Source organism: Orcinus orca, chromosome 10 (genome assembly GCF_937001465.1).
Source record: "Orcinus orca chromosome 10, mOrcOrc1.1, whole genome shotgun sequence".
NCBI classification, from domain to species: Eukaryota; Metazoa; Chordata; class Mammalia; order Artiodactyla; family Delphinidae; genus Orcinus; species Orcinus orca.
In genome coordinates, this window is record NC_064568.1 from 8403712 (window position 1) to 8692069 (window position 288358).

The following is a 288358-nucleotide window of genomic DNA, read 5'->3' on the forward strand; positions in this document are numbered from 1 at the left end:
CTCCATGAGGGCAGAGAAGGTCTCTTTCATCAACTTGAGCTGAGGGCCTAGCGCAGTCAATATTTGAATGACTAACCAACCACCTCTTGATCACCAACTGTATTTGGGGCACAAGGTCAAACCCAGAGCTTTCCACGGTATGAACACATACGAAGAATTCCACAAAGACTTAGAATCAACAAAGAATCCTTTGTCCTTCAAAGGTAGACCAACCCCCAACTCCATTACAAACTCCATAAAAAGCAGAAGATGGCCGAGCAAGTTCTGAAGTGACTTTCTCCACCCCTGAAGGGCAGGATACAACAAAAGCCTCCGAGTGTAAAACACATCAGTTCAAAAGCTGTGCAAGGAGATGGCTTCTCACCCTCCTTTTTGGATCTTTCATTGTATTTTGCTCCTTGGAGAGTGGCGGAAACCACTTCGGAACGTGATCTTTCTTCTTTCCGTTTCTTCTCTGACATAGAAAGTGAATTTCTCTTCTACTTCTTTCTTGACCTCATGTTCTGTTCCATTATATGCGCTGCAGTGGAAATAAAAAAAGAGGGTCAGACTGAGTCACCCAGTACATTTTAAACTCTCGTAGTTTAGAAAAGCAGGAAGTCCTTGAATGGAGACCATCAAATGGAGTTCTAACACCCTTTTATGGGGAATAGGATTCTTCACAGGGCTACAGACCTCTCTGTCTTTTACACTAGTGTCCTTTAGCTCATAAAGGGGAAAGTCACCTTGGCCACCATTAATATGCAGACAGGCTTTCACTCTTTTCCTCGTCATCGCTGTGACGAAGTTTTGCTGAGCTCTTCCATGGAGGGAGCAGAGTGGGAAGGAACATTTGTCCTATGAGACTGCAGAACTTTCAGTGGCTGGCTTAAAAGGGAATATCCAGATACCATTCTGGAAATTGGACGTCATATGTGTATCTGACTCTGTTCTTGATACTGAGGATACAGAAGAGGAAAATCACATTCCCATGGCATGTGCCCATCCTCCTTTCATTTCCTCTTTTCTTTCATTGTTTCCATGGCCACAGCAGATAGATGCTCCTTAACTTGTATTGTCCCCTGTGTGTCATAATGGTGCTGTCCCTCATCATGCCTTACAATTTACCAAGGACTTTCACCCAAGGTATGTTTTAGGAACACTTTGAAAACTTTAAGTGCTGTGCAGATATGTGTAAGAATTCCACGTTCTTAAGACGAGTCAATTGGCCAAGAAGCAATGTGTCCAAGGGCATCATTATTTCTTAACATTTCCATTATTTCCTTATTTTTACCTTCATAAAAAAACCCCGAAGTCAGCCCCAAGCAGATATTCTCCCATGGTATGTCCCAGTATCTTGACTGATAGTTGACAGGTGAGAAACTGTGGGCTGGGTGAACTGCCTGTGCTCTGGAACTATTGGGTGGACGTTAACCCCTCTCCCTCTCCTCATGGAAATTCTGATGGTTGGGCTCAGCGTTAAAGGTTACACTGAGGAAACTCGCTTATCTCTGTTGCACACATTCCTGAGGTATTTTGTTGTGGTGACTGACCCCTCCCTGAAAGAAAGGCAGCATGGCATATGGACAGTGCCCAGACTTTGGGGACAGATTCAGGTTTAAATTGGGGTCCCTCCATATAATGTTGGTTGGTTCATCTTATTGCTCCAAGCCTTACCCACACCCCCTGGAAAATGCTAATGAAATACCTCTTTTCATCTTACAAAAGTTAGAAATAATGGTAGTAAGGTGGTCATCCCAGTAGCTCTGGCTGTGTCATGGACACTGCAAACTTCTTTTTTTTCTTTCTCCTACTAGAATCTAACCAATATGTTTTTTTTTTAATTGAAGATTTACAGTGTTGTTTTAATTTCTGCTGTACAGCAGGGTGACTCAGTTATACATATATATACATCGTTTTTTAAATATTCTTTTCCGTTATGGTTTATCATAGAATATTGAATATAGTTTTCTGTGCTATACAGTAGGACCTTGTGTTTATCCATTCTATATATAAAAGCTCACATCCGCTTACCCCAGCCTCCACCCCTCCCCTCCCCCAACCCCCTCCCCCTTGGCAACCACAAGTGTGCTCTGTATGTCTATGATTCTGTTTCTGTTTCATAGATAGGTTCATTTGTGTCATATTTAGATTCCACATATAAGTGAGATCGTATGGTATTTATCTTTCTCTGTCTGACTTACTTCACTTAGTATGATCATCTCCAGTTGCATCCATGTTGCTGCTAATGGCATTATTTCATTCTTTTTTATGGCTGAGTAGTATTCCGTTATATATATGTATCACATCTTCTTTATCCATGCATCTCTTGATGGACATTAAGGTTGGTTCCATGTCTTGGCTATTGTGAATAGTGTGAGCGTAGGGGTTCATGTATCTTTTTGGATTAGAGTTTTGTCTGGATATATGCTCAGGAGTGGGATTGCTGGGTCATATGGCAACTCTATTTTTAGTTTCCTGAGGAACCTCCATTCTGTTTTTCACAGTGGCTGCACCAGCTTACATTCCCACCAACCGTGTAAGAGGGTTCCCTTTTCTCCACACCCTCTCTAGCATTTGTCATTTGTAGACTTTTTAATGATGGCCATTCTGACTGGGCAGACACTGAAAACTTAGTGGCATCAATCAATAGCTGTGTCATTGTGCCCGTGGTTTCTGGGGGTCAGGGACTTTGACGGAGCGTGGCACGTGGCTTATCTCTGAGCCACGATGTGTGGGTCTCAGCTGGGAAGACTCCACTGGCTGGCGGTGGGGATCTTCTGAGGTTTCCTCACTCACCTGTGTGGTGCCTGGCTGGGGTAACTCCAAGCCTGGGGTCAGCTGGGGCTCTTGACAGGGAACATCCAGACGTCATCTCCGTGTGGCTTACTGCATTTTCAGAGGAAGTGCCCTGACAACCACCATGCCAGGGGAACCAGACAGAACTGCAGTACCTTTTATGAGCTAGTGAAAGTCATAAAAAGTGAAATCACATAGTATCACTCTTGTCATGATGATGACGACATATCCATTAAGATGCAGTGGTATCATTGAAAAGAAAAAAGTCCTGCTAGAGATGCTTTTTTTATTTAAAAAAAATCTCATTTCACAGACGGCAGGCCTCAAATAATTTAAATCCTTTTTTAAAAATTGTGAACTATTACCAACACAAAAGGTGCACACAGATTCAGCGTAATAAATTATTATTAAGCAAACCCCTGTGTAATTACAGGTCAAGAAACCAACAGCCACTCAGAGCTCCCAGGACGCCCATGTCAATGACAGCCCCTCTCTGCACCATGAATGTGTCCACAAGGCCACCTTCTCTGGTGAATCACTGGCTCTGTTTTACCTGGTTTTGAACTTTATATAAATGAGCTAATATTGTTTGTGTTCATTTGTGGTTGGCTTTTTTTTTTTTCTTCTTCTCGATATTAGGTTTGTAAACTCTGTCCATGCTTTGTGTGTAGTTGTGGCTTATGTCATTGGCGTAGAATATTCCATTGTATGAATATTTATCCATTCCACTGTTAATGGACACATGGATTGTTTCCAGTCATTTCCAGCAAGTCATGCTGCTATGCACAGTCTTAAATGTGTATTTCGTTGCATCTGGGCATGCATGTCTCTAAGGTATCACCTAGGAGGGTATGAGTAGACAGTGACAGTCTGTTTTCTAAAGTGACTGTACCATTTCATGCTCCTAGAGCCCCACGGGAGAGTGCTGTTGGTCAAATCTTCATCAACACTTGGTGTTACTAGTCTTTTTCATTAAGGTTATTAGGCTTTTTCATTAGGGTTTTTTGTGTTTTTTTTTTGCCTCAGGTTTTATCTTGTTCTTTCCTTTGCAACCTAGTCCTCTGTTTCTTTATTTTGTTTGACTCTCTGTGTTGGTGTCTATACATTAGATGAAACAGCTACTTCTTGCAGTCTTGAAGGAGACGCCTCATATAGGAGATAAAACTTACCACTCAACCGTGTCATTGGTCTTTGTTGTCTCTTGCACCTTTGTGACTGTCCTAGCAGCCTCTTTTATTTATTTATTTATTATTTATTTATTTATTATTATTATTATTATTTTTTGCGGTACATGGGCCTCTCACTGTCATGGCCTCTCCCATTGCAGAGCACAGGCTCCAGACGCGCAGGCTCAGCGGCCATGGCTCATGGGCCCAGCCGCTCCGCGGCATGCGGGATCTTCCTGGACCGGGGCATGAATCCGCGTCCCCTGCATTGGCAGGCGGACTCTCAACCACTGTGCCACCAGGGAAACCCCTCTGGGTCATTTTTATAATTTATTTGTTTTAAGAAAACAGCATCATTTACGTGGGAGTCATGATGGGGCTTTTGAAAGAAATTTTAACTGTTTCCTTGATGGCTTTTTTATATGGTTATTGTTTTTTTTTTTTAAAGATTTATTTATTATTTATTTAATTTCTTTTTGGCTGCGTTGGGTCTTAGCTGCAGCACACGGGATCTTCGTGGAGGCATGCGGGATCTTCCATTGCGGCGCGCGGGCTTCCCTCCGGTTGTGGCGTGCAAGCTCAGTAGCTGTGGCGCACGGGCCCAACTGCCCCGTGGCATGTGGGATCTTAGCTCCCCGACCAGGGATCGAACCCGCATTCGCCACATTGCAAGGCGGACTCTCCACCACTGGACCACCAGGGAAGTCCCTGGCTTACTGTTATTTTTAAATTGACTTTTAGCTATAGAAAATTATAACAGCATTATAGAAAGAACTGAAAGTACAGGGAAAATACCAGCTGTATGTCTAGATGACTTATGAAAGAAAGTCTGGATATTTTCAGTTTTCCTTTGGCTTTAAATTTTGTAGTTACAGAGTCCTCTGTTTCAGGATTCCAGAGAACTCAGTGAACCAGGCCTGTCCCCAGCCCCCAACCTGTCTGGAAGCCTGACACATCCCAAGACTGGCAGATAAATAAGAATTTAGAGAGTTCAGGAGAGGGGGAAGGGTAGTCTAATTTGAGGGATGGGGAAGCAGTGGACAAGCCAGGACAGAGGATGACACGGGCCAACTGCCAAAGGTTTCATGGAGCCGAAGTATAGGGTTTCTGAAGCGGAGTCGCAGGAAATGGGGTTGGAAAAAGAGTTTTGAATCTGATTGTGAAGAACCTTAAATGTTCTGCTGAGGGGTTGAGGCTTTGCTTGTTAGGCAGGGAGTGGAGAGACACTCCCAACAAAAGGGTTCTTGGAGCCTCCACTCATGGTCCTGAAATCCATAGAATAAGAAACAGATCAGTGGTTATGGCCAGTCAAGGAGAAGTCTGAGCGCAGCCCTGGGGCAGTCACAAAAGATGCCTGTTTCCTTCTTCCTCTTCACCTTACCACCATTCACAAGGAAGGCAGGGCTGGGAAGGAAGCTGCAGGCGCTGCCCGCCTCCCTCTTCTCTGGGATCATGAGCTGCCATTGTAGCCTGTATCCGGGAGGGAAGGGAAAGAGGCTACTTTGGAATGACTGTGAAATTGATGCTTTGAAACAAACATGATGGATCCCAAAGGCCCAACCTGGAACTGTTTTAATAACCAAAGGTGACCGCAAGTTCTGCAGTCAGATGGAGGTGTCAGGAGAGAGACTCTACCCTGGGCAGCCATGGGACTCCTACAGAGGACAGTTGGTGGCAATTCTTGGAGAAGATAAAGCGAGTTCATATTTAAACTCCAAAGAACAGAGACCCCCTTCCTCAATCGGTTATAGTGCAGCCTACGAAATTTAAGTAAAGCAAATAGAAAAGGGATTTACAGAAAAGGAGAATTGTTGAGATTTCTGTAATCCCAGGAGATAACTAAGGGCTAGGGGCTAAGGGAAGATTAAAAAAAAAAATCAAGATAATAAGGTTACTTCTTATTATGCAGAAGATCGTTCTGCATTTTGCTCAATTTTATAGTGTGATAATGTGATTTTGTTGTCTTAAGAACTTAGTAATTAAAGAAAAACCCCTCTTTCCCCATTGAGTTGAAATAAACATTTTTAGTCTTATTAGTTTTTTCTGTTATGACTGCCATGGACTCCTCCACAGACCCCCCCGCACACCATCCCCTCTATCTGATAAACATTTCAAGTACGTTTCTCTGTGGAGAAAGTCCTTAATGGTTGCAGTCTATCAAGACATTCTTCTGAGATTATTACTAAGAAGCATTGTTAAGTAATCAAAAAACGAAGGAAAATAGGAGGGAATATAGAAGACACTATAAATGAGGCAAGTAAGCGCTTCGTGGGTTCAGGATTCAGTAGTTAGATTAGACCAGTTCTAGGAGAGGAGCTTCACTTTTTTCACGCTGTGTCCCTAAGTGGCCATGGGGACAATTGCCCCAGGCAATCGTCTATGTGTAATCTGCATTTTATTAACTTGAAAAAAATTGTATTTATTTTTGGCTGCATTGGGTCTTCTTTGCTGCGTGCAGGCTTTCTCTAGTTGCGGCAAGCGGGGGCTACTCTTCGTTGCGGTGCACAGGCTTCTCATTGCGGTGGTTTCTCATTGTGGAGCACAGGCTCTAGGCGTGTGGGCTTCAGTAGTTGTGGCACACAGACTCAGTAGTTGTGGCTCGTGGGCTCTAGAGCGCAGGCTCAGTAGTTGCGGTGCACGGGCTTAGTTGCTCCGCGGCATGTGGGATCTTCCCAGACCAGGGATCAAACCCATGTCCCCTGCGTTGGCAGGTGGATTCTTAACCACTGTGCCACCAGGGAAGTCCCTGAATTTTATTAACTTTTATTTTAAGGGAGAGAATGGATTGGAGAGGTAGGAAAAGAGAGACAGGAGAAAGGTGACTTAGTAAATGGTTTTGATTATTGGCAGAAAAGGAGGTGGATTGAGATTTATTTATTCAACACACACACACAGTCACAGTCACAGTCATACACGGACTCATTTTTATTTAAATTTTTACAAAAAGGAAAAAATTGATCACTAACCCTTATGAAAAAACAGTATCAATTGTCATAAGCAGAAAGTTCACATAATGCATGTTAAAATATATGTAGTTATTAGGATGAAAACGGTCTAAAATCATCTCCAGTGCCACCAGTGTGGTACCATAACAGTGAGAGAACTACTTTTATTAGCTGCCATAATGCAGCTTTAAAAAAATATAGTATTAATCTCGATTCTGCTGTCATCTAATTTTGAACAAAGACATTTAGTCCAAAGTTAGATTCATCAATCATTAACACAGGAAATGTGACTGACAACCATTATGAACTCCACAGTTGATTAGCTCCCTTGATTAAATAGTGGTGCAGCTGATGGGAAAACAGAAGAGGAGGCTGCCAGTCCTGTAAAGAGAATTCCCAGCTCCGAGCCTCCACGGAATTAAGACAAAAGAAGCGGGAAATAGAAGACCAAAGTACGGCTGCTTCATCAGCAACTCGGTACTTTCCAATTCATCAATCCCGTGAGAGGGCCCCAGAGATATTGCTCAGTTCCCTTTTTGTATAACCAAGGGTATTTTGGGTCTTTTTGTGGGGGGGTAGCTGGAGGGGGTGGGGATAACCTTACCTGTCATTAGAAAAGTAAAACCCTAGGTTGAAAAAAATATAATCACAGCGTCTGATGTGAATGACACCTGAATGCCGACATTAACGAAATGCCACCTTTTTGGAAAGCGGCATAGAAATAATGTCAAAATGTTCTGCTATGGCTGTTTTTTTGAGCAGCAATTTTCCTGAGAGATTGGAAAAACAGGAGGCGGCAATCTGATGACATTTTGATTGTAGGCCCCACTAGGATAGGCATTGTGAAACTTTCTGCTTAACAAAGTTAAAAAAAAACAAAACTGCCACCTTGATCCGCATTCTAGATTTTTACTTTTTAGTAAATGGTAGAACGTTCCAGGAGTGGTTTGCAGAATGTTACATGTTTCATTGGCAGCTAATAAACTTGCTTTGAGATGGGTAGTTGTTTGTTAATGGTACTGCTTTCCGATTCAGCCTCATCTGTAAGGCCCTGAACGAGATGCTGATTTGACTTTATTTCCACCCTCAACTTTCTCCTCTACGAAGACGTTTCCATCTCCACTGTGAGACTGCTCCTCTCTTCAAACTCAGTACTTTTTGGTACCTCTCCTATGTCATATCTTTACCAGCCTTTCTCTAAAGTTATGTATATGATAGTTTACAAAGTTCTTTGAGGTTAGCACTTTGCATTTCATAGACTAATTGAACATTTGGTGAGCGAAATGAATGGATGCAGGGATGCGGGGGACAAATAAGTGATGATGGATGGGTGGATGGGGGATGAATGGATGGATGAATGAATGGATGGGAGGATGGATGGGGGATGAATAGATGGGTGGGAGGATTGATGGATGCATGGATGGATGGGGGGAATAAATGGATGGACGGGAGGAAGGAATGGATGGACGTTATGGATGAAAGGATGAATGGGGGATGAATAGATGGATGGTGGGATGGATGAAAGGATGGACAGATGGGTCAGTGAAGAAAACTGAAAAATAATTCTTTTACAGTACTTGAAATTAGACTGAGGGAGACTTTGCCATCTTTCTACAGACCTTGAGAATGGTTTAATAAGTAATGGTATTGTTTAAAATAAAAATTGAAATAAACAAATACAGTATTTAATATTATTTTTATTTATATAAAATAAACTTAATATCTTAAAGGAAAAAACAATATTTTTTTCTTTATTTTTTGTCTTTTTCCTATGAGCCTACCTTTTATTTGCTTTCAGAATTTAGGTTTAGTATTTGCTACAGTTTCACAAATAGACTGATTAGAAGGGAACCAGAAGTACAGTTTTATTTTAAACTTATGACTTTTTTTTATCACATCTCAGGATGTCACATAAAAATTTTATGGGACACTATTGATAAATTGTAACAATATAATAGCAAAAAGATCTTTTCATTTTCTCCCCTTTCTTCTTCTTTCTTTGTGTTTTTGACTGTCCCTGATACTTATGCTACAGGGTTGAAAAAATTGTCATTTTTTCCTATATCCTTTTTTAATAGAAAAAATGAGAGGGTAGTTAAAATTTACCCCTGAAGCTACTGAAATAAAAGTGATTCATCTTCCAAACCACCTCTATAGGTGTTCCTTGAATTAAATGGACTGTCTTGAAAACAGGATACTAACTTCTATGCCAGTTTGCTATTCATACATACAAGTAATATCAGTGGTGTCTTCTGTTATTACTTTTGTGTTTTGTTCCTCTGAAAAGCATGATTGAAACATATTTTCATCTAATGCAATGTAAGAAAATACAAACAGTGGTTGATTTGGGTAGATACGGATGCTAACTTTTTTTTCTTTGTATTTTTTGCCTTGTAGTTGTATTAAAAGCACCTACCTATCTATCTGTCTACCTACCTACCTACTTATCTTTTTGGTATGTGCATCTGACAACAAAACAGTGTGTGAGTGTTTGTGTATTTTATAGGCAATGAATTGGGAAATTAGCTAGTATGAGAATGAGCGTGAGGACTTAAAGAAACATTTATTCAATATCACTATCATAACTGTAATGAACGTGTGACCCATGTACCTCATGGTCAGAGTGGTGTTAGATGTTAGAACAGTGCTAGGCTATGCTGCAGTAACAAATAAACCCCTGCGTCTCACTGGTGTAACTCATCGAAGGTGGATCTCTTGCCCTGGCAGCCTCTTCTGTCTTGTTAACTGTGATATCTAGAACGTGTGATTTATAGATCACCAGAGAGGGAAGAGAGAGTTGGAAAATGCACACCAGCTCTTAACTGCATTAGTCCAGAAGGGATATATGTTGTCTCCATGTACAGTTCATTGACAAGAGCTAGTCACATGGTCCAAATCCTAAGTTCAAAAGATGTCTGGAAATGCAAGAGAGCCCGTGAAATTTTGGTTGACTGGTTGTTTTTGCCACGTATTACATTCAGGGAAGTGCAGTCCAAGTAGGGATTCTGGTCTCACCCAGGAGCTCATGTACTCCATGGTAGGCATCCAGTCCCCTGTTGTTTCCTAGCTCTTGAGTCCAGCAACATTTTGGAACTGCTAACTCCTCTGCCCAGGAAGAGTTCTCACCCTCATTTTAGATATTCTGTCCCCACTACGTACCACCCACATAGAGCAGGGGTGGGGAGAAGAGCGGTGTAGTTCAACATTAACTCTCACTCTTTTTTTTTTATGGAAATCAGCATGTACGTGGGGTTTTTTTGGTCCCTTTTTCCAAAAATTGAAAAGGAGGTCTGTGACAATTGCTGTATCCTTTAAGTAGAGTGTAGAAAGAGAAAGAACTAAACCAGTATCATCTTTTTTTAATTGAATTATAGTTGATTTACAATGTTGTGTTAATTTCTGCTGTACAGCAAAGTGATTCAATTACATATATATTCTTTTCCATTATGGTGTATCACAGGATATTGAATATAGTTCCCTGTGCTATACAGTAGGACTTTGTTGTTTATCCATTCTATATATAATAGTTTGCATCTGCTAACCCTAAACTCCCAATCCATCCTTCCCCCATTCCCCCTCCCATGGCAGCCACAAGTCTGTTCTTTATGTCTGTGAGTCTGTTTCTGTTTCATAGATAGGTTCATCAGTGTCATATTTTAGATTCTGCATATAAGTGATGCCATACGGTGTTTGTCTTTCTCTTTCAGACTTACTTCAATTAAACTGGTATCTTCTTTAGCTACCAGGGAGAGGAAAAAGATAGCTTACTCTAGTATGCTAACAGTTATTCCACATCGCTATCATTAACAAATATATGCCTCCTCTGTCCATCTACCCACCTACCCATCCACCCATCCGTCCATCCATCTATCCAGATTTAGTGGGTACTAGGCCTAGTACAGGTCCCTTGAAAGTCAGAGGAGAATTTCTCACACCTGATTAGACTTTTCTGATTACCCTTCACCTTGGATAGACAAACTGTTTCCTCCATCATATTTTTGTTAACATTTTCAAGTGTTAACAAGTGCTGGATTTGAAAGGCCTGAGTTTTATTCACGTCTGTAATCCCTAGGGTCAAGCCAAATCCTGACTCCGAGGGGCTGCCGTAAATGTACTTGGGGTGCACGAGGGGATGCTTCTCTCCACCCGATCCTGGGAGGCCTGTCTCCTTGGATCTGAGTCTGTAGCTAAACCAGTCTCTTCATGGCTTTGTGCACAGCTCTGTCCGTCCTGAGGGCCATAGGTCCAGGGAGTGAGTGGTTCCAACGGTGGCCTCTAGATGACCACACCAGTAGCCAGTGCAAGGCTGCTAGAGGGACTTGCTTTGCTAAAAAGAAAAAATAAAGATCCTAGTCGATTCAAAATCATCTGTAGCCCTTGATAGGAGTTATTATCTTCAGAAACAGCGTGCTGCATTTTGATTCATGTGGCCCTTCCTTCAGGCTGCTTCCTGAAAATAGACTTTCTTTCCATAGCCCTTTGGCCATCCCTCCTGTCGCCCACCACCCTCCTACTTTCTCGTGACTGGTGCTCTCACCTCCATATGTCCACCCTCTGTTTCTCCTCAAGTTCCAGGCCTGTATTCTCAGTTTCTACCTGGACATCTTAACAGGATGTCCTACTGTACTGCAGTGCTCAGCGTGCGCCACAGGGGACCAGTCTTCTGTATCTCAGCTAATGATGCCATATCCTCTTATCACTCAAATTCAAAATCTGGAGTCATGATCTGCGCTTCCCCCTCCTCACCCTCCCACTGTCGGGACCAGTACACCATCATTATTCCTGTTTCTTCTCTAGAGGAATTCTTCTAATTCTGTCTTTTTATTTTTTTACTTTCATTGTCAGACCTCCATACTCTGTCTGTGTGCTTTGACTGTTTGACTCATCTCTCTGTATTTTAATTTGCTTTTGACTCCCGTTCTTTTTCTTCCTGGAGTCCAGCCAGTGATATTTATAAAACATATCACTTCTCTTATGTAATTTTTTTGATGGTTCTTTTTGTCCTCCAAGTAACTTCCATTTCCTAGTGTAGCATCTAAGCCCTCAATCTTCCATTTCCAGCATCATCTCCACTCTCAGAGACTTCAGTCAAAATGCACTACTCTTTCTTTCCCACCTCAGTTACAGCTCATATGTTTTTTTCTTCTGTATGGCAGAAATGTTCCTCAGATCTCTATGAGGAGACGTTCTCGCTATCCTTTTAGTACCAGAAACCTCTGCCGTGGGAATCCATCTGTTCTCCCTACAAGCTCCAACTCAGGTGTGACAAGTAGATTTCATGTCAGAAATGAAATCTGATTGGTTAATAATTGCTCCCTGAAAAGTTGTGTTGAGAAAGATTCAGAGGTTGTATCTAGCCTCAGTGGGAAACACTGTCATGATTGTTAGCAATGTCTGTCTAGAGGGAAAAAAAGAGGAATTGATGCCATTGGGGACATTACTATTTTTTAGCTGCCTTCGCTGTTCTACCATTGTGCTTCTCTTATGTATGCAACATCTCTTATACTAATAGATAAGTTTTTTAAGGGCATCAGTTGTATCCTGCTGAATTATATACCCATCAACTAAATTTACCTATACAATGTCCTATTCTCATTAGATGCTCCAACTATGTTTGTTAAGTAAATCCCCTAAGGCTGGGATATGCTGTTTAGTTACATAAGATTGAAGAGATGTGGGCATTGAATCAGGGAATGCATTGATAGGGCCGCTGTGTTATGTTATAGTGTCTTTTCCTTTAAGTTTCAGTTTGTGTCTGACTCTGCCGACACGCGAACTGCTTCTGCTCAGTTACCTTTGGTGATAAATGAGACCAGGCAAAGCTGGATGAGTGGATGACGTCCAGTACTCCAGTATTGCGTGTAACAGAATTAACTTTCAAGTAATATTGATGAGTTCAGCTTTTAGGCTTACTTTCACAGACCAGCAAAGCATGTTGTCAGATTTTCAGCCTCTCAGCGAAAGTCAGAAGCCAGAGCAGAGGCTGGCTTGAAACACATTCACCAGGAGGGCGTGACTGATTTGGTGTCCTTACGACGTCCCAGTCATTCAGATAAGTCAAGTAATTGTGCAAATAAACATAAAATTATAACTTCTGTTTTTCTTCTGCTAGTTAGACATCTCCAGCATTTCAATCATTCTTATGACATGGTTTTCAGAAACTACCTCAACCTGCTCTCCCTCCTCTGAATAGCTTCGTTTTATGCGGTGATGTAGCCAGAATTTGTGAATATCCTAGGTGGGGTCTGACCAGTGAGGGTCAAGATCAAGAATCACACCTCTGTGGTTCCATACTCTGTAGTTCTGTCATCACCTCCTAAGGAAACATTTAATCTCTCAGCGGCCACATTACCTTGTTGTCTCGTGGAACTGATGGACATGTGAAATTGCTCATCAGAAAATACCATCTTACTTGACTTTGGGTTGGCAAAGCCTCTTTCCATTTATTGGAGAATCTACTGTGAAGAGGCCTAGCCATAAAAGGGACACTGTTGGGTCCCATCACCAAAATGTCCAGAGAGAGGTGAATGTTTGGTCCGGTTGTCATCAAGATTCCACTTCCGTTCATTCATCCTTCGGCTCCACTTCCGCTGTTTCAGCTGAATTCTTAGATAGGCTCTCCTCTCATGGAAGGAAAATGGCTGCAGGAGCTCCAGCCTAAGTCATTTTGGGCTCAGATTCAACAGGGCAAGGAGGAAGCATCTCTTCCTGAAAGGTCCCACACCAGTCCTGGAGTTCGCTCTGGTAGGACACACTTGATCATGTGGTCACTTCTGGACCAATCACTGTGTCTTAGAGGAGTCAGCGAGCTGATGCACTGGCCTGGGTCACATGACCTGATTGGAATTGGCCGGGGGTGGGGGGGGGCTGTGTGTGCTGAGATCAGGGTACCATCACCAAAAGGAGGGAAGGATGCTGGGCAGACCCAAAATAACAAATGCTCTCTGCAGCACAGTTGTACTTTAAACTCTCTGAAGGCAGACGTTATGGGTTATTAATTTTTTAACACCTTCCTTCCACCTTTAAGAAGTGACACAGTAACTATTCAGAAAACGAGTTGTTGACTGAATGAGTGCCTGAACAGAAAGAGCCACAAAATGAGTGAATTGGAAACAGCTGCGTGATGTTAAAATACCTTTGTCTCTCACTTATTGCATTGTCAAATACAGACCAACCTGAAAACTTAAAAGTGTCAGTTGTGTTTATGAAAGGAAAATAAAAGTATAAAAAAACTCGATATGTCACGGCAAGGACAGTCGTGCTCTGTCGTACTGGTGAGGAAAAATGATACATCCTAAGTGCAGAGAAAGGGGAATATTTTCTTCTAGGACAAATGAAATGAAAACAGAGCTTGACTGACAGCCTAATAACATTAATAATACCTTGAAGGTAGAGAGCTGCTCTTATTTCACACATCCCAGAGCAGTCCTATCCGAAGAATAAATACTCTCTGTTCCAAATCCTAACACTTTTAGTTGCCTTTGGCTAAGGAAATTGTCTTCTCACAGACACACAGCAGCTTTATTTAACAAGCATGTTGCAATTTCTACAAAAAAACCGCAGTCTCCTGTAACCCCAGCCCCATCCTCTCCTTCCACTGGGGGCAATTTATTTGATGCAGTGATGCTTCTGATGCCATAGGTGCCCCATCCCGTTGCCTCTTTACCTTTTCAGGGCACTCTGGTCTCATTTCCAGGTGCCATCTGTTCCAGCTGGAAGGGCCGGATAATTAACACCTCAGGGAGCATCCCTCAACCAATGACTGATCAGAAGTGGTGGATAGAGCCTCAGAGGGTACCTCCTCGTCCTCGTGGGATCACTTGGAGACACACGTCCTGAGCTACCTCGGCGAGATCCCTATCAGGATTAAGCCCGTGTTGCCACCCCTGTAAGTGTCCTGATTCCACACCTTCTCTCGTTTCTTTTTTCCCTTCTCTGCTTTACTTCCCTCTCCTCTTCCAGTCGTTCCCGAGATTACTCTTCCCAGATAAACTACTTGCATTCCAGTCTTGTCTCGGGGGCTGCTTTTTTTGGGAAACCCAAACTCTAACGATTGTTTTCAAGGAAGGAAAGTTTATCTTCAGTCCTCAGCGGGGGCTGATAATAGAGCCTCATGTCATTAGGCAGGTGTTGGAGTGAAGACTGGGGCCTGCAAGACTTGCTCCGTGTGGCTCGGCCTCTGTAAGAACGTGCTGTCTTCGTGTGGCTTCATGAGGGGTTAAGCTCAGGGAGAAGAACTAATTTTCTCTGAATCACAGTCCCACGATATAGGTTCCTTTTATTATCCCCATCTGACTCCCAGGAAACTGCAGTGCAGATAGGGCCAGACAGTAAACGTGTTAGGCTTTGTGGTCCGTACAACCTCTGTTTTGACGACTCCACTCTGCCTTTGTAGCATGAGAGTGTGCTAGGTTTAGAGAGCCTTTGGTTTTGATACTACCCAAACACATGAGCAGGGCTGTATTCCAGTCAAACTTGATTTGTAAAAATGTAGGAGGGCCAGATTGGGCCCGCAGGCTGTAGTTTGCTGAGCCCTGATCTAACTCCACTGCTTAACATTTTAATATAAAAGGTGGTTTGGGGGACTTCTCTGGTGGTCCAGTGGTTACTACTCTGCGCCTCCAATGCAGCAGGCACAGGTCTGATCCCTGGTCAGAACCGAGATCCCGCATGCCGGTGGCATGGCCATCGATTGATTGATAGATAGATAGTTAGAGGTTTTGCTTAGGGGTATCTGGTATGGGTTTTCTCACTAGCCATGTCTAGCATGCATGTCTTCATGGTGGAATATGGTGGGAGAGACTGGGAAGATGAGGGCAATTAGGGGACAGTGTGGGAGTGATGCTGGAAGGAAAAGAAGGAGGAATGGGAACTCCAAGTTCAAGCTCAGTCATTTTCTTGGGAGATAGAGGTTGGAGAGAGAAACACTCAATTCTGACCAATATTGTAGGGCAGCGCTAAGTTGAAGGAACAGCTGTAAGAAATGCCATAAAATTCAACTTTATAGGAGTCGGGCTTTATAGCATATGTTGTAGCAGCCACAATGAATAAATGAATGTTTTGCATTATATTTTTATTACACATTTAAAGCACACACAGCTTCAAAGAAGAAAAAAATAGAGGAACTTTGGCTTCGCAAGTAATCACTTCGATTTCAAAGAAGGCTGTATTTTATGAAGGCAGAGAAAGATGTATGGCTGTTGTCCTTGTCAGTTTTAGACTAACTCATTCTTCTTTGGGGAACCATGTTACCAGATGCTTTGCTGCATTTGTCTCCTGTTGAGGGAGCATTTCCCTTTTTGTTAAAAAGGATATCACATTGTGGGTGTTTTATTTGTTCGCCTTTGAGTCGCAGGTAATTGGTTGCCGTTCTCAGTCTGTAAAACAACCTGCTTTGTTGGCGGTTTGAAAAAAACCTGAAAACCATTTCAAGAAACTGTAACTCAAAATTATTTCTGGCTCTGAGAAGCCATGTAGTATCCAGTGGTCTTTGATGATATGTTAATTCTTAGCCCCGGGGGTTGGATGGAATTAGTCAGTGAATCATGAGGGGTGGCAGGCTCACCATGTATTGTGGTGAGGTTGTATGCTACACAAATGCCCCTGGGGATGAAACAAAGCGTGTGCTCTCTCCGCCAAGCCCTGTACCTTGTCCTTGTGCCCTGTGTCCGCCTGGACAAAGGAGCATCTTTTTCTTCATGCCGATGCACTGTCCACTTAGCCAAGCCACGGCCTTTGGGCCACCTCTGCGCAGAGGTGGGGCCTTTTTCTAATCTGTGTTCTCCAGGGGGTGGGATTGTGTGGGGGGGATCTTTGCAAATTGGGTATCATCACGTTTAGGATGCTGCTGGTTGTAAGATGCACAACTAAGACGAGATGCTGCCAATCACATCTTGATAGGCCATTGATTATAAGACACATGCCAACTTCAAAGATGATAAAAAGTGAAAAAGACGCAATGCAGTAATTGATCTGTCGAGTGGGTGCACCTTTCTTTAATTAGCACAAAGGTGCCAGATGAACTAGCTGCCGCCCTATAAGGGTGAGGTAGGCACGTCCCGAGAAGGAGGTTTCCACTAGGTTGTGTTTACTTCCTGGCATAAACAGCATCACCACCCTCTCTGCTCTCCTGTCATTTGGTCGAAGTTCTAATAGAAGTAGAACTGTAGAATGGTAAAGTGAAATGGACCTCAGGGAGCATCTTGCATCTCAACCAGGGGCAATTTTGCCCCCTGGGGACATTTGTCAATATCTCGGGCCATTGTTGGTTGTCATAACTAGGCTGGTTACTGGCACGTAGTGAATAGAGGCCAGGGCTGTCGCTAAACATCCTACAATGCACAGGACAGCCCCCTCGATAAGGAATTGCCTGGCTCTAAATGTCATAGTGTGAGAGTTGAGAATCCATGATGTAGTGCAGTGACGTGTAGCAGGGGATGAGAACATGGACATGCAAACCTGGGTTCAAATTCCAGTCTTAAACTTAACTGACTGTGTGACTTTGGACAAGTTAATGAACCTTGATGAGCCTGAGTTTCCTTGTCTGTAAAATGGAGATCATAGTCTCTACTTGAAAGTGTTGCTGAGAGTATTAAATGAGATAATTAAGGCAAAGATTGCAAAAAGGCAACAACAAAATCTAAATCCAGATGCAGCCTTGAGTACCTTTATCTATACTAACTAAATCCTCAGGGCAACTCTGAAGTACGTATTGTTTTTACCCCCATTTTACAGATGAGGAAACTGAGAAAACTGAAGTCACTTGCCCAGGGTCACTCATGAGTAAGTAGTGGAGCCAGGATTTGAATCCAGAGTCCATGTTCCCAGCCAGTTCAGTCCCCCTAGCAGAGTGCCCCATGTTGCATAAGGACTTGGGAAAGGGGGGCTACCAGTAGTATTGTTATTAATCGTATCCAGCCTGAAGCCCCTGCTTACAGGTGGTGAACAGCTCAGAGCTGGGAGAAGGGTTAGGACTTGGTAAGGTTCCCTGTGGGAGGGCAGCTGACCTGGCTAGTCCCCGGGTCTCCTGCTCTCCAGGAACAAGTCCCTTCTCCCTGCTGTGCCCCTGCCAGGGAGCCAACATGGAGCCCACGATGGTGCAGCAGGGGAGAGCCCGGCTGCACCATTTGCTGTGTGACTTTCAGACCTCGTGGGACTCGTGAGGTCTCTCATTAGTGGCGTATCTGGGAGGTAATCATATCTGTCTCCTGGGGTTGTTGGGGTGATGACATGTAACACTAGGCATAAGCGAACAACAGTAGATACCTGATAACTTGGCAAGTGGCTGAGAACCAAGTGCCCTGGAGAAGCCTGTCCTGACGGACATCTGAAAGTCCAGGGGGCCAGAGAGTGGCTTCCAAGATGGCCCGCGGGGTCACAAACAAATGGTCCTGGAAATTGCTGGAGGGGCGGGGGTGGTCCTGGAACCTCCTGGCTTCGTTCTGCCTTCCCCAGACTCACTGATGTTAAATAAATATTTGTGGAGGGGAAGGAGGGAGGGAAGGCAGGCAGGAGCAGAGAAGTTGGCTGACGGGCTAACTTGGGAACAGAGGAGCTGGGAACCCTGAAGTGCCCTGGAGTTTCTATTGGGTGCAGGCACTGACGGGCCTGAGAGTGTATCGGAGACCCTAGAGGCAGAGGGGAGAAGTCCCGATAGACCTGGCGCAGAAGCTCGGGGTGAATGGACGCCTCCGTCTGGTCCAGGACCGGCAGAGCGACAGAGCCTGGAGCGTGCAGCTGCGGGATGCTCGAGTAAATGAGAAGGGCTTACGGGAGTGCTTCAGACCTCACAGTTGGGATGGGTCTTGGAGCAGCCCCGCCATCAGGCTTAGGGCCCAGGATCCCCTGTGTCTGAACTGGGGACCTCACTTTGCTCTCCCCACTTCTGTTCCCTAGGAGGCTCTACTGCTTAGTGGTTCACAGGTTGCTGGCTCTGCTGCCACACTGCCGAGGTTCAAATCCTGCCTTGGCCACTTGCCAGCTCTGTGACCTTGAGCAAATCACTGCAACTTTCAGGGTTTCCTCCTCTGTAAATTAGGATCTGTTTCATACGGGTGTCAAATTATTAAATGCGATACTGTTTTGAGGTCCTTAGCACAGAGTGGGTACTCAGTAATGTTTACTCTTCCTCACATTATTTAATATTATTTTTGTAATTGAATTTTTATGCCCAGCAGAAGCAGTAAAACAAAGATGCGCTCTGGGCTCATCCAAACCAGGATTGAAATGCTGCCTGTCTTCCTGTTCTTCAGCCGTGTGACTATAGGCCAGTGACTTCCTCACCTGAGCCCATTTTCTTACCAGTGTGACAAGGAAAATACCTTGGACACCTGGCCGTGCCCCATGGCTCTTCCCCATGGAAGTGGTCAGTGCAGTAACAAGAAGGTCCATACCATTTTGAGGGCCCCTGGCTCATGTGTTACTTCATTTGATTTTTTTCCCCCAATCACTTGGGGAAGTGGACCTGGCAGACATTACTGTGCCCATTTTATACAGTGGTACATGGAGGTATCAAGAGGGGAAGAGGCTTCCCTAGGTAGAACAGGGTTAGGATATAATCTAGACCCTGGTCTGGGTGCATCCGGTCCAGGGCCCTTTCCACAGCATCCAGTGCCTCTCCTTACTTTCTCGTCCTTGCCTTTTTAAACTCTTACCTCCTGGCCCTACACCCGCCCATCCTATGCTCCTTTCATCCTGGCCTCAGCTTTGGCTGCATCACCTGCAGGATGATTAGATCTGGCTAAGCTCCAGCATCACAGCAAATAGGGTCCGTTTATTACATTCTGTCGTTCCAAATTCTACCTTGACACAGCTGTAAATTGAACAGTGACAAAGTCCAAATAACCTGACAGTTAAGACACTTCAAGTGCTTGAAGTCAGACATGCACGGAGTAGACAACCAAGAGCAAGCAATCTGAAGCTTGATCCTCAGAAAGTTCATTTGCTGTCTACTTTCCACTGGGACTTGAAGCCTCGTCAGGGTCCTGGACTGAATTGGCTGTGTTGGAGTTAAGGGATTTTGTGAGTGGAAAGATTTGATTTCTACTGGCCAACAAAACCTGACTTAAGCAAAACAAGAATTTATTGAGTCACGTAACTGGAAAGTCTAGGGGTACCACTGCATTCAGGTATGGCTGGATCCAGGGGCTTAAATATGGTCATTGGAAAATCTCTCTCTTTCTCTTTGAGCTTTGCTGTTCTCTGTGTTGTCTTCTCAGTCAAGCCTTCCATAATGGTGAGAAAGGTAATCAGCAGCAGCTATAGGCTCGTAACCTGCAAGCTTAGTAACCCCATCAGGAAGAACATCGCATTTTCAGTAAATAGAATAAAAGTTCTGGGTTTTGTCTTATTGGCATAGGTTGGGCCATGAATCTCTTTAGAACCAATCATTGTAGGCTAGGGGACATGAACCCTCAATTGACTCTGAATTTGTTTCCATCCCTGGAGATGAAGAGATGGGTCCTATGACCAGGAAAAGAGATTAGGGACATCCCTCAAAACAGCAGATGGCCACTGTAATATCCTTAAGATCAGTTTTCCTTAACATTACCTTTAGAGATTATAGCGTGGTGTATCCTATTTGAACGATGTTTCTTGTCTTGTCTGACCTGATTTCCTGAGGAAAAAGTGGGCAAACTTTGAGTAAAACTCTTTCTGCTTTATTGGCTTTATGTCCACACTTCTATGGTATAACATCACTAGCCACTTTCTGTTCCAGAATTAAAGTTGAAGATACTGTTTCCTGAATTCTCTTCACATGCTGGAAACCGGGTACGATGCTCACAGTGGGGATTTGTTGTTTGCCTCCCCAGAAGCCAAACTCCTTGCTTCTAGAAACGGCCCCCAGTGTTTGATTGGAAATTAACTCCTCCCACACTCTCTGGATGGAATTCCACCTCAACTGCATGAATGGAATATGAGATGCAGATTTTACACCAATCAGAGTGTGACATTTCCTAATCTACAGAGATTGGATGAGGGTGATCATGTGATCTAAGGCAGTACAATCAGAAGGAATTAGGGGACTTTCTTCAAATCAACTGAACAAGCATCTTCCCACTGGACTTCGGGAAGGGAGGCTGAGATGGTGGCAGCGGTCTTGGCATTGCCAGGGTAAAATGTGAAGGCTGCATGTAAAGCCAGGACAGCAGAAGGCAGAGTCAAGATAGGAAGGAACTGAGGCCTGACCACACTGATTCTGAATCTAGCTGTGTGTGAATCCAGAGCTATCCAACTTTTTGGTTATTTGAGCCAGGACATTGTATTTATTGATGTGGGTTTTCTGGATATGAAGTACAGTGAAATTTTGATATACCCAAAGTCTAACAGCTAACAAGTATCAAAATTTGAACCCAAATTTGTTTAATGCTATATTGGAATATCTGAAGTTGTTTTAAAATCATTTCCAAAACTTTCAACTCATTTCAAATCAGAAAGCTTAGAAAATAGACAACATGGGACTTCCCTGGAAGTCCAGTGGTTAAGACTTTACCTTCCAATGCAGGGGATGCAGGTTCGATCCCTGATCAGGGAGCTAAGATCCCACATGCCTCATGGCCCAAAAACGAAAACATAAAACAAAAGCAGTATTGTAACAAATTCAATGAAGACTTTAAAAAAATGGTTCACATCAAAAAAAAAAAAAAGAAACCTTAAAAATAAAAAAAGAAGATAGACAACACTCTACTCTCTCCTAAATACCTCTTTTACCTGACTTTTCTTATTCACACCCCTTACACTGTACTTTGATCGATACCTGTGCTAGTTTCTTAGATTTGCTGTAACAACTTGCCGTAACTAAGTGGCTTAAAACAACAGAAATTTAATCTCTCACAGTTCAGGGGGCTAGAAATTCTAAATCAAGGTTTTGTTCAAAATCAATGTCATGGTTGGTTCCTTCTGGAAGTTCTGAGGGAGAATCTATTCCTTGCTGTTCTCCTAGTTCTGGGGGTTGCCAGTAATCCTTGGTGTGCCTTGACTTGTGGATAATCTGCCCCCATCAAAACAAGATGTTCTCCCTTTGTGTCTTTCTGTGTTTCACATGGTCTTCCTATAAGGACACCAGTCATTGGATTTAGGATACACTGTAATCCAGGGTGACCTCATCTTAACTAATTACATCTGCAAATATCCTTTTCCCAAATAAAGTCACATCCACAAGTACAGGGGACTAAGACTTTAATACACCTTTTTTGGGGGAATGCAAACCTACTACAATACCTCTCATCTGTTATTGAGTGGAGTGTTTATAAATATAAATGTCAGTTAGATCAAATTTATTCATAGTGTTCAAATCTTCTGTATTATGTTGCTTATTTTTTGTTTGTTCTCTTGATTGCTGAGAGAGGGATACTGAAATATCTGACTGTATTTGTGAATTTATATACTCCTTTGTGCAGTTCTGTCAATTTCTGCTCTTTATATTTTGAAGCTCTGTTATTTGATTCATAAATATTGAAGAGTGTTATGTCCTTCTGTTGAATAATACCTCTATCATGATAAAATAACTCTTATTATCTCTGATAATATTTCTCTGAAATATACCTTTTCTGATATTGATATAGTTGCACTAGCTTTCTTTTGATTAGGGTTAGCATGATATATCTTTTTCCATACTTCTAATTTTAACCTATGTATGTCTTTGTATTTAAAGTGTGTTTCTTGAAGGTAGCAAATGGTTGTGTCTTACATTTTTGTCCAATCTGACAATCTTTGCCTTTTAATTGGGATATTTGGACCATTTACATTTAATGTGATAATTGATATGGTAAGGTTTAAACTGTCATCTTGGTATTTGTTTTCTGTTTGTCCCATCTTATCTTTGTTCCCCTTTTCTTCTTTTTCTGTCTTCTTGTGGATTGAGTATTTTTTATGATTCCATCTTATTTCTTTTGTTGGCTTTTTATTTATAACTCGTTTTAAAAGTTTGCTATGTGTTTTAGAGTTTATAGCATACATCTTTAACTTATCATTGTCTACCTTCAGGTGCTATTATTTCACCTCAAGTGTAGTAGAACCTTACATTTCCATTTCTCCCCCCTCCATCTTTATGCTACTTTTGTCATATATTTTATTTTTACATATGTTATAAAAATCTCACACACAGCTTTTTTCAAACAATTACGTTCTGAGGAAATTCAAATAGTAAGAGACAATCTTACATAGTTACCCATGTAGTTACTATTTTTGGCATTCTTCATATATTTATTTCACTTTCGTTTTTGAAATATATTTTCACTTGGTGTACAGGTTTATGTTTACGGTTTTTCTTTCTCTACTTTAACGATGTTCCATTGTCTTCTTGCTTGCATTGTTTCCAACAGGAACTCTGTTATCATCCTTTTCTTATCTTTGTTCTGTATGGGATAAAACTTTTTTTCTCTGATTGATTTTAAGATTCTCTCCTTTTCACTAGTTTTGAGCAATTTCATTATGCTGTGCCTCGAATTAATTTTTTTTTTTACTTGTTTGTGCTACGTGTCATTAAATTCTTGGAACTATATGTTTATAGTTCTAATCAAATTTGGAACGTTTTGGCCACTGTTTTTTAAATATTTATTGCTATGTCTTCAAGTTCACTAATATTTTGTTTTGCAAACTCCAACTAGTATATTTTAAATGTTTTAGTTTTTACCTCAGATATTCTATTTTGGCCTTTTAAAAAGTAACTTTCTACTTAAATTTTTCAACATATAGAATAGATTTATAGTAACTCTTTTAATGTTCTTATCTGTCACTTCTGGGTTGGTTTTGAGTAATTGGTTTTCCTCCTCATTATAGGTTATATTTTTATGCTTTTTGAATACGTGGTAATGTTTCACTGCGCGCCAGACACTATGCATTTTATGTCATTTTTTTTTGCTGGATTTTTTTCGTATTCTTATAACTATGTTAAACCTTTGTTCTGTTATGCAGTTACATTCCTCAGAAAGAGTTTGATCCTTCTGTGCCTTGTGCTTAAGATTTTTTAGACAGGAAACTCCTTCAAGTCAGTAATCGAGGGGAATTCTAGGACTCACCTTGTTTGTTTTTCATCTCTTAGGTATCAGTGTCCTTCATTGCCTATTATCCAGTGTTTTGAGAGCCATTGTTTCAGATTTTCTGTCCATCTTTTGTTTCAGGTGAGAGGGTAAATCTAATCCCTGTTTCTCCAGCTTGGCTGGAAGCAGAATTGTGGTCGGCCTTCCATATCATTTTTACTATTATCACTCAATATTATGATTGTTATCATCACTTTTAGGTAAGGAATTAGAAGTTCAGAGACATTAAGTCATACAAAGGCAAAAGTAGTTTAAGAGTTTTTTTCTCAGAGTGACTGCAGGGAATCATGAAAGTGAATTTACAGAGCAGAGGCAGACAGCAAGTCCATTTGCTGGTGACCTGTCACTTATCCTTCTTTCTTCTCAAAGGTAAATTAACTCCTGCTCAAAGCAAGGTGACTTGCATCTTTCTTATTACCCTTCTAGAGCACTAGCTTCTTTCCTTTATTCTTTTTGAATCATTGATTTCTACCTGAGATAGGTTTCTACAGATTTTGACTTCTTTGAGCATTAAACAGCAACAAATTAAGTGTTACCTCTTTCAAAAGTGAGGAGAAAAGATCACTGAAAGAACATTCATAGAGAAATGAATATCTCTTTCCAGTATTTTCTCGGACGTGCTGCCGACAGCCAGTGGTAAGGGGTGAGAGTAGAGAATGGTGACGTGTCATCAGATACTTACTTAAGTTTTTAAAGACTCTCATCATTTTCTGGCGTGATCTAATGGGGGGCACTGTGCACTGGAGGCGCCAGGCATGTGAACTTGAGTTCCAGCCAAGCCACCAGTTTTCAGAGTGAATGTGTCTCTGGGTCTCCATGACCTTCCCTGTAAAACGGGAGACAGAAATACCCCAAATCATCTATTCTTGTAGGTCACTGGGACGGTCAAACACAATCATGGATGTTGCTCTAGTAGGAAAAGCTTAAAAGCTGAACCTAAGTTTATGATTTGGGATTCTCTCCATTGGATAAGCTAGGTATAAGTGACCTTTCACCTTTAGAAAGAAGGCTTTGTGTGAGGATGCCACACTCAGGGACGTCTTTATCAGAGCAAAGGCCCAAGATTTAGTAGAAAACCCACAGGTTTTGGAATGGGACCACAATGGATTCTGCAGGCTGAGGTGCTGACTTGCTTATGTCTTGTTTTATTCCAAAGTTCATCCCAATTTGGGCCCAGCCTTCAGAGCAGTAACCATGTTGTGGAGTCTTCAGCCCATCTGCCAGTTAAGCTAAACGGCCACCTGTCCTCACAGTGTGTTCTTTGCATGCCTTGGCTCCTCTAGTCTGCCCGAAATACCTTGGCCCAGCTCTATCTGTCCCTCAAGCACTGGCCCAGTCATCTTCTGGGAAGGCTTCCTAACAAATTGAGATGTTCCTTTATCTGTACATCTCCTGAGCTTTGTACTCTTGCTCTAGAGTTTATTGTATTGCAGAACAGTGATTCCTTATCATTTCGGGTTATTTTAATGTATTTTCAGTCCTTTAGCAGCTGGGAACAGATTTAATGCATCTCGGTATCTCAGACCCTCTGACGCTGAAAACATTTGAAACCATTTTCATAGTTTTTATTTTTATTTTTTAAAGAAAAAACCCTGATAGATAACTCATCACATTTCAAAGAATCTTAAAACAGGGGATAAGTTAAATTTCCCATGTTTCTCTAACCTTCTCCACCTGTCACTCTAGTGGCAACCATTGTTAACAGCTGGGAGAAGTAACCCTTTACACATGCATATGCATGGGGTGTCTTACAGACACATACATTCAACTTCCTAGAAAAAAATCTAAATGGGATTATGATTTACAAATTATAAACAATGTACTTCCTTTGCAGAGTATGTTTGGTATTATTTTCTAATATTGCATTTTAAATACCTTATTTATTTACTAGTTTTCCTATTGGAAGACACATTTTCAGTTTCTACTATTAAATACAGGGCTACAAAAAGCATCCCTGAAAATTTTCAATCTGCTTCCCCCCAAATTTGGAAATGTTGCTTTGTAAGTGACTTTGAAATGTTTGATGTATTCTCTCTCCTTCTTCGCCGAGATAACAAAAACTTTAAATTTCAAACATGATCAGTTGGAAAACTGTTGGCTTTCACAACTGTTTCCAAACTGTTTTTCCCATTTTAGATCCAAACATCTTAATACACAGTTTCAAGACATTTAAATATTAAGCTAGTTTATTTTCTAAGGTTGCTGACAAGTTGAAATTTTTTGAAAATGATTTTACATTCTACATTTTAACAGTTTGAATGTTCCAAAATAACTTCCTAATATTTTGAAGCATTTGAAAACTCACTGAGCTTTTAAAAATATTTATAAAACTTTTAAATAAGCATGATTATAAATTGCAGAAAAAGCAAAGCATGTTTATTATATAGCTTTACTGTTCCAAATATTTTTTCTTCCAGATTTTGTCTTCTAAGGTTAAATAATACATTTAAAATATGTTAGTTATTTTCATTAAAGGAATATGAACTATATCTTATGATCATGTCATTCTCTCAGCTTTTATCCAATCTGGAATGGAATTCACTTCCCTTTGTTCATTTGACAAATATTTATCGAGTGCCTTCTATGTATTAACCAGTGTCCGAGGTGCTAGGGACACAATAGTAAATAAGAGACAAAAATGCCTACATTCACGGAGCTTATATTCTAGTGGGGGAGATAAAAAATACACGTTAATTAAGTAAAACATACAAGGTAATAGTAAATTCTAAGGAGAAAAACAAATAAGGCAAGGAAAAACCATAGGAAGTTTTGAGGGTAGGGCTTGGAATTTTAGACAGGGTAGCCAAGAAATGTCTTGAGGAACATACCTTTGGGTAGAAGGCCTGGGGGAAGTGAGGGTGTGAGCCATGTAGCTATTTGGTGAAAGAGCATCTCAGGTTGAGGAACAGCAAGTGCAAAGGTCCTGAGGCAGGAATGTGCCTGGGGTGTTTGAGGCCCTACAAGGAGACAGTGCAGTTGAAGTCCAGTGAACAAAGGGGAGAGTAGTGGGAGACAAGATCAGAGAGCTTATAGGGGTGGAACAAATCACGTGAGGCCTTATAGGTCATTGTAAGGAATCGGGCTTGTGCTCCAAGTGAAATGGGAGGCTGTTAGATGGTTTGAACTTAGTCTGAATGATCTGATTTAGATTTGACAGGATCACTCTCGCTGCTGTTCTGAAAGGTACAGGTGACTAAAGGTAGAAGCATGGGCATTCATTAGGAGGTAGAACTATTTCAGGTGAGAAATGATGGTGCTGGAGTGGAGGTGGTGAGAAGGAGTTAAATTCTGGGTAAAATGAAGGCATAGTGGAGAGGATTCCCTCGTGGATTGGTCAGAAGTTACGAGCCAAGGAGAGGAAGTAATGTTTTTGATGAACCTTGAGTGGAAGGGCTGGCCTTCCTGTGAGGGACGCAAGCCCTGAGCTCTGCCCTTTCTTCGCTGGGATGCCTTGGGGAGCTTTGGCACAGATGGCCCTTCTACCCTTAGGCACGGAGCAGATGAGGCTCTGACACGGTTGCAAAGTCACCCACAAAAAGACACGTGCTCCTCCATGAACTTGCAGCCCAGGAAAAGCCATATATGCCCACTAAGACTTGGGAGTAGGTCACAGGCTTCCCTCTCCTCTGCAGTTCCACTAAGACTAAGTTCCACTAAGACTTGCCCTGTCATGAGCTGCAGTGGGATGGGATGAGAAGGCTGGACAGGAGTGCTTTGGAAGGGGTACCAGAAATAGATCTGAGACATTTTATATTTGAGATCCTTTCAGTATCCAAGTGGAGATGTCAGGTGGGCAGCTAGGTATGCACATGTGGGGTTCAGAGGCAAAGCCAGGCATGGAGATGGGAGTTTGGGTGCCATCAGCCTATAGGTAGTACTTAAAGCCATGGGGCTGCATAAGACCACTAGGCGTGGGTGTTAGTATGGAGGCAAAGAGATTCAAGGACTGGGCTCTGAGGTGCTCCAACACTTTCAATTTAGGGAAATGCAAGGGAGTCAGAAAAGGAGGCTGAGAAGGCCCAGTCAGAGAAGCAGGAGGAAAACCAGGTGAGGGTGTCGTTTCCAGTCAAGCCAGAGAGGAAATATTTTGAGGAGCAGAGAAGAGAAGATGAACAGGATCCCCTAGCTAAGTTCATCTAGGTGTTAATCTGGGTACTGGCTCTTCCAGAAAGCCTTTTCTGGTTCTCCCTTCATTTCATTCCCTCCCCTGACCCTCACCTCCAGGTGGGATTGGACGCCCTTGCCCTGGGTTCCCAGCCTCTTCAGGGTAGAGCCCTTTTTTGGCACACCCCGTACTGTCTCACAAGGGTCAGTTCACGTGTTCCTTTCCCACACAAGACTGGGAGCCTTGGAGGGCAGGGCCCGTGTCTTCTTCAACTCAGAGCAGATAGTCAACATATTTTTAATATAAATGAGTGATGTATTTCAATCTGGTTTTACTTTGCATTTTTTGAAAATGAGTTTTTTCTTTTTAAGTTTTGGTACTTATAAACTTGTTTTTTTTTAAAAAAAAATTATATTAGAGTATAGTTGATTAATAATGTGTTAGTTTCAGGTGTACAGCCAAGTGCTTCACTTATACATATACGTATATCTATTCCTTTTCAGATTCTTTTCCCATATAGGTTATGACAGAATATTGAGTAGAGTTCCCTGTGCTGTACAGTAGGTCCTTGTTGATTATTTTGTATTATAGTAGTGTGTATCCGTTAATCCCAAACTTCTGATTTATCCCTGCCCCACACTTTTCACCTTTGGTAACCATAAGCTTGTTTTGAAAATGAGTTTTGAGCCACGTATATAATAATTTGAATTTTGGAGACTTAGCCGTTAAGGAGGGTGGCAGACAAAGAATCACATTTGCCTCTTCAGGTGCCTTTGCCCACTATACATAAAGTTTTATAATCACTTCCGTATATCACAGCGACTGTCTGAGGCATGCTTTGTAACTTCCTCCCTCTATACCCTTGCTAAAGCCTTTCTTTCCACCTGGAATGGCCTCCCCGAAGGAACCTTCCCCAAGAAACCTTCCTACTCACCACCTCTGACCCAGACTCATGTTCTATTAACACTTTTCTGGCTCTTACGTTAGTATCAGTCTGCATTAAATTTGTTAAGATTAATTGGCATACATATCTCTGCTGGAAGCCAGCAATGGATTCATTTCCCTATGGCTTACAGCTAACAATGCAGCATCTGGGTAAGGGAAGAACCCATTAACAGTTTGCAGTGTCAAAATTATTCGAAAGTAAGCAATTTCGGTTTCAGAGGCCATCCATATTGAAGACAGCTTATTGTATAAGAGTCCTGAATTGATTTAAGGGCTTTCACAGATGCACAGCTTCCTAACAGAAATCAGTGCAATGTTCCTGCCCATTGTTCAGCCAATGGACCTTCTAAAACCATTTAGGCATTGTTATATGTTGGGAGGATCTGGAGAAAGTAAATACTGTAATTGAATGCTCGTAATTCTTAGCCTCAAGTAATATCACCTACCTTACGTTCTGTAAAAGGTCAATGGAATCAATCACCATTGTTCTTTTATGCTCACTAAATATTTTGTACACACGCTCCATCAGTTAGTCACTCAGTAAACAGTGCCAAATGGCCTACTATGTGTTCAGAATAGGGAGTTGTGCTTTGGACAGTCCAGAGCGCTTACATGTGGTTTCCATCCTCGTGAAATTATTACGTACCATGGCATCTGCAAATATCTCCTTGCTCTTTTCAGTGGTGGACATTGCTAATTGACTGTCACATTCCATGTTGCTAATCATGAGCGTGATCTAAAATCTTTCTCAAGGAAGCCACTGATGATTGGAGCTCACATACGACATGAGAGCTGTTGGCTGTTTCATATGCTGGATTTCATGACCTAGGTGCAGTGAGAGTAAAATGGAGCACAACTGTGAGAAATGGAAACCAGTCTCCTGGCCCAGTGAATGGGTCACTGGGCAGGAAGTCAGCAGTGCTGGCTCCAGTGCCCGTTCTGCCACTGGAAATGTGATTTGGGACAAATCACTTCAACTTCAGGACCTCTTCGTTTGGATAACCCTATGTGGCCAGAATATTTTTACAGCAGCTGTTTCTTCATATGTAGGAGCTAGGCTAATTCAGGGGTTAATATTTCTCTCACTCAAACTTCTGCTGTGAAATCACTATTGAACACTTATTCTGTAACAGGTGTCCTGCTAAAGGACTTATGGGTTGTGGATCAAATTCCAACCTGTATGTGAGGAGTTTTTCCCACATCACCAGGCATTTCTCCCATACCAGCTGAGTGTCTTAGAGTTCAACTCAATTCAGACATTATATGCCTGGAGATAGCATCAGATTCCACAGTTAAACGCTCAGTTCCCTAAGATTGCCCCACTGCAGACGCCAGTCAAAGTCCATGTTATCACCTGTGCATCTGACCAACGGGCTATAAATCAGAGTTTCCCAACAACCGCCTCCTTGGCTTTGATTAATTTGCTAAAATGCACACAGAACTCAGGAAACCTGTTTACTCACTTGATCATCAATATATTACAAAGGATGTTAAAGAATATGAATCGGGACTTTCCTGGTGGCGCAGTGGTTAAGAATCCGCCTGCCAATGCAGGGGACATGAGTTCGAGCCCTTGTCTGGGAAGAGCCCACATGCCGCGGAGCAACTAAGCCCGTGGGCCACAACTCCTGAGCCTGTGCTCTAGAGCCCGCGAGCCACAACTCCTGAGCCCACGTGCCACAACTCCTGAAGCCCGCGCGCCTCGACCCCATGCTGTGCAACAAGAGAAGCCACCGCAATGAGAAGCCCGCGCTCCGCCACGAAGAGCAGCCCCCGCTCGCCGCAGCTAGAGGAAGCCCGCGCACGGCAACGGAGACCCAATGTGGCAATAAGTAAATAATCAAACAAGCAAACAAATTTATTTAAAAAATGTGAATCAACAGCCAGATGAAGAGATATACAGGATGAGTTCATAAACAAATGAGCTCTGTCCTCATGGAGTTTGGAGGAAGTGTTCCACTTCTCCGACCTGGAAGCTCTCCAAGTGCCCCCCTTCTGGGTTTTTCTGCAGGATTCATTTCGTAGGCATGACTGACTACATCTTTGGCCGCTAGTGATTGATTCAAACTCCAGCCCCCCCCACCTCTCCAGAAATCAGAGGGTGGGACTGAAAGTTCCACCCCTCTATTCCTGGTTGGTTCCCCTGGCAGCCAGCCCCCATCCTTAGGTGCTTTCCAAAAGCCACCTTATTAACATGAACCCAGTTGTGGTGGAAAGGGACTTGTTACCAGTAACAGGACACCCGTTTCCCCTCTATGGCCCTGAAGCCACTTCAGGGACGGAGGACAAGAGACCAAATATCAAAAGAACAGATGCTCCCATTGCTCTTTGCCAAGGCTTTTGGGAGCTGTGAGCTGAGAACTCTGGAAGAAGACCAAACTACATGCTTATTACAAATCACAATATCACAGGTCTTTATCAAGCAGTTTAACCTTCCGAATGATCACATACAGTCGGTCTTATTAATATCCTCATTAGACAGATGAAGGAACTGAGGCACAGAGAGGTGAAGTCATTTCCCCCAAGTCCCACAGCTAGTGAGTGAGTGAATTTGAATCCTTGTCCACCCCTCACCTCCAAATAACCCCCAATTCCACTCCTTGAATTGCTGCACTTGACTCGAGCCTTGTGGTTTCCAAACTTTGCTCTGGTTGAAGCCAGGGACGTGGACCGCAAGACCCTGTCCTGCCCTGCTGGCCTCTCAGTGCTCCTCCGACCCTCACACATCCTCTGAGGCATCTCTGTGGAACCCAAGGAATCCAAGGAACAGCCTCAGAACCTCTGGGTTGGAAGACCCCTAGCTCTTCAGTTCCATGTTCTCTTTGCATGTGACTAGTACAGCAGCGTGAAATGGCAGCATCAATTTCCCAGCTCTGGGACTTCCCTAGTGGCGCAGTGGTTAAGAATCTGCTTGCCAGTGCAGGGGACATGGGTTCGATCCCTGGTCTGGGAAGATCCTGCATGCCGCGGAGCAGCTAAGCCGGTGCACCACAACTACTGAGCCTGTGCTCTAGAGCCCACGAGCCACAACTACTGAAGCCAGCGTGTCCTGGAGCCCGTGCTCCACAACAAGAGAAGCCACTGCAATGAGAAGCCCCACACACTGCGGCAAAGAGTAGCCCCCGCTCGCCACAACTAGAGAAAGCCTGTGTGCAGCAACGAAGACCCAACACAACTGAAAATAAATAAATAAATAAATAAAAAATTTCCCAGCCCTGAAGGGGACCACTTAAGTTATAGATGAGGCTAACTTGAATCCTGGCTTTACAAAACATTGCAAATAGGAAGCGATTGTTCAGGGCTGTTCTGGGGGCTCCCAAGGATGGTGTTTGTTACATTATTCGGTGTCTTCACTCTGGATGCCCAGGGGAGGCATCTTTCTCTGGCCTCTGTGTGAAGGGATTTTCTTGAGCACTGTGTGCTTTAGCCTTATAGACACTGTGAGTCCCCTAACCCACTGGGGCTTCCTTGACGTATTGGCTTCTGGACAACTTGGATCCAAATAGTGGCAGAGTCCTAGGGAGTTTGCTGGCTTTGCTCCTGACTCTAAATCACTTTCTTTCCCTTATTCTCCTTTTGTCTCGTTTCTCTTCCTTTTAATTTAATTTATTTTTCTGTGGCATGTGCATTTGGAGAAGCAATTTTAAGTCCGTTTTGGAATAAGGTGGGGTATGAATGAAGAAAAATTATTTTCTTTGAAAAGTAATTTTCTTCTCATGACCGTATCTGGGCTTCCTTAATTAGCTCAACGTCGTGGATGAATGAGTTTTTCATTGCTATTGATAATATATTTTAAAGTTCACCATAACGATGGACCCCAATCTTGCTAGAGATGAAAGGAAATAGGGACATATTCCCTACTTCCGAGTCATCATATTGTAGATGGGCCAAAGTGGACACAAGAGCTGTTAAAGATGAAGGAATGAGGGTGAAGCTGGAGAAAAAGAAAAGGCTTCTCAAGAACAGAACTCCTACTAGCTGAGTCCCTATTTTGTGTTAGAGACCATGCTGGGTGCTTCATATATATTTTCTCATTTAATCTTCATAACGAATCTGTGACTTACTATCCCCATTTTACTTAAAAGAAAACTGAAGTTTGGTGAGGTTTAGGGAGAGAAGCAAGGGTGTGGTGGTTGGATGTTTCAGCCGGTTTCCTGCATCCGTCTTCATAGCCATTTTCATTATCCCGAGTTCAAAAGGCATCATCTCTCTAGTGGGGCTGCAGCTTCCCAACTGACCCCGCCACTTGCAATCTAACGCCCCCTACAGCTTGTTCTTCACACTGCAGCCAGAGTTATAGCAAATTGCAAATCTGATCATTTTACTTGCCAGAGATACTGGGATATAAGGTTTATTTGTTTGGTCATTCATTCATTAATTCAATATTTATTGAACACAAGGCTCTGCTCTAGGTCAGGGGACAAAAGTATTGTCTAAAAGAGAAAAAGATCCCTGCCCTCATGGAGTTTGCCTTCTGGTTGGGGACAGGGGTGGGGAAGACATTAAATACTCAAAACATATGTTGTATTACACATAAATCAAAGGACCAAAATAAAGTAGGAATCAGGAGGTAGAGAGTGCGGGGTGGAGAGGCAGGCAATTGCAATTTTAAATAGACTGGAGAGTGAAGGTTCTGCTGATAAGGTGACATTTTAAGCAGAGAGCTGAAGGAGGCGGAGGGGTTAGTCAGTGAGCCAAGTAAATATCTGAGCATTCCAGACAGAGAGCGAGTCAGTTCAAGGGCAGTGAGCTGCCTGGAACATCCACGGACAATAAGGAGGCCAGTGTAGCTGGAGCGGGGTGATCAGTAAACCCTATCAGCTCTGGATCAGATGTTAGGTCTAAAATAAGACGCAGACAGCGTGGATTCAGGACATTCCCTGGGTGAGGAGCCTCAACACTGTCTGGTGACCAGCATCTCAGATGTAAGGCTCTCCAGTCATGACAGTGAAGGAAAAGTAAAGATTTTACAAACCTCCCAAACTCAAACACTCTCTTCTTGGCCTAGCTACCCCTGAAATAAAGCCCCTGAGATATGGCAGTTCGGTAGCATAAGCTTAGGGGAAAACTTGAGGCCCGGGTTTACCAGGAGATATTTCAGGAAGATCTCTCACTATTTTGAGCGCTTTGTCTGGAGGAGTTACTGGGTAGTGTTTAACTAGATTGTACTTTTAAAAAAAAAAAAAAAACGATTGAAGTATGGTTGATTTACAGTGTTATGTTAATTCCTGTTAATTATAATATGTAATTATGTATATATTCATATTCTTTTCCATTATGTTTTATTATAGGATATTGAATATAGTTCCCTCTGCTATACAGTAGGACCTAGTTGTTCATCCATTCTATATATAATAGTTTGCATCTGCTAGTTCCAAACTCCCAATCCATCTCTCCCCTAGCCCCCTCCCCCTTGGCATCCACAAGTGTGTTCTCTATGTCTGTTAGTCTGTTTCTCTTTCATGGATAAGTTCATCTGTGTCATACTTTAGATTCCACATGTAAGCGATATCATATGATATTTGTCTTTCTCTGTACACTTAGTATGATAATCTCTAGGTCCATGTTGCTGCAAATGGCATTATTTCTTTCTTTTTTATGGCTGAGTAGTATTCCGTTGTATATATGTACCACATCTTCTTGTAGATCCTACCTCTTTTTTTTTTTTTTTTGCGGTATGTGGGCCTCTCACTGTTGTGGCCTCTCCCATTGCGGAGCACAGGCTCCGGACGCGCAGGCTCAGCGGCCATGGCTCACGGGGGCAGCCGCTCCGCGGCACGTGGGATCTTCCCGGACCGGGGCACGAACCTGTGTCCCCTGCATCGGCAGGCAGACTCTCAACCACTGCGCCACCAGGGAAGCCCTAGAGGAAGATATTTTTGCATTCACGTTTTTAATGGCTTTGTGGTATCCGATTGGTGGATGTACTATACTTCATGTAACCATATCCCTATAACTGGGTATTTAGGTAGCTGATAATGTTGTGGTGAACATCCTTATTGCTAAATCGTGGCACAGACTTTGAATTGTTTCCTGAAGATAAATTCCCTGAGTAAACACAGTGTGGTGAGCATGTGAGAGCTGGGCTTGTCTCCAGGGAACAAGAGAAAAGAGGAGCTGGGGGTGCCTGAGGTCACGCTGCCTCACCCAGACTCACGCTGCTGCAGACAGCCCCTGGATGACGTTCAGGGTGATGAGCAATGCTGACTGGTCAGGCCTGGGTTGTGGACCAGCAGTGGATAAGTGGGAAGTTGACGGCACGACAGGAGTACAGGGACTGAGGTTTGGAGCTCGGAGGGCAGGTAATTTCCTTAAGGAAGTGGTTCTTAAACGCTGGTCCCTGGACACCAGCAGCCTGAGCATCACCTGGAAACTGTTAGAAATGCAAATTCTCGAGCCTCACCCCAGAACTACTGAATCAAAAATGCTGGGAATTTCCTGGCAGTCCAGTGGTTAGGGCTCCGCGCTTCCACTGCAGGGGGCACAGGTTCGATCCCTGGTCCAGGAACTAAGATCCCGCATGCTGCGTGGTGTGGCAAAACAAAAACAAACAACAACAACAACAAAACGCTGGGCTCAGGCCCAGTCATCTGTGTGTCATGCAGCCTTCCTACTGATTCACATGTTGCTGAAGCTTGAGAACCATCTCCATGAGGGAAACAAGGATGCTCATGCCGGAGGGAGGGGAAGGGCTCCTACAGAAGCAAAGAAGACAGATGCTATGAGGATTTAACATTTTCCTTTCACTAAAATTCCACAATACTCTATTTATAGTTTGTTTTACACCCATATGTTCTCTCTCCCATAGACTGCGTGCTTCTTGAGGGCCCTCAGTGAGGCTCTTCAACTGTGTGTCCTCGGGGTGCAGTGCGGTCGGGGTGCTGGCATCTTCCCTGTGGCCCTGCATCCACTTCCCATCCTTCTCTGCTCTCTTTCCCCAAAGGCCAATCTCTATGCATCCCATCAGTGGGTTCTGCCATCCTCTGGTTCCCAGTTGGATTTGGCTAATGGACGGTTCTGGTGCCCCTCCCCCCACAAGAAATGGAAGAAGAGAGGAAAACAAGGTCAAGGTCTTTATTCCCTTGGCCCCTTCCCTGTGAGTGCTCTTCAGACCAGGTGTTTGTCCCCTGCCCCCATCCCCCAGGTCACTGCTCCTCTAAAGGTAGAGCACCATTGGACTGTTCTTTCAGGGTCTGGGAACTGTCCCCTCCCTTGGTCCCTCTGGCCTCGGGGCCACATGGCTTCACTGCTGCTATAGCCCCAGTGCTCACCACCACCCCTTGTCGTTACCCTTGTGCTCACACCTTCGTGTAAATAAGCCCTCCAGGAGTATTTATTTTAAGTGCATCATCTATTTCTAGTGGAGACTTGATTGGTAGAATCAACACCTAATAAATATTTTTTAATGAAATTGGAACTTTTTCAAAATTATTTTTTGTTGAAAACAAGGTATACACATACTTTCTAGTGTATTTTTTAAATTTTTATTTATTTTTTCCTTTTTTCCCCCACATTCTATCATATAAAATCCTTCGGTAAAATTCTTTTGGATGGATAACTTGAACCCCCGTTTAGCCTTGATAAGAAACGTAAGTCCTCAAATATTTATAAAGAATTGAGACAAGGATTCTCTTATTCACATTCTCGGTTTAAACCATGGCAGAGGGGGTAAGGTGGCGTCTCTTCCAACTGCTGTTCGTAGTGATAACTTGGACCCTTGGCCTGTACAGAATCTCAAGGGATACATGTATTTGTAAAGGTGGGCAACGGTTTAATTTATTTTCAAAATTATAATGACATAAATTAAAGGCACTTTGAGTTATATTATAAGCCAAATAAATTAGTTTTAGTCCTGACGGGCGTAAATTAAACCTTGGTATTTAGGAAGAGAAATGTTCCCCACGGCCGCTGACGGGCCCTCACCCTGCGGTTTATGAATCAAAGGTACAATTTGAGAATAAAACACGTTTTATGAAATCGAATGTCAAGAGCTCCTTGTTAAATTTGCTGTAGCAATTAAGTTCTCAGGTGAGAAAATGCCTCTTCTTCAATGTTGTGTTACCTCTGTCATTCAGTACTCCATTTATAGGAGCAACTCTTCATAGTAAGTGCACATTAGGATGACTTTTCACCTCCATTTAAATGATAAGTTTGAGAGGAGGAATTGGTTCCTGTCTGTGGGCTTGTAGAGCGATGCAGACGGGATCTTTGCCAGTTTGTAGAGAAGAGAGAAGAGGGGGAAAGGACGGTAAATGGTCAGCTTGGTCCAGGCTGGCTGGTGTCGATGTCCTCCAGCTAATGGGGGGTGGGCAGAAGGCCATAGGATGCCCTCAGAAGGGAAATGTGTAAACCGGTGTGCAAGCTGACATTATCAGGGTCATGAAGAGTAAAAGAGAGGGAGATTGGAGATGGGGAGCCCAGGTGGATAGAGTAAAGACAACAGCAGTGCGGCCCAGATAAAAGCAGAGACTCTGTGATAGAATGGCTGGCCTCAGGGCTTCTTCCTTGGGGCTGGACCACTTCCCAGTTACACCCTTGACCATACCATGATAAACTCCTTCCTCACGAGCTGGCTCAATCGACCTCTGTGCTTTGTAACAGCGTGATGCTGATTTGTGTCACTGTCTGCAGTGTTAGAGATTTCAGGAACTGTAGACATCATCTAGCCTTTGCTTTCCAGTTGAGAAAACTTAGTCTAAGAAAAATGAAAAAACGACCTGCTCAAGTTGCCGGAGCAGCTTGGAGGGAGGGTGTGAATAGAACTGTACACCCGTCTTCAGGAGAGGCGCACACAAAGCACAGTGTGCTTTTTGCTAGGGGTGATGATCCCGTTTGGGGGAAGTCTGCTTTCCAAGAGAGTCCTGCATGTAGATGGAGTAGGTAGCTGTCTGCATGGTATTTGAGGAGCCCTGGGAAGCTCTTATTCCTTCCCTGTTCTCCTCCCTCGACCTTGGGTGGTAGCACCTCGATCCTCAGATTGTTGCAAAGGTTAAATGAGCTTCTGTGTTAAATCATTACCACAGTGCTTGGTACATCGTATTATAAGAGCTAAAAGGATCGTAGCTACACAAATGGATCAAGCCACTGTTCTCACTCCTTCACTACTGGCTCCAGAGCTCGTGGGAATAGAAGATGATGCTCTTAATACGACTAATGTTAGCGAGGCTTGTTAGGTTTAGCTTAAAACCACACCTGGAAGTTATGATCAATAGTACAGGATTGATATCACCTTGCTAATACAAAAGAACAATATCTTACACTTACATGTATCTGGCTACCTACAGAAGCTCCTTTAACAAACCCCAAACTTGAAATAGTTATCCCCATTTTACAGATGGAGAACTCAAGGCTCAGAGCCATTGAAGGATGTGTAGGGATGTTCTCCCTGCAGGAAGCATTGTGGGAACTTGGGGCACATGGAGGTGGGGAAGAGAGTGGGCCAAGTTGGGGTAGACTTTCCTCAGTTCAGTGTTTTGTTCAGGACCGGCTCTCCCTGCCCAGGAACTTGCAAATAAAGGGCACTCTCTCCATCTAGCTCTGAGTGTCATTTTTCTGTGTCCAGGCTGAATGTCACCAATGTGATTAGCACCTGGACCAGGGAAATCACTTCCCTGGCGTGCATCCACCTTTCCTATTCATCTCTGTCTCTGCAGGTGATGAGAATGGCAGCTGGAGGTTGGAGAACATTCCTTGCATAATGAAAGCAACCCTTATGGAACCAGCTGAGCTTCCAAGTCAACAGAGGTAGGAAAGAGGTGGATGTGTGACTTCCTGCGGTGCCGTATAGAAAGTTTATTTGAAAAGTTCTTATACTGAGAACTGGCAAGTGCGAAGCCCCGTTCCTTTCGAGAGGACCCATTGCGAAGCCATGGTATCTGGGGCCCTGCTGCTGCTTACAGGCAGGGCAATGCTGATTTGGGAGGCAAGCGGCTGCTGGACGTTAGGAGTTTGTCCAGCCTGACAGTCACCAATTGTTGGAAGGTGAGTAGCTTTTCAGGAAGTGACTCTAGAAACTATGTGGACTGAATGCCTAAATTTTCTAAGCTTTTGACAATTCTGAAACTAAGTCTAGGCATGTTTTTAAAGCTGTCAGACTTAGGATACTTATTTCGATCACAGTGTTTTTAGACACGTGAAATTCACTAAAGAGAAATCCATTACTAGTTTGAATTTGTGTGTTTAAGCCCACTTAAGACCTTCATTCTAAAATAACTGTTTTGGTTGCTGTCTCATGTGTCAAGTGCCCCGTTTCTGTAATATACTTATTTTTTTTAAAACAAAGTTTCATTCTAAGATAGAATCTCTATTATATTATAGTTCATAATACACATTAAGTGTGGCTTTGGTATTTATGCAGAGTATATCTACTCAGAATCATAAAGTTGGTCTGGATATTAAAGGCTTATGTTCATATCTTTGGCACTGTTAAGACAGTCAAATAAAATTGCTGTATTTTAAGTAATGGGTTAATCTTAAGGAAAAGAAAACACTTCTGAGGCTTTTTTTTTTCCCCTCGAAAAAGTTATTTGCAAAATTACAGCTGACTTTGCCTGATAGAGTCAATTCCCTCTTGTTTTTATTGATGCGGTTGCCCGTAAACAAAGCAGTTCACTGCTGCGTGCGTGCGTGCGTGTGTGTGTGTGACACACTTTAACAAACGTGTTACATTTTTGGCAAAGATAAATACCAACTTGAGCATTTTTGGACTGACTTCGTTATAATATCAGAACTTATATTACAGATACCTACTTACCTGGGTAATTTGACCCTTCTCTCCTGTTTCTAATCATGAATCTTGCTTTCATGAAATCAAGCAAGAGAATGGAATGACATCTCTGTGATACTAATAGTACAGATTCATTTCAGTAGGTTGGTTTGATCCTCTCTTTTAAGAGAGTTGTCTTGACAACCTGACCTTCTTTTCAGCCTGCTAGTATCTGAAAAATAGCCTTTGTTATTATTTGGAACTTTTCCACTTTGTTTGGCCTCCAGTATTTTTATCATCGTTCAGACATTTAGCTTTGCTCCCACGGAAGTATAGACTTTTTTTTTTTTTTTTTAGCAAGTCTCAATGTACTTGCCAAAATACAACAGCCATTATTAGCTAATCATTACTGTGTGCTGAGCAGATAAAAGCTCTTTAAAATGAGCGTAGGTTTGTTCTCCAGTGACAGTAATTCACGGACTCAGTTTTATCCATCATTACATGCCAGCAACTGAGGCTGAAGCTTGACTTGAACCTCGGGAACGAGATGAGAAGAAAGGAAATACCCATGGGGATGAGTGTGCAGTTTCAGTAAAACCAGACACTTTGTCCTACGCCTCTGTCTTGGGTACTTCCTGTCCCCCTTCCCCATCCCCACGCTAGCATGGCTAACTGGGGGCCTGGTGGACTGAATGGTTGGATAGATGAGCCCACGTATAGCATGGACATTTGTTATGTTTTGTAGCCACAGAGAATCTTCTGCAAAGTCTTAGGAGTATTTTCACAATATGAACACTTCCTCTCCAAGGCTGGAGTCGAATACTAACTTTCTTAGACTTTCTTGCTGCTGGGTGGAGAGTCATGTGACCCAGGCTCCATCATTAAGATGCAGACGCAGGAGAGATTTTGAGGTGACATGGCAAGAGGAGGCAAGCTGGACACAGAGTCCATCTTTGGGGAGTATTGTGGTGGAGGCAGCTGGCTTTTGGGGACAGTTGTAGGGCAGGATTCCTGGCGGTCAGGGTCCAGCCAGTGGACAGGATGCAGTGTGTGTGTCCCAGAGGCCGTGGACCGTCACTGGGGCAATTGTGAAATGAGCTTTAGAGTTAACTGCGTGCTCCGTAGCCTCTCAGCTGCCCTCTTGAATATAAATTGTTTTAACTTATTTTAAAATGTATTTACATTTGGATTGTATAACGTGATTTTATTTTTAAGGTGTACAGTGTGATGTTTTGATATACGTATATGTTGTGAAATGATTACCACAATCAAGTTAAATAACACACCCATCACAGTTACCTTTTTTTTTTTTTTTTTGGTGGCACGAACACCTAAGATCTTCTCTGCTAACAAATTTCAAGCGTACAGTACAGCATTATTAACGATAATCACCATGCTGTACATTAGATCCCTGGAACTTATTTATCTTAGAATTGAAAAATTTTACCCTTTGACCAACATTTTCCCTCTCCCCCACTCCTAAGCTTCTGACAGTCGTTCTACTCTCTGGTCGTATGAGGGTGACTTGTTTAGATCCCACGTGTAAGTGAGATCGTAAAGTATTGGTCTTTCTGTGCCTGGCTTATTTCACTTTGCATATGTCCTCCAGCTTCATCCATGTTGTCACAAAGGGCAGGATTTCCTTCTTTGTCATGGCTCCTTTATGGGAAAACACATAAAGGAATTGGTGTGAGAAGGATCTAAACAGTCTTGCACAGAGTTTTACTGAGAAATGAACTTCGACATGTGTCTAATTAATTATAACAATTATAACACAGCCTCCTCACTTGGGACGGGTAAAGTCTTTTAGCCAAGGGAGGTAGCGAGAGGCTCATCCCCTTGCTGACTCTTGGCGCTCTGGGGGTCATTCATTTCTTAGGCTCTACCCTTGATTTGGTGTGCTTTCATTGGCTGCTGGTCGCCTCTGTGTAGAAACAGGCTGATCACAGGAAGGCAATTTGGGAGCCATATCTCTTGGCGGTTTAAGTTAATTTTCTGACGTATGAGGCTTTCTGTGGCATCAGTGTCGCTGAAGTTGTGGCATTTTCTGGTGCTGCTTTGAGTCCTCTGCTTGAGGAGCACATCTGTTCTGGGTTGTCCAACAAAACCGTGAGTGCCGCCAATCACACTTTGTACCCCAGTGCTCAGTTGTACTGGGCTCCTATATCTCGTGTTCTATGTGGTAGGTTGGGCTAACCTGAGCTGCCCTTGGATTCTCTTCCTAGGCTATTTCTTTGTTTTTTTTTTTGTTTTTTTTTTTTAAGTTATCTGCCTTCCCTAGAGTGTAAGCTGCTTGAAGACAGGAGTCCTGCCTTGGCCTCTTCTTGGTCCTCAAGCTCAGAAATAGTGCTAGACACATTTCCACTACTGAAGGAGGCATCAGAGCCCTGGTGCTCTGAGGGACCTTAGTTTTGGCTGCATGAACCCAGAGATATTGACATTGCCTGACAATCTCTCTGGCCTTACTTGGCCCCTTGGTCACACTGCCCAGTAACCAAACCTATCCGTTTGGTCTTCAAGTGAGACCTGGTCTTATCTTCCAGTGTCGTGTCTATGATCTTATAAATCCCCTCATGACCCCTTTTACTAAGGCTTCTTAGGGTGTTTAGGTACCTCCTTTGGCCTTTCTGGGCATGTGCTTGTTTGGGCTCTTAAGGAACAAGATTCCTTTTTTCATGACTTTTTCCCTTTCTTCCTTTTTTCAAAACAGTTCCCATTTCTTCCACAGCAGCTGGAAATTGGACAAAATAGTTGTTCTTCGTCAAGTAAAGCCACATTGTGCAGTTTAAACGGCTGTGGTCCTAGAAAACAGAATAAATAAGCAAAAGGCATTGAAATCCTTTAAATTGTGTCTATCCATGCTGAGCGGATTATGTCTGCCTAAAATACAAATAATTGAGTGAAAAGAAAAATGCATGTTATTATACAATTCAGTTCCATAACTACAAGTATCTGAATATTCAGGAATACATCCAAACCACAGAATACTTAATTGTGAGAGTCACAAAGGACCTTAACATTTTTCTTACGTGGTATATCTATGCCATAAACTGACATCTAGGCAGTTTCGTATATCAGACAAAAGACTTGTATCCAGAATATATAAAGAGTTTGTACAACTTTATAATAAGAAGCAAAGTACCCCAGTAAACATGGGCTACTATTTGAATAGACACTTCAGAAGTAAGATTTACCAATGGGCAATAAGAACGTGAAAAGATGGTCAGGGTAATTATTCATTAGAGAAATGCAAATTAAAACCACAGTGCGATAATGCTCTAGGCCCATGTGGCTAAAGTGAAGAAGACTGACCATCCAAGTGCTGGTGAAGACGGGTGGAACCGGAACTCTCACACGCTGCTGGAGGGAATATAAAATGCTGCAGACACTTTAGCAAATGTCTAATGGTGCTTTTTGAAAGAGTTAAAAATACACCTACCATGGGATCAGCCATTCCCCTCTTAGGTACTTACTCATGAAGAGTAAAAACACGTCCTTCTAAAGACTTGTACCCACATTTCCATGGCAGCTTTATTTCTAGTAGCCCAGATAGAAACGACCCAAGTATCCATGAGTAGGCCATGGCTTAGTCATATAATGGAAAACTAAGCAGCAATAAAAAGGAATCAGCTACTGATACAACAACTTGGATGAATCTCAGAATCCTTACACTGAGTGAGAAAGGCCAGACCAAAAAAAGGAGTATATAATGTATGATTTCATTTACGTAAAATTCTAAAAAATGCAAGCTAATCTATGAAAATGGAAAGCAGAGCAGTGGTCGCCTGGGGACAGGGATGGAGGAAGGAATGAATTACAGAAGGACGCAGGGAACTTTTTCCAATATTGCTTTTGTCCACGTTACATGTAGTGCATTTTCCCCCTCCGTTCCTGATGAGGAAGACATATTTGAAAATGATACTTCTCTTTTGTATTTCCTATCTACATTATTTCTATATAAGAAAATTGCTTGGATGTTGCCTTTCCTCCATGGTTCCTGAGTTATTTTTGTCATCCATCATAAATGGGTACTTCACAGTTAGTGAGAATCTTTTATACTTTTTCTTTTACTCAACACACTGTATATGCCTAACCACTCTGGACAAAACTACCCTTTCCCCTTTTAAATGACCCAGAAATTCAATAAAAATGATGCAGTGAAGAAAAACATCTTTGTGTGCCTGAGAGAAGTCACCCAACAAAATGGTATCTTTAATTTTCAGCCTGACCTCTCTTGTAATTTGTTTGAAATTTCATGATTTCAAAAGAAATAGACTGTTCCTTGAGGAATGCATCCTCCCCTTCCCCATGCGAGATTTGGAAAACCAAAGCTCTGAGTCTAATAATCTAATGGCAACAGCAGCCTTGCTATTTGCTGTCCATTTCTATGCCGGCAAAGAGTGGGAACTGATTGTATCCAAGTTTGGTCATCATCATGACCAAAGTTACCTCTTGGTCTTTCTCTGAATTGAAGAAGTCATGGCATGGTTCATCGTCTCTCAAACTTTAACATGCGTACAGATCGCATGAAGGTCTTTTAAAAAGGTAGGTTCTCATTCGGTAGGGCCAGGGTGGAGCCTGAGATTCTTAATTTCTAACAAGCCTATGAGTGATGCTCAGGCTGCCCGTCCATGGAGCACCCTTTGCGTAACAAGGGCATAGATGACACCAAAATATTGGGTTGGCCAAAAAGTTCATGTGGGTTTTTCTCCATAAGATGTTACGGAAAACCTGAACTAACTTTCTGGCCAACCCAGTAGCACACAACCCTCCTATTACTCGTTTGCATGTAGAATAAATTCCTCAGCTTAGAAAATGTTTAAAGTAGAACACTCAAAACGTTGACCAGTTTTTAAGTCTTCATTATGAAATAGTCATCACGCAGCATGTTGTCTGATGCTCTTCCTAAAGATGACACCAGCCAGGAGGCAGAGCTAGTTAAAGGGCCAAAGGGAGTAAAGAGACAGGGATGATAGAGTGTCTGTCTGCAGCCTGTGCTGTGTATGGAATACTGGGATGGTGTTCAAGCTGGATGTCAGGTCAAGTCTGGGGGAGTACATTGCATCCTTAGCCTCAGTTTTTAACCATCCCTATATCCTTGCCCTTTTCCTTACAGCTTTGCAGTGGAGTGGTGGCAATCCTACTAGACTTTGGGCTTGGTCATGTGACTGACTTTAGCCAATGGGGTGTTAGCAGATATGACAGAAGCAGAGGCTCTACTGGACTTGTGCATTGAGACTTTGACCTCCTGCATCTTTACCGTTGCCGTGAGAATGCCGTGCACCGGCGAGCCCGTTGGCCTCAGGATGAGAATGAGGGGCATGTGGAACAGAGCCACCTGTGGCTAAATTCAGTGTAAATCAGCTCACCGTGGCCGACCTTCAGATCCTTGAAATATAGGTGGTCATTGTTTTAAGGCACTCAAATTTGAATTGGTGTGATACACAGCATTAGCTTCCTGACTCCCTGGAGTAGTGTGTCTGATACAGGAGGGCATAGCTAGAGGTGGGTGGTAAGGTCCTGGGAGCCAGATCAGGAGCTGGAGATCCAGAAAAAGCAAGAAAGGATATAGCAGAAGGTCAAAGCAGGTGAAACAGAGTGGAGTTCCACCTAATGCCCTCCGCTGGCTTTGGAAAGACTTTTGGTGCATACTTGCATGGACTGGTGAGATCTACGTAAAGGTGAGCTGAGGTGAGACAGGTGGACATTGTTTTGAGCCAGCCAGGACTAGACCCGACACAACAGGATACTGCTTTCTTGTTGAGTTCTTGGACTGCTTGTATCATGGAGCAAAGATAGAGAAAAAGAGGGTCGGGAGAAAACACTTCATTGACTAAATGTGAGAATGAATGAACGGAATAACTTGTATCTTCTCATGTGGCTCATCTGCTCGTGATGACAGAACAACATTTTTTCCATGTAATTGACAGACAGTGCATGAGGGATTTCGCTAAATCACTAGGCAGGTGGTACTTGGGCTGTAAGTCCTGGGTTGGCCCACTCCATGTATAGGACATTCTTGAAGCTGTTTTAGTAATTCACTTACTAACTCATTCATTCTTTCAGATGTGCTTGTGAAGCTATTATGTGCCTTCGTAGAGCTGATAGTCCTGCAGGGAAGAAATACATTGATTATTTGATTACAGTTGTGTTAGAAGGGGGGAATCTCAGTGAGTTCTATGTTTGGAAAGAATGGGTACTTGATGGAGTCTGGGGACCAGTGAAGGTGTCTCTGAGAATAAAATGATGTTTAAGTTGAAATCTAAAGTGAACAGGAGGACACATCTAGGCACTGGGGACAGAATATGCAAAGGCCCTGAAGGTGGACGATGGGTGGCTTCTTTGAGGAAGTAAACGGTCAGTTTTGTTGAACAGCGGATGTGGGCAGGTGCCTGATGAGCCATGACCAGGTTAAGGGTTTGGGGTGTATTCTAAGCACAATCAGGAGTAACTGAAGAGTTTCAGGCAGGGGAGCAACATTATTAGATTTGTGTTTTAAGAGATTACTCAGGATGCGACGTGGAGAATGGGTTGGAAAGGGGTAAAAATGGAAGATAGCTCTTGCAGTGATCCAAGGAAAAGAAAACGTTGGCTTGGACTCTAGTGGTTTCAGTAGACGTGGAAAGCTTTGGGTGGGTCCCAGAGATATTTAGGAAGTAGAATCGATGGTTCTTGACATGAATTGGGATGTGGTGGATGAGGAAGGAGGAAGCTTGCCTTTGAGTTTCTGCTTTGTAACAACTGGTGGTGCTCTTCACGGAGACAGAGGACTTTGGAGAAAAATGAGTCGGGAATTGGTCAAGAGTTTAGTTTTAGACACGTTGATTTTGAGGTACGTGCGGTATGTGGGGACTTGCCAAGTAGACAACTGAGCATTTTGTTCTTCAGCGCAGAGGAGAGGCATGAGCTGGGTACATACATTTGCAAGTCATTGGCACAATGATGGTCATGTGGAAGCCAGGAGACAGAGTATGAAGCCAGGTGGTAGAGATATCCTTGGGGAGTATCACAGTTGAAAGGAAGATTAGTGGGCAAAGGAAGCCAAGAAGGTAAGAGGCAAACCACAAGAATGCAGTGCCGTGGAAGATAAGGACAGGACAGAGGAGTCAGCTCTGCTGAATGCAGCTGCGAAGGTTAGGAAGCTGAGCAGTGACACTTGTCTGTTGGATTGAGCAGCAGGGAAGTCATTCATAAACTTGGCAGTAGTCACCTGGCAAGACAGAGGCGGAAGCCAGGTGATAGTGGGTTAATGAGGGAATAGAGGTAAGAACATGAAGAGGGAGAAAGCTGATTAGAATAAGAACACAGCTTCCAAGCGCTCACAATTTCTGTTTTGTGCAGAGGCAAGCCTGATGCGTGTGGCAGTAGGAAAAGACGTACATGAGCTGAAGGAATGTTGATGGATAGCTCAAAGAGTAGACATTGTCTTTACCATCGTAACTTATAGTTAAGTTGCATTGGTTCACATGTCAGGAACTCATGATTTGGATAGTGGCTTTGCTCAAAATTACCTATAATTGTGTTATAATAATATTTATCTTTGTATAAATAAGATTAATGGGGTTGGTTGCTGTATTTGGAAGGAAACAGTTTGTGTACATCTTTTCATACAACCATTGATTTGATGACGACCTGTCTTTCCCGTTTCTGTTGGATACGAAGTTCCATGCAGGCAGAATCCTGCCTATTCTCTCATAATTGTGTCTTTTATCACTCAGAACAGCATCTGGTGCAAGGAAGGGGTTCAGCTACTGTTTGGTGAGTGAATGGACACTAGGTGTTCCTCTCTGATTCTAGGAGTTACTCTGCACTCAGAAGAAACACAGTGGTACCTTGGCAACAATACTCAATGCGTCTGACTTCTCTGACAGTTAAGTAATTCAGGCTTGACATTTTACCAGTCAGCCCAAGTCAGGGGGCTTATACTGTTCTGGACAGCTCACCATTGAAACAAGCTCAGCATGACTTCGACTGGGCCAGATGGAATTCTGCTTTCCAGAAACCTTGAGTAAATAGCGAGTAAGTGGAGTACTGCAAAAGGTAACTGTTTGCATTTGCTAGCACACCCTTGCTATTACCCAGCTGATAAAGGGAGCGTGCTCAGAATGTGAGTGCACAGAGCTGAGTGGTACGTGAGGAGCCCCAGAAGTCTAGAAACCTCTCCCGCAGTTCCTCCTCAGTGCTAGCAAGGATATGAGAGACATTGGGTTTGGCTGTAACTAGTGCTCTCACTTGTTACTTAATCAGAATTTGCATTGTTTTTTTCATTATGGTATTAAAGTGTAAGTGTTGCCTCCATGTGCTGTGGAAATAACAAAGCCCCGAAACAGTTGGTTTTATCCGTAGCGCCTTCCGTCTTAGAATCTCCCGGGATCTCATAAGGTGATAATGTTCTTTCCAAATGAGCTATTTTGTAATCACACTCCACATGATTGTTTAAAATGATTATTATTGTTTTACCTTAATATAAAAAGATGCATTTGCCAATCGAAAGCTGAGTTTACCCAGCGATGCTTGTGTTAACTGCCTCGTGGCTCATCAAGGTCTGTGGGACTCTGGAGCTGGGGAAATGCAAATGTTAGTTTAGGGTTCTGTACATTTTAAGAAAATGAGGAGCTGACTTTCCACATCCAAAGACTCATTTTACTATTCTACTCCAATCTCAGATTAGGGCATTGACCTCGGCAAAAGGAAGGAAGGCTGAAGTGCAGGGAGGGTGCTCGTTTGGGGAAGGTTAGGGGCGTGAGGATCAAGTGAGAACTGGAGATGCATTCGTTTCTCCCCACCCCCCAGCCCGGAGTTTAGGGTTAGGATCAGATTTCCAAAACTCCGATGCTGCTCTTGTCCAGCATCCCTGGATTTCCACCACATACTGGACCTGGGCTTTTGTTTTGTTCTGATTGCTGTAAGCAGATATCGTCTTACTCAAGCGATCATGTCACTGGCCAATTTTCATGCCCCCCTCCATTGACTCAATCCCTGCCTGGTACTCCTTGATAGTTTCCTGACAATGTGCAGACTGCTTTTAGGTCAACAATTATGTGATGGACTTGGAGATCCCTATTTTATCGTCCTTCTGCTCACTTTGTACCAAGACTCTACATTATGTGGGTCAAAGCTACACAATTTTTTACGAACCATATGTGGTAGTTTTCCTATTCTGAAATCACCTGCACTTCATCCCTGAGATGACTAACTCTCTAAATCAGGGTTGGCAAACTTTTTCCGTAAAGGAGAGAGTAAATATTTTAGGCTTTGTGGGCCATATGGTCTGTGTTGCAGCTGTTCATCTCTACCATGGACGTGCACATGCCACCTTATGCAATATGTAAGTGAATGGGTGTGGCTGTGTGCCAATAAAACTTTATTTATAAAAACAAGTGGTGGGCTGGACTTAGCCTGTGGGCTGTAGTCTGCTGACCCTGTTTCTAAATAGTAGCTCCCACAGTTTCTCTCTTCTCATGATGTTGAAACAGGCATACACTGAGCTCTGATATGTCTTCACAGTTAGGATAATTTCCAGCTTACTTTGTCATTCTCTCCCTTTCCACATAGTCAGTTGGGAATCTTGAAATTTCAGTGGCCTCATCATCTGGCTGTTTCTGATCTCATTTTCTGCTCTTCTCTCCCGCCATCACTGTGCTTTGATTCCCTTGGCCTCCTTGCTGTTCTCTGAAAATACCAGGTGTGCTCCTGCCTCAGGACCTTGGCACCTGTCCTCCCCTCTGCCTGGAATGGTCTTCTCCCAGATCACCACAAATACCACTCCATCCTCTTCAAGTCCCTACTGACCTGGCACCTTCTCAGCGAGACCTATTGTCTTGGTCAGTGTCCAGTCAGAAACACAGGAACAACTAGGCATTTCATACAGAATTTAATAGAGGAGATTGATTATGAAATGAAAGGCTTGGAGGAGCAGAAGGGATAGGTGGGCTTATACAGAGGTTCGTGACCGAGGAGGGCTGGATGAGGAAAGGGGAAATGGTGTAACCCAGAGCCCATGCTCCTTGTGCCACAGAGCCGGCTGCTGCTGGGCTCACCGCCACCACTGCCTCGCAGGAAGACCAGACTCTTCACTTGCATTGGTGCCTGGGCTCTAGAAGGGACCTACACTTGATGTTATCACTGCTAGAGCCAGAGCCAGAGCCATTAACTGCTGCTGTTAATGGATCACTCTGTCTGATCAGAGACCCGAGAGCCCTCTACTCAGCCTTGGTAGCTGCAGGTTGTTGGGGCACCACCAGAACCAGAAAGAATACTGCTTCCTCCTCCTTCCTGCTTTCCAGTCTCCCACTGGCGCCTCCTGTTGGCGGGGCCTGCACTGGCAGAACCTAGCCAGGCCTAGCTACCAGGGAATCTGGAAGAATGTAGGTTGTAAGCTTCCAGCCCCTGGCTGCAGAGAGCTGACCCTGGAAGGACTAGAATAGGGCAGAGACACACTGAGTCAATAATCAGAGAGTTCTGTCCACTCCGTATAAATCGGCAGCTCTCCACAATCCATCCCGTTTCCCTGCTTTATTTTTCTCCATAGCTTGTGTCACTGCCTAACATAGGATTTATGTACTTTGTTGTTTATGACCTGTCTCCTCTCCTAGAATGTTAGCTCGGTGACAGCAGTGATTTTGTTCACACTTGTACCCCCATTTCTAGAACGTCGTCTGGAATACAGGGGACATTGCGTAAATATTTGTAGAATGAATGAATGAATTCCTTCACAACACCGAAGGTCTACTCCTGGAAACTGCTGTGGTTCGTGGAGCCCAACCTGACAGCTTTAAAGAATCATAGAAAATAAAGGATCAAGAGAAAATCTCTCCCTTTTTCTCTCCTCTTGTCCTCTCATGTATATGTACATTATATTTACATTTCCCCCTGCTGGAAAGCATCTGCTTTGAAACGCTGACCATTTTTATTGGCATTGTAAACCTGCTCAGAGAGGGAACCCTACACCTGTATCTCCTTCTTCAGTTCTTGGGCAAATGTTGCCATGGCTCTGAAGAGTTTTTTGAGTTTGCCAGGGCTGCTGTAACCAAGTATCACAGATTGGGTGGCTTAAACAACAGAAGTTAATTTTCTCGCAGTTCTGGAAGCTGGAAGTCCAAAATCGAGGTGTCTGCAGAGTTGGCTCTGAGAGCCTTGGGGGGGATCCGTCCTAGTCATCTCTTCTTGACTTATCATTGGTCATCTCCTCCCTGTGTCTCTTCACATCGTCTTCCCTCTGTATGTGAATGCGTCCAAATTTTCTCTTCTGATAAGATCACCAATCATATCAGATTAGGAGGCACCCTAATGACCTTATTTTAATTTACTTACCCTTGAAAGGTACAGTTTTAACTCCAATATGGTTCTCTTTTGGGGTTCTTGGATGTTATGACTTCAACATCTGACTTTTGGGAGGGACGCAGTTCAACTGAGAACAAGAGTCCAGGCAGATCCTTGGTCAAGTTCCCTAGCTTTCTGCCTGCATTTCGTCTTTCCAGTTTTTGAACCACAGCTTACAGGTTTGAAATGGAAAACCTTTTTCACTTGCAATCTTCCATGTTTTATTTTTCCAGTTTCCTCCTAAATCATTGGGGGAATATGGTGACAGCATGCTCGTTGTGTTGTTTTCCTGAACCAGGAAGCTTCTGTGCATGTCTTCACAGGTGGGGGTTGGACGGTTTCTTTCTTTACAAGCACTGTCTACCGCTGCTTGGGTGAGTATAGGTGCCCATCAAGAGCTCAGATGTCAGCCATTCCAGCCAAAACGTCAGGGTTCCATTGGCAAGGAAAGGGGTTCTGTGCGTGTCCTGCGCTTTAGCCCTGTGATGATTGTTTCAACAGACTGTTAAAGCAGATTGCATAGCAGGGGTCACCTCGGACCATGAAGTTGCACAGCATCTCTTGACTGGTGATGCTGGTCCTGTGTGTATAAGTCGGTGTCCGTTAGGGAGGAGCTCGATTTGGTAGCTACTGGGCGAGCCAGCACCTGTGAGGTAGGGAAAGGTTCAGCAAGAAGACGTCCCCTCTTTGACCTGTGACCTGTCATGGAACACACAGCTGAGCTCTCATCTTGTCTGCGTGCAGCCTCGTTCTACGAATAGGCCACCAGATACCTTTCCATTCTCTCTTCGAATATTGAGTGACCTTGGAAATAGCCTAATCTGTCTTGGCACATTTGAAGATAGAGAAAACAAGTGGGGGAGACAGACCTGGTTCCTGCTGTCGATCAGAGGCTCGAATGAAAGCTTATTATGAGCTGGAGAGATGTGTCAGACATGGTGTCAAGGGTGGATAAACTCAAAACAGACCCTGGCAGCAGGGAGAAGTGATGACAACGGCAGCAGCAAGACACACACCGCAGGAGCCACTGTGCGTTCTTTGGGTGAGTTTATTCTGCGTGTTCGGCCATTTCTCCCCAGTCACGGGAGGCTACACGAGAGAGACGTTTCCTAGAAATCAGTCATCTGGTTACTCCAGTTCCCTCATTGGATAAAATGAGGCCAAGAGGGATGAAGTAACTGCCCACGATCCCACAGGGAGTTTGCAGCCCCGTAGGGGCGCTCGCACCGTGTCTGAGCCGACTGAAATCCAAGTTCCTTCTGCCGCTTGCTTCAGCTTCTCCCCCTTGCCCAGCGCTAGGTCTCAGGGTCCTGGCGTTAGACTCTGCAGTGTGAAGACCCTGGCTCCAAGCAGACCAACACAGTTCTAGAAAGAGCCCCAAACCAAAGACAGACCACATGAGTTCAAGTCGCTGACACTTATCGGACACGTGAGTCGGTCTTTCCACTTTACCTGCCTGAAACTTACATCCTCATTAAAAAAAAAAAAAAAAAAGGACATACTAATGCTGTTCACCTTGCTTGTCTGGGAGGATGTGGTATTAAAATCAGCCCGTGGACACACTTGCAGGTGCCCGTTATGATGCATGTTCTCCCAGAGGAGTCATCCCTGAGTCTATTCATATCTAATAATGCTGCAGCCAGAAATAGTTAATCAGATAGAACTAGCAAGCCCAGGCCCCAGAGCCATGCACTGTGATTAGGAGGAGTGGCATGGGACTCCCCTGGCGGGCCAGTGGTGTAGACTCTGCACTTCCACGTTAGGGGGTGCGGGTTCAGTCCCGGGTCGGGGAACCAAGATCCCGCATGCCGCGTGGTGCAGAAAGTAAACAAACAAATAAATGTATGTATGGATGTGTGTGTGGTGTGTGATGGAACTTAAAAAAAAATAAGAAAAAGGGAGTGGCGAAATCATCAGGGTTCTCTAGAGAGATGGAACCAATAGGATGTATGTATCTAGAGAGAGAGATTTATTTTGAGGAATTGGCTCATGTGCTTGTGGGAGGCTGTTGAGTCCCAAGTTTGCAGGCCAGGCTGGCAGGTAGGCTGGAGACGCAGGCAGGAGTTAATATTGGAGCTTGAATCCCGAGGCAGTCCGGAAGGCGGAATTCCTCCATCCTTGCAGAACCTCGGTCTTCTCTCTTCCGGCCTTCAGATAACTGTATGACGCCCACCTGCATGATGGAGGGTGAGCTGCTTAACTTAGCGTCTCCTGATTTCAGTGTTAATTACATCTAGAGAATTCCTTCACAACAGCATCTAGACCGGCGTCTGACGCAAAGCTGGGTACCGTGGCCCAGCCAAGGCGACACAGCAGATGAACCACCACAGGTGGAGATTTCCAAAGTCTGGAGCATTTGGGGGATGGAGCGTGGGCCTCCTGAAAGGGAAGGAAGACAGAGGTGGCGTAGAAGTACAGGGCCGGAGGAGCCAGCAAGGCTCAGCTGCAGAATGTTGGGCCTGTCCTGAAGCACTCGTTTCGCTGAGAACCAGCCTTTATCTTACGGCCCCGGGACAAGTCAGGTTCTCGCTTCTCATCTCTGATCAGAGAAAGCACAAAGGAAAGGGAGCGAGGGGGCGCCCCCTTGCTGTTCTCCAGTACCTTCCATCCGTTACTGGCTCCCTCCTGTTCCCTTTTCCCACCCTCTGCCGCACCAGTGGCAACCTGCCAGAGGGCCGTACCACCTTCGAAGGCCTCCTCTGTCTGTGGGAGGAAGTGTCACACTGCAATTGTCATTTCCTTGGAAGGTCACAGGCTCTGTTCATTTCTGATTCTTTTTTTGTGTAGCCGATTCCAAACAACAGTTGCTTACGTTGTAGATTAGATGAGTGGATGGTTAAAAGGGGGAAGCAGGTCTGGGCATCCTTGTCAAGGGGAGAGAAATTGACACTTTCTTTAAGAATGCCGCCACATGTATGATTCTGTGTAGCACGCATTGCCCACCCATCACGGCTTTGCATGACCCTCCCCCTCTTCCCCCTGTTTCTACCTTCTTTCTCCCCTTGCTTCCTTCCTCCTTCCTTTCTCCTCCCCTCCTTCCTTCCGTGAATGTTTATTGAGTGCGTACTATGTGCCAGGCCACTGGGCAGTGTAACGGTGTAACAGTAGTGAGCAAAATAAACATAGACCTGTCATCATGGAGCTTCAGTTTTGGAGAAGGGGTGGCAGAGACAGTCGTTAAACACATAAAGTCACAAGTAAATAGTCATAAATCACGGCAGGTGCTACGAAGGAAAGGTTTTGAGGCCATGGGACCCTTCGGCAGGGGGACTTGATCTAGTCCATGTTGTGGAGGAAGGAAGAGAAGGTGGCCTTAAAACTGAGAACAGAAGGAAGGGGAGAGTTTTTTAGGTGGAAAGAAGGGCTAGAACATTACAGGGAAGTGAGAAGTATGTGCCGAAGCCCTGATGTGGAAGGGAGCTGTTCCTACATGTGGGACAGCAAGGACGCCAGAGAGAGCGCGTGGGGAGTGGTGAGGGCAGTGGAGGTGGGTGGACAGGTGGGTAGGGTAGAGCTACGCCCTAAAGACCACCAGCCTGACGCGTGGAGAACAGGTGGTTGGTGCTGCAGTGCAGCCAGTGAGAATGATGACTTGGACCTGGGTGATTTCAATGGACATGGAGACAAATATTTGGAATCCAGAGAAATTTAGGAAGGAGAAGCAGCTCAACTATTTAACGAGCTTCATGACGTTGGACAAGGAAGTTGGTTAACTACCTTGACCTCTGTTTCCTGCAGAGCACAGTGGTGCTGATATTACCTGCCCTACTTCCTTTGTCCCCAAAGATTTTTCTCATGTCTTCTGGATATAATTCACCCTGCCAAGCATGGGGCACGGGAAATGAATAGTCACTGGGCTGTGTCCCTGGGGGAGTCACAGTCTATGGAGGAGCAAGTGATTGTCATAAAGTATGACAGGTGCGTAATCCTGGTGAACAAGCAGATTGAAGAGAGCCAGAGAAGGGTACCTAACTGTCTTTGTGAGACCAGGGAGGACTTCCAGGAGGAGGTGATGTCTCATTCAACCGTGAAAGGATGAGTAGGAGCTTGCCAGGTGAAGGCTGGTAGAAAGAGTGGAGAAAAGGACATCTAGAAGTGAGGTAATACCTGATAGCAGTGGTTCTTACCAGGGACAATTTTGTCCCCAAATGTCTGGAGACATTTATGATTGCCACAGCTGGAGCAGATACTACTGATAGATAGTGGTCGGAGGCCAGAGATCATGCTAAACGTCTCACAGTTCACAGGACAGTCCCCCAAATATACAAAGAAGTATCAGTACCTAGCCCCAGATGTCAACTGTGCCGAGGTGGAGAAACTCTGCTTTTTAAGATAATTGCTGGAATAATACATGTGAAAAGTCTTAGCAAATTAGACAATTCTGTATACGTAAGAAGTCCCTTAACATTTCCTAATCCTTTATGACATTGTTATCAAGTGTGACTGAAGAGTGAAAATGACTGTTTCTAATGCACGAAAACCTATACGCCAGGACTCGTACTTTATCATTGTGCCCGTATGGTCTGTTGAGAGGCAGGGATGACGTCATGGAGGAATGGGGCAAGAGTGCAGGAGAGTGAAGTCCCACTTAGGCGGGTGTGGAGTCTGATGCCGGCTGGGTGACCTTCTAGGCTGTGGGAGTTGCCAGGTTCAGTTGGATAGGTAATCCCACCTGCTTGCATGTGCAGAGAGGCCGCTAAAACCCGTTACTCTCTGCCCTCATTTCTCAGCGTCAAGTCCCAAATAAAATGAAGCCCAGAATGACCTAAAATAAGGCGTAATCATCGGATGCTTTCATCTCTCCCTCCTTTTCCTGAGGAATACTCGAGTTTCTTGGTGTTAGGCTGAGTTCACTTCATCCAAGTTCAGCCTCCTTAAAGGCGGGGAGTGAGGAGAGGTGGAGATCACGCTGTCTTGTCAGGAGTACTGTTGAATTGGAGGACTCTGTAGATTTTTGAGAGGACTGGAGTATTTTAGACAATACAATGACAGTAACCACAGACTTAAAAACAAAAAACAAACCGATTTTCTAAGGCCAAGTAATAGAATGCCACGTGTAACCTGAATGCTCTCTGGTTCCGTGAAATTACATTTCTCAGATCTGAAACCACCAGGATTAGAGAAGAGTGTGCTTCTGACTGTCTGAAATGAAATTTACTTTGCCTTACGGGATGCCTAGCTTTGAGCTCTGTGGTTTCTTTGTAGATATTTCAAACCTACATCCAGCCCCTTGTTTCCAGGGGAGGGTGAATGTGGCTCTGAGTAATCTTTGATAGGCGTCTCAGTAGATGGCGTGCCTTGTGCTGTTTGGTATCTGTTCCTTCGAATTACTGAATTATTTCTGCGTGTCTGACGATAATCTCCCTATTCTTAAAATCATTTAATGACCCTCCATTTTCCATTTAATTAAGCACAGACTCCTTAGCCTGTGTTAAAGATATGGGTTGCAAGCAACAGAGTATGACGCAAGCAAAGGCGGTAGCTGAGTAAACCAAAGGAGGAGACAGATAATGAAGCCTCGGGAATGGTAGGACCCAGGGATGCCCCAGGGGTCTCAGCGGCCAGAGCTCATGGCCTGCTCTCTAGAAGAGTGCCAGCAAGTGACTCAGGTCCAGCCGCTCGCGGTGGTTGGGTGTCTGAAGACCCCTTGGATTCCCAGAAGAGAGAATCTGATTGGTCCAGCCTGAGTCAAGGGCCTTGCCCTCCACCTTGAACCAATCACTGTGGTCAGGTAGAGGTACTAGGGTGGGCTTAGCTGGGTCGCATGGTACTTGCTGGCATGTGTTAGCAGCGGAAGAGAAGATGACGGGGGCTACAAGCAAGGCCGCTACCAACTGATACTCAGTGTTCTCCACGGCTCACCCAGGCCAGGTGATAGATAGACACCCAGTACGTCTACTCTGTTCTTCTACTACATGTATTTTGTTCTTTATCAAACCTGAACTCTGATTTGGGACATATTCCTGCCTTTGATAACATCCCTACTCCGTACCTTTGTCCGTAATGTTTACATTTCCCCACAACTTGGTTCCTCTCCAAAGCATCATGGTCAAGTGCTGTCTCCTCTCTAGAGCCCTGCAGATTCCAGTTGCAGCTGGTTGGGTTTTGCACGTTTTGAACTCCTGCAGCCTTTGTTTCTTGACGCTCCAGTCGTGGGTGTGAGGTGTGGTAGAACCGGCAGAATGGGGCAGGATGGATGACTCACTGGCCACCCCCTGCTACACACATGGTGAGGGGGTCCTCTGGACAGTGTAGCCTCTGAGGGACCGGATCAGGAATGTAACAGAGAGGGGAGTTCCGATCAGAAAAGAGGGCGGTGTAGGTGAGCGGTTAGGTGGTTAAGTGTAGAAGGCAGTGTAGATGAGAGTCAGACAGGCCTGCATTTGAAGCTGTCTCTGCCACATTCTGACCATGGCACACGGACTTTATCTTCATGGCCCCTCCCTGTGCCTCATTTCCCACCTACTGAGTAGACATCAGATGCTAACCTCAATGATTTGTGTACATGTAAAGGGTGGGGCACAGAGCCCAAGGCATAGTGTGGAAATCGGAAATTAGAAGCTTTGATTTCTTAGACCAACGAGTTGTTAAAGTGTAAATTATAATTGTAAAGAGCAAACAAATCAGAAACCTTCGTGAAATCCAAAATACGTTGGGCTAATCTTGCCTTTCTCACTAAAAATAAGGAAGAAAATGTTAGAGAGTTTTCATTCCTAAGTACTGTATAAAAAAAGGACCAGGTGGGGCAAAACCCTCAAAGAATAACTGCACGTTTTCTTATCCTCAATGTAATATTTTCTCCTTCATTTTGATGAGTTAATGAGACAGAGCAAACCTGAAGTATCAGATTAACCATTTAAACATGTGAATTGTTTGGAAACTTTATTTGTTTGCTTAAAATTATAAAACATATTTGTCACAGGAAATCGGCTTTATTCCCCCAAGCTATAAAATGAACTTAGCGGTCTTATTTTAACTTAGCCCACTGTTACACGTATCATGGAGATATTGTTGCTAATCAGAAAAAAGGGAAAGAAAAGAAGCCCTTAGGTTTCTAGAAACACTAGGTCTAAGTTTTCTAGAAACACTAGGTCTAAGTTTTCTCTTTTAGGCAAGTAATGGTAAGTAAATGAAGAAGGGCCTTTAATAGATTCCTGTCAAAATACAGCATGTATTAGTCAGCTCGGACCATCGTAACAAAACACCAGAGACTGGGTGGCTTAAACAACACAGTTATTTTCTCACAGTTCTGGAGGCTGGAAGTCCAAGGTCAAGTTGCCAGTGGGGCTTGGTTTCCGGTGAGCACCCTCTTTCTGGCTTGTAGGCAGCACCCTCTCGCCGTGTCCTCACGTCCAGAGAGGGACAGAGAGTGAGAGGAGTTTTCTTATAAGAACACGGATCTTGTCGGATCAGAGCCCCACCCTTAACCATAATCACTTCCCTAGAGGGCCCATCTCCAAATGCAGCCACATGGGAGATGAGGGCTTCATAGGAATTTTGTGGGGGACACGTTCAGCCCATAACACCTCCCAAAGGCTCGTTTGTTCACGATAGTAAACGTTCAGTGTTGATTAAGTGGCCCTGATGTTGCCGAGCAGTGGATGTTCAGGTGTAAGTCTTCTTGATCCGCGGTGACAGCAGGGGTCCAGATAAGCAGTCCCATCTCAGTGCATCCTTAGGTCTCCACGGAAACATCATCCTCAGGAAAGCCTTCCACGCACCCCTGATTGGCTTTGGCTCCCCTGTTACTCACTTTCACAGCGCTCTGAACCTCCCCTCCGTGGCACCGATCCCTGTTTGTAGTGAATTGATGGCCATCTTCCTTCCCCGAGAGGCCTGCAGTCTGGTTTCTGGGTGTAGATACGGCATCGGTCTTTTATCTCCATAGTATCTCCATCGTGAGCACACGTTTGTGAAATAAACACGTGCTCAAAATCAGGTGCAGCCCCCTCCTGGGAGCCGACAGGGAGATGGTTGGACATCAGCAAGAGGTTTGTACCCTAACAGAGCAGGGGTTTTCATCTTAGCAGCTCTACAAGGAAACCCACGCCCAAACCGAGGTGAATACACTAACACCAGCATAGCTGGTGTGCAGGTGCACGCTGGGGGCACGCGGAGGCCTCAGTTCAGGCAGCACCCAGGAGAGGGACTGAGGTCATGGGCAGTCTACTGTCCTGGTCAGGATGGTGGCTCTGGTGCCAGATGGGGCCAGCTGGCTGAGGGAGGGCACGGGGGTTTCTAGTTTGGGAGAACTGAGTCGGCTGGTTGTGTGTCTTTTGTGTCACCAAGAGCCCGTGCTTTGGGTTGTGTTGACTTGTGTCTTTGCGTATCACCCTCCTTGTTCAGAGCCCACCCTTTTGTACCCCTGATTCTGCTGCTGAGTGTAGGGACTCAGCAAATGTTTGCTGAACTGTATGGAATTGATCAGGTGGCTTTGAAAGGAAGGTCGAAAGCTTCCCTGGGATTCCAGATCAGCAACAAGTGAATGTCTTCTTAGGATCCCTCGAAGGAGCCGTTTCCTCCCATTTTTGGTTACATCTTCCAGTTCTAGAAGAAAGCCTCGAACCCCACATCCAGACCTTAAAAGGAAGGAATATCCCACAGCGTTGGTTTTCAGGTGTCAGTGTGCCGTCAGGGTAATCTGAAGCCCTGGGTCCCACTCAGAGAATGTCATTCACACCAGGAATGGACCCCAGAGGAGTGCCTTTTTCATAAGCACTCGGGTGGTCAGAGGTAAGCCATCTGGGAACTACACCTGGAATTCTCAGCACCCCGTTACCTGAGGAGCCTGGTAAAGCGTAGGTCTGGGGAGAGAGGCGGAGATTCTGCATTTCTCGCAAGCTGCCAGAAGGGAGATGCAGCTGGTCCACACTCCACACTCTGAGCGGCAAGGACACAGAAAACTCACTAACGTGACGGTTGCGTTAGGGCGCTGGAGTCAGACAGTCACGGGTTTGAACGCAGCTTCCCCACTTCCTCATGTGACCAACCTCTCCCAATCCCTGAATCCTTGTGTCTCACATGGGAATAGGTGCAGGGCTTAAATGGGACAGTAATATACATAAAACATTCGTTACCTTGCCCGACATGCCATTCATTCTCCATGAATGTAAGCTACCCCAGTATGTTATTATTAACACTAAATCCTGCTACTTCAATGCAAATTAGTCAGAGACATTTGTTTTATAATCTCCGTCATTTTCCCCCACTCGTTTCACCTCTGTGAGGATTTGAGATAATGTTTCCGTTCCTATCATACAAGACATCTGGAAGATAAGAAAAAGGAATCTGTCCCCTACTGGATAGCCAGCCCATGCAGTGCCGTGAACACAACACATCCTTAATAAGATGTCACATTAATGACCATCACAACATCTGGATGAGGGGCAGCTGATCTCAGCTGTCTCCAGATGTTGGCCATTATGTTTACAGAGCTGGTGACCCAGAGCTGGGTTGATGTGATTCAAAACTGAAAATCCCCACAGTGAAAGTTTCAGCCCCCGCAGGTAGGCCGTTTGACATCTTGGGAAATAGCAGCCTAGGGATTGGACGAAGTGCTTGAATTTCAGCTGCTTGCTACATGCATTCCAAGCATACCTAGTGACGTAGGAGCCCATTGTTCTGTCCCACGTTTGTTCAGAGCATCTTTAAGGTTCTTCTTGGAACCAGACAAAGTCCCCAAGGGCAGGGTGATGTTTACTTGATGGGCAAATATTGTAGCGTAATGGTTAAGCCCTTAGTCTTTGTCTTCATAAAGAGCTGGACTACAGCCCTTTACGCCTGTGTGACCTGGGTTCACTGCCTAACCTCTCTGAGTCTGATTTTCCTCAGAGCACCACTGCTGGGACCACTGCTGTTGGTGACCTTAATGTCATGTGCCCCGTTCTTGTAGGTGAAGCCATAGTAGGTGAACTGCACGGAATAGTCTGAGCCATAATTTGGTAATTGGCCATAATTTGGCCATAATTGTGGATTTGAGCCATAATTTCACGTCATTGGGACTTGTTTGACTCACAGCCTAAATTCACATTTAAAATTTAATTTTCACCATAGACTGCAAGTGTTAGAGTGAAAAGAACTGATGATTTTTATTTTCTTTTAAGACTGGTATACGTGGGCTCCCCCAGTCATATGTGGTAACTCTGGAAAGGGAAAGAAAGGTGTTTTGGAGATGATAGAGGCTATTTCAACTCTCAGATACAAGGAAGACTCAGGACGCTTTCATGCATGCCATTACATCTGACCATTGGCTTTATTCTGCCTTTTTTTTTTTTTTTTCTTTTTTCCAGATGAGAAGCTGAAGCACAGGGATAGCAAATGTCTTCTCCAAAGATAGGTAGTGAGTGGCATTTGAATCCATTTAATCTGATCCCAAAGAACATGCCTTGAAATGGCCCTGTACCAATTATCACACAATCCCTTCTCACAAGACATTAATTTTTTGAACTCATAAAAGAGTCAGAGTCCAGTTAATTCCAGGAGCAGGAATCTATCTTTCTGCCTACAGTAACTGGATGAATTAGATGTTATGTGTGAAAAAGCTATTTATGTTATAGGTACTTGATATTGACATTACAATCAATGTCTAATTACAATTAATGTCTGTTGTCCCGATTATTTTGCAAACACCATGATCTACATGAAAAGCCTTTGTCACTGTAATAGTAAGAGTCAGTTTCTATGATTTATAATCCCCAAATGGTGTGTCTGATGAGCCAATCAAAGAGGGAAACTACCGAGTGTTTCGGCTTATAAGGTCTAGGACCTGCAGACATACCAGCAGAATCCCATATAGCATATACCTCGATTGGTTAATTAATGGATTCATTCACATTCATTTTTTTCTCTGTTGGAAAATCTCATTTTCATTTTTTGCATTTTCCATAAATATCTGGAGCTTGACTGAGTGGACGACTACCTCCTTCTAGACTCTGGAAACTTACATCTTTACTGCTCTGGGGCTGTTTTCTCGCTCCATATGGTACACAGCTGCTCACAATGATTGCTAGCTGGTGGGTGCAGTGAAATGGGATTCATTTAGTAAATGCTCACTGGCGTTTCTACGCCTGTGTCAGGGCCGTACTGACACTGGAAATATAGACATGAGTAAGACGGTAGTGGAAATAGATGACAGCTGTTATGGACTGAATTGTGTCTCATCAAAATTCACATGTTGAAGTTCTGACCCCCCAGTGTGACTGTATAGAGACAGAGCCTTTAAGGAGGTAACTGAGGTTAAACGAGGTTATGAGGGCAGGGCCCTAATCCAATAAGAACGTATCTTATAAGAAGAGGAAGAGACACCAGAGATCTCTGTTCCCACGCACGCGCAGAGGAAAGGCCATATGGAGACACAGTGAAAGCCAGGAAGAGAGGGCTCACCAGTAACCAACCCTGCTGGCATCTTGATCTTGGCATCAGCCTCCAGAACTGTGAAAAGATACATGTCTGTTGTTTAAGCCCCCTAGCCTGTCCTGGCGGCCTGAGCTGACTCTGACGGTAGCCGCTTACTTTCAGGCGGGCTCTGGGTGAGCCATGGGACTGGGCGCTGAGGATCGTAGTGATGAATGAGCCATGGTCTCTGCCCCTGACGATTATGCCAGGTGTCCAGGGAGGTGAGTACACGGATGTATTCACACCCCAGAGTGCGGAACAGGCGCCTGCAGGGGGAGAGGAGAGTTGGGAGGAATTCACACAGGTGAATCTGGGGCAGGCCGGAGCAGAAGACGGTGCAAAGCTTTCCCCAGTGCCCTGTTCAAGGTCTGCTCTTGGTCTTGTCTGCCTGACCCTGTGAGTATTTTAAACTTCCTTCCTGGTTGTATCCTTCCAGGCCAAGTCCTGCTTCAGTAAATCCTTTCTGAGGGGTTTAATGATGGCAAGGAATCTAAAAGCCAGGTGCATTTAGCAATTCTGTGTACATAGACATCATCTAAAAAGCTGGATTTCTCCCATTAGAGTTTTATAACTGAAGGTGTTCTGCTTGGCAAGTGAAATTCACCCCCTTTTTTTTTTCTTGCCTGAGCAGAAGGGTGACTAGTTTGCTCTTTAATGAGTGCTCAGGAGTTATGATAGGCTGAAGCAGGGTTTCCCTGTGCATGATTTCCTGTGTGAACCAAGCCTTCTGAGTCCTCTAGGCCTGGCTGTCTGGTGCCCAGGGATGCCTGTGTGTCCAGGAACCTGACCTTTGAAGTCGGACAGGCGTGGATAAAGAGTCATGCCTCCATACAGGAGCTGTGTGGCTCCAGGCAAGTTTTGGGATCTCTTAGAGCCCCGGTACACCCATCCGGGAAGGATAATAGTGGCACCCGGAATTAAGTCAGTGCTGCAGCTATATAAAATACTGGGCGTAGGGCCTGGTACATGGTAATGGCTCCCAAACCACTTTTGTTGCTTTGTAATTTGGAGGAGACGGGTAGAAATGTAATAGTGACTAGTAAGCAACTTCTGCGACCCAAAGCCTCAAATGTCAATTTATCAATCAATTGAATTTGACCATATCCATTTCACATGAAATATATGAGGGCGAAACGTAGTAGCATGAACCTCTGTCTGGATCATAGTAGGTGCTCAATAAATGTCACTTTCCAATTCCTTCTCATTAGGAGCAGTTATGGTCGATACCTTAGCTGCATGGCTTAGCAGTTAGTATTCTTTACTTCCTCCAACCCCAGTGGTTATTCATGACTCTCCATGCATTAACCTCTCATAGTGGGTAAGGAGGGCTTCGTATTACCAAAGCTCTTTTAATGTGACATCTGTGAGCCACATTTGGACATTAAATTTTCAGTGTTATTAACGTTCCAGTTACTTCCAAGTCAAAGGTGATATTGCTGAAAATACAGCCAACACAGGTTTCTGGTATAATTCCTTAGTTCAGTGTAGAGACTTGAAATCACCTGGTATCCTCTAGTTAAATCATTAAGGTTAAGGGCTCCCAGGTGGACCTCAAAGCACTCAGTCTGTTCAGGAGCAGGTGAGCAAAAACCATTAAATAAACTGAAACAGAAATGATGGGCTGTGTCGCTTAGTCAGAAAACCTTTATAAACAGTGAGCACCTACTCTGTGCCTCATGAAATCCATTTGCCCTTCAGACATCGGCTCAGGAAAACCATTATTTTCTCGGAAACCTTCCTGGACCACTCTCCCCATAGCTCTAGACACACAGGCGTGTGTGCTCATAGGATGCTGTGCTGCTTCTTAGCGCTGGTCTGTTTACGTGTACACCGTTGGCTCCTCAGTGCCAAGCAGCCGGGCACATAGTAGGTGTTCAGTACAGACAGGTTATTCGACTGGCCGCATACAGTGAAGTGGGTGCGGATTTACTGTAGGTAAGAACGCTTCATTCTTTGAGGGAAGAAAATTGGTAGCCATAGAGGCTATACCAGGGGATTCTGACCAATAGCAATAGCAGTTTCACTGCTTCTGACAATGTCAGTTTCCCACAGTGGAATCTTCATATCAGGGGGTGAATACTGAGCAGTGGCTTCTCTCGGTCCAGCAGGCGGTGGTGAGAAGCCTTGCTCCTGCCTCCAGTTCCAAGAGCTGATTAAATGGCAAAATGCAGAGTTGAAAAGGTTTCTGTCCAGTAGGGGGAGCTCTGGCACTTAGTCACATTGATCCCTGTTTAAAAACTTAGGGGTAGATCTTCATAAACGTCTCCTTCTTTTTACATTCACAGAACAGAGATAGGAGGGACCAAAAGTCATCTAGTCCAGCCACTCTGAGAGCAAGAACTCCCTCAAGAACCAAGGTTCCTCTCTCTATTATATCCCCTTCCCTTCCTTTCTCAGACATATTTATTGAGCACCTACTGTGCGCTGGGCAGAGAGGTTATAAAGATGAACAAGGTGATCATGAACTCTCCCCTTTTTCTGCTTACAACCTCACTTGATTACCTCCCCAAACTGGGCAGCTCCTTACTCCTTGAGGATTCTCCGCTCTTGGGCTACTCTGAAGGCTCAAGTGTTCTTTGCATTGAATCAGAAAGTCTTCCCTGATACCTTCTATCTTTGATTCCTGTTTGTGTCTCAGAATTGTACCTAGAACATTATGAGTGCTGCCTCTGGGCCTTCTGTCCCCTGAGTTCCCTTCAGATATTTGAAGGAGAGGGATTGAGCCTCTTTGAGTCATTAATTTTCATCCTTGTTCAGTCCCGACTTTGGATTATTGTTGCAGGAAGGGGGACCCCTTCCAGGGCCCAAGAGTGGGCTGTTGCCTAACTCTCAGAAATGAGTTGTCTGAGGAGACACACGTGCTGACAAAGCAAGAGACTTTATGTGAAAGGGGCCCCCGGAACGAGAGCAGCAGGGTAGGGGGACCCAGGGGAACTGCTCTGCCACGTGGCTCGCAGTCTCGGGTCTTATGGGAATGGGGTTAGTTTCCGGGTTGTCTCTGGACAGTCACTGTGACTCAGGGTCCTTCCTGCTGCACGTGCGTCGCTCAGCCAAGATGGATTCCGGTGAGAAGGATTCTTGGAGGTTGGTAGGACATATGAACTGGCGTCTCCTCTCTCCTTTTGACCTTTCCCGAATTCTTCGGGTTGGCGGTAGCTTGTTAGTTCCGCGTTCCTTACCAGGACTGCTGTTGTAAGAGAACTCGTGCAAGTGGTTACTATGGTGTCTGGCCCGGGCGGGCGGTTTCCGTCAGTGGTTCCCCTAACATTATGAACCCTCCTTTTGGTGAGTGAGGTGGGCAGGGAATAGGCAGGTGAGGGGCCTTCATACTGACAAAATGTAAAAGCCAGCAAAATTAGACTTAAGCTTCTCTTGTAACGCTCTGAGTCCTCTTCCCTCTGCCAAGATTTCGATCTTGAGTTCAGAGTTCTGTGATCTTGCTGGGGCTGGGCATAGCCAAACCCCATCTAATCCATCTGTTTCCTCTGAGGTATTGGGGACTAAGTGGGGACATTGCCCTGGGAGATGAGCCGCTTAAAAGGATAGTGTAGGGGGTAACCAGCTGGACCCAGGCAGTGCTGTGTCTTCTGTTTGGTAAAAATGTCCTTCACTGGAAAGAAAAGAACCAAACCAGAGCTGGGAATCCCCACCCAAGCAGGTAAGGAATCAACAAGAGAACACCTGGCTGGGCCATGCCTGTGGCTGCTACTTAAAAAATTTGTGAGTTTGAACGAATAAATGAATCAATAAATCAATTAACATATTCCAAACTTCCTGATCCTGACAAACTACATTTCTAGGTTCTGCCGCTATATGTAGACAAATCTTTTGGTACCCTCTGAGGAGCTATGGAAAATGAGAAGAGTGCCAGAGATGAGATAAGCAAATATGTTGTGATTAAAAAAAAAAAAAAGCTGTTGACTAGCCGTCCTTGATATCAGCTTAATATGGAATAGATTTATTAATGGGGCAGATCTTAAGTATTAGCAAATCTGGGGGCGGCAAAGAGGTTTAAGCTGGTGTGCCAGTTCTGGCCTAGTGATAATGCCTGTCCATTGAGAAGAATTGTGACACTTAATTTTGTCTCAGTGGAAAATGATTGATTAGTGATGTCTGCCTCGGGTCTAGGAATGGAGCTTGGTGGCACACATGGCAGGGATTTGCTATCCCTGAGGCTTCCAATGGCCCCTCTTCTCATAGGAGGGAAGAGTCTTACTTAAAGTCACACGGCAGGTTAGTGGCGAGGGCTAGCCAGATGGAGTATCTAAGTGTCTTGACTCAATTCAAGTGCTTATTTCTGTCTCGTTGCCCACTTCCTCTACGTGACTGTTAGTTGAAGATCCCTCTTGTTGGGGGAGACAGAAGCAGTGGGTAGAGAACTTCGTCTACCACAACCCTGAAGTAGGTGCTGTATTGATGTTGCCCAGCAGTGTCGCAGAGTTTCTAAGGAGTGCAGTACCCTGTGTTTCTTTTCTCACTGATTTTTATATTTTTGTGATGAGAAGTCTTAGGGCTTCCTCTCTTAGCAGCTTTCATATATACCATACAGCAGTGGTAATTGTATTTATCAAGTTGTACCTGACCTCCGTAGTACTTATTTCTCTTATAACTGGAAGTTTGTCCCTTTTTGACGGCCTTCATCCAATCCACCCTCCCGCCACCGCCTCTGGAAAACTCAAATCTTACCTTTTTCCATGAGTTTGTTTGTTTTGCTTGTGAAGTATAATCAGCCTCCAACACTGTTAGTTCCTATTTCACAAACAGTGATTCGAAATTTCTATACATTTCAAACCAATCACTGTAATAAGTTTAGTGACGATGTCACCATACAAAGATATTACTTAGTCATTGACTGTATTCTGCACACTGTACGTTTCATACCTGCAACTCACTTACTTTACAACTGGAAGTCTGTACCTCTAGATCTTCCTCAGCTATTTTTTTTCCTCCCCGACCCCCGTCCCCTCCGGCAACCACCTGTTTGTTCTCTGTATCTGACTTGGTTTCTGTTTTGTTATATTTGTTGTGTTTTTTAGATTCCACATGTAAGTGAAATCATACAGTATTTAGAAGACACCTTGTTTTCTTTCTGTCTCAACAGAAGCCATGTCTCTGGGAGGGGCTTTGCGAAGACGACAGTGGTCTAGAAACAGCACTGGGAATCTTCCCTCCTTTTCCTTCCTTCTACCAGCTTTCATTAATATCTACTTTGTGTAAGGACACCGGATTACCGGGGGAACTTACACGGAATAGGTGGGGAATTGGGGTCGCTATCGTACATCCATAAGGTCACCAAGAATTTCAGGGATACCATGTTCAGTTGTTGTTTGTTTAGTTTTTTGAGGGGCAGTTGCTTTTATCCCCCCCACCCCCAAATTATTTGTTAAGTTAAATGGGCTAAACAACAAGGACCTACTGTATAGCACAGGGAGCTATACTCAATATCTTATAGTAACCTATAGTGGAAAAGAACCTGAAAAAGAATATATATATGTGTGTGTGTGTGTGTGTGTGTGTGTGTGTGTGTGTATGTATATATATATATATATATATATAAACTGAATCACTTTGCTGTACACTTGAAACTAACACAACATTGTAAATTAAGTTTACTTCAATAAAAAAGCATACATTAAAAAAATATAGAACAAGCAAATAAAACTTCCTATACTTAAGATGGTTAACAAACTGTGTGAATTTACAATCATAAAAGGGAAAGTTCAATGGGGGCTGGTATTTGGGTTAAAGCTAATCAGAAGCTTCCTTGGCATGTACGCCCCAGCCCTTTTTACTTTGTACGAGTTGCTTACTCTCTCTGTGCCTCAGTTTTCTCATCTGTAAAAATGGTACCCACCTCCTACATTGCTGTGAGCATGAAATGAGTGGTTATATGTAAAGCATTTACATCGGTGCCTATTACATAGTAAGGGTGACTACAAGGTAGCTATTATTGCTCTGCCGGTTTGGGTTATCTACTCCTGTGACTTGTTTTTGGCCTTCTCATTTTCTATTTTTAAAACAATTTGTGCCATGACATGCCCCGAGGATAGCATGTACAGCTACAAGTCGAAACAGGCCTATTGGGAAGAAAAAGACTTCACCTCTTGCTGAAGCTGAGGATTTAAAACCCTCGAGATACACCTTCTAAACCAGGAATCAAAATATTTAATTTCTTGGTAGTGCAGCCACAGATTGCAGTAAGTACTTAGTAAAATAGAATCAATAGAAGAACGTTGGAATTCTAAGGGTCCCAAAGCTTGGTTTGAATGACTCTGTGTATATTTTGAAGCGCCAGTCGTGCTGTGAAAGGTTTCTCTACCCGGCAGATAATGAAGTGATAAGAGAGCTTTCTGACTGCCAAGCACGGGTTATCATGAGGGTGCAGATTACCGGAGGCGAGCGTGGCCATATCTGCTGCAGGCACTGCCTGGGTCAATGCTGTACTGTGTAGGAGGCTGGCACGTTGCCAGTTGATTCTCAGGGTGTTGAGATGGCCTCGGCTGATGGAATATTGATCTCAGGCCTGTATGTTTCAATGGCATTCAGGAGTGAGTTGCAATAAAACAAGTTCCTATTTAGTTTTCTAGATAGTTGCCATCCTGTTAATTTCTCTTTGTATGTAACTTTCCCTTCCATTCTCAGAAAACTACACGTTACCTCTCTTATAAGAGGGACCTTTGTGGAACTAGGGGAAAATGTGTTAAGAGAAATACATCAGGCCTCCAATATTCTGTCTGTGAGCCCTGCTAGGAATAGAAAGACTCCAGGGCAGTGAGGATTTTCAAGCCAGGTTGTAACCAATGCAGTGTGTTCACTAGATGGGCTCATAACTGCAGTGAGATATTTCAGATGTTAGGTAATCAAATCTGTTGCAGGACAAAGAGTTTAAACCTCCAAATTAGGTGTAATACCCCCTCACGGTGTCTTTGAGACCCCTGAGGTGGGACCGAGCTGAGTGAATTAGAAGCAAGCTTCGCTTTGTTTTCTGGTGTACAATCAATTAAGCAATTTCCAGAAGCAATAGCACAGTGGCATTTTACTTAGTTTTTTGTGTTTTTTTTAAACATTTTTATTGGAGTATAAAATTGCTTTACAGTGGCATGTTAGTTTCTGCTTTATAACAAAGTGAATCAGTTATACATATACATATATCCCCATATCTCTTCCCTCCTGTGTCTGCCTCCCCCCCACTCACCCTATCGCACCCTTCTAGCTGGTCACGAAGCACCGAGCTGATCTCCCTGTGCTATGCGACTGCTTCCCACTAGCTATCGATTTTACATTTGGTAGTGTATATATATCCATATATACACTACCACTGTCTCACTTTGTCCCAGCTTACCCTTCCCTCTCCCCGTGTCCTCAAGTACATTCTCTAGTAGGTCTGTGTCTTTATTCCCGTCTTGCCCCTAGGTTCTTCATGACCATTTTATGTTATTTATTTATTTTTTTAGATTCCATATATATGTGTTAGCACACGGTATTTGTTTTTCTCTTTCTGACGTACTTCACTCTGTATGACAGACTCTAGGTCCATCCACCTCACTACAAATAACTCAATTCGTTTCTTTTTATGGCTGAGTAATATTCCATTGTATATATGTGCTACATCTTCTTTATCCACTCATCTGTCGATGGACACTTAGGTTGCTTCCATGTCCTGGCTATGGTAAATAGAGCTGCAATGAACATTGTGGTACATGACTCTTTTTGAATTATGGTTTTCTCAGGGTATATGCCCAGTAGTGGGATTGCTGGGTTGTATGGTAGTTCTATTTTTAGTTTTTTAAGGAACCTCCATACTATTCTAAATAATGGCTATATCAATTTACATTCCCACCAACAGTGTATGAGTGTTCCCTTTTCTCCACACCCTCTCCAGCATTTATTGTTGGTAGATTTTTTGATGATGGCCATTCTGACCGGGTGAGATGATACCGCATTGTAGTTTTGATTTGCATTGCTTGAATGATTAATGATGTTGAGCATTCTTTCATGTGTTTGTTGGCAGTTAGTACATCTTCTTTGGAGAAATGACTGTTTAGGTCTTTTGCCCATTTTTGGATTGGGTTGTTTGTTTTTTGATGTTGAGCTGCATGAGCTGCTTGTTCAATTTGGAGATTAATCCTTTGTCAGTTGCTTCATTTGCAAATATTTTCTCCCCTGCTGAGGGTTGTCTTTTCATCTTCTTTATGGTTTCCTTTGCTGTGCAAAAGCTTTTAAGTTTCATTAGGTCCCATTTGTTTATTTTTGTTTTTATTTCCATTTCTCTAGGAGCAGGGTCAAAAAGGATCTTGCTGTGATTTATGTCATAGAGTGTTCTGCCTATGTTTTCCTCTAAGAGTTGGATAGTGTCTGGCCTTCCATTTAGATCTTTAATCCATTTTGAGTTTATTTTTGTGCATGGTGTTAAGGAGTGTTCTAATTTCATTCTTTTATATGTTGCTGTCCGGTTTTCCCAGCACCACTTATTGTAGAGGCTGTCTTTTCTCCATTGTATTCTCTTGCCTTCTTTATCAAACATAAGGTGACCATATATTCGTGGGTTCCTCTCTGGGCTTTCTATCCTGTTCCATTGGTCTATATTTCTGTTGTTGTGCCAGTACCATACTGTCTTGATTACTGTAGCTTTGTAGTGTAGTCTGAAGTCAGGGAGCCTGATTCCTCCAGCTCCATTTTTCTTTCTCAAGATCGCTTTGGCTATTCAGGGTCTTTTGTGTTTCCATACAAATTGTGAAATTTTTTGTTCTAGTTCTGTGAAAAATGCCAGTGGTAGTTTGATAAGGATTGCATTGAATCTGTAGATTGCTTTGGGTAGGAGAGTCATTTTCACAGTGTTGATTCTTCCAATCCAAGAACATGGTATATCTCTCCATCTATTTGTATCATCTTTAATTTCTTTCATCAGTGTCTTATAATTTTCTGCATACAGGTCTTTTCTGTCCTTAGGTAGGTTTATTCCTAGGTATTTTATTCTTTTTGTTGCAGTGGTAAATGGGAGTGTTTTCTTAATTTCACTTTCAGATTTTTCATCATTAGTGTATAGGAATGCAAGAGATTCCTGTGCATTAATTTTGTATCCTGCTACTTTACCAAATTCATTGATTAGCTCTAGTAGTTTTCTGGTAGCATCTTTAGGATTCTCTGTGTATAGTATCATGTCATCTGCAAACAGTGACACCTTTACTTCTTCTTTTCCGATTTGTATTCCTTTTATTTCTTTTTCTTCTCTGATTGCTGTGGCTAAAACTTCAAAACTATGTTGAATAATAGTGGTGAGAGTGGGCAACCTTGTCTTGTTCCTGATTAGTGGAAATGGTTTCAGTTTTTCACCATTGAGGATGATGTTGGCTGTGGGTTTGTCATATATGGCCTTTCTTATGTTGAGGTAAGTTCCGTCTATGCCTACTTTCTGGAGGGTTTTTTTCATACATGGGTGTTGAATTTCGTCGAAAGCTTTCTCTGCATCTGTTGAGATGATCATATGGTTCTTCTTCAATTTGTTAATATGGTATGTCACATTGAATGATTTGCGTATATTGAAGAATCCTTGCATTCCTGGGATAAACCCAACTTGATCATGGTGTATGATCTGTTTAATGTGCTGTTGGATTCTGTTTGCTAGTATTTTTGCATCTATGTTCATCAGTGATATTGGCCTGTAGTTTTCTTTCTTTGTGACATCCTTGTCTGGTTTGGGTATCAGGGTGATGGTGGCCTCGTAGAATGAGTTTGGGAGTGTTCTTCCCTCTGCTATATTTTGGAAGAGTTTGAGAAGGATAGGTGTTAGCTCTTCTCTACATGTTTGATAGAATTCACCTGTGAAGCCATCTGGTCCTGGGCTTTTGTTTGTTGGGAGATTTTTAATCACAGTTTCAGTTCCAGTGCTTGTGATTGGTCTGTTCATATTTTCTATTTCTTCCTGGTTCAGTCTCGGAACGTTGTGCATTTCTAAGACTTGGACCATTTTTTCTATGTTGTCCATTTTCTTGGCGTATAGTTGCTTGTAGTAATCTCTCATGATCCTTTGTATTTCTGCAGTGTCTGTTGTTAGTTGAAGAAAGTCTCTTGCCTCTTCGGCAGGTCCAGACTTTTCCCCGACTCTCTCCCGGCCAGCTGTGGCGCACTAGCCCCCTTCAGGCTGTGTTCACGCAGCCAACCCCAGTCCTCTCCCTGGGATCCGACCTCTGAAGCCCGAGCCTCAGCTCCCAGCCCCCACCCGCCCCGGCGAGTGAGCAGACAAGCCTCTGGGGCTGGTGAGTGCTGGTCGGCACCGATCCTCTGTGCGGGAATCTCTCCGCTTTGCCCTCCGCACCCCTGTTGCTGTGCTCTCCTCCGCAGCTCTGAAGCTTCCCCCCTCCACCTCCCCACAGACTCCGCCCACGAAGGGGCTTCCTAGTGTGTGGAAACCTTTCCTCCTTCACTGTTCCCTCCCACTGGTGCAGGTCCCGTCCCTATTCTTTTGTCTCTGTTTTATCTTTTTTTTTTTTTTGCGGTACGCGGGCCTCTCACTGCTGTGGCCTCTCTCGTTGCGGAGCACAGCCTCTGGACACGCAGGCTCAGCGGCCATGGCTCACGGGCCCAGCTGCTCCGCGGCATGTGGAATCTTCCCAGACCGGAGCATGAACCCCTGTCCCCTGCATCGGCGGGCGGACTCTCAACCACTGTGCCACCAGGGAAGCCCCCTGTTTTTTCTTTTTTCTTTTGCCCTACCCAGGTGCGTGGGGAGTTTCTTGCCTTTTGGGAGGTCTGAGGTCTTCTGCCAGCATTCAGTAGGTGTTCTGTAGGAGTTGTTCCACATGTAGATGTATTTCTGATGTATTTGTGGGGAAGAAGGTGATCTCCACGTCTTACTCTTTCGCCATCTCGAAGCTCTCTCCCATTTTACTTAGTTTTGTAGGGTAGTTTTCTACCCTTTGATACAAGGGGAAATGAGAGCAGCAGCAGTAAGACTTGATTATTGATTACTCTCTCTGTACTTTGTTAATGAGCCCTCTTGGCTTCTACTCTGTGTCTTCCCAGGTTCAGAGGGCCACAGCATTTGCTCCTGCCAGGTTCCATACTCAACACACCATCTATACTCATTCCTGATTAAAGGTTTGACACAGAACCATGTGGAGTGTTCTTTAAGAGTTAGCCCTTTCAACTAGATCCATATCTACTAGGTGAATGTGCCTCATGGGATCAAATATTCATCTCAGTATCTGAACATGCATCTTAACGTATATGCATCAGCTATGGACTGAATTGTGTCTCCCTAAAATTCGTATGTTGAAGCCCTAACCCACAAATGATGTTATTTGGAGGTGGGGCCTTTGAGAGGTAATCAAGGTTAGATGAGGTGATGAGGGTGGGGCCCTGATCAGGTAGGATTCGTGTCCTTATAAGAAGAGATATCAGAAAGCTTGCTTTCTCTGCCCATCATGTAAGGACACAGTGCTAGGAAGGGACTGCCAGCTGGGAAGGGAGCTCTCCCATGGAACTGACCATGCTGGCTCCTTTATCTTGGACTTCCAGCCTCTAGAACTGCAAGAAAATAAATTTCTGTTGTTGAAGTCACCCGTTTTGTTTTGTTTTGTCATGGCATCCTGAGCTAAGATAGCATCTTACGTATCTGTGAACCAAAACATAGCATAATAAGGGCACCTTGCCAGCCCTAGGTGAGGCTATTTGTAATAGACTCAGGGTGTAAGCAAGTCTCACTTCAGGCCCTCTGACCCCTCAAATAATTTTCCCACCCTGTGCCTCTGTGTCTTCACTTCAGCCTTTGTAGTTCATTCCTTTGAGATTCTAGCAACTGTCTTTTCGGTTAGCTTGTTTTCTTTATATATGTAAAATTGAAAAATAATACATGTACAGTTGTACTTCTGTGTCCTAGGGGGATTGGTCCTAAGACCCTCATGGATACCAGAATCCACAGATGCTCAAGCCCCAATATGAAATGGCATAATATTTGCATATAACCTACACATATCCTCCTGTGCACTTGAAATTCTCTCTGGATTACTTATAATATCTAATACAATGTAAATGTTACGTGAATAGTCATAAATACGATGTAGATGCTGTGTCAATAGTTGCTTGGGTGAGGCAAATTCAAGTTTTACTTTGTGGAAGTTTCTGGAATTTTTTCCCCCAAATATTTTCAGTCTGTGGTTGGTTGAATTCTCAGATGTACACCCCTTGGATATGGAACCGTTGGATACAGAGGGCCGACTTTACATGGTTATCAAACAAACAACAATAACCACACATTACATATGGGTAGCTGGTGAAAAAGTCTCCTCTCTCTGTACAGATCCTAAGAGCTCCAGTTTCCCCTACAGAATGAATCATGGATGTCAGTGTCTTTGGATATTTTTTCAGATGTTATATGCATACATAGGCATGTTTGTATATATTATACCCTCCTTGTTTTAAACACACACGTATGCATACTATTTGTATTCACTTTTCTGTGTCTTGCTGGTAGTGTTAAGATGTGCAGAAACTCCTGGTTGATTAACCCATTGAGTCTCCAGCATTTATCAGGACAGTTACTCCTCTGATTAGATAGAGGGTCACCTCAATCTAAGGAGGGACACGGGGACAAAAGGAAGCTGAAAATGAAGGTAACGGATGTCAAATAAAACATTCAGAGGCTTCCTGAGGTTTGCCCGACTTGACCTAAGTAAATATTTAGAAATTCTATGGTAATCTTATCACATTCACACGACTGATGCTTTTTTATCTCTCAATTTTCACTTTTGATGTCACATCCTCCGAGAAGCCTCCTGTGATTTCTCTTCCTAGAATAACTTCTCCCACTGCTCCTAACCAGAGGATTAGGACAGCTTTCCGTGTAGCCTCATTCATAATTTCCTTCCATTTTGAGTATGAGAAACAATGATTTTTGCATCTTACAAATGTAAAATTATTTTATATTGGAATATACTCTTTCGAGCTATCACCTTTCCTCAGCGGCAGAGATTTTAGTATTTGTCACCTTCTAAGTTCAGTATCATGCCAACTAGACCCTGAGATCAGTAGGGATGGTGGCTAGCTCTTACGTGTTTTTATGTCTCCAGTGCCTAGCCAGGGTCTCAGTAAATCTCTTTTGAATAAAGAATAATGTCAATCCCTGCTGCATCTCCAAGGTTTGCGTCAAGCCAGAGTGGCCTTACCACAGTTTTTGTTTTGTATCCAAAGCAAGAACATCTGTGAGTTCCTCTGTGGCTTTCACTAGGGCCAGGACTGTCCTCCAGTGAGTTGCTGTGCGGTAAGATCCTTGCGGGGGCCCCCATCTGTCCCTCTCTGGACAGACCTCAGAGTCCCAGGCATGCTTGCATTTTTATTTTATTCATATGGGAGAGAGAATCACTCTCTGCATCGTCCTCCTTCTAGAAGCTGACTCTACTGAAGAGAAATTACGACTTTTTTTATCCCTATCACAGTATTTTTCTAGTCATGATTTACCCCCTCCATCTAACATCTCTTTTAACTGATTTCAAATTCTTTGAAACCTAGAGGCAATTAAAAAATGATTTTGCATCACATATTTAATATTACCAATTATTACCTTAGGAGACTCGAAATTCACATTAAGAAGGGGTATGACTTCTACCCCACCCAAGTTATATTTTGACTGCATTTAAAAAGAAGGCTTTTCAGAAAGTTTTAATTTTTCCTTACTTCTACTGAGCCCTTTAGTAGCTTTGTGTACCTTTGAAGTTCTTTATTGACCTTTCACACTGTCCATGATTGAGATGACTAAGGACCACCTCCCCCACCACTGAGAAAAGAACTTGAATTTGGACTGTCTCCAAACGTGGCCATCGTCTTTGGCATGTGGCCTCTGAGATGGAAAGAGACATATCACAAAATACTTTATCATCTTCCCAAAAGGTCCTGTCTTTAATTTTGGAGGAGTAAACAAATTGAGTGACATGAATTCTGAATTGCTCATCCTATGATATGATCTTAAATTAATCTAACCCTCACTGCTGGAGAGATACAGTGTATTATTTTAATGATAAAGAGGGCAATAATTGGGAGTCTTAATCCTTGCAGGAAATGAAGGAATTAAGAAATCACACAATCAGGGCTTCCCTGGTGGCGCAGTGGTTGAGAATCTGCCTGCCAATGCAGGGGACACGGGTTCGAGCCCTGGTCTGGGAAGATCCCACATGCCGCGGAGCAACTAGGCCCGTGAGCCACAACTACTGAGCCTGCGCGTCTGGAGCCTGTGCTCCGCAACAAGAGAGGCCGCGACAGTGAGAGACGCGTGCACCGTGATGAAGAGTGACCCCTGCTTGCCGCAAGTAGAGAAAGCCCTCGCCCAGAAACGAAGACCCAGCACAGCCAAAAATAAATAAATAAATTTATTTAAAAAAAAAAGAAATCACACAATCAAAGACAAATTAGATGCCTAAATAGATGAACAGCAATGACATCCACAGCCCCTCTACTTAGTTAGGTACTTGTTACCAAAAAGAAGCTGGCCACGTAACACGTCAGCTACCTACAGAAATGTGGGACCCACCCCTGCCAGGGACTGAAAGCGTACGTATTATTTTGGTCTTAAACATTTTATCCAAGAATTCCTTTAGGCTTTTGGGAAAATGTACACAACGGCCTTCTGTTCCTAGGCATGTTGGATGTTATAAAGGTTCAGAGACTTAGTTTTTAAAAATCTTTTCACTTATCACTAAGTCCTTGAGACATTTGGGCCTTGAAAGATGGGTAGGAGCTTGCCAACTAGACAATGGGAGAAGGACATGTGATGGTTGACCTACAAGGCAAGGTGTGCTCAGTATTAGCTGAAGGTAAAGCTGGTGGAGGCTTGGGTGCCGCCTGAGCATGCCTACACATTGCGCTTTAGGCAGGGAGGAGGCATTATGGTCTGTAAGGAGGAGAGAGAAGGTCTGGTGATGTAGACGTGTCCCTTGGGCAGCAAGGTGGAGAAAGGATAAGCCCACGAGAGACTTGAGGCAGGAGAATGCTGGGAGACTGTGGCAGAAGAGAGATGAACAGATTGTGACAAGAGAACTCAGCACAGAGATTCAAACCATAAATCTTAGTGGCAGGCTGCCTGTGGAGAGTGAGTGTGTCAATAAAGACGTGACGGGGGCTTCCCTGGTGGCGCAGTGGTTAAGAATCTGCCTGTCAATGCAGGGGACACGGGTTCAAGCCCTGGTCCAGGAAGATCCCACATGCCGTGGAGCAACTAAGCCAGTGAGCCACAGCTACTGAACCCGTGAGCCACAACTGCTGAAGCCTGCATGCATGGAGTCCATGCTCCACAACAGAAGCCACTGCATTGAGAAGCCCGTGCACTGCAACAAAGAGTAGACCCCGTCCCTGCAACTAGAGAAAGCTCGCGCAGCAACAAAGACCCAACGAAGCCAAAAAATAAAATAAATAAATTAAAGAAGAAAAAAAGAGACATGATGGAAGAAGAATAAAGAGGAGGAGGAAAGGAGGAAGAGGGGGAGGAGAAAGGAGATGGAGGGAGGGGAGAGAAGGATGACAGTTGACGTTGTATCTCTATCTGAACACACATTAGACAGAACACTTCTAGACACTGGAAAGACACCTTATCGTTTTACTCGTTCATACATTGTTCTTTTTTTCATTCACATGTTTTGAAAGAGTTTTTTGATTTTAAGTCCTGTGATTTATCGTTTCTTGAACAAAGCTTTATGGCGAGCTTACCCTGTGCCAGGTGCTGTTCTGGAGGCTGGGGAATGGAACAGTGAACAAAACAAATAAAATTCCCTGGCCTCATGGGGTGGCCTCTCTTTGGCCTTTTTTTTTTTTTTCTTAATTATTTGTTTATTTTTGGCTGTGTTGGGTCTTTGTTGCTGCGCGCGGGCTTTTCTCTAGTTGCGGTGAGCAGGGGCTACTCTTCGTTGCGGTGCGCGGGCTTCTCACTGTGGTGGCTTCTCTTGTTGCGGAGTGCGGGCTCAGTAGTTGTGGCGTGTGGGCTCTGGAGCGCAGGCTCAGTAGTTGTGGCTCACGGGCCTAGTTGCTCCACAGCATGTGGGATCTTCCTGGACCAGGGCTCGAACTCGTGTCCCCTGCATTGGCAGGCGTATTCTTAACCATTGCGGCACCAGGGAAGTCCCTCTGACCTCTTTGAATCTTAGATTTTTAATATATTTTGGCATCAGAGTCGCGTTTCAGCATCTCTATTGCTCTATTTTCCTAAGAAGCACCTAAGCCCTAAACAGTACTGAAGAATAAATTTACATCTAAGCCACTCTGATTTTGGTTTTCTCCCAAAAAGCCTCATTTATGAGCTTCAAGACTCAGAGCCTCCCTGTGGCCTTGGATGTTGATAATATGCAGGAAATGGCCCTGAGTCCCAAGGCAGAGCCCACAGCTTGCTTAGTGGCTGGTTATTTCTCTAGTGTGAGATGGGAGTTCTGCAATAATTGGGATGAGGTGCGAGGTTTCTCTTATCTCTTCTTCTGCTCAAGTAGAAAAGAATTTTATTTTAATTTAAAACGTGCTCAGTTTTCAAAAGACCTTTGAAGACAGGGGCTGAACTAGAACCTGGAGGCCAGTTGTTGTAAATGTTGGAGGATCACTGGAGTTGGCGGAGGGAAGGCAGGAGAAGGGTGTGTGTAGGGGTAGAAGGCATGTCTCTTAATAAACAGCACGATCAGGCCCATGGACACTTTGTAAATATGAGGGAAGCAAACGGCAAGGACCTGACGTGCCCACCAAAGTCCCTGGCACACCATGAATTTAGAGAACATTTTTCTATTTCCCTTAATATTTCTCTGCAAATTCCATCTCATTTCTTGCTTTGATGAGGACATCCTTCACGCCTAAACAAAACCCCTACTGTTAAAACCCAAGCCCATTACCTCCATCACTCTCCTCTGCCAGGACCCCCATAGGAGGGAGTGAAGAGGAGCTTCTAAGTGCTGTGGGCTCCAGGGGCCGTCAGCCGCCTGCAGGGGGCCTCCTTGTTGCTCTGATTGACAGCTCCTGGTTGCCCACATGATGGAGAACATGACTCCCCCCTCCCTCTCCTATATCTCCACACTCCCAGACTGTGCCAATATGATGGGTGCACTGACAAAGCAGCTGGATTTATTTTGGCTCATGGCTGTTCTGTACACTTCTGCTGGGCAGTGAGCTGGCCACTGACTTAGGTGAATAAAGCGGCATCTAGTCTGCGGCTTAGTCAAAGACAGAAACCTGCATCGCCATATGGTAAGTATTACCCTAGAAGAGCGTATAAGTTGCAATGGCAAGATGGAAGGAAGAGCAGTTAATCCCCCTGGACGGTGCAGAGCAAGGTCTAGCAAGGAGTTGGCATTTGAATTAGGAAATTAAGGATGAGTGGGTTTGCCAGGGATACAGGGAAGGTGCTATTCCAGATCAAGAGAACATGGACAGATGCTCAGAGGTGCCTGACATCCAGGAGTATCCATTAGTCCAGGAGCCAGTGCAGCATCTCCATATGGTTGGGGCCAATAAGGGAGAGTTTGAAGTGCAGATTTGAGTGCCATGCTGTGGAGTGGCGTTGGATTTGGTATTTAACGGGAAATCAGAGGTTTTTAAGCAGGTGAGATTCCAGTTTTAGAAACACCTCTCTGATAGGAATGTGGAGGGCAACTGTAAGAAAATTAGAGACAGGGACCCCAGCTGTGAGATCATTGCAACAATGCACGTGAGCAATGATGTGGACCTGGGCTAAGGTTGTGTCTCTACTCTGAACCTCTCTCCTGAATTCTGACCTTTTATCCAACTGCCTATTTGATGTCTTTGCTCAAATAGCTAATAAACATCTCAAACTCTGCATGTCCAAGACAGAACTACTGATCTTCCCTTCTCCAAGCCTGCTCCATTTCTAGCCTTCCCCATCTCCATCGATGGGTGCTCCATCCTTTCAGTCGCACAAGAAAAAACCTAGGAGTTGCCTTTGATTTTTCTGTCTCATAGCCCCATTTAACCAATCATAAAATCCCATCACCTTTACCTTCCTTGCCATCTCTACTGCCACGATCCTGGTCTAAGCCCCCATAATATTTTGCTTGCATTATTGCCATAATGTCTCCCTCCTTAAGTCTTTGTTCTTTCAAATCCTTGCTCAGAATTCATCTTCTCAGGGAGGTCTCCCCTGCCCCCCATATCTAACAGTGAAATCGGGCTTTACTCAGTGCAGCCCATCCATTTCCCCACTTACTGTCCATTTACTGTGTTTTTCATAGCACTCATCCCGATTATATAGAATGTTACCTAATTTTCTTTTGTTGTTTATTGTCTCTTTCTGTAGTCAAAGGTAGCACCACAAGGGTAGGGTTCTTGGTCTGTTTGCTCACTACTGTATCTCAAATCACCTAGGAAAAAGCCTGGCACAAAATAGGGACCCAAGACATATTGGGTGATTGAATGGTTGGGAAATTTGCTGCAAAGAATGGAAGATGTAGCTTAGCAGAATAGAAATTAGAGCTCTTGGCATTGTATTGCCCTTGAGGGTGGAGAGGGGAAAAGAGTAAAGAGTGATTCTGGGTTCCTTAACTTGGGCTGTTGCCTTTACCTGATAAGGGGAAGGCAGGAGAAGAAAAGTATCTGGGGGAAATTAATGAGTTCTACTTGGGCCATGCTGAGTCTGAATGCTTGTGAAATAGCCCAGTTCAGATACTTGGCATATGGGTTTTGCTCAACAGAGAGGTCAGGCTGGAATTAAAGTTTTTTTTTAGAGGCATCAGCTATGGAGTGGATGAGATTCCCTGGGGAGAGGGAACCAAATGAAAGGAGGAAAATATCAATAGGTGGAAAGATGCTAGGAGACATATACCTTTATTTTTGGGATGCATCCAGGGTGAGCCAGCATGTACTAGTCGATATTCTTGGGTGCAAATTTGGTGTCCTTGGCATACTTGGACACCTCTTAGGAAGCTGGAGAAAGAGGCAGATGTACGAAGAGGCAAAGCGTGAGCCGATCAGAGCACCTTTTGTCACACAGTCTTGGGTGAGTCTGTGTAATGCTTAGGTTGTTTCCTAGGCTCCTGTGTCCTCCAGCCATCCTTGCCCCAACTCCCTGAATCCTGTCTATAGCATCTATCCCAAGTTGGGGTGATGTTCGCATCAAGATGGCAGACAGCAGAGCCCTAGCTTAGAGCTCCAGCAGTTGTTTCCTTCACTGAGTTGTCAGAAAGGCAATCCTGCCTATATATGCCTCTCACATTCCATGATGCATTAGAGACAATTTGCTACAAGGCTTCGGATTCCAATTTTGCAGAACAGTCAGAGATCACTTAACTGAATTTTGCCTGCGTGCAAGAGCTGATGATGCTTCGCCAAACGACTCTTTAAGGAAATTCAAACAAAAAGCCATTTTCTTTTCTCTGCTCTTTTCATTTTCAGAAACTTCTCAGGGAAAGGCAACAGATGGATATGCAAGAATCTATATGAGCCTGAAAACCAATGCTTATTGGAAGGATGGGGAGTTTGGGCTTACATTGAATAGTCAGAAATGCTGAAAGTCAAGGACCCTGATAAATGACGGCAGTTGCATCTTAATGCCCTCCATGGGGCAGCTATTGTTAAACTGGTCGGGCCCACACAAATCTGTGAGGACCTTTAGAAAAGAAACTTACATGTGAAAGTGCAAAGAAAATATGAGGTGTGTTTCCTTTCAGCTGAGAGAGGCTTTTCTCCACTGGATAGCTTTTACCTTCAGGGCAGGTCCTCCAAACCTTTGTGGGCTAAATAAGCCATGTCTTTGGGTCTTCCTCTTCTCTAGTGTCTCCTTTAGGCACCAGGGCTGCCAGGGTGCCCTTTGTCTTCCCGGCATAAGCACAGCTGCTGCAGACGGGCAATGTCACGTTCTTGGGGTCTTTCTTGTGATGATAGTGATGATAGAGTCATGATAGTGCTGTTCTTCTTGCTGGTGGTAGTGGGTGTATCTGTTACTTAGTACTACAATAATGCTGCATAACAAAACATTCCAAACTCAGTGGCTTAAAATAACAATCCTGTTGACTTAAAAAATACACAACCTAGCAGTTGAGAATTACGTTTTATTCGGTGGACGTACTAAGGACATAAGCCCAGAAGACAGCCTCTCGGGTAGCTCTGAGAGACAGCTCAGAAGAGGTCAGGGAGGAGCCAGGATATATAGGAGTTAAAAAAACAAACAAACAAAACAGATAGTAGGAACATCAAAAGATTACTGTTAATTAAAAAAACCAGGCATCTCAGGTTAATGAATGTAGCACTTTTCCAGTTGGGAAGACACAAGAGTCTGGGCCTATTGATATCATTCCTTTGATATGCGGCTTAACTCTCTTGGCCCAGTATCCTGTTCTTTTCCATCCTGAGGCCCTTAGGGTGCACCTACGCGGTGGTGGGGCTGCAGTGGCTTATGGCCTGGTGGCTACAGCATCCTTTGTTTACTGATACGGTAGTTGGCATTCTTTGTCCACAGTCATTTATTCTTGCTTACCTGTCAGTGGGTTGCCTGATGGTTGACTCTTCTAGGCTGGGCTCCTGGGAGACTGTGCTTCAAGGTACAGATCCATCTGGGCGTGGTTCCTTACCAGGGTTGTTCCGTATGTGTTCATACCAGATCCCAGACTGAAAGAGTAGCAGCTACCTCGGGGAGAGTGGGAGTTCTTCTCATGACGATGACAGAAGTATAAGAAGGTAAGCTAGGTTTCACAGTCTTTATTGCATCAAGTTTGCCTGCATCCTGTTGGATGAAGCAAGTTACATGCCTAGACCCAAGTTCAAGGTATGGGGAAGCATTATCTGCGATCATGAGAAAAAGTGAATCGTGTTGCCAAACCTGGTATCAGTCAAGCAAGTACATACATTTCTTGTGTGGGAGGGGAGTAGGGAATGAATATTTGCTGGACAGTATTCTCTTCTTCCACAGTCACCTGTCATTTCCACGGCACGTGCAAGGTCTCAGCACATTCATTTATTTTCCTATGCAATCACCTAACACTTTCTGAGTCCATACTGTGTGCCAGGCATAGTGCTAAGCACTGAGGTTATATTAACAAAGACGTAGAGGAGATTTGAAGCACACAGGTCCCGGGATCCTGCTGGGACACCAAGCAGAGGCCTGATCTGATTGGCTGGAGGGAGACAGATTTGCTCCTGAGCTTTGGGAAGGGAGTCAGTTTAAATCTTGGAGATCCTGCCTCCTAGGGGCAGTGAATACAGTTGATATTTCCCATTTTCCAGAGACTAAGTTCTTTCTACCAGCCTCTGGGCTTCTAAGAGATAGCAGGTAAGATTTTCCTGGTCTAGAGGGAATATGTGTGTCTCGGACCCTGAGTTCAGAAAAGGCTTAACATAAATGAGTCAGGGAGACTGGCTGAACGAGATAATGATTTCTAGAACCAGAGCCTCGTCAGATCCAGTCTTCAGCTGCCAGGATTCTGAGGTCCCCGGAGAGGTGGCTGCCATCTCAGAGATTTCTAGGACTTGGTTGGATTCAGTCCAGTGGTATGTGACCCAAACAGAAGCTTCTGGAACTCATGGAAACAGTAGACAGCACGGCTAGATGGTGGCAAGGTGAAGCCTTGTGTCGGTATTTTCTGCAGTTGTGGCTGGTTGATATCTGCACATCTGATTTTTCTCTGGTCATGACTTATGTTCAAAGGTGTCTTTGAATTGATTCATACATGTTGCTGGGGGCCATTCTCATTGCATTTCACAAAAAAGAACCTAGATAGATGTTTTGTCCACTTACATCAGTGGGGCACCAAGTTCTAAGACCTATTTCAAGGAGAAAAACTCTCCTAGAGAATAAAAATACTTGGAAGTGAAATAATGAATGAGCTGGAAAGGAAGCTTTCATTAAGTCTCTCAGAAAAAGGTTAAGTAAAGCTTGGTGAGTATCCCAGGATGGTACAAGTCATCATCAAAAATATAATACACAAATAAGACTGAAGCAGCTTTGGTCTTCACTGATTTGGTCAGTACTGATTAGACAGTCAACTAATTTTCAGTTTCACTGGATTTGGCCTTAGAAAGTTCAGCGTTAGCAGCTAAGTTTTGTTTTTTTTGTGTTTTTTTGTGGTACACGGGCCTCTCACTGTTGTGGCCTCTCCCGTTGCGGAGCACAGGCTCCGGACGCGCAGGCTCAGCGGCCATGGCTCACGGGCCCAGCCGCTCTGCAGCATGTGGGATCTTCCCAGACCGGGGCACGAACCCGCGTCCCCTGCATCGGCAGGCGGACTCTCAACCACTGTGCCACCAGGGAAGCCCTGCAGCTAAGTTTTATGAACACTTGAGGTTTCTTTTCACCATGGCAGTGACTTTTAGAGCCATCCCTGTAAAGTTTTCTCCCTGAGGAATTTTCTGAAGCACAAATTCAGTGGCCATTTCTGAAACTGACCATCCAAGGTTTCTGTAGAGCCGGGGTCAGCAAGCTACAAGCTGAGAGCAAAATCTGTCCTGCCGACCTGTTTCTGTAAATAGAGTTTTGCTGGAACACAGCTCTGCTCATTCGCTCACATACTGTCCATGGCTATTTCTCTGCTCCAACAGCAGAGTCGAGTAGTTGCAGCAAAGACTTGACAGCCCACAGAGCCTGAAACATTTACTATTTGGCCATTTACAGAAAAAGTTTGCAGACTCCTACTGTAGAGAGCAGACTGGGTAAATTGGCATGCACATAAACTGGGGGTACGGGGCAGGAACGCTTCTGGTTGTGATAGGATCCTTCCTGGAGTCCGGGTCTGGAGACCCCAGGTGTGGATGGGGCTTCAGTTATGGCTAGATTCATGGGCTCAAGGACGTCACCAGGACTCTCATTCTCAACCTCTTGCCTCTGCTTTCTTCTGCATTGGCTTTATTCTTAGGGAGGCTTTCTTTAAGGTGTAAAAGATAGCCAACAGCAGATCTGGGCTTACATGGTCCTTAGTTTTTATAACTGCTGAAGGAAACAGATTGTCTTTCTCCCAGCATCTGTTGTAACCCACATCCCAATTCCATAGGACTCTCATTGAGCTGGGTGCCCAACCTGGACCAGTTTCTGTGCTCAGGAGGGTAGAAGGATCTGTACTGAGTGAGCATTTGTGTCGTAGATCCATCTTCTCCTCACGAAATGGGGAAAGAAGCCCTACCAGCTCGGGGAAGAGTGGTTTCCGATAGGAATCAAAGGGAAACGAAGAATTGTTGGAAAATTTGGAGACAGCCTAGAATCTAAGAATTCTCGAGAGGCTTATATTTGTCCTGTTTTACCTCTCAGTATGATTTCTTCCAGATGCTGAATCTTCCACCTCTACGACCTCTCCTGCACCTTGCAGCCCCTATCTTCTTCTATAACTACTTGGTCTGTGCTGCTCATAATGTCTGTTCTTTCATTGCCTCCAAGTTCAATTAAAGAAGGTTTTTGTATGGTGCAGACTCTACCGTGAGCATGCAGTATTTGAGGGCAAAAATAACTCAGCACAGTATGGCAGAGACAACTTAAAATTTAATGTCAGTCATTACTCCCAAGAAAACATAACCATTCCTCACCATAGTGAATTTTTTTCTAACCCTGTGCCCCTCTAATGCCCCAGCTCACCACCATATTCTTGGTCAATTCTTCCCCTTAAGACATTTCTTCTCACTAAACTCCAGACTCCAACATCTCAAAGTTTGTGACGTATTTTGCTCCGACTGGTTTTACTGTCTCTATCCCGCCTCAAAGTAGGCTCCAGAACAGTTTCTATCCCCGAAACTTGTTAAAGATCTGTGAGAAACAAAATGTATCCTTGCAAGGTCATCAACTTAACAATAGTAACAAAAGTTTTGAAAGTACTGTGCCATTGTCACCATGATTGTAGCAGAAGGGAGAAAGGAAAGGGGAGGGGACTGGGAAAAGGGAGAAAGGAAAGGGGAGGGGACTGGGAAGGATATTATTTGCTTTCACATGCATATTATTAATGAAAATGCATATTAAAAAGCATTATTATTTGCTTTTAATATGCATTAAAAGCATTTTTAATAAAAATATGCATATTAAAAATGAAAATAGGAATGCATATTATTCTTACATTTACAAAATTGCATTCTTCATAAATGGTTTTTCCTATAAAGAAAACTTCACTACATTATCAGTAAAGTATATAATAAGGTTCATGTGTGGCCAAAATCAGGCATCATTTGCCTTTCTTTTTCAATGAGAAGAACGTCTTAGGCAGTCACTGGTCCAAGAAGGTGGAGGAGATCTGAATCCAACTCACAATCCAGAGGAGTGTAGGAGGAGCCCATTCTAGATCAGTTGAAGCTCAGGTATCCTGCAGAAGGAGAAAAATGTTTGTTGTTATAAGCTATTAAACTTTCATGGATGCTTGTTACACATTATTATTGCAGTAGTAGCTGACTGATACATTGAGGCTGAGGGTCAAACTCAGTCTGTGCCCACAGCCCTTGCTTTTTTCTGTGCCACACCCTCTTCTTGCCTCTAAGGAGACTTATTTTTGTCTTAGCATACTGATGCCTTTTTTCTCTTCCTCCTGTTAGACCTTCAGTTCCTGAAGGACAGAAAATTCATTTCTGCCATCTCCCCGCCCATACCTAGCATAAATCTCTGTACCTTATTGCTGTTCAAGACAGATTTTGGATAAATGGTAAATTTGATGTTCACGGTGGTGATAGCCACAGATGGAAATGATGTCCTAATTATCTGCTGGTAAATAGAAATCACTGGTCTCACGTGGAACCAGGTGAGATTTAGAAATGGATTGGCACAAACTCATCTCCCTAATAATGACAGGGCTTAGACCTGCCAGCAGAAATAGTGAGGTGAACCACAGTAATTTTCTTCTAACACTAATGGTCTCCCCATTATCTCACCTTAGTGCATGGTGAAAGGTATTTCTGGGTTCATCTGAAAGGGTTTGTGATTAGAGTAAAAGACTATATCAAAATGAAAATAGTTTACAGGTAGTGTTCTCTGCTTGCCCAAGAAAGCCATCCTGTCTACTGAGAAAATTGGGGAGTGTTCTTTTCTGTAACGTAACTCATTTCATTTCCTGGTTTTAGTCAAATAGGTGTCCTTAAAATGGCCAAAAGCATGACCTATTGGTATGTAATATGCTGCCACACCTGTGTTGCTGTATGACTTCTGGTGGGACTTAGCTGTTCTAACAAAAATGTATCTCAAACTATAAAGATGGAAATAAAATACAAAAGAGCACCATGGTACCTTGCTTATTCTTGGAGTAACACACAAAGTATTGAGCAGATCAAGGCAGGAATCTTACAGGTCAAAGATACATGGGGGTGGAGCGGCTAAAAAAAAGTCAACTCACCCAGAACATGGTGTGATGATTCTTAGTTTGATCCTGAAATAGCTTTGGCTGTTTTTAGTCAAATGGTAGTAAAAATAGGAAAGGCTATCACAGAACAGAAAGGCTCAAAGTAGGGCTGTGATCATCTCTTGTCAGGTGATACCAAGAAGAACAGATATGGAACTCTCCAGTATGTTCAAACCATCTCTGCCTTGGCAAAACTGAAGGACATGGCAGGACCTCAGAAAAGAGAGAGGATGAGAGAGTTTTAGCACCTGGCTGAAGTCAAAGAGGAGATTAAATGTGTCTTGGTTGTGCCTAGGCTCCTTAGAAAACTTTTGCAGTGACTTCATTTGCAAGAGAACAGGGATGAGGTCTGAAAAATGTCACTTGTGCCCCTTTATTGTGACCTAAAGCCCTGTTAATCCCCTCAGAGCCTTCCGGCATAGAGTTTGGTTCAAGGTATGAGTTTCTGAGGAAGAGACTGAAGGCATTTCAAAAGAGCCTACTAGAATGTTAGAACATCTCAGTGCTGGTCAGCTGGTCTACCTCCTTGCCGTACCACGGGACAGTTCATCCAGTGATTCCACGGGAGTCCAGCTTGCGACCTTCAGCCTTGCAGGACCGGAAGTTCACTCCTGTTGCTGATTTATGGGGACATGAATAACAGAGAAATTGAGCCATTCAAATATTACTGCAGATGTACAGATTGATGTGGGGAATTGGAGCAGTCAAGGAGAATATTCAAGTTTGCCTAAACCAGGATATCTTAAAATCTCTGACCCATTCGCATTGTTCTTTCAACAAATACTCCCTGGGTGCCTGCTGAGTGCTGGCCATGCAGGAGACCATGCTAGAGGCTGTCATTTGTGGTAAACAAAACAGACTGCCCTGTGTCCTTGGGACTCATATCCTAGGAGGTCAGACAAGTCAGTACATGATTTCAGATAGTGGAAGAACAGTACAAGTAATTTAAAACAGGATTGTAAGAGTGAACAGAGGTGCTACCTGTGATTTTTTGTGGTGTTCTGGTCCCTGGTTCCATTTGTTCCTGAGGACCAGCTGTAACTATTAGTTTGATTACGAGCAGGACCTCTGACTCCCTTTGTTTGCATATGAGAGTGCCAGTTAGTACGAGTCCTGACTCATGTACTTCTGCCATTTCCAGTACGAGTCCTGACTCATGTACTACATGACTAATAAAGGAAGGTCTGGACTCCTGAGCCTGGCATTGGAGGCCCCTCTCAAGCTGGTCCCAGTTGGCATTTGCAGCCCTAATTCTCACTGTATCCCCAAAGCACCTTCTACTCCCCCTGACACAGCTAGTCCCCTTCTGCCGTGCCTGCCTTAGACAGGAGGACAGAGAAAGTGCTTTGGAACCTTCTACTGGGACCTTCAGTGCCTCCCATTGTCTAGATTTACCCCTTCCCCAATCCCCTGGCCAATGCGTCCATGTGCGAAATATAAGTGGTGTTCACGGCCCCATCTATAACTTCCCTCCTCCAGGAATATGTCAAACGCTTCAGCTAAAATGAATCTTCTCGTTGCACGTTGAGCCTCTGTCAAAGCATTTAATAAAATTTGCCTTGCAGTGTAATTACTTACATTATGGGTCTAATTGCACATATGAATCCCTGAAGAATGGAATCTCTGCATTTAAAAACTTTTAACTTTGTACTGTCTTCAATGCTTGGCAACACAAATTGAATTTGCATCTCTGATATAGAAATACCCTAGAGGTATCAAGTGCTATAAAGAGTTCAGGGTAATAAACACAAGAGCAACCCTATTTTTTGTGTTCTCTGTGTCAGGCATTGCATAATGCTTGAGATACAGCGTGTAATTCTTGTTTTGGCTAACATAGGGTTAACTTCTCTCACAGGCAAATCCTGGAGTCTCAGTGGCTTACTCTAGTGGTTTATTTCTTGCATTTTCTCAAGTCCAGGATTTGAATTTGATGGACCGTTCTCCTCTCCAGAAAGGTTGAAAGACCAGGTGTCTTGCACTTCCTGGTACGGCAGCAGGTATAGAGCCTAACGCCATTTGCTGGGCTGAAGCCTCTGCATCAAGAGGCTTGTTGTGTTTGTGAGTGTGGAGAGCTACCTGCAGACTCTGGTGGGCCAGGCCTTGAGGTGGTGGGAGTCACTTCTGCTCAGTGTGTTGGTTAGAACTTGATCACGTGATCCCATCTCAGTGCAGAGAGGCCTGGGAAGCAGGGTCCCTGGCTGAGCCGTGCTCCCAGCATGGCTGTACTCTGTGGGGAGGCAGCGTGATCCTTGGTGCCCAGCCAGCCGTTTATGCTGTAATCATTATAACCCTATGAGACACGTTCTGTTTTTATTCTCCTCTTATAGGTCAGGAGCTTGGAGAAGAGAGTGAAGTGGCTTATTGAAAGTGCCCTGCTAGATATTTCAGAACCAGGTTTAGAACCCAGGTCTCTGTGCCTTTTAGAAGCTGCCTTGGCACTGATACATAAGGCAACGTTTCTCTTTGCTGCTCACTCTGCTGCATCGCCCAGGTTGCGAAAAATGTGTTCTCACGTCAGTCTCCCGCTATCGAGCATGCTCAGTAAACCTTCCGGCATCTCTGTCAAAGCTTCCCCTTCTATGTAGGTAGTTGTGGTCTCTGAGCATGGCAGGACCCATTATCCCCTGTGTGGCCAGACCCTGTACCCTGTCTCATCCACCCCTCTGGGGCTGCTGCGTCCAGGCCCACAGCGTATGCTCTCGTGCTTTATGCTTGATGGCTTGTGATGTCCGACAGCTGTGGATCCACCGCTCAGCACGTGGACACACGGCTCTGGGGGAGGCGTGTGTCTCGTCTCGGGGGAGGGTTTGGTAGAGGGTGCAGGGGAAGAGAATGGGAGAAGGAGCCGGTCTTCTTTTTCTCAGGATGACGTGCGTTTCAATCAGTATTGAAGAGTAAACATGCATGAAAAACAATAGACACAGTTCAGCCCATAGCTTGTAATTGCTCTTCCAAGAAGGAGTGCCGGAACTAGGCTTCACTGTTGGCTCTTAAGTTTCATATAATAAACCATCCGTGGATTTATTATTTTTTCTGAGACTCTCCTCTGTGTCCCCATGTTCCGTGCTGTGGAAGATTCAGAAGGAGTTTCATTAGTTAAGGTCTTAGCTGACATTCTCTTTTGGGGAGGTGAAGCATCAGTACACGATGACAGTAGGTGGCTGCTTTTCGCCTAAAGGCACTCCGCAGCTGTGGGTGGCGCTGGTGACCAGGGAAGGGAGGGGTCTATGTGCACTGAAACGGCCAGCAAAGGCTTCCTGGAGGAGGAAGGGCTTGCTTTTTTTTTTTTTGCTTTTTTTTTGGTCTAAAAGACAATTCACTGTACACATGCTATTTACAGTTTTCTACAGTGTCTTAATATGAATGGGACCACTTTTCTACTTGAGCCATTTTTTAACCAAAGCAAAATAACCTAAGTATAACAAAGTGTTAAAATACAGCATCAAGATACAAAAACAGGCATACTGATTCTAATTAGGAAGGTAATTATGATGGTACACTGTTTATAATCTACAACTACGTTTAGGAAATCACACAGACATAGATCACTGCTTTGAATGAAATGCATAAATTTGTAGTAAAGCTTTGTAGTTACAAAAAACTACCAAAGAATGCACAAAATTAATCTTTTTTCCACCTTTGTGTCATATTCCTGGATCCTTCACCAGTATTACATGAGGAAAAAAACAAAAGCAAAACAAATGAAAAACTGAAACCAGAATCACTGATGTTATCAAGTAGGGAAACAAATAAATTAAAATTTAGCAGCCATCAGCAAGAGTACAGCACAGACAATGCTGTAAAAAGAAACAAAGACAGTTGTTGGAAAACCGCACGCATCATACTCTTTCAAATGAGCAGAATAAGCTTCTGCGTACAATGGAACATAAACAGCATCGTTCTCTTGTGAGGTATAGAAATGCAAATGCTTTTCTTTAGTATTGTGCATGGGCCAAATGTGTTTGTAATGTTTAATTCTATTAAGGTGTTACAGAGTGGGCCAGGAACACATTTATGGATTCTGGGGACGATGTGTACTATACTTCTTTGACTGGGATAGTAGACACTCTAGCCAAAATTTAAAAAAAAAAAAAAAAAAAAAAATATATATATATATATATATATATATGAACACAAAAGCATAAGACAAAGGCGAATGAGACTTCTCTTATATCTTAGCAACATTTAGATGGAAATCAAATTTAAATGCAGTCCCCTCTGCTGTTGAAGAGGCTTTGGTTCAGCTCCCAAATCTCGACTGCTTGACGCATTCTCACACGAGAATGCTCAGAAGGTGTCTTCTTAAACAGCAAACCTATTTTTAGTGCTGGAGCCGCTCTGAGTAGCTGTGTCTGCATGGGACTGGTAACCAATCACTGTCCTTGGAGGAAGTCCTAACCTTTCCTTGTCTACCCTCCCTATATGTGTAACAGCTTCTCAGTTTTCACATTCAGTAGTCCACATTGCTATTTTTTCACCTTTAGCTCTAACATTAACAGCTCCACATACATCATCACTGTAGTCATCAAAAGATTCTCCAATAAGGCACAGCAGTGTCTCTAGCCGAAAGCAATCGAGGTCACTTGGTCTCTGCTGTTTGTTCAATGTAATTAGCCATCGTCCTCCTCGTTTGTTTTTCTCATCTTCCCACATAGGCTCAATACCATCCTTAAAAAGTGCGTAGTCACAGCCAGGCATTAAACTGCTAGACAACTGGATATGGTTGTACGGAGCCCAAAAGTCGTCAACAGTATCAGACTTAGAGATCAGCCGAAGGTTTGCTTGCCAAGTTTTGCTTTTATCATTTTAAAAACTCCAGAGTGTCCATCTGTTCTGTAAAGGATGTTTAATATAGTGTTCTGGGTTAGCAACCTCCTGATGAGATTCTGTTTTCTCTTCTTCTGTAGGTGGGGGATTAGGTGTAGGGGTGGTTTCCAGTTCCACAGTCACCATCTTAGATGGATCTCGAAGAGCTTGCTCTGAAGCTGGAGAGGTGGGATGGATTTAAATAGATGGACAAGAAATGGCAGAGCATTTCTGACCAAGAGGAAAGAGACAGACTTGTTGGGGCTGAATGAATAGAGGTGCAGTCAGGGTGGGGATGAGACCTGCCCCGTTGCATCAGAGGCTGTGGCTGGGGAAGCAGCAGGGGATGGTGGGGGGGTTGGGGAGACTGAGAGGGTAAAAGGGGTCAGAGGGCAAAGTATCATTAGAAGATGACTGGAGAAGTTTCAGTAACCGAGCCAAGGGTCCCACTTGCTACTGTTTCTTCCCAGGAGGGCTTGTTCTTCCTTGATAGGTTAGAGGTAGGACCAGGGCACCAGTTAGAAAGCTTGGCTTGGTCAGGCCCTGGTGCACATTGAAGGGGCAGAATTTAAGAAGAGTTATTCATCGTGGGCCCCTGTAACCCTTGTCCTTCTGTCCTTCCCTGCCCTGAACCATCAGCACCACCATCACCTCTGCAGATAACGCATCCCTCCAGTTCCCGCTCCTGCGAATGTCCGTGCCTGAGACCAGGTGCGTCAGAGAACATCATTCTTTCATGCTTTCCCAGATTTTCATGCTGTCCTAGGGACAGGTTCTCGAAAAGTGACTAAGCTTGAACATACGTCAGACCAGTTGCGTGAGTGTAAAGCTTGATTTAGTTTGGTTTCACAAAGTGAAACAATACGTCATGTCTTGCCTTTTAACATTTTAGGGTTATTGGTGCTGCTTTGATCCTGAGCCAGGGCGGCCAATGCTGGGAGTGCATCCCCTCTGTCGTCCCTTCAGAGCCCTTTGCTGTTTTGACCACACTGGCTTCCAGGGTGCCTTCCCTCCTGACCCAAGTTTGTTTTCATAGGAAACAGACCCTGAAGCAGGAATTGAGAGCAGGAGGTTCCCTGGGAGGGGTGCATAACCTTGGGCAAGGATTCTTCCCTGGCCAAGGGCAATTCCTGGGCAGGATTGTAGCTGGGGAATGAGACCTTTGAACTTGAAGGGGGGGATGGGGAGTAGGGGGGTTGTCTGGGCAGGACAGTGCAGCAGCCACTATAGCTCCCAGCAGCCAGCACTTGAGTTCTCTCAGCAAAGAGACCCTCAGGCTGCTGGACCCCCTTTGCCATTTCCTTCAGAAAGCCCGGAAGTACCTGGGAATCTGCATACCCCAGGGCAGCCGCTAACCAATGACGAACACAAACACCCGGCTTCCTTTACTACCATGGTGACCATTCTGAAGTGTGACCCAAGTTTTCTCCAGAGCTCCCCACTGGGACTGAGCCATGGTCCCCTCCATGGGATGGATGCTTGCCTGATGTCCCCCTCTTGTTTCGTCCCCTTACCTCTGGGTCCCATGTCCCCATTCAGATAGTGCCTGGTTTTTTGTTTTTCCTGGAAATGCTTCATAACAACTCACTTTCTCCTGAGTTCTGCGGTCAGCTTTGTCTGTTCTGGGGAAATTGATCCAAGACAACCGCTCTGTGACCCTTGAGTATGTTATTGAACCTCTCTAAGCCTCAGTTTCCTCATCTGCAGAGTAAGCACAACAGTGACAATGAATGTGTGGGATTGTTGTTTAAGTTATGAGAACACACCCAGGACAAAGTAAGTCCTGAGTAAAGACAGCTGTTATTAACTGAACAGTGATACTCTCCGGTTTTGGCTAGAAGAACCAGATACTGCCTCATTTTGGCTGAAAAGTGTGAGCTTTGCATCCTCTACCATTGGACTTGAAACTCCTTCTACACCTGAGGTCCTCTTTCCTCATTGTTTCAGCTTCAGTTGCAAGTATCGGCTGCACTTCTTTTTTTTTCTTTCAGTGTGAAAGGAAGAAATCCCTGAAGGAAGGTCCTGAGTGTTCTTTTGAGTTTCTGTATATTGCCTCTCCTGATAGCCTCTCCAAATAAAGAACCTCTTGAACTAATTAAGCTAATTGGAGACGAAGCTGGCTCATTTTCACACGCTGCTCCAGGGAAAGTGCCTGATATTTAAGAATGTAAATTTCACTACGGTTTTTAAACTGTGTTTTGCACTGGGGATCTTGGTGGTCGGTGTCTTCACTTGGAATTGGTGAGGAAAAGCAAGGGCTCGTCATCCCTGGGGTCACCTTCGCCCTGGATCCAGCTCTCCTGTCCCATCCTTGTTGACAGGGCCCGTTGCTCCGCCACCATGGCTGGTGCGGTGACCAGAAACCACATGGGTGACCCTTGAGAACTGATGGCTCCGCAGGACCACCCTTGGCTGCAGTCCTCAGTCTCAGCTGACTAGAGTGAGTCTGGCGTATCATTTTGAATTTGTCAAGCTGGCCCTGCTTGGTTGACTGTGGCTGCCTGAAGAGCTGTGTGAAAGAGGATTCCGAGTTCTTCTTTGGCTTCCGTGAAGAAGAGAGCAGAGATTATTAGTAACACCTGTTGTGAATATTGCGTAGGCAGTGATGGCGTGTGTTTGCGAGACTGGTGTAGAGTGACATGTTTCTGCAGAGATTCCAAGTTTTCTATGGGTAATAAAAGTTTCCTGTTATTTTATATAATACTATATTATATTTTGTATATTGTATTTTATTATAACTTGGAATATATTCAGATATATTCATATTTGTAATTATAACATATAAAGTAAAAATATATATAATATAAAATATATAATAACATACACAGGGATGTATCCCATATTTTATATACATATATATATGAATCCCAAAAGGTGAGGAATATGAGTATTAGCATTCATCCCTTTTAACCTTCTTGCCAGCCCTCATTCTCTAATGAATTCAATTGTCAGCTAAAATGACCTCTCCTTACAGACTGTATTACCCTTGACAACTTATTCAGTTCTTCTGTGACTTGGTTTCCTCAGCTGTTAAATGGATGGGAGGGTCTGCCCCCCAGGGTTGCCATGGGAACTAAATGAGTGCTACATCTGCAGTACTCAGGGCAGTGCCTGGTACATAAGTAGACTGAGATGCATTAGCTCTTATAATATTCGAATCACATTACTGTGTATCAAGCACCCACTGTTTGCCACCAGGCAGTGTTCTGTGGAGGCTGCTCTTTAATCTCCAAGGCTGTCCACTTATCTCCCTTTTCAATCAAGAGTAGAAGAAAGTAATTTTCATTTTTATGTCAGCACTGCTGATTTTCTGATGAAGTTTACAGTACATAGAAACCCCAGAGAGAAGGCTTCTTCTTTAACAATGCTGAGACGGAGGGAAAGAATACACATGACAAAGAGCCTGTGTCTTTTCCTGTAAGACCTGGAAGATGAAATTAAAGCTTAATTTCTTTTCCCCTCTTTACCATAATGTTGCTGGAATTTAGCTATTAAAAATAACTCTTCATGTAACTTAGCTCATTGGGTTTTCTCATGTTTAGATACAGAGGGCATTGTTAGCTTTGCCTTTGCAAAGCAGGGTGGGCTTATGGAAAGAACCAGGGTTTTGGTGTCAGATAGAGTTGGACTCAGCCCCACCATGAGCTGTCTGACACTGTAAGCAGAGTGACTTGACCTCACTAAGCCTCCTGTCCTCAGCTGTAGAATGGAAGAGTAGGCAGCCCCTGCCATTCGCTGGGTCTCTGCAAATTCATGCTTCAGAGCCCCCTGTTCGGCGAGGGTTACACGTTATAATGAGAGTCCCGAGGTCCTGCAAACTTCTAAAGTGCCTTCTGAATCTTCAGAGAAGAAATTAAATTATATCTAGCTGGTCTCAAATATAATGTATCATTGTTATAAGCCTTTGAGCATCAATAAACCTGTGTAGGCTGATCTGGTAATTTTGTTCAGATTATGGGGTCATTCCCAGCAAAGGGAAGGTACCATAGCCCGCGGCGGCTGGCTGCTGGATAACAGAATTCTTTTTCCCATAGAACCACTGTGAGGCCTGGATTAGTGGCTCAGCATAGGCCACAAATGCCCAGTCAACACATAAGGCCCTTGGAATGTACAGTGTAAAATTCACCTGCACTGGGCTTATGTAATTGTCAGTGTACTTAAGTTAAATTCTAGCTCTGTCACTTGCTAGCTTTGGGATCTCAGCTTCTCTAAGCCTTAGTTTCCTCATCTGCAAAATCAAAATGAAAATGTCTTCTTTGTGGGGTTGTTGGAGAGACGAAGTGATGTCTGGCCCACAGTAACTGTTCCATCCGTCGTTCTTGGGCCTACTCTTCTACCACTGTTATGCTTATTTGGACCAAATATATCAACATTTCTGTGGAAAATGGTTAAGGTGGATTTCAACTCCAGATTTTAGGAACACATCATCCTGCATGGTGTTGCTCTGAAAGCAGTGTTCTTTTTTTTTTTTCTGCGGTTCGCGGGCCTCTCACTGCTGTGGCCTCTCCCGTTGCGGAACACAGGCTCTGGACGCGCAGGCTCAGCGGCCGTGGCTCACGGGCCCAGCTGCTCCGCGGCACGTGGGATCTTCCCGGACCGGGGCACGAACACGCGTCCCCTGCATCGGCAGGCGGACTCCCAACCACTGCGCCACCAGGGCAGCCCTGAGAGCAGTGTTCTCCCGGATCTCAGTCTCGGATGGTGGCTCCCCCTGTCTGGGGGAAATGTCCCAGGGGAGCTAAGTGTGGGGGGGTGGGGATTTCAGGATGTAGACGTTTTAGGTGGCCTGGCCAGGTAGGGGGAGTACCCTTGGGTTGAATCTGAGTGTCACTTCAATCACTGCCTTTCTCCTTCACCAGCCAGGATGCTAGTTGGGCTCCTCCCCGATCCTCCATGAGAATTCTGCTTGGCTGGAGCCTAAGAAAGGCGCTCTCAGCGTTCCCTGCTGCTCTCATGCTCCTCATACAAGCGCTAGGCTCATTCAAGGTTTCCTTAAATGGTTTTACTTTATAGTAAAAAAAAATGTTTTCAGGTGATATCACTTATGTAGAATCTTAAAAACTCAGAAATGAACTTATTTACAAAATAGACTCAGAAATGAACTTATTTACAAAATAGACTCACAGAAATACTCACAGACATAGAAAACAAACTTATGGTTACCAAAGGGGGAAGGGGTGGGGGGAGAGATAAATTAGGAGCTTGGTATTAACACATACACACTACTATATATAAAACAGATAAACTACAAGGACCTACTGTATAGCACAGAGAACTATATTCAATATCTTGTAATAACCTATAATGGAAAAGAATCTGAAAAAAAATGATAAATATATATATATTTATGAATAAATAAATATAGCTGAGTTACTTTGCTGTACACCTGAAACTAATACATTTTAAATCAACTCTGCTTCAATTTAAAAAATGTTTATGTTTATTCTAAAATTTACGTATGGTAAAATTCACTCTTTTAGTGCATAGTTTTATGTGTTTTGACAAATGCATAGAGTCTTGTCACCATCACCAAAATCAAGGTACAGAACATCACCCCCCAGAATTCCCTTTGGCAGTCCCCTTGGTATTTTACACTCCTGATGAAAAACAAAATACCAGGCAGAGGGGAGTAAATAACTTTTTTTGCAACTTGCCCTTTACTCTTTTCTCACACAGATTCTTTTGAGGAAGACGGAGTTCCCTCTAAGAGGCTGGTGGGCCGCAGAGGACTGTCCTGTGGGAGCCCAGTGCTTTCTAGGCTCTCCGAGATCTCTCATGGCAACCAGAGCGGGGGTGGGGGTTCTGAAGCATGGGACTCCCAGGGCCTGGGGACCAGTTTGATCAAGGAGACCACTGGGGCTTAGATTAAGGGAGCTAGGGGTACCAAAGGAAAGCTCTGAGAATTTTTCTTCCCTTGCTCTGTCACCACACACCTGCCTGCCATGAAAAATCCTGGGCTGTAGAGTAATGAGCTAAAAAGCGAAGACTAGCTCAGAGCAGAGGATACAGGAGTAAATTGGCAAGAGGGAATAGGATGGGAGAGGAATATTAGGTGTCTGAACAGGAGAGCAGAGAGAAGTTCCAAGGTTGTTTTTGGAAAGTTTTCCATGAGGACCTTACTGGCCCAGAGTCCTCTTTTTGTGAATGAGAATAGGTAGCCCTCTTATCCTTCTGCAGCTCTGCTCCCACAGAGAGCTGAGGGGTTTGTGCCCCCATGCACCCTTCAGCAGGGCATCCTTGAGCAGGACATAACCTGCACATTCTTTTGGTGAGAACATCCATTGCAGTTCTCACACGAATCAGGCATCTGTGTTCAATGAATCCTTCCCCGATAACCCAGGAAAGCAGAAATGTTGCTGAATAAAAAATGATTTGTGGAAAATGCACTGGCTTCAGCCATCAGACTTTTTGGCAGAAATATTAAAAATGCAGGTAAAAATGTTCCGTTAGGACCCTGGCTGTCCGTATGTCTTGGTGAGATCTTATTATGGAATGTGTGGTAAACACTCGGGCTTCAGGAGCTAGCAGCAGTTCGCTGCCTTTGTGTTTCACATTTCAGTAAAAAATATCAAATGTCAAAATGCACGTCACTGTCTAAATAAAATTGTACACCAAAGAATGGGAGGAATGCTGCTGTTGAGTCATGAGATGTCACGCCTGACAGGAATGCTGATGTCTTGGATGGGCGGCTGATGACGACAAAGGGGGGAAGTGGGAATATTTTGCTGGGTGTGAGATTGGAGATCTGTGTCTGGCAGTGTTGAGTTTTCCTCACCTGTGATAAGATCACAGCCTGGATCGGAGTTCTGTGTGTAAGTCATCTCCATCCTGGGTCTGGGTGCAGCATCCCATAGGCTGGGAATATGGACTAGTGTTTTATTTCTTCATCTGGAAGCCTTGAGAGAGTTTTAAGTTTTTTTTTATGGTCACATAATTTTATTATTTTAAAAAATTAAAAATTTTTTATTTTCTTATACAGTTTTTAAATGTGACCTTCCATTTACAGTTATTACAAAATACTGCCTCTACTTCCTGTGTTGTACCATATATCCTTGTAGTTTATTTTATACCTAATGGTTTGTACCTCTTAATCCCCTACCCCTGGATTGCCCCTCCCCACTTCCCTCTCCCTACTGGTAACCACTAGTTCGTTCTTTGTATCTGTGAGTCTGCTTCCTTTTTGTGTATTACCTAGTTTGTTATATTTTTTAGATCCCACATATAAGGATATGATACAGTATTTGTCTTTGTCTGACTTATTTCACTTAGCATAACACCCTCCAATTCTACCCATGTTGTTGCAAATGGCAAAATTTCATTCTTTTTTATGGCTGAATAGTATTCCATTGTATATGTATATACCGCATCTTCTTTATCCAATCATCTGTTGATGGAAGTCAACAGATGCTAAGCTAAGCTTTTTTTAAAGATGATGATTTCCCTACCCGGGCTCTTTGGTGGGGCTAATGGCAGACTCTGGGAGGGTTCACGCCAAGGAGTACTTCCCAGAATTTCTGCTGCCAGTATCCTTGTCCTCACTGTGAGACACAGCCACCCCCCGCCTCTGCAGGAGACCCTCCAACACTAGCAGGAAAACAGGAAACTTCCACGAGCCTCTTAGGTAGCCTCATCCACCAGAGGACAGACAGCAGAAGCAAGAAGAACTACAATCCTGCAGCCTGTGGAACAAAAAACACATTCACAGAAAGATAGACAAGACGAAAAGGCAGAGGGCTATGTACCAGATGAAGGAACAAGATAAAACCCCAGAAAAACAACTAAATGAAGTGGAGATATAGGCAACCTTCCAGAAAAAGAATTCAGAATAATGATAGTGAAGATGATCCAGGACCTCGGAAAAAGAATGGAGGCAGAGATTGAGAAGATGCAAGAAATGTTTAACAAAGACCTAGAAGAGTTAAAGAACAAGCAAACAGAGATGAACAATACAATAACTGAAATGAAAACTATACTAGAAGGAATCAATAGCAGAATAACTGAGGCAGAAGAATGGGTAAGTGACCTGGAAGACAGAATGGTGGAATTCACTGCTGCAGAACAGACTAAAGAAAAAAGAATGAAAATAAATGAACACAGCCTAAGAGACCTCTGGGACAACATTAAACTCAACAACATTCACGTGATAGGGGTCCCAGAAGGAGAAGAGAGAGAGGAAGGACCCACGAAAATATTTGAAAAGATTATAGTTGAAAAGTTCCCTAACGTGGGAAAGGAAATAGCCACCCAAGTCCAGGAAGTGCAGAGAGTCCCATACAGGATAAACCCAAGGAGAAACACACCAAGACACATAGTAATCAACTTGGTAAAAATTAAAGACAAAGAAAAATTATTGAAAGCAGCAAGGGAAAAATGACAAATGACATACAAGGGAACTCCCATAAGGTTAACAGCTGATTTCTCAGCAGAAACTCTACAAACCAGAAGGGAGTGGCCTGATATACTTAAAGTGATGAAAGGGAAGAACCTACAACCAAGGTTACTCTACCCAGCAAGGATCTCATTCAGATTCGATGGAGAAATCAAAAGCTTTACAGACGAGCAAAAGCTAAGAGAATTCAGCACCACCAAACCAGCTCTACAACAAATGCTAAAGGAACATCTGTAAGTGGGAAACACAAGAGAAGAAAAGGACCTACAAAAACAAATTAAGAAAATGGTAATAGGAACATACATATCGATAATTACCTTAAATGTGAATGGATTAAATGCTCCAAACAGAAGACACAGGCTCACTGAGTGGATACAAAAACAAGACCCATATATATGCTGTCTACAAGAGACCCACTTCAGACCCAGGTACACATACAGACTGAAAGTGAAGGGATGATAAAAGATATTTCATGCACATGGAAATCAAAAGAAAGCTGAAGTAGCAATCCTTATATCAGAGAAAATAGACTTTAAAATAAAGAATGTTACAGGAGACAAGGAAGGACACTACATAATGATCAAGGGATCAATCCAAGAAGAAGATATAACCATGATAAATATATATGCACCTGACATAGGAGCACCTCAATACATAAGGCAACTGCTAACAGCTATAAAGGAGGAAACCAACAGTAACACAGTCATAGTGGGGGACTTTACCACCTCACTTACACCAGTGGACAGATCATCCAAACAGAAAATTAATAAGGTAACGCAAGCTTTAAATGACACAACAGACCAGAGAGATCTAATTGATATTTATAGGACATTCCATCCAAAAATAGCAGATTACACTTCATTCTCAAGTGCACACAGAACATCCTCCAGGATAGATCACATCTTGGGTCACAGATCAATCCTCAGTAAATTGAAGAAAATTGAAATCATATCAAGCATCTTTTCTGACCACAATGCTATGAGATTAGAAATCAGTTACAGGGAGAAACACGTAAAAAACACAAACACATGGAGGCTAAACAATACGTTACTAAATAACCAAGAGATCACTGAAGAAATCAAAGAGGAAATCAAAAATACCTAGAAACAAATGACAATGAAAACACGATGACCCAAAACCTATGGGATGCAGCAAAAGCAGTTCTAAGAGGGAAGTTTATGGCTATACAAGCCTACCTCAGGAATCAAGAAACATCTCAAACAATCTAATGTTACACCTAAAGAAACTAGAGAAAGAAGAACAAACAAAATGCAAAGTTAGCAAAAGGAAAGAAATCATAAAGATCAGAGCAGAAATAAATGAAGTAGAAACAAAGAAAACAATAGCAAAGATCAATAAAACAAAGCTGGTTCTTTGAGAAGATAAACAAAATTGATAAACCTTTAGCCAGACTCATCAAGAAAAAGAGGGAGAGGACTCAAATCAGTAAAATTAGAAATGAAAAAGGAGAAGTTACAATAGACACAGCAGAAATACAAAGCATCCTAAGAGACTACTACCAGCAACTCTATGCCAATAAAATGGACAACCTGGAAGAAATGGACAAATTCTTAGAAAGGTATGACCTTACAAGACTGAACCAGGAAGAAATAGAAAATATGAACAGACCAGTCACAAGTAATGAAATTGAAACTGTGATTAAAAATCTTCCAACAAACAAAAGTCTAGGACCAGATGGCTTCACAGATGAATTCTGTCAAACATTTAGAGAAGAGCTAACACCCATGCTTCTCAAACTCTTCCAAAAAAGTGCAGAGGAAGGAAAACTCCCAAACTCATTCTGTGAGGCCACCATCACCCTGATACCAAAACCAGACAAAGATACTACAAAAAAAGAAAATTACAGACTGATATCACTCATGAATATACATGCAAAAATTCTCAACAAAATACCAGCAAACAGAATCCAACAACACATTAAAAGGATCATACACCATGATAAAGTGGGATTTATCCCAGAGATGCAAGGATTCTTCAATATATGCAAATCAATCAATGTGATACACCATATTAACAAATTGAAGAAGAAAAACCATATGATCATCTCAATAGATGCAGAAAAAGCTTTTGACAAAATTCAGCATCCATTTATGATAAAAACTCTCCAGAAAGTAGGCATAGAGGGAACCTACTTCAACATAATAAAGGCCATATGTGACAAACCCACAGCAAACATCATTCTCAATGGTGAAAAACTGAAAGCATTTCCTCTAAGATCAGGAACATGACAAGGATGTCCACTCTCACCACTGTTATTTAACATAGTTTGGGAAGTCCTAGCCATGGCAATCAGAGAAGAAAAGGAAATAAAAGGAATACCAATTGGAAAAGAAGAAGTAAAGGTGTCACTGTTTGCAGATGACATGATACTACACATAGAGAATCCTAAAGATGCCACCAAAAAACTACTAGAGCTAATCAATGAATTTGGTAAAGTTGCAGGATACAAAATTAATGCACAGAAATCTCTTGCATTCCTCTACACTAATGATGAAAAATCTGAAAGAGAAGTTAAGGGAACCCTCCCATTTACCGTTGCAACAAGAAGAATAAAGTACCTACGAATAAACCTAGCTAGGGAGACAAAAGACCTGTATGCAGAAAACTATAAGACACTGATGAAAGAAATTAAAGATGATACCAGCAGATGGAGAGATATACCATGTTTTTGGATTGGAAAAATCAATATTGTGAAAATGACTCTACTACCCAAAGCAATCTACAGATTCAGTGCAATCCCTATCAAATTACCAATGGCAGTTTTTACAGAACTAGAACAAAAAAATCTTAAAATTTGTATGGAAACACAAAAGACCCCCAATAGCCAAAGCAGTCTTGAGGGAAAAAAAACAGAGCTGGAGGAATCAGACTCCCTGACTTCAGACTATACTGCAAAGCTACAGTAATCAAGACCATATGGTACTGGCAGAAAAATAGAAATATAGATCAATGGAACAGGATAGAAAGCCCAGAGAGAAACCCACGCACCTGTGGTCAACTAATCTGTGACAAAGGAGGCAAGGATATACAATGGAGAAAAGACAGTCTCTTCAATAAGTGGTGCTGGGAAAACTGGACAGCTACATGTAAAAGAATGAAATTAGAACACTCTCTAACACCATGCACAAAAATAAACTCAAAATGGATTAGAGACCTAAATGTAAGAGTGGACACTATAAAACTCTTAGAGGAAAACATAGGAAGAACACTCTTTGACATAATTCACAGAAAGATCCTTTTTGATCCACCTCCTAGAGTAATGGAAGTAAAAACAAAACTAAACAAATGGGACCTAATGAAACCTAAATGCTTTTGCACAGCAAAGGAAACCATAAACAAGATGAAAAGACAACCCTCAGAATAGGAGAAAATATTTGCAAACGAATCAACGGACAAAGGATTAATCTCCAAAATATATAAACAGCTCATGCAGCTCAATATTAAAAAAACAAACAACCCAATCCAAAAATGGGCAGAAGATATAAATAGAGATTTCTCCAAGGAAGACATACAGATGGCCAAGAAGCACATGAAGAGCTGCTCAACATCACTAATTATTAGAGAAATGCAAATCAAAAGTACAATGAGGTATCACCTCACACCAGTTAGAAGGGGCATCATCAGAAAGTCTACAAACCACAAATGCTGGAGAGGGTGTGGACAAAAGGGAACCCTCTTGCACTGTTGGTGGGAATGTAAATTGATACAGCCACTATGGAGAACAGTATGGAGGTTCCTTAAAAACTAAAAATAGAACTACCATATGACCCAGCAATCCCACTACTGGGCATATACCCTGAGAAAACCATCACTCTAAAAGACACATGCACCCCAGTGTTCATTGCAGCACTATTTATAATAACCAGGTCATGGAAGCAACCTAAATGCCCATCGACAGACGAATGGATAAAGAAGATGTGGTGCATATATACAATGGAATATTACTCAGCCATAAAAAGGAACGAAATTGGGTCATTTGTAGAGATGTGGATGCATCTAGAGACTGTCATACAGAGTGAAGTAAGTCAGAAAGAGAAAAACAAATATAATATATTAACGCATATGTGTGGAATCTAGAAAATGGTACAGATGAACTGGTTTGCAGGGCAGAAATTGAGATACAGAAGTAGAGAAAAAACGTATGGACACCAAGCAGGGAAAGTGGAGGGAGGTGGTGGTGGTGGTGTGATGAATTGGAGATTGGGATTGACATGTATACACTGATGTGTATAAGCAACCATGTTGTTTATGGTTTCCTTTGCTGTGTATAAAAAAATAAATAAAACAAACAAAAAAATAAAGATGATTGCCTTTTTTTTGATACTCCATGACAGCTAAATTTTTGTGTACATAACAGTTTCTCAATATCTATGTCTATTGGGTTGATGAATATGTATGGCAATAACATATAACAAATATTTTTATTTTTATAAGTATTCCATAGCCATGCTAATTCTTCATCACTGTGTTGGTAGATAGTGTGGCTTGGAGGAAAGAGACCACACTTCGGACTTGGATTCAAATCTTTACCTTTTCTGCTTCTTACTATTTGTGCAACGTTAGGAAAAGAAAAGTTTTATGAGTCTTTTATTTATATCAGAGTTTACAAGGCCTGTAGGTTGAATGATCCTTTCCCCAGACGAAACTGAGTAGGATAATAACCTCTCTCAGTTAACATTAAACTTGGGGGTTGGATGTGGGTGTATGAGTCAGGATATCCCAAGTGATGCTGCTGTAACAAACAGCCCCATGGTCTCAGTGCCTAGATTAACAAAACTCCATTTCTCTTTGATGCAAGTTCTCTCGGGGTCCTGGTGGCATCCCAAGTGGTTCTGCACTTTGTGTAATGGAGGCTGCCTTCTATTTCCACATGAAGTCTCTTCCCTGATTACTGCAGCAAGAAAAGAGTGCTAGAACGTTCCACATCATCAAGTAAGTGCTCCAGCATGAAAGTGACAAATGCTGCTGCTTCTCACAACCCCTAGGCTGGCAGGCAGGTGGGAGTCAGGGAAGTGTAATCCATCCATCCAGAAGGGAAGGATAACTAGATATAAAAGGACATAAGATGCCTCTACCACAGTGCAGGAAGTCGATTTTTAACCAAATACATTAGATGTGTAGATCTCCAGAGAGCCAAATGACTGATGTTTTCCAGAAGAATATTGGACTGTTGGTAATGGGATCAGACTTCCATAATTCCAGAAATACTCTGCCAGCTCATGAGATAAGTAAGAGTTAAATTCTGTGCTTTTATGAACCTGGATTTTCACTTCTGTATCAGGCTTCCATTTTTGGCCAGATTCTTTGGGGCAACTAGAAGAAAGTGCCGTAGCTGTAACTTTAATGAAGTTATTTACCTTTTCTCAGGGGCTGTCGAATGAGATGGCAAGATTCGACGATTCTGTGTCCCTCTGCCGCACTGTTGTGGTTTCTGTAGATGTTCATGGTCACTGTTAGCAGTCCTGAGAGATAGCCCTTCTGAACATGGAGAGGACTCTTAAGTGCTAGTGTGGACTTGAGCCTTTTCTGTTTTCTGCACCACTCGTAAGCACAAACCCTCTCTTCCTGTCTGCCTTTGTTTCCCTCAGAAATTTGGAGTTAGTGCTCTTGACAATAGAGAGCATCCGTTTTTTAAAAGTCAAGTGTATTGAGGTATAATTTCCATACAGTAAAATGTTCCCTATTGAGATATACAGTTCTATACACTTTGACAAATATATGTAGATGCATAACCACCACTGCAGTTGAGATGCAGGATATCTCTCCCTTTATCTCACTGTAGTCAGTCTCCATCTTTCACCCCAGTTTCTGGCTACATTGATTTGATTTCTGTCCTTAGAGTTTTGTCTTTTCCCAAATGTCGTAGAAATGGAACCATAGAGTTGGTCGCCTTATTTTTTCCTTAAAGAAGATGTTGGGAGTAGGTGTTTATTAATTAATTAATTTATTTTTGCTGTGTTGGGTCTTCGTTGCTGTGCGAGGGCTTTCTCTAGTGGCGCCAAGCGCGGGCCACTCTTCATCGCGGTGCGCGGGCCTCTCACTCTCGCGGCCTCTCTTGTTGCAGAGCACAGGCTCCAGACGCGCAGGCTCAGTAGTTGTGGCTCACGGGCCTAGTTTCTCCGCGACATGTGGGATCCTCCCGGACCAGGGCTCGAACCCGTGTCCCCCTGCATTAGCAGGCAGATTCTCAACCACTGCGCCACCAGGGAAGCTCGTGAGTTGGTCGCCTTTGAGTCTGGCTTCTTTTACTCAACATATTGCCTTTGAGAGTTATCCGTATTGTTGCAGCATCGGTGGTCTTTTATTGTTGAGTGGTGCTTCATTGTATCCCTGTTGGTTTATTCAGCGTTCATAGTCATTTGGCCTGTTTCCAGTTTGGGAGCATCAAAGGTTTTTAAGAGGAGAATTGAACTATTTTATCATTTGAAGGGTGACCGTGTTAGGGAGTCACCAGTTAGGAAGAGGACCGTATATAAGGCAGTGGCTGTGGGTTCGAGGAGTTGTATATTCGCAGTCTTTATCTTAGGTACGTGAAGCCTTTTACACACAGGGAACTAGAGGCTTACGTGGCCACTGGGAGAGGAGGGGCGGGGATACAGGTCTGGATGGAGACCTGATGATCTCAGCTTGCAGCTCTGATCCAGGTAGCTCTCAGGTGTTCCTCTGGAAGCTGCTTGCGGATGCTCCTCCAGGTGTCTCAGTCTGCAGAAGTAGTTCTCACTCTGCGGTCTCCCAACCTGCAGCATCAGTGTCATCTGGGCACTTGTTAGAAATTCATATTCTCAGGCCCTACCCCAGGTTGCCTAAGTCAGAGACCCTGGGGCCGGGGCCCAGCCATCTGTGTGTTAGCAAGCCTTTCAGAAGATTCTGACGCATGCTAAAGTTAGAGAACCATAGGTCTGTAGCATAAGTACAAGGTGTCCCCATGAAGCTCACCTAAGAGTGGCTTCCAATCCAGTATTGACCCATGTGCCTCCATGTCAGTGCTCTGCCTTCCAACTGTCGCACAAGTGGCTCTCGTTGACTAAGTCTAATCAGAAACCTTATGGGGGAGGATATTATGGGAAAGGTAGTTATCAGCTTTCTTCTGAAATACACACAGGAAGCTCAAAGAGAGTGGACATGATCGTAGGTTGATGAGGAACGATCTAGCACAATATGGGGGAAGTTGTGGAGTTAGCAAGACGTTTGAGTAATGGTTGGAGGTGGTGAATGACCGTGGGGCTTCTGCAGATGCTTTTCGCTTTAAAACCAGGTCCTCACTCCAGCTGTTCTTTCTTCTGCCTGGTTAGGTGGCGCCTCACTGAACTTTCATGTAAGTGAGCCTCAGTTCACATGTGGTGAAGTTAGTGGCTACGTGTGGGCATGTGCTACTTCCAGTCTCCGAGGCCATTACATCAAGTTAAACCCGCACACACTGGCGAGCTTGCCATTTCCAGTAAGCTAAGGTGGTTTCCTCCTGCCACATCAGTCACGTTATGTCTGTGGTTTTTCTGCGTGATATTTTAAGTCAAGGAGAAAGGTAAATAATATTTAAGGAACTTGTAAGCCAAGTGTGTAACCATTTTGCACAATTCATGGTCTTATTTAATGAGCTTTAGTACCACAGGATGAGAGTTGTTCCCAAAGGGCCTCAGTCAACCAGACTATTGAACAGAAATGCAGAATGTAAATTGGGTTTTGACTAAAATCATCCTGCTGTTACTTTTTATGGAAGCCATAATTTCTGGTCGAGATCAGGCATGTAGAAAACTGTCACTATAGCAATGCCTTACGGGATTTGACCAACAGCATTTGGGGCGCGAATGAATACTTGGCAGCGTGATTCATACGCCACTTGCAGTTGTCTAGGGCTAAATATATATCACACGGTTCTTAGCAATGCTGCCTTCATGGCTTTGTGGATTCCACATACTACCTTTTAGATCCAGTATGCCTCATAATTATTTATTCATAATTTTAAAGCCAGAGGGAAGATGTATTTTCTTTCCATCCTCAGGGCAGATTTTTCTTTGAGGATGATGGTGAGATGTTTGGAAAACGTGGAGAAAAGGAAGACAAACCATGTAATATTTTCCTCCTGGTAACTGAATGTAAACAATTGCTCAAGATTGAATTTCTTTCTTCCTTTGTACTTCCTCCGGGGCTGCTCTGGACTTGGGAATTCAGAGTGAGGCTGGTAACCAGGTCAATACTTGCACAGCTGATTTCAGATATTACTTGCATGTTGATGATTCCAGAATTCCAAAGCTGCAAGTATGGGTTTCTGTGTGTGTGCTGGATGTCTTCATCTGAGGGTCTCATACACAGTTTGTACTGGACCAAACTGAGGAGACTGCTTTCTGCCGTACAGGTGCTAGTCTTCCCTTGCCAGCAGTAGTAGACATTTCTTGAGGACAGCATGCTTTCATCATCATTCTCTTACAAGGCTTGGAGTGTAGTACACACTTAACAAATTCCTGTTGATTGGAAAACAGTGGTGGCAACAGCAAGTGGTGTATACAGGCGGGGCGCTGATGAGAATATTCACAATGTGTAGGTTTATAATGTCTCCTGTAGCACACCTCTAATTGCCAGAATCCACTTTTATCCAACAGCATCTTGGCCATTCCAGTGCCTCGTAATAAGAGTAGAAGGCAGTCTGGTACGTTGGAAAGAGCACATGTTTTAGCATGTTTAGCATTCTGACTCTGCCCATTAGAATTTATTTAACGACTGACTGTCTCAGCTGTGAAATGAAGCTAGCAACATCCACCGTAAGACAGTGCCTTGGAGTTGCTAAAGTATGTAAAACGCTTAAATGACGCCTAGTACTTAGTAGATGCTAAATAAACGATGACTTTGCTTGTGCTACTTCAGATCTGTGTGCTCTCTTGTGGTTAATAAGGGATCCTCCCAATTACTGCAAGAGCTTAGGGATGACTGTGATCTCCGTCTTGTAAATGGAGCCCTCAGCTGGTCAGTGGGGAGCTGGAACTAGGAACTGGACTTCTTTCTGACACCCAGTCCTTTTCTCATTCCCTTGTTTTAAACTGTCAGCACCTTGCAAAAGCGTCCTTATTCTACATCCAAGGCAGAATCAATTCCCGTTTTCTCCTCTCCTTGTAAAGTGCTTTGTATGTACTGTTACTGTGATATTTACCATATTACCTTGTGATTAGAGTTGGGTCTGAATTCTTGAAAGCATGCGAGATCTTGAGAGCAGGACCTGGTCTGATTTTTCCGGGTGGGCACAGTGTCTGGCACATAGTAGGTACTCAATGCAGGTTTGTTGAATTAGGGAGGGGAAGAGTCAGCATGCAGCAGAGTTAAAAGATTCCCTTAATTAAAGAAGAAGGAGCTAAGAGCGTTGCTTGGGGTATTATTCCAAAGCCAGTGTGAGCTAACCAGACAGGAAGCATCCATGTGAAGTAATGTGCACAGCCCACCCACTGAGAATGTTAATTATGTTTTCAAAGGAAGTCGGGGAGCCCTGGTTGCTTTTAGCACAAAGCAGTGGGGAGAGGGAGGCCCAGGGAAGGAATGCTAAATACTTTCTCTGATTTGAGTTGCCAGCTCTCTGTGTAACTCTGGGAAGGGAGAGGATTCATGAAAGGTAACTGTCATGTTTATTCATCTGGAGAGAGATTTCATCTCTGTTGTTCTGATGATGATTCCACAGGTACCCTTCTTGCCCAAGTATCTTTTTAGTACCTCTCCTTTTGACCTTGTCCAAATCCTCTCCTGGTCTAAAGTACTCCGTATTCTCTAGAACTTGGCTCTGTCCATGGTTCCTTTCCACTCTCGTATATGTTCAAACTGATTCAACATATTTTCAAGGAGAATTTTAAGATGCACTGTCAACATCTTAATGAGCTTAGTCTTTGACTTACTAATTCCACTTGTAGGAATCTCTCCTATAGAAATTCTCCTTCAAGAAAGTGAAGCGTATAGTACATGCGTAGGCTTATGTAATAATAGAAATTAGGAATATCTGCAGTGCTCATCAGTAAAAGATTACTTAGATAAATCTTGCCATAGCCGTTTTATGTAACTGTTAAAATGAATAAGGTAGATCTCTATGCAGGGATACAGTTCTATTATGTTGAAAAAGGAAGTTGTAGAATAATATATATTGTGTGGCCTATTTTCATCTACAGAAAAACCCAGAAGCACACGCCCCACTCATTCATTCAATAAATATTTATTGGTGTATACTGTGTGCCAGGCAGCACACAGAAGAGAAAATCTGCCTTTCTGGAGCTTACATTTTCATCCAGGGAAATTAATAGTAAACACAATCAATAGGAGTACCTAGTATGGTAAAATTTTAAGTAAGCATTAAGGAGAAGTATAGAGTGAACAGGTAAACCTCTGAGGCTGAATGTGGTGGGTCCTGGGGGAATGGGCAGGGCTTTCGTTTTCCACTTCTGTATTGCTCAAATGAGTATGTGTTAGTTTCATTATTTTTTAAGGGGAAGGGAAAGAGTTTCCCCTCTCCCCTACCTTCAACTTTTCTTATCCAGTGGGATGTTTCTGTTCCACTTTAAACACAGCAGTTTCTCTTGTGACTTTAAAATAAATGAAAATCCTCCCTTATCCTTAAGTCTCTCTGGTTACAGACCTATTCTTCTACCTTTCCCTTCATCCTAAGGTTTTTGGGAGAGTCATGGACATTCAGAATCTCTGATTTTTTACCTCCCATTTGGTCCTCTACCCAAGCCCACCTGGCCTTTTAGCCTCTGTGCCGCTGAAACTGCTCTGATTTCATCAGTGCCTTTTGAGGACACCCATCTCCTCCTATTCTCTGGGTGGCTCTGCTCAGAGCCCTCTGGTGTTCCCCCCCCCGCCAACTTCCATGAGCTTCTTCATGGTTCTGTCCTGAGGTCACTACTTTTCTCCCCTCTGCCTGCCACATTCTCTCTGGCTGGCCTCGCCAACCCTCTCCCTTCAATGGCCTGTTTTCTAACGTCTCCCAAGTTCCGAGCTCCATTTGGACTTTCCTTCCTAGCTTCAGGCACCGCGTGGCCGTCTCTTTGGGGCTTCACACTGAGCAAGTTTTTAAAACTGAACTTACATCCTTCCTCTTAACCTGCTCCTTCTCCTTTATTTTGTTCCGTGGTTGGGGGTAGTATCATTTAACAGTCAACTAAGGTTGAAAGCTGGGAGTCACCCAGTGTGGAAATGTGTCCTCCTGATTATAGCCCTTAGCACCAGGCATCATATCCGGCAGGTAGGGGGCGCTCAATAAACGTTGGAAAGTAGGAAGGAGGGATTAACTGGAGCTTTGCGACAGAGATAACACCATGAAATGACCTCACTGTTTCATTTTCTTGCTGGCAAGAAAGGAATTGGGTATTTCTCAGTCCCTTTGTATCTACGTGAGTTGGCATCTCTAGTTCTAGACAGCGGGGTGTGGGTGGTAGTGATGTTCATTACTTTCAGGTCTCGTCCTAAGACATCCCATGTGACCTTCCACATACTCTCTTACTATCCCCATCTGCATGGCTGGAAGCCAAGGGCTCCAGAGCTTAGAAGACAATAGCATGTAAACGGGAGGAACGAGATCTCATCCCCATCCTTGCTTGGAAGAAAGCCAAGCAAGAGAGCCACTCCTCCAGGAGTGCTGACATTAGACTTTGCATGATCAAGAGAGAAATTCTTACTGGGTTAAGACAGCAAGGTCGTAAGGTTGTTTGTGGTAGCAGGTAGCATTGATTAGAATAGGCTTCAAAATGCCGTTCTTCCTTTGGCACTTGACCACACAAAATTATGTTATTTAGCAAATATGTGTCATTTAGACACAAGTACAGTCACTTATCAGCGTTGTATTTGACAGTTTGTGACACAGCCCCCTTGTCTTAGGAATAAGTCTTCCATTTCTTTCAGATCTCAAGTTCTCACATGCCTTGAGTGTTGGGTTCATCCTCCAACTCTGTATCCAGTGGTTGGCCCATTCTGCAGGCTGAAGTCAGGTTCACATTGACCTTCAAAATGCCCAGTGGCTGCCACCCTTCCCTAACCCTTACCAGATCTTTAGTCTCTGTTTCCTTGACCATTTCCTGAAAGACCCTTTGAGTTGCCCTACGTTTTCATACCCATACATTAGATACTGGTTTCCTTACGCTAAGTCCAGTGCTACTATTATACAACTTTTTGTCAGCCATTCGGGGGAAAAACTGTGCACCACACAGAAAATAAATTGAAGATGTGTCTGTGGTGTAGGGCACACCATGCATTACGAACTTGCTTACTCAACACAGCATGTCACAGTGCTCATTGGCCGAGAGTGTGCAGGGCCGTCTTGCAGGCTAGCTTTCCATTGGCCAAGGGCATAAAGCTGTGGTCGGAGCATCAGAAGAATACATATCAACAGTGTACTCTTATGCAGTGCTGTGTATGCAAACGATGTGTATTAGGGTTCTCCAGAGAACAGCCATATACGAGGAGATTTATTACAGGAATTGGCTCAGGCAATTACGGAGGCTGAGAAGTCCCACACTTTGCTGTCTGAAAGCAAGAGAACCAGGAAAGCTGGTGGTATAATTTAGTCCAAGCCTGAAGGCCTGAGAACCACGAGCCGTCGGTACCCGAAGGCGGGAGCTCAAGCAAAGAGTAAATTTCCCTGCCTCCACCTTTTTGTTCTATTCAGATCCTCAACAGGTTGGGTGATGCCCATGGGATGAGTGAAGGCAATCTTTACTTAATCTACCAATTTAGATGTTAACCTCTTCTAGAAATACTCTCACAGACATATCTAGAAATCATGTTTTACCAGCTATCTGGGAACCCCCTAGCCCATTCGAGTTGATATATAAAATCAGCCATCACGCAGTATTTAGAAAATTATTTCAGAGGCAAACAGATGTTAGCTGGAGATAGAAGTATGTGCCTGGTCTGCTGTAGCGTCACAGCCAGGAAAGCTGAACTTGGCTGTGAATCCACATTGTAGGGGGTTACATCTGGTCATGAATAGACTTGCAACAGGTCCTTAATAGTCTGAGAAAGCATTGGCACTTGAAACCACGGGCGCCCTGTAGAGGGAAAGGTTGTCTGATTCCTAGACTACTTGTCTGCTCTTGAAGAATTTTGCCTTTGGTTAGCCTGGGAGCCCCAATGTGAGTTTGAATTTGAAGCATGAATTCTTAAAAAAGTGCATTTGTGTCGGCTTTGTGACAAAGATTTCTTAGGTCAAGGCCATGGCTTTAATGACTGAGTCTCTCTCCTTCCTGAATATCTCTTCCCATGGTGGGGATATGAGAGCTGTTATCACACATATACTTTGAGTTTTATTGGCGCTATGAATGAATTTTGTTGATCATGGTTATTAGCAGACAGAAGGGAGATTTCTGAGCCTGACACCTTGCTAGATTTAACTGGTGCTCCAGGTTCTGTGCAGAAGTCTGAAGACATCTAAGGTGATCAAGACTCTCCCTACCTCCTTTGTCATCATTTTCTCCTATGGGTTGCCCAGCACCTCTCTGTATTTAATCCCAGACTATACATGATGACTCCTTACATCCATGATTGACAGCTTTATCTACCCATTTCCCTCTCTCCTTTACTTTCAGTTTTAAAGTCTCTTGGATCAGTGGGACTCTAGGCAAACACTTATAACTCTACATAACAGGATTCTTTAAGAAAAAAGACCACCTGTTTGGGTGATTTATATCGTCATCTTTTTGCTTAAGCATATGTTTTGAATTTTCTAAATTAAATATGCATTTTTTGTACTTTAAAAGCTGTTTTTTTAAAAAAAAGATGACTTAAACTTGAATCAAGCTTATCAGAACTCTGAAAGACAGTCAAGGATTGATAGAAACCAACTGAATGCTTAGCCAGGAGAAAGGCCACTGAAACAGAGTAGGAGCTCCTTTTTTTTTTTTTTTTTTTTTTTGCATTTTTACTTAACCTTCCCTCCCCCGGCCCCTGGCACAGTGGTAGTCTTGAAGACAGCAGCTTGTATTTCCAGTGTGAGTACATGATTCTGGAGGGAGCAGAGGGGGTCTAGTCCCAAAGAAATTGTGCTTTTCCGTTTTGACCTTACTGGGGTTTCCTGTAGGACTGACATAAGGGGCTTCCTTTTGTTTCACCTAACTCTACCTGGGAAGAGTGTCTACGTAGTCTTCAAGGAAAAAAAAAAAAAAAGGCGAAGAAATGAACCAGCGGTTGCCACCTGAGGAAAAAATAACAGTTGAGGAAAATGATAAACGCACTGAAATCCTGGAAAGAAAAGCCAGGGATTAACCTTTTGTGAAGGAAATAGGGGCTTTGAAAAGCTACCATGTATTTGGGCAACCCAGAAGGACATGCACATGCTCAGGGCAGGACCTATGCTCAGAAAAGACCTGAGAAGACTGTAAGTTTTTACTCCTGGCTTGTTTTTAGGATCAGAATAAGTGAATACTAAGGCAGAGTTGTAAATGGCCTGTGTTGAAGGAGTGACTTGACATAAAGTCAACTTGCAAAGACCTGGAATGTACTTTTTTTTTTTAACTTAAAATTTTTTTGAAATTTTTCCTATTCTTTTTCTTTCTCTTTGCGCATCAGAATATCCAAAATGTCCACTTTTAAATGAAAAACGATGAAGCATGCAAAGAAACAAAAAAGTATGAATTATTCACTGCAAAAAAAAAAAAAAAAAAGAAATGAACAGAAACTGTCCCTGAGGAAGCAGACATTGGACTTAATAGACAAAGACTTGTTTTGTTTTGCGGTATGCGGGCCTCTGACTGTTGTGGCCTCTTCCGTTGTGGAGCACAGGCTCCGGACGCGCAGGCTCAGTGGCCATGGCTCACGGGCCCAGCCGCTCCATGGCATGTGGGATCTTCTCGGACCAGGGCACAAACCCATGTCCCCTGCATTGGCAGGCAGACTCCCAACCACTGCGCCACCAGGGAAGCCCTCGACAAAGACTTTTGATCAACTCTCTCAAATATTCTTGAAAAACTGAAGGAAACTATGGCCAAATAACTAAGAAAACCAAGAGAGCTATTTCTCAATAAATAGGAAATATCAATGAAGAGAAAGTATAAAAAAAATCAAATAGAAACTTTGGAGCTGACAAATACAGTAACTGTAATGAAAATACTTACAACAGGGGATTAGGAATAGATTTGAACAGAAAGAAGAAAGAATCAGTGAGCTTGAAGATATGTCAAATTAAATTGACCAGTTTCAGCAGCAGAAAGAAAAAAAAAAGAATGAGGAAAAATGAACAGAGCCTAAAAGACTTGTGGGACACCCTCTTACCTACAAACACGACGGGAGTCCCAGAAGAAGAAGAAAGAGAGAAATGGTCAGAAAGAATATTTGAAGAAATAATGGTCTAAAACTTCCCAAATTGATTTTAAAAGTATGAATCTACACATCTAAAAAGCTCAATAAACACCAAGTAGGATAAATCAAAGATATCCACATTGAGACACATTATAATAGCCAACTTCTTAGCAGAAACCATGAAGGTCAGAAGGCAGTGAGATGACATACTCAAATTGTTGAAAGATAAAAACTGTCAGCCAATAATTCTACATATGGTAATAATCTATTTCAAGAATGAAGGCTAACTTAAGACATTTCCAGATAACAGAAGTTGGAGTTTATTAATAGTAGACGTGTCCTATAATAAATGCTAAAGGAAATCCTTCAGGCTTAAATAAATGAACACTAGGCAGTAATTTAAAGCCATGTGAAGAAATAAAAAAAATTGGAAAAACGTTTATAAAAGATAAATATAAAAACCAGTGTTATTGTTTTTTGTTTTTGTTTTTTTTTTGGTTTGCAGCTCCTCTTTTTTCCCCCTATATTATTTAAAAGAGAAATGAGTAAAACAAAACTTATAAATCTGTCATAATGTGCATGTAATATATAAATATGTAATCTGTGACAATAGCAATATATGGGAAGAGGAACAAAGATATGTAGGAGTAGAGTTTTTATATATTATCAAACCTAAATTGGTATCAGTTCAAAAAAGTTACATAAGTTTAAGATGTTAATTACAAGTCCAAAGGTAACCACTAAGAAAATAATTTTTAAAAATTCAGGAACGAAATGAGAAGAGAATCAAAATGGTATACTATAAAAACCAATTAAAGGCAGTAATGGAGGAATTAAGAAACAAATAAAAATATATAACATATGGAAAAGAAATAGCAAAATGTCAGAATTTCTTCCATAATTATTTAAATGTAAATGGATTAAACTTTCTAATTAAAAGGCAGAGGTTGGCAGAAAAGATAAAAAATATGATTCATCTATACATTGTCTACAACAGAATCACTTTAGTTCCAAAGAAAAAGGAAATTAAAATTAAAATGATGGAAAAGATATTCTATGCAAAGAGTCCATACAGTGGAACATTATTCAGCTATATACAGAGATGAAGTAATGGGACTTGCCTGTGGCACAGTGGTTAAGAATCCACCTGCCAGTGCAGGGGACACAGGTTCGAGCCCTGGTCCGGGAAGATCCCACATGCTGCAGAGCAACTAAGTCCATGCACCGCAACTACTGAGCCCGCGCTCTAGAGCCTGCGAGCCACAGCTACTGAGCCTAAGCGCCACAACTACTGAAGTCCACATGCCCTAGAGCCTGCATGCTGCCACAATGGAGCCCACGCACTGCAACTGCTGAAGCCCACACACTCAAGGGTGCGCATGCTGCAACTACTGAGGCCTCTGTGCCTAGAGCCCGTGCTCCGCAACAAGAGAAGCCACCACAATGAGAAGCCCGCGCACTGCAATGAAGAGTAGCCCCTGCGCACCGCAACTAGAGAAAGCCCACACACAGCAATGAAGACCCAGTGCAGCCAAAAAAACGAGAAAGAAATGAAGTACTGACACATGCTGCAACATGGATGAACCTTGAACACGTTATGCTAAGTGAAAGAAGCCAAACCCCAAAGGCCACATACTGTATGCTCCATTAATTTGAAATATGCAGCATAGGCAAATCCATGGTGATAGAAAGTGGATTAGTGGTGGTTATGGCTGTCAGGAAGGGGGAATGGGGATGGGCTGCTTAAATGGTGCAAGATTTTCACTGGGGGTGATGGAAAATTCTGAAACTAGGTGAGTGGTGATGGTTGCACAACACTGTGAAAGTACGAATGCCACTGAGTGGTACAGTTTGAAACGGTTACATTGGTAAATTCTAACATACAATCAGTGGAGACTGACCCAAAGATAATGGAAATAGCAGAAAAGGATTTCAAAGTAGCTTTTATAACTATGTCCAGTGTCTTAATAAAAATATGTTAATAATAAATGAAAAGGTAGTGCTGAAGTCAGATGGCCAGTCAGAAAACTAGACCTCATGACCATTCAATATCAGGAGAGTTCAGATAATGAGAAATTAAATAATAGCATGAGTCTAAGAGATTTCGGAATTACGGAACTCTCTAAAGGAAGGGGTGCTTCCTTTCTCTGCTGCAACCCACAAAGGGCCTTACAGCTGGTCTTGAGCCTCTCTTTCAAACTAGTAAATTGAATGCATTGCCATCTTTTACTTTAGGCTGCTTGAAGCTTAAAATTAGAGTGGAATAATATCAAAGAGAGTCTTCAGTATCCTCATCTGGGTTTCCAGGGTTGAGCCTTCAAAAACTAGTGTCATTTCTTGAGATTACCTTCTGTGCCATAAGTGTCGCCTTAGATTCCTAAACACAGATCATGCCCTCATATGCTTGGCTTAAAGGAAAAGCAGGATTTGAGGCTGGAGAGTCTCAAAGTATCCCTGAGTCCCTTCTTGCTCAGGCAGCTACCAAAGTTTTATCAGGTGTCTAGTCAAAAAATTCGTCATTGGATCAAGCAACATTTGTTATTTTGAAGTTGAACATTTAGTTCGCACAGACGCTATGTACATTCTTTTATTTTCTCACCAGAAGCCATATGTTACATTCTGACTGGTGATAGAAAATATTGAACAATGAGATGCAGAGCTGCTGTTATCAAAGCAAGAATAACACATTTAAAATATGCACTGTTGAATTCGGTAGCAGACTGAAATTAATTACTCTTAGGCATGAAATCTCTAAATGAGATTGTTAACTTTTTCTTCAGAACAAAAAATAGAAAAATCTGACTCCTTCATACATTGTCCCCACAAAGTAGTAATTTTTCCAATTGATTTCTTTTGTTCCAAAAGCTGAAAGGCATCTCAACTGAAAATCCAACCTTTAAAAAGTATTATTCACTTCATATATAATGATGTGTAAAGTTAAAAAATAACTATACCTGGTTATGAATCTTGTTATTTGGCAAATGAATATGACATAGGACAATGACTGTATAACTAGATGTGGTTCCTGGAGGATTAGGTTATAGTTTGTGATCTATATTATTTCATAGTTGGCCACTAGGGTAAGACGGTTGTGCTCAAGTGGTGACATGTAATTCCTCCTTTTAAACTTGAAAGGAATCTGTTTTAAGAGTACGTCTCTTACAACCAGAATTTTAACTGGGAAAAGCAGCAAACACACTTACACTTCAAAACCCTATTTTCTAACCTGTTCCATGCTTCATACAAGGAGCCACGTAGTCTTAGGATAGTTTGTCTCTAGAACACTACAGATTCTGTAAGTGAAAGCCTCTAGTTACTTAGTAATACCCCTTATGTTTTTTTTTTTTTTCCTTCTATTTCCTTTTCTTAATTTTAACAGCTTACCAGCATTTCTCATTGTAGGTGTGGTAAATTGTATTATTCACAATTATTTGTTTGTGCTCCCTTTTGGACCCACATCCATACAGCCTTAGTATATTTCCGCACCCATTGACATTAAGCTTGGCCATATAATCTTCTTTAGCCAAAGGAACCTATCTGAACAGAAGCTTTAAGTGATTTGGCTTTGTACCTCTTGTTCTTGCTCTTTCATGAGATTAGCATGCTCTAGAACTTGGCTTTTCTTTCAGGCTGGAGTCTGTTATGAGAAGACAACTGGAGCTAAGCCTAGCAGAGGCACAGTTGTAGCCCTTTTGTAACATGAGCAGAAAATAAATGTGTATTTTTGTAAATTACTGCGACATTGGGATACTTGTTACTTGGCAAAAACTGACTTATATACCAAAGAATACCAACAAATAAAACTTCTTTTTCCTTTGTCCCGTTCTCTCCATAGTAGATGCATTGTCCATCAAAATCGGTATGAGGGACAGACTTTCCCAGAAATTTTGAGTTTCTTGACAGCAAGGCTGGGAACCTCCCTAGTCATTTTGGTATCCTCAGTACTTAGCATAGGGTAAGATACAATGAATAGTTGATGAATGAATAGTTACCTTGATCTGCACATTTAATCTTTGTAGCCCAAAGAGGACCTTTTAAACTCTCAACTGGTTCTTCCCAACCTGTCACCCTCGGGTCTCTTGAGTTTATTCTCTACAATCTCAAATTAACCTGTACAAAAGAGGTAAGGGGAAGAAAATGTTATAAAGAAATAATACTGTTAAAAATAACAGTTGTATATATAGACTTAGTCCCTACTATGTGCTAAATGCTGGGATAAGTAGTTTAACCCATTTTATTATTTAAATCTCACAAACCAACCAATGAAGTAAATTCAAGTAGTATTTCTCTTTTTTTCTTTTTTGAACAGAGGAGAAAGCAACTTTCAGTCTGCTGCTGGTTAGTGGTTAACTTTAGGATTTTGAGCCCAGATACTCTGATCACAGAATTGTTGCGTTCTTAGGCCATTGTATCATCCTCAAATACTGTATTTCATAGACAATTGAATCTAAAGTTTGCCTGATTTGATATTTTCTATTGCCCTCAGAATAGCTGACCAAGTAGCAAGTTTCAATCATGTCAGAATTCCCTAGGTTGGCAGTGCCTTGGGTTGTTGAGACAGAGAACATCAGAAATCTTTTTCTTTGCCCTTCTTGGGTTCATCGTGACTAGCAGGTGATCTTTGAGGAAAACTTTTGTTTTTGACAGGTTTTTTTTTTTTTTTTAATTCTGTGAAGTGCACAAGGATTAATGAGACAATTGCCTGCAAAATGCTTTGACCTCACGGGAGCCAAGAGGAGATTTAAGTGCAAGGAATTATTCCCCGACATAAGTCAGTACTGAGTTTTTAAATAGAAATCCTCTTTAAAGAGTAACACGAAGGTTGTGATAAAAATCAACCAGTGCCAAACAATTTAATAAGGTTAAATGTCTCCCAGCGAAAGTGAGATGTGAGAGGCTGTCAAAAAAGAAATGTAGAACCAAAATCTAAGCCAGGGAGGCCCTCAGAGGTGTCCAGTTTAAACCATTTATTTAAAAAATAATGAGGAAACATGCCTAAAATGCAAAACTAGTTGGGTTAAGTGTCTTGCCCAAGGTCACACAGCTGGTTAGGGTTAATGTAGAAGGGAATATTGATGTATGGTGGATACCAACGACATGTATCATAAGATTCTATAATCATGGGCTTCCCTGGTGGCGCAGTGGTTGAGAGTCCGCCTGCCGATGCAGGGGACACGGCTTCGTGCCCCGGTCCGGGAAGATCCCACATGCCGTGGAGCGGCTGGGCCCGTGAGCCATGGCTGCTGAGCCTGCGCGTCCGGAGCCTGTGCTCCGCAACGGGAGAGGCCACGGCAGTGAGAGGCCCGCTTACAGCAAAAAAAAAAGATTGTATCATCAAGGAGAAGGAAGCACAGGGGGCTGGGTTGCTGGGTGGAACTTGTACTGAGCTGAAGGACTGGCGAGATTTGAGTAAGTGAAGGAGTGAGGGAGATACATTCCCTGTCATTAAAACGGTGTGACCTCAAGTTTAGAGGGTGAAAAAAATCACACCACCTTAATACTATAATTTGATGTAGGCTCAATAGAAGACGCAAACCTGTTATTTACTGATGTTTTCTCAGCCTCTTGCTCCAAACCTCTCTTCCTCTTTTTGCAAACACAAATGGTATCTTGCATGTGTGAGGCATTGGACTGAGTCCTAGGTTCTTGGAAGGAAAGTACAAGTACAAATTGATAAATTATGCTCTATATTAAGGAGATAATGTATCTATTGATTCATCATTCAGTCGTCCGTGTATCCATCCATCCATCCATCCGTCCATCCATCAACATATACTCCCTTGTTACCGAATAGATAATGAGAAAATAAGAGGTGGAGAGAGAATACCGTGTTTGTTCAGAGAAGGCAGAGATTGATTCCAGTGGGAGAGACAGTAGTAGCAAAACGATAACCACCATTTATATTGGGCTTACTATAAGCGAGTCTATGTTCAAGGGCTTTACATGCATACTTTACTTAATCCTCACCGCTATTCCATGTGGTAGTTTCTATGTCAATAGGAGTCTGTCTCTCCACGTCTCTTGGCTCTGTTTTCCTCTGCCTTGGCTAGGTCCTCGGTATAGTCTCCAGAGTGGTGGCAGAGTTACAGTGGAGTATGAAGCCTAATTGGAGTCTGAGGCAAAGGGAGTAATCAGTATAATACTAATCCTGCCTTCCTGGTAAAATCTGATATATTTTTTATTATTTTTGGCATTATTTTGGTTTTTAAAAATAAAGTATTGTGATTACTGAGTTTTTAAAAGGATTTTAAAGAGGCTTTTGTGAAAGCATTCCCCCCTCTAGTTAATTAACATACCTGTCATTTCACATATTTATCTTTTATTCTGAGGGTGGAGAGCTTTTCAATCCTACTTTCTTAGCAAATTTCAGTTACATAATACAGTGTTATCAATTATAGTCACCGTGTTTTACATCAGATCCTCGGACCTTATTTATTTTATAGTGGAATGTTTGTTACTTTTCCCAGCCTCACCCTATTTCCCCCAGTTCCTCCCAATACCTGGCAACAACTCAACCACTTTTCTATTCTGTTTCTTTGAGGTTTTTTTTTTTTTTTTGGTTCCATGTATAAGTGATCCCATAGAATATTTGTCTTTGTCTGGTTTATTAAGGTCAGCACAATGCCCTCAGGGTCCATCCATGTTATCACAAATGGCAGGATGTCTTACTTTCTCCTAGCTGAGTGATGTGTATCCCATAATATATGTGTGTATATGTATTCAGTTATGTAGGATATATATATTCATTAATGGACACACTTAGGTTGCTTCCACATCTTGGTGATTGTGAACAGTGCTGCAGTGAACATGGGAGTGCAGATCTCTCTTTACATCCTGTTTTCATTTCCTTTGGATATACACCCAGAAGTGGGCTGGGTAGTTCTCCACATCGTTTTCCATAGTGGTTGTACCAGTTTACGTTCCGCGATTAAGAGCTTCTTGGTAACCCTCCTTAGGTTTTGCAGCTGCCACGCCTTCCTCTCCTCACCCTAGTCCCAGTCCTGAAGAATGGCCTCCACCAGTTCCAAAGAGTTTCCTTCACAGTAGTCCTACCAGGCAGGGCTGTCATTGGCCTGACATTGGCCCCGCACGCATCCCTGGACCATTGCAGTGCTTAAGAGCAGTGCAGTGCTTTCGCTGGACTCTGGAACAGGGAGAGTGGGATCAGGTCCCTTTCCAGCTGCTGAGAGCAGAGCGTGGTGGAGGGACAGCTTACTTGGCTTCCCAGAAGCAGAGCCTGAAATAGGGATTTGTACTCAGGTGATTTTGGGGAGAGGGCAGGAGTTGAGCTCCGGAGATGGGGGTTGAGGAGGTAGAAGGTCGCTGAATGAACGTGTGGTTTCAGGGTAAGACCGCCTTCAGTGTGATGTCACTCCGTGGGAGCAGGGAGCCCACCTTCTGTGCCCTCCTGCTTGTCAGTCCCTGGCTGAGGCCTGGCAGTCGGGGAGGGAGGCGTCTCCGTCCGACTGAGGCCACTTAGCAGGTTGGGCAGCTGTGAATTATTATCAGCCGAGAAACGGGAGCCAGGGCTGGCTGCAAGGGCCACTCAGGGGCCTGGCCAGGGCCCCACCAGTGTGCAGCACAAGGGGTGGTCCTGAAAGACACTGTTCCCAGAAAGGGCAATGGATCCATTCAGCACTTACGGGATGTCCTCTCCACTTAGCTCCTCAGCAAAGGAGATGGAATTAACTGTCCCTTAATGACAGCTATTTTAGCGAAAAAAAGATATCACAGACACACACAAACACTTTCATATATCCTCATCTGGAATATTGAAAAGCCGAAGCAGCAGCCTTCTTGCTGCCTGGTTCAGAAGTAAGAGCTTTCAGCCCAGAGTCGTGGACAAGCTCACCTGGGTTCACTCCCTGGGACCCACCTGGGTCCCAGGACGCCAGTGAACCATGCCGACAGTCCGTGTGCAGGCCCCGGAATGGCTCTACAAGATGGCATTACGATGAGCAAAATGGACTTCCTCCTTGAAAATTCCATTGGGGGAAGTGTCATGGCATTTAGAGTTTCCATATACCGGGGAAATTGTACTGGCGGAGTGAACCGCAGTCCGGAGACGAGAGAAACCGGCTGTCAGCTGCACACCAGGCCAGGCAGCCTACAGACTGCTCCTCTGTCACCCGGGGGGAGCCCTGTCACCCTTTCATTAGCAGTAATTGAGTGCCTACAGAGGTGGTCATTACCCACACCAGCCGGGCCTCCCAGGCTCATCTGTCTTTATCATCTCCGTAAGAGTATTGGTCATTACCAGGGCCCTCCGTTCCTTTGGAGAGGGACTGGGAAATGGGATTAATAAGGCCTGAAATGTATTGTGTAACACACGCCGGCAGGGAAGACAAAGCGGAAGGACTGAGAAATGGTGAGCCCTTGACTTCCTGGGGGGTCCAGGCTGCTGAGACGCCTGGGTGCTGCCTTTTCAGGGACTTATGCTCAGATTCTCTGGCACCCTAGCATCCTTGATTTTGTAGGAGCCAACACAACTCCACAGATACAAAATAAACTCAATAGCTCCCCTCGAAAGGCATCTTTCTACTGGTACCATCGAAGTTAACAAAGTAAATAAAATAATGATGGCTGGGGAACCAAATCATTATTCTGAAAGCTGGTATGTAAAGGGAGAGAATCAAGCATCTAACAGGTTTGGCTGTATGAACTGTGTCAGGGTAACCAAAGAGTTGGTGACGAGAAGTTTCAATAAAAAAGGAGTGGCGAAATGAGAACAGTGGTACTCAAATACCAGTGCGCATCAGAATCCCCTGGAGGGCTTATTAAAGCACTGATGCTGGACCCTACTCTGGAATTCCCGATTCAGAGGTCTGGGATAGGGCTGGAGAATTGCATTTCTAAGACGTTCCCAGGTGATGCTGCTACTGCTGGGACAGAGAAACAAGTTAAACAACGTCGCCAAGAGGATGCAAACAGCAAAATCCCAGCTGTGGGGAACTCTGCAAGACAAACAAGTCATTTATCACTGGGAGGAAAAGAGAGGAAGGAGGGCAATGTGTGGATTCTGAGAGACTTAAGAGACACGTGATCCTGGTGATGGGACTCTACTGGACGCTGAATTGATCCAACAAACTCTGAAAAAGAAAACTGTGAGGCAGGCACAGAAACTTGAAAGCTGAGCAGGTATTTGATGACATCGGAGAATTATTGTCACCACCCTCACTGTCTGCATGCCCGGTTTCCTTCTCAGCCCTGAATTCTCAGCTTAACTGTCATCTTTTCAAAGAGATTTTCACTGACCATCTTTCCTAGATAGCTCCGCCTTCTCTTAGCATCCTCTTCTTTTACTGCATACAACTGACAACTCGTAATTATTTGTTGGCTTTTTCTGTCCATCTCTCCTAGAGTGAAAACTCCGTGAAACCCACGGCTCTCTTAGCTCTCATCTCCCCAGTGCACACAGAGCTAGAAGCACAGTAAATGCCCAGTATTGATTTCCTGAATGAATGATCAATAAATCTTAGGGAATTCTGGGGTTTCACAATCCTTTCCCCATCCCTGCTTTTAACTTTTATCTGAAATTCACAGAGCCCTGTAAGGTGGGAAGTTATACTTTGCCATTTTTTCTTAGTGAGGTCAAACGTGAGTGTTGTCCCCAAGGTCACAAATAATTGTTCTGAATCGGCAAAGCTGGGTCAAAACGCAGTCTTTCCGACTTGAAACCTGACGATCTTTCTGTTCCAAGACGTTTTCATTCAGAAGTGTCTGAACATCTAAATATAGTCATTTTAATAGTTAAACTTACACCTGAGTAATTGGTGGGAGAGAGGGAGCTGTGTTTAAGGATACATTCATTTTCTCTGTTCATAGAGGCCAGGGTAGGGAGCACCTAAGATGTTGCATATGTGGGTGAGAGCAGTAGTATATGGTACATGGGAGGTGGGTGTCTTTGAAGTTTATCTGTCTGCGGTTTGCTCTCCTGGCTGCAGGTGGTCTCCTGGGGTGGGTTTGGCAGCTCATTTCTGTCAGTGTGGTAACATATTTAGGATTTCCCGTCTGTGTGTGTGTGTGTGTCTTTCCCTACCTCTGTCTTTTTTTTTTTTTTTTTTTTTTTGGCTGCTTTGGGTCTTTGTTGCTGTGTGCTGGGGCTACTCTTCATTGCCATGCACGGGCTTCTCACTGTGGTGGCTTCTCTTGTTGTGGAGCACGGGCTCTAGGCGCGTGGGCTTAGTAGTTGTGGCTCGTGGGCTCTAGAGCGCAGGTGCAGTAGTTGTGGTGCACGGGCTTAGTTGCTCCGCGGCATGTGGGATCTTTCCGGACCAGGGCTCCAACCCGTGTCCCCTGCATTGGCAGCTGGACTCTTAACCACTGCGCCACCAGGGAAGTCCCATACCTCTGTCTTTTTTCTTTGTGTTTTTCTCTCTTTCTCCATCTCTCTGTCTCTTTTTCCTCTAAATGTCTCTATCTCCATCACTTTCTCTGTCTCTCTGTCTCTTTTTCTCTTTCTCCAACTCTATACCTTGATTTCTGTTTTAGTCTCTATTTCACTATCTCTTTTTCTGTCTCTGTCTATCTCTTTCTATCTCAATTTCCAGCTCTCTACCCTTAACCTCCTGCCTCTTCCCAGCTTCCGCCACATTGTTTTCTGCTCCCCATTCACTGAAAACCTTATTAAGAGAACTGTCCACAACTGTTGCTTTCCATTTCACCTCCTCTTTTTCCTCCATCCAGTCTACACTGGTTTCTCTTCTTTGCATTCTGCTCAAACTGTCTTTGACAAAGAACTGGACATTTTCCATATTTCCAGATCTGATGGGCTATTCCCGTGTTACTTGCCCTCAGAAGCCCTGGACACCTACCATTCCTTCTTCATTGAATGATTACTCTCTCGGGGTGTTAGGATCGATTAACTGCCACAAGAAGTAATCACAAAATCTCCGTGGCTTAACAGTATCATAGTTATAATAAAGGGGAAAGAATAAGGAGGATCTTGTGGGAGATTTTTATGGGTGAGGCTTGGAGTAACATACATCACTTCCACCCATATTCCGTTTGTTATTCCCTTGGTCCTTCCTGGATGCAAGGGGTGCTAAGAAATGTTGCCCCTTGCTGGGCACGTACTTCCCAGCAATAATCCTACACTTTGGACGGTGCGTTTGAGTCTGTGGGGGGCAGTTAACCCATCTTGCCCATAGGTGGAGAGACACGCAGGTGCCAGGTCATGTATGTGTGGCTCAGGTCTGCAAAGCAGTGCTCAGCATACTGTCTCCCCAAATCTTCTTTGGCCGGTGGAGGTCACTTTTCCCAGGTCACCCTGTTTTTCCCCTAGTGTGGGTCTTAACTCCTTATGAAGACGCCCCACAGGTAAAGATTTCACGGGGCACCCAGCTCACTTTCGCACCTAGATCTTCTCTGGAAAGTGGACTGTTTGATCCAGGATGCTCACTTCTAGGTCCCCAGTGGAAGCTAAATTGTCCTGATACAGAGGAACTGGATTTCTTGGTGGGAGGCACATTTTAATAATTTCTCATTTAACGTGTTCCCTGTGCTCTTTGGGCTCTCGTCTGTACTCTGGGGTCATCTGGGTCATAGAAGGAACACAGTTACCCAGCACCACACCGCAGTTCTGCAATCCTTTCTATGTCACATTAGAAAAAACAAAAAGCATATATCACGGGTACCACATGTGTAGACAGTTACTGGCTTTATTCCACGTGGATGCTTAAGGCTTTTTATTTTAATATGCCCGCAGAAATCGTAGGCGCTCTCAACATGTTCCTCCTTTATCTGGAGGAGGATTTATTATATGGTGGGTCTCTTAATGGTGTCCCCGTTTGATCACAGAGGCTGGCTCCGAATCGGACACGTTCTGGGGTTTGCATGGGGAAGGAAGAACTGGACACTCAAGCCAGGCAATCCGTTTGCATAAAGGGCCATCCAGCTGGGTGGCAGGTTGGAGAGTATCCAACTCTGCTTGCCTGTGGCTCTCCCGGCCCTCGGAGAGTGTCCGTACAGGCTTCCGGATCTTCTCTCTTGCGAACATACCTTACTCTCTTAAGATTTAGTCGATAGGGCACACCGTCAACACAAGATCTGTGTCCGTTCCTAATGATTAGCATTCTCGGAGCACTCCACGGCCTCTCAGAATTGCCGAAAAGCTATTAGCCCAGGTCATTTATAACCACTGCACTGCAACACCTGAGAAATTGTAGGCACAAGAAGCAGGGTACCTGAGGCCAGAGCATCCCAAGGCCCATCTCTGGCCATCTTCACTTCGGTGCAGAATAATTCGTTTGAATAAATATTCATTGAACGGTTAATAGTCTATGCCCAGTACTAGGTAATTAGGGGTATAAACAATAAACAAAATAACAGTGGATGCTGTGACCCCCCTTCAGGACTTAAGGACCTAACTTCCAGCTGTTGTGGAGTGCTGTTGGCTGACAGACTTCAGTTGGCAGCCCTCTTCCCCAGCTGACTCAGCTAGAGCAGGTTGCCCCACCCACGGGCACATCCCCATCCCGTGGCAGCCCATGTGTAATGACTGATCTGAAGGTCTAACCCCGCAGGGCCATCCCAGCTTTAGAGTTCCCCACAGGGGTGGCTGAGGCCCTGCTGAGACTGCATGGCAGCCCAGCTGTTCCCTTTGCCCAGTCCGCTTCCTGCCCCTTCCTTCCTCAGGGGGCGTTCTCAAGGGTCCTCCTCAGTAGCCTTCCTGCACGCTAATATCTGTGTCAGGGTCTGCTTCCTGGGGACCCCAAACTGAAACAACGGGATGTCGAGGGACCTTCTGATTTGAGGAGCTCACCGTCGAGCTATAGAAATAGATGTGCAAGTGACGGTAACCCACCATGTAAGTAGTGTGCTCCAGCTGGAGTGGGAGCTAGTGCTATAAGGACGTTGAGGAAGAAGTGACAGGAAACTCTTCCCCTCTCATCCTTCCTTGCCATCAAAAGAAGAGCACAGGGGCCCTGTCCTGAATGGGAGCAAGGATGTGGGATCCTTATCACTTGGCATAGGCAGGATGTGAAAGGATGTCCATGAGCCATTCATTCTTATTTCTCTTTCACAACTTCTTCCTCTCTACACTTGCATAACACCTTGATTTTCATTTCAAGTGGTGGGTGGGGCTTTCAACAGCTCCCAGGTAGGCATTGCATGTTCTGCCATGGATCTAAGAGGCCAGCTCCCAGCTAACGCGTTCCGGAAGATCAGGAACCCAAGTTGTTCCCAGACTTGCTAAAGCAGATTTAACATGTATAATGTAAAAAATAAAAGGCTCAAAGAAAGAAGAGAGCTCATCAAAAGTGAGCTAGATTACATCATTAGACCTTTAATTAACCTGATGGCTTGAACTTGAGAAAAATCAGCAGAGCTTTCTCACTTGTAGGAAAGAATAAATCTAATATTTTATGTGCAAATATTTATCTTTTGGTTCTATTTCCGCATGCAGTTTCTTTGGTGAGTGCCTGTTGGGCTCGTTTTCTTTTCGAAAGTTTAAATATGAAATTTTTTTTTAAACTGGAAATGTAATAACGATATTCGGAATAAGATTTTAAAAGATCTTAAAAGTTAAAAAAAAACTTGACAGGAAGTAAGTAGTGTTTTGATTTGAAAAGCTTTGTGTGTGTATGGAGGGGTGTAAAGGGGTGCGAAAGCATTTTTATGTGCTAAATAAATAAATAAATACTTTAGGTTTCAATTTGTTCTTAAGACTTTTGAATTGTTTAATTCACCAGGAGTTCACTGGGCAACAAAGTACTGCATTAGGTACTTTGAAGAGACCTCAGAGAAGTCCTAATTTAATTAATCTAAATCTGTGTAATGCACAGCTGTAGCTATACTGTTCTGTTCAGCGTTCATGTGTAAAGACAATTCTCTTAGCATCACAAGTTACTTGTGAACAGCACGCATTAAACCTGGCAGCGCCCGGGACACCTTACAATTCTTTCTTTCCCCATTCATTAGTCGAGGCTTGATAGTTACCTTAAGGGTCTGCATATCTGTACATAGATTTTCCCTTTGTTCCTTCCTTTATGATTCCAGCACTCAGTATTCATAAAAAAAAAAGTCAAGCTGAGTTTTAGGAAATACAGACTATTCTGGCTTTATATGGCAGAAATTTAGGGAATTAGGTATTCACAGCCTCCCTGGAGGGCCTTGGAGGGTCAGATTCAAGGTTGAGCCTGGAGGTGTAACTCCCAGGACCACAGTGTCGTAAACACACAGTTTTGGTGTCCTGCCACTGATTGGAAGGGCAGGAGAGGACACCACATGGATGGGCAAGGGCTTACCTTCTTCAGTGGGTAAGAGAAAGGAAAAAGGAACTGGAGACACATATATTAATGATTGATTTTTTTCCCCAAAACATATTAACGCAGAAAATGAATAGTCCAGCTGAGTGTACTTTCCACCATTCTTATGTGACTAAATTGCAGTAATGGGGGTCAAATGACCCTTTGGCCTGGGAACGTGATAACTTGGCTACAGGGTCATCATTTTCACAAAGTGGCGAGAAGGCGGCAGAGCAGGAGTTCATCATGTTAGCGGGGGGCAGGGACCTCGTGACATTTTGGAGAGCAGAGCACAGGACTAGTAATGATGTGTGAGGGAAGGTAATGAAAGGAAACGGTACTAATAGATATTTTTTAATGGTATTTAAGAAACACAGATAAAGATGTTGAAATTACTGTGAAATCATGCTTTGGTGGTTGAACAGTTTTAAAAACCTTCCTGTTACTCTGAGCTCGGCCACATGGATGACGGCTTTGATAAGGTTCCAGAAATTGACCACACGTATTCATCCTTAAGGATTTCTGTGTCTGTCCCTTAACATCTCAGTGGTGCCCCTGTTTTTTTTTTTAAAATAGGTAATTCATGTTTATGTGACTGTTCAGATCACACAGGGTAACCTGAACACGTGGCTTCTGAGGCAAGGGAATCGGAGGAAGTAAGCCCTAAAAAGCCACGTCTTTGGGGAAGTTTCTCCTCCCTGAGTTCTCTGTGATATCATCTCTCTGATGTCAAACTCAGCTGTATTATTTTCAGCTCTATATTCCAGGCATTGTGGTAGATGCTGGGGAGACAGAATGGTTAAGGTAACCGTGAGTATTCACACAGCTACTAGTTCGTTGGAAGAGCTGACAAAACTTGCACGTACATAGTTGTTGAAGCAGTGTTTACTCAGTGCCGTAGACCGGGCCCGAGGCTGTCAGGTTTCTGCCTTAGTGGAGCCTGTGGTCTAGTGGGAGACGTGATTACCACTGAATGTGTTATGTGCTGTCAGAGTGTATGAGCAAAAGAGGGCAACTCCCCTCGTCAATAAGCTTGTAAGGTCCTAGGTCATAAGGTCGATCAAGGCTTTCCAGAAGAATTGATGTGTATGGTGAGAGCAGAATAATGAGTAAAATTGGTCTAGGAAAAAGAGGGGTGGAGACGATAGAGATGTGTATTAAACAGAGGAATGATATTTACTAAGCTCCTGACCAGTGTTGGCTGTCAGGAATAGTATCTCTTAGTGGACTGTGACTGGTTCCCTTCTGTGTCAGGGACTGCTAGTTCCTGAATACATGTTCTTTTCCTTCTTCTCTGTTAATAGAACCCTAGATTTTTAGACCAGCACATGGCCACATGGAATAAAGATGACATATCCTACCCTGTCTTATAGCCAGAAGTGATCACGTCACATGGTATTAACCAATACAATATAGTGTGTATAGTAACTTTCACTTCTAGGATAATTCCGTGGAGAGGATGTTGCTTCTCCTTCACCTCGCATTTTTTTCCCTCCATGTTAACTGGGGCTGGAGGAACCATCTTGGGCCATGAGTATATGCCATTTGCCAAGGATGACTGAGTTACAAGATGCAAGGAATCTGGGTTCTTGATGGTAGTAATAGAGCAGCCCTGTCTGTCTTGGACTTCCTGTCTTTACATTGGAGAGATAAAAAAAAAAACCTGTACCTTTTTAAAAATAAATTTATTCATTTATTTGTTATTTTTGGCTGCGTTGGGTCTTCGTTGCTGCGCACGGACTTTCTCTAGTTGCGGCGAGCAGGGGCTACTCTTCATTGTGGTGCGTGGGCTTCTCATTGCGGTGGCTTCTCTTGTTGCGGAGCATGGGCTCTAGGCACGCAGGCTACAGTAGTTGTAGCACACGGGCTCAGTAGTTGTGGCTCACGGACTCTAGAGCGCAGGCTCAATAGTTGTGGTGCACGGTCTTAGTTGCTCCGTGGCATGTGGGATCTTCCCGGACGAGGGCTGGAACCTGCATCCCCTGCATTGGCAGGCGGATTCTTAACCACTGTGCCACCAGGGACATCCCCAAACTTGTACCATTTTAAAGTCCCTGTTGTTTCTGTCATAGCCCAAAATAAACCTAACAAATCCATCTTTCGTTGCCCTATCCACCTCTGACTGGCTCGTGAAAAAGCAATAATTAAAATTTTGACTCTTATTTATGAGCTGGTTTGATCCACTTGGTAATGTTACCGAGTCCAGGCTTGTCCTGCTCGCCACATGAGAGGCCAATAAATCACAAGACGAGGTGTTGGGGCAAGGAATAGTGACTTTATTCGGAAAGCCAGCAGAGTGAGAAGATGGTGGACTAGGGTCCCAAAGGACCATCTTCCCTGAGATAGAATTCAGGCTTCTTTTATACTAAAAGGGCAGGGGGTGTCTGGCTGGTTGTTACAGACTTGGTCCCAGAATTTTTTGTTCTTGCAGTTGTCCATGTAGGTCTGGTCACAGTGTACCTATAAACCTCCCACAAGACAAATGTTATTCTCTGTTCTGCAACTTTTAATCTCTGTATGAATGGAAAAGTATTATACCTTTAAAGGTCAGAGCCTTGAGAATGGGCTGTCCTGTATATTTCAGGCCGTAGGCAACATTCTTTTACAGAAGTGCAGAGCCCACATGGCTAAGCACAGGCAACAGAACACAAGGGTTAGAACTAAAGGAATAGATCCAGTGTGGAGTCAGGTTTGTTCTTCTCTGTCACAGTAATGCGCTAAGATGTCTTGCCTAGGTGAATCCTTGAGCTGTTGAGAACAGGGATACGGTCTTTGGGCTTTTCCTCTTAGATTAAATTGTATTTTATTTCAGGCCCTTGCCCAAATCAACATACATATTCAGTGCATTTGTGCTTCCATTGTCTCACATTTCTTCTTCCTTTCTCTGGGGTAAAGAAAGAAAGAAGTAGGTGGTGGTGGTGGTGGTTCTGCTGCGGTGTATGTGTTAGTGAGTAAACAGACGATTTAGAAAATGCAGGTGGAAGGAGAGGCTGGGAGAGCTGATTGATATCGTTACATCATGTAGGCAAATGACACCATTTACAGGGGGCGCTTCCACTGATCACCTTTTTTTTTTTTTTTTAAACCTTTTATATTAGAAGAGTTTTATATTTAGAAAAAAAACTTGGAGATAGTAACGAGTTTTCCTATATACCCCACATGCAGTTTTTCTTCTTACTAGCATCTTACATTAGTATGGTGCTTGTTATAATTAATGGACCAATATTCATACATCCTGCTTAACTAAAGTCTATACTTTATTCACATTTCCTTGGTCTTTAATGAATGTCCATGTTCTGGTCCAGGATCCCATCCAAGATAACCACACTGCAGTTAGTCTTCATGTCTCCTTTGGTCCCCGTTGTCTGTGACAGTTTCCCAGACCTTTCTTGTTTTTGATGACCTTGACAAATTTGAGGCATATTGGTCAATTATTTTGAAGAATGTCCCTCAGTTGGGATTTTTCTGTTATTTTTCTCATGATTAGACTGAGGTTTGGGGATTGGGGAGGTAGACCACAGAGGTAAAGTGTCATCTTCATCACGTCGTATCTAGCGTAAGTACTCCCAACATTTACTACTGTTGATGTTGGCCTCGATCGTGGCTGGGGTAGTGTCTTTCAGGTTTCAACACTGTAAAGTTACTCCCATTTTCCCCATTTTCATACTGCCCTCTCTTTAAGGAGGTCACTGTGTGCACCTTGGGGTGTGGGCAGTTAAGCTCCACCCCTTTGAGGGTAGAGGATCTGTGTAAGTGATTTAGAATTCTGCACAGAGATTTGTCTCTTCTCCCCCGTGTGTTATTTATTTGTGTATTCAGCCATTGATTTCTATCAGTGCGACTCATGGATATTTATTTTATACTTTGGGTTCTGATCCAATATGACTTAATTTTCTTGTTCAGATTGTTCCATCAGGAGCTCTCTCAGCTGATTGCTGAATTCCTTTGACTTTCCATCATCAGTGTGGCTGTTGTTTTTAAGCACCTCCTACCTTTTATCACTGTTTTTTTGCTACAAGATGTTGCTACGGGCTCAACTTTTGCTTATTTCCTGCTCCAGTCCCTGAATTAGCCATCGCTCCAATGAGCCATGGTTCCTTTCCTTGGAGAATGGTGTAAGAAACCAAGATGTGGATGCTAGGAGTGCCCTAACTCTTGGGTGTTGTCACATCTAGGCCCTGTCAGATGGCAGCAAGGACTTACGTGTGTGTGTGCTAACCTGTGTCTATGCGCATATCTATAAATATTTCTCTATGTCACTATATCTATATTAATCTAAATATGAGCTCATACTGATGTCTCCAAATCTAATCCATTACCACATGGCTAATTCTAGCCTTCTCCCCACATTTACCTGCAAACTCCCACTCCAGTAGTGAGACACCTGCCCCCACCATCCGCCATCTGAATTAAACAATTCACTAAATTGTTTAATTCCAGTATAACACGTGTAGCAGTGTCAGAATTGTTGACCTGTACTTGTGGGAAAGAAGTTTGTCAACGGGAGTACAGAGCTCACGTACAATTTACTTTGTCTTTAGTCTTATAGATGCCACTCATTTCCAGAGTTACTTAGATTAACACCTTTCTCCTCTACCCTAGGTTGTTTCATACTAAATGATTCTTTAAAAATTTGTACCCATGAAGGTTTATTCCTCGTTCTCTATAGTTTCATGGTTTTGACAAATGCATAGAGTCATGTACCCACCATTACAGTATCTTACAGAATAGTTTCACCATCTTAAACAATCCCTATGCTTTACCTATTCAACCCTTCTCCCCACCATCTATACCCCTGGCAACCAGTGATCTTTTTTTTTAACTGTTGTTACGGCTTTGCTTTTTCCAAAATGTGGTATAATTCTAATCATGTAGCATGGAGGATTTTTACAGTGGCTACTTTTACTTAGCATAATGTATTTAATGTTCATCTATGTCTTTCTATGGTTTGAGAGCTCATTTCTTCTTTATGTTGAATACTGCTCTGCTATATGGATAAACCATAGTTCGTTTATCCATTCACCTCTTGAAGGACATCTTGGTTACTTTCTGTTGTTGGCAACTATGAATAAAGATACTGTGAATTTCACGGTGCAGAGATAAGTTTTCAACTCAGTTGGGTAAGTACCTGGGAGCACAGCTGTTGGCTGGTGTGGTCAGAGTAGGTTTGATTTTATAAGGAAGCGCCAAACTGTCTTCCAGACTGGCTGCACCGTTTTGCATCCCACCAGCAGTGAGTGAGAGAGCGTTTCTGTTGCTCCACACCCTTGCCAACAGTCAATATTGTCAGGTTTAAAAAAAAGCTATCCTGGGCAGGGCTTCCCTGGTGGCGCAGCGGTTGAGAATCTGCCTGCGAATGCAGGGGCCACGGGTTCGAGCCCTGGTCTGGGAGGATCCCACATGCCGCGGAGCAACTAGGCCCGTGCGCCACAACTACTGAGCCTGTGCGTCTGGAGCCCGCGTGTCCGCAAGAAGAGAGGCCGCGGTAGTGAGAGACCCGCGCACCGCGATGAAGAGCGGCCCCCGCTCGCCGCAACTAGAGAAAACCCTCGCACAGAAACGAAGACCCAACACAGCAAAAATAAATAGTTAATAAACTCCTACCCCCAACATCTTAAAAAAAAAAAAAAAAGCTATCCTGATTGGTGTGTAGTGGCAACTCGTTCAATTCACAATTGCCTAATGACGAATGATACTGAGCATTTTTTCATATGCTCACTTGCCACCTGTATGTCTTCTTTGGTGAGATGTGTATTAAGGTTTTTCAGCTACCTGATCCACTTTTCAGAATCTGTAAATCCCACCTGTGCTTGTTACTGTGGCCCATGTCATTTCATTATTGGAAAAAAACATGCAATTCTTAGAGATGTTCAAGAGTATTAAACACTTAATGGGAATGCATGAGTAGAAAGAACCTGTTTGTAACCTGACGATCTGAAAGGAAGAATAGGTGCTGAGCTTTAGATTTTGGACCCAACAGTAAAAAAGGACATGGATCTAATAGGTAAGACTTAGATCTCTTGGTGATCCTAACATCTTCTTTCCTCAATCTCTATCATTTTTGTTTTCCATGGCATTTGTGTTCTGATCTGTCAGTTTGGGATCACTTGGAAATCCATTAGGATGGTCACGAGAACCATTCTGGTGCATGTAATCCTGACTCAAGACTTGAACAGCCCTAGGATTTGAACCATCTCCCATGAGAAGATGTCCAGCATTGAAAACCATTTCAAATGACACAAGTACAGGCATACCTCGAAGATACTAAGGTTTCGGTCCCAGACCACCACAGTAAAGTGAATATTGTAATCAAGTGAGTCACACAAATTTTTTGGTTTCCCAGTGCATATAAAAGCTATACCTTAGTCTATTAAGTATGCGATAGCATTATGTCTAATAAAAAAGGTACATACGTTAATTAAAAAACAGTTTATTGCTAAAAAATGTTAACCATTGCCTGAACCTTCAGTGAGTTGTAATCTTCTTGCTGGTAGAGGTTCTTGCCTCGATGTTGATCGTTGCTGACTGATCAGGGTGGTGGGTACTGAAGGTTGGTGACAATTTCTTAAAATAAGACAACTATGAAGTTTGCTGCCTCGATTGACTTTTTCTTTCATGGATGATTTCTCCGTAGCATGCAGTGCTGTTTGATAGCATTGCACCCACAGTAGAACTTCTTTCAAATTGAAGTCAGTGTTCTCAAAGCCTGCTGCTGTTTCTTCAACTAAATTTATGTAATTTTTCTAAATTCTTTGTTGTCATTTCAACAGTCTTCACAGCATCTTCACCAGGAGTAGGTTCCATCTTAGGAAACCACTTTCTTTGCGCATCCATAGGAAAGCACTTCTCACCTGTTAAAGTTTTATCATGAGATTGAAACAATTCAGTCACATCCTCAGGCTCCACTTCTAATTCTAGTTCTCTCGCTGTTTCCACCACATCTGCAGTTACTTCCTCCACTAAAATCTTGAACCCTTCAAAGACATCCCTGTGGGTTGGAATCAACTTCTTTTAAACTTCTATTAATGTTGATATTTTGATCACTTCTCATGAATCATGAGTGTTCTTAATGTCATCTAGAATGGTGAATCCTTTCCAGACAGCTTTCAGTTTACTTTGCCTAGAACCATCAGAGGAATCACTATTGCAGCTATGACCTTACAAAACGTATTTCTTAAATAATAAGGTTTGAAAGTCGAAATTACTCCTTGATCCACGGGCTGCAGAATGGATGTTGTGCTAGAAGGCATGAAAACAACTTTAATGCCATTGCACCTCTCCACCAAAGCTCTTGGGTGACCAGGTACATTGTTAATGAGCGGCAGTATTTCAAAAGAAATCTTTTTTTCTGAACAGTAGCTCTCAACACTGGACTTAAAATTTTCAGTAAACCATGGTGTAAAAAGGTGTGCTGTCATCCAGGCTTTGTTGTTCTATTTATGGAGCACAGGAAAAGTAGGTTGAGCATATATTTTAAGGGCCCTAGGATTTTTGCAATAGTAAATGAGCATTGTCTGCAACTGAAGTCACCAGCTGCATTAGCCCCTAACAAGAGAGTAAGCCTCTCCTTTGAAGCTGGGCATTGACTTCTCCTCTCTGGCTATGAAAGTCCTAGTTGGTGTCTACTTAGAGCAGAAGGTTGTTTTGTCTACGTTGAAAATCTTTGTTTAGTGTAACCACCTTCATTAATTATCTTAGCTAGATCTTCTGGATAACTTGCTGCTTTACCTTGCACTGTTGTATTATAGAGTCTGCTTCCTTCCTTAAACCTCATGAAGTGACCTCTGCTAGCTTCAAACTTCTCTTCTGTAGTTTCCTTGCTCCTCTCAGCCTTCACAGAATGGAAGACATTTAGGGCCTTGCTCTGGGTTAGGCTTTGGCCTAAGGGAACATTGTGGCCGGTTTGATCCTCTTTCCAGACCACTGAAACGTTTTCCATAGCAGCAATAAGGTTGTTTTGCTTTCTTATTATTCACGTGTTCACTGGAGTAGCACTTTGAACTTCCCTCAAGAACATTTCCTTTGTATTCACAACTTGGCTAACTGTTTGGTGCAAGAGGCCTACCTTTCAGCTTGTCTTGGCTTTCGACATGGCTTCTGCACAAAACTTAATCATTTCTATGTTTTGATTTAAAGTGGGGGACTTGCGGCTCTTCTTTCACTTGAACACTTAGAAGCCATTGTAGAGTTATTCATTGGCCTAATTTCAATATAGTTGTGTCTCAGGGAATAGGGAGGCCTGAGGAGAGGGAGGGAAACCAGGGGATGGCCGGTCAGTGGAACAGTCAGAAAAAAACATTTATCCGTTCAGTTTGCTGTCTTATGCAGGTATAGTTCATGGCATCCCCAAACAATGACAGTAATGACACCAGAGATCACAGATCACCAGAACAAATACAATAATAATGAAAAAATTTGAAATACTGTGAGAATTACCAAAATGTGACACAGAGACACAAAGTGAGCAAATGCTATTGGGAAAATGGTGCCCATAGACGTTCTGGGTGCAGGGTTGTCACAAGGCTTCAATTTGAAAAAAAAAAATGCAGTAAAGAGAAGCGCGATAACATGAGGTCTGCCTCTGTCATCCTTCCTTTGCATCCGTAGTGATTGTAGTGTTCGGCGCACTCTCAGTTCTAGTTTGACGGATTGGCTTGCTGAAAACCTGGCGGGACTGTTCAGCATCCCTGGCAGGGATGAAGCTGGGGCTCTGTGTCTGGAACACAGGCTGGTGGCCAGAGAAGCACTTGGCACGCTGTCCCGCTGAGACTTGTAAACAGTGATTAAGTGGACTTACGCATCCTCATTCTGCTGTTGCATTTCCTTCTTTCAAAACACTCGAAGGAGTTTTAGTTCTGGATAATAAATGACAAGGACCATAGCACTCTGCATTTAAACCAGATGAGCTCCATGAGGCTATACAATTCTTGCAATTTTGCTGTTTTGTATGTTTTCACAAGAGAAGAAGAAAGCAAGGACGCACAGGCTTCTTGGTGTGCTGAGAGCTGGGAGTCCTTAAAAAGTTTCGTGGGACCTTCGGTTGTCAGATCATTTGGCTCCCAAATGGTTCCCGCTCAGCCTGTGACCGGTTCTGTGATCTTGGGCAAAACTCTCAAGAGTTTTGCCATGAGTCCCATGGTTCAAAATCAGTAAGTGGAGGTGAATGATAGCTGATTTAGCTTCAGATGCAGTCTGTGATGATATCAGGTCTTAAGATGGGCTGGGGCTGCAGTTTTGTGCCAAGAGGGGAGCAGCAGAGCTGGGGGTGGGACTTGTGTTCTCATAAAGCTTGCATTGGCTCCAGTTGGCCACCAGGGGACGACCAAGAGCATAATTCAGAAAGTGGTTGCATGCAATATATATCTCAGAGTGGTTTGTCAATCAGTTTTTTGTAAATTGGACCTTTCTTTCCTCTTGACAAGGTTTCAGAGCTGTGTTCCCTCAGGAAAACAGTGGCTCCTAGAGCAATAAAAATGATGCTCAAGGGTATAAACAGTTTTAACAGCAGTATTTAAAGGGAACATGCTGAATACATCTTTGATATTCTCGCGCCTTGCGTGAAATTGGATTTGTGGTAAGGCGGTGATTTCGTACGTTTGTAGAAAGAATTCTGTTTCTTTGGGCTATGGAAATTTTAATGTTTGCCTTGTTTTTTAATGCACACATGGAACTTTTACCTGAGTAATACATGGTCATCGTATCACGGTTACCTACTCCATCTCTCTATGCTTAGTGCTTATAATGGAGAAAGGAGAAGGATTACATGTAGTCACAGAAGGACGGGATGGGAGAACTCTCAGGTCATTGAGTTTAGTCCTCTTATTGTACTGATGAGGAAACCAAAGTGAGACAGATGAAATTATCCGCACAGTAATCCACAGTAATTGGATTGAGTTGCAACGACTACATACGCATATTCCTGAGGTCAGTAGAGCACCCGCCTTCTCAGACTCAACCTAAAATACGTGCAGAGTGGATGAAATTATTCAGCCGAGGGAGCAGACCAAAGAGTGATACACAGGTGACTAGGAAGTTTGCAGAAATCCAGTCGAGGTAGCCTGCATTTCTCAGGGGACAGGTCAAAACAAGGACTATAAAACAGTAAGTGGAAATAGAAGCAGTTATATCCGGGTGGAAAAATATCATAAGAAGGGCACGGTTAGAACAGAGCTGGTCTAGAAAGCCAAGAGCTAGATGTTGGCAGTGTGTGTCCAGCACCTTCCAGTGGCAAAAACCAATTCTTACTGCAGGTCGGGGATAATCTATGAGTTTTTACCGTGGCCTTAGTGAAATTTCCCTTAAAAATGTCCACCCTTTTTTCTTGAATCATACCCCTCAATGTCTCTGTCTATGGCTCTACTGCTGAGGAATCTGGACCAATTACCTCCATTCTAGACCATATGAGTCCCCATTTTCCATTTATGGTGTTGCCAAAAGCAAGCGTAACAAAACCAAACTCCTAAAGGAGACATTAATGATTGAACCAAAGGGATCTGTATCTTTTTGGGAATACGCTCCAGCAGAAACAGAGTCCAGGTTTTAGTGCCTTCAGAGGCCAGGATCCAGCCTAAGATTGGCCTTATTTCATATTTGATGTATATCTGTCAGTGGTTCATCAGGAAGTCTTCCAAGTGCAGCCAGAAGGGCAGGCTGCAGGCTGGTGCTGTGATGATGAAGTGACGTGAGGATTTATTTTCCATGCCCCTGATGAGATCAGCAGATTTCTTTGTATAGCCCAGAGTTACGGTTTCTACAGAAGTCATTTAAAATGGCAGGTCCTTATACATTGGCCAGTCCATTCATGTAAACAGAAATATCCCTCCAGTTGCTCGTGGATGAGTGGGTGGGATGAAGATTAAACCAGCTCCTGATGAGTCCTCAGGCAGCGGAAAAATTCAGGTATTTTGAGCATTACTAAGCATCTCAGGTGTTGTAGGAAGCAAGAAATTAAGGTGGCTGAAGGCAAAGAAAATATATGTGTATTTGAAAGGAAAACAACGTATTTCTGTTTTCTGTCTTTACTGAGTCTCGTTTTAATGGGGACGAGGTACTTTCTTGATTGCTGGGACCAAGGTGGCTTTCCCTCATTGTTGAGCATGGGGCATGCTATCCCACTGTAGAATTGCAGTTGCCAAGTTCTGTGGGCACTTAGCATTGGAAATGTGGCTTTCAGTCTGTGGCATAGCCACCTTTCGATGTCTCGGTCTTCTGAATCGGGAAGGAGGGGCCCCAGATGGGGGACTGAGATTTCTAGGCATTAGAACATGGGGACCCCCACTGGAAACCAAGGTGGCCTGTGGGCCACGTGCTCCATCCCTTCCATTCGATCGGCACAAGTCAGCTTTCCCGTGTCGTGGAACTCTGCCACTTTGGCCGGGCGGAGGCTCAGACGCTGGATTGCGGTCCATGAGCTCAGGGTGGCCTCTTAGGAGAGAGCTCTCTTCTGCTCTCCTCCTCCTGGACTTTGCATTTCTGTTGCTTAGTTCTCTTGATTTCTCACTCACGCTTCCCTTTTCACGGCCATGTTGCCAACCCTCTCGTACGGGCCAAGACATTAATAGGTCAGTGTCTCACTTTGGATGGTGACCATTCTAGTGGCTTATCCAATCCGTCTCCACTACCGGAAATTCTTCCAAGACTCCGTATGTGTATTTACAGGTGTCCTCTTGTGGTTTGGCACTTTGTATCTTGTTGATTTTCAGTAATTGTTAACTGGACAAATTAAATAAAATCAGGCAAAGAAAAAAATTAAACAGACAAAAATTAGACTAAATAGCTGGTGGATGTATACCTACCATAGAAGTCAAAACTTTAACGTCTTGAAGAGATTTTTTAAAAAAGGAGGAAAAATACAGATGACAAGGAGGAGGGGGAGGGAGGAGAGGGGAAAGAGGGAGAGGAGGAACTTAGCACAAGAGAAGACTAACAATAAAAGTTAGAAATAGGCCCACATCCTACCCTGGGCTTCCAGTTAGAAGAGAAATAACGAGTATCTGCACAGCCTAATATGATACCACACTTCATTTATTGCCAAACACTTAAAATCCAGCCTTTATATAGAGATAGGTTCTTTAACGGTGTTTGCTTTTCTTGTCACAGAAACAAATAAAAAATAGCAAACTCTTGTGTTTGAAGTAGTCCACAGTAATGAGGACAGGATGGTTGGGTCAGCATTAGAAATCAGTCACTCGTAGTTTCAAGCACAGCTGAGAATCAGACAGTCTGACCTGGCAAAGTCCTGGTGCAATTTTTCATGGTGGAATCTGTTTGGATGGGTTGTGATATCTGTGTGATTGGACAGTGCCTGTACTGGCTTGTCTATTACATGTTTTCCATCTCATCCCTAGTTTTGAGTAAAATATACTGCATCTGCGCTTTCTCTTAGCGAAGGCAGCTGACGTTTGTTTGTTGATAACCTACTGTGTGCAGTCATTTCATCCTTATAACTTTCCTGTAAAGTAGAGAGTATTAGCCTCAGGATATAATGAGCAATTAAGGGTTCTGTCAAGTCCAGCACCCCAAAGAGGTTAAGAGCTGAAACCAGGCCTGGTCGCTTATGTTCTTTTCACTCCTGTCCTGAATAATCACCTCCCTGATCTTTCCCTACCTTCTCCAGAGGGTCCAGAGTTAGGAAGTCTTGTAAAGGTACGTACCTCAGCTTAACACCTTTAACTCCTGCTGCCCCAAGCAAGGCAGAGGCAAAAAGGCCTTAAGCAAAGTCATAGTCCTAAAGCTTTATGGGTAGAAATCATTGTATCATGAGTCTTTTGGGGGTTGTTGCTTCTGAACATTATTATCTCTCTAGTTATAAAAACCAGGAAGAAAATAGAAAAACAACCTCACCAGACAAATAATGAGACTGTCGCCTTCTTCTTTTCCTTTCTTTCTTGGTCTTTCCCTCAAATGCTTTTCTGAACTATTTCATGACTTACTCCTTGAGTCATGAGTCGACTTTGTGGTGGCAACTGTAATTCTGCAATTTAATCTTTTGCATTACTCTTTAAACTTGTCACAGTCTACTTTCAGGTAGACTTACGGGATCTGAAGTGCAAGAGTCTTAAACTCCTCCTTCCCATCTTTAGTGTTCCTGTCACTATACATTTTCTTTGTTATAAACACTGCAGAGCAATGTCATGAAATTGGCTCTAGACAGTGAATTTTTTTTAAGAGCCATTAGAGGCAAGAAAAACAATTACACTTAATTACCTTAATTTGGATCATATCCAGATCTCATTTTTTCTTTCTGTAAATGCAGGTTTCTGTCTGGGACCATATTACTTCTGCCCAAAGAGGACCTTTGCCATTTCTTAGAGCACCTGTTTGCTGGCAATAAAAATGTCTGTTTATTTGTTAGTCTGACTGATCCTTTATGTTGACCTTACTTTTTAATAAATGTTTAGTTTTAGAACAATTTTAGATGAATAGCCAACATGCACAGGTGGTACAGATCGTTCCCGTATACTTTATACCCCGCCTTGCTTATTAATATCTCACATTAGTAGGGTACATTTTGGTACAATATTGAAACAGTGTTATTATTTGCATATAAAGTTACCTGTAAAATGTAGAATATAAAGAATTCAGAAAGTTTTACTATCATTACTACATCTCTGTGGTCCATTTGTTAAAATCAATGGACCGATATTAGTTACATTCTGATTCTGGACTCATTTCCTTCCTGGGATCCTGTCCAGAACCACATTATGTTTGGTTGACGTGTCTCTGGGTTCCTGTGGCTGTGACAGTGGCTCAAACTTTTCCCGATTTCCATGACATTGACAGCTTTGGGAAATATTGGTCAGTTACTTTGTCAAATGTCCCACATGAGATTTCTCTGATTTGTTTTTTCTCATGATTAGGCTGGAGTGGTGGCTTCTTGGGAGGAACAGCACAGAGGTAAAGTGTCGTTCTCATCATATCATGTCCCACCAAGGGTACCTGCTGTTAATATGACTTATCGCGGCTGCTTTGACCTTGGTCATGGCTGAGGTAGTGCTTGCCAGGTTTCAGCACTGTAAGCTACTTCTTTTTCCCCGTTTACATTCTGTACTTCCCATGTGCAGCCCACAGTTAAGGAGTGGGGAATGATGCTCCACCCTTTGAGGGTCAGGTGTCCACATAATGGGTTTAGAATTCTGCACTGGGACTTCTTTCTTCTCCCCCATGTATTATTATTATTATTTTGAACTTAAGTATAGTTGATTTACAATATCATTTAGTTTCAGGTATACAGCACAGTGATCCAGTTATACATGTATATGTATATCTATTCTTTTTATATATGCTGTGTGTGTGTGTGTATATATTCCTTTTCAGATTCTTTTCCCTTGTAGGCTATTACAAAATATTGAGTAGAGTTCCCTGTGCTATACAGCAGGTCCTTGCTGGTTATTTATTTTATATAGAGCAGTGTGTATATGTTAACCCCAACCTCCTAATTTATCCCTCCCCCTCCCCCATGTATTAGTTCTTTGTGTATTTACCCATGGGTCTCTACCAGTATGGACGCATGGATGTGGATTTTACATGTCCATCCTCAGCTCTTGCCTGTTCCCACACACTGTAGCAGAGACGGCGTCCCCAGACTCTGCCCCTCCTCCAGGGTCAGACCGCGGTTGCCGCATCTCAGCTTTAGCCTCATGGCGGGCGGGGTAAGGGGGGTCCTCTGTTGTCCTGGCCCAGCCTCAGGTTTCCGTAGGCCCCAAGCACTTGGGTCTCAGGAGTGATGGTTTCTTCACATTCCTCCTTTCTTTCCATGAGAACAGAGCTCTGACTTGGATCTCTCGCTGGACTTAGAGGCGGGAGTTTCTTGCCTCATCTTCAGTCACATCAGACCTCCCCTTGCTCCAGGCTTTTTGGTCCAGGACAGTTTTCAGCCCTTCCCTAGGGGTGGGGTTTCCTCTGCCCGTACCCCAGTTGCACTGGTTCTTTGTCTGAGGCCTAGCAGTGACAGAGTTTGTTGCCTCACCCCCAGCAGCCTCAGACTTGTGCTTTGTAGGAAAGAGGGGTCTGGGAAAGTGGGCAGAGCTCTGTTCCTTTCTGCCAGCGGTCCCTGATCATCCCCTGCTTTGGGATTCTGTACCCAGTGGGAGTGTCTCTGGGATCCTTTTTTATCCCCAGTATTTCTTGTGAGCCCGCAGTGGAGGGCTGTGAGAAATAGCTTGTGAGAAATTGTGGATTCCCCTTGTGTTTGGGGCCCCTAGGTATCGCAGACGGAGGCTCTAGCCTACAATTAACCTTTAACGAGTTAATTAACATTTTAGCTGATTTATTTTTAATGACGTGTATGGTGGCTGCCTCTTCGTCCCAGTGTCAGGCGCGGGTGAGATAGTTTATGTGACCCATTTCCCCTGGGCGGGGCCTGTCTCTCTTTGCTCACTTATTGGCCTATGTCTCACCTTTGAAGATGGAGACAAAAGTATGCAGACACAGGTCTTGGTTTTTATTTTCATGTTCAGTTCTTTATATCGAATCTAACTGTATTATCAAATGTGATGTTTCCCTATGGTATTATGATTGGCCTTCCACACTCATTACTTCTTGACCAGTTTTGTGGAGGGATTTCTTTTATTTATGTATTTATTTATTTTTACATCTTTATTGGAGTATTAATTGCTTTACAATGGTGTGTTAGTTTCTGCTGTGTAACAAAGTGAATCAGCCATACATATACATATGTCCCCATATCCCCTCCCTCTTGCGTCTCCCTCCCACCCTCCCTATCCCACCCCTCTAGGTGGTCACAAAGCACCATGCTGATCTCCCTGTGCTATGTGGCTGCTTCCCACTAGCTATCCATTTTACATATGGTAGTGTATCTATGTCCATGCCACTCTCTCAGTTCGTCCCAGCTTATCCTTCCCCCTCCCTGTGTCCTCAAGTCCATTCTCTACGTCTGCATCTTTATTCCTGTCCTGCCCCTAGGATCTTGAGAACCTTTTTTGTTTTTTTAGATTCCATATATATGTGTTAGCATATGGTATTTGTTTTTCTCTTTCTGACTTACTTCACTCTGTATGACAGTCTCTAGGTCCATCCACCTCATTACAGATAACTCAATTTTGTGTCTTTTTATGGCTGAGTAATATTCCATTGTATATATGTGCCACATCTTCTTTATCCATTCATCTGTCGATGGACACTTAGGTTGCTTCCATGTCCTGGCTATTGTAAATAGAGCTGCAATGAACATTGTGCTACATGATTCTTTCTGAATTATGGCTTTCTCAGGGTATATGCCCAGTAGTGGGATTGCTGGGTCGTATGGTAATTCTATTTTTAGTTTTTTAAGGAACCTCCATACTGTTCTCTGTGGTGGCTAAATCAATTTACATTCCCACCAGCACTGCAGCAGGGTTCCCTTTTGGGATTTCTTGACTATTAATGCATTAGCCTTCATGAGGCAAAGTCCTCCTGCCCTGTATCGACTCACCCACAAAGCAGATAAGGGAATGCTCATGGGCTGTGCAGGGCCCAGTGCGGTGTCTCCTCTGGGGGGGACACAAGGTATGGAGCAGAGTGAGCACTGTGTCAGCCTCAGATGTAAGGTGTCTGTTTCCTCTAATTGTTGCAGCAAAACTACCTGCTAAATGCAGGCTGGATATGAATTGTTCTACTAGAGTATTGCATTTTCATGCAGAGTCAGCTTATAACTGCATCAAAATGAGACGAGGACTGGTATATATTGACTTAAGCAGTTTTATATGTAGACACATACGGGTGTAGGAAGAATGCATGTAAATCTGATAACTGATCTGGGGGAGAGGATGTAGGTGGGGAAGGGAAGGAATAGGGATCAAAATATTGGGTTGGCCAGAAAATTCGTTTGGGTTTTTCAGTAAGATGTTACGGAGAAACCCAAACGAACTTTTTGGCCAACCCAATAGGATTTGTCCTAGTTTATACAGGTGGGTGGTAGCTACAGATGTTTTATCTTTTCAACCTCCTTTCCCCCATTCCTATCCATTTTGACTTCTGAAATTCACCCGGGGGTGACATCACCTGCTGTCTCAAAATTAAGGCTCAGATGTAAATAGGTGTGATGGAAGGATCATGGAATATAGGCTTAGTGGGCTTGCATCTGAGTCCAAACTCCATCACTTTGTAGCTTGTAACTTAGGTCAAGTTCTTTCATTTTTCTGAGCCTCTGTTTCCCCATCTGGAAAAAAAATATCCCAACCCTGCAAGAGAAATGAATCAAATAATGGAGGTGAGGAAACGCTCTTTAACTCTGAAGTTCTGTAAAAATGTTCATTTCCATATGGCATTACATCCTGCTCCCCTGGAATAGGTGGGCCAGGATAATAGACACATTCAATGTTGAGAACAAATTTTTTTTCAGTGTTCACACGTGCTCCTTCCCACAATAAGTGTATAAATTTGAGCAGTAGCTTACTTTGTTCATCTGTTTCTTGAGATACTTGCCTAAGTTGATTTTCTTTTCTTGCAAGCTGAGAAATGGTAAATTAGAAAGCTGTAGGATCACAGACTTAAAACAGTAGTCAGTGTTTTAAAAAGAAACGTGAACTTAATATGGATACAACAGAGGTGTGGCAAAAGCCAGAATGTTGGAAAGCAAGGGAATTATAACCTGAGAAAATATATTTGTATAATTTCAGGAGACATACTAGTCCCAAATTTACCTTCCGGCTGAATGATTTTACGGTGTGAAGATGAATTTTCTCTGCTGTATTAAAGTAACTCTCTGGTTTTAATCTCCAACCCAGCTCCATTCTGGTTGAAATGAAAGCTTCCAGCATGCAAACCAAAACTGAGAACTGTAGCCACAAATGAAATACTGCGCTTGAGGTGACAATGACGTGATGAACTTTTTCGCACAGCTTGTGTTGACTGTTTTTGTTGGTCATAATTTTCATGGTTTCATGTTGATGTTTATATACTTCTGTCTGTCCTTCCTTTTGATCAGGAGAGCATTAAAATTGAGATGCGTGTGCGTGCTTGCAGGAGGGTGATACACAACATGCATGAACATCTACTTTGGGAGACAAAATTGTCATCAGTCGAGCCCTGGGATTTTTTTCTTTTCCCCTTCAGTTCAGTTCCAAAGAACTGCATTCATGCCTCACTATGTCATTGCTTAAGCTTACCTGTCTGTCTGTCTAGAAAATACATATAAGGTTAGAGAAGACCTCATCTTTTCGGTATACCATCAGAGGACCCAGAAGTTTGTTTTGTATATAACAAGTGCTAATTAAATTGTGTGGCCATATAATTTATTATCCAAACTGAGACACCTTTATCCATTATAAATTTCAGAAAACCAGATTAGACAAAGACTATAGAGGGAAAGTCAGAGTGTATGGTTACCCCTCAACAAACATTTGTTGATTTGAGCCAGATTAAATGATACACAGCCTCTGTAATGGTTTCGTGATTATAAGGGAACAGTTTTCTTTGGGTGAGTGTAGACAGTCATCCTGAAGATCTGTTTTAGTTAAACTCCTTTAAATGATAGAGATAGAAAGTCATCTTTACCCAGCTTAAGCATAAAAGGTAATTTATTAGTTGAGGTACCAGGGAGTCCATGGGCGTAATTAATTTCATGCATAGTTGGAACCAGAGTTTCATTTAATGTCAGTCGTCCTCTCTCCCACTCTCCATCTCCCTGTCTCTCTTTCTCATTTCTTAACTTGTTGTTTATCTTTGTGTATAGCCTAATTCTCAAACGTCACAGACAGGCCTTTCTCATGTGATTGCAAGATGACTCTCCTGTGGTATCAGGGACTGTCCTAAGTTCTAACACCTTTTGAGTCTCCATAAAGAGAGAGAGTCTTTCCTGATACGTTTTCTGCCCTCCTCTGGATTTAATGGAACACTCAACCTCCCCCCACCACCAAAAAAAAAAAAAAAAAAAAAAAGTCTGTGCTTGATTGGAGTAACGTGAACCAAGTTTTTTTTTTAATTTTTTTTTTTTTACAATTTTAAAGGTTACTTTTTACAGTTATTACAAAATATTGGCTATATTCCCCCTGTTGTATCCCCCCCATCCTTGAACCTATCTTACACCCAATAGTTTGGACCTCCCACTCCCTCACCCCTACATAGCCCCCACTGGTAACTGCTGGTAACTACTGGTTTGTTCTGGTAACTACTAGTTTGTTCTGTATATCTGTGAGTCTGCTTCTTTTTCGTTATAGTCACAAGTTTATTGTACTTTTTAGAGTCCACATGTAAGTGAGATCATGCCGTGCTTGTGTGATTGGCTTATTTCACTTAGCGTAATGCTCTCCAAGTCCATCCATGTTGCTGCCGATGGCAGAATTTCTGAACCAAGACTGACTGAGCCCTTGTGTGCCAGGTTTATCTCATTTACTCCTCATCACAATACTCTGAGATAGGTGTGCCCATTTCCCTCCATCTTATAGATGAAGAAACTGTGGCTATTGTAGCTTTCCCAGGGTTACACAGCTAGGTTCAGAGTGCTGGCTCGGGATTCAAACCACCCAGGTTTGAATCTCAAATCCAACATGGGCATGAAAACATAATTCAAAAATATCATGAGCATCAATGAGACAATGTACTTGAACACTTTTGCAAATGGTAAATTACTCTGTAAATGTGAATTGCCTACCAGTGTGTGGTCCATTACAAGATACAGTGCGAGAGCAGTGGTTCCCAGTAGGAGGTGGTTTTGTCTCCAGGCCACTTTCACAATCTCTGGAGACATTTTCAATTGTCATAACTGGAAGAAGGATTGCTATGGGCATCTAGTGTGTAGAGGCCAGGGATGCCTGTTATACATCCTTCAATGCACAGAACAGCCACCCATAGTAAAGAATAAGGAACTATCCAGTCAGTAGTGTTGCGGTTGAGAAACCCTGTCCTAGATGAGTAGAGGGAACACGTGAACCTTGACTTTTTGAAACTCGTAGCTTAGTTGGGGAGAGAGACATGTAGGCAGATATTAAAAATACCGTGCAGTGGTTCCGGAGACTTGGAGACACTTAGACTAAAAAGATAAGAAGGAAAGTGTCACCATCGTGAGCTATGTATTGAAAGGAGGTCATGTGAAAGAGGGAGAGGAGTCCTTAAGTGTGACCCTAAGTAGCAGACAGACTTCAGCTCCAGAGAAGATGATCAGAGAAGATTTCCAGAATGGCCTGTGTGTCTCCTCCACTGCTACATCTTCATGTCTAGCTCTGCACCTGGCAGCAGGGCAAGGCTTAACAAATGCTTGGTGAATGGATAAATAAATGAACTCAAGCATCTGAGGACAGGTAAAAATAGTGAGGATCCTGTCCTATTTGGAGATTCCTTGATTTTATGACAGTAATTCCTAGGAGTTGGTGGAGAGAGCTTGTCTTGGTGGCTGGAGTGACCAGGAAGGCTTTGAGGAAGGGGAGAATACGGAGCCTCTCTTGTTCATCAGATGAGCAAACGTGTGGGCCTTAAAAGTCAGAGATGCAAAAAAAAAAAAAAAAGTCAGAGGGGCAGGTTTCTTCTAGCAAGGTAAGACTTAAAGAGAATTCTGGAAAAAAAAAATGATGTTGGACGTAGCCTGCTTGGGTTGGGTGTAACAGCAGCTGTTTCTCTCCTGCCACTTAGTTTTCTGTGGACACAGCAGCGTGGCTGGAATGAGCAATATGGAGTAAGAACTACATGAGGGAATTACTTCTGTTATTATCACTGTGGATTAGTCATCATCACCAAGTGGGGTAATTGGAAACCCTAGAAGCTTCTTTCAGAATTCACCTTTCACCTTTTCTCAAGGAATTATTATCAAACACAAAAACAAAATGGTAGATTTAATGAGTATTTCATGGCAAAAAAGTCATAGCCTGTGGTTATCAAATCCACCTGCTGAAATGGCAGCATCTGTGTTTTTAGAAGAGCAGTTGGAAACGGTGTAATCTCTTGTTCTAGGCAGTGGGTCTGGGTGTGTTCCGTTGTGCAGTGCGGCACTTGATGACACATGTTGCTGACCCACTCAATTCACCAACCCCCCTGGGTTTCCATTAACGTGTATCTTTGATGTTGCTGTGAACGTGTAGGGCTCTACCGTATAATATTTACAATGTGCAAGGATGACGCTGGTAGTCGTGTCGAGCAGTAGCCTAGGGGCATGCCAGACCTTGCTTGATGTGAGCTGGTGTTCTCTATAGTGTCCAAGTTTCTGTTGAATCTCAGTGATCAAGGGTGTTTTTTGTCTTGCTCAGCATGCGCCAGAAGAGAGTTCTTTGTTAAAAGATCAGAAATAAATGAAGACAAAAATATCTAGATGTTGACACGTTTCAAAGAACAGTGTGATGTGTGATTAGTGACTCCCATACTGGAGAAGGTGTCATTACCAGCATTTTACTTTTTATTCCACATAATATTAAAATAAAAGTGCTAATAGTAGCATTGTAATTTATTTATTTATTTATTTAAAAAATTTATTTTATTTTTGGCTGCGTTGGGTCTTCGTTGCTGCACGCGGGCTTTCTCTCTAGTTCCAGTGAGCAGGGGCTACCCTTCGTTGCCGTGCGCGGGCGTCTTACTGCGGTGGCTTCTCTTGTTGTGGAGCACGGGCTCTAGGCGCGCGGGCTTCGGTAGTTGTGGCACACGGGCTCAGTAGTTGTGGCTCGCAGGCTCTAGAGCGCAGGCTCAGTAGCTGTGGTGCACGGGCTTAGTTGCTCCGCGGCATGTGGCATCTTCCCAGACAAGGGCTCGAACCCGTGTCCCCTGCATTGGCAGGCGGACTCTCAACCACTGCGCCACCAGGGAAGCCCTGGCAGGCAGATTCTTAACCACTGTGCCCAGGGAAGCCCTAGCATTATAATTTAAATGGTTTAGAATTCACAAATTTAATAAGTAAGGGAAATTAAAAATTGAATAGTTTCAAACCTGAAATTTATAAACACTTCAAAACACAAGTATAATATGAATTTTTGAAACTATAAATGTAAAATATTTATATTTCTAATATTAAATATTATCCATATTGGCACTGAGCATCCTTCAACTTTAGTCCTCAGGGACGGGTATGATGAAATGGGTGAGAAGGTGGCGATAGAGGTTGAGATAATAATAAATGAAGGAATGGTTATAGAGACTCTCATATGCTCTGCAAAGGATGCTAGATTTTGACTGTTAAGCAATAAATAGTCTTAATGGAGGGGAGGAGGTGAATGCGGGAAGGAGGACTCTCTTTTTGTGTAGATAAGTATCTTGATGTAGTTGAAAGGACATCCATCCAGCTTGGATTTCAGTAACGCGCTTTGACTTTGCAGCTGCACAGTTTTGGGCAAGTCATTTAATCAGTTTTACACTTTGTTTTCTCAGCTGAAAATTGGCCAAGGCTATGTATTAGGTATTATGTCTAGTCACGGACCATCGTGTGTACAAAAATCTTTTGTCAGCCGCAATGTGCATTTCTCATATAACGGATGGATGTTGTCTTGTTGGTACGTGTTTCCGTGATTCAATGAAGATTCTATTATGTGTGTCAGACCTGACATCATACATAATGTGGTCATTAATAAACGATTGGATGAGCATCTAATACATGAAGTGGTTTCATTTAATTTTTAAAGAAGTGTACAATGCCAGGACACAGCCAGTTTTGTTTCCCTCTTGCCATGCTGGCGTATGCAAGGGAACATTTGAGTTTAAAGAAAATTAAAAGAATTCATCACATTTCTCCCTCTTGGCTGGAAAAGTTTCTCTGCTGAGATTTTTCACTTTGCTGCAGTGAAGTTTCATAAGGGTTTTGCCCCATCACAGCAGATGTATGTTGCTTATTTCCACACATGAGAGATTATGTTTTCATTAACACTCCAGCTGCTGCATTTCTCTTCTAGTATTTGAACATCTGTAAATGCATATTTTAACCTGTAGTGGTATAGATTAGGTTCTACAAAGCAACAGAAATGCCATCTGTTTCTAAAACTCCCAAGTAATTTTAATGCGGACAAAGGCATGTCTCAGAGAATTACATTGAGAGGGTTGCTTCCTAGGTGCTGTTGTCTGCAGTTTGCTTGTCTGTTTAAATGCAGTCGTGTCACCAGCCTTGTCTCACAGTATTTGTTCATCCACTGCTTCCCCGTCTCCCCTTTTTGTAAAATTAAATCACTCCCTTGGGAACCTCAACTACTTCTTCCTGTGGGTGCCCCTCAGTTCTGCACATTGAGATCTGGCCTTTCTTCCAGGTGTTAATCAGACCTTGTCAACTTCCAGATGTTTCTGCTTGACTGTTCCACATTTACATTAAATATACCATAAGGACCCCACGTCATACACAACCCTGTCTTCTTTTCACATCTTCCAAATTAGCTCCACTTTTTTTTTTTTTTTTTTTGCTATACGCAGGCCTCTCGCTGTTGTGGCCTCTCCTGCCGCGGAGCGCAGGCTCCGGACGCGCAGGCTCAGTGGCCATGGCTCACGGGCCCAGCCGCTCCGCGGCATGTGGGATCTTCCCGGACCGGGACACGAACCCGCGTCCCCTGCATCGGCAGGCGGACCCCCAACCACTGCGCCACCAGGGAAGCCCTAGCTCCACTTCTTTAAATTATCAGTGCCGCCCAGAGCTCTGCTCATCCAAACCAGAGGCATCAGAATCATCTTTGACTTGTCTTCTAGCCTTTCCTGTCTGTCATCATCATTTTCAGTCATTAACGTCCTCTTACTCCACCCTTCAGACATCACCCCCGTTCACTCGCCTCAGTTACATTGTTACATTAGAGTTACAGTTGCACTAGCTTTCCACATCTTCAGACCTCTAATCGCTGCCCAGCTAAAACCTTTCCACTTCCTGCCGCTCTGATGTGCAAAGACCTCAGTGGAGCCTAAAGTTAAAATTCTCTGACTGGCTGGAAAAGGTTGGGCTCCTGTTTCCAGTTCTTCACGGTAGAAGCGTGAGCCTCAGCCTTTGCTGGGTAGATTTGCCTTACCTCATGTGAGCAGAGTATACTTTCCCATCCCACTGACATTGAACTTGACCATGTGACCTGCCTTGGCTGAGAGAAGGGTAATGAGAATGATGCCACCGGAGGTTTGTTTGCATGACTTCCCCTCTCTGTGATCTACCCTGAGAAGAGCATGTCCCAGGTAGCCGCCATCCCTTAGGCTTGGCCCCAGAAAGAGACACGTGAGTGAACCTGAGCCCAGCCCACAGTCTGAGGAAGAGCTGCCTTAGCTGAACTGAAGACTGAAGCGCGGGAAAAAATAAATTAGTCGTAAAGCCCCTGGGAACTGGGCACTGTTTGTTACACAGAATTAGCGTAGCAATAGTAAACTAATGCACAGATGTTCAAGACCTCCTCAAACACCCTTTCTCATCATTTAAATACTCCCCTCTGTAAAGACTGGAAGTTGGTGAAGTGGTCTCTAGAGCGTTTCTCCTTCACTTTTTTGGCTACTTTGCTCACCTATTGTCCTTCTCCCTCACCTTCGAGGCCCATCTCTCTTCTCCCCAGTAGATTCTTCTCTGTTGACCACAACTCATCGGGAAATCTCCCTTCTTCGGACTCCTCGGTGTGCGTGTCTTTTGTTTCTCACCTCAGATTTGGTCTGGGATTGTTAGTTATCCGGAAGCGTACATTTGATCATAACATGTTATTTCCCTCTTCAGAATCCTCCCAAGAAACCTCACTGCCTTCAGGACAGGGTCCAAGCTCCTTACCAGGAAGCCCTAGCCTCCTTTGTCACTATCCCCCTGCTACAGACTCTGCTGTAGCCAAATAGAGTCATTTGCATTCTCTCAAACACAGTATGCTCTCTCTTGCCTCTGGGCCTTTGTACATTCTGTTCCCTCTGCCTGGACCACATTTTCCTCCACTCCTCTCTCCTAAACACACCCCTGAATGCATATATGTTTGAAATTAAGTCACAGAAACTCTTCCTTACACCCTATGGCCGGATGATGTTTCTTGTCTCAGTAAAGGTGAGCTATGCTGTGTTGCAGAAACATCCCAGCACCAGAGTCTCAGTGGCTTTACCAGCAGAGGTGTCTTTCCCATATTCATGTCTATGATGCTGACCGCAGGAAGGTGAGGCAGCTCTGCTTCACAGTCCTTTTGGGCCCAGGCTGAGAGGAGCTCTGCCATCTTGGATTAGCATCATCTAGACATACAGCCTTGTACCCTTCTTGTCACAGCTCCAGCTAGCCCCAGGATCTCAGCCTAACTGTCAGCAAGGCTGTGACGTTTAGTGGGGCACGTGGAATATTTGGGGGACCGTTAGCCCTCTGCTCTATGTTTCTTAGGTGTGTTTCTGTGAGCCTCCGGGGCTTATCTTTTACCACACATAGTATCATGCCATTATCTGTATACACGTATACAGACATGTAGACATGTCTGTATCCACATGAACTTGAAGGTCCTGAGGGCAGATGCTGTATCTGACTTCATGTCATCCGTCCAGAGGCAAATGCAGGACCTGGCACATAGTCACTGGTGTAGAAATATATGTTGAAGAGATGCTGAGTCTTCGTATCTCTCTGCTCTCTAAGAAGACTCCATGGCCCCTGAAGACAAGAACCACCTGTTCTGTCCCACGACGTCTAGTTAGCGTCTTCCAGAGATTAGACAACCAATACATGTTTGGGACACTTCTTGTGATGGCTTAATGTAATTTTCCAACAGCTAATAGGCCGTGATTACCCTTCTCTACGTAGACACTTCTGTAACATAGATTTAGATACCTTTCCTATCACTCCACGTGGCACACTTGGAAGATCTTTAAACAAGTTGACTTTGTATGTAGCATGTGCACCAGGAAAAAAAAGAGACGTTCCCTTTGCTACCTTTTGGGAACCTCTCCAGCTTCTTTCCAGATGAAGATCCAGGAAGGCTCTTTCCTTTCAGATTAGGTCTTTGAGCCATGCTTCAACAATCAACGAAGCCTCCAGAATCATCCAGCTTTCCTTCACTCTTTAAAACTGCCTTTCTCGTCTCTGAATATTTAACTCTCTCCATATTATTTATCTATTACTATGTAACAAATTATCCCAAAATTTAGCCACTGAAGACAACAAGCAGTTATTACGTTGCAGAGTTTCTGAGGTCAGGAAATCCGGGAGCGGCTAATCTGGGTGGCCTGGCTCAGGCTCTCTCACAGGCTTGCAGTCAAGCCATCAACTTGACTGGAGCTGGAAGATTCACTTCCAGACGTACTCATGTGACTGTGGTCAGGAGACCTAAGTTTCTTGCTACACGAGTCTTTCCATCTGGCTACTTACCCCATGGAAGCTGGCTTCCCCCAAGTAAGTGATTCAAGACAGAGAGCCACTAAAGCGGAGGTCGCAGCACCTCTTTATGAGCTGGTCTCTGAAGTCACACATTGTGTCTTCTGCTTTATTCTGCCAGGCCTTAGAGGTGAGTCATTAAGTCCAGCTGACTGGGCGCTTGGAGGAAAGGACCGTAGGCTCCACCTCTTGGAGGAAGGGTATCCATTTGTAGACATACTGTGAAGCCGCCTCACCTTCCCCTGAGCGGGCTGTAGGGCTGGGGGGCAAAGGCCACTTCATGGCCCTCCCTCCCCTGGCTGCTCAGGCCAGCATGTGCTTGTGCCTCTTCTCCCCTCCCCCCCCCATTTCAGGATATTTATTTCTAATCATGGAGATGCAATGAACAGCATAGATTTAATATAAATAAGATGCAAAGGGAAAGGGCCATTTCTGTAAGTTCTCAGCATCCTCAGAGCCACTGACCATGGTCTGTTAAGTCCACGACTTTCTTTCTTAGATGGATGTCTCATCAACCTTGGGATCTCTGCTTATATTCTTGAGGGTGAGTCCAGGGGAAGCTTGGGTGGTCCCTTCAGACCTCCCCTTTGCTGGGTAGTGATGTGTCTTCTGCAGGAAGACCCCTCTCTCCTTTCCATGGTCATAGATGCAGACAGTGCTGAACATATGATGATCAGAGGTCCTGGAAAAGCCCTTTGTCTCACCTGAGTCTTCTTCATCCTGGCACACTACAGTGTAGGTAGCATCATCCCCATGAATCCCTGGCACCAGGGTAGGAAGTTAAACTTTTCTGGTTTGTTTCCATGTAGGGCATCATGGTGCACTGGAAATACATGAGCTTCGGAATCAGACAGACCCTGGTTCAAAACCCAGTTCTACCACTGTCTGGATTTCTGAACTTGAAAAAGTTACTTAACCTCTCTGAGCCCCCAGTTTTTCCATTATTAAAATAAGGATAAAGGGAGGAGTGGATGAAATAACATATAGAGGTAAATAGCACAGTGTCTGGCACATAATAGGCATCAACCAATGCTCCTTCAGCAAATGAGCGAATAAGCTTCAGAACTCCCTGCGGTACCTGTGGAACACTGTGGTCCTGCACATCGCTCTCGCGCTTGTAGAAATTGACAAAGGACTGGAATGTGTATTTCTGGGGCAGCCTCTCTCTTGTCTATCCGTATTACATGATTTGCTGAGTTCCTTGAATACATTCTCTTGGAAGATTTTCATTCTGCTTTGCCTTTTGTGACAAAGAGAATTGCAATTCATTTTGTACTTGAAAGCCATGACAACACACTATGAGGACGCCTGGAAAGAGCGCTTTTTGTTTTTTGTAAAAAAAATTCTCTCCTATTTTAAGTAAGCTTCTAAGGAATCAGACCTTGGTTTCAACAAAGAAGCATATTTTTCTAACGACTCCTCTCTCTTAGCTATTTTGTATAGAGGTTTTCTTAGGCCAGGGGGAATGGGGAGTGTGGGTCGATAGAGGTGGGACTAATTAGAGAAAACAAAATGCCGCTCCTGATACTATGTTCATGCTTAGGGACCTTCCCATATGTATATATTTTCTTTTCCTGTATTTTCTATGCCGAGAATTGCCCCGGCCTAATGGATGACACGATGCAATTTGCTTCTCTTGCTTTCTTCCCCTCCAGAGATGTGTGGTTTTGCCTTAATATATTCAAGGGCAGCCCCTGCTGTGTCTGGATTGGCATTTGTAATTATACACTGTGAAAATATAATGGAGAAAGTCTAACTCTTCTCCCAGTTTAAAAAAAAAGTTTCACGTGTTAATGTGTTCAGATACTCCCACCTGAGGAGCGCGAGATCAAGCTCCATTTGACTTCTTTCTTCTGTATGATAATCACATTCTCGAGTTAAAAGAAAAAATGAGTGTGTGGTGCTTTGTCGTGTGCTGCACAGAACCTCTGCAACGCTCACAACCATTCCTCCTCAGTTATTTTCCAAGTGATTTGATGTTTTCAACAGCATTAATTGCACCGAGGTCTAATAGTTTGTAATGAATGTGTTCCGACCTTCCTCTGTGAGGCTTGTGTGAGTGAAGGGTGGACATCTCACCATACAGAGGCACAGAGGATAACCAGACATATGCAAATAAATGATGAATATCTCTTTACACAATAAGCAAGACAATAGCCTCTTGACTGTGTGGACAGGCCATTGTATCTTCCTAAATGTATGTTCTTCATCATCTTCCTTCAGTTGTTTGAAAAATATAAGATTAGCTCACCCACAATAACTAGAATTACTCCGATTAGGCAGACCACCACTATGAAGGGTCAGAGGCTCTTCTCCATGGTCATAGAGGCTTTTTGCTTACTGATATGTACTTGACACCACCATTGATCAAAACAAAAGGGAATTGATTAAAACTTCATCACAAGAAGCTTATGTGAGGCAAAAAGTAGGACTTTCAGAACTAAAAGTTACTGTAGTGAACATTTATTATTTTTGTAATCCTTCTGCCTTCTTTTGTAAAAACAAACAAACACACAAACAAAAAACATTCCCTTCTTTCACTGGAAACGTGAGGGAACTACCCCTCACTCACCCTTAAGTCATGTGATTATTCTCCATCAGTCCCCTCCACTCCAGGGCTGGGCCCAGACTGGCTTAAGCCAATGATCATATCCCATTCTTATGCTTGACCATTGTGGGGAGAGCAGTGCTTTAGCCCACTGGTGAAAAGCTGAAAGGGGGTAAGGTCTGGAACTGTGACAGCCACTTTGAGACCAGGAGGAGAGCGTCTGAGTGAGCAAGAAATCACATGAGGGAGAGAGCAGCGTTCTAGGGAAACCATTAGAGCTTCTGTCCTAAGCTGAGTTTAAAGATACTGCTAGCCCTAGAACTTCCCAGCTTGGAAGTTGAGCGTTTTCATTTTTCCTCCAAGGAGAGTTCAGTTTTTTTGTAACTGGCAAATCAGTAGACTTCTAATTGAGTCAGACACCAAGAAAACTGGCACACACCCTCTGCGTTCGTGGCATCCATATATGAATGGGCAGGTGTTCTTCATCTGGCATCACTTCTTTGGTTTGGATTAACTAGCGTTGCAAGACCTCTTTCTACCTCCTTCTGTCCTACTAATTGTAGTTTTGGATTTAATTCATTCTCTCAACATGTTTTTCTAGTTGATCTTTTCCTTTTTTTTTTGTTTTTGTAAAAGTAAATTCTTTGTAAAATTGTTTGTAAAAGTAAATTTTTTTGTAAAAGTAAATTTTTTTTGGTAAAAGTAAATTCTGGTCACTGATTGTTAATACTCAGCACCCTGCCTGAATTTAAAGATTCCACCCTTTAAATCTTACCCAAGTCTGCAGTGAAATGGGAAATTTTAACAACTTCTGCCGTGTCATCCTTTTATCTTCTTCTTCCATATCTCAGTTGCCCTGCCATATTTAATAATTGGTCTTGTGACTTTATTATCAGCCTCCTTTAATATTGGTCATTGTAATGAATCCTAATCTCTTTGCTTGCAGATTCTTTCACCTCCTGGGCGAACGAGATTTCCCAGGTGTCTAAATGCTTCAGCGGTTTGACTAGTTTATTATCCACCACTCTGTATTTTCCCATCCCCACAAAGCTCTTTATAGATGTTGCCACATTCATATACAGGTGCTTTTTATATTTGCCATGGTTTCAGTTCCTCTGAAAGTTGTTTCCAAGTTTACACAGTGTTGTAACATGGGCATATACATTTGTGAACAGCTCAAGGCTACTCCCAGCGTACCCACACACATGCCGCTCTATCGTTCCAGTTTTACAGTTGTGAAAAGAAGATTCCTTAGACAGCTGCTCGCTGCCTTCACCTCTCCTCCTTGTGCCTGGAAACCCAAATGGTTCTTTCATTACTTACCTTAGAACTTCCAATCTGCAAATGGGTCAGCAAGAGCTAGAAATGTCATTTTCTTGGCCCTCTGCAAAATCAGAACTTAAATAACCCCAAAGCAGCTTACTGCTATCTGCCTTAAGGAGCCTCCAGAAAATAAAATTTAAAATATTTCTGGGGTTCTATTTCAGTGTTTTATGACTCTTTAATTTTCTGTTGTCTCCACTACCTCCCTGCACTCACAAGAACAATTTTCCCCCCTTGGCTTTTACATCCCTTACCTGTCTATCCATTTCTTAGCTCTTCCATTGGCTCCACTACTTTGGTCTAGTTCGGAAATGTAGGAGCATCCCCAGGACATAAATGACATCTCAGTTGTAGAGGACCACACCCAAGCTTTCCACTTTCAATTGAATATATCCACCAGGGTATTTCATGGGTACCTCAAACTCAATATATTCAAGGAAGAACTCATTGACTTTTACTGTCCCTGCCCCTCAAAAGTAAGTTTGCTTTTCCTTCTCTGTTCCTTGCTTCATTTATTGGTCCCAGCGTAATCACTCTAGCTGGACACCTGGGTGGTATGTTTCACATCCCCACTTCCTCACATAGCCCCCCTGTGACCTCAGATATGTACCAGATCCCATTCTTTCCCCAAATGTCTTTCCTGTCTGTCTTCACCTTTATCTCAACTTCTCCTAGGACGGGTTCTCCAGCGGCTGCTTAACTGGTCCCATTGCCTCGGACTTTTTTCTCCTCTGATTTATCTTCCATATCGTTGCCATGATGATCTGCCTGAAACATAGATCATACGATGTTTGGTCCCTGCTCACAAGCCATCAGTAACTCCCCATGACCACAGAGTTAAATCAGATGTGGGATGGGGGATCTTAGTTCCCTGACCAGAGGTCACACCCACACCCCCTGCATTGCAAGCACGGGATCTTAACCACTGGACTGCCAGGAAAGTCCCTGGGATAATGACTTCTTAACTTGAACTCCATGAACCTTTGAGTGGAGTCTTTGAATTTGAATGGAAAGAACAAAAACAAAAAACCTTTATTTTCACCAAGCTCTACCTGACATTTAGCACTTCCTTCAATTACTAATATAAGCCACACACACAAGAGTACCAGTAGAACCTGTCACCGGCAGAAATCACAGGTATTTTCATGGCATGTTACTGCACTACAGATAATTGAAATGTTATTTATGATCCCTCCTTTGAAATTGCAGTAACTATTAGACTAATCGTTAGATCTTGTTATGCATGAGTCCATTAGAAAAGCAGGCACATTACTATATCACAATTTAAGTTTTAAAAAAAATTTGTTAACTATTTTTAAATAGTTAAAACTATTTTAAAGACTATTTTAATAGTTAGATTGCTTTATTGGTTTTCTTTGTAAATTTATGGATTTTATGTTATGAATTTTAAAATGTTGTTCTGACAAGAGGTGAGTAGACTTCTCCAGATGCCAGACAGATCATAGCACAAAGGAAACTAAGACCCCATGACAGACAGAATATGGAGACGGGACAGCAATCTGACTTCATGATTAGTTTGAGAATAACAAGAATAAGGCCTGATGTCTTTACAGTGCTTTACTGTGGGTCAGACGCTAGAAAATTTCATTGTCCCAACAACTCTGTGAGGCAGTTATGATGATTTCCCCCATTTTAGAGATGACAAAACTGAGGCAAAGAGAGGTTAAGTGACTTGCCCGTGGTCACACAGTAGGAGGTGGAAGTGGGCGACTAATTTAAGACGCCAAGCTGATTACAGCTACGTTACACGGCTGCACAGCAGCCAGATAATGAGTAAGTGGTTGAGGGAGAGTCTGAACTCAGGTCAATATAATGTCAAGCCTGGACTCTTGATACTTGCCCCAAACTGAATGACAGCTGAGGTCAGAATCCCTATAGTACTAAGTTGAGGCCAGAGTATAGGTGACCTTGAATGCCATGCCAAGAAATCTGATTTAACTTTTTTAAAGTTAAAAAAAAAAAAAAGAAGTCGTTACCCAGATCCTACTCCTGTTTTAAAGTCTAGTTCAAATATGCTTTGTCAAAGTCCTCGTTAATTTCACCCGGTTGGAATTAACCTACCACTTTTATCCCCAGGTGGAACTGTGTCGGTTTTTGGGGGTTTTTTTTTTTCCCCTCAAAGTCCATGTTTTTTCCCCGGCCATATTGTTATCAGTTATATGCACGTGTTCCTCCCCATCAAGGACATAAGACCCATGGTCAGTTTTCACAGTGGTACACAGTGCCTGTGATTGAGGAGGCCATGGTTGGGTAGAAACGTGAGAATGCAGCGGGCAGTCATTACTTATCTCCTTTTCCCTAACTGTCCATTGCCACATAAAGTACAGCGTTTCTGAGAATGTAGCTCATTTCGTTTTCGCGTTATTTACTACGGTTCTGGTTCTGCCGCTTAGGCTGACGAATCACCCCTCCAAAAGGCAGGTTCTAAACCCATATGCGGCCCCTGCTCAGTGGCGATTTATAGGACAGGCTCTCCGCGTTTGGGCAAATATCCTGATGCTTTAGGTCAGTTATTCTGACAACAACAGTTTCTGCTTTGTGGAGTGCACATGTCACCGGCGAGGATCGGCTTCCGGAGCTTCCTGCCTTGTGCAGGAGCATAAATTTTCACGGTGAACTTGAGATGCAAATTATGTGTCTTGACCGTCTCTGCAAATCTTTGCTTGCAGCTGACAGCCATCTTCATAGAGCTTGGGGAAAAGGAAAGAGAGGGGAAAGAGGGAAAGACAGAGGCAAAGAAGAAAGAAAGGAGGGGAGGGAGAGAAGGACGGAGGGAAGATAGGCTTTTTTTTTTTTCTGTCTTAACCAGTACCCAGCACGAAGCAGACAATAAATTTTCTTAAGTTTTGTGTATTATAATTTTAAGAAAGTAAAATAGAAATACTTAGTTTGAAAAGGTAGCAAGAATTAATGACTTACCTTCAAAACTCGCTTCAGCATTTGTTTTAGCACTCATGCAGAGCAGGGTTTCTCAACCTTGACGCTATTGACATTTTCGGCTGGAGAATTCTTTCTGTGAGAGGTTGTCCTGTGCGTTGTAGGCTGTTCAGCAGCATCCTCGGGTTATACTCAGCACATGCCAGTAATGCGCCTCCCCAAGTTGTAGCCACGAAAAACGTCTCCAAATGCTGCCGTATATCCCCTAGGGGGTGGCATAGCCCTATTGCTGCCCAATAGGGGACCACTGATTTAAAGCATAATGGACAATGTTGGGTGTCAGATTCTGTGTTTATTGTTTTCCATACATCATCTAACTTAATCTTCACAAGATCTTATAAAATGAGTGATATTATTATCTCCATCATGTAGTTGAGAGATAAGGTTCAAGGAGGTGAAGCATAGTGACTAAGGAGGAAACTGATGCAAAGAGATGGGAAACCAATGCAGAAAGGCAGTCACTACCTTATGCGGTAATAATGCATTAGAGTAGGGATTGCAAGTCTGTGACATTTGTACCATGGAATCACTGGTACGGATAGCAGGCATGACCTGTAAATCTCAGCACTGTATTCTGAAGAGACAAAACAATTTTTCAGGTGAGCATCACCAATGGAGTGATTAACAAGGGAGATAATTTTTTAAGCAACTTTGGTTAGGCTAAGTCTTCTTCAGAAATTAGTTTTTCATGAGACTATGTACATTCCTAGGGCAGTAGTCACTTACCTCTGTATCACTAACACATAAGGAGAGCCCTAAATATGGACCCTCAATAAATGTTTGTATAATAAACGTGGCGCGCAAAATATCACCACTATTGTATCTCAAGGTGAGTCCTGCCTTAGGATACAACATTGTCATTTTTCTGTATTCTCCTTTAAATGCGTATACTCTTAAAAAAGTAGTGCCCAGGGGCGATGACTTAATAGTAATAGACTTATGGGACATTCAAAGCAAAACCACGGAGATCAGCATTTTCATTCGGTAGATGAGGAAACTGAGGAACAAAGCGGGAGAAGAAAACTTTTCCAACATAAATTATGGATCAAGTCTGGACAGAAAAGTAATTTCTGGAAACCAAGTCCCAGTGTTTCTTTTTACTGTATCATCCATCACTTAACACTTTATCATGAGCACATCACAGGCTGTTTCCTGTGGGAAAGGAAGGTCCTTATTTAACTTGAATGATACAGAAGGAAGTGATGGAATAAGGAGTGGGAAGAAGCTAAGTCAGTGGGGCCAAGGGACAGTAATACAGAGAAGATCACGGAGACCCTTGGAAATGCTTCATTATCAACTTCATTGGCTTGCATTGAATTCCGTAACAGAGATTCTTGAAATTATTTCTTATGTCTTTATTTAATTACCATTTTGAATCTTCCCGGATCAGATTTTAAAAAGTAAGAGTTAAAGATTTAAAAAAATAGGTCAGAAACAGATTACTGTTTTGAAGCTTCAGTAGCACGGGAAAGAGAGGTGGGCTGGAAATGAGGTATGGATTTGAGTTCAGAACGGCAGTCAGCTCCAGACTCTCTGCTTTCAGTGCCCTTATGTTGAAGCCCTAGCCACCAATGTTACTGTATCTGGAGATAGGGCCTTTAGGAGATAATTAGGGTTAGATGCTATCGTGAGGGTGAGGCCCTCAGTGCCCTCATAAGAAGAGATACCAGAGAGATTACTCTCCCTCTCTCTCCACCGTGTGGGGACATGGTGAGAAGGTAGACATCTGCAAGACAGGAAGAGAGCTCTCATCAGAACGTCATCATACTGGCACAGTGATCTCAGACTTCCAGCCTTCAGAACTGTGAGAAAACAAATTTCTATTGTTGAAATCACACAGTGCATGGTATTTTGTTATGGCAGCCTGAGCTGATTAAAACAGTGTCTCACCAAATAGAGAATGTCAATAAAGGAATATAAATTATTTAAAACAGAGTCAAACAGAAATTTTCAGTCGAACAGTATAATAACTGAAAGGAAATATTTACTAGAGAGAATCAACAACAGATTTCAGCAGGAAGAGGAAAGAATCAATGAACTTGAAGATGGATTAATTGAAATTGTTCTGTCTGAAAAACAGAAAGATAAAAGAGTAGAGAAAAATAGAGCCTAAGAGACCTGTTGGATACGATGAAGCATATCAACATACTACTCTCAATGTGAGTTTGAGAAAGAGAGAAGAGAGAGAAAGTGAAAGACTATTTGAAGAAATAATAGCTGAAATTTGATGAAAAATAGTAATCTACACACCAAAGAAACAATGATTTCAAGTAGGATAAGCTCAAAGAGTTAATATCTAGACACATCATAATTAAACTGTTAGCCAGAAGCAAAGAGACAATCTTGAAAGCAGCAAAAAAAAAAAAAAAACAACCAAAAACATATCATCATGTACAAGGGATCCTCCATAAGAGAGCCTGTCATACAGAGTGAAGTCAGTCAGAAAGAGAAAAACAAATACCATATAATATCGCTTTCTGTGGAATTTAGAAATATGGTACAGATGAACTCATTTGCGAAGTAGAAATAGCGTCACAGATGTGGAGAACAAACTTACGGTTACCAAGGGGGGAAGTAGGGGTGGGGGAGTGGGGTGAATTAGGAGATTGGGATTGACATATACACACTACTATATATAAAATAGATGACTAATGAGAACCTACTGTATAGCACAGGGAACTCTACTCAGTGCTCTGTGGTGACCTAAATGGTAAGGAAATCTAAAAAAGAGTGGAGATATGTATACATATAACTGATTCACTTTGCTGAGCAGCAGAAACTAACACAACATTGTAAAGCAACTATATCCCAATAAAAATTAATAGTAAAAAAGAAGAAAATAGGGACTTCCTTGGTGGCACAGGGGTTAAGAATCCGCCTGCCAGTGCAGGGGACAGGGGTTCGATCCCTGGTCCAGGAAGGTCCCACATGCTGAGGAGCAACTAAGCCCTTGCGCCACAACTACTGAAGCCCGCACACCCTAGAGCCTGTGCGCCGCAACTGCTGGGCCCATGTGCTGCAACTGCTGAAGCCCGCGCATGCCTAGAGCCCGTGCTCTGCAACAAGAGAAGGCACCGCGATGAGAAGCCCACGCATCCCAACAAAAAGGAGACCCCGCTCACCACAACTAGGGAAAGCCTGCGTGCAGCAACGAAGACCCACTGCAGCCAAAAAAAATTTAAAAAAAAAGAAGAAAATATAATTAAAAGCAAACAAAATAAGTTAAATTAAAATGGTTTCCCTGTTGCACCAGTACATTTTAGATGCTCAGTAGGCACATCTGGCTACCATACTGGATGGCACAGAGCAGTCCCATTGTCACAGAAAGTTCTTTTGGACATGCTGGCTTAGGGAGAGATGACTAGAGAACACGAAGGGGAACAGTAAAGGTGTCTAAAAAAACCTTCCAAAATTTAAAAACTCTTCTAAATTCTGAAACCTTCTAAAAGTTACCTAGTAATCTTCACTGAGAGTCTATCTGAATACTGTGGGTCAGGCTGGACAATAGGGATTGATGAATTCGTTGTTTTATTTATTTACTCAGTATTTATGGAGTAGTAACCGATTGAGAAACTGTGCCAGGGACACCATGTAAAGTGATCAGCAAAACTGGCATATTGTCTCCTCTCAAGCAGCTGACATTCCAGTGGAGGCGGTAGATATTAATCAGCAATGAGACAAGCAAATGTAAAATTATAACTGTGATAATCACTCTGATGGAGAGGTATTTGGAGCAGTGAGAATGGGAGAGGAGTGTCCTCGACCTAGTCTGGAGCATCTTTTCTCAAGAAGGCATCCTGAGATCAGATTTAAGTGAGTGGATTAGGGAAAAGGAGGGAGAGCAAGCCAGCCCCAACATACAGCATGCACAAAGGCCCTGGGGCAGGAGGAGAGAGGACAGGAAGGAGGAACTGACTGGGCCAGTGTGGACCATCACAGAAAGTGAGGGGAAGTTGGGTATAAGCTGAGGCCCGTGAAGTAGAGTACCTGCAGCATCAGCATCACCTACAGACTTGTTAAAAATTGAGGATCTGTATTGAACAAGACCCCCAGCTGATAGTCGGGCACCAAGTTGAGATGCATAGTCTATACCAAGCGTCCGTATATTCCAGCCTGCAGTCCACATCATGTGACAGTCTGTTTTTGTACGTATTTTATTGGACCACAGCTACGCCTGTTCATTTACTGATTGTGGCTGCTTTCGTGCTGCAGTGACAACATGGAGAGGTTGCCACGGAGATTGTTTGGCCCACAAAGCCGAAAATATTTACTATCTGGCCCTTCACACAAAAGTTTTCCAGTTCCGAGTTTGTACTGTGCTGTGTCTCAAACACAGCATCAAGGTTCTGGGATTTATTCTAAAAGCAAGGGAAGCTAGTGAAGGTTTTCCTTTTGGAAGGATCGATCCACCTGCATGGAGATAAAAGGCACACAGACGGTACGTGCCCCACAGGAGCTTAGGATCCAGTGGGAACTCACTTTTAGCTCCCAGATAGGTTGTTTGCTCCTTTCCTGAGGGGGAGTGCTATCTTATTACCTCATTTTTTGTTGTTGTTAACTCCCTCCGTGCCTGGCAGAGTGCTAAGTGTTTAGCCAGTGTTTGGTGCTATTTACTGACTCGGTAACTGGCTTGAGCTTATGACAGTTACCATTGACCCTCCTTAGAAACTTACTCTGTGGACACTGCAGGAGTCAAAATATTATGGTGCCTGATGTGCTTTCAACAGCTTCCTTGACATGTCAACCCGACTTTGACATGGACTCTAGACCAGTATGGTAGAAGCCAAGCCCTTGGCCACTTTGTGAGTTTCAGGAGAGCAGGGAGAGACGGGAATCTGATTCCATTTCTGGTGCGGATAGAACTGCAGGAAGAAGCCTCTCTGAGCTTCAGATTCTCCCTCTCTGACATGAGGAAGCTGGAACAGTTTATCATGAAGGTCCCCCAGATATTTTTGTCCTTCGAGTTTTACCAGGTGACAAAATAAGGGACACCAGACAAGTCTCTGACTCAGCTCCATGCATCTTTACTTTGTGTACATGGAATCCTTCCCACGTAGACACAAATCATAGTTGATGAGAACATTGGGGGGGGGGGACCCACAGCCACCCCACAGTTACAAAGGAGATTTTTGAATTGTGTATTGTTTCATATTCCACATACTTCGTTTTCATTTGTACAGATATTTGAACGTCGCTGGCTCAGCCGTAAGGAGACCAACCTTATCTACTGATTGGACATGATTGTGTAGACTCTGGCCTTGCTGGCTGCTTCGCTTGCTCTTCAGGTCATGAGTTAGCCGTGCTGGAATAAGTTGAATATTCACTGAAAGTGAAGTTGGCTATCTATAAACTCACCATGACAAATGGACACGCATCCCATCTGCAGCGCGACCGAAAGAAAGCGTTTTGAGAAAGGGATGGGTGATGGGTTCTGAAAGAGATTACAACTTGGTGCATAGAAGGAGGGGAAAAGCTTTGAGGATAATCAATTGCTTTGAGCACACATAGGTTTTTAGCCGTGTTGCCATCTCCTGGGCAATATGCCTGCTACAGAAGTGTTGCTTCAAGGCCTAAAAGAGCAAGCGAAGCAGACTGTTTAATGGATAGCACTAAAGTGGGGAGGAATATTGTGAAGTCAGCTCGCTCATGTTTTGTGGATGCTACTGCGTGGCATTACCTCCCATTCATCGTTGTTGATGGCATTCAGTTAAAGCCATACTTGAAGTCATGCTGTACTAGGTGCTGTGGAAAGTAGAGACGCCGTGCTGGCTTCATGGGCCTGTGCCTTGTGCAGTCCAGCAGGACCTCACACTTAAATGATCCTGTGTTTGGTTTAGTGCTCTGATGTTGCCATGTTGAAATTCTTAGTACATTTTGGACAAGGGGCTGTGAACCTTACTTACATGGGTCCCTGCAAACTATGCCACTTGTTTTGAATAGAAGGTGCTGGAGTCTGTTTCTTGCCTCAGGTTGCTTACGACATTGTGTCTTAGAATCACGTTGGGACAGTAGTATAAGAACTTGATTAACTTTTCTGAGCCTTGATTTCTTCCTGTTCAGTATAAAGAGATGGAATGGGTTGCAGTGTAAGGAGAGATATTGGAGGCTTAAACTATTACGTTGATTTTCCCAAAGTAAGCAGTAGAGTCAGGACACTGAGACTTCCTCTCCTGACTTTCAAGTCAGTGAGAACGGACTTCATGAACAAGGCTTAATGCTGAGTTCAAGGTATGATTCAGCCGAGGGCTGGTGGCATCCATTCCCCAGTTGCTGGGGAACTCAAGAGTATCTGGGTTTGTTGAAAAAGTGTCCAGTGGAATGTACTTGGAGATCTGGGAAAGGATGCACAGGCAAAGCAAAGATCAGTTCCACGATAATATATTAAAAACTTCTGGGACCAGCCGTGTCAGACTTGAGAACTTTTCTTATTTTTGAGAGGTAACGTAATGCACAGTCCACTGAATATGTAAGATCCCCCAGCATGTCTGGGCAGGACTTCATAATCAAGTGTGTTAATTTGTCTGCAGTGAAGTGTTTAACTGTTCACACCAAATAAGAAAAATGTAAAGACTGTGAATAGTTTTAACTCCGCTCACATCAGGCTTTGCTGCCAAATGTAATAAGGTTAAGTTCCGCCATAAATGAGTTACAAACTCTAAGGCGTTGTGAACCTTTATCAAACAAGATGCAGGTAAACGGCTCATCAGAACTCAGGAGGCGGGAGACCGGTGAGGCATTTGTCAAGTGAAGCCAGGCTAGATCCCATGACTGCTCGGGAAGCCCCAAACCTCTGCATGGTAACCCAGGGTGCAGACCTTCTTCCTGCTGAAGCAGATGGAAGACCTGAGGTGCAAGGCTGTGAACATCCTTTCTCAACATCTCTTTTAAGAACACCACTGCCCTCTTTTTCCTGTCGCTCCAGCTTGGCGGCTTCCTGAACACATGGTCTCTCTGACCATATTTTCACCGTGCAAAATAGCATTTTCAGAACTGGCTGTCCCTAGCTTTCATCTGTCATTTTTTCCCTCTCTGTTGTTTCTATGGCAGTTGGCACATGTGTCTCACTCTTCACTTCTGAGATGGGTTTAAAAAACCTTGGCCAAAGAGCCAGCCTCTTCTTTAGCATCCTCTTCCATTTGTTTGCCTGAAAAGCCAGGAGAAAATAAAAATAGCTTTGAGATTCCCAGAACATGCCTGAAATCTTGTTCTCTGGTACTTTGCTATATTAATTTTTCATGTAGGAGGGATACAGACACTAGAAAATGATTATTCTTGACAATAGACGTTAAAATAGAGGCTGATTTCCTGTAAAGATAAGTGCCCTTCATTTTCTCAGACCCCCCCCCCAAGGCCCTGGGAGGATCTTAACAGTATTCTAATCATAATATCCTCTAATTTGTCTTCAAGAGGGGCCTTGAAATTGTATAACTTTCAGACTTGTCAAAACTTGCATCTGTCCCTACTTTACCCCAGTGTAAAAGTATGTCTCAAGGCTTTAGAGAGAGTTAACTCTGGCTTTGCCATTTACCAGGCGTGAGAGTAACTTATTTATCTTTTGGAACTTCTATTTCTACGTCTATTAAGTGGACATATACACTCTTGACATCATAGGGTGCTGGGAAGGAGAAGAGTTGTCATGCCCATATAGCAAAGAAGAAATGTTAATAAATGTTGACTCATCTCTTTGTTTCCTTGAGGATTGTTTTCATCTGCAGGAACAGCACCTCAAGAAAGAGGATCCATTTTTCTTATTTAACAAATCTGGGAAGAGTCTCAGAGATGTCATGGGAACCTAGACTCATTATGTCTTTCTCTTCAGCCTTTTTTAATGTGGACTCCATCTTCAGGATCCTAGAATGGCTGTTTTACTCCAGACATTGTGTTTGCATCCCAGGAAGAAAAAAAGGGGAAAGGAACAGGAATATACCAGCTGAATCAATCTCTTTGTATAAGGAAAATAATAGTAATTCCAGAAATGCCATCGTGTAGGGATAATTTGCTGCTGATCTGTGTGTCTTGGGGGTACCTGGAACCATGCCTAGAACCAAGGTAGTTACCCTTGGCCAAGGAAGGGATAAAATGCACTCACTAGTGATTTCTAATGTTGTGCTCAAAGATCCAAACCCCTCCGGAGGCTTGCAACCCCAGCGTGTCTACATTGTTCATTGACAATGTAAAGGTTGGTAACCAGCCCCTGGTCTATCTGATTATAGCCTTGTTGGGTTCCTTGAACACCGGCTTAGAAGAGACCCCTCCGTAAACTTGTGCCTTAGTCACAGGCTGTTTCTATTTCGTACATATTTGTTTACCTAGTCCATAGCATAGTGTTTGGCGCACAGCAGCTATGCAGTAAATGTTTGTCGAGTGAATGAATGTTTGCAAATATGTAGCTTCTTAAAAATCAGATTCCATGGCTTATCCATGCAAAAAGCCATACAGCTGAAGCTGTAAGCTAACGTTTCTTGGGAGAATATGGCCACAGTAAAGGAGAGGACTCAGCCCTGCTGTGCCGGAGATTGCAAGGCCGGGGTGGCCTCAGTTAGTTCAGGGCGTTCTCTGGTGGGGATGATCAGAACACTGCCAATGCCCAGCAGGAATCCAAGGGCAAAGTGTTGGGGACTTTGGGGAAAAAACAGTGTCAAAATCTATTGTGTTTCCTGTTCACCTTTTACTTTATAACACACAGCCTCATGACTTTGTGAAAATGTCAAACCTATTTTCATTTACTCATGGTCCCTATTGGCTTTAATTCCAACTTCAAGTTTCCCTTGCAGTTTGTCCGTGAAGAAGGGCTTCCTCTGATATCTGTTACCCTACAAATGGTCGAGATTAATTCAGCTGAGATAGTCGACTAGGCTGGCATCCTCTGTCTCCTTCTCTGCTGCAGATGCTGTGGCTTTTACTAAAGATGGTGACCTTTCAAAGAAAAGAGACCCATTCTCTAGTGGGCAAGCAGTAAAGTTATCCTTAAAACCTTAGCAAAGGTCCTGTGGGCCCCTTGCCATTTCTAGGATGTTCCATGTGTCTGACCTTACAGAGCAGTTCAGAGACAGAAGCAAAGACAGATCGATGGTGTGTCCCCAGTTGACACCACTATCACTAGACTACAAGGGCTATGAAAGAGTGTCTGAATTGCCAGTCGTATAATATGTGGAAGGCTTTTTATCTCTGAGAAGCAGATAGCCTAAACTCATCAATAAAATTTCATGGCCAATTTTATTTTCACACTGGGAAAAATATGGACATCGTCATCATAAGCCCCAGAGAGGCCTGGTTGTACCAAGGACAGATAGCCAGATACTGTGCAGTATGTCGCGGAAGTAGCAATACCCACCCACAGAGATCAAGCAGGATGCAAACCTCCCCATTTCACCTCTGCAAAAAAGACCACGAAAGTAAGGAGGTGGAAACAGACCCATGTGACACCCTCTCTCCTCCTCTCACCACCTCTCCTTGTCTGGATCTCCACTAGAAACAAACTCCCATTTGCCTTCGTGATTATTTAATTAACATTTTAAACAGGAATCTGATCGTGCGCCATCCTGCCTGACACCTCCAATAGTTTCCCACTCCCTTAACATAAAATGTAAACTTCTTTGCATGGCCTTCATGCATAGATAAGCCAGAGTCTAGTTCTTAAGAAGCTCTATATTTGCAAACATTCACTTATTCAACAAATACTTACTGAAAGGCTCTGTGTGCTAGGCAGTATGCTATGGACTGGGTAAACAACTGTGAACAACACCATGTTGGTGTCTAAAGAACTGAAAAAATAATCTACCTTTTCCTGCCAAGTGGAGAGCAGGCCATTGAGGAGTCAGAAAGCACTGTTAGATGTATGGAATCTTTACTCTGAACCCCAGAATACTGTGAATGTTTCTACCTGAAGACAATGCTGTACAAGACAGCCCACACCCCTCCTCCCTAGGAGCCTGCCCCTGTATAACACACAGGAGGAGACCAGAAATGTCATTTTAGGAGAAAAGAAAGGTAGAGGCCAGGCCACACATGCCCTGTTGCTCAGAGTTTTCACAGAAGGAGCAAGTGGGGTGATGTGTGGAGAGAGGCTGGATAGTCCCATGGAAAGACATCAGCAGAGGGAAATTATAACCGAGCAGGACCTATGGGGCCGTCATGGCACAGACCCCCTCCCTCCACGTCCTCTGCCTGCCTCTTACCGTAGAAAAGTTTTCATCTCCCAGGCCTCCCCTGAGTCGCAAAAGGCTGGCTCAAAATGAATGATTTAAAGGATGTGACCGTGCAGTGACAAAACATAGAAGTTGGGCCAGGAAAACTGGTAACAATTTTAACAGTAATCAGCCATAGGGCGGAGTCTTTAGTTCCACCCTGAAGGATGTAGATGGTGCACATTCCTGTGTTGTTTTGTAGATACTTAAACCCTCACCAAATGGAAGAAGCTAGCTGAACTGTATGATGACTCTGAGCGTGTAGCCCGCAGACCAGCTGGAGCCTGAGGATTGATGATGTTAATTCCCGTGACACCACGCTGTTACCTCACCAGCAGCGAGTCAGAGAATTGAGTTTGGGTCTTTTGAGCTGAACGCTGCCAGTACTCCTTGTTTGGCTCCTGCAATAAATGCTGTACTTTCCTTCACCACAGCCAGCTGTGAGTGGACCCAGGTTCCCCTCAATAACACTGAGTCATGGAATCACACAGCAGGTCAATATTTGAACAAAGCTAGTATGATCCAAATTGCTTTATTGGTTTTAACTAAGACACATTTTAGGTCGTGTGATCTGTACCGCACCGGCTTTCCGTCTTATTTGAGTAAATGTCCACCAACTGCTTGGAATCAGTCCATTTTCGTTCAGTTGATGTATTTTGGTTCTTCCTTTCTAGTAATGGAAAAGAAAACAGTTGGACCATTATTAGGTCAAACTGCATGACATTGATGGTATTCGGCCATTTTTGACCCACCATGAATGGCAGTGTGAAATGGGTTCAATCTAAGAAATGTATGAACACATTGCAGAATACTTATAAGAAAAAGAAGGAGATAATGAGAATGAGTGTTTGAATACTAATCAGTTAATTAATGCTAATAGATGACAGGTCTAGATAACAGATTAAGCAGGCAGCGGAAAATTCATAAGGTCTAAACATGGAATCAGACCCAGGGCTCCAGGTCTGGCTTCCTGAATGCTCTGCTTGATGGGAAATTTTTGTTTGCAAATGACAGAGTCAAGTCATCTAGGAGGGGCAGGGAGGAACGAGGGGGTACCACTGAGAGATGAGGCCACCAGGGAAGCAGCTGGGGTCTGTGGGGAGAGGAGGCTTGTATTTATCCATGGTTTTGCCCGTTCGTATTTGGCTTCAAGCCTCCACCTGCTTTGTTCACAGTCAGAGGGGAGAAGGAAATGATTTGAGACAGCGGTCATCAAAATGTGGTTAGTAGCCCCCTGGAGGTCCCTGAGATCTTTTCAGGGCTTCTGAGAGGTCAAAAGTATTTTCACGGTAATACTAAGATGGGATATGCCTTTTCCACTGACATTTGCATTGACGATGCAAAAATAATGGGAGTGAAACTACTGCTGCTTTAGAACGAATCAAGACAGCAGCATCAGATTGTTTGAGCTGCCATTGTATTCCTCACCCACGCATTTACAGTATTAAAAAAAAAAGCCAGTTTCACTTAGGAACGTTCTTGATGAAGCAGTAAAATCATTAATTTCATTGAATTTTGGCCCTTGAATATTATTCTGTGTGAAGAGAAAGAAACACACATGAGATATTTCTGTTGCAAACTAACTGCCCTTCGAGCTGTGAGCAGAATTAACTGCTTTTTTCCCCGAACGCCATCTTTACTTGAAAGAACAACTGACAGAGACACGATGGCTTTTGAGTCGTGGGCATCTGGCAGACATTTTCTCTAACATGAACGAAGTGAGCTTGTCACTTGGAGAAAAAGAACTGACAGCATTTGTTGCTAATGACAAATTGGAGCGTCCGTGCAAACACTTCTAGAATTTCGGGAAACATGTCCGCCAACCTGAGCTTGACAACTTTCCAATACATACAGCTTTTTTGTTCATAGAAATATGCTATGAATGCTAACATGTAATGAGGTCTTTTTGTTTTTTTTTTAATAAATTAGTAAATATCCTTTAATGTCTCAATTTTAATTTCAAATATGGTAAATAGTGAAAGATAGAGCTGATAAACGTTTGGTTTGGGGGTCTTTGATAATTTTTAAGATGTATTTATGTAATATAAGTAAAGATGTATTGAGACCAAAAGAGTTTGAGAATGACTCACGTAAGAGCTTTTTTTTTCCCCCCCATTTTAATAAACTCTAAGACTCAGAGAGGCCTTTTGCTAACCAACTTTTCTCCGTTATTTCTGAACTTTTCCCTTTGTGATCTCTTTCTCAGTGTGTGTCTCTCTCTGTTTCTTTGTCTGTTTGTGTCTTTCCATTATAAGTATTTAGGTCTGGAAGATAGGTTTTCATGGTTAGATTAATAGCAGTTTTTCTCAAGAAAAAGTCCACTGTGCCGAAAGATTTTCTATATTCCCTGCCTTATAGCTCCCCAAATAATCTCCTTCTCTTCTGCTGGTTTAATTTTATGTTTTCAGTGAATCCCCATGCAGCACTGTGAAATGGAAAAACAGTATTATAAATTTGTATGCAGTGGAAAAGCCAAAAAGAATAAATGAGAAAGAAAGCAACGTCGATGAAAATAGAAACCACATGCACAAAAATGACAAATGCAAATGCTAGAGATGGTTCTATTTTCGTGAAGTCTTGAATGTGTCCATTTTCCCCAAAATATCTCTTCTGCGTCATGCCGGTTATAAATGTTGCAGTGATTGCTGCTGACAAGTGTGGCTATACACAGACTTAATGACAGGATGATTACTTGTAAGGAAGAGACACCTAAGCCCACTCCCGTGAAGAGAGTGACATGGGCCCACACACTGAGTTTCTCGGCAAGTCACTGTTGATGACTATTAAATTACACTTGTGAAGTCATGTTATTAATAATGCTGCCAAATGAGCCTAACTGGAGACTCTGTGATACGCAGAGGACCTTGGGGGCTGTGGGTTTCATAGAAAGTGAGGTTTAGGTCACATAGAAACTTGGAAACTATTCCAGCTGGAGGAGATGATTGTTTTATTCTTCTCATGTGTAGAATTCCACTGTGAGTTTCCAGCAGCCAGTTGCCTCCCCTGTCTTAGTTCTCTCGTATGTACAATGATAAGATTGGGCTAGAGCAGTTGTTTTCACCCAGTGAAGTCTTGACCTGAAACCTCAATAAACAAAACAGAGAAGAGCTGCGTGGCTTACAGGAAAGGTGAGGAAACTTAGAATCTCCCTTTGGGCTCTCCACTGAACTTTCATGTCTGCTCAGCTCTTGAGATACTGCAGTGAACCCTGGGGCTCTCAGGTACACGGTTTGAGAAGCATTGGACCAAGGACTCTATAGCTCCATGTGCTTGGGGAGGCCTTGTCAGAAAATCTGAGTAATTTTTTTTTTAAATTAGAGAACCAGTTGGCATCAAGTTGAGAGCTAAATGGCCCCCTGGGTGGAGGTGGCAAGGATGATAGAGATAGTGGTAACTCCCCCGGTAGGACTCATGAGCCCGCTAAGAGCCACGGTGTACTTACTGACACCAATTGTGAATTGATCCACATCCTAGGTCTTGTGGGGTAAACAAAATATAGACAAACCAACATTCATATTTAAGGAGCTGATAGTTTGGAGAGGGGCAACATAAGCCCAGCATAAGTAAGCCCAACATAAGCCCAACATAAGTAGGTCCAAATATAATAAAGATTCAGAATTCGAGGGTAGGTGGTAGATAGCCTGACTGGGCAGATGAGGAAGGGCAGATGGAGAAGGATGTTTCATTCTCTTCATGCTTTCCCCAGCTCAGTCTGCTACTTCTGACTCCTGTAGAGTTGTGGGTGAGGGGGAAGGATGGCAGTAAGGAAGCCAGTTGAAGCTGTAAACGATTTTGTTTGCTTGAATTCCAATAATAATATGAGTATATGTGTGTGTGCATATATTATCTATATGTTAATGCATATACTGGGTTCAATTATAAGAAGGGTGACCTTCTTATAATTGAATTCAGACACATGCTATCTAGTTAGAGTGACCAGTTCATCCTAGTTTGCCCAGAACTTTCCCAGTTTTAGCATTGAAACTCCTACAGCTTGGAAAACCTCTTTCTTGGACAAATTAGTCACCCCAAATTAGAGCAACCTAGCAGACCCCTAAGAATGCATCTCGGGACCCCTGTTGATCTGCAGGCCCCAATTAAAATTATACTCAGGGGGCTTCCCTAGTGGCGCAGTGGTTGAGGGTCCACCTGCCGATGCAGGGGACACGGGTTCGTGCCCCGGTCCGGGAAGATCCCACATGCCATGGAGCGGCTAGGCCCGTGAGCCATGGCCGCTGAGCCTGCGCGTCCGGAGCCTGTGCTCCACAGTGGGAGAGGCCCCAACAGTGAGAGGCCCGCATACCGCAAAAAAAAAAAAAAAAAAAAAATTATACTCACTTAGCAAGCAGACTCTTGACCTGAAAATCAAGAGAACTAGCTCCTCTATTGACTAGCAGTGGGACCTTCGGGAAAGGGTTTAAGTGAAGTCAAGAATTCTTTGCAAAGAAAAATAGATGTATGTTCATGTACAGTTGTCCATGGCACCTGTATTCATGCTCCTCCCTAAGGTGGAAAGGCTAGCCCAATATAGGCATTGGTTGTTTTTTTTTTAAACAAAATCAGTTGCTTTGAGTTTCACCAATGGTAATTATGTCAGTAGAAGATTATTTTAAAATATTTAAAGTTTAAAAGAAATTATTAATAAATCTAATTAATAATTCATTCAAATAATGAATACAGAGCATATTAGCATTATGCAGTGTTCACTTAAGAATAAAAATGTGTTTTTAGCCTTTCCATGTTTTATTTAGGAATGTTGATCATTCTTATGAAACTTAGAATTGATATGAAAGATATCATGACTATTAAGAATTAAGGAACAAAATCCAATAAGCAGGAATAAGGGAAACTATGCTAATCCAGACAGCCTGCTCAGAAGAACTGGGTCATAATTTAAGTTTTCCAGCATGTGCACTGAATTACTTATAGAACTATGTAATAAGAGCATTGAGACAAATGGGGTGAAATCAGACTTAACTGGGAAGAGCATGGGCTTAAGTGTCAGAAGACTTGGGTTCTAGTCTTGGCTTTGCTATTTCCCTGCTATGTGACCTGGGACAAGTTATACTCGTGCCTCAGTTTCTTCATCTGTCTTCTTGTTTCATAGTGATTTTTGGAAAGATTTTAAGTAAGATACCAAATGTATGACTAAATGGAGACAGTGCAGTGACCCATGGGGACCAAGGGCAGCCCCTCGGGGGTGAAGGGAGTGAAAGCACGTGGCTGGACACGAGGAGTTGACGTGCTGGAGGGATGCGGCCACTGTGCACCCCGCAGGGAGGGGGCAGCAAGTCAGTCCTCAGACGTCCTTTTTCTCTTGACAGTCCCTCCCACACGCCAAACCCAACTGGAAGCAAGGGGACAAGGGAACCTGCTGGTACAGCCCATGGATGTCAGTCTTCTGAAGCCTGGAGAAGAGTAGAGAAGGGCCAAGGGTGGAATTGGAGGAGCAAAGAGCCACCATGCGGACTGTGATCGAGTCTGCGTACTCTATACAATGGCGTGCTGGTAGATACGGAAACTGGCGACAACGCTGGAAACCGTGTGGTGCTTTCTTAGAAAGTTAAGCATACGCTTATATCACCCAGCAATCCACTCTTGGATATTTATCCTAGAGTAAGAAGAGCTTATGTTCATACAACAATCTGTGTGTGAATGTTTATAGCAGCTCTACTCAAAATAATGCCGAACTGCAAAGAAGCCGGATACCCTTCAACAGGTGAATGGATAAACAAACTCTGGTACATCCATGCAATGGAGTACCACTCAGCCATAAGAGGGAGTCAACTATTGATGCTGTAGCAACTCAGATGCATCTCAAAGGCATTGTGCTGACTGAAAGAAGCCATTCTCAAAAGGTTACATACTGTATGATTCCATTTATACCACATTCTTTTTTTAAATTTAATTAATTAATTTATTTATTGGCTGTGTTGGGTCTTCGTTTCTGTGCGAGGGTTTTCTCTAGTTGCGGCGAGCGGGGGCCGCTCTTCATCACGGTGCGCAGGCCTTTGACTGTCACGGCCTCTCGTTGCGGAGCACAGGCTCCAGACGCACAGGCTCAGTAGGTGTGGCTCACGGGCCCAGTTGCTCCGCAGCATGTGGGATCTTCCTAGACCAGGGCTCGAACCCGTGTCCCTTGCATTGGCAGGCGGACTCTCAACCACTGTACCACCAGGGAAGCCCCCTATACAACATTCTTGAAAGCACACAACTGTAGTGATGGGGAACTGATCAGTGGTCATCAATTATTAGGGATGGAGGAAGGTGTGACTACACAGGGATAGCAGGAAGGTGTGACTGCACAGGGATAGCAGGAGGGAGTTTTGGGCGGGGAGATGGGATGATTCTGTGCAATGATTATACTAATAGTTACACAAATCTATACATGTGTTAAAACTCATAGAACTGTACATCCCAAAACTGTACATTTTACAATATGTTAATTTAAATATGTGAGACATATTGCAGATAAACGCTTCAGTGATAGATTTATGCTTGTAGATATTGACAGCCTATTTTCCCAAAGTTGAACTTGGAACAGCTTCAATCCAAACTGAAAAAAAAGAGTTGTAAATGCAGAAATGCCTGAAAATAGGACATTCCTAAAAGTGGCAGCCTTGGCAAGGGACAGCAGATAAGAAGGGGGATTTCTGTGTGGCGGGATGAGAAGTAACAGACATTGGGACTTTGCCAGTGGGCCTGAGGGTCAGAAAACAACTATTCCCAGACGGATACGATGACAGGATGGGGTACCAGGATCCCAGAAGAGAAAGCAAAAGTGAGATTCAGGCGTGGAGCCCAGGCCAGAGCCGGGAGAAGAGGAAGCATGGTTGGGCTGCATCACAGGGTTCAAGGCCAGAGATCAGCCAGCCCTTGACAACTGACTACGAAGGAGGTGGACAAGAATAAAAGAAAAGAAACAGCCTAGTGCAGGGTTTAGGGGCGTAGGCATTGCAGTGAGACAGGGCTGGGTTGGACTCTGGCTCTGCCACGTCGTAACTTACAAGCTGGGAAAGCTGTTTTAACTTCTCATGTACGAAAAGGGATAAGAACATGTCCCCCACTGCACTGATGTGAAAATTAAGTCAAGTTTCATCTATAGCAGTCCCTGCAAGTTGCCTGGCCCAGAGGAAATGCTCGGTGAACAGTAGAAGTACATCACACAGAAGGTTGCAGGTCACGTCAGGACTCTGAAGCTCGTGAGCTGTGTATTTAGCGAGGCATTTCATCTTGCTAAGCCTCAACTTCTAAATCTGTAAACTAGCTTTAATGATGTCTACTCCATGGAATTTGGGTGACAGGGTTCTGTTGAGAAAAGATGTATAAAAATGTTTTGTGAACTGAAAATTGCTATTCAAATGTACTTTTTATAAGGTCAGAGCAGGGCCAGGAGGAAGTCATTTCTTCTTGCTTAGCTGCTGGCTTAAAGATATAGAAAGTCATCATCCAGGTTCTGGTTGGTCCCAGAGCTACATGAAGCCAAACATATAGAACAGGATCAAGAGGGTTCAGCCAGCAGGTGCCAAGCAGCTTTGGTCAGAGGATAGAGTGATGTAATACCAACCAGAGCATGAGAACTCACATTTGAGTATTAGGGGCAGTTTCGCGGAAGTACAGTGGGGTCGGTAACAGCATGGTCTCTGGAGCCAGCACTTGGCTGTGGGCATTTGAGCCAGTGGAACAGATAGGGCTATTGCTGAAGGTTCTTAACTGTCACCCTCGCTGGCTCCCTACGCCTGTTATAAAAATTTCCGTCCCTACTTTGGGTCACGTAACTTTCCAGTGCCTCCCAGCAGAGTAGACAGATTCTACATCTTTATACCATTGATGCTGTGTTTATCCAATGACTCATTTTAGACAGTGACAGCTTAGTGGATATGACATGAGCGTAGCCTTGGTCACTATTGCCATTAGTCACGAGGAGATCTTGCCCAGGTAATAAGTACTGCACCTGCAGGTTGGGAGCAGACCGGAACGTGACCCACAATCTGAACCAGAGTCAACTCAGCCCTCCAACGGATCCTTTGAGTGAGAAATAAATGTTGGCTGTTGGAAGGCATTGAGAGTTTGGGGTAGTTTGTTATGCAGCATTATTGTGGCAATAAATGACTTAACACAGCAAGTTCCTTCACTTTAATTACCTTCAGTTTTGTTCTTCAAAAAATGCAGTGAAGAGTGCTTAGTTATAATCGCCTGGTAGTCCAGTTATCAGGAATAAACAGGTTGTGATATATGTACTTAGCATACTACTCAATATCAAACAGAACAATGAATGAAAGTTACTGCTGGGAAGGCACTGAGTTAGAAAGGAAGTCGAAAAAAATGTCCACCTTGTTGAGTCTGAGTTTCCTCACCTCTGAAATGCATATGAAATCCTTGCCCCACCTGTCTCTGTGGGATGCTGTTAGGATCACACCAGGTGATGGATGTGAGGGTAGCATGCCCTCTGTGAAGAGCTATCGGGGACTTAGGAGTTATTATTCTTTCTACTACAGAGAGTCCTCTTATCCCAGCACGAATTATCATCATCCCCAAAGTTGCAGTTGTGTAGGAGAGCAGGCTGAAAGGCATCGTTGCATGACAGCACGTGCTAATGAACTGTCCACTCATTAAAATTAGTTTCCATTGGAGTATCCATCTTCACTTAACACACTCTCTCTCTGTCCACATCAGTACCTTCCCTGACAACACAGCACAAGTGTCTTGCGACCTGGTGGCAAAAGGAAACTGCGACTCTTGGAAAAAGATGCAGGATTTTGTAAAGTTGAAAGGGATGATGGAGAACTTCTCTAATCACCTGCAAGATAATTGACAAACGAGGGTCTGACAGAGTTAGACCAGTTAATAATGGAAGAAGAGCACAGTTGACAAGGATGATGACACAAAAGGCTTCAAAAGAGAATAGTTTGATGTATTTGAATATCAAAAGATGTAGGGAGGCCTTTGGGAAACGGATGAAACTTCAACTTTTTTTTTTTTTTTGGCAAAATTGAGTCTCTTTATAGCTGTGCATTGAAGGGTATCATATCATACCATTACGTAATTTCTTTGGAAAGTGATCTAAAAAATTCTTCGTTAATTTTAATAATCGTCAAATAATTGTAGTATAGTCTATGCTTCTATTAAATATAAAATTAACTTATTTTACTATATTTTAGTTTTATTGTTTCAAGATAAAGTCCCAAACCTTTTCTTAACCCATTTTCTAGGAAATTTTGGTTCCCATTTTTAGTGTTCTTTCCTACCATCAGTTTTTTCGTGTGTCATTGAGATCTTTTCTATTTATTATTTCTTTCTCCCTTTTTGGCCCAGAGAGCCCTCGGAACCACTCTATCTAGAGATTTCGGGAACTGAAGCTTCCAGTGGGTCAGTGAAGGCAGGAGAACGTCAGTGCACAATCTAGACACTGCTCTGGCCACTTTGGGGTGAGTGGTTTTTTTGTGACCCCCGCAAGTGAACTTTTAAAATACTGAGAGTGGGAGAGGGGAATCTAAGGCACAGCCTATCACAGACCCATTCTCCATCCATAACTTACTTCTGTGGGACTTCAGCCAGGAGGCATCACTTTGAGCCTTTTTCTCCTCTGTAAAGGGGAAACAATAATATTCACCCTGAAGGAGCTTTATGAGGGCTGAATGAGATTATAGATGTTAAAGTATGTTGAACAATACAGATCCAATAAGCATAGCTGTGATTTTGTTTTTTTGGCCGCGTTGAGTCTTGATTCACTTGGTTGAGAATCAGGCCCCGCGTCCCAGTGTTTATTTTATTTATTTATTTTTGGCTGCGTTGGGTCTTCATTGCTGTGCGTGGGCTTTCTCTAGTTGCGGCGAGCGGGGGCTGCTCTCCGTTGCGGTGCGCAGGCTTCTCATTGCAGTGGCTTCTCTTGTCGCAGAGGTTGGGCTCTAGGCACACAGGCTTCAGTAGTCGCAGCACGTGGGCTCACTAGTCGTGGCACGCGGGCCCTAGAGCGCGTGGGCTTCAGTAGTTGCGGCACGTGGGCTTGGTAGTGTGGCACACGGGCTTAGTTGCTCCGTGGCATGTGGGATCTTCCCGGACCAGGGCTCGAACCCGTGTCCCCTGCACTAGCAGGCAGGTTCTTAACCCCTGGGCCACCAGGGAAGTCCCAGCTGTGATTATTTCTAAGAGCCGCAGTGATCACTACTCCAGCCAGCTGTTGCTCTTGCTTCCTCATCGCTGACTTTTTTCATCTTGAGCGTATTTAGGTACACAGCAGAATTTTCCCCCTCGATTTCCTGGTGTCCTCTTCTTGGCCCCGTGAGATGCACGTGCTGAAAGACAGCATCCTGCATCTAAGTTTTATTCCTCTGTTGGTCAGTGTGAGGGAAGATGCTGCTTGTATAAACGCACGACACTTTGAGCTCACTGAAGGGATGGTAGGAGGAGGAAGGCGGGTCTGGCAGTGAATGCGGGCCCAGGGGTGCAGAAAGGAACTTTGCCTCCTTTCTTTATCGTGTTAACATTCCATGAGTTGACTTCTTTTGAATCTTTTAAGCAAACGCTGTACCACATGGAATCAGCATGTCCAGAATTAACAGAATGTCCAGAACCAGAACCAACCCAGCTGTGTTAATGCTGCCATCTATGGAACTGACCTGACGGTAACTTTGTGAGTTCATTATTTTGTAGGTAAGGGAAAGAAGTTTAAAGCTGAGTTACAGTAACTTGCTGTACAAGTTACTGTAACTTGTTACTGTAACACATACAGCCAGAGTTGGAGGGGAGATTTAAGCCCAGCTGGTCGCTTCCAACACCCTTCCTGTGTGTGACCTCAAAGCTCTACTACTGGGCTTCCCTGGTGGCGCAGCTGTTGAGAGTCCGCCTGCCGATGCGGGGGACATGGGTTCGTGCCCCGGTCCGGGAAAATCCCACATGCCATGGAGTGGCTGGGCCCGTGAGCCGTGGCCGCTGAGCCTGCGCGTCCAGAGCCTGTGCTCCACAATGGGAGAGGCCGCAACAGTGAGAGGCCCGTGTATCGCAAAAAAAAAAAAAAAAGCTCTACTACTGTGGGCCCACTGGGGGCGCCCCAGGGAGCATCTTGAGTTTTTATCCCTCAAGGACTGTGTATGATAATATTTATCCAAAAAGCTGCATTCCTAATATCATTTTCACCAGTTGCTTGTTCCCTGTGATAGGTGAGAGAGAAAGAATCCCATTTTACCAGTGTTAATGTGATTTACCCAAGGTTGCCTCTTGAGCTAGTGGCAGAGCTGGGACTATAATGCAATACTCTGACCCCTTTTACTGTACTTCGCATTTTGCAGTTCTCTTTCTGAAAGCATTTTGTTGTATCTCAGGATCTCTGTGTTTCTGTGACCTCCAGCTGTGAGATGGTGTACCTTCCGGGCAGATAGATGAGAGAAGAAGCTTGTCCTGTAGGAATCCATCTCCTTTCCACCCTGGAGAGCCTCATCCATCACTTGTCATTGCAGAGACCCAGCTGATGCATGCTCAGCAAGGGTAAGTATGTATAAATATAATGGAAATCAGTCAGGGGCCAATTTTCCCTGGTGAAAAGGGAATTGCATTTCTCAGGCATGTGGGCAGAGTGAGGTTGATTAAACATAAAACACTTCCACCAAGGGGGCAGCATAAAGGAGAGCCCAGCCTCTGTGTTTTGAGCAGGACTTCTCCTGCAATAAACGCAATTGAGTGCCATCCGTGCTTTTGATAATTTCATCTGACTGCCCGTCTTGTTACGGGATGGCTGATTTGAGCAACCCGTTGGCACTTACTTGACCCATGTTCCAATTATCTGATGTGTCACAGGATTTCAGAGTTTCCAGAACAGGATGTGAAATGTGAAATCATGCAGGAGGTGATGTGGTGGTTCACCCTACATTTGGTCATGTCACTGGATGTTGACAGAGATCGATAATTCCTTTTAAGATGGCATCCTTGAGTACTGAATGCTATGACGTCTGCATTACTGGCAGGCTTTTGCTTTGGGGGGAACAGTGGGTAAGGAGAAAAATCAACCAATTAGTACCTGATGTTAGTATAATAAGTAACCTATCACTAGATAATACACGGGTAATCAAGAGGGGGAACACAATGAGGGATGGTATAAAGCCATTCTGTGCAAGGATCACCCGAGGATGGAGAGCTAATTGTCTGGCCAAGGTTATATGGGAGAGTGAGGGATGGTATTATGATTTGAATGCAGACTTCGAGTTCTCCAATCCAGCATTCTTCATATTCTATCGTGCTACGTCTCATTCTTCTCATACTTACTCCTATCGTATTTACTTTTCATCATTACTTTCTTATGACAGGTTTTATATCTGTTTTCATCATTGCTCCTTTGGATCCAGCATTTTCTGATTGCATTTATTTCTTTTGACCTTAAATGCCAGCGTTGCAATTATTTTTCCAAGTTTCTGTAAACCTCCATTACCTGTCCGTTCTCAGCACAGTGTTACATATATGATTATCCCCCAAAGATATGCTTTTATTGATGGATTTGTTGGTTAAAGGGGTTTGTGTTTGCCTCTCGGAAATTACCACTCATTTCTCCACCTAATGATTCAACAGACATCAGTTGAGTGTGTATTGAGGGTAGAGAGATTAACCTCAAAGCTTCTGATAAAGTACAGACAGTAGGTAAAGAAGATAAGGCATGGCTCAGGGTAGAAGGTACCAGTTTTGGTGAATTAGAAAAGACTACTCTAAGCAACACGTCTCCTTCATTTTTGCTCCCTGCCTGTTTGAAACTCTTGTCTTTTGCCGTAAGTTTCTTTATCTCCAAAGACCAAAGGGCCACAAATGAAAACCAATGCAAGTTGTATTTTGACATTGTATTAGTCAGGGTTTTCCAGGGAAACAGAAACAACAGTGTGTGTGTGTGTGTGTGTGTGTGTGTGTGTGTGTGTGTACGCACGAGTGTACATATATAGGAGGGAGATTTATTTCAAGGAATTGACTCATGGGTTTGTGGAGGATTGGTAAGCCAGACATCTATAGCATAGGCTGGCTGTCTGCAGAATCAGAAAAGACTTGCATTCCGTGTCCAAAGGTGGTCAGCTGACAGAATTCCTTCTTTCTCAGGAGACCTGAGTCTTTTTTCCTTTAAGGCCTTCAACTGATTGAATGAGGCCCACTCACGTTATGAAGGGCAGTCTGATTTACTCACATTCCACCAATTTAAATAAGCATCTCATCCTTAAAACACCCTCACAGAAACATCCAGAACAGTGTCAGACCAAATATCTAGGCCATGGTTTAGCCAGGTTGACGTACAGTTAACCAGAGCCTCGTGCAGGGGACAGAGTTGAATTGCCAGGAGGAAAAAGCAGCTCTTTACCCTCCCCTCACTCCCGCCACCAGCACCCCTGCCCCACCAGGAAAAAGGAAACATCGTAAACACCCACGACCATAAGAATGAGTATATCAACTGTGGATTTAAAGGCTGTATTGCAATTCAGCAGCTTAAAGTGAATGAAATAGAATGTTATTTTTTCATGTTTTAGCACAGATACATCTCAGAAATCGCGAGCCAGAGAGAGAGAGAGAGAGAGGGAGAGAGAGAGAGAGCGTGCGCGCGCATGCACAACTTGCAGAAGGAGGCACAGGATATAACACTATGGAAATTTTTTAAAAACTAAAACATGAGTTTATGAGTGACAAGAATAAAAGCGTTCCGTCCATGTAAACCACATGGTCCAGAGAGTAAACGCCTCTGAGAAAGAAGGCTGGTCATGAATGGTATAGATGGGGTCCTCAGGGGGCTTCAACCACATTCTCATGTTTCCTTCCTATTTCTAGTGGATTTGACATAAGGTGAAATATAGTGAGATTTGACGAAGTTTGGTGGCGGGTGCCAGTGTGTTCATTTTCTTATTTTGCATACATTTTTATATGCTTAAAATATTTGGTAGTAAAATTGTTAAAGCGTCTCCTTTTTCCCTCAAGAGTCACTGGCCAAGGTAAGGTGTCCAGCCCTCTCCCCCTACCGCTGCTTTACTTACCAAGGCCTCAGACACACACACGAGTTATAGCGTCTGCTAAGAGTGGGGTGGGAAGGAGAGGTGGAGCCCTTCGTCAGAGGAAAATTCCATCAGGTCACTGTGTACTAATCTATTCCTGCGGCTGGACCCAGTCTATTTAGGGCTCAGCAGTCAATCTCGAACAGCCCAACAGGGACACGCTATGTAAATGTTCTGAGCAGAAAGCTAGGAATATATAAGTAGTTAACCCACGTCTCTTCATTCTGAACGTTCTGAAGGCCCAGACAAAAATGGCTGTTGTGTATGAAGAAGGAAGCTCTATTTAGATTTAGTAAGCAGCGTATTATACGAATGCTCTTCTGTGTTAAATAACTGATGCAACCAACTAAGCCGGGATAGATGATGTTAGCCCTGAATCAGTTAGTCATAATTCTATGTGCATGGAATTATGAGAGTTACATAGTTATTGGAAGATCAGAAATACACCATCATCTTCGTAATGGACTTATTATATTAATCTTTCTAACAGTGCTTTATCTTGGATTGATCTCTCATAAAGTAGATTAGGAACAAAACACTTCTTATTGGAAAGGTTAAAAAACGGATTTTGGGGGGTGTCATCTGCAAATTTCAGTTTGTCAGTCACATAAAATAAGAATGTTTGCATGTCTTTAAGATGAAAATCAAAGGGCCTGCTTCAGATGCGAACAAATAACACTGAGGTAACATCGAGTAAAAGGTAGGTAGGTCACTTGGTACTTTAGTCCCATAATGTAGAAAGCAGAGTATCTCCGAGAGCCTTGCAGATAACCCTGGTCTATTTGGGGGCAAGTAACAGTTATTCAAGTGGCAAATAAAGGAGTTGATTTTAATCATGCTAATTGTGTATGTGCTCGGGGGCCATGGGTAGGTGACAGAATGTTAACTCCTTACAGTAATATAAATCACTATCTAATATTCATTTATGCAATAATTATTTATTGAATGCCTACTGTATGCAGATACTCTCGGGTGTTAGTGATAAGGTGGTAAGTAAAAGCAGAGTTTTCTGGGTTTTGCTAGAGCTTGGATAGTCACAGGGCAAATACAAAATGGAATCTCTTGCAAGTTCTATGAAGGAGAGAGACACTGGGTCTATAATTGAGGAAGTTGGTTAGCGAGATCAGGGAAGGCTTCTCTGAGGAAGTGACATAGGAGCTACGACCTCAAGTTGTGAGAGGATGGTAGAAGACCAGCCTGGCAAGACCGTATACTTAGTTCACTACTTAATGGGCATCTGTTACCTGCCATGCATTTTTCTGGTTGATTAGGATACACGAGTAAAACTGACAAAGATGCCAGTCCTTGAAGAGCTTATATATTTGAAAAGCGGGGAGGGGGTGGCAGTCGTCATTGAGGAATAAACATAATCATTAAGTTATATAGTACATTAGAAGGCGACGTGTGACATGGGAAAGAGTGGAGAGCAAAGAGAATCAACAGTGTCTCCAGGTTGGGGGCAACTCACACATTTGAACAGAATGATCAAGGTGGGCCCCGTTACCAAGGTGAAGAAGGTGATGGCGGAGTGATGGCCTGAAGGTGAGGGAGTGAGCTCTGCAGGCACCTGGCTGAACTGTGTTTCGGGCAGAGGGAAGATCCAGTTCCGAAGGAAGGTGGGAGCGTGCGTGACAGGTTCAGGAAAGAGAGGAGGCCATTGTGGCTGAAGCAGAGTGAACAAGGGGAGAGTCGCAGGAAACAAGGCCAGAAAGGTCTGCTGGGGAGATCATGGAGGGTCTTAGAGCCTTTGTTGGGCTTTGGCTTCTGCTCTCCATGAGTGGGCATCCGCTCACTTGAGCAGAGTTTTGAGCAGAGTCAGGATATGATCTGAACTGTGTTTTGAAAGGATTTCTCTTACTACCATACTGGAAATAAAGGGGTAGACGGCAAGGGTAGAAGCCAAAGTCATAGGAGACGGTTGCCGTGATTTCAATGAAAGAGTCATGGCCTGGGCCGTTTGGAGGCGGCGCTGGCAGTGAGGCACGGTTATCTTTCAGTCTTACTCCAGAGGCGAGGCAGCCCGATTAGCTGGTGGATTTGGAGGGTGGGTGAGAAGAGTCAGACGTTTCTGTGAGATTTCCATCCTGAGCCATCAGAAGGTTGGAGTTGCCGTTACCTGATGCGAGAAAGAGTCCCGGGGGAGCCGGCTGGGGAAGGAGGAAGCCAGGAGGGTTCCTGAGATGAGGGTTATATTTTATATCCGAGTGGAGATGCCAGTAGGCAGTGGGAGAGAGGAATTGAGGACAGAGAACATGGGCAAAGCTTTCAAGAAGGTTTATTGCAAAGGAGAGCAGAGAAACGGGGCTGAGGCTCACAGGGGAAGCAGGATCAAGAGAAGAAAAAAAAAATTTTGTAATTTGGGGAAAATAGGAAATAGCAGGAGGTTTGTGTGAAGATGGGAATGAGCATGGTGAGTAATAATACTGGGCAGCCAGAGGGGAGGCCAGGCATTTGGTCCTAGTAGGACATTCTCAGGAATTGGGCTCTTATTACAGCAGTGGGAAACCATTGAGATTTCGAGTGGAATGGTTTGACAAGATAGAATTTCCATTTTGAGTGGATCCCTCTGCTGCAGAGGACAAATGGATTGAAACGCGTCACAGCAGATGCAGGCAGAATCCTTAATGCGTTCCTAGCAGTGTGCTGCGCATTTCATATGTCTTCAGTCGTTTAACCCTCACAGCAAACCTTTGAGGTGGGGGACATTCTTATACACCTTTTACAGGTGAGGGCACCGAGGCTCAGACGGGTTCAGTGACTTAATAAAAGTTATCACACTGCTGGTAAGTCAACGACAGTGCCAGAGGTAGAACCCGTGTCACTCCGTTCCAGTATCCTGGTCTTTTTTTTTTTTTTTCCATATGTGCCATAGACTCATGTAATTTTTAAGTTGGAAAGGCTCTTAGAAACTGCCTAGCCCAACCCGTCAAGTAAAACTGAATTTGAGGTACTCAGAAGCAGCAGCTCGCAAACGGAATGACAGCGTAAGTGCACTAAGGGGAGCTTGCTGTGTAGAGTCCTGTTCTGGGAAATCCTTTGTAAAGTTGAGAATCCTTTTGTAAAGCAAATAATCCACTGTCCAGTTTAACTGTGGAGAAAATGCTTTTCATCAAACATCCGGTAAATCTATAAAACTATAAAGTCCCAGAGGGCTTCCCTGGTGGCGCAGTGGTTGAGAGTCCGCCTGCCGATGCAGGGGACACGGGTTCGTGCCCTGGTCTGGGAGGATCCCACATGCCGCGGAGCGGCTGGGCCCATGAGCCGTGGCCGCTGAGCCTGCGCGTCCGGAGCCTGCGCGTCCGGAGCCTGTGCTCCGCAACGGGAGAGGCCACAACAGTGAGAGGCCCGCGTACCGCAAAAAAAAAAAAAAAAAAAAAAAAGCCCCAGAGAATGTTCTTCTTATTCAGGGGGAGGAGCTCTGGGGAGGTGACCTGGTGAGATGTAGAAAAAGAAAGCTGCCAGGGGACCAGCAGAGCAGGGTCCTTGGCTTTGCTCGCTAGAGGGCGCACCAGCTTCCAGACGGACTTGTTACAGTTCCGAGGTCTCCAAGGCACTTCACCGCTAAGGAGTCCTGAAATCCACTCTCGGGATCTGTGAGCCCTGGTGGAGGACATACTGCCCCTGTCTGCCTAGTAGAGTCCCCTGCCCACCCCAGGACTGATGGCCCATTCCCACCAGGTGCCTCTGATGGGACTGTCAATCACAAGGCTGCGCCCGCCCCCTGGTCCCTGAATAGGGTACATGATTAGGTCAGAGGCTCCCTAGGCTTCGTGCGAGATTTTTTTCCTTTGGATTATGAGCAATGAGGATCAAGTAAACTTGGGGCTGCAGAGAGCCAGCCCGTGTCCACACGGAGAGAAGCCGTATGAGCACAAATCCATGCAGGGACAAGTGGAGCCAGAAAAGTGGAGAATGATGAAAGCAGAGCCCTGGTGATGCCTGCCTACAGTTCTAGAGCAGTCATACCTGAATTCAGCAAGATCATCCCCTTGGGATACTCCAGTTACATTAAGCAGTGGATTCGCTTTGTTGTCCTGTGCCTCAGGTTCTCACCTCTGAAGCGGGAATAATACTACTACCTATTGGCATGTAGCAATGATGACATTCAGTAATGTGTGTAAGATACTTAAACCTGGTGCTTATCTGTTAATTCTTGGTGCATAACAAACTACCCCGAAGTTAGTGACTTAAAGCAACTGTTAATTGAGCTCACAATTCTGTGGGTTGGCCGTTTGGGCTGGGTCCTGCCGGGTGGTGATTCTGACCTCAGCTCTGCTCACTCGTGTTATCTGTGGTCAGTCTGCAGGGTGGCTGCGTTTGCCTGCAAGTGGTCCAGTAAGGTCCAGCAGCCTTCCTCACACCCTTCTTCCCATGGTGGCCGAACAGAGCGCCGAGAGGAAGCATGGGAGCACGCCAGGCCTCCAGAACTGGCACATTCTCTCTTCTGCTGTGTTCTGTTGAGCAGAGCAAGTCAGGAAGCCAGCCTAGATCCAGGAAGCGGGGAATGTAGGACTCCGCCCCTTCATGGGGAGAGCTTCAGTCCCATTGCAGAGTCTAAATGGAGGGAGAGCCGTAGATAATTATGGCCATTTTTTCCATCGACTACAGTGAGTGTTTAATAAATCTTACTGTGTGTTGCTGCTATTATTGTTGCCTAAACAAGTTTAACTTACTTTCTGTCCCTTGCTGTAGGCATAATCGTCCATGCTATTAGACTTTTGAAAAGATTATTAATAATAGCTCGTCAATCACCTTAGCTTTTTTTTCTTGAACTTCTCATTGAAATCCAGATCTAGTTTACTTCTAGACATATGTAGTTTGCCTTCTAGAAATATCCCAAATGACACAGTTTGTCATTAGCAGAGTACTGCAACAGTGAAGGACTATAATTCCTCATATTATAAGTAATATTTTATCTGTTTAGCAAGCAAGACCTTGGAAATGACCAGTCATCATTGATCTAGTTTACACAGTCCATTATTTGTGAGTTTCTCTTCAGTGTATATAATTTTTTTTTTTTGCGGTATGTGGGCCTCTCACTGTTGTAGCCTCTCCCGTTGAAGAGCACAGGTTTCGGATGCACAGGCTCAGTGGCCATGGCTTACGGCCTAGCCGCTCCGCGGCACGTGGGATCTTCCCGGACCGGGGCACGAACCTGTGTCCCCTGCATCGGCAGGCGGACTCCCAACCACTGCGCCACCAGGGAAGCCCCAGAGTATATAATTTTAAATTATTTATATTTCTTCCTCATCTTTAATTGCTGTAGGTTTGAGGGGCGTAACTATTGAGATCATTCAATTGTTCTTATGAGACCATAATACTTATTCTTTTCAGAATAAATACATTGTAGGTTTCATGCCTATTAATTTTTGATTGTAGTGAATATCACGTTAAGCAAGGTGTGCAGTGAATTCATTTCAGTTTATTACTTAAACACATTCTATCAAGTATTAATAACAATTAGGCGATTTTCATTATTATGTCACTAAAGATGCTGCCAAGTTTCAGTTCCGCTTTTAAATCCAGCTGAGGATTGCCATAAGCTCTTCCCTTTGTTATTATAAAGACAAGTAATGTGCAAAGGATATGGATTTTTTTAAGGAGGTAGTAGGAGTTAGAGGGACCTACGTATGCTTAGATCAATATATCAAGAGAAAATGTAAGCATTGCAATTTCCCACAGTAACCAGAAGAGAGTAAACATGATTATCAGCACGTGGTAAAAGCGTGCTGCTCTGTGTCTGTAAGTTAAGGCACCATTATTATCCAGTATTAGCAGACTCACCCCACTTTCTTTTTTTACTAGATTAGATGTTACCTTTTGTTTACATTGGATTGAATATCGTATAGTCAGGCCACTCAAGACAGCTATTCTCTTGCTCTCTGTACATCCCTTGCTCAACCAGTGCCTGCTTCACTTACACCCAACTCACCTGCCTGACCTTCCTACATACTTGCCCCAGGTCCCAGCTAGTGATGGTTCTTATCAAAGGGTCAGTGAGGGGCGTGCCTCTCTGCTAGTTTCCCTGGTAACCGATGAGCCAACTTGATGTCAGTTTCCCTTATAACTGGCAATCTCCCCTTCCCCTTGGGGGGGAAGAGTGCTGCCATGTCCTGCCCACAGTCTGCCACACGTGGTGGGGGTGTTGCTCCAGGACCTTGCTTCAGACGTGTAAGATCCCCCCCATCCATTAAACCACTGATGTCTCTGTTGCTGACTGTGGGCTCTTTCTTCGGTCTTAAAACTGGGCAAGTGTAGGCCTTGTAGGCCTGCAGGGTGCAGCCCAGCAGATATCAGTGTTAGTAATTGATAGTTGAGCACCAACTCTGCACATTGGCCTATGTGTTAACTAGCTAAATACTGGATAACAAGTTACTCCAAAATTCAGTGGCTTAAAGAATAATAATTTATTATGTCTTACGAGGTATGTGGGCCAGGTGTCCTGGAGCAGCGTGCCTGTGCAGTTCTGGCTTGCGTACCTCATGAGGTTGCAGTCAGATGTCAGCCAGGATTGCCGTCACCCGAAGGTTCACCTGGGGCTGGAGGGTTTGGTTCCAGTTTGGCTCATTCGCGTGACTAACGAGTCGATGCTGGCTCTTGATGGGAGGCCTCTGTTCCTCTCCACGTGGACTTTCTGCAGGGCAACCCGAGTGCCCTCTTGCCACGGTGGCTAGCTTTCTCAGAGTGAGCCATCCACAGTGCCTTTTAGGACCTAGCCTCAGTAGCTTCTACTGTGTTCTGTTGGTCACGCAGGCCATCCCTCATTTGGTGTGGAAGGAGAGTACAAAAGGGTGTGAAAACCAGAAAGCACGCATCATTGGTTGCCATCTTGGAGGCTACCATGAACTATCATTAAGGGTTCATTGCAGCAGTATTTACAATAGCCAGGACATGGAAGTAACCTAAGTGTCCATCGACAGATGAGTGGATAAAGAAGATGTGGCACATATATACAATGGACTATTACTCAGCCATAAAAAGAAACGAAACTGAGTTATTTGTAGTGAGGTGGATGGACCTAGAATCTGTCATACAGAGTGAATTAAGTTAGAAAGAGAAAAACAAATACCGTATGCTAACACATATATATGGAATTAAAAAAAGTGTTTCTGAAGAACCTAGGGGCAGGACAGGAATAAAGATGCAGAAGTAACGAACGAATGGACTTGAGGACACAGGGAGGGGGAAGGGTGAGCTGGGACAAAGTGAGAGAGTGGCATGGACATATATACCCTACCAAACGTAAAATAGATAGCTAGTGGGAAGCAGCTGCATAGCACAGGGAGATCAGCTCTGTGCTTTGTGACCACCTAGAGGGGTGGGATAGGGAGGGTGGGAGGGAGACGCAAGAGGGAAGAGAGATGGGGATATATGTATATGTATAGCTGATTCACTTTGTCATATAGCAGAAACTAACACAACACTGTAAAGCAACTATACTCCAATAAAGATGTTAAAAATAAAAATAATTTTTTAAAAAGGACAATAGAATGTCTGTTAAGGCCAGCTTTTTTAATCATCAGAGATTGGATACATTTTTATGACATTATCGGCTAGGTATGTCGTGTCGCATGTGACTGTGAAGCTGGTGATAAGTCTTCAGGGATCTGTATGCCTGTGATTGTCTGAGTCCTTTACTATAAAAATAACCCTCTGGTTGTCTTCTCCAGAGGAATGTGGGACTTCTCTGATGATCTTTCCATAGTCATGGTACCCCTCCCGTGATATTTTCGGAATCAAATGATCTTTTCAGAATCTTAGGAAAGTTATGGAATACTTTTCAATAAAAGTTTATTCACACACAAGTTCACTTATAGTTTCCACAGATTTAAGAGCTCTTATTTACAGTGAGTTAAGGTGTTTTTCTCGAAGAGGTTAAAATACAGAGTATACATTATTTAGGGGAAAAATTCATGTAAGACCCCGATAGTATCTGTATGGTATGATCTCCAAATAGCCAAGAGTAATTATTGTCCTAAAGGATTCTAATCTGCAACACTAATCTCTCCATCGGAACTCTCAAATGAGATTCCTCATATATTTTATATTCTCCTTCCTCGTTCTCCTTGTCCCCTGTTCTCTGGAGTATCTCATTTTCTAAGCCCCCCCCCCCCCCCATTTTCAGCTTTCAGTTTGCATACATTTTTCTCTCTTATCTCTTCTTTCTCTGCCAGCTTTTAATTCTGTAGTTGGACTTAGTCTTTCTTATAAAGGACCGTCCTACCTCTTCCTCCCTCTCAGCCTTACGTCTTTCTGCCTGTTATTTAATTATGCACTGACAAATCCAAACAACCAGTTTGGTAATGAGGGTCTCTCTGGAGAGTGGGAGGTCTCCCAGGGGTAGGGTGAGAGGAAGGGCAGCTGAGGATGGATACAGCATTTTCTTTAAAATAAATAAATAAATAAATATTCTTTTTCAGATTCTTTTCCCTTATAGGTTTTTACAAAATATTGAGTATTGTTCCTTGCGCTATGCAGTAGGTTCTTGTTGGTTATCTGTTTTCTAATAGTAGTGTGTATACGTTAACACCAAGCTCCTAATTTATCCTGCCCCCCACCCCTTCCCCTTTGGTAACCATATGTTTGTTTTCTGTGGGTCTATTTGTATTTTGTAAAGAAGTTCATTTCTATCATTTTCTTTAGATTGCACAGATAAGCGATATCATATGATATTGGTCTTTCTCTATCTGGCTTACTTCACTTAGTATGATAATCTCTAGGTCCATCCATGTTGCTGCAAATGGCATTATTTCATTCTTTTTTTATGGCTGAGTAGTATTCCATTGTGTGTATACATACAATGTATGTATATATATATATACACACACACACACACCCCATATATATATATATATATATATATATATATATATATATATATATATATATATATACACACACACACACACACCACCATATGTATATATACCACTTCTTTATCCATTCATCTGATGTTGGACATTTAGGTTGCTTCCATGTGATGGCTACTGTAAATAGTGCTGCAGTGAACATCGGGGTGCATGCATCTTTTTGAATTACAGTTTTCTTCTTATTGCTTTTAAACTTTTAATTTTCAAATAATTATAGACTCACAAGAAGTTGTAAAACTAGTACAGAGAAGGTCCCATGTACCCTTCACCCAGCTTTTCGTGGCATCTTACATAACTATAGTCCAATATCAAAACCAGGAAAGGGACAGTGATACAAGGCTATTAACTAGACTACAAATCGAATTCAAATCTCACCATGGGTAACTTCATTTTGTAGATGAGAAAACAGGCTTATTTCACTTGCTGATTTCAAGTTCCCTTTGAACGTTGTGGTTAGATTACATGGGCATATGTAAATCACTTTGTCTTCATCATCTGTTTGCACACAGTGGCGCACTAGGGAAAAAAATGCAGCAATTACTTGACGATTCCCACTGGTTAAGATTTAATGGTACTTTTAATTGCAGAGTTTTGTTTTCGACTAGAAACTTTTATTTTTCGGCAGAGACAGAAAGATGCCATCGCAGGTTTTGACTGTTGGAAGGCCAGTTGACACAATCGTAACACTGCAGATATATGCACAACAGTGGTGCCCCTGCAACCAAATGCCAGTGGCCATAAAGATCTGAGAAATAGTCTCAACTTGCCTTTCACCTAACCGCCAAAGGCAGGGATTGCCACATGAAACAAAGCAGAAAGTAACCTAGAAGTCAGCAGCCCCTCAAGATCTAGGTAAAACTGGCTTGTTTTAAGTCATGTCGTACTCGGCTAAAGAGTCTATGGGGGTTCTCAAGATTCCAGCTAGTTCTCTGCAGGGATTATATCTCCTTGCCCTTGTTTGCCTCCAGGGATTCCATTCTCACATCTATTTTTTCTGTGCTTCTCTGTGTAATCGGATATAAAACTCCTTGAATTCCACGAAAACTCCAGCAGTGTAAAGTCTTCTAGAGGGACGGTGGAGAGATTTGCGTTCGCGCTTTCACATGAAACAACTTTAATATTGAATATTAGAATTTCTCTCTCCTCAGATTCTTTGGAGCCAGCTTTCTGCCAGGTGGCTCTTGGGGCCCACCAGCTCTTGCCCGATCTCACCTCTCCCTTCCCCATTTTCTGTTCTTCTCACTCATCTTTTCTGCCCTTGGGAGAAACATGAGCTCCTTCCTGTTTCTTTTGCCCTTCTCAGACATCCTGGTCCTACATCCTTAGGGTTGCATCACCCACTCAAGTCCTTAGAAAGCATTTGTCCAACAATTTTAATTCTCTCCGCAGCATGACATCTAGTACCAGGTGTAAGGATGAAATGTCACTTTGCTATTAATCACTGTTAATTTTATCACACATTAATTATTCATGTACCTTTCCAACTTCTCTTGTTACTGTGAAATCTCTGAAGCTCCTAAAGTTCCTTCGTAACCTTTCCATTTCTCCTACTTTTCTTACTAGTCTAGATCAGTGCTACTGTGGATGCTGTATCTTTCATTAATGAATGAACCAAGTGTTGCATCTTGGGTAAAGATCTCTGCTTGTAACCAGGAGCTGCTCCTACCTGCCTCTCAGGAAAGACAGAACATGAACTTGGCGCATTCTGTCCGAAATGTTGCAAGCCCAGTTTGCAGCCACAAAGTTCAAGGGAACACTCCTAAAGAACTGCCAAAGAAGAGTTTATCTAAGGATCCTGTTGGCTTCCGTTTTAGATGTCAGGTCACCCTCCCAGTCCTGTCTTCCCGTTTACCTATTGACTCCATGGTGCCCCCAGTGCCTCCACCGTGTTTTGCAAGGATGGACACAGCAAATATCTGTTAAATATATTAACAACAACAAAAAAAAGTAGGCGCTATGGCAAATAGGCTGAAGTGACAAGCTTTTGAGGAGCCATAGAATAGACGTTTTTCAGTTTCCTGTAGCCCCCATTTTGACTGCTGGGTGGTGTCAGTAAGGGATCAACTAGTCTCTGGAAAGCAAGGTCGTAATGTGAACTGCGCGTTTGTGACATGCGGTTATCATGTCAGGGAGGAAAGAGTGATGGGTTCAGTGACTGAAGAAGAATACGACATGACTTAAAAACGTTTGTATCACACTGTTGTCTGCAGTGCAGTTTGCACCTACCCTTCCCATTCCAGCCATAAATCCGGGGAAAGAACCCTCCTCTCTTCTGCTCCTGTGATGCTTTTTAGCTAAATCTCACGCGTTGCCCAGAGTTGGTGGCGTGTGTCTGCTAGCCATGTCTCATGTCTCTTCTTATCAGTGCAGTGTTGTCAGGTTTGATGTGGAGCTGAGGCTGGCGTGGGCATAGCTTCACCGCTGGTGTTGACTGAAGTGACAAACAGTCGTGATTTGTGTTTGACTGAGCACTGGGGAATTTTCCATATCAAAAGAGATTAAAAAAAGAAATGTAACTTGAAGACCAGGAAATAAGATAAACTGGAATGTACTCTGGCCCAGATAGGGCAGGTGCCCCTGTGTGTAATAGGAGGGCTGTTGCAATAACCCCAGAAAACGCTAGTCTTATGGGTTTACTGTCTGTAGTCACCTGGGTCCTTTCCTTTCTCTGGGTGGGGCTGGTTGGAGTGGGTATTAGTTGGTCTGTAGGTTATGGTTGTCCTTCCTTTCCCGCTTCCCATGTCTGAGGCACACATATATTATTCAGTCATTCCTCATTCGTTTATCCATCCACCCAGTAACCCATTTCTACCCTCTCTGCACCAAGCACAGTGCTAGGCATAAGAGCTACAACACTGAAGGGCACAGGAGCGGTCCGTGTCCTCCAGTTGATTATAGTCTAGACTGGAAGACAGATTCACAAATGGATAGTCAGAAAACAGGACGGCAAGTGCAGTGACAGAGCTTATGCTCAATAAATTATAGGGCGCTTGGGAAGAGCCTGGAGCACAGCTTCTGGGAGGCTCCCTGACGTTACTGTGTTTTAAAAGACAGGGAATCAAGCAGGAAGATTGGAGGCTGTTGGAAAAAGGGGAGGGAAGGAGTTCCAGTTAGAGGGCACAGCATGAGCAGAGGCCCAGGGAAGAGGAGCACCGTGGCGTGCGCGGAGTTACAAGCAGTGCGGAGCTGCCGTAAGAGGCTGAGAGCCGTAAGAGAGAAGACTCCAGAAAGTGAAGGAATCGTGACCTTGTAGGTCACGCGTAGAAGTGCGGACTTCATCTTAAAGACTATGGGAGGTAGTAAATTGGCCTCCAGAGCTCCTTCCCTAAAGTGCCTATCTGATGGCAACAAGTCTCTCACGTCTTGATCTACCTGGCTTGCTCCAAAGTCATTGGTCTCCTCTGTAGTGCTGGAGGATTTTCATTGGTTGAAAACTGCTGGCATCATCTGTTGTCCAAGGATTTCAGTCTTGCTGTGCTGTAGCCCATGGAGAGCCAGTCCTGCGGGCTTCCTGCTTCTCTTCTCCTTTCAAAGCGTCAGCAATGCTCCAGGCAGAGTTCTGCGGGCTCTGAATTCCAGTTGTTGTTCTAGGAAAACAAGAGACTCATCTTCTTCTTTTCTCGGGTTTTTCCCAGCATAGCTTATGTAAGTCAAGGCGTGCCACAGATTCTAACCTGCATCTCTTAGTCTCTTAACTTCGATGGAGAAAATGCAGAAACTTTTAACATCATTTTAGCGATGTATGACCCTTTGGCTTCTACCAACTTCCTTGGCCAACGTTGTTGGGAACTGGGCTCTTTTGATTTATAACAAATATATGTTTGGTCTTCCTCCCCCCTTTTGGCACAGAGATCCTTAAAACCCTTGGAATTTCCTAAGTGATCATAGCAGTAATGATCTGTTATGCTAATGGGGAAAGCACCTAAGGATGGAGAGTGCTCACCAGAGGAGCCAACCATGTGATTAGAGGGTTGGAATTTTCAGTCCCACCCCCTGACCTCCAGGGAGGAAGAGAGGCTGGAGGTTGAATCAATTGCCAATTGACAGTGATTTAATCAACCACGACTGAGTAGTGGATGGATGTGTCTGTGTATGGAAGCCGCCACAAAACCCCAAAGGACGGGGTTCGGAGAGCTTCCTGGTTGGTGAACACACAGAGAGAGTGATGTGCCCAGAGAAGGAAGCTCCTCATGCCTTCCCATATACCTTGTCCTATACACCTCTTCCATCTGGCTGTTCCTGAGTTATATCCTTTTATAACAAACCAGTAATCTAGTAAGTAAGATGCTTCTCTGAGTTCTGTGAGCTTCTCTAGCAAGTTAATTGATCTCAAGGAGGAGGTCGCGGGAACCTCTGATTTATAGCCAGTTGGTGAGGGCCAGACGCGCAGCTAACAGCCTAGTCTTGCAACTGGTTGCTGACATCAGGGGCGGGGGAGCAGTACTGTAGGACTGAACCTTTAACCTGTGCAATCTGATGCTACCTCTGTGTAGGTAGTGTCAGAACTGAGTTGAATTGAGTGAATAATGAGGGTGGATTGACTTCCTGTGTGCAGACAAGGGGGAGATCCTGCAGGTGGGGAGAGAGATGGAGGCTAGTGGGCTAGCTTCAAGCAGTTATTAGAAGAAAAAGAAATACAGTATCTAGTATCTGAATGAAGAGCTGGTTTCATCTCTTTTATTAACCTTGGCCAGTTAGTAGTAGCCATCTGAAGAACTTGGTCGAGAAACGGTGCTGAGTTTGATTCGCTAGATCGGATGTAGTGAAGCTAGGGCGGCTGCTCCAGTGCCGTATATTCGACATCCTTAGTTCATGGACAGGAAGGGCGTGACCACAGTGGGACCACGGAAGGGGATGGGGAAAGCCAGCAGGCTGCTGTCAGAAGACCTGGCTTGATCCTCCCCTGAGGGTGCAGGGGCTAGCAGAGGTAGCCTTTTCAGAATGCACCTGCCGATCCGTCAGTACTGACGGATATACTAAGGGACAGAATGCTTACCAAGTATTGAGAAAATACCTTCCTGTGGATATTTTCTCAGGGAACATATTTAAGAGAGCCTATGTTTTTTGATGTTCTGTGTATGATAGAATTAGGTAACCGTCATCCAGTCCCTCCAGGCTTAAGGTCGGAAGCATAACAGTAGTGACCCTGCCTGTATAACACCCCCAATCCTATAAGTTATCACTATTTGTAAGCCCCGTTGCTGTTACCTAGCAGGCACCTTTTTCTCTTCCTTAACCGAGTATTTGAAGGAGAGATTTTTGCAAGCATTACACGCTTTGAAGGCACAGTGAGAATGCTAATAGAGTGATCAAACCTGAGATGCTGCCTTCTTGCAATGTGACTGATCCAGCTGAGAAGCGCAACTCCTACCCTATACCTCCTCCTACACGGTTGCAATTAACATGTTATCTGCCCTATGTCTCAGGTCAAAGCTTTGGCACCGTTCGCCGGAGGGTGGGGAAGTACCTTAATTACAGAGCAGATGCACTTACCGCTGCTTGCTGTGTTCTGATGTCACCACCTCTGAGCTCCAGAGAGAGGTCAGGCGGATCCTGGGGCTGTCATGTGGCTCAAATCGAATATTTTAATTTAGAGACTCACTAAGTTGCTCCATCAATTAAGACTGGCTGTACTTGCCGCCGACTTGCTGGGGCGCAGCCAGAAGCTTTGATTCATTTCATTTCTCACTGACCCCCGTCACACAGTGGAGGGACGGCCAACGTTTCAATGGGCGGTGGCGACCTGCCAGGAGTAAAACGAAGACTAACGATTGAGGTAGATTTTAAAGGGTAGGATTGGCATTTGGAATGACAGCATATCTGCACGCTGGCTAAGTGACGGTGCTTGGTGGGGGTCCAGGGAACGAGGGGTGTTCTCTTTTATCACTTGTTAGCAACTAATAGATCCCCCTTCTCAGTGAATTATCCCAGGACAGGTTTGCTTTTTGCTCAGGTAAGTTTCAGTGCAAGTACATGGAAATTCTTCTTCATTTGGCTTTTCAGGAGTTCAGGCTCTTTCCATCTCATGATGGTATCAGTTCACCATTCAGACCAGCAGTGAAAGAGAGTAGGGCGAGAATGGGGGAAGGTGCTGCGTTTCAGAGGATAAGGTTGGGGCCGACCGCTTCCTCTTTTTATCCTCAAATCAGGATTCATGCAGAAGTGTCTGTATTGGGGGAAGAGGGCTGAGTGAGAAGGAGCTGCAAGAGGTGAGGCTGATTCACGGGTGGAGACAGATGTGCACAGGGACGATCAGGCAGCATCAAACCACCCCTCCCTTCTTTCTCAAACTCATAAGACCCTGCCCTCAACCAGTATACGATGAGGTTACAGTGGGCTCATTTCCTGTTCCTAAATGTGCAAACCTTGCTTTTCAGTGGGTGCCCACTCCTTGGAGACACCTAACACCAGGTCTGTGGGGACCGTCCTTTTGGGCAAGGTGAGCAACCTGATGGCTTCAGAGAGCAGCTCTTGGCTTTAACTACAGGTAGGTCTTTAGGATACATATCAGACAATCAGCTCTTTTCAAGGGGAGCTGAGGCTAATGACCCAGTCCCCATATATTGGTCTCAGATGAAACATAATTTAACGTATTGTTTTAGCAGTGACACCGTAGCTGCTTAAAATATGCAGTGGCTATCGTCTGCATTTGCTGCCCCGGTCATTATCTTGCTTATTTACAAAGAAAGTGGCTAACTGTCACCCTGGCTTTCTTCCATAGTAAACCATGAATAACTTTTGTTAAAGTTTATGCTTGGAATTGAAACATAACTGGACCATTCGGCTGCCGCCGCAGACACGCATATGATTTGCATGTCTGGACAAGCAGCTCAGAGTTGCAAACGAGGGGGGGCCACACGGCAGTACCTTACCTTTCCTCCACCGCACGCTGCTAACTACTGCCAGGGAAATCGATTCATAACTAAGTGTCTAATCACAGAGTGAGGACAGGATAATACGCAGTTGCCAGCGTGAAGTTTGGTGTGGAATTAAATCTTGTCTGTGGCTCCAGACACCGTGGTTGGACATGCAAATGGTTCCTTTTAAAACTCACTCGCAAATGGAAGGAACAGTCCCTGAGTTTTGATGGATACAATGGCAGTTTCACCCTCCCACTGGCAGTTTGAGGAGCGAATTTATTCTGAAGTTACTGGGCCCGTGACTGTTCCTCTCTTGGCCACTGCTGCCGTCCCCAGCGAGGGAGCTGTGTTTGGATTCCATCAGGTTCTGAAACTTAGACTTGGATTAACTGTGAATGATTCTTTGGAGCGTGTCACTAGTTGTGACAGGATTATTCACGAGCTGACTGATTCTGACTCACTTAGAAGAGCACCTGGGCTTCTGGCCCTGGTGGAAGGAACCGGAAGCGACAGCATGGTACCTCAGGGAAGCTCACTGTTTATTGTGCCTCTTCACGGAAGGTTTCGTCAGAGAGCAGACAGCGGACCCCTGCAGGGATCTGGGCCTGAGGTGGCACTGGTGTGGCAGAGGCCCTGCCACGGGCACTGGTTATTCGTAGGTGAGGAGGAGTGTGTACATGTATTCTTTGCCATTCACTTCCAAGTGGCTGATTTTGATGCCCCCGTGGGCTCATGCGTAGGGTATCCACAAAGCAGGGGCACCCCTCCAAAGTATTCTTGGAAAAGTTGCAATATGTGAAAGAAAGTATCCAAGTAGCCATTGTAGGAAAACCAAGAACCACCTTGGACGTTCTCACTCTTCTTTTCTGGTTTAGTATTTGGATTGTCACTGGGGTGGGTTGAAGTGTGTACAGGAACCTTGGCATTGCCTCAGACTCTAAACATCCTCCTGAGATCTGGCCAAGGGCCCAGCTCCAGAGTGTGACTCAGATGGCTGATGGGGTGATCCCAGGGAAGAGAAAAGGTAGGGGTGATCGGTTGACGGAGAGGACCGAGTCAGAGCCCGGAAACTTAGCTCCTGTGCCCCGTGTAACATCCACCCTATTTTGGGTAAAATCGTGGCCCTGTTGAAGATAGTTAGCAGTGCTCGGTCTGACTTCTGTCTCTAGCATTGACAGTCTGACTTAAGGCTACATACACACTGTTCCCTATGGACCCTGTGTGTCCTCTCTAAAGATTGCATTTTCCTGGTTTGCAAGCGTTCCACTTACCTCCTTGCGTTGTGGTGAGGGTCTGTCGAGATCAAAAGCATGAGAACATTTTGAAAAGTAAAGAATACTTGACAGGGTAGGCAATCAACCTTCTCAGAGGTACAAGCTAGACCTTCTGAAGCCAGATCTTCCACGACAGCAAATACATAAGAGACAAGCTTTCATTCTTAAGCATTTATTGGAAAAATATTTTAACTTCTCTTGTTACATACAAATGGATGTGATATCAGAATTGTACTAGTTCAGAGCAATTTCTTCTGAAATGATTGAGATGAAGACCAGATAGAGACTAGACTATGTCTGGTTTGTGTGTGTGTGGGGGGGGAGGGTGTCTCAAAGGCTGATCGCAGTCAATAAGGATCTGATCTCTTTTCCATTTAAACTACTGATTTGTGTAACAGGACAGGTACAAACCTGGGCATTAATGTGGTGACTAAGAGAAATAAATGATTGCAAGCCAGCAGCGTGACAGATAGTGAGAACCAGCATGCACTCTGGCTGTTACAACCCTTTATTACGATATATCATTAAGCAACCCAGTGTTTCATAGGATGTAGAAGTTGTTAACCCACCAGAAATAGGTGAGGATGCCAGGTCTTTCAACTTCTCTGCAAAGACAAATGGGAATTGATTAGGCAGACTTCTTGATGATGATCTGAGTAACTTGTCTCTTCCTCCTTTTTGCTCTGTATTGAAGACAAACTACAGGGTTGGTCCCAGCTAGAAAGAAACCTGAGAGAAAATGTAGTCCGTCCCTCCGTTTGCACAGATGAGGGATATGGTGGCCTTCTCGGATGGGGTAAGTCAAAGACAAGAAGAGATCTTGACGTGTACAGCTAAACTAAGTGTTTGCCGCACCGTCAATGCTCAATACATGTTTAGTGATAGATCTTTGGGGTGAGGAACTTCGACAAGAGAAGTGGAAAAATAACAGACTTGGCCAGGGCTTGTTGGGGATCCAGAGATCAGAGTTCTAGATCCACTTCTACCATCACTAGTTTACACAAAACATGTCATATCCTTTACTCTAAGCTCCCTCTGTTTCCAGTTTGAATAGTATTTTCTGTTCTAGCTCCCTTAGAATAGTGCTTTAGCGTAAGTGGGGAAGAAAAAGTGTAAGTGCACTTTGGAAAGTATCCGCTAGTCTCCTCTATAGCTAGTAAACTTGTTTTCTAGCTGTACTAGCAAGGTCAGCTGTCTTGAAGTGAACCTAGGAGGCAACAGAAGGCAGCTAAATGAGGTATTCCACTGACAGTTGAAGTGGATACTTGTTTTGTTTCTCCTCCAATCCCCTGGTATAGGGTAAGCTTACTTGTCTAGGTCACGGCTGTAGAAAGGAAATCGGTCTGGGGTATTTTGATCCTTAGTGCAAATTTCTTATGACCCTTTTAAGATAAAATACAAGGCTACGGTGTAATTTCAATTCTCTAGGGGTTCAGAATCTAAGACTGTCAGAATAACACTGCCTGGAGCGTAGGGCAACAATAATGAATCTACCAGAGAGAGAGAGGGATAATCCCTGTGTATAAAAAGCTCTCAGTTTTAAAAAGTGTCCTTAACACATTTCTCTGTCTCTTCTCGGTGCTTCAGAAGTCAGAGAGTTAAGCTCTGTTATATGCAGAGGCAGACTGAACAAAGCAGGTCAGGGCTGGATACTCACATTTTGCAGAAAAAATCAGCCCAATCACAGCTCTCCTGGAGTAGTTAGAAACAGGAACATGTGAATTAAAATCTTACTGACTTTCTGCAATTTGATAGCTGCATAGCTTTCTCTGTTTTAATGGTGTAAAAGTTCCTTTTTTTTCCTACTTGAAACATATCAGATATCCACAGGTTTCCTTAAAGCAATTAAAGTAGAAGTCAAATAGTTGTGCAAAGACAATTCCCTATGATTGATAACAGAGTGAAACCTATTGTTGCATCTCTTGTCTTTCCAGCATTAAGGTATTCCCCTTGTTCCTACTAGCCATGCCATGATCATAACAGGATGCCCTAGTTTAGAATTCAGACCCATCCCAGTGGATGATTTCTTGGTACACAAAGGAAGAGAGTCTCCTTGGCCACTGTGTATGTAAACCCTTTCTACTAGGAACGGTTTGCTTACCAAGGAGGGGTTTCTTAAGATCAAGCATGATTCCCGAAGTTCCATTCATGTCCACCGCCATTTTATCAGATCAAAACCTCTCACAGACAGTTACCATAACTAATTATAGGAGGTGGTCAGTTTTTCTAGGATAAGCTAGAAGTGTTCATAATAGCAGGACTTAAAATTTAACCCTTATGCCATGTAGTAACTACCTTTTATTAACGAAAGCACAGGTTCCTCTTTCTCCTTTGTTCCCTCTACAAAGTCTGGAAGAAGTAGATTCTGTCTGATACGATCTGGATTTTCCAAGGGTGCATCTTTCCAAGAAGGAAGAATGGTTTCCTTATGCCAGTGTTTGCCAAACTGAGGTCCAAGGATTCTCTGCAGTTAAAAATGTAGGTTCTTGGGTTCTACCTCAGACCTAGTAAATTAGAACCACTGGGGTTGAGACTCAAGGATCTAAATATATAACAGACTTCCCAGGTCATTCTTAGGCATGCTAATGTTTAAAAACCACAGCTCTTGGCTGTGATAGCGTCTCATACGTGTAGGGTCCCATGTTGCAGAGGAAGTTGATGATGGAGAGGAGGAGAGCGTGCTCTGATGAGCTGGAAGAAGATGCCAGAGGACAGTTGTATGCTTTGACGTACTTAGAGGACTCCTGTTCTCCGCAGATGGATCTCTTTGGTTTGCTGGTCACCTCCTAGTCATTCTCCCATTTAGGCAGCCGTCATCCTGATTGGATGGATTGTCCCGGTGATGCAGGTGCCTAAGGTGTATACGTTGGGTGAAAGACCGGGTACAAGAGTACTAGCGCTCACCTTCTCTCTGGTTTCAATAGAGCATCCCCTTTGCCAAGCATTACCTTTCTCTCATTCTTCTTAAGGCTTTACAGTTTGAACATCCTCCTCTTGTTTGAAGGAACACAGCCCATGTGACTCTGTGCCTTCCGTGGGTGGGTGAGCGTGGGCTGCCTAACATACTGACGTCCTACATTAGCTTTGTCGCACTGCTTTTGACTCCCCTATCCAACACAAGTTCATCCAGACTTAATGTTTTCCATCATCGCTCACCCCATAGTGAGCTAGGAAAGAATTCCACCCCCTACCCCAACCGTGCCCTTGCAATGTTTGGCATCTTCCTTGTTCCCAGCTCAGGAAATGTGCTGCTTGACTACTCTGGTTGCCATGGCTGTAGGTCTGATTTCCCTCCAGATCTGTCTTTTGTTGTCACGTGTTTGCTATATGTTCGATCTGTAAGGAAGCTTTTCAGAAATTCATCTACTAGAGGTGTCGTGAGGAAATAGGACATTAGGACATGAAAGTGGGTCATTCGTAAGCACGGTTTGAGAGAATAATCACTAGCATTCCTGACAGTATATTTAGAAAAGAAGTACTGAAAAACTGGTCTTCCGGAATTCTCTCATTGATTCTCCACATTTTCCTGCCTTTTTTGCCTGAATATTTTCAGGTTTTTCTCATAGTCCTTCTGGTCAACTTTTATCTAATAAATCTTAGTGCGCCTCTTAAATACTTCCCAAAGCTTCTCATCTCCATTGGCAGGTAAACAGTCTTCATTCTGATTTTTCCTCTTCTCTGAGAATCTTTTTAACGTGAAAATGCAGATCATCCTTGCAGTACTCTGTGATGTCCACCGTTGACAAAATCTCAGCTGTTTTTAAAAAGTCATCTTTAGGCTTCCCTGGTGGCGCAGTGGTGGAGAGTCCGCCTGCCGATGCAGGGGACACGGGTTCGTGCCCCGGTCCGGGAGGATCCCACATGCCGCGGAGCGGCTGGGCCCGTGAGCCATGGCCACTGAGCCTGCGTGTCTGGAACCTGTGCTCCGCAACGGGAGGGGCCACAGCAGTGAGAGGCCCGCGTACCGCAAAAAAAAAAAAAAAAAAAAAAAAAGTCATCTTTAGTCTCCACTTACTAGGGCAGTCAAGTGGCCTACCTTGTTCAGAGGGTTCCGCAGAAATTCCGTTAGAGACAGTGATAGTTCAGTGTTCTTCTATATTTGATGCAATCTGGCCCTGATACGCTGTTTTGAAAACATCTCAGGTGCCTAAGGGAATTTTTGCCTTACAGGGTTCCAGCCCACTGAACAAATCAAATTTAGAAATAAAAATGAATCGACATTGTATGTGTCAACCTTTCTACAAGGCAACAATGTCTCAGTGATTTAGATACCTGCTTTGAAAAATGACTGTCCTTATTTTTTGGCCCTCTTTTGAGTGGCTCGTTTTAAAGAAATCATCCACGGGTTTGAAAAGAAGAGACAGAGTGAATGGCAAACTTATGGGTAATTTGAACTTGATGTGGAAGGAGAATTTGTTGTTATTCTGGACAGAGTGGACATGAGATCCTGGAGTTCTTTAAGGAGAAGATGTTTCAGCAAAAGCACAATTGGAATGATTAGCGCAGTCATTTGAAAACGACTAGGGTTTTATTTTAGCTCACCTTGTGTCTTTACAGATGTACCTGTTGATTCTCATGCCTAGAGCCAGGCTCACAGATTTGTCAGAGTGTGAAAGGCCTGTGGTAGAAGGCTTCTTAATGCTCGATGAAGCATGACTCTAGGTGGGGCAACATGAATAAATTCATTTTTGGGGTTTGTAAATAAATGCATTAAGTGCCTTGAATCTTTAATTCACATGTCTCTAATAATATTTGTTGACATGGAAGATAATAAAGCATGATTCCTAACCTCCTAAATGGGAGTAATCCCTAGGAACTGTCATTAATAAGGAAAATCTGAGAAAAGGGTTGGATTCAGTGGCTAATTATAAATGTGCTGCCCTGCTTGAGATAGTGTGTGACGGGTCTTACAGAATTCTCTTAGGAAAAAAAATAAAAATAACTTAGCAGTTGTTTACTCAGACACCGTATTTTTTTCGCTTTGTGGAATATCTTTTGCCCATTTTATCCACTATGGATTTTTTAGCATCAGAATATTAATTTTAAAGACAACCGCAAAGATGTGATAAAGGAACTGTATTTGAGAAAATACTTAAAAAATTCAACACCCTTAAAAGCACCAACCGACTTTCTGTGAATTAATTGATCTAACAACTTCACAAATTGTCTTCTGAATCTGATTTTCTAACAACTCCATGAAGAAATTTAGCAACAGTAAAAGACCTTAGCAGTATTTACATAGAAAAAAATAACTGTGGTTGCAGAAACCAATAACTGGGTTCTTCCTGTATCAGTATAACTTTCTAGCCAAGAGAATATATTATTTATTGAGTTAAAACTGGGAGAGACACCAACCCCCCACCACTGTCATTTTTTAAATGGCAGTAGGGAGGCCCAGTGTAGTTAACTTTCTGAGGTTCCTGGTGGCAGAACTCTTGTGGAAGCTTGATCTTAGGGGGAAAGAATGGTAAGAATGGATGGGTAATCTGTCTTGTTGGGTTTCTCTGAGTTCTTGCCATGTCCTGAAGCCCCAGAGGAAGTAAATGAGTTTAAGTATATCTAATTTTGTTGTGTCTTTTTGAAAGCTAGACATCTGAATAGGTGGTACATTTTTAATTAACACATTGGTTGACCAGAAGACCTGCTCTGGGCCCAGGGTGGATGACAGAATTTCCCTTGTTGCTTTTGTTGTTTTGCCGTGTGTCTTCCTCCAGCAGGGACCTCTCTGCGTTTTCTCATTTGCTAACATTTACAGTGCTATTCAGCTGTTTGGCTGGAGGGGTTTCTCTTTTTTCTTTTTTTTTTTTCAGTGTGAGGAGTTGTTGACCTTTTGAGTATACAGCATTTAATGAGGTCCCCATGCGGCTAAACGAACCAAGATTCAAAGTGGTCATTCCGGTGACTGGGGAGAGAACTGTGCAGCTAAGCTATCTGACTCAGACACCAAAGAAATTTTCCTCTTAAGCGATTGGAGTTAGTCCTGTGTAAATAGCCTTGTCCTTTAATACGGGCCTCCAGTCTGAACTGTGTTACAGTATCCTTTCTCTCAATAGTCCCTGAGATGGTAGGGATGATTGTGTCTTAGATAAATTCTTCATAACTTATTTGAAAAGGTAAACAGAAATAGGAAAAAAAAAAAAAGCCCATATTTTGTTTGTGGTCTTTGAAATCCATACCCAAGAAATAGTCTTTGAAATCTATATCGTTTTGTGGCCCTATTATAAATTTAGCTGAGTCCCACATTACTCTGAAAGTACAGACCTGTTCTAATGTTACATATTATCACAAGGATTCGTATATACTCTGGGTCAAATTATGGCTGCTAAACTTGACGGAAAATTCTTGGGTATTAACTTGGAGAGAAGTTTGTTCTTTTTCTTATTTTCAGAATGAGAAATGGATTTCATTGTGCCTTAGCCAAGGGAAAGAAAGAAGGTCTCTATTTTAAAGATAGAAGCCTACTTACACCTTACGGTATTTATCTAAATGGATGGCGTTAGTGGCTTCAGAGCTTCAGACCTTTCCAGGAAGCACGAGACTAAATTGTGTCTATCCTTTCACGATCATTTATTTTTCATGTAATGTTCTAACCAGGCTGCCATCTTGGATATTGAATATACCAAAGACCTTTGGCTGATTAAAGGCAAACAGTTCAATAAAGATTTCATGAGTGCCCAACATCTGCCAGTTCTTGAACCATACAAGCAGGATCACAGAAAGCATAGTTCCTTTCCTTAAAGAGCTTGTGTGGAGAGTAAAATCGGCCAGTGGTCACAACAAAGCGTGATGAGTGACAGTGGGAAGCACGGGGGCCATAGAAGAGGTGCCTCATGTTCTCGTGGCGAGAGTTGAAAGTGTCAGCAAAGGCTTCCTGGGTGAAATGACACCGAGGTTGGACAATGAAGGGGAAATAGAAAGAGGCTGACAAAAGAGCGAAATATGGGGAAGGTGTGTGAAAAGGAATCCCTGCTAGGGAATATATAGAAAGTACATAGTGGTTCAGTAAAATTGGAGAGTGAGTTGTTTTGAGGGAAACAGGACTCAAACTGGACTGTATTCTTGGGACAGCGGGAGGCTCCTGGCAACGATCACTCTTTTTAGAATGCATTGGGGTGGAGCAGGCTTCCAGGCAGTGAGATCTTCAGGAGGTAAGAGATGACGGTGGCCTAGATTGGAATAGGAATAGATTGGACGTGAGAGAGGCGTGCAGGAGGCTGCCTCGGTGTTGACTAGGACCTCTGGGTACATACTAGGGCTGGAATCAGTTTGGAAAGGCGGTCATCGTGGGTTTTGAGTTTGAAGTTTGGATTTTGAAGATATTGTGCGATATTCTTTGAAGAGAGGGGACTAATGGAAAGGCTCTTGCCTAATTAGATGATGCCTACTAGAGTGTGTGCCTGTTTGTATGTGTGTGTGTCTTAGTTGCTGATGATACCCCAGAACATACACCTTGTGGGCAAAAGATAGAGGAGCCCAGGCCCACACTCTAGACGGTGAGGAAGCCTTCTAGGAGAAGCGAGCGGAAGTTGAGGACCAGGTTCTGAAGATTTGGTGCAGAGCACACGGCTGTGAGGATCACACTGACCTCCAAGGTGGCCTGATCCATTCATTCCCTGGCTCCTTTGGCTGCAGCTCCTGCACAAGGAGCCAAAAGAGAGGCCGATCAGGGTCCGTGATTTTTAGCCCAGACACTGAAAGGCTGGGGACATGTGCACTGTCATTGAAGGTAACGTCATATTCCCCACCTTAAGACTCCGGCATGCTAATGAATAGTGACAGAGTTATTAAGACTCCCCGGATGGAATGGCATCTACGTGGGGCCTTGGAGGACGAAAGCGATCATGGTTAAGAACAGGGAAGGAGGTGTTCCAGGCAGAGGAACAGCATTTGCAGAGAACCTTTCTTAATGGTAAAAGAATTCTCCCTGTAAGTTGTTTTAAAATATGTTTAAGACGTCACAAACAAAGTAGAGCCTTCGGAAATCAGTTCAAAAGCTGTAAAACTTCGAGTAAAATGAAAGCTTTGAGTAAAATCAAAGCTGGTAATAAATTCGGAAAAGATCATTTACATCACCTAACACAGTGGCCCCCAGGCATAGTCGAGTGTGCTGACGCGGAACTGGACCTCCGAGGATGGACTGGCTAGGCTGGGACCCCAGCTCCCTTCTGTGGGCTGTGTGCCCTCAAGCAGGTTTCCTAACATTTCTGGGCCTCAGTCTCCTTAGCTGTGAAAGCAAGGCAACCACAGTGTGCGAATCGTAGAGTCGTGATGCCAAGACCGCAGCAACTGCTCCACACGTGTTAGCCATTCTTGTTAGGTTTTTCATGTTTCCTGAACACACCTCCACGGGTCCATTTGTTCAGACCCATTAGGAGAGGCTTTGGAAAATATACTTTCCTGATTCCCCAACCCCAGAATTTTTGCTTCAGTAGATCAGGAGTAAAATATAGAAACTTTCAAAAACTATGCCTGGCTTGGGGTCTAGTGCACGTTACGAATGAAGAAACTTGACCCGGAGAGGTAAAGTTACTTACCCAAGGTCAAAGGGAAATTCCAGACGGAGGCAGGTCCAGGAACTAGATCTTCATGCTGCAAGATCTGGAACTCCCACCTCCTTGCCCGCTCCAGTCTCTCTGTTTCAGGGGACATTTTAAGTTAAACAAAATTATTACATATAATGCATAAGGGCTGGGTTAAAGCAGCCACAGTTAAAAAGAGAAATCAATTTACTCCCATCAGAAAAAATATGGAGCTAGAAGGAATTTAATCCCAGGCGGTGGAAACATAGGTGTATCTAAATGAGGTAGAGCGCTTTCAGAAAAGGCTCTCAGAGAGCACAAGCAGCGTAGACCGACTGGATGCATGTTAGTCACGGGGCTAAGTGAGGAGAGTAGGAACAGTTTGTTTGCTGAGAAATTCTCCGGACAAAGGTGCTTTCAGTCACACATAACCTAAGTAGAAACTGGAAACCTAACCATGTCTGTTATAGTATTTATTTCAGACAGTGTTTGTAAAAGGGAATATGTGTTTGGTTTAAATTTATATTTTATAAATATAAGTACATATAAAAGCTGAAGTTAAAGCAAATGTTACGTGAGTTTTTCTTTTCTTTTTTGGGAGGTGGGGGAGTACTTTGCTTTCAAAGGTGATTGGACTTGAAGAAACATCTGTGACAGTTTCTGTTGTTAACTCTCTGCATAAAATGGTACCTACGTATCAGATGCTGCTAGCATTCAGTGCATCAGAAGCTATTTGAACAGCTCTTCCCAAGAAATGTTTCTGGCTTGGAAGGGGTCTCTGGTTTCTGGTACTTAGTGGGGACCTACTGACGGGTGTTCGGGTGAATGGCTGAATGAATGAGTAATTCGGTGAGTAAAGAAGGGAAGAGTGCCATAGCTTTTTGCCATTTGGGGCCTCTTTGTAGCAATGTAGTCTGTGGCTTATTTGGCAATTGTATTGTCTTGGGTTCTTTATTTTTTAAGAAACAGAAACTGAGACTGGCTGCAGACATTTATCAGCTGGGAGGACATGAGTGCTAAGAACGACAGGAGACAGTAGCTCCAAGGACCAAGAGTGAAGGCACGAGTAGAAAGCCAGCCCTGGTCCCTCTACTGGGCTGTCTCAGCCCCTCCCAGCCGCTGTCTCTGTGCTCAAGGCTCACATTCCCAGGAGAGAGGTCTTGACACCCATCCCCAAGGTGACCGCCTCGAGGAACAGTCCCACCAAGACCATACTCAGCTGGGAGGGGGAGAGCAATTCTCCAAAACACAGAGGGAAGAGGCGCTGGGCAGGCAAAATGCACACAGGTCCACTACATCAGCGAGCATAAAAGCCGCCTTTAGGCTCCACAGAGACTCAGACTACCAGAGTGATGCAAGTTAGATATATTGCTTTTGTTACAGTCACTTTTTAAACATATTTGGAGACTTAACATTGTCCACACAGGGTTAGTTAAGGGCTTGCTGAAAGATGGCATGAAGACAAAAGAATAGTCCTGGGTCCCCTGAGTGGTCGCATTTCATCTGCTCTATTCAGGACGGATGCTGGCTTCTCCAGAAGGCATGATGACTTAGAACGTCTGGGGGACAGAGGCCAGAGGAGTGGAGTACCCAGAAAATTTCTCACTTGGGAAGCTTTTGAAGAGACCGCACGACAGGGATGCGCTGATGCTTGGGTGGGAGATGTAAGAGGTCCGTCCAGGCAGCTGATCACAAATCAGGCCTTTGAAGTTAGAAGGATTCTAACAGAGTTTGGGTATGTCCCTCTGCCAGACACTCAAACAGGGATGTGTGCTCGTGACGAGCGTTGAATTTCATACTGCCTAAGGTCTTCTTCATGACTCTTTGGTAGAGATACAGGGAAGTGAATTAAAAAAAAAAAAACTTAGTGTAAACTTCTTGATATTACTAATTATTTTGAAACGTTCTATGGGATATGGTCCATGAGAGGAAAAGAAATACCTTCTGCAGTTGCTTGCCTATATCCTGCCTATGTTTACTGATCATTCTACCATGAAGAGGAGCCAAGTCAAGGATGCAGGGTTTCATTGGTTTAACCATTTCGTAATGATTAATAACCGTGCAGTGAAAAAAGTTTTCTATGATGAAAGCAATGAATAATTTTGAATTTTTCAGGTATGATTTTTGGTGACATTTACAGAGTGTATGTGACATGTGTTAATTATCATTTCTACCCCTTTACCTTTGATTATAGATGTTAGGAAGGCCCCATCTGAGTCTGGGGAGCTCTTGTAATTCTCTGTGCTCAACTCTGCAGGCAGGTGAAGGCTTAATTGGAGCCTTGCCTCGGCCCCACAGTTCATGGACGGCACTTGTGCTGTTCAGGTGTCTCTCGGTGTGTTGCTGTTGAAACTCTCATTCCATCCACTCCCAGGGGCCCCCGGGCATCAGACCGGGAGTTGAGAAGCATCTTCAATTTTTCCTCTTCCTTTTGTTTGATGACATTTTAAACATTCAGAAAATTGCAGGGGATAATAAACTCCCATGGATTCATCACCGAGATTTCACATTTCATTGTACTTATTTTAACTCCCCCTTTTAATTTCTTGAAATGCATACAGGTTTACAGATAGAGTTGTGGCCCACTTTGAGGAACACATGTTGGTAACCAGAAATGAAAAGTAAAACAGCGAAAAGGGTAGCTTTTTGAACGCCAACTTCAAATTCAATGGAAGAAAAAAATACACATTTTTCGAGCACCTCTTACATGATTAACATTCTGCCATTTCACATCCGTTCAGTGCTGTGCTGAAAAACTGGCTTTCCAAGGCAAAAAAGGAAAACCAAAAGCCCATCTGCAGTGTTCGCTGACTTTGTCGTGTGTAAAGACACCCAGCATGGCTGGTTTCGAGCTACCAACAGTTTAACAACTGACTTGCAAAATTCCTGAGTATTTAACAGTCTGCTCTTGTGATCCCGGACAAGCTGGCCCCAGCATACAACTGCATGGGTTCATCCGTCCAGCAGATGTTTACGGGCACCTTTGTATGCTGAAACGTTAGGGAAATAGCAGCCTTTCTTACAAAGCAGCCTTTCAACCGGACTCTTCAGTCCTTAGAGATTTGGGTGGAATTGTGTTCCTTCTGTGGATGTGAAAACTGAGGCCCCGAGAAACAATATAGAAGCTGCTGTTGATACCATGCCCACACCCCCTTAGCATTTACCTGGTCTGTGCGTGTGGTGTGATTTACATCTGTCCGTACCTGTGACTCTATCTGTAGCTCTCTCTGCCCACCTGAGCTTTCTTCATCAGCAGGGCAGGTAGGAGGGTCTGGGGAATTAGCATTCCCTGGGAGATGTGTTCATCCAATGACGGATGGGAGTTAGTAGATAAATACCCTATCTGCTTCACCCACCGTATGAAATAATCCTGCATTGCATGTTCACACTGATTCTCCAGCAGGATTCAGCTCACAGGATTCGGTTCCCCTCAGTGGTAACGGAATTGAAACCTTCCCTTTGTTGTCTGCCTGCCCTTTGTTGAATCCTCATGCTTCTACCTGTGTTTCCTGCCATCACCTCCCAGATATATTACTCGCACTGAAGTCTTGCCTCGAACTCCGCTTCTGGGGGGACCCAAGCTAAGCCAGGTTGGTCAGAGTCCAGAGCTCCGCTTGCTTTTCCACCCACCACCCTGCTTCCTAGAGCTCATTCGTTGCCTTCCTCTTCCTCGTTCACTGCTGAGATGCCAACATCTCAATGATGGGTGACAGCTCTGGGAGAGCTGACCTCCTTCTCCCAAGGGGCCTCCTAGTCTGTCCCGCTGGGGAAGAAGAGATTCACCAGCGCCAGGGTCCACAGGGCACTGCAGCCAAATGCCAGATTTAATCCTGGTCCAATTCTTCTGAATCTGGCCTTCCTGTCTGCTGGACTGGGCTGACCTGGAAAAGTCAGGAATGGTGATTAGAGATAAAGTTTATTTCTCACCTGTAAATCTAGAGCCCAGAGTCACCTTGAGCCACCTGGCGTGTCCGCATGCTAACCATCCCTTCCTTGCCCAGCCCTCGTCTCCAGCCCCACTCAGCAATCCAGAGCAAGAAGCACCTCCTCAACAAGGGTTCATCTCCCAAGTAGATAATCCTTCTCCAATTTTGCTATTTCATAGTGGCCTTGCCTGTCATCTGCTCTTGAAACATCACCTGCCTCTCCCCTACAATACTTACTGCTGTTTTAATTTCACATTATTTCTGTACTTTTTAAATATATGTGTTCCACCACCCCCAACAGACAGAAACTCCACAAAGGGGGATCTCTGTCTGTCTGATTTTGCTCTCTTGTCTGATTTAGATCTGTAACATCTAACATGGGGTCTGGAACATAGTAGATGCTCAATAAATACTTTCTGAATGAATCCATAGGAGAGGGATAAAGTGGAAAAAAAGCTCTACTTGCTTTGTTCAGGGTGAACCTAGATGCTAACCCCGCCCATGTTTTTTCTCTTCACGTCTCCCTGTGACTTCCTGCCCTTGGTTGTCTTTGACTTGGGAGTCAAAGGCAGGTTCAAATTCTGGGTAAGCTATTTATGAGCTGTGTGACCTTTGGCAACTTGCTGGACCTCTCTGTTCTTTATTTTTCTGATATGCAAAATGAGGAAAGGATTAGCTAGCTCAAAGAGCTGCTTTGAGGAGGAAAAGCTTTAACATAAGTGAAGTGCTTACAACAGTTAATGGCACCTAATAAAAACAACAGAGACATATTTGCTCAAGATCAAGTCCTCAGTTAACATTTAACTATTATTACTTTTTAAAAATATAAAAGAGTGACTTGTGCTTTTCCTCTCAAGAAAACCCTTATATGCTTTAGGATAAATTCCACGCTCTGATCTTGGCAACATGAGTTGCCCCGACCAGCCTCAGCTTTATCTACTAGGCATCTCCGCTCTGCTGGCAGAGCTCCGAGGCCCTTGGCTGACGTCCTTTGCCTCAAACAGGGCATCGTTTTCCCTGGTTCTGGGCTTTTGTCCACAGTCTTCTCTCTGCCTCGAGTGCTCTCACCTCTCCTTTGCGAGTTGGTTCTTTCAGGAGTCACCTCTTCACTGGGACCTTCTCTGATCTAAAGCAGCTCAGCGTCCAGCCGCTCTATCTCAGAGCACTTAGTCTAAAGTGTAATTATTTCATTTAGTTGTTTAATTTCTCTCTCCAACTAGAAAAGCAACTCTCTCAGTGCACTGAATCCCTGCACCCAGACCGAGTGTCAACATGGATGCTGAATCAGTGACCAGGAAGGCACGGCATTTGGTTATAGGTTCCAGAGCCTGACCCTGGGATCCCCTGGGTTTCTCCCACGTGGCCACTGAGCCTTCTGCCCCCCACGCCCACCGCAATGTTGTTCCCACCAAGCTCTGACCTCACACTCTGACGCCAGCTTCCTGTGACCTACATCTCAGCACCGCCAGTGCTCTGGTTGGAATTAAGGGCAGCAGCCCTTCATTCCTCCCAGCCTCCAGGCCCCGTTGAAATCCTGCTAGTCTCCTACTTCGAACCTTCCGGTGGCTTCTTATCACACTTACCATTAGATGACAAGGTCGTTTTTATTGTATCTTCTCTCTTTCTTCCTCCCTGTTAATTATTGTGCTCCAAGCAGACTGACTTTCTTTTGCTCCTCAAATATGCCAAGCCTGTCCCTACCTCAGGGCCTTTGCACATCCCACTCCTGCTTAGAATGCGCATCCCTTACCTGGTACCCTAGTCTAGCTGGCTCTTTCTATGATCTTTCAGCTCAAAGAAACCTTCTCTTACCGCCATTTAAGTAGTACCCTAAGAAGTCTATATTAATCTATGTTATGACTTTTTTCATTCTCTTTAAAGCTTTTACTGCTATTTGAAATTGTCTATCTATCTACAAACCTCCCTACATATCTCCTATGGTAGAACGTACCCTTGTTAGAGCAGGAAACTTTACCACTCTTCTTATCACTATGTATCTAGTACCTGGCACACAGTAGGTGCTTAATAAATATTTGTTGAATGAATGGATGGCGGATTGAATGAACTAACACCCGGATCTGTCCTTTCCTGGGGACACAGTGGCCCTGCACATAATCCCTGTTTGCTGAGTGGAGTTTGAGGCCCCATCTGGACTCGGACCCTGATAAAGCCACTGTCACCATGTTACTGGCTCAGGACTTCTCACTGGACTGTGCTTCCTTCCCTGCGTCTCCTTTCCTGGTTAGGGTCCTGCTGTCTCAGCATCTCCCCCTCACCCTCTGAGCCAAGTTTTAGAAGGCAGCCCAGTGTAGCTTTAGATGCTGGCAAATCCAGGCTCAAATCCCAGCTCTTCTACCTAAGAACCCTGACCTTGACCAAGTCACCTTGCCTTTCTGATCCTAAGCTTCCTCAACTATAAATAGATGCCATAGAGAGAAACAGCAAGTAGCCATCATCTTATAGGGGCCCCGTGAGTTTTAAATGAGATATTACATCAAAAGGGTTTGATGTAACAGGAAATGCACAGTAACAATTTTGACCCTGACAGTCGGCTACACTTTCAATTTGACTTGTCTTCAAGTTCCTCGATCTTTTCAGCCCCGTGAATTTTCACCCGCCTTCCTGCATAGCCTTGTCCCAGCCAAACCTCCATGCTCGGACTGACCAACGAATTAATGGTCACGCATCCTTTTGAGTGACAGCCTTGCAGTTCTGCAGAAACTGTAAATGTGACCCAAACAAAGAAGCAGCTGGACCATAGGGCTTGGAGCCATAGCTCTGTGTGTGGTCTCATTAAAGCACCAACCTCAGAATCCCCTTTCCTAGTCTCCCTGGTGGGGAGGGCTTCCGATGCTGAGCCATCAGCATCATAGATAGCTGATGCCTCATAGCTCAAGTACCATCTCCGGTGACAGATGTAGAGTTTCTGAAGAAATGTTCTGATAGGATTAAAATACATGCTTTCTGCAAACCCACGGAGGGAACAGTAAACCTTTCAGACCTAATGCAAGATCAAAGAGTCAGCATGGATCTATTTACTTAGCTAGCAGACCACTAAGGCTGAGCCGTTTCAACACCTGACCCAGTCTTTTCTAGAATGGAATGCGAGGATGCCTTCACCTGGGACACTGGGTCTCGACTGCTGCCTTGGAGTTGTGCTAGTGAATTCTAAGTCCTAGCCCCTCCCACCTTCTCTGTTTTGATGTAAGTTAAATACTCAACAGTTCAGGTCCTTGCCTTTCTGATATAAACTGCTGTCACTTAAACAATTCAGCCCTCACACTGTTCAAAGTGAATTTCTCACCACTCACTTTTCTAGCAAGACCTTGAACATAAGTTAGAAAGCCCTCTTAAAAGATGGAAGCAAGTACAAGAAAACAGAGTAATAAAATGCTCAGACCTAATCATTAGGATTTGTGGAGGATGGTAAGCAATTATTGCTTCGTGCGTCTCTCTAGATTCATTAAGTTGGAATAAAAACCAGTGGTGTAAAGTAAGCTGTTGTTTAGGAACCAACCCTGACTCATCTTCTCTGCAGGCTAAGATCTTCGGAAAAGCTTGAAAGCATTTAGTAAAGCCATTTACCTGTCATTGGCCTCTCTATATTCCTTGATTAGGAAGTGTTGCCTTTCCAAATGTCCCATGAAAAGAGATCAGGAGGAGACAAAGATGCATTGCATCAACAGGTAAGAAATCATACACATTCTGGAAACCCAACTTCGTTAAGAATATCACTGCTCCATGCTCATTGCTTTATTATGGATAAAAGCTTAACGATTGAATCTGTAGGACCGTCCTAAGGCATAACTGAATGTGAAAGTCTACTTCTGCCTCTAATTACTTAAAAAGACTTTCCTAGAATGGTGGAAAACCTTGTTTGCGGCAAGAACTTCAGCCAAATGCGTCATCTAACAAAAAAAAGTGTATAAATTTCATGTTTCAAAAATGGGTTGCTGCAAAAAATTTTGACTGCCTACCCCTCTCTTGTGGAAAGCCTTTCTTCAAAACCATAACCTCCACAGTTGTGTTGGTGTTTTCCATGTGGATTTCCTAAGCTCTGCAGATGTGCACATGTAGGAACATTGCTGTATTAGTTATCTGCTGGTGTTTAGCAAATCCACCCCCAAATTAGTGACTTAAACAAAGCCACATTTTTTAATCTCACAGCTTCGTGGCTCAGAACTTTGGGCATGACTTAGCCGAGTCCTGTGTGTTCCTAACGAGGCTTTAATCAAGGTCTTTCCTGAGACTGCTGTCTCATCTTAGGTCATGGCTGACGGTGGATCCACTTCCAAGCTTACTGAAGTGATTGTTGTCAGGATTCCCTTCCTCCTGGGCTGCTGGACTAAAGGCTTCAGTTCCTTACTGGCTTTTGGTCAGAGGCTTCCTTTCGTTCTCTGTCACGTGGGCCTCTCCATAGGATAGCTTGCAACGTGGTAGCCTGCATCGTCAGAGTGATGAAGCAAGGTAGCAAGAGGGAAGACAGCCGTTTGTTACCTAATCTTGGCAGTGACATTCCATCGCTTTTGCCATATTCTCTTTGTTAGAAACAAGCACCAGGTCCACTTACACACAAAGGGAAGGGGTTTCCCACGGGCATGCGTACCAGGATCCAGGGCTCATTGAGGGCCAGCTTAGAGATTGCCTGCCACAAATGCCAAGAACAAAAATCTAAAATTGTTTTGAATCTATGGTGACTCCCCAGATGCAAAGCAGCAACAGTGAACCACGTAGAGGAAGATGATATATCATGGTGTTTAAATACATAGACCTACTAGATGACAGGCTGGAGTTCAAATTCTAACTCTGCAGTGCCCCAGTTTATAAGAATTTGGGCAAGATATTCAATATCTATCTGAAAAATGGAGATAATTTCTACCTCACAGGGTAGGACAATATAAAAATTTTTAGCATGTTGCTCACCACACAGTAGATCGTAATAGTCACAGTATTTTGTGTGACCTATGTAGATCACATTCCATTTTTGCCTTTGACTTGCAGGTTGTGTGAACGAGGGCAAGTCACTTAATCTCACAGTGTCTGTTTTAGATTGGAATGCATTCTGCTATTAATACAAGTAACAGAAAACTACAGTGGCTCAAAAATAAAAAAAAAAGATGATTCCTCTCAAACAACAAGGCATCTGGGGAAGATAGACTAGAGTTGAAAGGGTAGGTTAACCACGCGATTGGAGACCCAAGCGCGCTCTTTCTTTTTGCTTTGCCCTCCTTGGCATTTGTGCTCATGCTGTTGCCTCGTGGTGGTAGCAGAGCAGCTGCATCCCCATCCTCTCCATGTCTCAGCAGGAAGAAGTAAGAAGGACCTTCCCAAGATAATGGTAAGGTGAAGTGTTAGAGCAAAGGGTATGGAGTAGCCTGGAGAGCAGCCAGTCCAGGGTTAGGGAGGACAGAAGGAAGGATCCAGAATTTTTCCAAGAATAAAAGAAGCCTGATAGGCTACTTGATATGATAAAAGTATATTGAGAGGAGATTTATGGTTATGCTGCAAGATCGAGCAGTGGCTTGTTAACAGGAAGATCGCAAGCTAGATGGATAAATAAAAAGTGAGGCAATGATTAATTCCAGGGAAAGCAAAAAGTTATATAGAGAAGGCAGTGAAATCACAGACTGCTGCAGGATTAACTGTGAACAGTATTCACAAAGCCACACCACTGAATATTGGTTTACTATCCAAGAAGTGGGGGGGGGAAGGTGTTTGTTTTGTGGGGTAAGGTAAAAGTCGAATTTTCATTTTTAAAAAATACTAAGTTAACAAATGCTAGAACAACTATAATATTAACATAGAGCAGATAAATGTTATATAGAAATGTGGAGGGAAATCTTAGAAGTTGGGAGGAGTGGTTTCCTCTGGGGAGTGGGCATCAGAGGTAAGACGAGTTGAGCAGAGAATGCTTATTCATCCTTACTGCATCCCTATCACAAGGCAAGCAAAGTCCATGAAGTGTGGTATCAATAGACGTGGCAAGGGAAGAGAACTGAGAAATTAAGTATGCTTTAATTTTTGTACTCTTATCATGAAAGAATGAGAGCCATATTTCCTTGCTTCCTCCCAGGGGCTTCCCACGAGAAAGTTAATTTAAGTGTTTCTTTGTGTGAGAAAGGGAGAGCTGGAAGAAGTTCAGCCTCATTTTAAGGAGAGACTTTGAGTTTCTAAGACTAGGGCAGGAGAGTAAAGGTGACCCGTTCTGAGACTGCTGTAGCCCAGTGTTTCACTCCCATGCAGCACCCACGGACAGTGCAGGTCCTCTAAGGTGGGGACCGATCATAAACTCCGTGTCAAAATCCAGTGGCTAATCTGAACATGAAAGGTCTGAATCCTGGGGAATTTGGGACCTACAACTTTGAACGAACTAAATGACCTTGATCAGTGAATACTTTAGTGTAGATCGAAAAGCCCTTCATCAGATTTCTTATGTGTGTGTGTGTGTCTGTGTGTCTGTGTGTGTGTGTTTAAGATTGATTTATTTATTTTTGGCTGAGTCGGGCCTTAGTTGCGGCACGCAGGATTTCCACTGAGGCATGCGGGATCTTTCGTTGCGCCGTGCAGGCTTCTCTCTAGTTGTGGAGTGCAGTTTTTTCTTCTCTAGTTGTGGTGCACGGGCTCCAAGATGGGTGGGCTCTGGTAGTTGAGGCACACGGGTTCTAGAGCGCATGGGCTCCGTAGCTCGGGGCACGTGAGCTCTCTCGTTGAGGCATGGCCGCTCAGTAGTTGTGGCGTGCAGGCTTAGTTGCCCCGTGGCATGTGGGATCTTAGTTCCCTGACCCTGGGATCGAACCCAGGTCCCCTACATTGGAAGGCGGATTCTTTACCACTGGACCACCAGCGAAGTCCCTCAAATTTCTTACGTTGAATTAACCTCTTTGGGATTCCTGTAGCACCTAGCAGAGGGAGGAAGCCCCTCTGATGCTCAGTATTGGATCTCTTGTCAACTCCAGCAACTGGTGTTCCAAACTGGCACACACATATAGAATAACTTCTTATCTGGCATGACAAAAGGTAAAAATTGGACTTATATCTGAAACTTCCTTTGTTCTAACTTTTCCCAGCCTCATTCCAAGCAATCCAAGCTGCTTCTCACTCTGGGCACCTGGTAGACCATTAGTGACAAACAATCTAAGACCAACCACCACCCAGTGGCAGGTGACAGGCTGCAGTATGTCAGTTTCAAATTGAGTTTGAACGTTTCTGTAAAAGACCACCTACTCTGGCAAAGAGTCGTGAAAGTCTGAGCAATTTTCTAGTGCATTCTTTCATTCCTTATGTTTAATAAGGGTTATTAAAGTCAAATCGCTTGTTTCTTGTGGGTAGTATAGATGGAGTAGTTGTTAAGAGCAGAGCTCTGGAACAAACTGTTCAGATCTGAGATGTACTACAAATAATCTGTATGATATTGGGCATATCACTAAAGTTCTCTGAGTCTCAGTTTCTCCATTTGATATGGACATAAAATGGTAACTGAACACTTAGCACCTCTTGAAACATGCTAAACTCACAATCCATATTCATGTTATTAGTATTCCGCTTCATAAGAATTTTTTTCCTTGCTTCTGGCCAGTCATTAGATGGATGTTGGCTCAGCCCTTCTTTTCACTTTGTCTTTGTAGCTCAGTTTTTTTTTGTTTTTTTTTTTTTTTTTTTTGCGGTACGCGGGCCTCTCACCGTTGTGGCCTCTCCCATTGCGGAGCACAGGCTCCGGACGTGCAGGCTCAGCGGCCATGGCTCACGGACCCAGCCACTCCGCGGCATGTGGGATCTTCCCGGACCGGGGCACGAACCCGCATCCCCTGCATCGGCAGGCAGACTCCCAACCACTGCGCCACCAGGGAAGCCCTGTAGCCCAGTTTTTGAGAAAACATTTATACAAAAATAGAGTGGAATGAAAAATAGAGCGGAATGAAAAACAGAGCGGAATGAAAAATAGAGCGGAATGAAAAATAGAGCAGAGTGAAAAGCAGAGCGGAATGAAAAATAGAGCGGAATGAAAAAAAACCAGAAAAACAAGGTGTAAAGCCACATGCTATTTGCTAAATGAGAAAATACAGTGTTTCCAGAACCTTCCTGCATTTCAGTGTGGTTTGTTCACCGCAGCTCTAGACATGGGATTCCCCACAGCTTTTGCCCACAGCTCTTGGCTCTAATGGGCTATTGACTCAGACTTAATTTGGCTTCCAGGATACGGTTCGTGTGTGTGATGTACAGTCTGCAAGAAACATGGAGCTAGTTTTGTTTTAGGAAATGAAGATTAATAACCAGCAGCTGGCCCATTAATAACCTTGGGTGTGTGGGACAGAAACAAAGTTTTAGATAAATTTGTCATCCCATAAATATTGGTGAAGCAGTAAACTCCTGATTCTAAATTAGTTAAGGTCCTAAGGCTATAAAACACTTCTACTGCTGCCTTCCTTTTCGACAATATCCAGCTGGGACCTTCAACGAATAGCATATCCCATCCTCTTTTCAGCCAGTCTTATTTCTGCAGTGTCTGTAGGGGATGGATTTATATTAATCCTCTACTTCTCATCTGAAGGATCAGCGTAAACTGGTAACTCCTGAGGTGGTACCATCTAATATGAACGTAACACTTTTGCGTCACGTTCTTACCGTTTTCCAAGTCGGAGTAATCTCCTGGGGGAGAATGTTTTCACTTTGCATTTTCAGTGTGACTTTCTCCTTTATGCTCACATGTGGCTTTAGTCTGGAAATGTTGCCTTTTCTCTACTCAAGAATCAGAAATCGTTGCTTTTGCCTAGTGCTTTATGTTTACAAATCATTTCCCCATCTTTTGTTCTTTATCCTAAAACCACTCTTTACCGAAGGTATCATTATCCCCTGATGAGGAAACACAAGATTTAAAGATGTTGGGTCACTTCCTGAAAATTAACACTAACAGGAAGTGGTAGAGATGTAAGATCTCAGGGTTCCGAATCTCACGTTACTTTCATTATGACTGAGAAGGGAAGGCTTTGGGTGACTGAGATGAACTCACTGTCCTAACAGTTGTGCTGTGGGCTTCAGAATGGCTTCTGAGTGGTGGTGTCTTCTCTCCCTGACTTGTGTTCTGTCTGGGTCCACTCGGTATTCCCTCTTCTCCCTCCTCATGCTGTCCAGAAACACTTTTCTATTAATCATTTTCTAAGTTTGAGTCCCCCACCAAACAGACCCTGACACAAGTTGTGAGTGCAAATTGTTTATTTGGGAGATGATCCCAGGTAGCATGGTGAGGGAATGAGGAAACAAGACAGGAAGGGAGGAGAATCAGTAAAGAGTGCTTCAGTGAGTGAGTTACCTCTGTGAGCAACCAGGGCTCAGTTCCACCAGATGTGCTTTGTAAAACCCACCTCAGAACGGTCCCACGAAGGGGTAGCCAACTCCTATCCATCAGCGGTTGACATTTGCTTTGGGGGGCATTAACTTCCCATTTTGCCATACGAATGGGCTGGCAATCATGCTCCTGTGGTCAGAGAAAGTCCTCAGACAGAAATCTGGGCAATTGAGAAAGGAAGCCATGAGCATGTGTGATTTCTCTGCACTGAAGCTGTGGTTTTCACCTCTGCCTGGGTGGACAGAGGGACGGGGGTGGGCACCCACTGCATCGGCTGTAGCCATTGTTTAGTGTGAATTTTGATTGTCTGGTAACCCTTCTTTCAAGGCATTTGGTATCCTCTCTCAGGGCGCTTGGTTGTAAGTGACAGAAAACAACACGAATTGGCTCTAAGTCCAAGAGGAATTTTCTGGATCAGGTAGAAGCGAAGTCCACAGGGGCGTCTGTTTTAGGTGCTACCTGATGCAGGGGCTCCTGTATCCCATTGTCTCCCATTTCCTCTGTGTGGTAGCTTTATTTTCGGAAAGGCTTTCTTCATGGTCTAAGTGGCTGCTGGCAACACCTATTTTTGTATCCTTCTAGGTTCAAATCCAGTGGAAGAGTGAACATTTTGTTTAGTTAGAATGCGTAGCAAAAGTTCTAAACGTCATTCTTACTGGACTCCTCTACGTCACATCCCCACCTTTGAACCACCCATTATGGCTCAGGGGATGTGATGCATCAGTTGTCTTAGACCTATATCACGTGCCACACTGTGAGTCCAGATGGGCTCAAGTTGGGGAGAAGTGGATCTTCAAAAGGAAGTTGATACTGTCCCCTGCAGAAGGAATAATAGATGTTGAGATGCCAAACAGTCAACCTCCGGTACCACCATCCAGGAAAACTAGATACCAGTATTTATCTCTAAATGCCATTTCTTGGAAGTGTTTTAGATGTCTGGGAGCAGGCGTTGGACAGGGTATAGTGGGCAGTAGTCACTAACGTAGCCCGGGAGATAGTGGACCCTGCTCCATGCTTGAGTTGCTAGGTTTCCTTGGCAAGCAGGGTGACTCCTAATTTATGTGTTCAGGAAATCCCTAAGCCAGTCTGCATCTGTGCAATTCAGACACGACGCAGAGAGAAGTCCTGAGCATGTACTGTGTGCAAGGCTTATGTCCTCTGTCAGTGGTTCCTACCACTGGCAACTGCTCTATCCCTAAGTCCGTCTCCCTTCATTCTTTGTCCTGGATGAATCAGATCATGCCCTGTAGTCTTCGTCAGACCCCCGAGAATATCAGCCGGGAATGCGGTGGTCTTCATTCCTTGACTCAGCCATCCTTGCACCAGTCTAGCCAGCCATTCAGTCAGCATTGATTGAACGCCTTCTGAGTGCCATGAAGGTGGCAAAGAGTACTCCGAACGAGTATTTCGACTTCAAAGGGCTGAAACTCTAAAAGGGGATTTTTAGGGGAAAGAAGCAAGATACGTACAAAAATATCTCTAATGTGAGGCAGAAATGGACCAGTGCCATTAGTCAGAGATAGACGAACCCCACGCATTTCAGAAAGAGAAATGACTTCCGGTTTCCCAGGTGGCATCAGGATGAAATCTGGTGGAAAGGGGGAGTAATTAAATTAAATTAGTGTGTGCATTTTGGGATACTTGAAATGCTTGGCATAACCAATGTTCTTATTCCAATAAATTAAACGTATCTATTTGAAACGGCAGCTCTTGCAACTCAGATTATTCTAGATTATGGCTGGCATTCAACTCATTCTCCAGGAAGGGGCTTTTTCTGTTTTACCAAAGTAAAGAATATCTAATTTAGTTCTTATTTTGCCTGATGTGGTCCCAGTAGGACAAATGTCAGTCTTTATTCTCCGTTAAGGGCTTGACACATTGCATGTGAATGAGTTTGTGGAATGATGTAGCCCGTGGTGCCGCTGCCACCATGTCCATTCTGGAATCTGAAACACAACACTGAGGTGGAGATAAGGTTTAAAGATAAAGACTTAAGAGCCAGAAAGTGAAACATTAAGAGCAAATCAGATCATTAGATCGTACACCTTTTTGCAGCAGAGACTGTCATTTATCCCTCTCTGTACTTTCCTTTACTCCTGGTTCAAGGTCTGGCACATAGTAGGTGTTCAGTAAAGGCATCCTGAACTAATGCTTTGGCTCTCTTTGGAGACACCACGTTCAATGAGGAATCATGCGTGTCACCAACATCCCCCCCACCCTTCTGTAAACTCTTAGAAGGCAGGGACCAGGCCTGACCGCTCTGTTCTTCACTGCCCCTGCGTGCAACTTGGCGCACACAGAGGCTACCAAACGTTTACTTATTGTACTTAGTGTTGGTAGGTACCAACAGTGACTTTCAGCATCCTCTAATTATGAACTAGGAGGTCTCAAAGAGCTTCTCGGTCCTGGTGATTTGGAGTACTAACATCTTACGTTCTGTCTCCCAGGTGAACCTCAGTTCTCCTGAATCATAAAATTAAAAATTGGGTGGAGGGAAGATAACATCTGGTGATTTCATAGGGCGGTTATAAGGATAGTGTGACCTCTCACATGGCAGTAACTAGCAGAGGCCTTGGCACACAGTGGGAATTCATTAGGTGTCAGCTGGCCCTATAAACAGAGGCAAGCCTTTCTTTTCAGATCTCGCTTTTGCCTGTGAATGGTGGTGTTAACCAGTACATAGCTAGTGACTTTTGAACTGACTTCCAGTTTCTCTTCCTTAAGTTGCTGCTGGTTTTGTAGTTGAAGGCTTTGAGTAGACGAGCAGAGAGTCTGATTCTGCACAGGGGGTCAGTGTGAGGAAGATCTGGGTGATGTTACGTTTGTGGGTCAGAAGGGGGATCGTAGGAGAGGCTCTTGGTGCTCGGTCCAGATATCCTTTGCCCAGCTGGGGCATCCTTCCCCCAGTAGAGGGAGGGCTGGCTGCTGACAGCTTACAGCTGTACCCTTCATTGGACAGCTGCCCTTGACAAACAGGGCTGTCTCACCTGGAAATGCCTGGGCCATTATGTCACTCCCACGTCCCCCGCAGCCAGTGAAACATGGAGGAATCCCAGAGTTCCCTTTGCTGCAAGTGAAGGTGACTCGGTGGTGTCACTCACACTTCGGAGCTCCCTGTGGAATCAGGCTGAGGCTGGACCATAGCCGAAACCATGGTCCTGGGTAGCTGGGCTACCTGGGTAGCTGGGTAGCTGGGCTTCTCCTGGGTACCTGGGTAGCTGGGTAGCTGGGCTTCTCCCCTCGACCTATTCCATCTTCCTCCCTGATTAAGGATTCTAGTTTCAGACTCTGCTTTTAGGGATCCCAGCCTAATACAGAGACGACCTGAAGACACAGCAAAGAGATGCGTTGTCTTGTGTGTGGTTTTCAATACAAAGCAGTGCTTTGTTAATAATGGCAGCTGGCGTATATATTTGTTTGCATGGTGTTTTCATCTGCCAACTTTCCCCCCAAATAGTTCCACTGGGGGGTTATTCTTTTCCCCAGATTTACGATGAGAAAAACAAGGCGCAGGGCGGTTCCCAGACTTGAACAATGTCATGAACAGGTCGCCTGGCACCACGCTTTGTCCTCTTCATCCTTGTCCACTTTCTGGTCAGACTTCCTCTCCTGATGTACATTTTTCAGTTGAAATCTTTGTTTTGTGGCTGACCTTGCTTTGCCGTTCCCTTCTGAGCACCGAAGCTTCTGGATCACCTTGCATCCTTTAGACCAAAACCCAAACATGAAACAACCCATTTGAGACGTTTGATACCATCTAAATGTCAGAATGTTACTGCTTTGGGCACAGGCCATTGCAGAACTGCCTGACCAAAGACAAACGGTTGCAATGTGTTCTGCAGGAAAGTCTATGATATTTCATATAAAACAGAGTAAAAGAAAGTCTTTGCATATACAAACAAACACCTTTTCAGAGTTTATTTTTCAGTCAAGATAACGCCAAGAGAAATTGAAGTCCTTTCCAAGTCTGTGTCAGAGAAAGAGTAACTAACATTTAAAAATATTAATTGATGCTAGTTAATATTACCACCAAGCAGTTATTAGTTTGGCTCTAAAAATATGCTATGGTGTAGTTTGCAGGTCTTGGGAATAAGAGTTTACTGGGAGAGAGGAGAAGTGTAATATGTATCTCAAGAGTAGATGCCTATCAAAATAGTTTTAACTATACTCTCATTGATTTCTAGATAATACTGCCTCTGACAAAATCATAGCAAATTTTATCATGTCTTTTGTGTAACAAATCTGACATGGTGGTCAAATCACTGAAAAAGGGGGATAAAAGATTTAGTATTTTAAGTCAGAACACAGCCTTAGAGAGAGCAAGAGAATGAGAGATTGATTGCTTTAGGAAAGATGGTTAAAGATTCTTTACCAAAATGCTGTCCTTTGCAGTTCCTTGGTACTTATCTATTTTTAATTTTTATTTTGTCTGGAATGATTCACCGCATCACAATAAAAGATAATTAGGGCTTCCCTCATGGCACAGTGGTTAAGAATCTGCCTGACAATGCAGGGGACACGGGTTCGAGCCCTGGTCCGGGAAGATCCCACATGTTGTGGAGTAACTAAGCCCGTGCGCCACAACTACTGAGCCTGCGCTCTAGAGCCCGCGAGCCACAACTAGTGAAGCCCGGGTGCCTAGAGCCCGTGCTCCGCAACAAGAGAAGCTGCCGCAATGAGAAGCCCATGCACCGCAACAAAGAGTAGCCCCCGCTCACTGCAACTAGAGAAAGCCCGCACACAGCTACGAAGACCCAGTGCAGCCAAACATAAACAAATAAATAAATTAATAAATTTTAAAAAAAGCTATTTAGCCCTTGCTTTAGTGTTTTAGCTCTGAAATGTTATCTGTTACATTGTGTAGCAGGATAATCATTTGATACGTTAGCTGGTGTGTTTTTATTCCCAGTAAATACTTTTTTTAAATCCATTGTCCTGCCAGCCAAGTTAAAGCATCCACTGTTTCAGGGTGCGGCAGTTTGGGCACATCTCAGGTAACACAGAAGTCAAGTCTTGCCTTTTGAGTTTTAAAGCAGACTTTTTAAGTACATCGCAGATAGAGAAGTTTTGAGAGGGAAGGGTTTTCAGTTGCCAGACCTTTTGAGCTTCTCAGTTCAGAGAACTCAGGCCCTGCATTTTCAAACATAAACAATCAGGTACAGCAGAACACAGGACTCAGCAGAGCCAGTCCCCTTGCCCACTCAGAATAGACAGCGAGCCCATAAGAGACATCTGGTTTGAATATGGTGGCAGAAAATCACCTGAAGAAACAGAAATACAAACCCCAACTTCAGTGGAAGGAGAAGATTGTTGAAACCCAAACCATGATGTAGGTGGAAAGAAAGGCAGGCCAAAGAAATCGAAGTTTCATAGGGGTGTGTGTCAGAGGAAGTGGGTGTCTTAAGAAACTGTGAATCTCAGGAAACACCTGGAAAAGACAGTACTTGAAGCTGAGAAAGCAGACTTTGATGTGAAGAACATCAATTCCTTGGAGGTAGGGTTTGGGAAACAGGAATATGGGCAGACAGATGGAGTCGCCCTGGATTCAGTTTCAGTCTGAGAAATCAAGGAGGTGGGTCTAAGTGAGGCATCACAGAGCAACCATGTTTGCAGACAGCAGTGTGTCATTGTGTAGTGGAAGAAAGAGAGAATTTACAGTGTGAGCAATCTCATAGCCATTTTTTTTTTCCCATTACTTGGAGAGATTTAAAGGCTGAACAAACCAAAACTTGGGTCAAAGAAAATTCCTGCATGTCTGAAACACACTCTTGACTTCTCCATAGCTGGTTCAGAAGAATTTATCTCCTTCAAAGATGAGTAATTAAGAGGAACTAGCATAAAACTATAAAAACATCCTACAAGGAAAAAAAAAAAAAAAAAGGTAGAGAACAGGAGGAACAAATGACAATTGAAGATAGTAAAGAGAGGCTGATGCCTGGTGGGGGAGAGCCGGGGACATTTGCTAGCCGGGTACCTGAGAAAAAGCCCCGCTCCCTCCTCCTTTCACGCCTTCTGCAAACTCACTCCCCACCCAGTTTTGGCAAGGGGCTGGGGGAGTAGGAATATGAGTTTGAGGACTCCAAGCCGGAGCGTCCTGGGCTGACACTGGTGAGGTAGCAAATCTCGTCAAATTCCCCTGTACTCAGTATGTCACGGGGCTTGTACTATAGAAACAGCTGCCTTGGCGTGCTCAGGTGGAGAAGGCCACACACACCTCAGAGAGATCCTTCTGGTCCCAGAGACACGAGAGAACAGCCAGGTGTGTTTCCATCCCTCCTACAGGGGCACAGAGTACTTGAGTGACAGCTAGACCCATACAGACCTTGTCTTACATCTGTGGGTAAGTGTGAACGGAGGCTGGAAGGAACAGTGATGTTCCCAAGAATTCCTAAGCAAATAGATGATGATCAATATTAGGGCTCTGGGGCTTCCCTGGTGGTGCAGTGGTTGAGAGTCTGCCTGCCGATGCAGGGGACGTGGGTTCGTGCCCCGGTCCGGGAAGATCCCACATGCCATGGAGCGGCTGGGCCCGTGAGCCATGGCCGCTGAGCCTGCGCGTCCAGAGCCTGTGCCCCACAACGGGAGAGGCCACAGCAGTGAGAGGCCTGCGTACCACAAAAAAAAAAAAAAAAAATTAGGGTTCTGTAGGGAAACAGTACCAATAGGCTGTGTGTGTGTGTGTGTGTGTGTCTGCCTGTCTGTCTGTCTGTCTACAGAGGGAAGGGGTGTATTTTAAGGCATTGGTTCACGTGACCTGCAAGTCCACGTTCTGCAGGGTGTGCTGGCAGGCTGGAGATCACGGGAAGAGCAGATGTTTCAGCCTCAAGTCTGGAGGCAGAATTCCCTCCTCTTCAGGGAAGGTCAGTCTTTTTTCTCTTACCTCTGATTGGATCCCCAACTGTATTATGGCGGGCAGTCTGCTTTACTCAAAGTCTACTGATTTAAATGTTATTTTCAGCTAAAAATCACCTTTACCATGACATCTAGGCTGCTGGTCCTTGATGACATATCTGGGTCCTGTGTCCTAGGCCAAGTTGAGACATAAAATTAACCATCAGGACCCTAAACTGGAGCCCCAGATGCTTTCATCTCCCATATTGTCTCTGGAGTTCTGTTATGCGTCCCTGGCGTGAGAGTGAGGGGAGGTGTAAGTAGATGATCTGCCGCCCAGGGGATGGCGGCTCACAGGAAGCCTTACATTCAGCTGTTGGAGAAACTGTCACATGTCTGGAACACCCAGGTGTGTGAACTGACATCTGTGTCAGGTGCCCCTGTGTGCTCTGCCCACACTGGCTTCAGCATCTCTGCCTGGCAGGGCCCCTCTTGACCTTCTCCTCCTCTGGGTGCTTCCAGAAGCGCTGACAGACCAGCTTGTTTGTACCACGCAGACCCCACACACTGTCCTTTCCAGGAGCCTCTGTCTCCCAGAGTTCCCAACGCGACTGAGTTCCTCTTGTCTTCAGTGATCATTTGCTTGTTAAGGCTCCTTTCCTTGGTTTCCTTTCCTTTCTTTCTTGTTTCCAGGCATCAACTCCCCAATAAATTGCATCCCTCCGATCCTTTTCTCAGGGGCTGCTCTGAGGAAGCTCGAACCAAAACAGTGTCCCTCTTAAGAGCATTCTCTCCTTTAATCACATCATAGGTGTTGATGGACAGTCAACATGAGAGACTTAAGTCAGACTCATAGAGGATTATGCAACCTCAGGTTAAGGAAACGATCAATTCCAAGGGTTGCGTGTCCGTTGAGACCTGTTTCCTCCTTGTCTTATTTGCCTGACTGACAGTGAGACGTCATTGCTAACGTTTGAGCTTGAAATTTCACAGACCATCAGTTCTCTCTCTGCAACTGTCAGAGAGCTGCACTCACTTCCCTACAGTACAAGAGCCGAGTCATAAAGATCTTTACCTGCTTAAAGTGGGCGATAAGCTGTCCATTGCATGAATTTGATTCCTTATTGGAATTATTTTCAAGTAAACGTACAACACCCTAGTAAACGAACACCCAAACACTACGTCTATCCCCCCCATTTTTACTGAGTCTTTTGGTTCAACAAATATTTATTTATTCAGTGTTGTAGAAGCTGGGGATTCGGCGTCAGGTCACACAAGCAAATCCTTTCCTGTGTAGAAGAACACAGTAAAGAGGTGATATTTAAACAAAGTCCTGAAGGTTGCATCAGGCTAGACGTGCACAAAGCTGGGAGAAATTTCCAGCAAAGGAAACAGTAAGTGCAAAGGCCCTGCGTGCACGCGTGTGCGCACACACACAGAAACACATGCACGCGCACACACACACAAGAAACATACACACATTTGATGTGTTTAAAAAGTAGAAGGAAGGCTAAAGAGGCAAGCCAGAGCAGGATGAATGAGGAGGGGCTCGCAGATGAGGTCTGAGAGGTGTGGAGCGGGCGGAGAGCAGGGCATGTAAGGCCTTGTGATGATTGTGCTTTTTACTCTCATTGCGATATGAAGCCACTGGGAACTTTTGGCCCAAGCAGTGTCACAATCTGTCATACGCTTTGAAAGGATCGCTCTGCCTGCTGTGTGGGGTGGGAGAAAGTGCAGAGACAGAAGCTGAGATGCCTTTGGCATGATTACAAGTGTAATAGTTGGTTATTAATCTGTGACATTATTTTGATAGAAAACAGACTTTAGAAAAACAGGCTGATGGGTTCTTCCCCGGGGGAAGGACTAAGCCCCTCCGGTATTCTATCATGTAATTTCTTTCTCAACCAGAAAGGAGCTTAATTGCACAGTGGCAGCTGAAGACCATTGTTAACCAAATAACAAAACAATTTCAATTAAGAGAGAAGAAGGTCCTGCCAAGGAAAGAGTCTGTTCTCATGGGGAATTTCCTTGGAAGCCAAGACTCGCTGCCGTGCTTTTGTTCAGAGTCCTCCCGTGTTGCATGGGAAATGAGGGTTCCTGTTTCTGACCAGCCTCTGGAAATTGAAGGACTTCACGGCGGGAATCCAGAGGCCTGGGTTCTCAGCGTGGCTCTGTCACAACCTTGTAGGGTGACCTTGGGGCACCTCACACAGCAGCGCCGGCCTCTGGTCTGCAAGTCTGTAGGATGTGAGGTGGTGTGGCCCCTCTGTCACATCTCAGCCGTCGGTTCGGGGGCTCCTGAGACTCTGCGTCTGGAAGTGACTTGTAGCTGAGAAGCACCACTTGATGCGGGGCCTCATCATTAGCTCCGCCCAGATACTAAAGGAACAAGGCGTGTCGTGGGAAGGGGATGTGACAAACGGACAAGCGGAAACAGTGAAGTGATGGCTGCCATTCACCCTGTTTTGTGCAGCAGTGCCAAGCACTGTCCTCTCATTAAGGTTCAGAAACATCACACAGTAGACGTAAGTCTTCATATAGAAGGCCTCACGTGCAAAGGCCCAGAGGTGGTTAGCATCACGTGCACAGTTGCGTGATGGAGGGAGCGGCGGGGATCCTAAGCTGGACGAGTCTCTCCAGCAGCGCCAGCTGGTGTGGTCAGAGGAGGGCTCTCTGGAGGAGACCCGTGAGCTGGTGGGAGGAAGATATGGTGCCGTCTGGGGGAGGGGTGCTTACGGGCAGGGACAGGTAGTGCAAAAGTGCCAGGCCACTTTAGGAGTCACGTCATTGCCGTAACTGTGCAAAGCAGTCAGTGGTGAGACAGCAGCGCAGTATATTCAGAGACATTAACACAGGTAATAGAGATTTATTGCTGCTGCTTCGCCTATAGCCCCTTGACCCACTTCTGAGTTGCCTGCAGGGAAGGTGGACAGTTTCCCTTAACCTGCTAAGAGCGTCTCACCTCCATCTCCCGCTCTGTCTCCTTCTCTGCCTGTGAGTGTTGTTCTCCATCACCAGGAGAACCTGCTCCGTCTTTCTGTGGGAAACTGGATATGCTCACGGGAACAACCTTCAGCCAAGAGGGAACCTTCCCAAGAGAAGCGCCCGGTCTCCCTGCTCTCTGGCGGCACAGTTTTGAGGTGCGTTCCCTGTGGTTTCTCAGAGAATCCCCAGGAGGGCTGAGCTCTGGTTGCCCACAGTGGTGACCCCCTCCTTCACACACCTGGTGTTAGTTTTCTGGGGCTGCCATAAAAAAGGACCATGGACTTGGAGGCTTAAACAGCACAAGTGTATCGTCTTGAGTAGTTCTGGAGGCTGAAGTCCAAGACCAAGGTGTTGGCAGGGTTCCTTCTGAGGCTTCTCTCCTTGGTTTGTAGGTGGCGGTCTCCTCCCTGTGTCTTTATGTGAATTTCTCTGTGTGTGTCTGTGTCCAGATTTCCTCTTCTTATAAGGACACAAATCATATTGGATCAGGGCCCACCCATATGACCTCATTTTTCCTTCATTACCTCCTAAAAAACCCTACTGCTAATTACAGACACCTTCTGAGGTACTAGGGTTAGGACCTCAACATGTAACTTTTGGGGGGACGCAATCCATCCCATAGCACACCCTTTCTTGGCATTTCTTTCCTCCCCTCTGTCTCCTTACTCTCCTAGGTCCTCGCCCTAATATACCAGCTGTAGCCAAGTCCTTAATCTTGGGTCTGCTTCGGGGAACGTGAACTGAGAAAACAGGAAGTGATAAAATCCTGGGGATAGCCGGCAAGTGCAAATCCACCTGAAAGCATTTACATTCATTTTAGAAAAATAACAGATAAGCAAAAAGCTCTGTGTGGACTCTGCAGAAGCACTTGCACAGTTTCAGTCTCGCCTTATTTTTGTGCAATCTCTGGGTCAGATACTTTCAAGTTTACCTGTTACTTTCTATGATTTGTGTGTGTGTGTGTATAAGGACCCTATCCCCTGAAATGCAGGAAATATTTGTAATTTAAAATAAAAAGGGGAAGTGTTATAATGTTATTCATTATAATGAAGATAATTCTTCACGCTGAGGTTTTAAGGACACTCTTATTTCTGAGGACATGACCCATTATTTCAGTAATGCACACGGCTGAGTTACACCCAGGCGGATTGGAGTTTATGCCTGGGGATTGTTACATCCCCATAAGGAAGGGCTGTGACTGACATCCCCTCATTCAGCACAGCTTTGCAGGGTGTGGTGCCAGCTTTGCCCAGTAGAGGGCGATGCAGCTACAGGAACAAGAGAAAAGTGGTTTTTGGCCCAAAACTAGTGAATTAGGAAGCTTGCTGCAGGGAGATTTGCATTTCCAGTTGAGATCACAGACACCCCTTTTGTACTTCAGTGTAAATTACACTTATCACAGCCACACGCAGGATGCTGAAACAGTTGACTGGGTTCATAACTGATCACCACTGAATCGGGGTTGTGATTTTCAGAGACAACGGGCAGGTTACGGTATTGGTAACATGTCTTCTTTCTTCAAGCCATCTCTCTCCCCAGTACGAGCTAGCTACGGTGAGATGGGAAGGCGACTGAACGTCAAGGCTGAAGATCAGAGTTTGAATCGCTCTGGCTTCTTATGGCACCTTGAATTTAAAATAAGTTGTTTACATCTGATGTCATCCTGTTTCCTAACCTGTAAAGCAGGAATAGTGAAATCAGCCCCTAGAAATATTTTGATAAAGAAAATGCTGAAGGATTTTGTAAATTTTAAGGGAGTAGCGCCCATGAAGGGTGGGGAGGTTATTATCAAGGCTGACCATGTTAGTCTTCGTGTTGTAAAAACCTTCCGTGAATGGTATACTTCCTAAAATTCTACTCTTAGATCTTCATTTCTTTGGATTGAGTTGCGTCTTTAACGAGTGCATTTCCCTGGAATGGCACGTATCCAGTAGACAGTTATAAATCATCAATATTTGATGTGTTAACTTTGGGGACCGGTGCCTCTGGCAGAGAGTAAGAGCTAAGACATCTTGATTTGGGGAAAGGTAGAGACATTTTAATAAGGGCCAGTGATTCTCTGCTGGCATAGTGTATCAGACCCTGATCTTTAGAGTAAATTGTGGCGGAAGAGAAAAGGGGGAGAGACTGAGCCAGAAGGGAATGGCCCAGCCTCACAAGTTTGCCAGACAGGAGCCAGGTCTTAAAAATTTTCATTTATTTTCTGAATCGCTAAATCCCTATTGCATAACAAATATTTGAGATCATGTCTGTATGGTAGAATTTACCGTTACTTCAGTAGTAAAGCATTTACTGAGCATACCTTATTATACAGTTAAGAAAACAGAGAAGGAAAAGTACAGGTTTCCAGACTAATTGGGTGGATGGAGGGATAAGGAGTTTTACATGATCTGTGCTGTGATTGCGTTTCAACTCCATGAAGGCAAGAGTGAATTCTTTTCGTTCACTTCTATATATTCATTATTTGATACATGGTAAATGCTCAACACATAAATGAATGGATGAATGAATGAATGGATGAAACCATCTTAATGTAGGGCAAAGTCTCATAATATGTTCCTTGACCCACTCCCCCCAGTCACCTAATCCTTTTAAATAAAAAGCACTTACTATGTAGAAGTCACTGTTCTAATTACTTCTCATACATTAATTCATTTAATATTCTCTCAGCCCTATGAGATAGGTACTGTTATTATTACTCTCACTTTTCAGATGAGGAAACTAAGAATCATAGTGGGTAAGTCACTTGCCCAAGGTCACACAGCTAGGAGTTGGCAGTGATGAGATTTGAACTCACACAGTCTAGTCCTAGAGTCAGTGCTCAAAATCACTTGATTGTGTTGCTTCCCTGTACGTAAAAAGAATAAGACACATCAATAGGTGCTGGTAAGAAGGAGTCAGCAACTTGTATTTTTAAGTTAAAAAAAAAAAGGAAAGCAAGATACTGGCCAATGTATTTAATAATATACCATCTATGTCCAGAGAAAAAGAGGTTCAGATATGCTTGAATGTGTACGGGCTCTCTTAAGAAGGAAAGAGAAGACAACAGTGCTGATGGGTCAACTCAGAGGGGGGCGTTTGAGGAATGGGTGTCAGGAGTGGGAAGGAGACATGCATTTTGTTCCACTGTCTTTGGTCGTGGCTCCAAACACTTTTATTTTCTTTAGAAAAATTTTCCCTTTCTAATATGTAGCTTTAATTTATATGTGTTTATTAATTATGCACAAGTGCTACTGTCAGCACGTGCATTAATCATTAGTAAAGCTTGTTTCTCTGTTAGAGGAAAAGACAGATGACAGTAGTGGGGCACACATTTCTTTCCCGCATTCCTCTTGGCAGTGCACGTACCCCACTTCAGAGACACCTTCAGCAATCGTACTGCTGGTGATTTTCCTATCACCTATCCTGCCCCACCCCTGAGACCCAACCCAGACCCTCTGCATGAGAACCTCTGGGAGTTGCTCCTGGGTAATCTGCATGGTCAACAAAGGCTAGGTGATTCTTCTATATCCTCTTGTTTGAGAATCATTACCCTCACCCTCACCCTCACCCTCCCCCTCCCCCTCCAAGCATTTTGCTGGGTCTTGGGATTTTGAAGGTAAATAAGAATCATTTGTCCACTGTCCTCACAGAATTTATAACCTAGAGTAGGAAAAAGAGAAGTGATCAAGCAGATATAAAAGGGCGATGCCCAGGGTTGCTGATGGGTGTCAGCCCCTTTGTCATATACTGAATGTTCCTATCATCCTTCTACCTCAGGTTCATGGCCACGTGACTTCCTTTGGCATTCAGTGAAACAGACAAGCTATTTCTTGAGCAGCCTCCCACCAAACGTTTGTGACACCTGTAAGACCTGCCTGTCCCCTTCTGGGTATAATCTCAAATTTCCTGAATCTCCCAGGCCTTGTAAATTACATTTCCAACCTTCTTCCACACGTACTAGGCTAAAAGTATTTGGAATTTCACAGTAAAGGGCGAGCCAAGGCATGGCCCCTGTAGGAAGCAATGATGAGTGCTCTCTGGGCCACTCATTAGATGTCATTTTAGGGTGAGTATAGTCTGGTTGTTTTCCAAGCCAGAAGGCACTCGCTTTGCATTTGCTTCAAATCTATGCACTTTAAAAAATACCATGACATTTTGCTTCTGAGACAAAAGTCAAATGCCAAAAAACATTCACCTCTACAAGTGGGGGTATTAAAAACTTAATTTATAAATGCAAACAAGATCAGCTTCTGAGATGCCAGTGCAGTTACCTAGTTTGCAGACTTGGAGATTGTGGGCAGTATTCCTCCTGTCTGCTCTACACCTGTGTGTTTGTTGCCTTATCAGGGATTGAGAGAGCTGTTCCAGAAAAAAGCCACCATTGGCGTTGGCTATCCTTTCCCGTCTGAATGCTTAAATACAGCTGGCGGGCTTGAGGTTACAGTTCTGGAATTTATTTAGAGGGAAAATGGGAAGTGAGGCGGCGTATGGTGCATCTGGTGTTCTGTGCGCTCTCCTCGTCGGTGTCATTGGGAAAGCTACCCCTCCCTCATTCCATGAGGCCTGAGTGGGGCTGTCAATCACAGTGCGCTCTTCCCGCCACGGCCCCGTGGGGATGAGTATCTGGTCCAGATGATTTCAGGCACAGTACCTCTTGCCCCTGGGACTAGCACAGGCATATAAATAGATGCTTCGCAAGAGGAAGAGATTTGTCTTTTACTTCAGAGAACTCAGTAAGTACTTACAGCATGGATAAGAATCTCAAATATTAGTTGCAAAATCAGTTTTAAATTTGTAAAAGGGTGTCGGGAGACAGAAAGTTCCTGATTCCCAGAGGAGGGGCTAATCTTGTGGGAGGTAAAGTTGGGAGTGTTGGGAGTCATCTCCCTCCTGGGAAAGGCAGTCTGAGGATACATGGAGGGAGACAGTGCTAGGCAGGAGGGAGAGACCAAGCCCTACTCCATCACCTGAATCTTGGTCCTGCCTAGAAGTGGCGTCACACCTGCGCTCCTCATTTGCATTTCCTTTTCACTTAAGCTGGTTGGAATTAGGTTTCTGTTACTTGTTTTTTTTTTAAAAAAGGGCATATTTGAGACCCTCCCAGTGATGTGAGAGGAAGAAACAGGGCCAGAATGTGTGCCTGCGAGTTGAGAAGGCAACCAGTGAAGCAAACATACTTTTCCAGGATGCTGGAGTAAGCTCCGACTTGCAATTACAGCCCGCCACCCCACCTGGTGACCACTCCCGGCCAGTCCTCTGGAGTGGCCACTGGCTCAATTTAAACATGCGTGTCTCCCTCTACCTCCCTTCCCCTGCTGATAGTAGCATATGACTTTCAGAGCTCAACGTGGGTTGTTAGGACACAAATCCTGCTGATGTACTGAGGTGATAGCTAGTAACCGTCCATACCAGAAGGCTAACCAAGGGTTTGGGAATCAAGGACACTGAGATGATAAGGCAGTAATTCCATAGCTTCGTCATCCTCAGCCAATTTCTATGGCTTCAGGATAGAGCTTCTCTCCTGCCCTGGCTGGTACTCCCTTCCTGGCTGTCCAGTCTCCTCGGTCTTCCCGGCCAGCCTCTGGGGGACATGGGGCTGTGGCTCTCCTCTCAGCTGACTACCCCCGAGGAGCTTCAACTCTCAGACGTCACTACCACCATTTCAGACTGCTGCCAGCAGCCCAGAAATGAAGGACCACACCCGCCCAGATCTCATTGCATCCGTAGTGGGATGTCCGTGAAATGTGTGTACACAGCCCCCCAGGCAGCTCAGGCCCGGGTCCGTGCTCTTCTCAGGTTCTCCAGACTTCTGCCAGACCTTGCAGCCTCATGCTTCCTGCTGCTGGTGATTCTGCCCCACTGAGCACTTGCCCTTTCTGCATGCTCACCTCCTGGGGCCTCTTCTATGCCTGGATCTCAACCTCTCTACCCTGATTTCATCCCAAGCCCACGCACAAGGCTCGTGTGCATCGCAGACCTGGCTGAGAGGTAGAGGCTCCGGCGAGTCCTTACATCAGAGCGACCACAGATGCGTTAAACATGTCAAACAAGTTAAATACCACAAATTTCTGCTTTTAAAACTCTTTTGGGGCTTTCCTGGTGGCGCAGTGGTTGGGAGTCCGCCTGCCGATGCAGGGGACACGGGTTTGTGCCCCGGTCCGGGAAGATCCCACATGCCGCGAAGCGGCTGGGCCCGTGAGCCATGGCCGCTGAGCCTGCGCTCCACAACGGGAGAAGGCCATAGCAGTGAGAGGCCTGCGTACGGCAAGAAAACAAAAAACAAAACAAAACAAAAAAAACCTCTTTTGATTGTCATGCTGTCCACTACCATCCCCCTCTCCTTTCTCCAGTCTTCTCTCCCCTCTCTTTTTGTCCCACCCTTGTATCCTGTTTATTTCCTCTTCAGAGCAGTTTGGTCCACTTCAACCATTTCATCATGGCCTCACCCAAAGGCTCAGCAATGTGAACATGGTCTCTCTTCCAGCAGGAATTTTTAAATTATTTATTCATTCATTCATTCATTCATTCATTTTGGCTGCGCTGGGTCTTAGTTATGGCACATGGACTTCTTAGTGGCAGCATGCGTGTGGGATCTAGCTCCCCACCCAGGGATCAAACCTGGGCCCCCTGCACTGGGAGCATGGAGTCTTACCCACTGGGCCGCCAGGGAAATCCCCCAACAGGAATCCTGATATCTGTTGTTTACCTGATTGCTTCTACCACGCCACCAACATATACTTTAATCGATGTACAGATGCACATTCACTCATTCATTCATCCTCCCTCCCTCTCTCTCTATGTGTGTGTATGTACATATATATATATATATGCGTGTATGTGTGTTGTGTGTATACGTACATACTATACATATACATCCTGTGTATATATCTTGACTTCCCTTGGTCAAAGTCTCTTCACTTGTAAAGTTAGGGATATACACTAGTGTGTTTCTAATACTCCATTCAGCTCTAGTTATTTTTAGTAAATACCCTGTGTTTTTGTGTATACATGTGATATGACATATATTAGGTGGTTAACACTTAGTATTCATTTGCACATTTGACTTAAGATATTACCATTGTTTTTTATGTTAAAACAGGATGTCTTTACTTAGTCAATGGCTGTGAAATGTTACAATAATTATAGAATTATCTTGAACTTTAAAATGTGGTAAAGTTTCTATTCTTATCTCAAAGTTCACTAGAAGAATTATTGACACGAGCTGAACTAAACTGATAGAACCTTGATATCTAAGGTATTAAGCTGGCCCTCTGAGTTCAGATGTCCCATGGAGTTTAAGTGACTCTTTATGTCCATCATGGACTTGCCCCCAGTGGTCAGCTCAAAATGTACCTAATTTCATGGTCAGCTAGGTCTTCACGGGCTGACCGAGTGGCTCCCAATGTCACCTGATAGCATCATCAAATGCGATGAAAGAATAAGACTTCTGGCTGGAACATGATCTTTTAGAGTGTGGAAGTATTGTCTGAAGTTGTATCTGGATGAATCTGATTTGTTTTGCAGAAAATACATCAATTCTTAATTATATGTTAGTGTTAAAAAAAAAAACCCAGGCGTGAGGAATTATTTCAAAATCGTGACAGAGTTGAGCAGACTGGTTTTTTTTCAACTTGGTTTGATTTTTGTGAATTCTAGTTTTTGCCTTTTAAAGAAATTATCTTTCTTGTCAGTGAGGCCGAGCGAAAAAGACCTATGTAGGTTTCAGTCATAGCGCCAGGTTCACTAGTTATGTGACCTCGGGAACTCAGCTCAACCTTTCAAAGTAGCAGTGCCTTGCTGCTTCCTTGGAGGTTGGTCTTCAACCTTTGAGGATGTTAATACTCACCTGAAAGCTCTGATCTAAGGGTTAATTCAAAATCCTAGGCATTCAAGTGATAAACAGATGTTAGCGACATCTATCCCTGTCCTCCTTCCCTAAACCTCCACCTCCTACCTTATCCCATCAAAATTTAGCGTGAGTATAAGCAAGGCTAGGATTTCCTGGGAGCACAGAACAGTCTCGACCCCTGGCTCTAGTCCTGTCCCCAGGGATGTGGGAGGCTTTCTGCATTCCCTTTCCTGGAGGGCAGCTTTATTCGTTGGAGGCCAGTGAGGGAAGCAGAGCTGGTTGGGCAATTCAGTAGCAAGAATCAGACAGAACAACTAGTTGGAAGGCTTCTGGGAGGGCTCAAAAGCTAACTATTCGCTGAGGCCCTGCCCTGTGTTCTCGAGTGCCTCGTACATAGAAATGAGCAAATCAGGCTTAGCTCTTGTTACTCTTATTAATGATTATATTTTTCACAGTGCCATCATATCGCAGGGAAAGGGCATCCAGCTCCACCTGGGGTGTAGCCAGTAAAGCTTCACCTGGTCTGTGTCTTACAGCTGAAAGAACAGCAGCACAAATGCTTGGAGATGTTGTGGGAAGGTTTTCCAGCGTGTCACGACTATGCCTGCTTTCCAAAGAGTTTAGGACTTGTTAGTGACCCTGATTTTATGAAATGGTAGTAGGGCTGTTATGATAGGTAAGTAAAAATACAGGATATCCAGTTAACTTTGATATTCAAATAAACAAATAATGCTATAGTGTAAGTATATTCCATAAAAGATTCAGGACATACTTATACCAAAACATTGTTGTTTATGAGCAATCCAATTTCTATTGGGTGTGCTGTGTTTTATCTGGCAACCCTAAACCATAGGGCTGATCATAGACTACTTCATGCAGACCAGATGTCTTAAAAAGAAGAGCAGAATTGCGATTCTTAGCCCCAGGTACTTTTTCAAAAACCGACCAACCAGATGGCATATTTAGAAGAGTGGCTGACAAACTTCTTCTGTGAAGGGCCAGGTAGTGAATATGTCAGGCTTTGTGGACCATATTATCTCTATGGCAGTCATTCAACTCCGCCTCTGTAGTATGAAAGCAGCCAGTGTATCAACACATGTGTTGTTGATACAACACATGTGTTGTCTACCTACTGTTGTTGTTACAACAATAGGTAGAAAGCCTATTGTCGTAGTTTGCCACCCCCGACTTAGAAGTTGGTTCATAAAGAAGTATTTTCCACGTTGTAAAAAGCTTCTTGCAACTCGACAACAAGAGAAACGAACAACCCAATTAAAATTGGGGAAAGGATTTGAATAGACATTTCTCCAAAGAAGATATACAAATAAACAATAAGGACGTGAGAATATGCCCAGCATCACTGATGATTAGGGAAATGCCAATCAGAATCACGATGAGATCCCACCTCATACCCGTCAGGGTGACTATCATCCAAAACAAACAAGCAAACACAATCAGCAGGAACCAACTGCTGGCAGATCGTGGGCACACTGAACTCGTGCCTCGCTGGTGGGAATGTAGAACGGTGCAGCCACTATGGAAAAGAGTATGGTGGTTCCTAAAAAAAAAAAAAAAAAAAAGACAAAAGAAACAAACAACAACAAAAAAACATTGGATTACCATATGATCCAGAAATTCCACTCCTGGGTATATATCCAAAAGAACTGAAAGCAAGGACTGGAACAGACACTTGTACGGCAGTGTTCATAGCATTATTCACAATAACCAACAGGAGGACACAGCTTAAATGTCCACCAGTGGCTGGATGGATACAATGAATACTTCTTTGAGAGGTAGCTTGTAGCTACCTGCTACCTCGTACCAGCTGCCGTCTCATTAGAGTGCGCTGTCACTCACTTTCGCTTTTCCCTAGCCACCACTTCTCACTTGCTTTCTAGCCAATATCAATCCTTAGAAAAATTTTGTTGATTTATTTCATCCCCTGGGTCTTTCCAGAAGAGCACAGTAAGATGGGAATAGAAGTTCAGGGCTGTAGAAGAGAGAACCTGAAGGCTCAGTAACGTCATATAGCCCCATCCCAAAGCAACTTACTACATCCAACCCCCAAATTCTTATTGTTTCTTTTTAAAAAGCAGCAGTGAGAATGATTCCTTGAGTTCTGGGAAGATTGATTTTCCAGAATGTTGAAATTATTCAGAATCATTTCTTCTGACTCTTGTCTATAGATGAAGCCTTGTAGATGGGATTTAGAAGTATCATGGGAAAATGAATTTCATTTTGTAGTAAATTGTCAAATAAAATCATCTGCTTTTGAAGTATGCTGGGTTCTTGGGCCATTGGCGGAATTTTATGGGGCTAGAGAAAGGCTATTTTGGACTTACTGATATCTTTGGCCAAAGTGCTTCCTATTATGTGATAACTGATCTAGATAAATATTATTGGTGCCAGTAATATACAGACACACACACACACACACACACACACACACACACACACACGTGTCTCCTTCTTTTTCATGTGTATGCATAGTTATGTAATAGATACTTCTCAAATTGTTTGTCCACTTGCTTTTACCACTACCTTGAAAATGAAAGCTTTCCTTTATGAGAGTAATATTCAAAGCTTTAATTCTTTTTTCAGGAGTGGAAAATAAGAATTGTCCTATGCTTTGCTCACTAGTCACCTCTCTACCCACTTTTGCTTCAGTTAGCGACCTCCTTTACCACCGTTGCTATGCCCGGGGAGCGCCCCCGCCTGTCTTCTCTGGAACCCTGAAGCCATGCCCCCTGAAGCCATCCCTGCAACTCCACATCCCCTCCAGTGGGGTGACAATGGAGGGACCATTTTACGAAGCCGATTCAATCCGGCCACCCTCTGGCTCAGTAATGAGTAAAGTGCCACCCCATAGGCTGCTCAGGATCTGACGTTAGCTTCTCTCTCCAGGCTACTCTCCAGCCACACCGCCACACGCACCTCTTTCCACGCACACTGACCGCATTCATTTTGCAAACACTTCCACGCATTCTTTTGCTCCGCGCCTTTGCTGCTGCTGTTCTGCCTTCCTGGAATACTTTTCCTTTCTCTGCTCGACTGGTTAAGTTCTAGGAGCTTTGTGTGATGGAAAGAGACGAGGCTTTGAGTGTGGCTGAACTATTTACCTTGCTGCTTCGTGAATGTTCTGTGCCTCTGGCTCCTTCACCTGCAAAATGACTTAAAAATACCTACCTTCTCGGGTTCTTACGGTAATTAATAAGACAGTGTATGAGAAAGCACTTGGGACTTAGCAGTAAGTACTTCATTAGTAGTTTTTTTCATTATTCATAATGTTGCTATTATTCGTAATGTTAACATTAACATGTTTATTTTATTTTTTTAAATTTTTTTGTGGTACGCGGGCCTCTCACTGTTGTGGCCTCTCCCGTTGTGGAGCACAGGCTCTGGATGTGCAGGCTCAGCGGCCGTGGCTCACGGGCCCAGCCGCTCTGCGGCATGTGGGATCTTCCCGGACCGGGGCACGAACCCGTGTCCCCTGCATCGGCAGGCGGACTCTCAACCACTGCGCCACCAGGGAAGCCCTCTTAACTAATTTTTTATTTATTTCATACATTACATTTCCTCAGAAAATCAAGGCTCCTTCTGCTCAGATGACTCTTTCCTCTAGCCCTTTCTGTCTTCCAGAACAATCTCCCTAATTCATAGGCTCGCAGAAGTCATTTAATGAATCCAGGGCCTTCCCGGGCTCGCAAATACCTATAGGATGGGCACCAAGTCCCTTAACCTGGCATTTAGGATCCTCTAGCTATATAGTCCCAAGCTCCCGGATTAATTTTTTTTACATACATTGATTGAGTGCCAGCTGTATACTGTGTGCTAGGGTGCTGCAGGAAATACTGTGACAAACATGACCATGGTTCCAAATAGCTCACAAGTTTCTAAGGGGAGATAAGGTAAATATGGTCCAAGGAAGAGGAAGAAGAGGCTATTTCTGATTGTGTGATGTGTGTGGCGAGTGGTGATCAGACAGCCCACATGCACGTGTGGAAGATGCCTACTCAGCGTAACAGGTGCGTGGATAAAAGATGCAGTGACCCGGGTTGTTCTCTTGGGAGGTGAATACAGCAGAATGGATTGCAGTGGGTCCAGGCTGGAGGGAAGGAAATAACATATACTCGATGAAAGGCCACGCAGTGGGGTGTGAGCCATGGGTGCCATTAGGGACCGTCAGTGAGAATAAGGTGCCGGCGACCACAGATGGAGGAGCTGGTAGAGAATCAACAGGATTATCTAAGAGGAAGAGTGTGTTAAAGGTGCCAGTACAGTTTCCAGTCTGGCACAAAGGTGCTCCCAATATGAGAAAAAGGAAAATCAAGATGGGGTTTAGGAGAAGGACTTTAGACAACTTAACCTGGAGGACCCCTGTGGGATATTCCAAGGAAGACGCCCAGTGGTTGTATGGGGAAGAGTGTAGAAGTTTGTTGGAGTGGAGCTTCAGTGACAGATGGGGGGTCTTTGGCTGGAAGGCACTGTTGCGCCATAGGTGGGAGTGAGGTTGCTCAAAGAGAGAGTGTAGAAAGGGAACCATTTTCTTCTCTTCTTCACCTCATGGACCTGTGTTCCAGAGCTCACCAGGAGCTGCCACCTCTGCTCTGTTTTTGCTATCCACCCAACTTTGGCATTTTCTTTTTTACTTAGCTCAGTGTACCTGATGTCCGCTGAGTCTCCAGACATTCTTTAGCATCAACCACGTACCAGGCACTTAGCTAGATGCTACGGGTTACGGAAATGGGTCTTGCATCCTCCAGGGATTTGTCTCGAAGATCTTGTCCACGCCCCGGCCCCATTGACCTTTCCCTTTTCTGAGTCTTTGGAGTATATTCTGCTTGATGTCTGACATTTAGCACAATGAGTCCTGGTATTTGTATTTATCTTGTTAGAACACCAGGGCATCTCCCCATCTAAACAGTGGGTTCCTTGAGAATGTCATACTCTAGTTTGAATTCCCTAAAGGCCTAACACGATGATTTGCGTACTAATCTTCTCTCCCCTCCCCCATCGCCAGCCAATTCTTCATCTCTATTGGCACCAATTCTTACATTTCAAGTTTCTAGTTTGATGACTCAAGAGTCTAGATGAAAATATGACTTGTTACGACTCACAAATTATAGAGACAATTTTAATAGGGTGACGCTTCTGCTCATGCTGTCATTCAAAAGGTCTAAAGTGCTTTCTGCATGCTAAATATATGAAGATGCTATAAACACTGCAGTGAAGAATGAAGTGATAATTAATACTTAAGTAATTAATCACCCAGCTCAGTCCATGGTGGGTAATTCGGTGCAGTTGCCGATGTTAAAATAATTTTCCTTTTGTTATGGTGACAACACTTGAAGAGGAATCTGGATTCTTTTAAAGATTTCCATGGATCTGGAGCCATGGAGTTATCAATTTCAGAGCTTGGAGGGTAGCATATACTTGTCCACCAAATGTTAAAATGATGCTTTTTAAGGACCCACTGTGAGTGACTGATAGGATATCCAAGATCCTGTTTTGAAAAGGGTCTCAGATAGAGTCTGATCAGTGGGAAAGTATGATGGACAGTGTCCAGTGCAGATGAAGGTTATAGTACATGCTTGCTTTCTTGGGGCATATCCTCATTCTACAGATGATGAAGCTCAGTGTTGAAAGACAGACATTTTCAATAAATGAACATTTATTGAGGCCTATAGTGCACTAGACCATTTACCATATAACATAAGCTTCCCCAGCAGCTGCATGCCATATTCAGAAGAAGGAACCTACTTCAAAGATCCTCCGTACAATACCTGTGGTAGAAAGTGTGTAGACATCTCTCGATGTTTTCTCATACACTAGGAAGAAAATACACTTATCCATTTATTTTCAGTTTACCCACCCAGCAAAAAATTGAATGTTGATTTCTAAATCTACCAATCTAAATGTCATTTCTCTTCGCACCTTTGGATTTTCACCAGTGTTGCATCTCCCCCAAGGAAGAACTTCACTCACATTTTCAAATAAGATTATCTCCGATCAAGATGGAAGTCCCAAACCTGGATGACTGCTACTGAGTCTTTTGAATTTCAGAATAAGCAGAGGCTAATTCATGAATTTGTTCATTTTTCTTTCTCAGCTACAGAGCATTTGGTAGACATTAAGTTCTCAGCTATCTCACACTTTGGCATCCCCCGAGTGTTTTTAGCCTGGAGATTAAATAGTCTGATACAGATGATAGGAGAATTCTGGCTTTAAATTTAAATTTTAGATACTTTAATAGGCCTGGCCCAGGTATATAGCACTGTGATCAATGGGGCCTCTGAAATTGTGCATTGTGTTCATGAAATTTAGATGGGCCTGTTTGCTTGGATCTATGCTCAGTTATACCCAAGGGAAGGAACTCTGCAGAAGGCCTCAATTTGAGACCAGGCTCTGTCTCTTAGCTGCTGTGTAACTTTTGGAAAGTTATATTTTATTGTCTGTTTCTTTATCTAGAAAATAGGGACTATAATGAAGCCCACCTTTTAGGGATAGCATGAAAATTAATTAAATATTTTGATAGAGGTCATGTACCATTCCCTCTTGTTTGTTCTGGTTATCTACTGATACGTAACAAGTAGCCCTCAGAACTCCATAAGTTAAGATGGTACCATGTTGTTATCTTCCATGATGCTGGGGGTTGGCTGGGCTTGACTGGGTGATTCTTCTCCCCTTGCTGTTACTGGGGTCATCTGGGGGCTGCGGCACATCCAAGATGGCGCCCGCACACGGCTGGCGGTTGGTGCTGTCAGCGGACCTGTTCCGGCTGCTGACCTGGGTTCTGCACGTGCCCGCTCCATGAGACGTGGCAGCTGGCTTCTGAGAGAGAGTGTGCCCAGTGCTCAAAGAGGGAGGAAACAAAACCAACCAGTCTCCTTGAGGTCTGGACTTGAAGTCCCTGAATGTCACTTCGCCATATTCTACTGACCGAAGCCCTCCCATGGCCAGCCCAGATACAACGCAATGGGAAATAGCTCCGCCTCTTAATGCGAGGAGTGAAGTGTATGAATGAGGTGGGGAGGAATTGTTGGGGCCACCCTTGGATACTAGCTGTCACCTGATCACATTGAGAATAAAATGGAAACTCTTCGCCCTGGCTCACTAAGATGAGTCCTCATCGCCCACCACCTCCACCCTCTCTTCTTTCTCCTCCCTCCAGCCATACTGATCTCGCTCTCCGTCAGATATGCAAATCTTAGTCCCATGTTAGGGTCCCAGCATTTGCTGTTCCTTCTTCCTGGAATGTTCTTACTCTAGATTTTAGCCTGGCTCACCGACCTCATTCAGAAATTCACTCAGACACCACCTCTCAGAGCTCTTTCCTGACCATCTCATCAGAAAATGTCGTGCACATCTCTCCTGTATCATATTATTTTAGTTTTCTTCGTATTCTTTTAGTTTCTTTAAAAAGAAACTGTGGGATGAGAACATATGAGGTAACTGAAAGCTTTAGTTTCCTTCCCTTACCGGTCACTATCTGACATTCTGTTTCTTTTTGCTTACTGTCTTCTTCACTAGAAATAAGCTCCATGAAGGTGGGGATATTGTTTCATTTATGAAATATTTCCCATGTGTAGAACTGTATCTAAACCTAGTAGACCTTGTTGTACGTGTGTGGACATAACGTATATACATGCACATGCAGGAATGAAACGAATGGACATGAAAGGGCTTTGTAACTTGGGCAGAATATTGTTACTATTATTGGTTAAAGACACAGTTCACTCTTTTTCTTTCATTGATTTATTCTTATTATTCATGAAGACATCCACCGAAGGCATGCTATCTGTAAATCTCTGTGCTAATGAGTAATTGTTTCAAGAATTACTGTGGATTCGTACGTAGCATTTTGAATTATAATTTGTTTGTTAGATTGCATTATAAATGATAACAAAGTCTGGATTACAGTCTCACAGAGGGTTTTCACTTAATTGTGCTCCACAGATGTTCCTTTTAAACCCCACATTTCAACCTTGCAATTACGTGCCAAAAAATTACACGGCAGCTTTGCAATTAAATGCCTTAGTATGGTTATAGCTTATAGATTATCCTGGGCTGGGGGAGATAAAACTGCCGTTTATCTGAATGTCTGAAGTGCCCCGTGTGTCTCTGTATCTTATGTTATCAGCACCACAACCCTGTGAAACAGAACTTATGACCCCCAGTTTACAGATAAGAAAACAGAGGTTCCGAATGCCTTGATTTTCCCATTTCTCTAGTGCCTAGCTCAGTTCCTGGCACCGAGATGCTCAATAAATATTTGTTAAATACTGAACAAAATAAAAGTTAACTAAATTGTTTTTAAAAATATCACCCGGGGCTTCCCTGGTGGCGCAGTGGTTGAGAATCTGCCTGCCAATGCAGGGGACACGGGTTCGAGCCCTGGTCTGGGAAGATCCCACATGCCGCGGAGCAACTAGACCCGTGAGCTGCAACTACAGAGCCTGCGCGTCTGGAGCCTGTGCTCCGACAAGAGAGGCCGCGATAGCGAGAGGCCCACACACCGCGTTAAAGAGTGGCCCCCGCTTGCTGCAACTAGAGAAAGCCCTCGCACAGAAACGAAGACCCAACACAGCCAAAAATAAAATAAAATAAATAAATAAGAAATGATAATGAAAATAAAGGAATTCCTTTTTAAAAAAAAAATCACCCTGCAGGTGATAGATCTGAATTTGAACAGACCTGAATTTGAGCCCAAGGTGACAAGCTCCAGAGCTAAAATTATTTCCACCAGTCGAGAGCAAGTCCTGGTGGTCTTAGTAGCATCAATGTCAAGTCTAAACATTAGAGAAGATGAGAGGTCTTAGAGGTGAGAGTTACAGATCCATTCTGAATTGGATTTTGGATTGAGGCAGGAAATAAGATAATTATTTTAACTGACAACATTTTATATTGGATGCTACAGTTGGTTTGATGTGGAACATCTGTTTAACATCATATACAAAATAAAGCTTTCCCTTTGATGTGTTTGGTTCTTGAGTCTCCTAGAAAATGCTGGTGATCTACACATCGTTTGAATATTAATGAAGCAAATTAGCTCCAAAAATGCCCGACTGTGTCTCAACTCCAGGAACCAACAGGACTCATTAGACTCCTGTTGGTTAGAAATGTTAAACTGGGTTTTCTTTATTTTCATTTTAATTAAATAAAGATGACAGGCTTTCTTGATTCCCAGTTGGCCAAACCTTCTAAAGTGTGGAATGAGAGAAAATGGTACCTTCTTCTAAACACCCGTTGTAGGGGTTGCGTTGGATTTTATTCTTTTTTAAAGGACCCCGGGAAGCAATCAGTAAGTTTTAAGACAAAGAGGAGCCAGAGGTTTTAGCCCTTGGGAGAAAAGGTAGAGAGACAGAAAAAAGATACTCCCCGTATGATTGCAGGCGAGTGGGTGTGGAGATTACAGTTTGGGTCAGGTTGATTTGCTGAGTGTCACGATACAGTGTAAGCAGTAAGCATGATTTTAATTCTCCACCACCCAGCTGAGCCGTACCAGAAGATCAAAGTGATTCAGGGATGCTTAATTTTTCCAGTTGGATGGATTGGTGAACAGCCATAGATACCCTGTGCAAGATCACAGCTGAGAACTTATCATCCAAGCTGCACAGAGCTAAGGAAGACACATACTTTGATTTCTGTCTTTTATTTCCAATGTCGCATAAAAGCATCCTAACCTTAAGTTGTACCATTTTTTGGTCAGTTTATAACCATATAAATACCTCGTGAGAGTGCAACTGGCAGTGGTGGGACCTGGAGCAGGACAGTTTTGAGATTTGCAGGAAAAGGAAAGGAACTTGCTTTCTCCTTGAATTTCCTACCTACACCACATCATCTTCTCTTCTGTTAACAATGAGAAGTAGAATACAGACTGCCAACAAACAGATGAAAGGATGCTCAACATCATTAATCATTAGAGAAATGCAAATCAAAACTACAATGAGATATCATCTCACACCGGTCAGAATGGCCATCATCAAAAAATCTAGAAACAATAAATGCTGGAGAGGGTGTGGAGAAAAGGGAACCCTCTTGCACTGTTGGTGGGAATGTAAATTGATACAGCCACTATGGAGAACAGTATGGAGGTTCCTTAAAAAACTACAAATAGAACTACCATATGACCCAGCAACCCCACTACTGGGCATATACCCTGAGAAAACCATAATTCAAAGAGTCATGTACCAAAATGTTCATTGCAGCTCTATTTACAATAGCCAGGAGATGGAAACAACCTAAGTGTTCATCATCGGATGAATGGATAAAGAAGATGTGGCACATATATACAATGGAATATTACTCAGCCATAAAAAGAAATGAAATTGAGCTATTTGTAATGAGGTGGATGGACCTAGAGTGTGTCATACAGAGTGAAGTAAGTCAGAAAGACAAATACCATAGCTAACACATATATATGGAATCTAAGAAAAAAAAGTCATGAAGAACCTAGGGGTCAGACAGGAATAAAGACACAGACCTACTACAGAATGGACTTGAGGATATGGGGAGGGGGAAGGGTAAGCTGGGACAAAGCGAGAGAGTGGCGTGGACATATATACACTGCCAAATGTAAAATAGATAGCTAGTGGGAAGCAGCCGCATAGCACAGGGAGATCAGCTGGGTGCTTTGTGATCACCTAGAGGGGTGGGATAGGGAGGGTGGGAGGGAGGGAGACACAAAGAGGGAGGAGATATGGGAACATATGTATATGTATAACTGATTCACTTTGTTATAAAGCAGACACTAAGACACCATTGTAAAGCAATTATACTCCAATAAAGATGTAAAAACAAACAAACAAAAAACAATGAGAAGTAGAGAGCTCTGAGCTAAATTGGAGTGTAAAAGACCAGTTGATACCATCTCGTGCCTTCAAGGCAGAGTTGGCTATTGAGAATAAATGGGAAGCAACTGCACCACATCATTGTAAGGAACCTTAGAAGCTGCTTTGTTCCAAACTTTATAGAATTTAGCCATCCCTGAGACAGGCTCCCTTGGGGGCAAGGAGAAGGTCTAAAGGGAAACCAGGAAGCCACTTCCTCTCTCTCTCCCTGTAACCCTTCCCCTCTCCTTAAATCAGAGCAGCTGCACTGTAATTTACACATTGGGTGTCTGGGTAAGACACCATTTGAACAAAGCTAGTCAGTTACCCTTTAGGTCAGTGTTTACCAATTTGGTGTTCCCAAAAATAAAGGTTCCAAAATGTGTTAATATTTAGCTTATTATCACAAAAAGTCAAAAAAAATTGGGAAAACTGCTCTTTTGTATATTGGTCGCAGCATGCATTTATGTATTAAACCTTCTGAAAAATTCTGCAATAAATAATTCTGTTTCAGTTTTGTTGTAATTCCGTATTTTCCAGACTTCTTTGGGAAATGAATATTTATCATTTTGAACATTCAGCGGAGCGCGAGTCCACGTGATCTCCTTTGGGATACCTTCCCCGTACTCCTGGAGTCATCTTGACTCTTAGCTGAAACCACTGCTCTGTAGTTTAGAGGGAGTCCCAGGCCCTTGAGAAGATTTCTAAGAATACCTAGGGACCTGCATTCTTGTGGGCGTCTGCAGCTCCAAATTTTCTCTTAGCCGTATTTTGGTGTTGCTGTTTGTTTTCTTTTGTTCTACTTTGTCTTGTTTTTGATGCTTTCCAAATATCAGTGTTCTCTGGAAAACTTTCTACTTGTCAGCTCCGTCTTAAAATGTACCAGCTACACTTAATATGTGTTACTCTAAGCATAGAACAGAAGGAATCGGACTGTCGGATTTCATAGATTTTAAGATGCACATGTTTTTCACATTTCAAAATCTCTGAAAGTGGGATCCATTGTTGAATTGGCAGCATTTTTTAGTGTTACATAAAATAATGGTGTTATAATTAGTAATCTAAGATTTGATAAAATATGGCATTATTTATATTTATTCAATAAGTATGTGCTCTAAAATCCTGCAGACCTGAGTCTCATAGAACACACACACACACACACACACAGAGTGCTCTCAGAAATCCACTAACGAATTAAAATGGAATGATAGACTTCAAATAGTTCGTGAACCATTTCTTACACTCAGGTTCCACAGCAGTCCTTCTCTTTCCATTTTTTCTTTTTTTTTAAAAAAATTGAAATATATCTGACATATAACATTGTGTAATTTAAAGTGTACCATGTATTGATTTGGTATATTAATATATTGTGATATGATTGCCACTGTAGTGACAGCACCTGTATCACGTCATAGAATTATAGTTTCTTTCTTACGGTTGGAATAATTCAGATCTGGTCTCTTATCAAGTTTGATTATAATATAATATTTTTGTTTATATTCACAATACTGTGCATTAGGTCTCCAGGACTTTTTTTACTACTTGTTGCAAGATTGTACCCTTAAATAATATCTCTTCTCTCCCCCTACCCTCCCAGCACCTGGTAACCACTGTTTTACTCTCTGTTTTTATGAGTTTGGTTTTTCAGATTCCACGTATAACTGATATCATACAGTATTTGTGTTTCTCCGTGTGACTTACCTCACTCAGCATAATACCCTCATGGTCCATCCACGCTGTTGCAAATGGCAAGATTTCCTTCTTTCGCATGGCTGCATTAGTTTCACACACGTACACAGCACATCTTTATCCATTCATCTGCTGATGAATGCTTAATTTTCCACATCTTGGCTATCATGAATAATGCTGCAATAAACATGAGAATGCATGGATCTCTTTGATATCCTGCTTTCATTTCCTTTAGGTACATACCTAGAAGTAGAATTGCTGAATCATAAGGTAAATCTATTTTTAATTTTTTTGAAGAACTTTCATATTTTTTTCCATAGTGGCTGGACCAGTTTCCCACCAACAGTGTATAAGTGTACGTTTTTATTCACATCCTCGCCAACACTTGTTATCTCTCCTCTTCGATTCTATTTTCTCCTCTTTCCTCTCTTCTAGACCCATTCCCAGTCAGAACCAAAACCAAATTCTTTTCCCTTTCTCATGAAGAGAAATTTAGTCATCTCAAGCTTTTATAAACCCAGCTCAAGGTGACATCACCACTCCGGGGGGCTTGACTGTAAGTTTTTGGACTAAGCTTTCTTGTAGACTCCATTTAGGAGGGGAAGAAAGTACAGGGTAGGTGCTATTCTGTTTTTGTTGGTTTCATACACATCCCCTCCACTATATTCCAGGTGGGTAGTCCTATCACTTAAGTTTTATTTCCTCCAATGGTAGAGTTCCTCCCAAAGTACTCCCATAGCTTGCCATCTCCCAAAGCAAAGGGGTCCATTGGCAGACAGTTCTAACTGTCAGAGCCTTGTCTCATGCACTGACCCAACATTTTCCTCATTGCAAACCCTGTCCACCTATCTTGAAATTACACACACACACACACACACACACACACACACACACACACACACATATCTAATAATCTCTTTTCCAGATGACAGTTGTTGAAGCATTTAAAGACAAGTGTCACATTACCTATAAATCTTCTATTCCACACGTCATCATTTCTTTCTGTGGTTTCTTGAATGTCAAGACTCCCAGGTTCTGTATCATCAAGATCTATATTCTAGTTTGTCAGGCTTAAACTGAGGGTATAAAAGCCAGGTCTCACTAATTTACTTCCTCTGTAGCTTAGCAGTGCAGATGACCTTATTTCCTTCATAATATTTATAAGCTCAGATTATTTTATTTCCTTGTTTATTGTCTTTAACCTTCATTAGAACGTAACATCTGTACGGGCGTGCCTCTTTTCTTTTTGTTTGCCTTTTTATCATAGGTCATGACAGATAGTAGATGCTCAATAAATGTGTTGACTGAATAAATGAATGACTGAGCTATCCTTTCTCCAGCATTCCTCACAGGTGGCTCTTAGCCATTCATATATTTCATCCACACGTTCCCTAGGTGTCCTCGAATGCTGTTCATCAGAGACCTAAACAAAAATGTTTTAAAGACTCCTCACTCAGTTTGAGTTTCACTTTTCTCATATCCATATCTTTTGATATATGATAGGTTGATAATATAGATGTAAAAATTGATAGATCAGTATCTATTCATATCTACTCTCTCCAGTCATTCTCGCCCTGACGTAAAACGCAGAAGCAAAATAGAAATTGAGGGCTTCCCTGGTGGTGCAGTGGCTGAGAGTCCGCCTGCCGATGCAGGGGACGCGGGTTCGTGCCCCGGTCCGGGAGGATCCCACATGCCGCGGAGTGGCTGGGCCCGTGAGCCATGGCTGCTGAGCCTGCGCGTCCGGAGCCTGTGCTCCACAACGGGAGAGGCCACAGCAGTGAGAGGCCTGTGTACCGCAAAAAAAAAAAAAAGAAAGAAAGAAATTGAGCGAAGCCCTTTCTTTGCATCACCTATGAATTTTAACCATCCATGCTATGGTCTGTGGGAAGACCTAAAAGGGTACCCTAACCTGATTACAGATGCTGTGTCAAGTGAGAATTGTGCCTCGCTTATTTGACGTGTGTTTTTGAATACACCCTGAATTCTCTTTTAATTTGCGCTTTTCCCCTTCTTGTGTGAGTTCGGCATCATTACAGGTTCTTGAGAGCAGGGCCCTTCTTTGTCCTCTTCACCACTGCGTTCAAGCTGTGATGTTTGCTTTAGCAATTGATGTTGAAAATCTAGGAGAACTTGTGTGACCCTGAGCAGCGTCCTTGACTTGAAACCGTCAGGAGTGCCCTGTTCAGAGGAAGTTGCTGTGACTTTACCTGCACGCCAAGAGGGGCTCTGTAGGGTAAAACGTGTCCTTTCCTGGAAAGGAAATTTTATTTTATTTTATTTTTTTTTAAGATTCTTGGATCTGACGTTTTATTTTTCATCTGTAAGATGGAAAGCTAGAGCAACTGACCTCAAGGGTTCCCACTGGCTTTGTGATTCTATGACTCTGTTCTGTGGTAAGGGCTGAGTGGAATAAAGCATGTGAAAGTTTAACAAAGAGTTATTCAAAACTAAGTATTATAATTAAAGCCATCTTCCTTGATGTTCCGTGGAATTCATATCATAGTGATTCTTTTTTACTTTGTGTTTCACCAAAATACACAAAGATGTACGAGCGTGGTTTTCAGTGAGAAAAATGGAAATAATAAAAGACCTCCTATTTGACCAGAGAAAGGGTAAAGAATATTAACTTTACATAAGAGAGGCAGGTAGTGAACTCTGTTGTCTAGACCCTGGAGAACCCCCGCTCTGGGTTATCTATTTCTATGGGAGCTATTGACGGTGCTCTAAATTATAGTCGACTGATAGCAATGCAAAATAATTGTCTATAGAGAAAAAAAAAATTCTGCCCTGTCCAAAAACTCTCTTTCCCCCTGTGGCAAGAGGAAGGTCTTTTTCTGTTTGCACCCTCATTTCTGTGTTCCTGATCTGTAACTGTGTGTGTTCTCTGGATTCTGTTCTGAGGTGGGTAAAAAGCACCTCGTTCCCCCATAGATTATGTGTTAAATATTTAACACGTGTTGATTTTTATATTTGCTTGAGAATCATGATTTTACCCTACGTGTAAAATTACTTTTTCAGAGTTCCCTGGAATGTCACAGTGGATTAAACACCAGTAGCCTTTGGTGTAACACACATTTGCATTAGTTTTTCCCCCTTCCCTGTTACGCTTCCTCTTGCACCTCACTCCTGGTTCCTTAATATCGCACTCCCAAGTAAATTACCCTTATGCACACTTTCATCTTGGTTTCTGCTTTGAGCAGTAAAGAGTGGGGTGGGGAGGGGGCTAAAACATTGGAAAATGGAAGTTATATTGTGAAAGGTAGTGCTTATTTGGGTAAATTGGTAAAATAAATTGGAGTCTTGAAACTAACACTGTAAGCCATATACTGAGGGGGGCAGAGCAGCAAGGTACAAGGAGCCTGGGTCTCAGACAATCACGGAACCGTTGTATTAGCCCTAGACTGTGTATGTTTACAGGAAAGAAAAGCAAACAGCTTGGTCTTGCTGTGTAGGCCACCACCATTTTGACCAAGCTGCATCCTTACTGATGTATTACCTCTTGCCCTGAATCACTTCTTGATACCAAAAGTCGTATGCATTTAATGAAAGAGGCAGAGCTGACATGAGGAAACCATCCATGAACGATTAAGTGCTGGGTACCAAGGCTTGATTAACTGAAACGGTGCAGAGCTCCCCAGTGGGCTAGAATTCTACAAGAAAGTGTTGTGGTTAAGATATGACTTGTGTGGATTCAAGAGGTGTAGTTAGGATTTAAAATGGCAAAAGGGGTAAGGCAGGAGGTTCAAGGCAGAGAGCAGTCCAAGGAATAACGTGAAGGTGGCAAAGATTACAAAGTGGGCTGTGGGAGGTGAGAGTGAAAAAACAGCTCTACATGGAGCAGCAGGGCTTGGGGGAGGGTGTAAATGGTTCTCAGAGCACCCCTTCTCCCCCTGCCCAGCACCAGGTACAGCTTCGGGGAGCCCTGAGTAGCCTTTGCTTTTAAGGACCCCGTGGCATTTCCATTAATGCCTCTGAATCCGCTTTACCCCTTGCCTCTGTCAACTGCAAATGGAGTTTTTAGGTGGGTTCATTGAGATGAAATAAGAAAAGGACCTGGCAGGATGTCTGTTAACTCCCCCCTTTTCCTCCTTTCTCTCACAACATCCATCTCCACACAAAGTTCAGTCCTCCACAGTTTGTACCACAGTTTCAACATCTGATTTCTCATGGAGATAATTAAACCATTTAGCTTGTCCGTAGAAACCAACTGGCGTAGTAAGTCTTCTCTTCCTATGCTTTAAACAAAATAATGATCCTTTCATCCCGAACACTCATTACAATAGCAGCTCCTAAACCTGGTGTTAACTGTGTCTCTTGTTACACGGTTACAGATCATACTGGGTCTGGATCACACCATGTAATTATTTTTATTCATTAACAGGCAACACTTAAAAAACATTGGATTCCCACCTTGTCATAATGGGAGGGGGCTCTTTGATACTGTCAAGGGCACATCATCAATAAGAGTCATGATAGACGGGCCAGGTTCTTAAACATCATGGACGTTTATATTCTCTAACATAAAAAAGTTTATATGCTTTTGAGGAAGTTTATTGCAAGGAGTTCAGAAAAGAAGAGGTATATCCCTATAGCTCAAGTCTTTAAAAGAGAGATTCACTATGGACTAAATGTAGAAAGATCCAGCTAGGTGATTTAAGGGAGGCGTATGAACACCATGTTCTTCAGACATCACATTACAAATGAACGTGTGTGTGTGTGTGTGTGTGTGTGTGTGTGTGTGTGTGTGTGTGTGTGTGTGAGAGAGAGAGCTATTATATAATCACTTCTGTAGAATCAGGTAACCTAGAGGGGGGTTTCTCCAGGGTCTAGACAATGTGGGGTCTGCCTTTCCAGAAGAACACCCATTCCCCCTGGAGAACTCTAAAGGATTGCTCAGGACCGCCATCCCCTCTGGTCAAGGGTGACCCCGCAACTCTAGAGTGCACATGAGTGAGTCACTTCCTGCAGGGGTCCCACACCACTGTGTCAGGGAGTCCTGGGAAGCTACAGGGACATGGTATGAGCTTCATGGAGTGAGAAAGGTCACCTTTCCTCAAACCAGTCCCCAGCTCACATGCACCTGTCTGCCTCAGCTATGGCTAAAATAAAAGGTGGGGCTGAGAGGATTTGCATGGGTGAACTTTCTGCGTGTGCTGTCAGGCCTCCAAATAACCCAATAGATAGCTGGGAAAACTGAGGCTCAGAGGGGGTGAACTCCGTCTCCCTAGGACACACAGCTCGTTTAGTAGGAGATTCAGTTTTCAAATTCACGGTCTCTCTAGACTCCATTCCCAACTCTTACATTCTACTTGGTCAGTTGCTTTTATTACAGACTGGATTTAAACTTGAGCCATTAAGTAGGGGAGAATTGAGATGCCAAACCCTGATGATTGCCAGAGGAGAGGAGCTGGATATATCTGAAACCAAGAATAAAAAATCACTGGTGGAAAACCTGTTATAATATCAATGGCTCCCCCAGGGCAAGACATTATCATTTGTTTGTTTATTGCTTTAGCATCACTCGATCTCATAACCCTGCAAGCATCTTCCCCTCCACTCCCGCCACCTGTCCGCAACCCACACACTCTTGACCTTTACTAAAATAGCTTTGGAATGTTTTCTCCACTTTTCTTTAAAGCCAGAATGTATGGTAGAAGCGAGTATGGAGTCTTTGGGAAAGGGGACATTTTTTGCCTTACACAAAATCGCTCTGGAAACTTAGTAAAGTCTTGGTGAAAGGGAAACATGTAAGCAACTTGGTCCCCACTGTCACTGGGATACAAATTGTCATCCCCAGTTTGTGCGCAGTTGAGCTGGGTTGACGGGGTGGGTGCTTGGAGGACCACTGGACACTTAATCATACCTCCCCGGGGACTTATAGGCTAGGCCAGGGGACACGTGTATGCCTGGTTACTTATTTCTGTGCTGTACCTTTGAGGCAGATTATATATACATATGTTCCTGTGACCTCTGTTCTCTGGTTATATTTCTGTGTCTAAAAATCCTTCTCATGCCCCAGTGGAAAAGTCTTATGTGGCTGTCCTCAGCCAGGTTGCTCTGACACTCATAAATCCAGCAACATTGGTGAGCGCCTCTCACTCCTGCCTTGGTTTACGTACATATCAGCAACTTCAGAATTGTCTGAAAGAAGGAAAGCGCCACTCTGGAGTGCTGCGGCAGGAAGAGCTTACAGAATTTTGTGTTGTTCTCTGTGTTCTTCTCACCTCTTCTACGGGCTCTGTGACCTTGGGCAGGTTGCTGAGACTAGAAACTCCACTGATTACAAATGTTCAAAAGAGTGGATAACCCGCATCCCGCTCCAGGGGGTTCTGGGAGGGCAGAGTGAGGCACTGGAAGGTGCCTTGTAAACTGTTAAGTGCCTTGTAAACTATTAAGTGCCCTGCGGCCTGAGATTCAGCAAATGCTAATATTTTTCTCGCTGACCTTCAATAAAAGAAAAGCTGAGGCTGTGGATTTCTGTTTAACTCAGCCAAGGCCGTAACGTGGGGGAACGGGCTGATGTCATCCAGGTGTGTGCTCATGTTATCCATGTCTAAACCTAGGGGAGAGGAGAGGAATGGTGTCTTTTTGCTTGTCTTTGGGAAATAGCACCTGCATGTAAAGTCGGTTGTTCATTGGCTGTGTGCCAGGTTCTACGCTAAGTGTTTTCCGTACATTCCTCATGTATCTTGTCTATCAGCATGAGCAAAGGGGGAGGGGGATGGAACGAGGAACCATCATAAAGCAGACCGCCGTGAAAGGGGATGACACAGCACTCATGTGTTCAGCTAACACTTGTGCAGTCCCTGCTGTGTGCCGGACACGGTGATGCTCAGCTTGCATCTTGATGTCTATTGTCGAGACCGAAGTATGACCACATATGGCCACGCGAAGAGAGGCGGCTGTGAGGATAAATGGTAGTTAAATCCTGGAACAAGCATGTGCTCCTACCCTAGGCTGGGGGCCTGGCCGTCACTTTGCAAGTCAAAACCCAGGCCAAAGGCTTGGAGCTGCTTAAAGATCGATCCTCAGAGGTCACTAAAAGCTGCTAAGTGAACGTTTGCCCTTTCCATCTGTCACTCTGTTTACAGCTGCCTGCGCCCCTTTTAGTCACAGCAGGCTCCCACATGGGGGCGGGGTGTGGTGTGGGAGCAGACAGGACCCACCTCTGCCAGCTCTTTGTGAAGCGTGATTCTCTGAAAGCTCACGAGGAACCTGGAGCTGCTGGCTTGGGCTCAAGCCCCCAGCAGCGGGAGCTCCAGGATGCCATGTGGTCTCCAGTAATTAGAGCCGCCAAAGCCATTACCAAGGAGAGCCAGCACACTTACGCAATTAGTGATGGTTCGGCTAGTGTCCACCATTGCCAGATGGCCTCTGCTAGTCCCCCGCATTCTCAGACAAATCACACTTGGAGGCAGAAATGATGTCCTTTAAAGGCACGGACAGAGTAAACCTTCTAGACATGCAGTGGGAAGAAAAGATAATCACCCTAATCAGAAACATAAGCCCTCTTTATTGAACGTCAATTATGTGGCAGGCTTGGGGCTAGACATTCCGTATGTTATCATTTCAATCCTCACATCATCCCTATGGAGTAGCTGCTAAGAGTATCCTTGTTTTACTTGCAAGAAAACCGAGGCTTTGAGAGGATGTCCAAAGTCATCCAACAAGAGTATTTAAAGCTGGGATTCAAACTCAGTTCTGTCTGGCTGCAAAAAGCGCATTCTGGAATCACGTAGACCATTTTGTGCTAACTTGATAGGAAGGTCTCCTTTAAAAATGTCACTTCCCCAGCCTGGATCATGCCCCTCTTTTTATACACTCTTATAGCACATAACGAAACCTCTTATTTATAGCCACAACTGTCATATGCTTAAGGCCTATGTCCCCCATTATATTCAGTTCAGTAAAGGCAGGATTTCGTTGTTTTCTTCATCACTTTATCCACAACTCCCTGCACTGTGCCTGGTATATAAAAGGTGGTCCACAACTACTTGTTGAGTGAACTGATGAAAGCAAACAGGCAAGATAAAGAGAGTGAAAGCAAGAAGACACAACTCATGAGAATATGGAAAGATAATTGGGTTTCATATTTACAAATATGGAAAGATAATTGGGTTCCTTATGAGTTTGGAGAGGAGCTTTCAGAGAATCATGTTGCTGGTTGCTGGTAAACCAGTTCTCTGGGGAAGAAATCACTCTGATTTGTAGCATTTGCCAGGTTCCATGGTGTAAATACTCCCACCGTGACCAGTTTCAGGCTACCAACATGATATCTTTGAATGCAGAGCTGGGAAGAGATGCACAGAATTGGCTCTTGTCAGGTCCAACAGGACGTTCAAATTTGTTGGAGTCCAGAGAAAGTCAGTCTCCTGTCAGATTTCCATGCTCGCCACCTGTAGAATGAAGAGTCTGGACTCGTAGTTTCCACATTCTCTCTATCAGCTATGACACTCTCTGAGCCGACGTAGGATGCCTTTCATTATCTTGTTCTCCCACTCGGCTGGGGTGAGGGGAGTGAGGGGACAGGAAGATGGAGGACCGAACCTCCAGAAGACAGAGTGAGAGCTCAGATCAGTGAGCTGTTATAGCACATTGCTTGCTTTTCTCAGAAATGTCTCCCAGTGCTTTCAAAATAAGTCACTTTTTACATCCAGACGAAGGAATCAACCTGTTTGCTTCCCAAGGAAAATACAACTACATGTCACCAATTTCAGAAGTCAAGCATCAGTGGATTTGTGGAAAGCTAGTCCTTAGCATTAGGAAACAGCTTAAGATAAAGCATCCTGTTACGAAGTGTTGGATAGGTGTCGTGAGACTTACACGTTCTGTATTTGAGAAAGACAAATGGATACAATGAGAGCATGGTGTTATCTCTATTTTACGCCCTCTGCTTACTTAACCATCCCTTCCCCTCTTTCACCATTTACCTTACAGAACCCAGGCTTTTCATCCTAAGGTGAACGTAAGATGTTGCAGAAGAGTCCAGGGAGAATAGGAAACTGTTATCGTGCCTGTAATCTGTGAGAGCTGTAATTTTGCCTTTGCAATATTTTGAATGGTGGGTGGTCACTTGGCCTTAACATCTCAGTGTCACAGGACTACTAAGTCACTAGTTCGAGCGTTCATGCTGTAGAAAATTGAAAACCATAGTTTCTAGACACAGAACGTTCTTTCAAGTGAAGTGTCTCTAATTTGGACAGTTCTGCATAGAAAGTCTGTTTCAAGAGGTTTAGAGGGCTAGAGACAGAGGATGAGCTGTAAATGTTTGCCCTCTTCTGGGACTCGGTGGAAAGTGGATCATTCAGAATACTGGCAGTCACCCACTCGGTCACGCTGATTAGATCTTTGGCCTTGAAGTTTCTCTCCACCCCTTAGTCAATATGTGTAATGCATTCATTTCAGATTCAGATGTAAAAAGCATTTGTTGAACCTCCTGTATTTGTCAGGCATGTTGGAGGGGTGGGAAAGGGGATAGATGAAGAAAACCAACTTCGTTTGCCCTAGGAGTTCTCAGTATCGTACCAGAGGACAGAGGTATGAAGGAATACCTCAAGCAGGAATGTGATTTGAATAGAAACAAATGCGTAGGGGAAACACAGGTCTTTGGACATGTAGTAGGGAGAGAAGGCTCTGGAGTCAGATCAAATTTCTTTACTAGCTATGTAACCTTGAAGAAGTTACTTAACCCTGTAAGCTTCAGGTTTCCTATATACAAAAGGGATAATAATCGTCATGTCTATCTCTCAAGTCATTTTGAGGATTAGATGAGCTGATGCATCTGAAGCACTCAACACAGTCTGTGACATATAGTGAGCACTGAATAAATATCAACTATTATTAGTTATTTTCCTTGGGAGTAACTTTTGGAGTGAGATAAATGGGAGTGATCATGGGTGGGAGTGGGGATGGGGAAGGGTGTTGTAGGCTGAGTGACCAAGACATGAAGAGGTGAGAGCCCGCCATGTATTTGGGTAACGTTTAGTAGACCAAACTCATCTGACAGATATTGAGAAATGGGAAGGCATGGAGTTGAAAACAGAAGACTAGGTCAAGCTTGGAAAGGACTGACAGACCTAGTAAAGAAAGTAACCTTAACCTGAAGGCAAAGGGACCCACTGGCTTTTTTTTTTTTTTTTTTTTTTTTTTTTTTTTTTTGCGGTACACGGGCCTCTCACTGTTGTGGCCTCTCCCGTTGCGGAGCACAGGCTCCGGACGCGCAGGCTCAGAGGCCATGGCTCACGGGCCCAGCCGCTCCGCGACATGTGGGATCTTCCCGGACCGGGGCACGAACCCGTGTCCCCTGCATCGGCAGGCAGACTCTCAACCACTGCGCCACCAGGGAAGCCCCCCCACTGGCATTTTTAAGGCAGTTGTTACATCTGCTCAGGTGCTACAGTGAATTGGAGAGGGGAGGAGTTTTGAGGCAGGGAGACCTATTCAGGGGCTTTTGTCTGGAGATACATATTAGGAAACCGTTGGTGTTGGACAGTAGTTGACACCATGGGGGTGGGGAAGGACCTCCGCAAATAAATGTAAAATGAAGAGAGTCAGTGACAAAGCCTTAGGAAATCTCACATTTCAGAAATGCCAGAGAAATAGGTACTGACACTAATGAAAGAGATAGCAGGGAAGATCTAGGAGCAGAAAGAGAGATCAGGCTTCATGAAGACAAGGAAAAAGGACATTTCTGGGAGGATGGAACATCAAATACCACTGAGATGCCAAGTAGGCTGAGACTTGAAAAGAGGCCAAGAATTGAAGCAATTAGTGGTTCATTGTTGGTCTAATTAGAGCAGTTTGAGGGGCGTCCTGGATTACAAGTGAAAAACAAAGCGGGAGTGAGGAAATGGAGTAGTGTGTGTGTACAACCCTTCAAGGAATTGGGAAGTAAGGGATAACGAGACAAAGGTAATAATGTAAGGTTTGGGGCAGCATAAATTGGACAATAAATAACTTAAAAAGATTGGGATACTCCAATATTTTGAAAGGGGTTTGGTCAAGAAAGAGGAATTGAAAAGAGAGGAGAGATGCCTTCAGAGCTTAGAGAAGAGCAGATCGGAAACTGCAAGTGGAGAAATTGTTCATTGGTTGGAGAGGAGACCCTCTTCCCTGGGTTAGCAAGGAGTAAAATAAGAATGCATAGGAGGATAGCTAAAATTGAAGGTGGTGGCACCCTGGCCTGAATTTTCTCTGTGGAATAGATTAGGTTGTCTTGTGAGTGGAAGGAGGTAGAGGTGGAGACTGGATACTCGACTAGATTAGTAAACTTTGGAGCATCCCGTGTGGACAGTGAGAATGCGAATAAAGGTCGAAGAGAAGACTTGAAAGCATTAATTACTCAGAGCAGAAGACTTTACGTAGCAAAGAGGGCATCATTGTGATTTTTTTCCAGCACTTCGTGGGCATCCTGGGAGCATTTGCAGAGAAAATACGTATGTAGGATGGATTCAGGTTAAGGATTGGCGAGAAGCACGCAGCAGAGTCTAAAGGAATGGAAGATCGCCAAAGGATTATTATTGCTGTGGCTATTAGTGGGGACCAGACTGGCAAGGGAGGAAGGAAGGCGAGGAGGGGCTGAGAGGCTGGTATACTAGCACAGTGTGGAATAGAGAGATGTGAGAATGTTTCCTTTGCCATCTTCCCATCATTCCCTGACGATGCCACCATACCATCTGTGTGTATATTTCCATCAGCAGTGGGCTTAAGTTTAACAGAGCAAAGTAATCAATGCTGAAACACAGCACTCCAGAACATTCTATGGCAGTGGAAGGGACGGTGTTTATTCATTGGATAGCTTCCGTGGTGGCCATTAGAGCCTTTTAGAGTGACGTAGTATCTCTATCAGAATGGAACAATCCCTGCATCCAGTAATCTTACAGTTTGATTTCTAGCAACTCTGGAGGGGTCATATCTTTATTTTCCTCTTTAATTCTTCCCCATTCTAGAAGAATATCCACAGATTCGTGAAAGCAGAATGTTGCAGTGAGATGTCTTAACGGTCCAAGGAGGAATTTACCAAAGTAACTTGGCAGGTTCCGTGGACACTAATTTCCTTATCTCACAAATGATCTCAGAAATTCCTCCAGTGGTAAGTTCCAACATGAGATTAGGCGTTTCCCCCTTGCACTTCAAAGCTGGATATGCCTGGGTGAAGTTATATCGTTATGCCTTGGTGTGAATGAGTTCATCCTATGACTTGCGGGAAGCTGACGGTTATAGAGTTTCAATTCTTTGACTGACTTGTTAAAGAATTATAATTGTATTTGTCAGGACAACTTGAGAATAAACTTACTAAGGAAATACTCAGGTGCTGCTGAACTTGCCTTTTTGGCAAGAGGGAAAGGAGAAGTACTATAAACAGGCTGTCTAGGAGGTGAAACAGCCATACTGAAGTTTAAATCTATACATGCTTTGTTTTTCTCTTTAATATTCACTGTTTAATTACAATGTTTTGTGCGATCTCCACAAGGCTGACATACACAAACTTTTAAAAACATGTTTGTTATTGGAAGATGTATTTGTTCTTAGAAACTGTGACATACAATTATTTTGGAAAGTTAAATTTGCTCTCTTAGGCTATAAATGATCTCAGAGCCTTGTGGCTGGTAACCCACTACTCTGAGAATAAACAACAAACTCTTGATTGATCTACTACTGAATATTATGGGATATGTTTTGCTCTAAGGTGGCATTTTATCTCTCACTAATCTTGATAGCCATTATGACAGGTGTGAGGTGATACCTCATTGTGGTTTTGATTTGCATTTCTCTAACAATTAGCAATGTTGGGCATCTTTTCATGTACCTGTTGACCATCTGTATGTCTTCTTTGGAGAAATGTCTCTTTAGGTCTTCCGCCCATTTTGATTGTGTTGTTTGTTTTTTCAATATTGAGTTGTATGAGCTGTTTATATATTTTGGATATTAACCCCTTGTCTGTCACATTTGTTTGAAAATATTTTCTCACATTCTGCAGGGTGTCTTTTCATTTTGTTAATGGTATCCTTTGCTGTACAAACGCTTTTAAGTTTGATTAGGTCCCATTGGTTTATTTGTGCTTTTAGTTCTTTTGCCTTGGGAGACTGATCTAAGAAAAGATTTCTACAGTTTATGCCCAAGAATATTTTTCCTATGTTCTCTCCTGGTGTCATGTCTTATACTTAGGACTTTAAACCATCTTGAGTTTATTTTTGTATAGGGTATGAGGGAGTGTTCTAATTTCATTGATTTACATGTAGCAGTCCACCTTTCCCAACACCACTTATGGAAGAGGGTATCTTTTCTCCATTGTCTGTTCTTGCCTCCTTTGTCATAGATTAATTGACTGTAGGTGTTACCCATTGACTTTTAAGTGGCAAAGCTGGGGTTTAAATTCTGACTGTTGTGACATAAATTTGTGCTATCAGTCATGAATTTTATTTCTATTTTCAGTTTTTGAATTTTTATTTTATTATTTTTAATTGCAGTATAATTGACCCACAATACTGTGTTGGTTCCAGGTGCACATCATAATGGTTTGATATTTCTATACATTACAAAATGATCACTACCGTAAGTCTCCTTACCATCTATCACCATACAAGGACTGTGTTCCCCATGCTGTACATTTCATCCCTGTGACTCATTTATTTTGTAACTGGAAGTATGTACTTAATTTCTCTCACCTATTTCACTCACACCCCACCTCCTTCCCTCTGGCAACTACCTGTTTGTTCACTGTATCTGTGAGTCTCTTTTTTGTTTTATTTTGTTTGTTTGTTTTTATTTCTTAGATTCTACATATAGGTAAAATCCTATGGTGTTTGTCTGTTTGTCTTTCTCTTGCTGACTTATTTTACTTTGCATATTACTCTCTAGGTCCATCTGTGTGTGTGTGTGTGTATGTGTGTGTGTGTGACATCTTCTTTATCCATTGATTTATTGATGGACACTTAGGTTCTTCAGTTTCTTTCATAACTTGGCTATTGTGAGTAGTGCTGCAGTGAACATAGGGGTATGTATATCTTTTCAAGTTAGCATTTTTGTTTTCTTCGAAAAAATACCCAGAAATGGGATTGCTGGATTTTATGATAGTTCTATTTTTGATTTTGGGGGAAACCTCTATACTGTTTTCCATAGTGGCTGTACCAATTTATAGTCACCCCCAACAGTGTACAAGTGTTTGTTTTTCTCCATATCCTTGCCAACACTTGTCATTTGCCGTCTTTTTGATAATAGCCATTCTGACAGATGTGAGGTGATATCTTACTGTGGTTTTGCTTTGCATTTCCCTGATGATTAGCAACGTTGAGCATCTTGTCATACATCTGTTGAACCTCTCTATGTCTTCTTTGGTAAAAATATCCACTTTTTAAAATCAGGTGGTTCACTTTTTTTTTTTTTTTTGCGGTACGCGGGCCTCTCACCGCTGTGGCCTCTCCCGTCGCGGAGCACAGGCTCCGGACGCGCAGGCTCAGCAGTCATGGCTTACGGGCCCAGCCACTCCGCGGCATGTGGGGTCCTCCTGGACCGGGGCACGAACCCACGTCCCCTGTATCAGCAGGTGGACTCTCAACCAGTGCGCCACTAGGGAAGCCCTGTTCCCTTTTTTTGATGTTGAGTTGTATGAGTTCTTTGCATATTTTGGATATTAACCCATTGTCAGATATACCATTTGCAAGTATCTTCTCCTATTCAGTAGGTGACCTTTTCATTTTGTTGATAGTCTCTTCCTTGTGCAAAAGATTTTTAGTTTGATATGGTCTCATTTATTTTTGCTTTTGTTTCTCTTACCTAATGAGATATATGCAAAAAAATATTCCTGAGGCCGATGTCAAAGACCATACTACCTATGGTTTCTTTTAGGAGTTTTGTGGTTTCAGGTTTACATTTGAGTGTTTAATCCACTTTGAGTTTATTAATATTTTTGTATATGGTGTGAGAAAGTAGTCCAGTTTGTTATATTTGCATGTAGTTGTCCAGTTTTCCCAACACTGTTTATTGAAGAGGCTGTCTTTTCCCCACTCTACATTCTTACTTCCTTTTGTCATAGATTAACTGTACAATAAGTAAATGTGTGTTCATTTCTGGGTTCTGTATTCTGTTCCATTGATATATGTGTCTGTTTTTGTGCAAATACTGTACTGTTTTGATTACTGTAGCTTTGAATATAGTTTGAAATCAGGAAACACTATTCCTCCAGCTTTGTTCTTCTTTCTCAAGATCGTTTTGCTATCTGGGGTCTTTTGTGTTGCCACACAAATTTTAGAATTATTTTTTCTAGTTCTCTGAAAAATGCCTTTGGTATTTTGATAGGGATTGCATTGAATCTATAGATTGCTGTGGGTACTATGGTCATTTTAACAATATTATTTTTTTCCAACCCGTGAGCATGGCATGTCTTTCCATTTGTTTGTGTCATCTTCAGCTTCTTTCATCAGTGTTTTATAGTTTTTCAAATATAAGTCTTTTAACTCCTTGGTTAGATTTCTTCCTAGGTATTTTATTCTTTTCAGTGCCACTGTAAATGGGATTGTTTTCTTAATTTCTCTTTCTGACAGTTTGTTGTTAGTGTATTGAAATGCAACAGATCTGTGGATTAATTTTTTATCTTTCAACTTTCCTGAATTCATTTATCAATTCTAATAGATTTTTGGTGGTGTCTTTAGGATTTTCTATATATAGTATCATGTCATCTGCAAACAATGGCAGTTTTACTTCTTCCTTTCTATTTTGAATCCCTATCATTTCTTTTTTCTTGTCTGATTGCAATGACTAGGAACTTCCAATACTATGTTGAATAAAGGTGATGAGCGTGGGCATCCTTGTCTTCTTCCTGATCTTAGAGGAAATGCTGTCAGCTTTTTGCCATTGAATATGATGTTAGCTATGGGTCTGTCATATATGGCTTTCATTACATTGATGTATGTTCCTTCAGTAACCACTTTGTTGAGAGTTTTTATCATAAGTAGATGTTGAATTTTGTCAAATGCTTTTCCTGCATTTATTAATACGATCATATTATTTTATTCTTTAATTTATTCGTGTTTTGCATCACATTTATTGCTTTGCAAATATTGAACCATCCTTGCATCCCTGGGATAGATTCCACTTAAACATGGTGTATGATCCTTTCAATATATTGTTGAGTTCAGTTTGATAATATTTCATTGAGAATTTTTGCATCTATCTTCAAGCCAGACATTCTTGGGGCTCTTCGTCCCAGTGCAGGACCCCTAGGCTGGGGAGCCTGATGTGAGACTCAGACCCCTCACTCCTTGGGGAAAACATCTGCAATTGTGATTATCTTCTAATTTGTGGGTTGCCTACCCTGAGGCATGCGTCTTATCTATACTGCTACTCCTACCTGTCTCATTGTGGTTCCTTCTTTATAGCTTTAGTTGTGGAAAATTTTCTGTTAGTCTTCAGGTTGTTCTCATCGATAGTTGCTCTGTAAATAGTTGTGATTTTGTTGTACCTGTGGGAGGAGGTGAGGTCAGGGTCTTCTTACTCTGCCATTTTGGCTACTCCATTTTTTCTCATTTTTTTAACAGTAGCAGACTGGGGATCCAAGTTCAAATTTCCCAGAATTCCTATTAAAAACATGATAATTGGTTAAGTTTTTAAAACCCTGAAGTTAGTTCTCCATCTTCCCCAAATCTGCACCTCATTTTGGTGGTGCTGAGCTGATCTCAGTACTGAGTTTAATGATCTAGGAAGTTTCCCGAGGCATCTTTTCCCCTCTGATTCAAATCCCATTGCTCTGTGGCCTCCATCAAAGAGGTGCTGAGATGCAAACAATCACTGTGAAGTATGTATTTTAGTAGGTATTTCAACTGCACAGAAGTGTGCAAAATTCTGAGAAAACAGAATCCCACCATCTGCAAAGCTAGTCAAAATGGTATTTCATCAGCCAGGATTTTTTTTTTTTTTTTTTTTTTTTTTTTTTTTTTTTTTTTTTTTGCGGTACGCAGGCCTCTCACTGTTGTGGCCTCTCCCATTGCGGAGCACCGGCTCTGGACGCGCAGGCTCAGCGGCCATGGCTCACAGGCCCAGCTGCTCCGCGGCACGTGGGCTCTTCCCAGACTGGGGCACGAACCCGTGTCCCCTGCATCGGCAGGCGGACTCTCAATCACTGCGCCACCAGGGAAGCCCGTCATCAGCCTGGAATTTTATTCCTCAGGAACTCTTAAGTTCCTGGAGCTGTTTTAATCTTGCCTCATTAAAAGTTAATATAATTTGGATTGGTGCTATTCATTTTGTATCTGGGCACCTCATTTACCCAGCTCAGGCTGGGTCTCTGTGCACCAAGCCTGTGTGAAAGTGTGTGTATCCAGCTTACCTTCATTCAAGTTGGAGACCCAGATGGGAGTAATCAGTAGCTGATCACTGATAAATGGTCATCATTATAGAGAATACAGAGTCAAACGTCAGCCGCAGAATGGATGGCTGCTCTTTGTTGTTGGCTAATTCAGGAATGTCAGGAGGTAACAAAGAGAGATTGCTATGCTGCACTCATTACCCAGCCCAGGGGAGGAGTGTTAAACATTAATACTTGAGCTCTGAAAGTATCATAAACTTGACGGCCAGGAAAGCTTTGTGAAAGGAGTGGAGGGAGCTGAGTAAGCCCACATTTCTCAAGCAGGTACTGCGAAGGACTACTAATGTCCAGAATCCCCATCTTAAGAGTTAAGATGCTTTGTCCCTGAGCCCTGTGTGGTGGGATGGTCCAGGGTCAAGAGAACAATGGAATAGCCAAAGCAGTATTTTTAGACTGAGGAGTTTTCCACGTGTACTATAGATAGCTTCCTGAGCGGTTACCATCACTTCCTTTGGGACCCACAGTCATATAATTTGTTATTCTTTTGTATCATTCCTTTTTTTAAATTTATCTATGCAAAACAGTCCATGGAGCCCCCAGTATAGGCACACACTTGCTGGGACAGGAATGCAAAACTATAACAAACACTAAAATCTGAATCTTGCCTCTGGAGTGCTTATATTCTCTATAGATGAAAGGCAGATACCAGCATAATAGTTATTAAAATGTAATATGGTAACGTCTATGGTAGACGTTCATGGAGTTATCAGAAAATGAATCTGAGAGTATGTCAGGTGAGTGATCAGGGGGTGGAAGAAAGTGTCCCATATGAAGAGATTTTCAATATTGATCTTGAATGAAGGAAAGCTTCATCATTCACCAGGTAGAGAAAGTAGACAGGGCAGTCCCGAAAGAGAGAACAACTGTAAAGGCTTTCTGGGTATTAGCACGTAGGTTCATTTGCTTGAAAAGTAGTGGTGTGTGAGTTGATATAGTGGGGATTGAAGTTGGGATAAGCAAGGGGATAGTACCATGCTGAGAAATGTTATATTTTGGTCTTGTGCCCAGTGGCGCTTACGGGTTTTTTTTTTTAGAAAGGGCGTCACCTGTATGTTTCCCCGTTGTATTGATACATAGAGCACTCTCAGGAAGTACAATACATGGTGAATACAAGGTAGGGTGGAAATATTTAATACTTTGGAGCTAGGACTTCTCTAACAGTCCAGGTAAGAGATGTTGAGGGCTGAACAGGCAGGTCTAATGTTGGTGTTTTTCCCTGAGATGGAGAACATGGATGAAGAATGGGGGTAAGGATATAAACAAGGAGTTTGGAAAAAGAACAGATCAAATTTGAAAACACTGAAGGAATTCTGTGAGGATGGAAGGAAGGATTAGAAGTATGGGATTAGATCTTAGCAGCGATGTCAGAGAGGAAGCAAGTTCAGGGTTTGAAATAATTCTCTGATGAGTTGATAACATTATGGGATTGTGGAATCGTGGGTGAGTGAGAAGAGCCCTAAGAATGAAAGCATGATGAATCTCCACATCTACTGCGATGAGCAGAGGAGAAGCCAGTAAAGGAGATAATGCGAAAGTGGTCAGAAAGGTCAGAGGGCAACTCTGAGGAACACCCAAAGGAAATGCTTTTGTCCTACAGCCATAATAACAAAAGTCCCAGTGAAGAAGAACTTAAGTTGATCCTTACAATGAACATAATATATTAATTACTTGTTTTTTTTCAGTTTATATGATTAGTCTCCATTGAATTTTAGTTGACCATCTACATTATGCTAATAGGGGATAATGAAACATAATTGTGGCAATGCTTAGTAATTATTTCAGAAGAATGTAGAAGCATATTAGTAGAGCAGAATGGACAGACCTGCATCATCATTATCTGAGAGTTTTATTTGCTCCTCACATGAGAAGAAGACCTCATAGTCATACTTATTAAGGTGATGTGTTTTAATGACAAAAGCTTCTGAAGTAGTGGTTCCTCCATTATATTTTGTAATTAAGCTTGGGCTGAAACCAAAGGGAATACATGTCTCCGGTTTTTTTTTAATTTTTATTGAAATAGAGTTGATTTACAATGTTGTGTTAGTTTCAGGTGTACAGCAAAATAATAGTTATACATATATACATTATTTTTATTTATTTATTTATTATTATTATTTTTTTTTTGCGGTACGCGGGCCTCTCACTGTTGTGGCCTCTCCCGCCACGGAGCACAGGCTACGGACGTGCAGGCTCAGCGGCCATGGCTCACGGGCCCAGCCGCTCTGCGGCATGTGGGATCCTCCCGGACCGGGGCACGAACCTGCGTCCCCTGCATCGGCAGGCAGACTCTCAACCACTGCACCACCAGGGAAGCCCAAGAGAGGAGTATTGAAATATGTTTTTTCTCTCAGCCACTTCCCCTAGTTTCTCCCAGGTTCAACCTTCTCCCTAGAAGGCATAACCTTTACCAGTTTCTTTTGTATTTTTTCATACGTGTCAGAGTAAGAGGTAGAGGCCCGATCCCCAGCGCTGCGATAATGAAATGTCTTATCAATCTTTTCATATTGGGATGTAAGTTCTACTAAGTTTTGATCTCAGTTAGTCGAGAAGTTCTTTGGATATGCCCATAGGGCATCAGGCTGGAAGAGCAAGGACCCCACATAACAGCAGTGCCGTGTGAAATAACAGGCTTTGGTAACAGGCCCAAGACTTAAGAGAGGAAAGTGACACGAATGTGTAATCTTGTAGTAGCAACGTTGATTCTGACATGGTCCAATTCCAAAACAAATTGTGAACAATTGTGTCAGTAGTTTGCTCTGTGCTTTTCTCTGCTCCCACACCTCACTGGTAATGCACATCTCTTGAGCTGGAATGACTGCCCATCCTCTTGATTTCCCCTATGAAGAGTGAGCTCTGTCTGTTCAAATTTGGTCCTTTTCTGTCTCAGGCTAGTGAGGCTTCTAATTTGCATTAAATTAAACAGGCTCACGTGGCACGTTTGAATTAATTGCTTCTTTTTAAAAATAAGTTTTTAGAAAAAAAATTTTATATAATCACACACAGAAAACCAATATACATTTTTATAAGTAGAATACAACTATAAAAACAAATGAAAAACAAACGCAATTAAAAACAAGTAATGTTATGAAGCTATAACTAGATTCCATTGCCTGCCAAGTCTCTGAGCCCGAAATCCACTGTTTCTGTGTGTGCAGGGTGTCAGGAGGAGAAGCATTTCTCCTTGAGTTATATAGAAGAAGAAAAGAGGAATTAAAACTAACAAAGATAATTACGAAATATCTTTCTCAGTAAAGGATGCGCCATCCAGATCCCTCAAAGCTTTATGGGATATACAGCGGCGGGGATTGTGGTCAGCAGACAGACCAGCTTTTAGCTCTGTCAGGGTCTGTCTCGGGGCAGAAAGCCCCCCAACCCTAGTTCGTGTCCTTTCCAGAACAGCGCACAGGCAGCGGCCGAGCAAGTCGGAGGTTTGCGGCCTATTTTGGTGTAAGGAGAGGTCACTGTGACCGGTGTCATTAGGACTAGAGCTTCCTGCCAGGTTGCTGGGGGCTTTCTTGGGTCTTCATCATGGCTTGACTTGTCCCGCTGCTCAGTCTCCCTTCCTTCCCCTTTCTTCCTCAGATGCTGATTCTAATAAACGAACCATACCCCAAATTCCATCTCAGCGTCTGCCTCTGGAATATCCAACCAGAGACAAGGATTTAGTGTTATTTATTATTGGGGCAGTTTGCCACCAAATTGGAGTCTCGTGCAACCAAGAGAACCTGACTCTGGAGTCAGACAAATGTAAAATTCAATGTTCTCATCGCTTTTTGTGGGTTTTTTTAGTCTCCAGAAAGTCCCAATTTTATTAAATCTAAAATAAGAATAATAATTCCTCACCGAACGTCTTTCTACAGTGAGAGAATGCATAGGAGGAATTGAGGACAGGGACTGTTCCAGGGAGTATTCTGGATCTAGGTTATGCACTGGATCAGTGCCGTCCAATAAAAATAGGAAACAAGCCATACGCTTGAGTTACTTATACAGCTTTAAATTTTCTAGTGGCTACGTACAAAAAAAGCAAAACACAGTTGAAATTAATTTTAATACTGTATTTCACCCAGTGCACCCAACATATTCTATCATTTCAACTTACAGTCAGTAGAAAAATGATTAATGAGGTATTTTGCTTTTTCTAGCCTTGTCTTAGAAAGCTGGTGTATATCTTACGCTTGGAACTAGTTTTGTTTTGGACAAGCCATGCTTCAGATGCTCAGAAACTACATGTGATTAGGGGCTACTGGATTAACAGCGCTAGAACAAATATTGAGTTTTATCTCTAATCCACTGTGAAGTGTCAATGAAAGAGAGAATTATAGGGGTTAAAATGCTGTACAAAATCTAGGCAAGGCTGGACTGGGATGGAGCCAGTGGGCGGGATTACCTTGGCCGGGCTCACCTTCTCTCATGCATACACTGTATCTACAGAAGCTCCCAGCTAGTATACTACACAGGTAATGGGAATGCAAGCTCCATTAATTCACAGTAATTAATTCACAGTACTTCCCCAACTTTTAGCATCAATGTGATTCAGGGTTATATTCGTAAAATTGCATCTTTCCTCAAAGATCTTACAGCAAAATGTGAAGAAGTCTTATTCTCAAGTGATAGGAAGGAAAATACAATATTTCAAAGGAAGTTTGGATGTAAGAAGATAGACTGAAATTTCACCATTCCTTTGGAGGCTGGTAGGATTAAAGCAATACGTTTTTGCTACTCAGAGGGAGTTGAGGAGGCATTCAAAGATTTATTAAAAGTAGAAAAAAAATTTTCACGATAAGGAAGGAATATTAGCCCGCTATTATTACCCAGACATTCACTGAATCAACAGATAGTTGCCAAGGAACTAACAAGAGTAGGAAAGAGTTAACATTTATTTTATTTATTTTATTTTATTATTATTTTTGGCTTCATTGGGTCTTAGTTGCAGCACATGGGATCTCTTTTTGTGGCGCGCGCAGGGTTCTCTCTGTTTGTGGCACACGGGCTCTTTAGTTGTGGCATGCAGGTCCAGTAGCCCCGCGACATGTGGGATATTAGTTCCCTGACCAGGGATCGAACCCACGTCCCGTACATTGGAAGGCGGCTTCTCAACTGCTGGGCCACCAGGGAAGTCCCAAGAGTTAACATTTATTGAGGGGTGAGCACATGTCACTCACTGTTCAAAGTGCAGAGCATGGATTAAACAAAACATATCATGGTATGATCATAATCCCAACATGCTGTTGGAGGAAACTCAGGTACAAAGTTTAAACAAATGCCCAGCGTCACACAGCCAGTAGGGGACAGAATCAAGACTCCATCTGAGGTAGTCTGTTTCTAGAACTGCACCTGTAACCATCATTAGGCGATTTATGGAAAACCAAGATGAATCAGAATTAGTTCTTGCTCCTTTTCGTACTAGAGGCCTAGAAGAAGGGATAATATAGGCATATAAATAAATGGGATAGAAAATAGAGAATGCAAAAAGTATGATGGAAAGAAAGAGTTCAGCGGGGATTCAGTAGAGCAATCTGGAAGTATTTAGGAAATCCCTCCTTATTTTACAGATGAGGAAAATCAAGTCTAACAATAGTTCAGTAACATATCCAATTATTGAATGACAGAACCCTTTTAGAATTAAGTCTGTGTTACTTGGGAGTGTATTGAACCAATCTTTTTTTTTTAACATCTTTATTGGAGTGTAATTGCTTTACAATGTTATGTTAGTTTCTGCTGTATAACAAAGTGAATCAGCTATATGTAGACATATATCCCCATATCCCCTCCCTCTTGCGTCTCCCTCCCACCCTCCCTATCCCACCCCTCTAGGTGGTCATGAAGCACTGAGTTGACCTCCCTGTGCTATGCGGCTGCTTCCCGCTAGCTATCTATTTTGCATTTGGTAGTGTGTGTATGTCAGTGCGACTCTCTCACTCCCAGCTTACCCTTCCCCCTCCCGGTGTCCTCAAGTCCATTCTCTACATCTGCGTCTTTATTCCTGTCCTGCCCCTAGTGCAGTCTCTCCAAAGTAGTGGCTATTGTTTTAATAATAGCAGATTTCATTTTGTTTCTTTTTATCCAAGTGCCTCATACACAAGCTTTCTACACTGTTAAAGTTTCCACTTTGTTGAACACCGTTTGATTAAGATTTTAGGGAACCAAATCATTTGCAAATCCTATCAGTGGTACCCAAAAGTAATAATTCAGGAAGTCAATATTGTGAATATGAGGAAAGAAAATTGTCACCCCTACTCATTGCAGTCTATTTACTTGGGAATATGTGTGGATAAGAATTGAGGGATTTTTTAGCTGAAAAATGAGGGGATTTATTGCTCTCAGATTGTCATCTCACGTCTATGAGGATGGATTTTATGTTTTTCAAAATATCTTGCTCATGAAGACAACTCATTTTCAATCCAGGCATAGTTCCTCTGATTATCTTGGGAACTATATCTGCAGGTGTTGTACTGAAACAACTGGGGACCCCAAAGCCACCTTTTTCAACACACAAACACTCTGTCATTCCCTAGTGACGTGTCACCTACGACTGTTCTTATTTATGACATGTTTGGATACTGGAAGGCAGTATTTCCCAAAATGTTTCCAGGGTTTCCTGTGGGGGAAATAAGAGTTCCAAAATCCAAGCCATTTGGGAAGTGGAGTTAACAGGTTTGTTTACTCCAGAACCTCTCGGGGACTTTAATATGCTAATGCGGGTGCTTAATCTACAAGGATTTGCCTAAAATGTTTGATCAAAAGCTCCTCCTGCCTCACCACCCCTTCTCATTTTTATTTATTGAGGGGTAGTTCCTAGATCTAGGGTTGGCCTAAACATTATTAATTTGAACCACATGAAGTTGCCAACATTTGACCACTTTTACCCTACAGAAATGGCAACATCATACAGCTTTACTTAAATAGTTTGGGAAGGCTGCGTTAAAGCTTAGTTCTGAGAGCTGTTTGGGGATTTGTACTATATTCTGGTTCCTGATTCACCATCTTTCCTAACCTTCACCCCTACTGAATCTAGGCCTGTTCTCGACACATGTGCTAAGTCTACTTAAGAGAGTGTCTCTGTAGGTATTAGCCCTCTTAGGTGGGCCTCTTGTGAGCACGTGGGACTTCTTGATTATTACTTGATTACTTGATTATTACTTGATTATTACTTGATTATTACTAAACTTCTTGATTATTACTATTACATCTTGATTATTACTATCAGGTTGACTTCATTCCAGTCTCATACCTCGATGATCTGCTTTATCGGAAAAATTCCACCCTCAAGGCTTGAGACAGTTGGGTGTAAACTCACTACTCCATTGCTAGGTGCATTTAATTTGCAGAAATAACATTCTCAGTGAAAGGGCCAACACAGATGATAATTTACACAACATATACAAAATCTACAAAAAATAGTTGACAAAAAGTAGTTTGAAAATCTAAACTCAGGTCACATGGTCACATAAAGGACTAATTTAACCGCGTGTCTCCGGGTAAGACAGAGTCTAGGTTGGATTTTCAAATGTTGGGAAGTATTTTGATGGTCTCCGGACAACAGTGCAAAATGCTTGAAATTGGAACTGCTTTGGGAAATCCAACATGTGTGCTCCCCAGAGCTGCCTAAATGCCTGTGTGAGTCCTTGCGAATGACCTTGGGGGTCTGAAACAGTTTTCAGCACGACCATGCCTCCTGGGCTCTTTGTTTCTCCATCACTGATTGTAGACTGTCTCCAGAGCCTTACTCTATAGCTGGTACAGAGTAAGCACTCATTAAAAGTTTGTTGAATTGAATCAAATCTTTCTCTCCCTGTTTACCTTCCTGTGGTTAGGTCATTAAGCAGTAAATTAGTCAGAACAACCCAAACTGGTCGGGAGAAAACAGAAACACATTACCTAGATAAAGGCAGAGAAGTGTGTCAGTTGCCTGTGTTCCCAAAATTACTTCCCTAATCATCATTTTACTTAGCCTGCATTACAGAAGGCTTAATTGAACAAACTTCCAATAGCTTGGCTATAGGAAACGTCCATTTTTTGTCCTGAGTTTTCAGATGGAGACCATACAGCTGTGAGGTCCTGCTCTTGAGAGTTCTATGCAAGGAATTCTTCTACTGGTGTCAGATGCATGTGTTAATTGAACAATTTTTCAAGACCTTGATTAAAAACCCCACGATGCCCTGAATACATTTGCCTTCGAAACTACCTTGACAAGGTTTACAAATCAATTTCATTTGCAGAGTTTGGGCTTTCGTTTGGAAAGGGGTTTTCATTTTTTGCTCGTTTAGTTTCTTCCTGGCACCCATCTGAACAGAGAACAGTGCTGCACCTGATTTGCTGCTGCAAATGAGAGCAATTAAAATAACTCGACAAAAATGATGAAGGCCCTCAGATGATTTACAAGAGTGAAGTATAATGACTCTGTTTATTCCTTTGTCCTCTGACTTGCCAGTGGCCTTGAAAGTTTAGGTATTAAGTGCTTCCAGCACAGTTTTGACTTGGATGGTCAGTCCTGGGTCCCCACTGAGACAGGCAGATGTTGGTATGACCTCTAATGTGGGACGAAATGGGCTGGACGATACCAGGTCATCTTTAGCAAAAAATGCACGCATCCAGCCAAACCACAGGGATATGCTTCTAAGCTGCTAGTCTTGGTTCAGGAGGAAGATGTGTGTGTGTGTGTGTGTGTGTGTGTGCGCGCGCGCGCGCGCGTGTGCACGTGCTCCCTGTCTCTTAGTACAAAAAGACATAGCATGTATAGCAGAAAAAGCATGATGAACTCCATAGTTTGATAGTCCTGAATTCTAATCCAGTCTTTATCACCACATTTGGGATCCTTGACTCTGTTCTTTAACCTTTATGAACCTGTTTCCTTGGGCATGGCACTGGCCTCCATGAGGGTTTGCCTTGTGTAAGTTTCCTTTCCACCTCCCCTCCCCCCACTCCCTGACTCACTGTCTCTGCTATGGCCTTATTTTAGTGCTTCCAACAGGCTGAGGTCTTTGCCCCTCATGGCATTTGCCTGTTCTGTTCCTGTTGCTTACAGCCCAACCTCTCACGTCCCATCCTACCTATACTCTGCCTAACTCATCCACTGATCCTTCAAGTCTCAGCTTGAATGCCACTTACTTACACTGGTCTTTTTTGACACTCTCCCCACAGTCTCAATTAAGTTGACTCATTATATATTTCTTTATAGTCCCCTCGTATTGTATTGTCATAGGATTAATTACAGTTCACGACCACGTTCGTATAGTAATCACCCAACACTGTTATATCTCCCTATCTCCCTGTCTTAATTCTCTTTAGAATGCTTACTGATTTCTCATAATTTTTTGTACAACTAGTCATTGTCTACTCTTCCTCAGACTATAAGCTTCATGAACATAGGGACCTTGAGTGTTTTGTTTACAACTGCATCCCCAGGGCTCAGCACAGTGGCCCAGGCTTGAAGCTGGAATTCAAAAAACATGTAGAATGAATGGAAGTTTGAGTCAGTGGTGGGTGAATATGCCTTTTGCAAGTAGTTGTGAAGATCAGAGAAGGTGGATATCAAGCACCTAACGCAGCGAGAGGCAGTCCTGGCTATTGAGCAAAAGGTGGCTGCTGTTACTGACATTTATGAATGTCACAAAGAAGACAGGAAAGGCTTAGTCCAAAAAATCTGAGTATATTTCCGGTCTGTGAACACATCCCGTGTAATATCATTTACCATCTCCCCGAAGGGTTCTGCAAAATCCCCGCCATAACTCTTCATCTGTACCACCTCACTCCCTTAGCTGCACAGCCTCTCCAGCGGACTGGACCTTGCAGAGTTCACCGAGCAGCCATAGAGATTCATTCTTCTAGGTTTTGCATCTGCCTGGAGGTTTTATCCCTTTGCCTGAAATAGCACGTGAGGTGGGCTGAGTTAAACCCTGCCCCACAATTAGGGATGTCCTAATTTTACAGGTGAGTTTCAGAGAATCTCCACTTTTAGTCAGGGCCAAGTGAAACATGCCTAAATCAAATTTTTGATAAATTGTCGCAGCTGTTACCGAAAACACCACGTTATTGATCTTTTTGTCCTTAATTTTCAGAGACACCCTCTACTGAGTTTGTGAAAGGTCCCTTTACTAAGATGGAAGAATTGAGTCTACAATCTTGAATCTCTCTAAGATACTGAACTGTAAATTACTGTCTCTTTCCCCTTCTTATTCTCTGAATTGAGAAAATAGAGGAAGGACAAGCCAGGAATACAATGAAATACTGTTGCACGAAATGGGGGTTGCATGTTTGAGTTGGGTCAAATGAGGAAAAAGCCATGAAATAGAACTTTGGTTTTAATAATGGAAATATTCTGTTCTCAGCCATATTTCTTTCCCAGTAGAAAATAGACGGGTAGTCTTACTACAATGTACTACTATGTTACTTAGCAAGTTAGTATCACAAGATCCTTCTTATAGAAGGAAACTGAGGTCCAGAATAATTGATGGGTTAGTTAAGGAGAGAGTTTCCATCCCTGGCCCATGCCATGGATTCCCTTTGAACAAAATCACCTTCATGATAAAACATTGAGGTGGTAGCTTGACTTGGTAATATCGAGATGCCATGCTACAGCTCCCTAAAGCAGACTAGCAACTCAGGTGCCTACAAGAGTCAGGCTGGTGATGGATGTGGGTGATGCCAGTCAGCTTAAAGGGAAAGGTTTATTTTCCAATGAAAAAGAGCCCATTCAATGATAAATGGCAATGGACAATTGACCTCAGAGTTTGAGGGTAATAGGGAAGGATGGAGAGTGTGGCCAGTCTGCGTGCTTGACCTGAAAGAGGTATCTACTGTTAAGCTGTAGCCAGTTGTTCCAAGAGGATGAGCTTGATGTTGTCAGATCTTCATGTGTGTCAGTACTACCCAGAAACCTAGATTTTGTGGTGAGATTGTTTTTATTTGTAAATATTATGAGTGCTTTCTCATTCCTTGTGTCACTTACGTATGATCAGACCTTGAGTCCAGAACCTCCACTTGTGTGCAGAACACTTGGCACTAAACGGGGGATCTTGTGAGGGGCCCAACTGTGTCAACGTGAGAGCCAGTGGATGCATTGTTCTCTAGAGCGCAGGCTGTGCGGACCACTGCTCAGGAGTGACCCAGCTCAGTTCCCCCCACGTACCCCTTGGCACTGCCCCCGACACCACCCAGAATGCTGGACCAGGTCACTGAGATCCCTGTCTCAGTAGACAACCTCAGTGTGCCACCGTGAGGCTAGTTTTCCTGAAATGTGGTGTCTACCTACCGCCAAGCCATTTGACCCCTCCAATTATTTAAAAATCTCCTCAACACTGGTGTTCTGAAGGGCCATGCCAAGGGGTCTGGTGTGGTGCTGTTTCCATTCTTGGTCCTGTGCATTCTGTGGGCCCTGTCACTGCAGGAACTCCTGTTTTTGGTTTTAGATAATATTCTTAGGTTCTATGATAATTTTTTTTTCTTCCAGATTCTTTTAAGACCTCTTGTCAGTTGTGTGTTGCTCTTCTTGAATGGATCCTCCCAATATTCTTATTTTTTATTCCAATTTTCCATCTGTCTGCCCATTTGTTTTATTTTCTGAGAGGTATTACCATCTTTAGGGTAAACAGAGTTTCAAAATGTTGACTGCGGTATTTTTAACTTTCAGGTTTTTCTTACTCTTTTATTATTCCTTTATAAAATAGCATGATATTCTTCTTTTGTGAGTACGATACCTTTTCTTCTCTGTAACATGGTATCAGTTATCCTTAAGAGTTTTGTGGGGTTTTTTCCCCCCTCCATATATTACCTTTCTGTCTTAGGAGTCTTTTCCTGCTTTGTTGTCAGTTACTGTTACCCATGTTACAAGGCTTCCTTTAAATGTCTGGTAGTCTTCTGTTTTCTGCCCATATTAAGAGTTAGGCAAAAATCAGTGGGTCTTGGGCTTCCCTGGTGGCGCGGTGGTTGAGAGTCCGCCTGCCGATGCAGGGGACACGGGTTCGTGCCCCGGTCCGGAAAGATCCCACATGCCGCGGAGCGGCTGGGCCCGTGAGCCATGGCCGCTGCGCCTGCGCCTCCGGAGCCTGTGCCCCGCAATGGGAGAGGCCACAACAGTGAGAGGCCCGCGTACCACAAAAAAAAAAAAAAAAAAAAAAAATCAGTGGGTCTTATACGTGCAGGGGAGCAAGGTGGGAAGCTTGTCGAATGGTGGGCTTCTCCATAGAATGGTTCAGCAGAGGACTAGCTGCCTCACTGGGGGACCCCCAAAGTCACTTGGTATTTTCTCTGTCACCGAGAGGGTCCCCATAGAATTGCCCACTACTTCCTTTGCTTTCTTCCAGTGGTGACTAGAGGTGGAAGAAGCGGTCCTGACTGGCAGGGCCCTTGGAGCTGAGCTGCACAGTATTACTGAGAGGGTCATCGTTCAGTATGATTTTACCTAAACCACTTGTTTTCTGCCCCTGGCTTCTTCCCCAGTCTCCACGGGGCTTTCATCTCAAAGTTTAGTGTAGTTTCGATTCAGTTTCTCCATAGATAGAACTTCCAGATTTAGTCAAAGGAAAACAAAATAGAGATTGTCTAGTAAAATTGGAATTTCAGATGAATGAGGAATGCTTTTGTAGTGTAAGTGTGTCCCACGCAGTCATTTGTTATCTGAAATGCAAATTTCACGGGGCCTTTTGTATTTCACCTGACAACCCTATCCGTGGCACTGGAAGAGGAGAGCAGTAGCCTGGCGGCATCATGGTGTGAGGTGGCAGGGATCTGGGGGAGCTCGTAGTTCTTTTGCTGGCTTTCCACCTTTTCTCCCTCATCCCTGCTCTTCACCCCCATGGTATATGGTGTTCCCAAGCCAGCAATCCCTCGTGCAGTTCTGCAAGGTGCATCGTTCTCCTCTCACTGACATGGCCGTCTGTGGACTTTTGGCCTTTGGATTCCTCTGTGCCGCTACCATATTTCCTTGCATCTGAGATGCGGGTGATTATAGGCTACACCATCCATTTGTTGAGTCAAAGAAAAATGCACAACATGAGAGTTGTGAGTTTAAGTATTAGGGTCTTACTGAGGACTATAGCCTGGGAGACAGCTCTGAGGAACTGCTCCAAAGAGGTAGGGGAGGACCCAGTATATGTATGAATTTTTGGGGTTAGGAAATACATGCAGTCAAGTGTACCTCTTGGTAAAAGATTACTGCCAATCACAAAGAACGGATTCCCAAGTTAATGATTTTAGTGCTTTTCTGTGTATGGAAAGATACAAGGATCTGGGGTCACTGAAATCTTCCTGAGATACACATCTATCTTTCTGGGGACCATTTATCCAAAGCACAGAGTGCCTCATCCCGTTTTTTCATCCTGATTTCTCAGGGTGCACTGTCAGTGGACAGCTGAGGGAGTTGTGACTTAATCCCTGTATAACTGGACGACGAGTAACAGTCTTTGCTCTTTTTTGTTCACACACTATCTAATGAGTAAAGAAGAAGGAAGAAAAGAATGCCGTCCCCTACAACTCTAAGATACCACCAGTTGTAAGAGTCATCTTGCCCTCAAAAATGTTAAAATGGGAAAAAGAGGCACATTTTAAAATTGATGAAACATGGTCGTCCTGCCACTGTTTCTGAGTCTTCCCCAATTTAGTTACATCTCTTGTTTACTGTTATCTCTTCTTCCATCCTCTTTGTCCTTGCAGACTCGTACCTATTCCATAGAGGAATTTGATATGTTTATTCTCCCTTATTTCTCTAGTGTTCTTTGAGTCTCTGGAAATATCAGACAAATCTGTTGCCTGGCAGGAAGTGGCACACACCCTGGCTGTGTGTCTCCTTCTGTTCCCACCAGACGTTGGGCAGCATGGTGGAATGGACGGTCCACCAAGAGCCCCCCAACCTCACCCAGCCCCCTGCCAGATAACATGGCTCTGCCCAGCTGCTGCAGCCCTTCAAATAATTTATTCCCACCCCTCTGTGCTGCGCTGCTGTAACTCTTTCACGCAGAACAGAACTTTTGAGACACGAGCGGCTCATTTCAAAGGGCGGGAGGTCAGGCAATAAGCCCCGTGCCGGGTGAAACAGCAGGAGCAGCTGGAGCTGTTTATCTTGCTCTGTTCTTTTTTTTTTTTTTTTTTTTTTTGCGGTACGCGGGCCTCTCACTGTTGTGGCCTCTCCCGTTGCGGAGCACAGGCTCCGGACGCGCAGGCTCAGCGGCCATGGCTCAGGGGCCCAGCCGCTTCGCGGCACGTGGGATCCTCCCGGACCGGGGCACGAACCCGCGTCCCCTGCAGGCGGACTCTCAACCACTGCGCCACCAGGGAAGCGCTTGCTCTGTTCTTTATGTACGTCCTTCAGAAGCTTTGCGGCTCTCCTGTCCTCTCACATTTGGGTGCTTCCTCCCTCTTTTTCTTTGCAGCTGATCCTTTTCATTCTGTTCCAGTGTTTCTTTTCCTTCTTTTTTTTTTTTTCCCCTGAAAATCCAGTTTATT

General features: G+C 43.6%; 1 long non-coding RNA gene and 1 pseudogene across 2 annotated transcripts; one reads left to right on the forward strand and one right to left on the reverse strand.

Annotated features, from left to right (window-relative positions):
- The first annotated feature begins 14606 nt into the window (after positions 1 to 14606).
- LOC125965626 (uncharacterized) lies at positions 14607 to 185066 on the forward strand. 2 transcript variants are annotated; one of them, XR_007479743.1, is made up of 4 exons: positions 14607 to 14777; positions 38632 to 38722; positions 182904 to 183016; positions 184910 to 185066. It is a non-coding gene; the product is annotated as an uncharacterized LOC125965626 (long non-coding RNA). The 2 variants fall into 2 exon arrangements; XR_007479744.1 differs by lacking the exon at positions 14607 to 14777 and adding an exon at positions 27085 to 27168.
- LOC101278251 (eukaryotic translation initiation factor 4E-like) lies at positions 91967 to 92617 on the reverse strand (annotated as a pseudogene).
- Positions 185067 to 288358: the final 103292 nt, after the last annotated feature.